The sequence below is a fragment of the Tursiops truncatus genome, chromosome 17, assembly GCF_011762595.2.
Source record: "Tursiops truncatus isolate mTurTru1 chromosome 17, mTurTru1.mat.Y, whole genome shotgun sequence".
Lineage (NCBI taxonomy): Eukaryota > Metazoa > Chordata > Mammalia > Artiodactyla > Delphinidae > Tursiops > Tursiops truncatus.
The window spans coordinates 73616593-73860385 of record NC_047050.1 but is presented as its reverse complement, the minus strand read 5'-3'; the positions used below and the strand labels follow the sequence as shown (position 1 = coordinate 73860385).

Below are 243793 nucleotides of genomic sequence, written 5' to 3'. Positions count from 1 at the left end.
GCGTGGCCCCATTAGCTGCAGTGAAGTTGTGCTCTGAACCCCAGCCATGGTGGTCTGGTCCTCAAGGCGTCTTGGGGGCAGAAAGAAGAGGGGCTTTGAAAGGAGACTTAGGTACCAATCACTGCTTGCCAGCTAGGAGAGACCACATGTCCTCTTACTCCCCCCGCCCCCCTCTTATTCTCTCCCCGCCCCAAGATCATGCCAGCTGCTACCTATTTAGAACCTTCTAGTTCCCCCAGAACCTGCTCAATTGCAAGGAATTGCGAGTAATTATCTCCTTTCCTCCTCCTAGGTAGCTTGTACTGTCCCATTACACATGGTAGTAAACTGAGGCTGCTTACCCAAAGCACACACCACTAGAATATTCTGGAGTCACAAAGGGGCTCCAGGTTAGAGACTTTCTGATCCTTTTCCTTGTCTGCCCTATGGGGCAAGAACTTTTATCACAACATTCTTCTTGGACAGAATCAGACGACTCACATAAAATATGCAGCACTGGGCTTCCCTGGTGGCGCAGTGGTTGAGAGTCCGCCTGCCGATGCAGGGGACACGGGTTCGTGCCCCGGTCCGGGAAGATCCCACATGCCGCGGAGCGGCTGGTCCCGTGAGCCATGAGCTGCTGCGCCTGCGCGTCCGGAGCCTGTGCTGCGCAACGGGAGAGGCCACAACAGTGAGAGGCCCGCGTACCGCAAAAAAAATGCAGCACCAGGAATACACTAAATGCTCAGTAAAAGTCAGTTGCTTTTCCTTCTCCAAATCTCTGATATCTAGGTGATTTCATATCCTCAGAAAATCCATCCTGCCTTGAGTCTCCCTGTCAATTTGTTTCTCATCCTAGACTGGGAATATTTTAATTTTGTACCCTTTCATCTTTCCTATCCAACCTTCTTATTATTGGCCCAGGGTGTCCTGGCTTGGCAAATCAACAACCTGTCACGCTGGGTTCAGCATCTGCTTGGCGATAGCGCCCACTGCCTCTGCTTCCCCTGCTCGGTAGAAAACACATTTGTCCTTGCACTCCAGGCAGCTTCCATCTTTAGAGACTACGTTTATACTAACAATGATAGAACCGTCTTCATTCATTATTATTAATCATTATTAATTGTCTCTTACATTTATGCACTTTTTGCTACATGTTGGGAACTGTGCAAAGTGCTCTATGTGGCAGATTTATTTAATCTCCCCATTGTCTATCAGAGTTATATGCCATTAGCAGTCCTCCTGTTACAGATGAGGAAACTGAGGGTGGGATAGGTTCCGTTGACTTGCTCAAGGTCACACAGTAGAGAGTGGAGGAGTGGGGATTCTTGCTCTGTTGGCCATGAAGCATGTGCTCGTAGCTGGGATGCTCGTGCCTCCAGGTGCTGACAGGTAAGGAAGGGCAGGGAACTAGCCCAGCTTTAGAATTAGTGTATCTGGGTCTGAGTCCCAGTTCTTGGAGGTGTGAGCTGTGTGACATCCTGTCAGTTACTTCATCTCTCTGTGTCTGTCCTATAATAGGAACCCCTGGGTGATGGTGTCCAGTGGACACGTCATGGTCCCGTTGGCCAGATACCCTTGTCCCTCTACGTCAGTGCTGTTTGAGTTCCAGTTGCAGAAGCCCAGGCTCTCTGTGTTTGGCTGATGTGATCTCAAGCTGTTCATTTCCCTCTTGTTTTTTAGGTAATGAACCGAAAAGATCATGTCTGAGGTACAAGGAACGGTGGAGTTTTCTGTAGAGCTACATACATTTTATAACGTGGATCTCTTTCAGAGAGGGTGAGTATGCTTTCGCTATTTGTATTTATTTACACATTTGTTTTGTTTTTTCTCTGGCAGATCTTGGTGGTGAGGACGGGTCATAGGAAATTTTGGGTTCATGAGGAAAGAATTTGTATTATTTTTCCTGCCAAGTGGAAAATCCAAACTTTTAGTGCATTTGAAAATCAGCCATAAATTGACAAAGACCAGAAAAATGCTAATTTCTCTCGTCCTCCTGCACGTCTTCCTACTTGCTCTTTCCATGAAATCTGTCAGTCAGTGTTAAAGGAAAGTGAATTTATTGGAAGTGAAGCTTGCCTGGGTAGCTCTGATAAAAAAGGTGTCTGTAGGATCAATATTTCTAGGGGCCATCTCCCCAAACCACATATCATAAAACCTGTACCCAGATCTCTCAAAAACTGAGAATTTACAATGTCTTATTAATTAATTAATTTATTTTTGCGGTACGCGGGCCTCTCACTGTTGTGGCCTCTCCCGTTGCGAAGCACAGGCTTCGGACGCGCAGGCTCAGCGGCCATGGCCCACGGTCCCAGCTGCTCCGCGGCATGTGGGATCCCCCCGGACCGGGGCACGAACCCGTGTCCCCTGCATCGGCAGGCGGACCCTCAACCACTGCGCCACCAGGGAAGCCCCACATTAAAAAAAATGTCTTTTTTAAATACACAATTAAAATATAGCTGCTCCTACTTTTTCAGGATGTACTCCGAATTTGGCATTTTACGTGCACGATCTCACTAAGTCCCACACTGAGATGGAATCACCAGTTCATCCGAGCCCAACACTAAGTAGTTTGAGATACGTGAACTTACATATGGATTTGTAACCATAATTATTAATAATGTACCTCTTCTGCACTGTATATTGACCATCAGATATTGACTAAAGCTCGTATGAAATCGTCATCGTTAACAAGACATTTCAAAATGGCACACCCAGAGCACAAAGAGAGCCCTGTGCAGGCGGAAGGGGAGGTTGAAAGTGAATATGGAAATCGTGAATTACTCGCTAAGCCTGCGGTGCTCTTCTCTCCTTTCCAGGTCTATGTGGTTTGGGGAAGCATCTCGTTTAACTGCATTCACTGCTAAAGTCTAATGTTGAATTAGTCTGAATTAAAACCAGACTATTGAATCACTGTTCTGTGTGTGTATATATATATATATGTGTGTGTGTGTATGTGTTTTAACATGCATAATATATTATATATAATTTTAATTATTGTATATTACTGTATAAATTACCAGCGTATATATATAATATATTATGTATGTTATGTATATAATTTTATTACTGTGTATGTATATATTACAAAAGTTATGTGTTCCATCAATACATAAAATAACTATTTTTAAAACATGAATTATCACATTTCTTATCTCATCTTTTAAAATACCTTTTCTTGTGTTTATAATGCATACTATATACAAGTAGAACTGTACATGTATACGATTTATAAATAAATATACATATATTGGGGTTGCATGCCCAAAAATGTTTTTACTGGTAAACATGCAAATCAACTGTTGGAGACCACTGGTCCATCTCGCAGAGCAAGGAGAACTCTCACAACTTTCTTCTAGCTCTTGCTACTATTTCATGGTGTCAAGGAGTGTGGAACTCTAGGCACACACGTCGATGTGGATGAGGGCATAACTGTATGATCAAACTTGCTTGAGGGTGGGTTTCATTTCAGCTACCTCCACGAACAGGCTAGGGCATCTTTTGGATGAAGGCGATTAGACCTCTCCGGGGTGGAGGGAGTGCTAGGATCTCTAAGGTCCCATCTGCAATAAGACCTTGACGTGAATGGTCCCCAGCCCCCTGGATTCTGCCTACAGGGAGCTGTGGACAGGCTGGGCATGATGCCAGCCAGGATTCTGCATCTGCCAGGGGAGTATCTGACGGCCGTGGTCCCTGATGCTCAAGGGCCAAGGAATTTTCCACTCTGAATCCTACAGGGGCCATGAGGATGGTGAAATGTAATTGCTTTCCTAGCAAGCACTCCGTGGGGATGTGATAGCTGCAGTCCAGACCCAGTAGGCAAGGTGGGGGCCTGGGTGAAAGAAAGTGGATGATCTCCTGATGTCATTAAAGAGAAGGAAGGTGGGATTTGGGGAAGCTGGTCCTTTTGGGGGGTGGAGGATGTATGATTAAACGTGTGCTCCCTACTGTCCTTGGGATGGTAGAAATCAGAGCTGGGGCTTGCAAAGGGAGGAGAGCGCCCTTCTTTGGATTGCGTTTGGCTGTGGTCATCCAAGTTCCACCTGGCTTCTCCAGTTGACGAGTAGTGCCTGTGGGCCTGTGTTACAAATGTGCTAGCTCACTTACCCCGTCTGCCCAGATAGACACCCCTTCGTGATTCGTTGTGAGATGTTGTGTTGGAACCGCGTGGATACAGAACTGAGAATATTGAGCGAGGATTTGCCCTGAGCAGGGAGTTACTTGCTTATAGCACATTTATATTTGTCAATAGTTTTTCTAGTCCCAGAATGCATACTGCTCTTTGGTGATGTTTGCTTTGAACAGTCAACTTGCATTTATGCAAGGTCTGTGTTGACTGAGGTGAATTCTCAAAGGAAAAGCATATCTGAAACCAGTCAAAAGCATCATGAATTGCCACCCCTGTACTTGGCAGTGAGACTCATCCTGATAAAAAGCCAGGGGCAGGGAGGCACTTGGGAGCCTGGCTTTGGGGTCAGACCTGACTTTGAAGCTAAACTCTGCCACTTATAAGCTCTGAGAACATGTCCCTTTAAAACCAGTTATCACTCTAAAATGGTGATGACAAAGTCTATCTCGTGGGGTAATCTGAATGGTTATGGCACTAGTTGCATTAATTAATATATGCAGAGCAGCTAGCGTGGAACCTGGTATCTAGTAGATGCTATCTAAATTGTCACTTCTACTAGTAAATCCTGGCTTCCAATCCGTCCTTAACACTATTAGCAGAGTTATTACCCCAAAGGGTTGTTGAGACCATCTTGTTTTCTCACTCCTCAGCCCAGTGCTCAGAGACTGAACGGTTTGAACTTAAACTTCTTCTATCTTTACTGTCTGTACTCAGACCATTCTTGACCCTCCCCCCCAATATCTGCCTTGAAAATTCTACCCTCTGCAAGTTCCCGCTCCAATATCACCTCCTCTCCAAACCACCTCTGTATATTGATTGATGTTCACCTACTGTAGTCAGCCCAGTTTTTATGAATCCCCCTTCTCCCTGTTTCTAAAGCGCACCTCACGTGTTTTATTCTGTCCTCCACTCACACACGCATGACCGCAAACACTAGTAAGCCTACGTTATTGGCTTAGGCTCCATAAGGATGAAGATGAAAGATATTCTGCCTTCAAGGTGTTTACCAGCTAATGAGGGAGATGGATACATACATAGAAAATGACCTTGGTGTGTGATACGGTCTATAACAAAGACAGATTCGGGTGCTGTGCTGTGAAACAGAAGCAGGAAGCCAGTCTGTGGGCAGAGTCAGAGAAGATGTCTTGGTAGGAGATAAGCTATCATTTGAAAGCTGGGCGGGCGTTGGCCTAGCAGAGGACCTGGAAGGGCGGGACAGGAAGGGCTCAGCGGTGCCAGGAAGCAGAGCCAGCCTGAAAGACCAAAGTGCAGTGAAGAGTAGGAATGGAAAAGTGGATGGGGTAAGAGGGTTACAGCCTATCTTTTACTGGACGTGTGATTATAGAGATATTCATGTCAACTGCCACACACTTTCTTAGATTGCCATGGGCGGAGGGCTGGGCTGAAAAAGGGAATGATAGTGATGTCATGTGTGGCTTTAACTTCTTCTCAGCTGGATCCAAGCTCCTTCAGGCTAAGGACTCCCTCTTACGTGACTTCATATGGCCAGTGCCCAGCATAGAGCCTGGTGCACCCTGACAGATCAAGAGCAGCTTAGGTGTGGGGTCACGTGGCTCTTCATTAAATGATAGTCATAAAGATAAAACAGTCCCTTCTTTCATTATATGGTTGTGACGTCTCCTCTTCCCCAATAGGAGACTGGATCTTAACACATGCCTTTGCACATGCCTTCTGCTCAGGAACCTGTGGAGATGCCACCCTAGCCTTCTAGCATGGGTTCTGGGAGCCAGAAAGCAAAAGGGAAGCTATTATTTCATTTACAATAATTTTCTAATAAGGAGATGCTTAAGTGAACAATTAATTATAAAACCCATTGCCTGGATACGTGTAAGTCATTAATATATTAATAATTCATACCTGCTTATGAGAGCATGAACCTTCATTTCTAACAGTGTTAGCTGAAAGGGAGCTAACATTTGTCCTTGAAAATGAATTCAGATTTCATTTTCAGTCTTAATTCAAACAAGGCTCTGAATCAAAGCGATTTTCTTCCTGAGTGAAGGTTTTCATTGTTTGCTGTTCAGATTCACCTCCTCCTTTCCTCCACCCCTTCTCTACAAGGTCATTTAGAAGATTTTCCCTACTCAGAGGTTTTAGATGCTTTTACATATAAATTCTGTCCTGCCCACAGAGTAGTTGCGCAAAAAGGAACTGTAATCAGTATGATCAGATCTTACGTGGAAGGTCCAATGCTCGTAGAAATGTTAGGATTGAAATCCCCCCAGAACAAACTCACCTGCCTTGTCTCTACCGGAGTGAAAACGGTTGGCTCCCAAGTTAAGTGATTCCTGAAAGAAAATCCCATCTTGTGTTTATGCCTTGACATCCCCACTGTGGCCTGATGCCCAGCAACAGCTAAGCTCCCTGGGAAATTAGCTAACCAGCCCTGATGTGCCTTAATAGACTCAGAAATACGATTACCTTTGCTTGCCAGAGAGCAATTCATTGATTTGTCTGGTTCTGTCAGAAACAATCCTTTCCTTTACTTCTCTTATTAAAATATGTTGGGATCCTTCTCATTCATTCCTACCCTTTTGGAAGGGAGTGGGGATTATACATGGTCTGATTTGGGATTTTTATCACTTACAGCCAAGTGTTCCATCTAGCACAAGGAGGGTAGATAGGCTCGATGATCTTTAAGAGTCTTTCTGTGAAATTCCATGATGATTATTTTCATAAAAATTTGATCTCTCTTTCCCCATAAAATGGCATTTTATCTCCCCGCGATAAGTTTTTTATTTTAAATATCTGTTTAAGTAATACTGAGGATAAACAAGGATATAATTATGATAAATGGGGCTTGTTTAGTAAAACTGCTATTTAAGAACCAGTGATATACTGACAGTAATAAAGGGATTTCTGTCCCTCAGATATTTGTCTCAATGTCGTTCTTTGAAGCAATTTAACGCTCACCATCTTTAGAAGTCTCCATTCAAATATCTTTACTTTGCTAGGTTTCACTCCTTGGCTACATATTCAGGCATATAGGCCGCTCTGGGAAACATCAGTACTCAAGGTGTGTGTGTGTGTGTGTGTGTGTGTGTGTGTGTGTGTGTGTGTGTGTGTGTGTGTGTGTGTGTGTGTGTGTGTGTGTGTGTGTGTGTGTGTGTGTGTGTGTGTGTGTGTGTGTGTGTGTGTGTGTATCATCAGACCTCAGACATACGGAACGCTTCGCGAATTTGCGCGTCATCCTTGTGCAGGGGCCCTGCTGTCTTCTCTGTATAGTTCCAGTTTTAGTATGTGTGCGGCCGAAGCGAGCACTAAAACAACATTTTAAATAATTATTCCTGTGGAGGGTGAACAGACGTCAGTTGCCCAAGGGCTTATGTAGATGGACCTCCTGGATTATTTTTCTAGCAAATCCACATTCCTGTTAACAATTACCCTGTCCCATTTTTTTTTTCCTGTTTTTTTCCCTTTGAATCTGTGACTTCATAAGCCTGCTGCTTTAAGCCTTTTATCCTCTTAACCCCTGGCTGAGGACATGCTCAGCAGATCTGTAAAGAAAAGCTCCTTCCAGGGGGCTGAGAGCTGGCCTGCCGAGATTAAAATGTCTCTGGTGAGCTCAGAACCACCCACAGGGCCTAATAACCTCGGGGAGGAATAAAGGCGGAACAGAAAGCCAATGGATAGTGTGGTCCTTTCTAGTTTTGTGCTCACAGGTCCTCGCTCAGGCCTCTCAAGGAGAACGACAGGGCACGTGGTCATGGACGTGGTGTAGAGGGCAGAGCAGAGACCCAGATCTGGTCTAAGACACAGAGACCTTGGATCTATCTGCACGTCTTCTGCAACTAGCAGGGTACCCGTGGGCGAGTTACTTTCTCGGTTTCCTTACTTGTTTTGCAGGATCTCTATTGGAAGTCATGAGGTGATATTTGTAAAGCAGCTAGTTAGAGAGCCAGGCCTGGCAGTGCTGCCAAAGTGGGCCAAGCCCTCTCTGGCCTTTCTGTCCCATTGATTACAGTGCAAACTCTGCACCAGACGGTCCTCGGCTGGTCAGTGCCAGGGCTGGAGCAGACCACTGGCCTGGTCGGACTCTGGACTGGGTGATCCTTTTTATATTTTAAGCAGTTATTTAAATTCATCGCTACTAATCTCCCAGGAAGAGGTCTCCTTGCCAGTCGGAAACCTAATGGACTCCATGCGGATTTGTATTGGCCTCAATGGGGGAAATTCTGCTTTCTCTTCTTTATCTCATTTTTGGAATCTATAAAGTGAAAATGCCACAGTTCTTTTCTTCTGCCTTTATTGAGATGTAATTGACGTATAATATTGTGTAAGTTTAAGGTGTATGTGTGATGATTTCATGTATGTATATATCGTGAAAGGATTACAATACGGTTAGTTCAGACATCCCTCAGCTCAGATAGTTACCATTGTGTGTGTGTGTGTGTGTTTGTGTGAGATCATTTAAGATCTACTCTCTTACTAGCTTTCCAATACACAGTACATATCTAAAGAAATAATAGCTTTAGGGAAACTCGTGAGATACTATAGTCAATAGAGTTATACTGAACTATAGGATGTTTCTTTTCTAGAAGGGTCTTTGAGTGGATCTCGGGTCAGAGTAGAAGATATAAGAGAGTGAAGTCCTTAACTGCTCTGGTTTCATTCCCAACTGTTGTCAAATGTCGCTCAAAAGCAATTTTAAATGCATTTCATCGTTTTCTCATTTTAAACTTTCAATAGCCGTCATACAGAGTGAAGTCAGAAAGAGAAAAACAAATATCATATATTAATGCATATATGTGGAATCTGAGAACATTGATATAGTCGATCTTATTTACAAAGCAGAAATAGAGACACAGACGTAGAGAACAAACGTATGAACTGGGAGATTGGGATTGACATATATACACTATTGATGCTAGGTATAAAATAGGTAACTAATGAAAACCTACAGTATAGCACAGGGAACTCTACTCAGTGCTCTGTGGTGACCTAAATGGGAAGGAAATCCACAAAAGAGGGAATATATGTATATGTATAGCTGATTCACTTTGCTGTACAATAGAAACTAACACAGCATTGTAAAGCAACTATACGCCAATAAAAATTAAAAAAATAAACTTTCAATAGCACACACATATAGTTTTGCCTAGTGAAAGAATTATGGTGACATTTTCATCCTTGTACTTTTCCTTATTTTTCACAATATACATATCACTTTTGTAATCAGAACCCTCTCTCTCTCTCTCTCTCTCTCTCTCTCTCTCTCTATATATATATATATATATATATAATCATCCAACAGAGTGAGGGAGGAAATGATCGTCACCCTAACAGTCCTCGTTTAATCTCAAATCTCTGTTCCATCTCGTCTTAGACTTCCGCAGAAAGCATTTTACAAAGCTCAGAGGAATTAAACACTGATTAAGAATCTTCAGGGCATCAGGCAGGGAATCTCCACCTTTTGAGTAGAGGAACATTTGTGAACCGTGGGAATCTAAAAATCTCCCACGTCACTGATGTCTGGGTCTCCATGGCCTCACAGATCCCAGGAATTGGCACTCAGGTCACTGCAGTTACTGTTTGGGAAAAGAAAAGACATGCCTGGAAGGTTGGTTCTTTGCTGCTCCTCCTAAAAGTAGGCAGAACTTTGCTTTCATCGGCATGCTGTGCTCCCAGAAAGGGTGAAATTCTATGCTGTCTCTGAAAAAATCTCTTTAGTGTCATTGCATGAAACTTTTATGTTTCAACCCACTAGAATCAACCAGAATTTATTTGGAGTAGAAAATTATAAAATTCTCTATTATTACAAATAGCTTCACGTAACCCCACAATTCTACAAGGGATGTAGTATTATCCCTAAATCATAGAGGAAGCAGAGCCTGACATGGGTTCCAAGTCTGGCTCAGTTTTGCACATTGTGCAGGTGGCCAGGTGGAGGGTTTCTTGCGGGGATGCCTGCACCCCAGAGTCCTTGCATTTGCTTTCTACTTCACGAGGCATGTCTTGTTTGGCTTGGGCAGACGAGGGTGTTCCGATGTTACGATGACTGCCCCTACCTCCAGCTTCTTTAACCGCTTGCACTTCTGCAAACAGCACAACTACAGAGCACGACTTCCCCTTCTGCTCAGACTTCCTTTCCTGGCCGCCTGGCATCTATCTGGATGTTTTCCTTGAATAATCAGGGGATGATGTACTGGGAATTGAATCCTTCCAGCCAAAGACTGACAGACCCCAGAGGCATTTGCTTAACCAAATCTATTCACACTTCTTTGACAAAAGATCCTTCCGTAAATAGAATCCTCGGAGAAGATCTCTTGCCCGCCCCCCTTTTTCTACCCATTAACGCTTTCTCTACCGTCATCTTTCTCAAGAAGGAGTATGTAGCATCCCTCCCACGCAGCTCTTGCACAAATTGCCCCTTGTAAAACAGACCCAAGGTCGCCTCTTGTTCTTTTATTTATTTCCTCATTAATTTACCCATTCTGGAGACTTTGAGCGCTTGCTCCTGTTGGCTCTGTCCTAGGAATTCTGGGCAGAACATTGAGAAAGAGCCGTGAACTCAAGTTGTTTCCAACGTGCTATGGGAGAAAGAGATGTGAGTTAATAAAGTGATGTCAGAAATGGAACAAAAAAGCACGGACAAGGTCCTAAGGTGCTGAGGGAGGACAGGGATACCATCTCCTCCCTCGGGAGGCATCACGACAGGTTACGCAGAAGACGGGGGTTCTACTGGTCAGGCGAAGGCTGGAGGGGAATCTCAGTCAGTGAGAACAGCATGTGCAAAGGCCTGGGGATGATAAAGGTCATGGCATCCCTGGGAAATGCCACACTGCTGAAGAGGGCTCCCTAGAGGTGGTGTTTTTGATGGAGTGGGAGAGGCGGAATTGCACTCTGTTGATCAAGGAGGGTGAAGAAACCATATAAGTAAGGGAATTTCTTGATGATTTGTGTTGTAAAAATGATGCTTTGGAAGCAAAGAGGATGGCAGGTGGGGTGGGGAAAAATAATGACAGTGGTGAGGACAGCTCAGACGGAGAATAGTTGAAAAATCTTGAAGCAGTGGAATGGGAAGAATTGGTGCTTTAATGTCATGTTACGGGGGAGAGAAGTCAGAGTGATAGTCAGTTGCGCCCTTGGGTGAATTGGTACATAAAGTCGAGGAGGGGTAGGACCAGGCAGCCAGAGGTGACGTGAGTCTAGAGGTCCGGAGGCAGTGGGGTATCTGAGTCCAGAGACCAGGTAGGAATCAGGGCTGGGATTTGTCTGCTCATGGGCATAACTGAGCCCGCGTGAAATCATTCAGTAACTTGTGACACTTTGTGAGCTCAGACTGTGTGCCAGGACCTTTACTCTGTCAACTCACTTGATGCTATTGATAGCTCTATGAGCTAGGTATCATTACGTTCATTTTACAGATGGGTAAACGGAAGCTCCAGGACGCCTGGCTATCCCAGGGCAGAGTCAAGGTTTGAATTCATGGCTCTTTGCCTCCAAAGCCAGTATTATCAACACTGTTTTTTTATTCTGTTGGCGCGACCAGACTCCAAGAGAAAAATCACGATTTAAGCACAATTGGGTGGAAATGCAGACTAAGGCGTTTGAACTTTCTCCTCTAAGGATGTTACAGGAGGGGTGAGTATGAAATGTTTGAAGGAGGGGAGGATCAGATTTGGGTTAGAACACCCTTTGGCTTAAGCGTGGAGAATGCAGGCACTGCCTGACAGGTAGTTGGCACTCACACATTTGAATTCCTAGTCGTTGGTTGAGGTTACTTATCTGAACCGGGCCCTGATGAAGGAGACGTTTACTGAGCAGTGTGACAAAGACGTTTCTCATCACACTCCAAATCCTATCGGTTGGTAGTTTCTGAGGTTTGTATAAAGCTCAAATCCCACCACTGATTTCTCTCTTCAGATGACTTAGTGAGCTCCAGACCCATAAGAAACAGTAATGAAATGGAACCAATGTCCTTTGTAGCTGGGAGAGCTCCTAATACTCTCACAGGGCAGGGTATTGACACAACAGATGGAGCAAATAAGGATTAGGCGTAGATGCCCAAATGGGATTTCTTCTGGCCTCTGTCTGCCCCAGCTGAGATAAATCTTTACACTCAAGTGTTCAGAGACAGAGGAGGGAGAGGGAAGGAGAGAAGATGAATGGATACCTTGGGTCCAGGAGGGGCCCAGAATTTATAGGCTGAGCTGTACTTAACTGAATACGAAGAATAAATGGCAGATAGAAGACTGTGCATGGCCCTTGATACTTATTGTCTATTATTAAAATACATTCCTTTCAGTATTTAACCCATCAATTTGGCAGTGCTTTCCTACACTCACTTCCTGGGTCACCCGGTCCCATGGATTTAAATACTACCTGTGAGCCACTGGCTTCCCAGTTTATGTCACCAATTTCTGCTCTCTTCCATACTTCAGATTTGTCCTGTAGGTGTTCTCCATCCATTGTCATCTTGCTGTCTAAAAGGCATCTTAAACTTGACCTATCCGAACCAAAAACCTGATCTCCTGCCCTCCCAAACCTCTTCCATCAAACAGCCCCATCTCAGTCAACTCCATCCTTCTAGGTGTTGAAGCCAACATCTTAGAGCAATTCCTGACTTCCTTCTCTCTCATACCTCTTGTCCACTTCATCCAGAAATAGTATTGACTCTATCTTCCAAATTTATGCAGAATATGACATTTCTCACCTCTATTGCTAATATGTTGGTTTTAGCCATTGTCACGTCTGTCCCATCTGGATTTGCACAATAATCTTCCCCATCTGATCCCCCTGATGCTACCCTTGCTCATCTCTAGCCCCCTTACAACACAGAAGCCAGATGGTCCTTGCAAAGCATAAGTCAGACTGTGATGCTCCTCTGTTCTAACTCTCTGTTCTCCAATTTACTATGAGTAAAGCCAGAATGACTTACTCTTTCCCTCATTGGCTCACCTCCTGCCATAAGAGTCTGTCTCATTTTTTTTTTAATTAAGTAATTATTTATTTAGTTTTGGCTGCATTGGGTCTTCGTTGCTGCATGTGGGCTTTCTCTAGTTGTGGCGAGCGGGGGCTACTCTTTGTTGCGGTGCGCGGGCTTCTCATTGCGGTGGCTTCTCTTGTTGCGGAGCACCGGCTCTAGGTGCGCGGGCTTCAGTAGTTGCGGCACGTGGACTCAGTAGTTGTGGCTCGCGGGCTGTAGAGCACAGGCTCAGTAGTTGTGGCGTATGGGCTTAGTTGTTCTGCGGCATGTGGGATCTTCCGGGACCAGGACTCGAACCCGTGTCCCCTGCATTGGCACCACTGCACCACCAGGGAAGCCCTCATGATAGTCTCTTTGTAGTTTCTTGATAATGTCGGGCATGGAACCTTTGCACTGGCTGTTCCCATTTCATGGAATGCTCTCCCATCAACTCTTTCAAGTTTACTTACTATATAAATAAGGATACTGGGTGCAGAGAAAGGGTACTTTGCCTTGCAGTAGTTAGGCAGCTGGGCAGTGGAAGAATCTGCTGAGGATCTCAGATTTCCTGATTCCTAATCAAGACCTTTTTTCTCACAATCAAAAAAAAAAAAATCCCGAAGTGTGTTCCATGGAATCTTAGTCTCTAGTGGCAGCCTGCCATAGTCGTCTCTTGGGATTTTCCTTGCAACAATATTCTTTACTCATCATGTCACAGATGTGTGCACACGTGCATGCACAAGTATGTGTGTGTGTGCAGGTGTGCACACACGTGGAGTGGGCTGTGTGATGCTCGTGTTCTAAATAGCATCCCTTTGAGATTGCTCTTTCTCCCATGCTGTCATCCATTCATCAAAAGGGTAGACTTGCAAAATTGTCTGAAGTTGGAGTTGATTAGTGCGGGGTATGGTGCATTGCTTTGTGTCCTGTTTTGTCTGGAAGCCTTCTTCTGAATAATACAGAAATATGAATGTTGATGTAGGTGAAGGAAACAGGTAACATTTATTACCATCTGTTTGTAATAAGAACTTCCTGTGGGATTTCTCGTTTATGTCTTTGAGATATCATGTGAATGAGTAAACTTCTTAGATGAGGCCACAGGGACATTCAGAGGGCTTTGCTCAGTGGCTGGGATGTGGGCTCTGGTGTCAGAGTGTCTGAGTGTGGTTCCCGGTCCCAAGCCCTCAGAGCAATATGGTCCTGGACAAATGACTTCTTCTCTCCACATCTGAAAAACAGATAATGATAGTATCTGCCTCCTATGGTTTTTGGGAACGAAAAATTACATGTGTGTGTATTGTTCTCGATGATTTTGAGCTATCTAATTATTATTGATCATCATCATCATTATGGTTACTACACAGTTTGCCTGAGGGAGCCCTACTGCTGGTGAGTGTCAGTACGGGATTTAAGCCTGCCTCTGGCCCACTGCGAAGCTGATACAGTCTTGTACGTGCTCTGCATTGCTGGCTCCACGTTGCTTATCTCAGCCTGAAGAAGGGGCCACAAAACTACCTCTCTTGAGAATTTGTCCATTTGTCTATCAACATAACCGTCCGTTCATTCCCCCATTCATTCTTCCTCTCATCATGCATATATCAAATAGGTAAAAGGTGGCCCAACCTATGTAAATACTGGGGAATTAAACAAACGAACAGAAAAAGAAACAAAAAATGAATCAACCTAAGCTTAGTCCTTGAGGTATCCTAGGGACTGAACTAGGCCTTTTATCTCCATCATGTCATCTAATTATCCTGGAGAAGCAGATATTATATTTCCCATTTTACACATGGGCAAACAGCCTTTGACAAACACTAAAATAAAATCACTGAAGCCGTGTAGGCTGCTAATGGTTCCATTCCAAGTCTGTCTCACTTCCAATCCCATGTTCTTTCTCTGAAGCCACTCTGCTTCCCTTCCAAAACCCACATCCGGACCCCTACCTCCAAAGGTCTTCCTGGGGACTCAAGAAATAAGAAAACTCAGAGATGCACCACTCATTCTGTTTGCAGTAATTTCACAAGTTTCGTTAGTCCAGACCTTGAGAAGGACCTGCCCAGCTCACTCATCTTGACTTGCATTGTCCAGTCCTGGTGCCAGAGGGAAGCTGGGTGTTGCTGTCTCCTCTCTGCTCTGGTCAGACCTCAGGGACTTTGAATTCCACTCCATGTATCAGATCCAGGACATCTGGAAGCGTGTTGACAAACCTGAGTACCTTAAGCCTGCAAATGAAGCCCCATCTCTACCCAACAAGGAGTAATTGAACGAATTAGAAAGGATTCAGAATTGTGTGTTCACCATTTAGAGATCACTAATGGCCTCCCAGGAAAAGGAATTAGATGCACCATTAGTTTCTTCAAAGGTCAGAACTAAGACCCTGGGAGTGAAAGGAAGAAATAATTTAAGTACTTGATGTCAGGAACCGTTTTCTAATGGAAAGGTCTTCAAAGGGCAGGGCTGCTTTGAGCATCATGGGTGCCCCTCCCCCTGAAGTGGGGTCAAGATGGTTGAGAGTCTTGGGAAGCTATGTATTTGGTGAGAACAAGGTGACGATGTATTCGATCAGAAATCTTCGAACGTTTTTAAAAACCTTTGACTTCCTTTCCTCAGAGTGAATCTTAAAGGAAAGCCTGATATATAAAAGGAAAAAGTGGAACTGGTTTGGTTGACGTTTCACGGGGTGCAACCTCCGAGGCTGCGCGTCATATCATGGGGGCATCACTGCATCTACTTGAAAACCTTTGGAAAAACAACAGTAAAGGTAGTAACCACTGTACTGGCTAATGTTTATTAAACACTGAACCTGGAACTCTTCTAGGCTTTGTATTTATTACCTCATTCAGGTCTTCAAACAATCCCATGAAGTCGGGGCTAGGATTCTGTCACTGTCATGTAGGTGAAAGAACGGAGGGTCACACAGGTGATGGGCCTCATTTGAGTTGACACTGCTGGGCTCAGGCAGAGCCGGGCTGTATGTTACGACATAGATTCAGGGTCTCTAAGGTCATGCCAATTCTTACGAGTCTCTGATTCTCCCAGGACTGGTGTGTCTGCGTCAGGTCCCAACTAGCCAACCCCTGGAGACATGTAAGCAGAGCAGATGGTGGGTTGAGGGCTGCTACCCGGATTATCTAAAAAGCAATTTAAAAATCTCAGGAGACCGCAAGACGGCTGTTCGCTGGGGAAGCAGCAGGTTGTCCCTTTCTGCGGGCGCAGCGCTAACTGGGCACCGTTCCGTGTTGGCTCTTCTTTCCTGGGATCTTTCTGAAGCCTGGGTTTCCATGCACGATGCACCAGCAGAGATGACCTGTAGGACTTTTAAGCCTCAGTGTGATAGTTCAAAGGATTCAAGACTTCCTGTAAGCATTGTCACCCCTTTTGTCCTCTGACTTTGACAGCGAATCGTGGGCTTGTGGTTCGTTGATGCCACAGGAAGTGATGCTTTGTGTTTTGAAGAGCTGAGGTCTACTTCCACTCTTTTGTCTAGAAAGCACCTGGGAGGACAAGGACATGGCATTAGCAGGGTCCTGCTCTGAAAACTTCCATCTCCCCCACGAGCAGCCAGCTCCTCTTGGAGAAGATGTCTTCCTACTGCAGACCTGTCATCACCACCCTTCATTTATTCTTTCTTTTGCTCATTTATGTATTCACTCGTCAACACCTATGCGCCAGTCATGGTGCTAGATACTAGGGACCCAGAAGTGATGAACACGAGACCTTTCCATTGAGCTGCCAACTCCTTGCGGTAGAAACAGACACACATTATTGGGCAGTGTGACTGTGATGAGCATTTGCGAGCTCCTGCTCCATGCCAGGCCCTCTGCTGAGCACTTTGCATGATCTTACTTAATCTGCACAGAAACTGAGGCAAGTCCAATCCGCACCCACCTTCTAAAATGGGGAAACTGAGGCCGTAGAAGTTGTGCCAAGCAATATGGGAAGTCTTCTGTGGCAGAATCTGGTTTGCCCTTGGAGAATTCGGGAAAGACTGAGAGTCAAGGATTGGGGTCCCTGATCCTTTTGAGGTGTCAGATGTTTTAGTCGATCATTGGGTAGTTTGGGGCAGGGAGGGGCTTGAGATAGAGCTGGACAGGAAGCTGGGTTAATATCGCCAAGTTCTCCAAAGGGGTTTGCGTCAGTATACAGGGACCACCACATTGTTCGACCAAGAATCCTCTTGTGATTCTGGCTGCTAACTTGCCTCCCAGCCACCCTGTGCATTAGGGATTAGCCAGGGTTTTGTATGTTCTGTTGCCTCCAAGCTTTGCATTTGCCCCTACGACTGCTAGGAACATCCTTTTTGTCTGCAGTGCTCTCCCTGCTCACTCCTGCTCGGGTTTTTTGTCTCTTCTAGGATATCACCTATCTCAGGAGACTTTCTTATGGCTTATCGTGGTCAGGAGGCTCCTCCAGGCTTTCCTTTGTCCTACCGCTAGCGCTGACCACCTCTCCATTACCTCCAGGGGCCTGACATCCGGGTTCCATCCATTCCTGGTTCCCAGGCTTGCCTCTCAGGGCTGGCACAGAGTGGAGCTCAATGAAAGCTTATTGAGAAATAGACGATTTGGGTTGAAATATTTGGACACTCCCCATCTATGTATTGAACAATAAAACAGTATTTATTGAGGGCCGACTGTGTAGTCGACACAGTTCTGGATGCCATGTTCATGGTTATGACCTGAGCAAAACAGTCCCTGCTCTCACAGAGCACTGGTCCAGTGGGCGAGACAGTCATTACATCTAAACTCCCTTTTCTAAGTAGCCAGTTCGGCATGAAATACGTGCTATGATGTAAAGTGCAGGTGGCCATAGGAAATATGACAGGAGATGCCTCATTTAGAATGAGGGCTCAGGAGAGATGTCTTGGAGGAAGGAACGTTTAAAAGGAGACTTGAAAGTTAATTAAAAAATAGCTAAGTTTGAGTGGGAGGAAAGAGGCTGAACAAAGGGCAGGCATGAGGCCCCAGGAAGGGACAGCTTAGTCCAGGGAATGAAGTAAGGCCACTGCGGCTGCTGGAAGGTGAACTCGAACCAGATTCTCTTAGGTGTTACTGCTTTTGCTCAGACTTTCCCAAAAATAAATATATGTGTATATTAATTAATTATTAATCATCTCTGTCCTTGATAAAGTCTTGAATGAACAGAGAATTTATTCCACTGCAGTATTAGATTGTGTAGCGGCAACACTGTTTCATCAACAGAAGAAGCTAAAGGGCTGTGCATAAGTTTTTGTTACTATGTACCACCTCTGTTGTTCTTCTAAAGCAAGTATTCATGTATCAGTGCTTAAACCATATTCTCTCTGTGTTTGATTTTAAATTATATTTTTAAAAATTATACTTTTATATATGAATATATATATGAATTGTAGTTTTATATATGAATATATATATGAATTATATATTTTTTAAAAGTACCAGATTCTGCACGGCCTCGTTGCGCCATTGAGGATCTTCCATTGTATCCCATTGGGCACCTCCCTTTGAGAAGGGAGGCAGCCACACACAATCGAACCTCAGAGTCATTCTTGACACTGCTTATGCCTCAGGCAATGCTTTTGACTTTCCTTCATGAGATACCCCAGACCCAACCCAAGCCTCTGTCATCTCTGTGCAGATGCCTTTCACTGCCTCTGCCTAGTCTCTGCTTCCTCCCTGTTCCCACTCTTCCCTCTGTGGTTCACACAGCAGCCTGAGGGTCCTTTTAAGACCGAAGCCATGCCACTCTCTCACTTCGTCCCAGCCTACCCTTCCCCCTCCCCGTGTCCTCAAGTCCATTCTCTATGTCTGTGTCTTTATTCCTGTCCTACCCCTAGGTTCTTCAGAACCATTTTTTTCTTTCTAAGATTCCATATATATGTGTTAGCATAGCACAGGGAGACCAGCTCGGTGCTTTGTGACCACCTAGAGGGATGGGATAGGGAGGGTGGGAGGGAGACGCAAGAGGGAGGAGATGTGGGGATATATGTATATGTATAGCTAATTCACTTTGTTATAAAGCAGAAACTAACATGCCATTGTAAAGCAATTATACTCCAATAAAGATATTAAAAAATAAATAAAGATGGTGATCATCTGCTTACGGAAAAAAAAAAAAGACCTAAGCCAGGGAGTGTCACTTCTCTGCCTAAAACTAGTGACTTGACGCCGCATTTCCCTCAGGGCAGCAGCCCAAGTCCTCATGATGGCCTATGAGGCCCTTCCTGACACTCTGGCCACCTGCCTGTTCCTCCAGCATCCTCCCCCCCAGCCTGGGGCCTTTGGGGCATCTTCCTCCATCTGGAACGTTCTTCCCTAGTACGTCCGCAAAGCACAACCTCTCACCTCCGTTAAGTCTTTGTTCTTGTCACCTTCTCTCATCACACTTGAAGTCTGCAGCTTCTGCCAGTGGAACCCTCTTTTCCCTCATCATCTTTCAACGTACCATGGACGTAACTCGTTTGCCGTGTTTTTATTTATTTGATCCTCCCGCTGAAATGTAAGCTGTACAGATGCAGGGATCTTTATCTGTTCCTTTCACTGATGAATCTCAGTGCTTAGGATACTCCCCAACAGTGAGTACCTTCTTCAACTATTCTTCATGGTGCAAACTTTTAAGGGAGAAAAAAAATGCAGGCACACCTTACAAGAATCAGTGCAGGTCATTGCAGCGTGGAACTTAAGGAAGAAAAGGTTACTGGTCTCTGAACATAAAGACGTCATTGCAGTTGCTTCTGAATCTCTTGCCTGCATGTTTGCGAGAATTTGTGGTGTGTGCACCCATGTTTGTGAGCATGTATGGTTTTAGTCATGCATGTTTCCAGGTGCACATGCCTGTGGTCATGTGTGCCTACAGTAGTGGGCATGCATGGGCACACACACGTCTGTGGCATGCATCGCTGTGGGCATGCATGGTTGCGTGTGTGCATGTCTGTGGGCACATGTGCGCACTTGTTTAAACAAATGGATTAGCAGACATGCCTGAATGCTGTCATGCAGAACCAGGGACTCTGGACTTTGGGGGAGGGACCCTGCTTCTGTCGTTTCTCATGTCCTTCCCCTGAGTCGTTCTTTAATTATCCACCTCAATGTGCTGAAAGTGAAGTGTCTGCTGAGTGTCCTGGTCTTCTGCTCAGCTGCGCTCTCAGACGTCTTCTCCTGTCCCAGGGGTTTGCGTGGCTGAGTTCTAAGAACAGTGTGATCACCAGCGGCCCTTTAGAGTCGCCTGGAGGACTCTTTGGCACAAACACAGTTTAAAGCATCTTCCTCTCAGATCTGGAAGGAGGCGGTGCCTTTTGGGACCTTGCGGCTGGCGGCGCTCACTCAGAGGTCAAAGCAGGGTTGAACGGACCTGCTGCCCGGGAGAGGAGGAGCTCCGGGGACGGGTCCTTCATCCCTCGGTGGCTGCAGAGGAGACACTTCAAGCTTCTGGCTCTCCGTTTCCTCGTCTGTCACTCACGTCTGGACCCGCACACTGTGGGTCTGGAATTGCATCCTGGCTCTGCCTCTCCCCAGCTGGAGAGAGAGCTGGTGTCATCTCTCTGAGCTCAGTCTGTATTCTGTGTATCATAAGAAGAGGCATCTCGTGGTGTTCTTGTAGAATCAGATAGGTGAAGACACGTGGAGGTCTTAGCGCCGTGCTCGGCACATTGCAGGCCTTCCCAGTGGTAATCAGTGACAGAGTTAAGTGACAGGCAAAGTGCTTTTCACATCTGCTGGCTTGAGAACACCAAGAACGTCTTAAATAACTTTGCAGCCCCTGCATGTTAAACAGCATCTAGTGCAGGGTAGGGATTTGTTAAAGGTTCACTATAAAACATAATGAAACGTTGCAGAATTAGCACCTTCCCCTTTTCTCCCTTGGGGAGGTTAACGCCCTCCCTGCTGAGGGAGGGCTTGAATGACGGACTAAGACATTTACGTTTATGCTTTAGGGGCAGGAAGGGGGCGATGGCAGGGGACGTGGGCCCAATTATGTCTGAGGGCAGACATCTTCAGGAGGTTATTGAAGTGGCCAAATCTTCATTCACTCATTCAATTTATCAGACACCGTTTTCTCCCATTTAAAAAAATCGTGGTAAGCACACATTACAAAAATGTACCTTTTAACCATTTTTGAAGTATACGGTTCTGTGGCTGTCCGTACATTCACGTTGTTGTGTGCCCGTCACCACCACCCATCTCCAGAGCGATCTCATCTTCTATGTATTATCTGCGTATATCTATGTTTGTATACAGAGATATGTACACATACATGCACACACACTGATGCAAGCGTTTTAAAGAAGAATAAGATTATATTGTACACACGGAACACATTTTTTTTTCCAACTGTTTACTCGCAGTTGAATGGATGAATATTTTCTGAGGGGCTCTACAGTCAAAGGCTGAGGGACAAGAAAATGCAAAAGTATTACCAGAGCGATATCGCCAGAATGAGCTGGAGGCCAGGATCCAGAACTTGGTGGGTTCAGGACTGAGTCACTCACTCATCCCCCCAGATGAAGAAGTCAGAGAAGTAGGCCGTAGAAATCAATACGGCACATGTTCTTCTAGCAAGGAGCTCACGGTCTGGGGCCTGGCTTAAGCAGGAGCAATCCAAGTATTCATCCTTTCCTCATCGGTTCTTTGAGGGACTGCTGGGTGCCAGGTGTTGTGCTGGGGTTTTGGCCTGAACAGGAAGGAGCAGGATATCCTTGCCCCTCACAGGGCATGGCCTCACCAGGGAAGGTCCACCTGGAGAGCAAGCATTGGAGATGCAGTGTCACCAGCCGACCCTCTGGAGCCCCAGGCACATAGAGAACAGGGGATGGGTGATGGACGGTACCTTACTCTGCAGGTGTCGGGGGCCAGGGATGGGGAACCTTTGAGTTGAGTCCTGACAAATGAGGACAGTTGGAGGTGTTTCAGGCTGTCATCGCAAGGAAGGGGAGTGACACCTGCAAAGGTGTTGATGTGCGGAAGAGTAGGAGGCATTCACAACAGCACATTTTATACCAGAAGCAGAGGCCGATGATGTCAGGATAGAGAGCAGACTTGTGGTTGCCAGAGGGGAGGGGTGGGGGAGGGATGGGTTGGGAGTTTGGGATGAGCAGACGCAAACTATTATCTGTAGGATGGCTAAACAACAAGGTCCTACTGTAGAACACAAGGAACTATATTCAATATCCTGGGATAAACCGTAGTGGAAAAGAATATGAAAAAGTATGTATATGGACGGATAACTGAATCACTTTGATGTATAGCAGAAATTAACACAACATGGTAGATCAACTATACTTCAATAAGATAAATTTTAAAAAAAGATGATAGGAGAGAAGAAGAGACATCTGATGCAGAATAAGGAGTCAGAACTTGAGAAAAGGCAGATCCTGTGCAGAGGAATCTGGTCTCAGGTTTAGCTGTCCCAGGCAGGGGTTGGAATTGTCTTTCTTCCACGAACTGGTTTGGAGGCTAATTCCAGAAGGTCCCTGACTATGGGATGTTCGCTTATCTTTCCATGGGTCACTGAGCCCTTTGAGATATCCTGTGATTCAGTAACATTCTGCAATGTTATTTTTTTCTCAAAGTGTTTTTAAGGTTTGTTGAAGGACTGTCATTCTAATATATATATATATACACACACACACACAATATATATATATTATTCTAAAATATATATATATATATATATATATATATATATATATATATAATTTCTTTCCAAATCCCAACTGTAGAGTTATCTCTTACGGAGGATTGGGAGGTAAGAGTGTCACCACTCACCCTGTTTTATTCGAGGTCATCTCCCTTCCACCATCTTCCTAAAGAAACATCACACAGATATCCAGAAAGCACTACCAGCCCTGTTGCTTTGGGTGTAGCTCAACGACTTTTAAGGCTTCTCATTTCTCCTCTGCTGTATTAGGAGTCCAGTTAAATTGGTTTGGAGTTCAGTGGGCTCCTAACTCCTGCATGGGTGGACTGTACTCAGTGTTCACTTTTGTCTCCTCCCTGCCCCCGTAATAGAAGACCACACACACCTTCACCCCAGGTCTTCACATGTCAGGGTTAATGGCATCACAGTCCAGCTGTTGCCTGAACTCAGGCGGGACAGAGTGGTAGAGAGGATGAGCGTGGTCTCTGCAACCAGATCTGGGTCCAAATCCCAGTTCTATCATGTCACCAGGTGGGCTGGTTTTACCTTGACTTTCAGGTTCATCTCCTGTAAACTGGGTACCTCAGCAGTATGACTGCCAGGGTTGAATGGTGTAATTTATGTGACAGCATCCATCCCAGCGCCCGGCGCCTGTAAGTGCTCTCTGACACCTCTCCATCAACCCTTGCTACTGCAGCACACCCCCTCACCACTCCTCTGCAGCACATGTGACAACATAATCTGAAGTGGCCAGGCTCATTTACCCTCCATACCTTTGCTGGTCTCTTTACCTGGGACGAGAGGTAGATCACCCTTCTTTTTGTCATCTGCTGGTTTCTTTCTGAACTCCTTCTTTCCTTTAAAACTGAGTTCAAATGTTCCTGATTCCTTGAGAGGCAGGTTAAAGAAACAGATTGCAGCAGATGTTAACAGATTTTTCTTGCAGCCCTGAGAGTGTCAGCATCATTCTAATGCTGGAAGCAGAGAGAATTCTGGGCCATCAGGTTTGGCTCACAGAGAAGCAGGTGTCCTCATGGATCTTCCCACCCAGGCTCTGCAGAAATACGAATGTCCCTTATTCTTGCAGACCAAAGGGGTCACTCTTGGACTAAAGTAGGGGGTCATCTGGGCTGCCGGGATGTGGCACCCCAGCCTTGGACCTAGAGCCAGGCAGCCCAAGTGCAAATCCAAGCTTAGATCCCTCCCGCTGAGGATCTCATCAATCAGAAGACCAAGATGACAGTCGTTAGTTGCACCTGTCCTTTGCTCTTTTTCTTGCCAATAAGCAGAAACATGGCTCACAGCCCCAGCTGGAAATTGCAGGGTTGTGTAGAGCACTGCAAAAGGATTCTCCAGCAGATTGGAGCAGGAATTTAGTTTTGGCTTTCAGACTTCAGGTCAGTCTCCTCACTGAACACCTGGACAGAAAGACCTGGAGACATTAGGTGACTTGCCTAAGGTCACATGTGACTCGCTGGCAGCAAGGGCTCTAGGACCTTTTGACCACATGACATGGGACTATCCTTTCACCAAGGAATATCCCATCCCAGCCTACCAGGGGGCTCTCTGCGTGCTGGTGTCCATCTCAGAGTTCTCATGGGGCTCACTGCAGTTCTGTTGTTTTTCTTTACCCCAACTTCAACTCAGCCTGCTATAAAAGAAGTGGAACCAAGCGAACAAAATCCAGGGCTTTGGGAACACAGCAGGTCACTCAAGTGTAAAGTCTTTTTTTCAAGTTTTCACTCATTTGTCATCAGTGTGAGGTGATTAAGGATTGACTGTGCTATGCTCAACATTGGAAGACCTTTCTGTAGTGTGGGGTTATGTGGTTCAAAGAATCTGACAAACCTTGATTTTCTTTCTTTCTTTATTTTAAAATTTATTTATTTATTTTTGGCTGTGTTGGGTCTTTGTTGCTGCGGCGAGCGTGGGCTACTCTTTGGTGCTGTGCACGGGCTTCTCATTGCGGTGGCTTCTCTTGCACGGGCTCTAGGCGCGTGGGCTTCAGTAGTTGTGGCACGCGGGCTCAGTAGTTCCTGCACGCAGGCTCTGGAGTGCAGGCTCAGTAGTTGTGGCACACGGGCTTAGCTGCTCCGCGGCATGTGGGATTTTCCCGGACCAGGGCTTGAACCCGTGTCGCCTGCACTGGCAGGCGGATTCTTAACCACTGCGCCACCAGGGAAGTCCCTGACAAACCTTGATTTTAAATCCCAGCTCTGCTGCTTCTTTGCTGTGTGGCCTTGGGGAAGTCAGTCAACCTGTCTGAACCTCTTTCCTCATCTGTAATCTCAGATAACGACTACTTTTAGACCTGCTTTTAAAAGGAAGTGAAACTGTTTTCTGTCATCCTGAAGATAGTAGGACCATTTTATTTCTTGAGAACTTAAATCATAAAGTAAACTATTTGGGGTTTGCACATTTTAGATGAAAATCATGCAAAGATCCTTAATTAGTACCCTGTACGCCTGAGTCAAATGGCAAAATGCATACCAACGAGGCATGCAATATATATATATATATATATATATATACACAGCGTGTTTATGATTTATGTCATTCATTTCTCAGCTCTTTATGTTTTAGTGACTCTGTGTGAAGTCAGCAAACATTTCTTAGCACCCACTGTGCGTGACATGCCAAGGACACAGGAGAAAAAATGACAGATTTATTGAGAAGGGCTGACAGCTCACTCTGGAGATGATTGATTGCCTGAAACTTCCAGGATACAAGTCTTGCTAAGAAAAAGTGGGGTGGGGAGAGAACATGGGCTTTGAGGATGGGCGGAGCGGTTCTCAATCCCTGCTCAGCTCGTCATGAGCAGCGGAGCCTTGGGAACGCCACTTAGCCTCTGTGAACCTGTTTCCTTTATTAATAAAATGAAGCTGACCGCAGCTAGGTGGTTCACTGACGCCTAGAGGGAAGGTGTCCTCTTGGACTGAGCAGTGGCACACGGCAGGGTCAGTGCTTGGTAGCTAGAAGTTGTGCTCGTTGCCTTTGGACAGGGCAGCACCTTCCAGCAGGACAGTGTTGAGGATTGCGACCGTGCAGTAGGTTCTCTCCTGTGTCATCTGCAGATTCAGAGATGCCTGGAGCTTCTCTGCTTCTTCCCTGTAGGCCCTGCCCTTGCAGATGTTGGTTGGGTGTTTGCCTTGCCCAGTCTTCAAGGGCAAGGGGGACACCGGAAGTGGTGGATTGCTATCCCAAGACGGTTGACATTGCCCTGAACTGCATACACCAGCAGCCGGAGCTTTGAACTCAAGGAACCTTGATTATAGATTAAGGGAAAAACGTAAGAAAAGGCAACTGATAGTAAAATTGAGCAGCTGGTGCTGGCTGCGGAAATAAGAGCAGATGCCTTGGCTTTATAGTCAGAGAAGTGGCGGGGTTGAGGGTGATTGGTGGTAGGGAGGGAGAGACAGAGAGAGACAGAGAGAGAGAGAGAGAGAGAGAGAGAGAGAGAGGTTGGAGAGTTTGCTTAGGGAGAGATTGAGCAAACACAGCCCATCAAAGAGCAGTCTATTTACCCACCAGGGTGAGGGGCATCTCCGGTTCAAGCTAGCCTTCCTGGGTTCAGTTCATCACAGCTTTATTAAGCCGCCTCTGAATTCTGCTCTTAAACATCTGACATTCTTTTCCCTTTTGTCTATTTGTTCAATTCACTTAACATTTAGATAGTGTCATCTGTCTGTTAATCTTCCTGACCCAGGTCTTCTTCCTTACACTGAGCCCAGGGCTTGTCCAGACCTGCTAATCATGTTTGTATTAACAGTCACAACTATGGCCAGAGTGCAGAGCCTTGGCTGGGCGTGGGACTGTCTTCTTCACACCCACTGCCTCTTCTGAGCCTCACAGCCAACCCGAGAGGCAAACCTCCCGCTTTTCCAAGTCTTTCCGACCCTGAGTCCTTGCTTTCTGCCCCACTCCTCACTGCCAGCTGGCGGGGAGTTCTCCAGTGACAGTTGGCCTCACAGAATGATCTTTTGGTTTCAAACGCCTCCCCCATTGTAATTACAGAGCACATCTCTTAGCCAAATGGAGCTAAGGGACTTCTTTATTGTGGTTCCGTCTGAACAGTTTTGCAGAAGTAAGGATTTGATGGATGAGGAAATGGACATCTCTACGCAGACAAGGAAATCCCTTGAAATCTCCAGAATGCCTTCAAGCTCCTGTGAGTTTTTATATCAAAAGGCAATTAAGAGGCAGAGCAGCTGAGGGAAGACAATTAACCAAGGTGGTGATGATGTATTTTCTTTTTTTAAAAAAATTTTATTTTTTATTTTTAGTTGCGTTGGGTGTTTGTTGCTGCGCGCGGGCTTTCTCCAGCTGCGGCGAGCAGGGGCTATTCTTCGTTGCGGTCCGTGGGCTTCTCATTGCGGTGGCTTCTCTTGTTTCGGAGCACGGGCTCTAGGCGCATGGGCTTCAGTAGTTGTGGCACGCGGGTTCAGTAGTTGTGGCTTGCGGGCTCTAGAGTGCAGGCTCAGTAGTTGTGGTGCATGGGCTTAGTTGATCCACGGCATGTGGGATCTTCCGGGACCAGGGCTCGAACCCTTGTCCCCTGCATTGTCAGGTGGATTCTTAACCACTGTGCCACCAGGGAAGCCCAATGGTGTCTTTTCAAAAGAGACACGTTCTGATGGAAAGGGCTGGAAACTGGTCAGGGATTCTTTCTCCGAGAACAGTTGGCAAGTGTGTTTATTTGTCTATCTCTGTCTATACATCCATCATCTGTCAAGCTGTTTTTAATGCAAGTTTAGTACCCACTTACCCTTCGTCATAGCCCATGCATGATATATGACTCACACCAGATTACTTGTGTTTTTTCAGAACGGAAGCAGGGTAGCAGGTGACATCGTCCAAAACGATGTTTGAAGCATCTTGTATTTTCTGAGTACACACGGTGTGCAGGCACCTTTCATACATTATCACATTTATTCTTACAACAGACCTACCAGAGGGGTGTCGCTATGCATCTTTGACCAATGAAGAAACTGAGGCTCAGAGAGGTGAAATAATTTTCCTAATGTCACAGCCCTGGCAGGTGGCAGCGCCAGGATTCACACTCAGGTTGGACTCCAAAGATTGTTCATTCCCAGTGTAGCACAATGCCTTCCACAAAACTGTCTTTATTAAAATAATAATGGTAATAATTACATTAATTCAGCTGGTAATTATTAAAGACTTCTTTTGTGCTGTGCTAAACTTTTTTTATGTCACCCTCAGGTGACACTATGAGTTGGGTCTAATTGTTTATCTACACATTACAAGAGAGGAAATGGTAGCTCAGGAATGTTAAATAACTTTCCTAAGGTCACACAGCTGGGAGGTGATGAATGTGGGACTTAAACCAAGCTCTGTTTGATTTCACAGTCGGTACCTTTAACCACGCCACTTACACACTCTGGGTGTTGGAGGAGGGCTATCTTGGGCCATCTGTTTATATAGTAGCAGATATTAGAGTAAATTATTTCGGAAATATCTGTTTGTAGTTCCTCATTCCCTATCCTGCATTCTAGCCAGACTTAGCTCCCCACTATTCCCATACGCGCTCTCCAGGAACCACCCCTCTGCAGGTCTCCAAGCCGCTCTTCCACCTTAAAATTTCATTGCATCTTCCCAGCATGGCCAAGACCTACCCATTCTTCAAGGGTGAGCCGAGATGGCGCTAAGCTTCATCAGTACTAACCTACACTTGTGAAATGGGTCAAAGCCTAAAGAGGTCAGGTGAACTCACGTGCGACCATGTGCAACGTGAACACAATTCCATCATAGAGCACCCCGGTCTGCCCGGATCTCAGTCATGCTCTGGGTCAAAGCCTGCGCTCTAATACCAAAGAAGCACACTGTGATTCTGCGGAACATGGGTCCAGCCTTGTTACCCGGAGACCAGCATTATAAGGAGGACCTGCTGAAGATGGGTGGCATTCAAGATACTGCCTTGGGCTCTAGCCACTGTGCTGTCTTCACTGGCCTTGACTCTTAGCTCCCACTTCTGTTTCTTGACGTGTGAGGTCTCTCCTGTGTGCTGTGCTCCTTTTAAGGACCAGTTTTAATTCACTTCTGCCTTGGATAGACCCCTGCATCCTACTGAAAGCGACATCTCCCAATCTGAGCTAACCTTGCCCTTTACCTCATCCTCTCGAAAACTGAGAGCCTCCTTATGAAGAGAATTATTGTTTGCGACGTCGGCTTTCATCTCTGCTAGACTGTAAGCTCCTCGAGGACAGGGGCTGTTCTATCATCCATCTCTGGGTCCTCAGCCCCTATCTTGACGCCTTGTACCTGGCTTTGGTCAATTGACCATAAGTGAGTAGGAAGAATATGAATAAAGTGTACAGAAAACTTGCAACGCATTTTTCCATTATCATCACTGGCATGACTTCTTGTTTGGGCTCTTCACGCTATTATGAGTCATCATTGGACCCCACTTACATTTGCTGGTGACCAGTGTATATATGAGTTGACCTTAACTGGAAGAATATATATATATATATATATATATATATATAATTTTTGGAGTTATATAGCTGTGAGCTTGCATCCTAATACTAGTTATAAGCTGTAAGTCTATGAGCATATAGTTTCATTTTTTTGAGCTTCAGTTTCCTCAAAGGAATAGTGGAGGAGAAAATGATCATTTATGAGTACTGTCCAGGTAGAACGTGACATTGTATGGAAAACGCCTGGTACGGTGCCTGACTCAGCTTGGCTTGTAAGAACGGGTGGCTTCCTTTATTCTCGCTGTGATATTGTGGTTGTTACTGTTAATATTTATGGAGTATCTAAAGCAACGATAAGATAATTTGCTCCTCTATGTATACAAGATATTATCACTTAATACCAACATATATCCTAGAATTCAATTATGTCCAAATATATCGGTACGATGGGTTGGAAAATGCACCAAAGTGAGCAGTCTTGTGTTCTAGTGCGGACTCTGCAAACTAGCTTGGTGGGCTTGGCGATCACCTTCCGATTTGCTGAGTCTACTTCCCAATGGCAACATCTAGATAAGCCACTATTTTAATAATTACAATTATAGTTTGAAAAGGAATTGGTGCTTCCCACGTCTCATGCACTGTGCCAGGCGCTCTCCCTGTAGGGTCCCCTTTGTTCCTCACGACCATTGATTTTTAAGATGAGGAAACCAAAGCCCAGAGAGGTCAAATGAATTGCTCAAGATCACGCACCTCGTAAGAGGTGAGTCGGTATTTAACACCTGGTCTGTGTGAGGTACAAGCCAGAGCTCTGAGGTTCCACCACGTGTTTTCATTCCGTGCCTCTGGTCCCTGTACACAAAAGACCTGTGAGTTGTGTTTGCTCCCCAACCCTGCCCCCAGCCTCTGACATCTTGGACCTCGTTGCTGGATCAGGTCTTGCCCATTAGAAAAATTCTCTCTGCAGATACCCTCGGCCCAGTGTGATATTGCACAGCACATTTTCTGGTCTGCGGTTTTAAATCACCCATGTCATTTAAAGCTGTGTGAGAAGCTTGAAAGCCTGCTTCCACCCAACGTCATTTAATCCACGCGACACAAACGTGAAGAAAATAAAATGCTGCCTGCCGTCAAAAAGAGAACCTATACCCGTCGAGTATGCACTGGTGCCGGGCATCTCTGATGACATCCTGTCCCACATTGGCTCTCGAGAGGGAACCTTCATTTTACCTGCAGATGGTGCTTTTGTGGGTGACATAGAGACTGGCGCTGGCAACACTGACACATGGCCACTCATGCACATTAGAACCCCCATGTGGGTTGACTCGTTAGGTAGGAACAACAGGTCCAGCGGCCAGTGTGAATGAAAACGGCAGCGGGAGATGCCAGGATGGGGAAGCACGTTTGTTTCAGTGTTCCAGCGCTCTGCAACCTCGTTTTTGATAGATAGCATTTCCAACTAGGCTACTTGTGTTGCGGCTTCGAGTTCCTAAAGTGGCCTGCTTTTATGAACAGGAGCATTTGTTTGTGAGCCTATTTGGGTTGGTACGTAAAAATAACAATAGCAAAAATAATACCCGTGATTTCCTGCAGTCCACTGTTGCTCTGCACCGTGGCTTTTATTTCTTTCGATATCAACTCTGGAAGGGAACTGACAGCCCCTTTGCAAATGAGAAAACTGAAGTTCAGAGAGTTTAAATTGTCTTCAGTCACACAAAAACATCGTTATCGCGGCTGTAGTTTGGTTTTGGTTTTTAATGTGAATAAGAAGAGGTGAAAATAGGGGAGGAATTATAGATATTTCGTTCTGACTTGCAAGTCTGTATTCAAAGGGCACGCATCTTGTGAAGGTCATTCTTCTTCCAGCTCGTAGGAGAATTATCCCAGGAACCTAACTGGTATAGCGTTATTCACTGAGGTGTCTCTGAGCAGTAAGATAGATTTTTCCAGAAGCCTCGGCAGTTTGAGTCCCACCCAACGGTGACTTTCTTGGAATTTTTCCAAAGTGCCCGCTTCTTTACTCTGTTCAGGTTTCAGATTCCCTTTCTTTAAAAGAATGGAGTGGTGATGGTACCAAGAGGAGGGGGCAGCAGTGGTGTGCTGATGAATGTTTAAAACTGGCTCCAAAGGAAAAAAAAGAGTCGAAACACTGGTCAATTTCCCTGATGCATATATACCCATCATGGCCAATTTCAAGCTGCCAACTTGAAGGCAAAGAACCTGAAGTTTTGCAGTATTGACACACCACCGCCTGGTAGGGGATGTGCCGCTTCAACATGCAATAACTCTGTAAATGGGTTTCTGTAGACATTTGATTTAAAAACAGTTTGCGGGCTTCCCTGGTGGCGCAGTGGTTGCGAGTCCGCCTGCCAATGCAGGGGACACGGGTTCGAGCCCTGGTCTGGGAAGATCCCACATGCCGCGGAGCAACTGGGCCCGTGAGCCACAATTACTGAGCCTGCGCGTCTGGAGCCTGTGCTCCGCAACAAGAGAGGCCGCGATAGTGAGAGGCCCGCGCACCGCGATGAAGAGTGGCCCCCGCTTGCCACAACTAGAGAAAGCCCTTGCACGGAAACGAAGAGCCAACACAGCCAAAAATAAATAAATAAAACAAACTGTCAACAAGTAAAAATAAATAAACACTATTATATTTAAAAAAAAACCAGTTTGATTGAACACATGTTTATTAAATAACCACAACTCAGTTTTGCCATTAGTGGGGTGTGTGTGTGTGTGTGTGTGTGTGTGTGTGTGTGTGTGTCTGCTGTGTTGTCCACACACCCTGTTGGAGAATGACAGTGAGTTAGGTTCAGCTACACAAAGAGATCCCTCTTCCTCCAGGAAGTAGCTTTAAACTCTGGTGGACCAAAACTGTCGCTTTGTTTCTACTAAAAAGTCCAACCTGGAATCTTAGATTTTAATGGCTTAATGCGTGGTAAAGCTAAGCTCTCCACTGCCAAGAGAAAGTCAGGGAGAGAAGTCAGATTGCCTCTGTCACGTCTTCTGAGTTTTTCCCCATAGAAAATATGGCCCCAGGACGGTCTGGAATCAGATTCCATCAGGAAAGATTGTGTTTGGCTTCAGACATGTGACCAACCCTGACTTAAATACCACAGGGTGTCACAAGAAATCCAGACGCAGACAGCGTCACTGTGCCCCTGATGACACCAGGGATGCAGACTTCTATGTTTCTGATCAACCATCCTTTCCACACGGCTTTCGTCCCCACAGCGGAAAGGTGGCTGCTTTAACATCCACTCCTGTTTTCTGTCTGTGCCAAGTCAGAGAAGGGACACACAACCCAAAGGTCATACACCTGAGGCTGCTCCTTCCAAAGCTTTCTGCTTTGCTCCATCTGACAATGTATGCTTTTCTCGCCATAACCAGGAGAGGATCTTAAGATCTCTCCTGGCTGCAAGGGACTCCAGAGGGAGAGTATTTTTTTTTGCGGTACGCGGGCCTCTCACTGTTGTGGCCTCTCCCGTTGCGGAGCACAGGCTCCGGACGCGCAGGCTCAGCGGCCATGGCTCACGGGCCCAGCCGCTCCGCGGCATGTGGGATCCTCCCGGACCGGGGCACGAACCCGCGTCCCCTGCATCGGCAGGCGGACTCTCAACCGCCGCGCCACCAGGGAAGCCCCTGGGAGAGTATTCTTGAGTGCACACTGCTTTCCCTGACAAAGCCTGTTATTTATTTATTTATTTTTTGTAAGGAAGGAGGGAATTATGGATGCGTAGCAGACAGTTCACAATATGATGACCACACAGACCCTTCTGGATCAGCAGGGAGCTGGGGATACAGGAACGAGGAGCGTGCTCAGAGTCAACGTCAGTGGAATCTGACTCAATTGTTATAATCGTTGTTTTGATGCTGTTGAAGTATCCAGACAAATTTTGCTAAAATATTAAAGTGGACTTTTCTTGAAAAAGTATCTCATTATTTGCTACCGAAGCCAGTAAACTCCAGCAAATGGATCGTAGTCCTGTCGTGGTGGGTGGATACTGTGAGAACAGATGAATCAGTCTATGAGTGTGTAGTGAAAATATATTGGTCATTTCCTGGGTCTTTTTTTTTTTACTGTTGTTAATTTTTTGGAACATGAAGCCTCTCTTAGTGGCAACACTTCCTTTGTTTCCCTGCTGGGCCAGAGAGTTTCACCCCCAAATCAGTGGGTCTTCCACTTTCAGGTTGGGTTACACAGCCATTAACAGGCGGAGTTTAAGAACTCACATTCTTAACCACTATGCTATATTGCCCCTGAAGACTCAAAGAAAGATGATGTTTTCCAGCCACATGGGCAAAGCCATATCATAGTAGAGCACTACATCTTGTGTCCGCCACTTTGTATTATCATGCAGTATGTGCCCCAGGCATCTCTGAAGCTTGTCCCACCCAGACCCTCACCTTTCCCCCAGTTTCACCCCAGCTGTGAGGTTGGAGGACAGATAGGGGTGCTGTTTGGGGGAGGATGTCTATTTCACACACATCCTACACCAGTATTTTATCTTTAATGGAATATGGGGGTTGAGAATCATACCCAGGGCTTTCCATGCACTGCCCTGTACATACCTCATGACAGGTCTGTGAGGTCATTACAGGTGTCATCACCCATGAGGAAAGGGGCTCAGAGAAGGAAAGTTATTGTCTCCATTTGCCTGCTGGGCTCTGGATCCTAGGCGTTTTGACTCCAGACTCTGTTGACCTTTCCACAAACACAGTGATTTGTATTTTAGGTCACGTCAAATGTCCCTGGGTCCCAGAGTGGTGGATTCATAATATGTCTGATATAAAAGTGGTTATGACAAAATGCCGTAGATCTCCGTATTCCCATTATAGAATAGGATTTCTAGTTTTATTAGTATTAAAAGAATTGCTTGTGGATTCTGAGTCACACAGTTTTAGATGTTGGGATTGGATTGTATATACCCGTGGTTTGAGGGAATTCCTCTCATTGGAATTTTCATTCATTCATACATTCCTCTGGCACTAAATGAATGTCAGCTGTGTGTCAGCACCATGTCAGTTGCTGGAAATACAAAGATGAATAGGGTGTGGCTTCTCCTTCAGCAGCTGGTGGTGATGGATATCTCTGTAGTCAACTGAGAACTAATGTTTATGAGATGCTTTTCTCTCCTTAGTGCAGTGCTCTTAGTAAGAGCTCTAAGGGACACAGAAGTGAAAAGTATCATTCTTGTTCTCACTGTGTTTTTGAGAAAACAGGGGGAAATACATTAGTGATCAGAATGAGTGGGGTTGGGCTTCTGGGGATAAAAAGGTGATGGGGAAATTGAGGTGAGCTTATGAAGGTTGAAGCAGCAGGCTTTGCCATCATATGAGTGTACAACCATTTATTTAATCTTTCTTTGTTGTTCTGATTTTTCATTATTATAAAATCACACACACACACTTTTAAAGTTAGATTCCTAGGATAGAACTATTGGGTCAAGGAAAATAAACATTTGAGATTCTTGCCAAATTGCTTTCCGGAAAGGCTGTCGTGATTTTTCATTTCTACCAACAGTGTAGAAAAGTACAGCTCTCATTGTACTTAAAATACTTTTTTTTGTTGATTAGCAACTGTAATTCCATCTGCAACCTTAATTCTTGTTCCACAGGTTCTGAAGATTAGGATGTAGATATCTTTGGAAGGGACATTATTCTGCTGCCACATTAGGTAAAGGGCATAGTTCAGTGGATGGAAGCCAAGAGAGGTTGACTATTTTATTATCACTTCCCAAAAGGGGTTCTGTGGAAATCTAGACTCTTCAAGCATACCAGCACATTGTCTGAAGTTTTCCACTTCCTGGTCTTAACTTCTCCGTTCCTTCTGACTGGTACTCATCCCCCATATTCTCCTACCACTTGTTCGTTCTCCAAGGATTTGAGCCAACTGCTCCCTTCTTCATGGTGTCTTCCTTGAGTCACCACAGCTGGAAAAAGGTGGCTTTAAGATGGTTAAAGGATATCTATTTGAAGCAATAAGGTTATTCTAGGAGATGCGCTAACATTCTTTACCAAATATGTGAACTCGGACAAATTCCTTCATCTCTAGCGTTAGTTTTCTAATTTAAAGATGGAAGTCATGGTAAGTGCATCACAGATTTTCTGAAGGGATCAAACAGTATCATGTATATCATATATGACATGGTTTATGAATTTATGACCTGGCAGGACCTTCATGTCAGACAAAAGAGAATTGCTAAAGGGGTTTAAACATTCTGTGTAATCAAGCCAGAAGCCAAATGGACCAACCTAATTGAAACTTATTTCTTTCAACATATGCCTGTAAAGCATCTGAAGTGCAAGATGACTAGTTCTTTGAAATAAGGTTCAGTAGCACCAGTGCTTTTAAAGAGGAAGAATTCAGACAGTGCTTGGAGTTGGTTATAAAAGTGTTATAATTATGCAATGAAATGTGGTTCCTATGAGATGTAACAGGCAAAAACGAATTAGTATTATTTCTGGATGTTGAACCTCATTGCCCTTTGCTAGCTTAACTACTTTAGCTAAGTAGTTAGATACCTCCAATGACTCAACGTCTTCTTTGGTTGACACTTGAGATGATGCTTTCTTTTACAAAGGCTTTATGGAGGGTCAAACAAGATTGCATACATGGAAGTTCCTAGATCAGATCCTAGCTCAGAGATGCTTAATAAATCTTGAGCATACCTGCAACTGCTTCCAGCACAGTCTGATAGGAAAGTGATGCATAGCCTCTGGCAATGAATGACCTATTTTATGTTCGGAGAGGAAGCCATTAGAATATTACAACTGCTGGTGGTGCAATTTGCGCCTCTTCCTTTGATGATGAGATTATTGAAATGCGCTGGTCTTTTATTATGGAAACACTAAAAGCGACATCTTGTATTTATATAAATTAGAGTTGGCCAGTTATTGGCCCATGGAGACTTAGCCTGAAAATGTGTTTTATCTTGTCAACACGGTGCTTTATTGTCAACGCCGTGGCCATAGTTGCTGCTGCTAATTGTTTTTGCTGTTACTCTTGTCATTATCATTGATTTATGAACCAACGTTTAAAAATTTAAAGATGTTTTATTGAAAATCCAAATTTCTGTCTTCCCTTGAAACACGGAAAGATCTAGCATTGCATAGCTAACATTTCTGCACAGTGGTAGTTAGCTACTGCTAAGGGGCAGCTGTCTCCGATAGGCAGTGCAGGGACCTTCTACTCTGCCTCAGCCTCCCTCTCACGGATGACGGTGTCCGTGGTTATTTGTTATTGTGTTTCCCCTGTAAATTTCATGATGGTAGTAAACGTTCAGCTTATGTGAATTGTTCCCTTATGTGGAGACCCTATGGGGAGCCTGGATCTCTACCCTCCACACAGCAGTCACAAGGGCACAAATATGTTACGTTCCTGGGAACCTCCGGTCACATTTTCATCCATTGATCAATACATAAGCCTGTTTTAGGTGTGTTTCTGTTTAAAGGCATATATATATATATAGATAGATAGATAGATAGATAGATAGATAGACAGAGAGATATATATATTCATCTGGCTCTGGTTCATTGACATTGAACTCATGACTGACAGCAGTGTAACTCATACCAGAACAAAGCCTGTCTAACACACTGTTTTCTGTGTGAGGCACATCACAGCCTTCTTGCTTTTCGGAACACATTAGACAGGACTTTACCTCTGCACTCAGAGGCCATTTTAAATATCAAAAATAAGCTCCAACCGAAAAACCTGCTTTCTGTAGGGAAAGGACCAGGAAAGAAGCAGCCTAGCAAGACAGAAACATTTTGACAATAGTAGTTCTACCCTAGCCAAGCAACACAGGAAAAACAGTGGCTTCACCTCCACCCACACCAGCAAAGGCCAAGTGCGAGCCTAGATGTCCACCACTGCCAAGCTGTAACAAGCCACACCTTCCCCCCACCTGGCAAGAGCAGGTCTCCAGGAGGGAGCTAGATTTTCACTACTAGTGGGTGGTGACGAGAACTCCACCTAGCCTGGTTTACGTGGACACCCTCTGGGGAGCCTGGATCTCTACCCTGACATAGCAGTCACAAAGGCACAGATATCCCCAAGAGATCTTTGACAAAGTTTCAAAAGCAATTCTATAAAGCCTTTCCAATAAACGGTCCTGAAGCAACTCGACATCCACAGGCCAAAAGAAAACAAAACAAAAATTCAACTTAAATCTCAGTCCTCATATAAAAATTCACTCCAAGTCAATCACAGACGTAAATGCAAAATATAAAACTTTTAGGGAAAAAAACTAGAGGCAAGCTTTGGGATCCAGAGCTAAGCAGAGAGTTTTTTAAAACTGGACACTTAAAAGTGTGATCCATTAAAAAAATGGATAAATTCAACTTCGTCAAGATTAAAAACTTCTGTTCTGTAAAATGTGTTACAGAGGGGATTAAAGGTGAGCTACAGGGAGGGGTATATGTGGTATACGAGGCAAAAGAGAAAATGCAGAAAACTCACCATCATGTCTTTCCTTGGACCTCGAGGTCCCTAGACTGTTTGCTTTCTTTTTCACCTTTAAGAATCTTCTTTTGTTTGTTTTCTGTATACTGTCTAGAGTTTTTAGCTGTACTTAGTGGGGATAGAAAAAAGTATGTCTACTCCATTTTTCCTGGAAGCAGAAGTCATGACAAGTCCCTTTTTTTCTTTTCTTTTCTTTTTTTTAAATCCTCATTCTACAGATACAAGAACAAGTTCAGAGAAGTTGTGTGATGTACTCAAAGTCACACAGCTCTCAAATGATGTCACCCAAGCTACATAAGTGCAGTGCCAGTGCTCTTTGCTCTGCATCTCCTTGGATCACTATATACATATAGACATGTCAACAGAAACATTCTCCAAGTGTATTCACAGTGCAACAGAGTCCATAGCAAAATAGCTCCCAGCTGTGAGTTCAATGAGCCGTGAGAGACTGATGTGTTCATGGTCTATTTTACTTCTATTTCACTTGGTTTTATTCACGTTCTGTTACACAATGGTTTTGAAATCAGTGGAAGGGGAGAACAATTATGAGGCCAGAAATGTTCCCAAGTGCTTGCAAACAAAAGGATCATTGATTGCAAAGCACAGAACTTCAAAAAGTGCTTCTGCACATGTGGCAAAAGAAGACAGTTGAGAGAGTTTGCTGACAGTGTGAGAACCTGCACGACATTCTGAAATGACCGAATCTGGCAATGCGGGTGACGTAATAGAAACAAAGGCACAGAAATACACTGGTAAAAATGTTTGTCAATATCCCCAGGATTAGCAGTTCAGCTGCCAGTGTTTCTAAAGGAAATGTTTGTCTGTGTTGCAACATGATAGCAATTCAATTTGTGTTCACCATGCATTAAACTTCCTATTTTTCTGTAAAATGGACTTTTTTGAGTGAAGAAAAATCACACCCCTAATGTACCTGTGCTATATGACCTATCTTTTCCTTTTTCCTATTTCCATCACTACCAACCTCTTATGTGTTTCCTACGATCTCAGGTGTCTTCAGCTTGGCCCATCCCATCCCTTTCCCACTATGCTAACAAAATAAATCTCTCTTTGATGCTAGATGATCATGCATGTCGTCCAGAAACTTTCCTGGTTCCCTACAATCTTTAGGATTAAGTCTAGGTATTTTTAACAGCAGCCAACCGTAAGAAATCTGATATTCAGCAGCCTGTCCTCTGTTCTTTTCTTAGGTATTATCAGATCCGAGTGACCTTGAAGGTGTCCTCAAGGATCCCCCACAGACTGAGTGCCTCCATCCTTGGGCAGACAGGTAAGCAGGAGGATGGCAGTGGGGCACTTGTTCCCCGCTGGTAAGCCTTCATTTATCACTGTAAGCCAGGGCTTAGCAGAGTGCTAGATACATAAAGGTACTCAGTAAGTCATTGTTGAATGCTGAATGAGTGGGTTTTGGAAATGGAGACCCACTGTTGCTTTGGCCATGTGTGTACGTTATTGCAAGGGGGACCTGGCTGAAGGAAAAAAACAAACAAACAAACACTCGCCCAGGAGCAGCTGGCATCTGAGGATAAACCTGACTGTGGAGGTTGGCGAAAGTCAAGTCAGGGAGGAAGAGGAAGGGAAATGGCATCCAGCAGATAGGTAAGAAGAAACCTGTTGTTGAAGAGAATTCGATAATCATCTAGGTATAGGGGACTGAGTCAGCAGGCAGGTGTGGTAGCACTTTCTGTGCACAGCAAGGAGTCAATGCAACACTCCTAGGGAAGAAGGATTGCCAAGAACAATCCAGGTTCTAACCTTGGAGAAGCTGGAGTATTAGTAGGTATCCAGAGCTCCCAGCAGTTTCAGTGTAATAGTGTTGAGTCCGAAATATAGAACTTATTACATAAAAAGTAAGGCTAGGCGTCAAGATTATATTCTAACAGAAATATTTTCATTAGTAAATTTGGGAGAATGTATAGATCAGCCAGACCTGAAGAAGAAGAAGAAACACTTCGGGATGGAAGCAGAAGTATGGAGATAAAAAGACAGAACTAGGTGAAACCTGCTTAACTTTCACTGTACAAGGTAGCCAAGAATATTATAGAAATCATATCCAGCAGAGTAAGAGTTCCAGTCATAGCTACACTTCCAAAAATTCATCTGGAGTTGCCCTGGCACTTAGACCACCCCATTGTTGACAGTGATATTATGGTGAGTAAAACTGCATGCAGTTGAATAACTACAAAGTGGGAGTGTAGATGTGGTGACATGTTTAGCTCCACCTGGGAGGAGGAGTGGGAGATTCGGGGCAGAGTAGGCTACTTGGACCATGCAAGGGACAATCAGGGGAGGCTGATGGTTTATGGGCAACAGTTTGACTCAAGCCTGTGATAGAGAAAAAGAAAGATACTGGAGATGACCGGCTCCTCCCCTTACTCTGGAAAGAGTTAAGCATTAAGTAGTAGTCAAGGCTCCACATTTCCAGGAAGGTCCTTCTCTTCCACCCTTCACTCTCCTCCTCTCTCCAGGAAATAAAATCAGGCATCTAAGACTGGTGGTCACTCCCTCTCCTATGTGCATTCAGGACGCCTGTAGTTCCCCACTGTGCTACCACCTGTGTCGTGCCCCTTCCCCAACCCAGCTTCTGCCAGAAGAAGGTTCATGGAGGTGAATGAGAAAGTAGAAGATTTGAACCCAAATCTTGCAGGAACTAGTCATGTGATCCCAGGCGTTAACAACTTGAGCTTCATTTCCTCACCTGAAACATGAGGGTAAATATCCATCCTCTGTAGGGCTTTGTCTTAGACATTATAGCTCTAATTTTGTTTATTTGGGTCCTTCTCTTTTCTTCTTGGTGAGCCTGGCCAGAGGTTTGTCAATTTTGTTTACCCTCTCAAAGAACCAGTTCTTGGTTTTACCGATGCTTTTTCTGCTGTTTTTTGAATCTCTATTTATTTCCTCTCTGATCTTTATTATCTCCTTCCTTCTGCTGACTTTAGGTTTTGTTTGTTCTTCTTTTTCTAATTCTTTCAGGTGGAGGGTTAGGTTATTTATTTGAGATTCTTCTTGTTTCTTAAAGAAGGCTTGTATTGCTATGAACTTTCCTCTAAGAACTGCTTTTGCTGCATCCCATAGATTTTATATGGTTGTGCGTCTTGGAGATTATAAATGAAAAGGGCGTTTTATATTTTACAGAGATTATTAAGGTAAATGTCCCAGATTAGGAACTGGCACAAAGTAAGTGTCCAATCAGTCTGACATGTGAGTGGTCACCTGATCAGGGGTTTGAAGCTGGGTTCTGGTCTCAGGGACAAGGCTGGGCCTGGAAGTCAGGTGGGACTAATGCCTAGCTGACTTGATGGATGCCATCCCCAGGTCCCTGGCAAAGGGCTCTGCTTCTTCTCGTGACTGTGAAGCTCAAGAGCTCAGTCCCTGTCTCTGGCTGAGCTGTCTCTTGGAGCTGAGAGACCCAGCTGTGAGGATCAGAGGACTGCTGGGCGTCCAACAGCTGGCAGAGCCCAGCAAGCAGCTTGGGGGAGGGAGGACTCCTGCTGGTGCTGCACAGAGACGAAAGAAAGAAAAATGCAGTTTGGGGAAAAAAAGGCTATTTTCTTCTTTGGTCTAGTTTGACATGGGGATAACTGTGGTCCACTTGGTAGGCCCTTGAGTTTACATGAGTATGATATTTAGAACAGAAGGCCCATATGGAGGTCAGCAATAATTACAATAGGGATGGCTCCGTGGGTGAGGAATAGATAGTGTTGGCGATTTCTTCCTCAAGGTGAATTTTCCAATTTTAGTGTTTTCAGTTAGACATTGCCTCATTACAAAGCACTCTGAAGCTTAGTGGTTCAAAACAACAGTTTATTCTTGATGTTTTGAGTTGGCTGGGCTCAGCCAGGTCTTTTGTGCACTGCTTTCAGCTGGGATCTCAGTGGAGGACAGATTACCCACGATCATAACATCAGACGTGTCTTCACACACATCTGATCTCTCAATTGAGGTGGCTGAACTGCCTAAGGGAATGGTCTGGCTGTCTCCAGTTGGGTGTCCAACTTCTTCTATGGTAGCTCAGGTCACCAAGGGAAAGAAAGTGGAAGATTCCAGGTCTCTTAAGGGCTAGGCTGGGAAATGGCACAGGGTCTGTCCTCCACATTCCATTGGTCAAGGCCAATTGCAAGGCCAGTCCAGCTTCAAGGCAGGAGTGGAATATTCTCCAGCCCTTCGTGGAGCAACTTCTGTACGTACAGCAAAGGGAGAACGTTTCAGCAGTCATATTTACATCCAGTCACCCAGACATATTTCCTGTTACCTGCATGTAGTTCTCAGTAAAAGAGAAAAAATATATGTATGTTTAGTCGAGTACTGATATATTGAGAAATCACCAGAAGGAGTCAAAACACTTGATGTCATTGACACTTATCAGTTGAGTGATCTTATGGGGACAAGTCATTTAATTTGTTTTTTTGGTTGCATTTATCTCTAAAACAGAAATAGGAAAAGGTTTCTCTGTCTAAAGAGGCAGAATTCAGGAGTGGTGCAGGACACACACTCAGAAATTTCTGGGTTCAAATCCTGCTTCCGACTCTTAGCCATGTGGATTTAGGAAAGTTATTTTAGCCAATTTGGTTTTTTGGGTTCCTCACCTATAAAGTGGGGCTGGTAGGAGATCCCTACCTCATAGGTTTATGTTAAGGTTTGAATGAGTTATGCAAGGAAATGACTAGAATGGTCCTGGCACACAGTAAGCCCACAATAAGCACTAGCAAGAGTAAGTGATGCTATTATGCGTTCAATAGTTGTTTACTTAGTAGCATCTGCCCCAGGCTGGTCTCATGGAACACATCCCTGGGGATGAGAAGATTCCTTCCTGCTCTGGAGGCACCCACAGTCTTCCTGGGGAGACAGAAGTGTCACACTAACAAATACAGTAGAGGTGGAAGCTGACACAGCTCATCTGAGACAATGAGAGCTGGAAGGGTGAGCAGAAGTTGGCCGTGCAGGCAAAGGAAGGGAAGGATGTTCTCGGCAGAGGTACCAGGCCCCGATATCCCTGGGACCTGAGCAAGGGTGTTCCTGGGATGATGAGAGACCTGGCGTGGCAGGTGATAAGGACGGAGACAAAATGAGAAGAGAAACCTTGGCGGCCGGGTTTGGAGGCCACGATATGCCATGTGGAGCAGATTGATTTCGTCTCAGAGGCACAGCCAGATGAAATGAAAGCACTAGGAAGACATAAATCCAGTGCTGTTCAAGCACAAGACGTTGCTGCACAAATTAAGGGGCAGAATTAGACAGTCTTTCTCTCTTTTTGGATATATCTGTTCTCTGGTAGCCATATGATATGGAAATGTGTTTCAGCTACGTAGGTGATTTGGAGTCTGCTTCTCTAGATGGGAAATACTTTGTCACTGGGTTTTCCAAGGTAGGTGTTTATGATGTGATTCTGTGAATAAGAAAAAATAGTAACTCCCCATGTGAAATGTAGCCATAACCTGTATACTACGGTGTTTTCTTTTCTTCTGTACTTTTAAAAAAGGTGACTTGGGACAGGTTTCTGTGGTAAATGGATAGTTCCTTCTGGTCTGAGGTAGCGACATATCTTGTAAAATAGACTAGGACAGGCTCTGAACTTGTACCAGGTAAGCAGTCCTCCCCTGGGCATTCTAGAAAGATGACCACATGACAGAAGGGACATGCGTGTGAACAGGTGACTGTACCCCAACTGGAACAGTGCATCACATCTGCTCCTGGCACTTGGTGCCAGGCATAAAGGGAGCTACTTCTCTGTAGATGTGGAAGGTGGGTGATTCGGGCCAGTGGTCAGTACGACTCTGAAGGCCACTGGGTCTTGGTCATCACCTAAAATAGAAAAGTATGAGTTGTAGGTGATCCCCTAATGGTTCACTGACACCAGGCTATCCCTGGGCTGTTCCAAACCTTTTCAGGTTCCTCCTATAAGCCGAAGTCCTGGGTGCCAAGAGGTACAGAGATGAATGATGGTCAATGAAAATATAAGGGTTAAGGGATTCCAGGAAGAGAAACCAGAAGTAAGAAATTTTTAAAAAAATGTGATTCTGTTTGCTTCAAAGGTTTACATTTTATGGGTCTCACAGCTTTGTTCTCTCTTCTGAGTTCAGGGTTACAGGTAATTGGCATGTCTGCATCTGTGAATGAATGTTACGGATACGTAGCCTTGGCGATTTCCTTCCACCAAAATGACGCTATTTAACAGATTGTGCAGTCCTTCCGACCTGGAGATGTTAAAAATATATTATTTTCCCTTAGAGGGATGATCACGGAAGGGAAAATAGGGGGAGGGGGAGGGATGCTGCCTAAGCCGGTTGAGGCTGTGCTAGGCGGTTCGGCACAGGCATCTGCTAGTCGCCGCTCATCAAAGCAGGAGAAAGGATGAGCAGGAAATTGTGAGCGTGTAAAAACGGCCATGATTAGCTTTAGTCGTGTTTTGAGAGGTAATTTCCCTTTCCATTAGCAGAAGCTTTTGTGAGTTTCGCCGTGTTAAGGGGTGGGGAGGGACATTTATTCTTCAAATGAATCAAACTAACTTCTTTTCAAGGTCCATTAACGTACCCCTACATATCAAATATGCTTGTTTTCATGGAGAATATTAAGCAGGTAAAACACTCCAGCTCCCAGGCTCTGAGTGCCCACCTGGGGCTGGAGGAGAGTGATGCTCAGGGCTGTCAGGAAGGATGTGCCTGGGTGAGCCCAGGCTTGAAGGATGCTCTCCCCTCTGGTCCTCGCAGCAGTCAACTGAGAAACGCCGAAGCCAGGGCCCCTCACCTTGGACTCCCAGTGCAAGCTGGGAATCTGCTCTGCCAGCTGGTGCGGTGACCCAGCTCCCTGGGGGTCCAAGTCAGAATTGTTGCCTATCCTTTGTCCTTGAGATCAAGTCTTAAAGTCTGCTTGACCTCCAAGGTTCTTCTTTGGGAAGCTTTCTCCAGTCTCTTGTACCACAGTTCACGCCTCTCTGCCTCTGCTTTTGCTTTCCATGCCTGTCCCTCCTTTCCTCACCCTTTCACCCTGCTAGTCCCACTAGGCTGGCAGAAAGGATTTATGCCGGTTCTCCAAGGGCGATCCCTTGCCCCTGGCAGAATTACTCATTCCCTGTCTGAGCACGTCCTCTTCACTACCTGTACACACACAGCACGTGCCCCTCCCCCATTTGTGGGCTTCTCCTGCCCCTTTGCTCTCAGTACCTGCACCTGGGACTTTGCTTGGAGGACCACCCCAGGCTCCCAGAAGCACTCTGCCCAAGATCTGAACGTGCCTGGGAGTTTGAAGCCCACCGTCCCCCATCCCCTCCCCACCCAACCCCTGCCATGAACCAGTGAGTATTAGTGCAGGGATACAGAAGCCCGTCTCCCGTCTCACGATGGGACAGACTGAGATGTAGCTCACCCTGCAGAGTCCCCTGCAGGATCAGGCTGGCGCTGCCTTCTTGGGGACCTTTGCTGAAATGCACCCTTGCCTGTCTTCCTTCCTTTTCCTGCCCTGTGTCCCCACGTCCCAGGTGGTCTCACTGGGCACACCTGTGCTAAATCACCTGCACACAGGTCCTCTTCTCTGGATGTGCTGTTTATCATCTGTGTCCAGAAACCACTAGAAGAGGTACTGCAGTTCGTTCATTATCACATAGGAGGTGTGGTGTGAAGTTAACCAGACCTGCGTTCACCTGGGTTCCTTGTGACCCTGAGCCAGTAGCCTTTGGGTTTAGTCCCCTATAGAAATGACCCTGAAGGGCTGTTTTGGGGATCAGTTGATGTACTGTATGTGGGTAGGGAATGGACTTCCTGTCGCATTGGGAGCCTGCATGTACACCTACGCATCAAAGCGTGACCTCCTTGATCACCCTCCTGCCACATTTTTCAGGGATGGTCCCCTAATCTGTCCCGCATTTAATGCATTTTCTGTGGGGATACGTACACAGCAGCAAATCCCAGATGCTAAAGCCAGCTGTGTACGAGGCACAGTTGACACAGAGCTTGATGTCTGACCCTGCTCTCCTGGAGCTCAAGGACTGGGGTGGGGAACCACGGGGTGAGTGACAAGGGCTCAGGAGGACGGAGGCCCTGGGGGCCCAGGGCTCAGGACAGCCTTCCCTGGAAGGCCCGACTGCTGTCTTCCTGAGTCTGTCTTCTGTGAGCACACCTGACCTCCGGGTGTCCCGACTGTAGGTCCAGGTCGTCAGTGCAAATCTCTCTGTGCTCGGAAAGTGAGCAGAGTCCCGCCATCGGGTCTTCACAGCCTCAGCTGCCCTGCCATCGGCACACCTGCCCTGGTGCTTCCCTCCACGCTGAGCAAGGCTCCTGGGCCCCCTGCCTGCTCTCCACTCAGACAGCAGCACCACCAGCGCGCACCTGCACGGCAAAGCTGCACCTGGGGAACCGCATTTCAGGGAAACACACCTAGAGAAAAAGGCGAGGGAGAGCACAGGCTCCCTGAAGCATAGGCCAGAGAAGATACACGCACATCAGAGCCGCTTCCCTTGCGGATGGGAGAGAACAATCTTTATCCCTAGAGCACTACACACAGGCTCCAGAACCAGGTGGCTGAGTCCCAGTCACTCTGGGTGACCTTGGGCTTGTTTCTAACCTCCCTGTGCCTCATTTTCCTTCTCTGTAACATGGGAATAGTGATAACAATAACAACAATAATAGTAATAATAATAATAATAATAGGGTTGTAAGAATTTAAAATATTAATGCACATAAGCACGCAGAGGGGAGCCTGACATCCTAAACCCTCAATAAATCCCGGCTATTTTTAAGTTTTATTACAAAAGCCAGAGTCAGCAGACTTGGGTGAAATTTACATGAACTGAAATGTTAGTCCTGATGGGTTTTGCTCATTCAGGAATATGTTTCTCGGGTGCCTCCCGTGTGTCAGGCACTGTTTCTGGAGCTCTTGAGCCCCCAGATGCCCAGCTACAGATGTTGTCTTCAGAAGCAGTGAACTTCCCATCGCTGGAGGTTTCAAGCAGAGGTTTTCGCATGGTACGAGACAGTGGCCAATGAAAAGAGCATTGTATGAGAGTGTACATATAGGCAGCGTCATTCTAGTTTTTTTTAAAATGAAGAGACATTATCATAGTTATTATTATTATCGTTATCATTATTATATACTTAGGGATATAAATTAATCCTCAGTGTGGAAGTTGATGCTTCCATTTACACACCAAAGTGCTGGTCGTGTTGATTTCTTCAGTTCTGTCTCCCTGGTGCCGCCAGAGCGCCTGGGGCACAGCCGGCTTCACAGGCTTGTTTACTGCCTTAGTGAATACGAGACCAGAGGGCAGAGCTCGGGCCAGAATGAAAGGAGGAGGGAGACTCAATCCCATACCATTAAAAGAAGAGCAAGCTTCTGAAGGCTCAGCGAACAGGTTGTTTTGGGGGGAAGCATTTCAGTGGGAAAGGATGCTGCTTCGACTTCTCAACAGTCAAACAGTTGTTAAGAAAAAAAGCTGATGCTTATTTAGAAAAAAGCAAAGTATCCCAAATAGGCAGGCTAACTTCTTCCTGATCTGGCCAAGTGGTCACAGAGAATCTAAGAATGGCCCATGCTGTGTGGAATTTGGAGTAACGACACGGAAGGTGTCCAGGAAGTGGCGGGGAGATGTTCAGGACCCCCTCAAACCACAGCAGAGTTTCTCCCAATGTGGTGCAAGGACCTCCCCTCCCAGGACACCCTAGGGACTAGCAAGCAGCCAGTTTCTTGATCCCTCCTCCCATGCCTCCTAAGTCAGACTCTAAGAGCGAGACGAGATATACCTGGATAAAATACCAAAGAGGAGATTCACATGGGGACGCACAAGAGCAGAACCTTGGAATTCTGTAATTGCAGCTAATAAGCTGGTGTTAACGATGGATAATTGGATGATTTGGTCTTCTCCCCTCAGTGACTTACAGTTACAGGAAGAGATTCTGAAGTCTTAACACCGTCATGTAAAAGACAGGTCCCTGAGGACGGTCCTATGTGGCAGAGGGTCTTTATTCCTGATCTGCTGACAGGTGCGTTTTTATCCAGTGCCTCTGGAAAACAGTGCAGTCGTGAAATGAAAAGAAATATTTTCCTCTGAGCTGGCCGAAGCTGATTGCTGGGTATTTACCCTGTCTTGGGCATAAGCTCTTTTTTCACTGTGAGGAATGATAAAGTCTATCTTGTCCAGTATTCCCACATGGAAAATGAGGGAGTCTGCGTCCCCATTTACATGTGGATTTTTTTTTAATTCAAGGGAGCACACAGAGGAAGAGGCAGGTGTATCAGAACCTCTGGTTCTGGGGAGGTTCTGGGAGGGAGGAGGAACATATTTCAGGGTAAAAGTCCTGCTAACGGAGATTCTGTACTCCCCACACTGGGCGCCAGAGCCATTTCAAAACCGCTATCAGGTCTCGCTCTTGCCTTTTTATAGAGTGTCTTCGATTCATGGTGCTATTTACGCGCGCCCAGTAAAAAATGAGGAAAATATTACTTGAGGCTTCACTCAGAGCAAAATTCCCCGACAGCTGCCCAGTGATTTGAACACGAGCCATTTTAAAGCAGAGTAGGGTTGTCCTGGAGAGTGGGGTTACTGGAGCAGGCTTTCTCACAGATTGGCTTTCCATGCATCTATCAAATAACCCTTTCTTTCTAAGGACAGCCCAAGATAAGAGGATGGATTTATGTGAAAACTGCTCATGCTGGAAAATTAACAGAAAATTCCTATCTTACCTTTACATATCCGTAGCGTATTTGGACAGTTACAGAAACAGGATTTCCCACTTTGTCTTGGTAGCTAATTCTGAAGATCCCAAGGAGAGGCTATGAGGAACACATACTCTCTGAAGAGCATGGCTTTTACTCAGAATGTTCTTGAAAGAAAAGCATGAGAGTTTTGTTTCTTTTTATTCCATTAATTTTTTTTTTTGTAATAATACATCCACTTTAAGTAGACAGTGATTTTTTTTTTTTTTTTTTGCGGTACGCGGGCCTCTCACTGTTGTGGCCTCTCCCGTTGCGGAGCACAGGCTCCGGACGCGCAGGCTCAGCGGCCATGGCTCACGGGCCCAGCCGCTCCGCGGCATGTGGGATCTTCCCGGACCGGGGCACGAACCCATGTCCCCTGCATCGGCAGGCGGACTCTCAACCACTGCGCCACCAGGGAAGCCCAAGACAGTGATTTTTTTAAAGACTTTACTTGGCATGACCCAGCACGCACATATTCTCAGGGAAACCTTAGGTAATATAGATGCACAGAGCCATCCAGCCTGAGAATTTTTTTAAAAAATTTATTTTACTGCAGTATAGTTGATTTACACTGTTGTTAATTCCTGCTGTTCTGCAAAGTGATTCAGTTATACATATATATACATTCTTTTTCAGATTCTTTTCCATTATGGTTTATGCCGGGATATTGACTATAGTTCCCTGTGCTGTGCAGTAGGACCTTGTTGTTTATCCATCCTGTATATAATAGTTTGCATCTGCTAATCCCACACTCCAAGTCCATCCCTTCCCCACCTCACCTCCCCCTTGGCAACCACTAGTCTGTTCTCCATGTCTGTGAATCTATTTCGTAGATAAGTTCACTCGTGTCGTATTTTAGATTCCACATATAAGCGATATCATATGGTATTTGTCTTTCTCTGTCTGACTTACTTCACTTAGCATGATCGTCTCTAGGTCCATCCATGTTGCTGCACATCAGCCTGAGAGGTTTTCAGTCCATATCCAATGCAATGATCGTTCTCCATCACTCTCAGGACTCAACTCATTTTAGTTCACCACTGCCAAAGGCTGACCTGCATCACCTTCACACAAAAGCCAGGGTAGTACCTTTTACAGATAATTTGGATTATGTTGGACCGCTACTGAAAGTCTTCTAATGATGATGGTGATGACACAGAATGCTTAATATACACCAGGCACCGTTCTATATTCTTTGCATATATTAAATTTTCTCACTTCTCACAACTCCATAGGGTAGGTGCTATTATTATCCCCACTTTACAGATAAAGGTGCTGATGTGCACATCTGGGAAGAGGCTGGGGTAAGGTCCCATTCAGGCGGTCTGGCTCTTAACTACTGCATCATATTGCTTCATGGAGACCTTCGAACAAAGTACAGAGTCCTTAGCAGGTCCTGATTGGCCCCTGTATGGTCTGATCCTTGACTTTCCCCTTAAACTCATCTTCTCCCTTCTTCCCCGTCACTCTTACTCTTCCTTGAATCACCAAGCTCATTCCCAGCTCAGAGCTTCTGAACTTAGGGGGTCCTTCCACTGTGAAGTTGGTCGTTCCTCTGCAATCTTCACCTAGCTTGCTTTCTCAGTGAATCCAGGTCAGGTCTCTGCTCACATGTCACCTCCTCAGAGAGGCTTCTTGCCCAGTTATTTAAAAAAAATAAATTTCTTGTTATAACTCAATTTCTGATTCTGCTTTATTTTTCTTCGCACCACTTCAGCTAGTTTTATTCCATATGGATTTATTGTCTGTCTCCTCTAAAATTTGATAATAACGCTACTTTCAGTAAACCGTCACTGTTTTCTATGTGCCACGAAATAGAATATTTCAAATATGTTACGTATTTATGTGTTTGGATTTACTTTATCATCACACCTTCCCTAAGTGATAAGTTACAGGAATAGGTCCCATTGTACAGAAGAGGAAATTCAGGCATGCAGAGCTCATGGACTGGCTCAAGGCCTCCCAGGTAGTGAGTCTCGGAGTGAGGATTCAAGCCCAGTGAGTCGGGCTCCAGGGTCTGGCAGGTCCGTACTCCCCCCGCAGTGCTAAGGACAGGACCTGTGCTGAGCACCAGCTGGAGGAATAAATCAGCAGTGTTGACACATGGCCCTGCTCCCCACCGGGTCCTGCAAGCTGGGCCAGAATTACTCCTTGAGCCCCTCCACCAGCACCCCCTCCACACTGCGTCAGATTTCAAGTCCTATCAGTCGGGACTTTCTCCTCCTTCTCGGGTCTTCCGGGTCCTCTCCAAGCCCACTGCCGTCACTCTGCTCAGGCTCAGTCTTCTCTCCTGGGCTCGGCCTCCTCCCCAGCCTCACTCGCTTCACACTGCAGCCCTCATCCCTCCCGTGGACACCGTAGTAGCAAAATCAGACCTTCAGGGGCTGCCCCGCCGGTGTCCCGTGGATGTGCTTTTAGGATACTGCACGTCATCCCAATTTTACTATTTAAATATTTTCAACCTTTTTTAGAAGAGGCAGTGAACCACATGTTCATGCCATTGTTTCAATGAGTGTTTACACATGGAAGACCCATCGAACAGCACAAAAACGGCATCTACCGTCTATCTGGGTTCAACCCCTGGTTCCACGTCTTTGAAACTGAAACAAGTGCCCAGTGCCTCCGTTTCCTCCACACAGGAAACTCAGGGCTGCTTCCAGGGAAGATTTAAGCTGAGGTTCATTCATGCAGAGTCACCAGCAATGACCCAGAGATTCATGTCAGCTCTGGGGATACGTTTACACGTGGAGGTTCTGTGGGTTTTGAAGAGAAGGCAGCCAAGGATGGCTGGGGCCCCATGAACACCTGGGCTGAGCAGATGAACAGAAGCTCCTGAAGGTGCCTGAGGAGGGAAGCCAGAGAACTGAGAGAAGAAACAAGGATGGGACTGTATTTGAAAGAGGGAGTCTCAGTCCACAGTACCAAATGTTTAGAGAGAGTATTTTTTTTTTCTTAATTGAAGTATAGTTGATTTACAATGTTATGTTCATTTCTGCTGTACAGCATGGTGATTCAGTATATATATACGTATACACATACATATTCTTTTTCATATTCTTTTCCATTGTGGTTTATCACAGGATTCTGAATATAGTTCCCTGTACCATACAGTAGGACCTTGTTGTTTATCCATTCTGTATATACTAGTTTGCATTTGCTAACCGCAGACTCCCACTCCATCCCTCCCCCACCCCCTCCTCCCCCTTGACAACCACAAGTCTGTCCTCTATGTCTGTGAGTCTGTTTCTGTTGAGTAGGTAAGTTCATCTGTGTCACATTTTAGATTCCACATATAAGTGGTATCATATGGTGTTTGCCTTTCGCTTTCTAACCTCGCTTAGTATGATAATTAGAGACAGGTTTTTTGATACAGAGTAGGAAGCATCCAGTAGCTGGACATTTCTAAGCTTTATCTTCAAGGTCTTTGAAATAAAACCTTTCAAGTTTTCCCCTGACACACGCCCTGGCTCAGCCTGGGCTATTTCCCGTTTCCCTCAGGAAGTAGTTGCCTTTGCCTGTTCTGTGATACCTACCAGACGTGCTTAGCCCACCCCCTCTGTTTTTCCTTGCTTATGTCCTACTATATTACCAGATCATCACATTCCTTTTCCTATTTACACAAGCTTTTTATCTTCCACGTAAGAGTGACCTTGCTTCTCAGAATCTTCCCATATTTTATCTGAATGTTCTTTGTAATTCTTACTGCTTGTTACCGTGGATTCATGTTGCATGTGCACCAGCGTTCCCACTAGTGTGCAGGCACCCAGAGGTAGGACACTTTATGCGTCTCCCTTTGTCTGTCCTCCCCTCTGCTTCCTTGCTCCTACTTCTCCTTTAGGACTTTTCTTTTTTTTTTTTTTTAACATCTTTATTGGGGTATAATTGCTTTACAATGGTGTGTTAGTTTCTACTTTATAACAAAGTGAATCAGTTATACATATACATATGTTCCCATATCTCTTCCCTCTTGCGTCTCCCTCCCTCCCACCCTCCCTATCCCACCCCTCCAGGCTGTCACAAAGCACCAAGCCAATATCCCTGTGCCATGCGGCTGCTTCCCACTAGCTATCTACCTTACGTTTGTTAGTGTGTATATGTCCATGACTCTCTCTCGCCCTGTCACAGCTCACCCTTCCCCCTCCCCATATCCTCAAGTCCGTTCTCCAGTAGGTCTGTGTCTTTATTCCTGTCTTACCCCTAGCTTCTTCATGACATTTTTTTCTCTTCTTAAATTCCATATATATGTGTTAGCATACGGTATTTGTCTTTTTCTTTCTGACTTACTTCACTCTGTATGACAGACTCTAGGTCTATCCACCTCATTACAAATAGCTCAATTTCGTTTCTTTTTATGGCTGAGTAATATTCCATTGTATATATGTGCCACATCTTCTTTATCCATTCATCCGATGATGGGCACTTAGGTTGCTTCCAAGGACTTTTCTTGAAGTCCGTTTCCCCCAGGAAGCCTCCCCTGAACTGGCTGAGTGCTGGTGCCTTTGCTTTGTGGCAGTCATCATGGTGTGCATGTATTCCTGTGAAAACCACTTGACTCCTCTCTTGGTCCCTGCAGCCTAGAACTCAGTGAAGGTGGGGATCGTGCTGTTAGGACTCCTTTCTATTCTCAGCGTGTGGCCCAGTACCCAATGCCGGGTATCCATCAGGGACAGCACTCATGTGCTATAGATAAGGAGACATTGCCTCTATAAAATTGTAGCCCTGAAGGTTCAGTGTCAAAGCCAGCGTGGGAACCTGCATGCCAGGTTCCTAGACCAGTGCCCTTCCTACTAGACTATACTTTTCTTACCTTGGAGCACAGTCTGAGAAACCCATCCCCTGGGAGCCTTTACTGTTTTTGGGTGTCAGTCTTACTTGGGCTTGTGCATTTGAGGAGTCTGGGCAAAGGGCTTCTAACCAAAGGGATGAACCAGCCGTCCTGGGATTTTAGAGTTGCATCAGGAGTTGTGAGGAACTATTGTGATCTAAATCTTTCTGGTTAGTTCACTTTCATTGAGAAAAGACTCCAAAGATCATTGCCTTGAAGGCATTGAAATAGGAACCAGAGAAAATAGACTTAAGTGCAAAATACATCAGAGTTTTAGGGCCAAAAGGAACTTTAAAGATTAAGTGACACAGAGCACCGAGCTGATCTCCCTGTGCTGTGTGGCTGCTTCCCACTAGCTAGCTATTTAGTGTATATATGTCTATGCCACTCTCTCACTTCATCTCAGCTTACCCTTCCCACTCCCTGTGTCCTCAAGTCCATTCTCTACGTCTGCATCTTTATTCCTGTCTTGCCTCTAGGTTCTTCATAACCATTTTTTTTTTTTTAGATTCCATATATACGTGTTAGCATAACAGTATTTGTTTTTCTCTTTCCGACTTACTTCACTCTAGAGGGGTGGGATAGGGAGGGTGGGAGGGAGATGCAAGAGGGAGGGGATATGGGGATATATGTGTACATATAGCTGATTCACTTTGTTATACAGCAGAAACTAACGCAACATTGTAAAGCAATTATACTCCAATAAAGATGTTAAAAAAAAAAAAGAATGTACCACTAGGCAACATGCAAAAAATAAATTAAAAAAAAAAAAAAGAAAGATTAAGTGGAAACCTTACAGACCCAGAGTCATTAAATGAATTGACCGAGGTCACTAGTCAATGGAAAAGCTGCTATTTTAATTCAAGAACTTGAAATCTAATGAACATTTTCACGATAAATGATTGTTTTTGCTCCATTATGAAAAAGGCCCTCCATTTGCAGTTTGAAGAGTCAGAAATTCATTTAAAATTCCTGAGTTTTAATTTCCCCTGGGGAAGAAGAGGCCTGTTTTTTGTTGTTCAACCAAATGGCTCAAACAGCATGAAGCTTCTAGCATGGTAAGTGGGAGTCTTGAAGCAGTTGACTTTTTGGATTCTATACTCCCTTTTTCTATCGACAGTGACCTAAGTTTCCTTGGGAAGTGTCCCTCTTCCATCTTCTCAGCGGTGTGGCCTATTGATGCCCAGCTCTAGGCCTGGCTTTGATGGGCTCAAGCAATCAATATATGCCTGGGTCCTGGACAAGGACCTCCAAGGAGGGACCTGTCTTCTCTTTCTAGCCTCCTGGTTATTGGGGTGCTAGGATGACAATTCTGAGACTGATGTGCCCGTGGTCCCATTGTATGAAGAGCCTTGGGATGTCCACTGAACAGTCAAAGGGATGTGGAGAAAGAGAAAGCAGAGAGGCATTCAGGGTTTTGAGTTTCATCCCTTGGCCAAGGAATCAAGCCATACTTGAAGCTAGCGCTACTACTGGATTGAGAAGTTTTCTTTCTTGTTGAAGACAGTTTGAACTTTCTGGCCCTTGGAACAGCTGTCTCATGAATACAGATGTTTAATAAGAATTTCCTTAATTCCTCTTAATTTAAAGTAAATGTCTTTGAAGACTAGAGTAGACAGTCTGATGTCTCATTCTTACTTTAAGAATCACTGATTTCATTCCGTAAGGACCTGCCAGACACAGGTTTCTCCACCAATAAGATTATGACCCCCCCCAGGTTGGGGAATTTGATGTAAGTCTTGGTCGCGTCCATATTCCCCTGCAGCACTTGGCACAAGTGGGCACCCAGTAACAGTGCATTTAATGGATGAATGAACAAACTTAATTTGTTTCCCACAGGGTTCACGGGAGCTAATGGTAGAAGAGAGAATAATAAAGGAATCAACATTAATTGGCCATCTCATTAATTTGCTGCATAAGTAACACCATTCTGTCATTTTAACAATTTCAGTATTTTATGAATTGGATCACATAAGTGATCTATGACTAAATTCTCCTTGAGCACGTTACAAATCGGGCTACAAATATTTTTGCCCACTATCCAAATGCGAGACCCCACCCATCCCCAAAGAAACCACGGCTAACTTGCGTGTCTACGTTCTCTGCATTTCATTTCATGTTCTACTCACCAAGAGATAATGGGTAGATTTTGTTTTTTTCTTGCTTTGACAAAGTCTGTTCACATATGCAGATGGAGACCGAGGTGTGCTGTGGTCATCTCACACCTGCGCCTGAGAGTTGATTGTGTGCATCTCTTCTCAGGTTTGGTGACTTCATGTGGGTAGCTTGAAACTGGCCATGGAGGGGGTGGAGGACTGTTTGCACCAGGAAATCAGCAAATCAGTTCCGTTTGGAAGACAGTTTTTAGACTTGTGCTGGCACGCCACTGTTCGGGGGGCATTTGTACACAATGACAACTCAGACAACATCGCTGTGCACGCCTCCTTGTGCGAATGTGTGAGGACCTGCGCTAGACGACAGAAAGCCCTGTTGCTGAAGCATCCATCGGGCGTGCAGACTTAAATGAAAGAAAAGTGCCAGAAGGCGTTTCAAAGTTCCAGTTCAAACTTCCACCAGCAGCTCATGAGGATATTTCCCTGCACAAATCTAGTATCTTGTTTTGTCTGCCTTTCCCTAATCACTTTCCTTTCATGTGTTTATGAGCTATTCTTATTTTCCCTTTTATGAGTTTCCCATTTACAACCTTTGCTGCTGTTTTTGGATAATTTGCTCCTTATTGATGTCATTTTGTCTCCTACCTCCTGCCAAACACAGCTTCGCTCACGATGCCTTGATGTATCGTGTAGAAAATATCTTCTCCTAGTCTGTAGCTTGTCCTTTATCTTTGTTTTAGACAAAGTCATGCTAACCTTTGGAGTCTGATGTTTCAACGCTTTTGCTTCTCAGCTGAAGTTGAGCTTTCCTGTCAGTCCTACAAATGGGGATATATTCTTCCCAACAATCTATGGTTATAGTCAACAGTATTCCCAGTTATAGCTGGGGAAACTGAGGCTTAGGGAGGAACATGGTGGGGTTGGGATTTGTATCTGGGTCTGTTTGGCTTCACCATCATTTTCATGTGAGCTGGTGTTCCATGCTGCTAATGGGGTGTAACCTCAGGGGTCCCGTATCAGCAACTCCACACGCCTCCCTGCTGGCTCAGCCTGCCCTGGATCTCCATCTTGTGATTGGATGTCTTTCACTCACGTAGACTTCCCCTGCCGGGATCTTCTTGTCACTCACGTGGTTCCCCTGAGCTGGCCTTAAAACGGCACCAGGTCAGCTCTCCCTACAGATCTCGTGTCCGGTCCATAAATAACGTCTCCTTTGCCTCAACGAATTCTGAGTGTCTAAGCTTATCCCAATGCATTAACCTCTCTCCTGCTGCATGGAGTGGCCTTAACTTTCTGAGGAGTCAAACATGCACTGGTCCTCCGGTCCCCGAACTGGAGGGATCTGTATTAAGCTGTTTGGGTAGGCCCTCCGTGCTTGGAAGAGAGGAGGCGACACCTCTTTTCTCTCCTCCATTGCAGGTGGTGTAAATAGAGACTGACTTCATAGCAACGGCTTTCTCCAAACATCTGTATGTTTGTTCTCTCTAAACTTCTTTCTTCCCTCTCTACCTGATGCCATGTCACTCCTCTAATCTAACTGAGGAATTTAGAGTCGTGGTTCTCATCCACTCCCTTTGTGAGCCTTGCTTTTGAGTCTAGCCCTTCACATTGGTTTGTAGGGTCTGTTGTGGCCACTGTCAAACTTCAGTTTTCATAGCCCATAAGATGCCTCTTCTCACCTTTAGGTCATGCGCTTCCCGCACCCCAAATTGAGTGTGCCATATCCCTTCCGTTTCTCTTTCTGTAGCATGTGTGACGCTATAACTGAATGATTGCTCGAGCATTTCTTTCCCCCCCTTACCACAGTGTAAGTCCTAGGAGGACAGAAACTTGCTTACTGCCATGACTCACACCCCTGCTATCGCAGCTTTGTCACTCAGTGCTGAGGTGCGGAGTCCATGGACTGATGGATGGATGAAAGAATGAGTAGGTGGATGACAAGAATTTCACATCACTTCCAGACCTCACTGAAAGATGCTTTCCCTTTCATCTAAATTCTGTTTGAAAGCTTCAGCTGAGCACACGCTCTCCAGTATTGATTGCCTTGGTTTAGAGCAGTTTGGGTCAATATTGTGAAAGTTTAAAGCGCGATAAAAGTCATGACTCCTGAAAATGAACGTTCTTGTTTATCTTCATTGAAGTCAGTGCACTTTGCCTCAGCCTTCTGAAATATGTACCCGTGGATGACCCATATTTTCATGGACCGGTAGCAGTGGCACTAATACGTTTCTATTGATATTGCAACTGATACGCCAGGCACTGTGCTAGGTATTTTGTAAATACTATTGTATCAATTCTCCTAGCAGTCCTTGGAGGAAAGTATCTCAGTTTCCATCTTCAAAGGAGGAAACCATCTGAGAGAGTTTATAAGTCAGTGGAGTCAAGGAGTTGGGTGTTTTTGAATCATTGCCACAGTTACAGTGCTAGTTTTGTTTCAAGTGGATAACTCGTTTGATGATTTTTTGTAATGATCAAATGAGAAGGAAACGATTTTTTTAAAGATATTAAAAAGTCAGTAGGTTAGAGTCTTTATCCATTTTTTCAAACCTAAAAATATATTTTAAAATTTCACATTCAACAAATATCTATCAAGCAGATAGTTCTGTTTGAGCAAAAGGAGCCTGTCTTTCACAGAAGACTTGGTCTAACGTAGGAGATTATTCAAACAGTCAAGGTCATTTTTACACCAACTAATATCAGAGTACTCAGAGAGATGCCTTGTGTTCTGAGGGCTTGTAATCATGGGTTTGACAAGGTTTAGGGCGATGAGAGAACATTCTCTGGGGAAAGAGATGGGTGAGCAGAAGTTGGCGTGATCCACAGGGAAGGGAAGGGCCACTCCAGGCAGAAGGAGCGGCATGGGCAAAGGTGATGCAGTGACAAAAGGGGGACGACAGGCCACTGTGGCTGCGGAAGAGTGAACAAGGGAGCCTGGAACGAGATGAGGATAAACAGGGGCAAATTGGCTTTGAGGACTGTATTAGGGCAAAAAAGTGTCTCCTGTATCCTAAAAGGAATGGAAAGATACTGAAAGATTTTGAGCAGGGTAGCAACTTGATTCTATTTGTGTACTGAAACTGTGCTTCCTTGGAAATATTTTAGAGAGACAGACCAGAAGCAAGTTGAGCAGAACGAAGGCCATTGAGCCGTCCAGGTGAGAAGCCATGTGAGCACGGGCAGGTTGGTTGGTGGTTGAGATGGAGACATGAGGGATCACACTCAGAAGGCGGAGGGAGACGGAGACTCTCAGATTTCTGGTTTACACGACAAGGTGGCTCATAGAGCCATTTAGTCAGATAAGGAATGTTGGAAGAGAAACCAGCATCTTAGCTTTTTTTTCCCCGTCTAGTGGTGGTTTGAAACATGCTAAGTGTGTGCTGCCTTTGAAAATCCAAACAGAAGATCTCAAGTAGGCGACTGGACTTCAAGGTCTTGAACGTAGAGGAGAAGTCTGGGTTAGACGCATGGATTCATTGACTGGCTATGTACTGCATTCCGTTTTATGTACAAGACTTGGAGAATGCATAAAACAGACCAATTTAGTGCTCTCATAGGGCTTACATTCTGGTTGGAAGAGAATACAGTCAGTATGACTCCAGCAGTAACTTAAGTAAAACAAACCGCTGTAAGGGAGGTGGGGAGTGACACTGAGGGCAGCAGGGAGGTGACTTTGATAAGGACGCAGACGAAAGCTACCCTAGAGTCAAGAGGAAACTAGTGGAACTTGATTTCACAGAGGCCACGGGAAGGGGATAGTTCAAGGAGGAAGCATTGACCGACATTGCAGAAAGTTTCTGAGAATTCAGGTACAACGTGCATTAAAACTTTCCTGGACATCTTAGTGACAGCTAGCGCATTCATCACCTTGATAGGAGCTCTTTGGGTGGTGATAAGCGTCCAGAAACTAGATTTGGGGGGCACTGAAGTGTGAGTAAAATGATGAAGAAATGGAGACAGCCAGTAGAGGCATTCTTTGGGTAAGCGTCACTGCTCGGGCAAGGAGGGAGAGAGAGAGAGTGATAGCCAGGAGGGCTGAGAGTTTTGGCTTTTGTATGTATTTTAGTTCTAAGGAGAGAAAATTGACTTCACTTAAAAGCCATTGGATATATATGGAATCTAAAAAAAAAAAGGTTCTGAAGAACCTAGGGGCAGGACAGGAATAAAGATGCAGATGTAGAGAATGGACTTGAGGACATGGGGAGCGGGGAGGGGAAGCAGAAGTGGAAGCTGGGATGAAGTGAGGGAGTGGCATGGACATCTATACACTACCAAATGTAAAATAGATAGCTAGTGGGAAGTAGCCGTATAGCACAGGGAGATCAGCTCGGTGCTTTGTGACCACCTAGAGGGGTGGGATAGGGAGGGTGGGAGGGAGACGCAAGAGGGAGGGGATATGGGGATATGTGTATATGTATAGCTGATTCACTTTGTTATAAAGCAGAAACTAACACACCATTGTAAAGCAATTATACTCCAATAAATATGTTAAAAAAAAAGCCGTTGGGAAGGATCTAGTTTAGGAGAAGTTAACTACGTAAAATAAAGAAGGGAAAATCATTACAGTCATTAAAAGTTTACTTTTTCTCAGCCCCAGTCATATGGCTGCTGAGATGAACTACATGACTGAACCCCAGGAAACTCAAACAGACATTAAATAATGAGGAGGGGCTTCCCTGGTGGCGCAGTGGTTGAGAGTCCGCCTGCTGATGCAGGAGACGCGGGTTTGTGCACTGGTCCGGGAAGGTCCCACATGCCGTGGAGCGGCTGGGCCCGTGAGCCATGGCTGCTGAGCCTGTGCGTCCGGAGCCTGTGCTCAGCAACGGGAGAGGCCACAGCAGTGAGAGGCCCGCGTACCACAAAAAAAAAAAAAAAAAAAATGAGGAGATGAGGTGTGATCACGAGGCATGTGATACCGTGGCAGCCCAGCATGCAGTGGGGGAGGCCGACTCTGCCGGGATGTCGGAAAGGAGAGCTGCCCCCATCTCCTGCCCCCAGCTCATGCCAGGTGGGTGATGGCGGCTGTGGTGCACATCAGCAGTTTTGCACGATCACCTCTGCGCCAAAGTGGAGGCGTGCAGAAGAATTAGCCTGAGAGCAGAGGCCATCTGGTAATTGAATCTAAATCTGCAATAATTGATTCTGAGGACACAGGCCCAGGTGTGCATTGATCTTGGAGGCCACTGGCCAAGCCTTGGTTGACACCCAGGCAGGTGCTGCTGCAACTTTCAGATGCTGTTTATAGAATTTGCTCCGACACAAAGGCATTGAAACAGCCTTGCAAACAGTCCTTCCGTGCCCCAGTGAGCACCAAGGGAGGCTGTTGAGGGGCAGGAGGAAGAGCCCTGGACTTGGAGGCTGGATTCTGGGTTCCACTGCTTGTTCTGCCCTTAGGCTGGAGTCTCCATCTTCTTGAGCCTCCCAGTTCCTATCTGTGAAATGGGTTTACAGAACTATGTGATTTCCTTTTAGCTAGTAGTCCCCACATGGATGTGTGGATTCTCAGACTTAGAATAGTGGCTCAGATGAAAAAGGACAATTTGTCTTCCTCAGTGAGGACTCAGTCTACCTTTGGAGATAACCAGGCTAATGCTCTACCTATTACTTTGCCAGAGTCTCATTGAGCACCTGGTTTATTCAAAGCACTCACCTAGGTCACAGGAAAGACACTCCAATGACCATCCTATTGTCTGTGCTTTCAAGTAGCTTGTAGAACGATGGGGGAGGGGGTGGGCATGTGGGTGAGGATAAGGTGATTCCGAGCTGAATAAAGTAGAAGGTGGAATACACACAACAAAGGTGTGAACATGGATAAAGCGCACTGTTAATAAAAATAATGACACCAATCACTGTCTTATCTAACTTTCACGATAACGCTTTAGAAGAAGAGGTTTTTATGGTTAGTTTACACATGAAGGACATTAGGCTCAAAAAGCATAAGTAATTTGCAAGTGGAAAAATCAAAAACACTAATTTGAAAAGATGCACGCACCCTAATGTTCATAGCAACACTATTTACAATAGCCAAGATATGGCAACAACCCAAGTGTCCATGGACAGACGAATGGATGAAGAAAATGTGAGATACATATATATATATATATATATATATATATATATATATATATATATAAAATGGAATATTATTCTGCCATAAAAAATGAAATTCTGCCATTTGCAGCAATGTCCATGAACCTAGAAAATATTATGCTTAGTGAAATTAGAGGCAAATACTGTACTATATCACTTATATGTGGACTCTAAAAAAAATAATACAAACAAATGTATACAGCAAAACAGAAACAGATTCACAGGTATAGAAAATAAACTGGTAGTTACCAGAGGGGAGAGGGAAGGGGAAGGGGCAAGATAGGGGTATGGGATTAACAAGCTATTTTATATAAATAGATAAGTAACAAAACTGTGCTGTATAAAACAAAGGAATTATACCCATTATCTTGTAATAACCTATAATGGAGTATACACTATCTACTATACGTCAATCATTTTTTTTAAGAAGACTAAATGGAAAAATGTAGAAACAAATTACAAGTGAATGGAGAGTCTGAACTTGAATGCAGAGCTGATTCAGAGCCTGGGCTACCTGTAACTACAATGAATGGGAAAATCTCCATGAAGGGGTGACATTTGCAAGGAGACACAGGTTTTTGAGATGAGGATGAGGCTATCAATTCATTAAAAAAAATATTAATTGTGTTCTTTGACGCCAGGCTCCTTGCTAGAAGCTAAGAATGCAGTGGTGAGTGATGTGTTCTGCAGGCTCAGAGGAGAGTCATACAGAACTGCAATTGCACACGACAGGTGCTCTAAGTCAGCTGCTGCAGACTGCTCTGGGGTCAGAAGAGGGAGCAATGATCTGCCTGGGCCATTGAGAGGGTGTCTGAAGAAGGGGCAAAACAAGCAGGGTCTATGATGAATGAGAAGAAGAAAGCTTAGTGGGAAAAAGGTCATAGGAAAAAGAATATTCAAAGAATATTCATAGATTACTGACTTTGAGCAAGCACTATGCTAGGACCTCTGAATATTATCAATAACATAATTTGTATTAGTTTTATTAGCTTTTATTTCTGATCAGAAATGAACTTGTATTTGACATGGTAGAAGTCACTATTGGCCAGTAACTCCCTCCCCCCCAAATAATTAAGAAAGTAATTAGAACATTGAAAAGTAGTGTTCATTTTAGCGAACCATAGACATTGCTTCCTGTGATCTAGTTTGGTACTCATGACAATACCATAATTAGAGATTATAGCTGCATTTTACAGAAAGCAAAGTGATGAAAGGAACATCACGTCCTTGTAATAGGGAAAAATCGAGACACTAACCCAGACCTCTTAGCAGTGTCCCTCCCCCCCCAGTCCCTGTGGTCTAGAAAGTTCTCTGACATTCCTCACGCCATCTTGCCGTATCTCTGTAATTGACCAAACACCCATTGATCACCTGTGATGGGTTATAAGTGCACGATTCAAAAGGTGAAACTGTTGGGGGAAATCATGACATTTATTCATGGGAAAAGAATGATAACGGCCTTCTTCAAGAACAGCGACTGTCTCCTGTCCCCAGATCCATCGCGGACTCTGGAATTCTCAATATTTTTGATGAATGGGGTGTACGTGTGTTGAGGGGGTACAGTCAGAAATGGAGCATCTTCCGAATGCTGAGTGAACGTGTGGGATCCACATTCCCTCTAGGCTGCGACTGTCAGAGAAAGCTGCTGAAGGGGAGAGTGAAGTTGGCCAGGAGGATGGGGAGGGAGCAGATCCTAGCTCAATTCCTCAGGGTCCTACTCCCTGCAGTGTCAGCACCACGTGAGTGGGTGGTTGCCAGACACTCCAGCTGTGCTGAGACTGGTCCAGTTGTAGGCTGGAGCTAAGAAGTTCAGATCAAGGAGTAGCTCAGTTGGGTCAGGGCATGGGGTAGACACCCTTGTGTCCTGCATTTGCTGTGTGGGAAGTTGAAGGTCAGTTACTAGGTTCAGCCACTGCCAGGTCTGAGTCAGGATGACCCATCAGAGTCCAGGGCTCTAAGGCATGCAGACCAGCTCTGAGAGCCTGGGGGTATCTAGCGATGGAGACGGTTTGTGTTGGAGAGAGGAGAGCTGCCCTGGGGTAGTTGCCAGGTCCACGCACAGATGCACAGCAGAAGGACGAGATGCTGATGCAGGGAAGGGGGAAGTAGCGGCTGCAAGGCCACCCATGTCCTGGAGGACAGGCGCTCAGGTTCCTCTGGGCTGACACTGAGTTTAGAGGGAGAAGGAGTGAGATGAAAGCATGGGACTTCTGAGGGGCAAAAAAAATAACCCCTCTAGCTGCAGGGACAGATCTCAGCAGAGAGGCTGGGCTGCCCTGCACGTGCTTTGGAGAAACCATGTTCATTTGAACGAGGGGCGATGTTCAGCCCATGCATCTGGTAGGGGCAGTTGTCAGGGTAGCCACTGCCCTCAGATGCCACTGGCCAGTTAGCCTGGTCCCTTGCCCAAACCCTCGCATTCCCTGTAGTCCATAAATAAAGGATTTGTGCCCGGCACAGCAGATGGCCTCCAGGACACTGCCCGTCACTGTGCCCGGCACGCATTCTGATTGGTGGGTACCTGTGCTAACCATTTGGGGTATGTGTCCTAACAGACAGGGGTGTAATAGAGGAAGGTGAGGCATTGGAGGAGAGTCCAGGTGAGAATGGCCTTGACTGGGGGGAGCTCCACTCATTCACGGCTTGGGGAGGGGACAGTGGTGGGTTCAGCTCTTGGAGAGAGTTGGGGCCTGGGGAGCAGCTCTCTCTCTGGACTGGTCAGTCTTGGCCATAGCCATGGGACTGATCTACTGGAGGGGACTTCCGTCTCCGTGGAAGAGAAAGACAGAGTGACCACCTGTTCTTACCTACTCTCGGCACTCCCTGATATTTTCCTAGCAAGTCACAACTGCCCCCTACATTCTGTGGTCTGCCATTAAGGCCAAGGTCACCTTGGGCTGGAGAAGGGCTCTGTGCTCCTTGGAACATGCCAGACCCACGACTGGGCGGGGATGCTGCAGCTCTTACAAAGATTTGATTAGCTGCAATTGTGCTATACTTAGTTCTCCTTGGGAAGCACATGGCCGAGGCAGATGGCTCGGGAAAGTCTGAATCACATAAACAGGGCTCTTTGCCTCCCATTTGCTGGGTCTGATGACTTTTGAACAGAATGGGTTTCAGAATTAGAAGGTGGAGCCTTGGTTATACCCCTCTCAGAAAACCCCAGGCTGTATATTTCAGGCATACTTAGCACTGGCTGTGTGTAAGGGAACAGGATAGGTGTGGATTCTGGGTCATCTTGAGGACATAGCAGCAAACAGAGCCCTGAGCGGCAGGCTGCCTGAGCCCAGATTCAGTTCACTTCCACAAATGTTTATTAGACATTGTTGCCAGATTCTCAGTGATCGGACCCTTTGGAGCCTTGGTCAGTCATGCATTTGATAAATATTTGCCTGACCTAGACTTCAGGAAAAGACCTGGCTCTGTGCTAAACCGTCACCTGGACTACAGCTTCCAAACTGGTCATTTAGGGCCAGTTCAACCATAGTAGGTAATGTAGATTTTATTCTAAATGCAGTGGGGGGAGGGCGGTGATGAAGTCTGCTTGATATTTTATATGAATAGACTAAAGAGTAGTCATAGTAGAAGGAGAAATAAAGTTTTCCGTATTCTCTATTGAGAGATTATGAAGTGACCCAGAAGGGATTCATCAGAACCGCATTTTGAATGTTAAACCACAGGATTTATGGATTGGGTGAGAGGGTAAGGGAGAAAGAGCAATCAGAGATGACCAGGAAGTATTTTACTCTGTGTGGTTGAGAGACTGGGGGAGGGTGCTCGCTTCCGCAGCACATATGCTAAAATTGGAGTGACATTAGCATGGCCCTTGTGCCAGGATGACACGCAAATTCGGGAAGCGTTCCATGTTTTTTATTCACTTTGTTATAAAGCAGAAACTACGTTGTAAAGCAGAAACTAACACACCATTGTAGAGCAATTATACCCCAATAAGGATGTTTAAAAAAAAATTTATAATACCTAAAAGCAACAGGAGACTGAACAACAAAATTAGCCAAAAAAGAAAGAGTGCTGTAAGAATGATAATGTAAAAAAAAAATGATATAAAAATGAGGACCATTTTTTCTTCCATTATTTACCAATAATCAAATAACAAGAAGTACTTGATTAAAAAAAAAAAAGAGATTGGGGGAGGGACACAACCGAAGGTTCTGTATTGGGTATGTAAGTTTATGGTGTGGATTTGACATCCAAGGAGTAATGTCGAGTGGGCGAGGGATCAGGTCCACTCAGGACAAAGGTGCAGCTGGAGTCAGGCATTTGAGGGTTCTCAGCTTGTGAGCGGCGTATAAAGCCTTGGAAACAGCAAGACGTAGATGGAGGTCTCCAACACAGAGGTGGGAAGAGCAGGAGGAGCCATCCCAGGGGGAGCAGGGAGGAGAGGGAAACCATGAACATAGCTACTTGCCATCAGCAGGCAGGTGGGGAGCGGGAAGGGGAAGCTGGGACGAAGTGAGAGAGTGGCATGGACATATATACACTACCAAACGTAAAATAGATGGCTAGTGGGAAGCAGCCACATAGCACAGGAAGATCAGCTCGGTGCTTTGTGACCACCTAGAGGGGTGGGATAGGGAGGGTGGGAGGGAGGGAGACGCAAGAGGGAAGAGATATGAGGATGTATGTATATGTATAGCTGATTCACTTTGTTATAGAGCAGAAACTAACACACCACTGTAAAGCAATTATACTCCAATAAAGATGTTAAAAAAAATAAAATTAAGATATACAGTGTAAAAAAGAAAAACAAACAAAAACAAACAAAAAAATAAGGAATCTTCTTCTTGCCACCCTGGTGAGTCAAATCATTATTGCCATTTTCGTCTGTGAACGAACTAAGGCTGGGAGAGTTAACATCTCACTGAAAGACTCCCAGCTATAAACAGGGAGATTCCTGAAACACTGTCTTTCCAGGCAGTGCCCACTGCCCTGTGCCAAGCCTGCTGCCTTCCCAGGATCAAGAAACAATTGAGGATTCCCTTTCCACTTCCCTCGAGAGTTCTGCTAGCAGCTGCTAGAATTCCACCATGGATAACGTTTCATCGTCACATCAGCTGCACGCTTCTCTCCATCCAGCAGTATATTCACTGCCATTTCTCCGAGACCACCATTGCTCCGAGACCACCTGTTAAATGTTAGACTCTGTGCCCGGTACACTCCTAGGTCATCTCATTCAACCCTCCCAACCCTTGAACTCCCATCCCCAGGTCACAGGGGCGGAAACCCAGGTTCAGACCAGGTAAGTTCCTTGTTCACAGGTGCGCGGTGTACAAATGGCAGAGCCCTGAGGAAATCCATGTCTTTGAACTCCAATCCATTTCTTGTCGTTACAAAAGCGTGAGGGGCAAGGCCATGGACTGGACTCTATAATTAGAATACAAATGGAAATACCTGAGACTGCACAGGGGTTAGGACCGACCGGAAGGAAGCCCAGCAGGGGAAGTCTTGGGCGACTGGAGTGTGTTAGAGGCGGCCCTCTGGCCTTTTACTTTTGAAATTACATAGCAGTGCACATTATTGGCTAATAAAGTGTTATCAAGTGCTAGCCTGACTGGGCTCATTCTAATAGGTAGGTGAAAAGGGTTTATAATTAAGTAATTAAGGCCACTCAGTGTTGATGGGAGGATGCTCACGGCTAAATTACATCAGCAGCCCTTGTTCATTTTCAGGAATTTAAAGGGTACTTTTTTCTTTCCTGTGTTCTTTGGTTTAGTTGCCCTCCTTCTGCAAGCATGATTTTCTGCCAGGCCACGGTCTCCGCTTTGTAACTCGAGTTTTCTTGCAGACCAAGATAGGAGTCAGACGTCCTGGGAACTGGAGCTTCCCCCCAACATAGGGAACCTTCCAAAAATCATCCCTTTGTATCCCTGCCTTCATTCATAACTAATTAATTGATTGATTCAGTGCGTATTTGAGTGAGTATAATACACAAGGCCTGCTGTTCCGTCATGCTAGGACTTCAGTTCTTTTTCTGTGAAACAGAAGTGATGGAGTATCGTGAGTGCGGTGAGGAGAGAAAGAAGTTGGGAAGTATTGCGCTAAACACTGCAGGCTAGCCCTTCTTGTTGCTGTACCGTCACCAGTGACTGGTATTATGTCTAACATTGTCTACGGGGTCGTTTAGTTAAATAATAAATGAGTAAACAAACTCAGAGATGAAAGAATGAAAAGAAGCACATGGTTTGGAGTCACCATCTACCGTTGATACATTTGCTGCTGAGGATGTAACTTAACCCAATGATCCTGCGTTCCCTCATGAGGGAAATGAAGACTGTCATACCCAAGGTCAAGTGAGATGAGGAACATAAAGTGCCTGGAACTCAGACGAACCAGTCGCGGGCTAACTTTTGTAGAGCAACGTGAAATGAGCCAGACGGTTTCGAGTCTGTTGTATCTTTACAGAGAAGTGACTTTTTCTTTTTCTTTTTTTTTTTTTTTTGCGGTACGCGGGCCTCTCACCGCTGTGGCCTCTCCCGTTGCGGAGCACAGGCTCCGGACGCGCAGGCTCAGCGGCCATGGCTCACGGGCCCAGCCGCTCCGCGGCATCCTCCCGGACCAGGGCACAAACCCATGTCCCCTGCAATCGGCAGGCGGACTCTCAACCACTGCGCCACCAGGGAAGCGCAGAAGTGACTTTTTCAAACCATAGAGTTATAAGTAACAACATCTGTGCCCAAACCCAGTTTGTTGTACAGAATTTGCTCCCTCCATTAAAACTGCTAAAGTAGCCTATATAAGATGTTTTAAATAATGCAGTGTATCTGGAAAGCTGAGAAATTCGTTCAGACAAGGAGAAGTCTGTGGAGGTGAACAATTAAGGGACTTCTCATCCCTACTCCATGGATAGATGTTCCAGACAGGAACACCCCGCAAGGAACCCTATGATTGTTTTCATTTTGTTTTGTTTCGTTTTCGTTACTTTGTTTTACTGAAGTAGAGTTGATTTACAACGTTGTGTTAATTTCTGCTGTACAGCAAAGTGATTCAGTTTATGTGTGTGTGTGTGTCTATCTATATATACATACACACATACATTCTTTTTCGTATTCTTTTCCATTGTGGTTTATCACAGGATATTGAATATAGTTCCCTGTGCCATACAGTAGGACCTTGTTGTTTATCCATCTTGTTGTTTATCCATCTTGCTGGTTATCCATTCTATATACAGTAGTTTGCGTCTGCCAGTCGCAAACCCCCACTCCATCCCTTCCCCACTCCCCCTCCCCCTTAGCAACCACAGGTCTGTTCTCTGTGAAGGAACCCTGTGATTGTTGATGACTGAATCTGTTTTGTTTTGTTTTAACCTATGACTTGATGCATAGCAGGTGATTCATAAGAATTTAATGAATTAATATGTTTTATAGCAAAACCCATAGAAACATATTAATCTGGAGATATGGTTAAGGCTTACACTCACCTCTATGGACACTGAAACGAAATATTTAATATTCCATGTACAGAGGGTCAAGTAGAAAGTAAGAAAAACATTTGCTTTCTTTCAAATGGCAAAATAAAAATGACAACTAAAATGCAGCCCTTTTTTGATGTATCGTCCGTCTGATACGCTTCAAGTACTGAAGGTACCAGTATGTTCACAACTCTTTGGCTATTCCACAGACGGGCTTGTGTCTCTAAATGCCCTGTTGGCAGACGTGCCAGCGTGCCTCCCCCGTCTCGTATTGTCCAAGAAGCTCTGAGATTCCACAGTGGACCAGGGTCCTTTTCTGAATGCCAGGCTAGGAGAAGACTGGGTTGCTTGGTCCCTTGCTCTGGGCTTCTCGTGGCCGTGCCGCTGCTCCGTTGAAGGTGACTCTCTAGAGTTCCGAGAAGGCTCGTCCTCTCAATGGTGACCTTGCTTCCACAAGCATCCCTACGGACCTCGTGGGCACAGGCCTCGGAACCCCAATGCCATTACTCTACAAAGCACAGCCTTTGTGCCAGGATAGATGAGTCCACAGAGCTGTTCAGGTCACCATGTAACAAAATCAGCCTTCTGCTTACAAACCCGTTGCCCGTGGGCAATGTCCAGAGTCATCATTTCAGGCCCCAGCTTTCTTCAAAGTCCTTCTACTTCCAGGAACAAGCTTTCCATGCCTGATCCACACAGTATGTTAATACCTCCTACAACAGGAAAAGTCTGTCCCAGTGTAACAGACCTCCCCAACTTCCAAACTCCAGAAAAGGTCATCAAGATCCTGGTCTCTTTGCTCCCAGAATTTCCTCCTCTCTCGAAGCAGACCGTTCCACTTGTACTCCTGTGATAGGGTCTCCAGGAAAGGTAGCCGCCTTGATGGAATCACAGAAGGTCACGCCACAGCTCTCTGCCCTGGCAGTGAGTGTGCAGCGGCCTTACCAATCCGACAAAGCTTATGTGATACTGAAGGTCATTCTGCCCCTTCTCTGGAAAAACAGTGAACGTCTACTTCAGGTGGCTTTTTACTTCTGCCTACTCTTTGGAACAGTTAGAAACAATAATAAACCTTGGCCTCAAGGTGACTTTCTGTCCTTACTGTTCCTAGAAGTAGCCAGACAGTCGTCTAGTGTAAAGAGTCATCATCCTCCTTATCTCACCAGGAACTCTGCTTGGGTTTTGAGAATTTCACAGTTAGACACACACCTCTTTAGTTCTCATCTCATCTGAGCCTGACGTTGATCACGTAAATAAGCTGGACTTGACTCTTGCTTCACTTAAGCTCCTGTTTACTGTCCTGCCCGAGGCCACATAGCCAGAAAGCAGTGGGCCAAGTCTAGGACGCCTATTTTTGCTTTGCTGAAGGAGATCCTGTTCTAAACTGTATAAACTCCAAGGTTCTGACCTTGAGTTGCTCATCATCTGACCTGGCTTTTTCAACTTCCATGAACTCTAATGTTTTGGAAGGTTCTCCCATATGCATGTGGCCTGGGTTCGAAGAAATGCCGTGATAGCTTCTTAGAATCTTTGTTTTCAAATAGCCCAGACCTCACCCAGCCGTCCTCAGGCCTGGAGGGCTGGAAGGGGTCCCCCAGGGTTTTGAGTGCTTAGTGCAAACCTGATTCTCTGGGGGAGCTCCTGTGTACTGGCAGAGCCATGACCATGTTCCCAGAGTGGGAGTGAGATTCAGTCTACAAGTCAATGCCCATGAGAGCTCCCCGGCTTGGACTCTGGGGTAGAGGGTCCCTGTCAGATAAGCACACCTGTGCTTTGTAATCTGCGCTCACAGAGCCCTCTGGGGCTGGAGGGGGCTCTCAGCAGAGGGAGGGTAACTTGAGTTGTAAGCACTTAGAGGCACATAAGATATGCAAAGTATTGGTATCGGTCATCTGGGGGGAAAGAAGCAGCAGAACCTAAACATTTTTTACTCTTGCTTTCTGGTTTGAAGTTCCAGATTGAACTGTTTGGACAATGGGAGCCACTGAAGAGGTGTCTCTCGCATCTGCTCTGCTCCCTTTTTTCTACTGCCCTCCTCTTCCTTCTATCCCCTTCTCTTGCCCCTCCCACCTTCTTTCCATCGGACTTGTTTTCCCTCAAAGTTCTAACTCTCCTTTCAGATACTCATCCATGGTATCAACCCTGATGCATACAAAAGAAGACATATTTAGGAAGACTAATCTACACCTTCTCATTGGACCACTGGTCTGGTCTCCAAACAATAAGTGAAAACAGTCTAAAGATAATCTCGAGGCTTATCCATGTTGCTGCAAATGGCATCATTTCATTCTTTTTTAATGGCTGAGTAATATTTCATTACACACACACACACACACACACACACACCCCACATCTTCTTTATCCATTCCTCTGTCAGTGGACATTTAGGTTGTTTCTGTGACTTGGCTATTGTAAATAGTGAAGTAAGTCAGACAGGGAAACACAAATATATAATATCACTCATATGTGGAATCTAATTAAAAATGATATAAATGAACTTATTTACAAAACAGAAACAGACTCACAGATTTCAAAAACTTATGGCTTTACCAAAGGGGAAACAAAGCGGGGGATAAATTAGGAGCTTGGGATTAATTTACACACACTACTATATAGAGAGTGGATAGCCAGTGGGAACCTGCAGTACAGCACAAGGAACTCAAGGTTCTGTAATAACCTATATGGGAAAAGAATCTGAAAAAGAAGGAATGTATGTATATATGTGACTGAATCACTTTGCTATACACCTGAAGCTAACACAACACTGTCAATCAACCATACTCCAATAATATTAATAAAAAAAAGTGTCAGAATGTTTGAAATAACACTTGGGATATACCAAGACATGTTCTTTTTACCAATGTAACATTACAAAAGGATAAAAAAAAACCAAACAGATGAGTTTGTGATTTCAACAACAACAACAACAAAACAGTCTAAAGAGAAAGTGGCTTTTTACCCCACTGCTAGGAAGTGGCAGCCTCCCAAGGTATGAGCAAGGTCTTTCAGAGTAGAGAGAGCAGGTTCTAGGTGTCCAGAACCTGGTGCATAAGAGGGTGAGGAAAACAAGGTGTGAACGAGCGCCCTCTGTATCCTGGGCCTAATGAGGCCCCTTGGGATGCCGCGATCTTCTGTAAATACTGCTGAGTCCTGTGATCTAGTTCGTCAATCTGCTCAAAACCAGAGGAGCTCAGTCTCCCGTAGATATGTAGCCGGTAGAAATGTATTCAACAGAGAGTGCTACGACCTTTCTCGAAACACAATGAAAAAGTCATCCTACTGCATTTTGCATGCCTAGGACATGCTTGCTCTTCAGATCTTGATTTATTTTATCCTCTTCTGTCTACGCTGATCCCAGGTCAGTGTGTGGAGATGCCCGTTTTTCACGTGGAAAGGCTGCTGTTACGAGGAATGATGTCACTTGCCCAAGAAGGCAAGTGATTGAACTGTTTTTCTGGCTGTCCCTGCAGGTCCTAGATGGCTCAGTGTTGCTCTGACCTTCAAGAGTATTTACCCCATCCATCCCCTGCCACGTTGTCGGTCTGGCTTATAGATCAACCAGGCCTTGACAGTGATAGAAAAAGGGCTGGCGCAGCAAATAAACACAGAAGGACATTTGCGTGCAAGGATCCCTTCTGTTGAAAAGCCACATCAGTTTGAATCCAACAGGTCTCAGTAGGGCTGTGTCAGGCCAGAAATTTTATTTCCTTCACGATGAAGTGCAAATTGGAGCGTGAACGTCTGCACGACCTTGGAAAGACCTGGGAGTTTGCATTTCTTTTTCCCTACTCTGAAGCTACAATGCAGGTGTCAAGCGTCACTGTGCATGGGGAGGTGACAGTAACCCTTTGTCCCTGTTTCCAAGGGACTGTTCCAGCCAGCTGGGGACACTGCACAAGGCACTCAAGCCGTTTTCCTTTGCTGGTTGGGCTTTTTAAAAAAATTTCTTGCTTCCCTTTGCAATCACACGATTTCCGTGTTTCAGTGGAGCTTCATAGCATACCTGTCGTTTGCTAGGAAATGGGTGCATTTTATTCATTCACCCAAGACGTCTTTTCTCAGTTGTTAAGTAGGCGGATGTGAGGATGAATCCACACAACGCCTCCTCGTATAGCGACTGTCGTGACACCTCCCTCCCCTTCTTTGAGGCTTGGTCTCTTCATCTGTGGTGAAAACTTACCCTTGCAATTTCCTGTGAGGATTAAGGAAAGAAACACATTTACAAAGCACTTTGGAAGCTGTGAAGTACCACTTGGCCATTATTATGAATGAGTTGTCTTTGCTTTATATTATATAAATAGCACCATTATTTATTTTAGAAGATTTCTATATTTTTCCAACTCTGCAGTTTGTGTGTTAAGTGATTTGGAAGAATTCACCCATTTTCTCTTCATAGTAACCCTGGTCAGTGGATGCAGGAAGATCTCTTAACCTCCTTGAGTAGGTTTATCTTCTTGAAATTCAACTTCACTTTGAGACAATGTTTAGGGATTAAGGTACATTTAGAATGCACTGGAAGACATGGGATTGAGCAAGTTCCTTAAAAAACTGGATAGCTCATGTAATTAGAATTAGCACATTTATCGAAAACTCAAGACAGAGCATCCTTCATATCCTATGTGCTGTGCGAACAACACTTTCAGGAGGGAGGATTCTGTGGACGCTAGGATATCCTTGTAGAAGACCAATTTCTGTTTCTCTCTCTCTGCTTTTCTCCTCAGTATTTCCAGGAGAGGGGGATTATGGAAGGCTTTATGAAGGAGGGGTTATGTGAGCAGGTAAAGAATTCAGCAGGTACTAATTTCCAGCCAAGGAACACTGCCCACTGCACGACAGGTGATTTAGCCAAGATCCTATGACTTATAAAGGACTGAAGAAGGTTCTTGCTGAGATTGCCGTCCTGATTCAGTGACCTTAGATCTTGTGTGATGGAATCACATTCATCTGTGGCTTTTGGTCTTTGGGAATTGGAATGCAGTTTGGGGCCATTGTTTTCCTTGAGCTGGCCTGACCCCCAAGGAGGCCGCAGATCCAGGGCAGGATGGGAGTCATGAGCTGCTACCGGTTCTTGTTTTGCAGACAGCGGCAGCCTGCACTCAGCCTGTGTCCACGAGAGCACTGTGCACAGCCGAGTCTTTCAGATCTTATACAGGAACGAAGAGGTGCCCATCAACGATGCCGTGATCTTCCGAGCTCATTTGCTCTTAGATGGTGAAAGGGTAAGTCCCGGAATCTTCCACCAGCCACGAATGGCTTTTCCCTCCTGTGCCTTTTGTATCCAGTGCTAGGAGAATGGGACGTGAAGGAGACGTTGTACATTTGCTCTGAAATCTGACAGATTGGGACTGGGGATTTCAGAGCATTCCTGCACCTCCTGATTTATTCCTTTTTGTACTCATGCTTTCGTTTGTATACTTGCTTGTTTCATGTTCCAAGCGGGTCCCATTGACTGACTTGCTGACTGTCTTACTCATTCCTCCTTCGCCCATTTGCTCGTCTTTCTGGGCCTCCGTCAACAGGTCAATCGGCAGGTGTTTGCTGAGCATCTGCTTTGTGCAGCGCTTGGGGCGGGCCCTCGGATGATGGGCAAAGCTGAAGAAGGCAGCAGGGCCGATCCCTCAGACGCTGGGTGCTCCATCAGAGAAACAGATATACAGACAGGCCCTGGTAGCTGAAATGCACTGTGCCGGCTGCATGTGCAGAAGAACAGGGGGCACCAAGGTTGGAGATGAGCTCTGTGGGAGGACATCAACGGCTTAACAAAGGAGCTGGCTTTGAGATGCTGGGACTGAGAGTCCCTCAGACTAAGAAAGAAGAAGGGCATCCTGTACAGGGGGAAACAGCATGAGTCAAGGCCCAGAGGCCTTGGAGCAAGTTGATTGAACATTTCCTATTTATGAGATTAACATCCGATAGTAACCTGATATTAACATCAAATGTTTCAAAATTTATGGTTACTGGGGGGAAAGGGAGGGACAGATTGGCATGTTGGGATTGACATATACACACTACTATATATTAGTTAGATAACTAATAAGGACCTACTGTATAGCACAGGGAACTCTAGTCAATACTCTGTAATGACCTATATGGGAAAAGAATCTAAAAAAGAGTGGCTAAATGTATATGTATAACTGATTCACTTTGCTGTACACCTGAAACTAACACAACATTGTAAATCAACTATTCTCCAAAAGTATTCAAAAAATAAAAAAATCACTTGTACCTTTAAAAAAAATCAGATGTTTCAAAAGAATATCTGAAGTCTAAACCGTTTTTCTCACTCCCCCAGCCCCACCTCGAATACCCGTTACCGCATGCCAGCTGGTCATTCCCTGCTAGAGCATCTTTAAAGATGTGGAAGTATACTCCTACTTTAGGAGAGCCTAGTCAGACACGTGTCCCCTCCAGGCATCCCCTACAGGCGTTATAGCACGCATAACGACTTCTCCTGGCCATCTAATACTCCTCTCATGTCCTATGGCTTTTTGTTTTTTTTAAAGTTTTGTATTCAGTTGACTTTTAAAAAAAATATATTTATTGGCTGAGCCAGGTCTTAGCTGCAGCATCCGGGATCTTTGTTGCCACGCACGGGATCTTTAGTTGTGGCATGCAGGATCTTTTAGTTGCGGCATGCGAGATCTAGTTCCCTGACCAGGGATCGAACCCAGGCCCCCTGCATTGGGAGCACGGAGTCTTAACCACTGGACCACCAGGGAAGTCCCTCCCATGGCTTTTTGTCCACATCTTTTATGCTTGAGGTAGTGACGAGTTCCCCTGTTTGGCTACATGTGAAAAGCTGTCACTGATTCTTCATTTATGAATCCATCCATTCATCAAAGATCTGTTGAGCACCTGCTGTGGGCTAGAGATGAAAATCATGAACAAGAAGATACCCCTGGTGTCTGAGAGCTTACGTTTTAACATGAGATCAGTACATCACCAGGCAATCAAATAAATACCTCCTGTATATTCTATCGCTGAGCCTTCCCACTGCTTCTCGCTCAGCTCACTCATCCATGAGGTACACTCACAAAGGTAAGAAGAGCAGGAATTTTCACCCCTGTTGGAGGTCCTGTGAAACTACAGCTGGGCCCAGAGTGGAAGAGAGCTCATGGCAGGCTCGCTGTGCGAGACCTGATGCTGCCTCCTGATGGATACTCAGATTTCCAAGAGCTCAGCTTCAACACAAGCTTCACACGAGATGGCGACTGCTTCCTGGAGGGGAAGTGGCAGACGGGAGGGCTCCCTGCACAGCCAGCACTGAGCTGAGACCACACGCTGAGGAGGGGCCAGGCATCCCGGGAGGAGGGCACAGCTAGGACAAAGGCTGTGAGGCGGGAATGAGGACGTGCTGCGGAGTCCCGCAGGGACTGACCCCGAGGTACCCAGCCATCAGCATTGCTTGCTTTCCCTGAGTTCCCCCCACACCTTCGCAAGTCAACTCTTTTTAATGAACTGAGCGCATCATCTGCTTCTTTCCCGGACTCTGGTGGACACAGGTAGTTTAGGAGAAGATACTGGAGCTGGTTTTGAGGGTTAAGGGACTCCCAGTTGGGCTTCATGCACAAGCTAAGCTTCCCCGAATTCTACTAAGAGGAAGTCACTTGATTTCTCACGGGCCGTTGTCCTTTGGCACGTTGATCTCAAAGACCTTCCTGGGGAGAATGGTTGTGACTGGAGGCTGGGTTTGGACATTACTCAGGTCTCTTGGTCGTTATTCCATCTTAATTCCATCAGACTCTTCCTCCTGCCCCTAACAGTTTAAAGCTTTTCAAGGTTAATGTTTCCCAGCACTCAAGTTTAGCCTCACGCGACTTTGCGACAAGCCATAGTTCAGAGGTTGAACAGGCAGTGTGTTTGCCAGCCTGGGTTGTAGTCTTGTACATATTTTGTACAAGACTTTGTTCATACGGTACATATTGTTTTCTTCCGCATAGAAAATCACGTATCTCTACAAGCTAATAATTTATTATTGTTTTGGGGGTAATCCACATGGCAGCAAACAACGTTATCATTAATCATTACATCCAAATCAGTGACAATTAAAGTTAATTGGGTAAGTTCATAAAAGGCGTATCTCTGGAATGCATGCATCAGCTCCAGTGAATACCTGTTTATGGCAGCCAAAACGCCGTATCGCCAGCTGGCCAGAGCTCACGGTCTTGCATGTACGTAGCCATCAATGTGAGTGGCAGGCATATACGATGCCAACACGTCGAGCGTACCGTTTCCTGGGCTATGGGAAGTGCAGACACGGAGAAGATCCAGCCCACACAGTTAGTGCCCAAGTAAATGTACGAGATGACCATGGACAGAACTAATCACAGCTTAAGGCACAAATGTTTTCATAAAAGTTGCAAAGAAGCAGGGAGTGTGGAGTAGGATAGGTATATTATTTATATACACTTTGTGTAACACCCCCCCAGAAGATTTGGGAAGGCTGACAAAATACACAGAATAGTAAAAGGGTAAAAATAGCAATAGAGTGAGCCAAAGTACAGGAAAAACACAACAGGGAGCTAAAGCCTGAGTTAAATGTAACAGACCAGAATGCACACGCATAGTTCTGGACCTTTGCAGACGTTGGCCCACACGTTCAGTGCTGAGCTTCCCAGCAGACAAGGCAGAGAAGATACAGTTATTAGCAGCGAGATGCTTAATGTCCTGAAGAGGAAGAGGAACATGTTACAGAAAATAATCTTTGTGGACAAGGTTGCATTTTTTTTTTTTTTTTTTTTTGCGGTACGCGGGCCTCTCACTGCTGTGGCCTCTCCCATTGCGGAGCACAGGCTCCAGACGCGCAGGCTCAGTGGCCGTGGCTCACGGGCCTAGCCGCTCTGCGGCATGTGGGATCCTCCCGGACCAGGGCACGAACCCGCGTCCCCTGCATCGGCAGGCAGACTCTCAACCACTGCGCCACCAGGGAAGCCCAAGGTTGCATTTTTTAATTGAAGTATAATTGATTTACAATGTTGTGTTAATTTCTAGTGTACAGCAAAGTGATTCAGTTATATATATATATATATTCTTTTTCATACTCCTTCCCATTATGATTTATTACAGGAGATTGAATATAGTTCCCTGGACTATACAGTAGGACCTTGTTGTTTATCTATTTTATATATAGTAGTTTGCATCTGCTAATCCCAAACTCTCAGTTTATCCCTCCTCCACCCCCTTCCCTTTTGGTAACCGTAAGTTTGTTTTCTATGTCTGTGAGTCTGTTTCTGTTTTATAAATAAATTCCCTTGAGTCATATTTTAGATTCCACATGTAAGTGATATCTTATGGTATTTGTCTTTCTCTGTCTGACTTACTTCACTTAGTATGATGATCCCTAGGTGCACCCATGTTGCTGCAAATGGCAATATTTCATTCTTTTTTATGGCAGAGTAATATTCCATTGTATAGATGTACCACATCTTCTTTAGCCATTCACCTGTCGATGGACATTTAGGTTGCTTCCATGTCTTGGCTATTGTGAATAGTGCTGCTATGAACATTGGGGTGCACGTATCTTTTCGAATAAGAGTTTTCTCCGGATATGTGCCAAGGAGTGGGATGGTTGCATTTTTATGGGCTCCAAAAAGAAAAGCATTTCTCAAAGTATGATTCCTAGATGCACCATGTCCTAGTCCCCTGGCAGTACTTTTTTAAAACGCAGATTCTTAAGCCCAGCCCAGACCTAGCCCAGGCAGTCTGACCGCAAAGCCTGTGTTTGTGACCAGTATGCAGGCCTGGGGGTGGAGTTATTGGACGAAGGGGTCCTTTAGGTGGTCAGGCCCATAGTAAGTTGGAAATAACTATAATAACTAATATTTGTTGAGAATGGGCTTTGTTCACACACTGTGTTAAGCCCTTTATGTGCATTTTCTTACATAGTCGCACAATAGCAGTGATCTAAGGGGTAAGTGTAATCATTTCACCCCCATTTTACAGATGAAAAACAAACAAACCTAGAGACGTCGATTGGCCCAAGGTCACACAGATACTTAATAAATGGAGAGCCAAGCTTTGTACCCATGTAGCTTGACTTCCAAAACTGCTTTCTTATCTCCCCAGCTATGATGCAGCTCAGGAGAGAAGTTCATAAAGGAGGAGAAGATACAAGGGTTACTACTGTTATGAGCAGAGTTGAAATCAGCTAGCGTGAGATTGTACAACCCACAACACAGATGAGACCCTGGGAAAAGGCGGAAGAAGTGAGGAACCCTTGACTGAATCTGGGCTTTGGAGCCCAGATTAAGCCTTGGAAGTGTCTTTCCTACAGCAAGTCTCAATTTTTTCATTTATAAGTGAGGCCAATATGTCTTAATTCACAGTTTTATCCACATTAAATAAGATAGTATATGACAGTGGTAGCTGTCCTGTGTAGTATCTGCTACACGGTAACTCCTCTGTAATCCTAGCTGCTGTTCTTATTTCCACTACTATGTGAAACTGTTGCCCGATGCTAAAAAAGTCATCTACCTGGGAGGCTGAGGTTAGCTGATGTAAGCTATTATATAGAGGATGGATAAAGAGCACAGGGAACTCTATTCGATAACCCGTGATAAACCATGATGAAAAAAAGATGAAAAAAGAATGTATATATATGTATAACTGAATCACTTTGCTGTACAGCAGAAATTAACACAACACAGTAAGTCAACTATACTCCAATTTTTAAAAATCGCCCTTGAAAGGAAGCAATCCTTTTAACGAAAATAAGGTAGGGCGATGGAAGGGCGTGCGTGCGTGAGTGTGTGCGTGTGTGTGCGTGCACGTGTGAATGTGTGTGTTTAGAGGAAGGGGCAGGTAGCCAACAGCCAATGAAGAAAAATGAGTGGCTAGAGAAACCAGTGACTGCATTCTGGGGCATGTTGCAATTAAAGATTTACTGAGACATCAGTGAAGTCATAGCCAGGCTCCATCCAGCCACAGCTGATCTTGGGCCTGGATTTCTCTCCTTGTTCCAAAGAAATTGCAGCAAGTTTAAAACTGGAGCTTACAGCGAATTTTTGTTAAGTAGGCAAATGCATGCTTGGAGGTGGTTAGGAGGACTTGCTCTGCCAGTCTTATTTCCCAGGAACTGGTGACAAGAGGCTGTGTTGCTTGGGTTGTGTGTATGAAGCCGGGTAAGTGATTATGCAAAACAAAGCTAGGAGAGGAAGTTATTCATAGCGCTTGGATTGAGCAAAATGTTAACTTTTAAATGCTTAAAAAAATTTTTTTAAACAAATTTTAAAACCCTGGGGAGCTAAAGATAAATTCCATCCATATGTCTCTGCCTGAGCTATGCTTCACCAGGAGCACGTTTCCAAAGAGGCCTTTGGGTAAGAGATTTCCATCCCTACAGAATGAGGATATTCTTGCAAAGAAATAAAAACCAAGGGCGGGGGGGTGGAGAAGAGCTTTATTTATCCTTTAAGATACACGAATACTTTCCGTGGGCGGGACCTTGTCCCTGGAGCTGGGGATCCAGAATGGATTAAGACTAGTCTCTCCCATAACGATACCAGATTACAGGGGATGTTGGGTAAGAAAAGGGCCCGGGGGGATTTAGCCACAGTCAGATGGATTTTGTCAGAGAGTCCCCTGAGCCCGACCCAAGTGGAGCTTCTGAATGCCAGCCCAGCACGGCCAGATCCATGGATTGTTTTTTCAGAAGCTGGAAACCTGCAATGGAAATGTGAAATTGCCTGATTTTTAAATGTTTTCTACTTGTTCAAAACATTGTAAAAAATACGATCAGGACTAAGCAAAAGGTGTCTGCAGCTAATATTTGTCTCTTGGGCTTAGAACGCAAAAGTCGTAAAGCTGAGACAATTTTATAGGAAGTGTTGAATGCTGAGATAGGAAGAAAAACAGGGTTTTGTGGGTCACAGAGGAGAAGGGGTCCATCCCGCGTGGCTGTGGGGAGGAGATTACGCCCTGTCACAGGCGTGTAGTACTTATCTGGGTTTCCTGAGTAGGGACATCAGCTAGACCCAGTACTTAGCAAGTGACTCTCCTGGAGTTGGGGATGATGAGGTGTTACGTTTGGGAAAAGAAGAGCCGTGGGTTACCATCTTTTAGATGTACCTGAGAAGCTGGCAGGTAGAACAAATAGATTCCCGTGCTAATGAATGAAAACTGATTTTTTTTTTTAAAAGCTAAGAATGGAAACAGTCATGGATAGGACATGAAATGCTAAAGTGTCTGAAAGCATAAATGGTTAGATGTAATGGATCTCAAGACAAAAGTGAAGGATACGCTTGCGTGTAAAGCTGGGCCGCCTTGGGAACTGACGACTTTTCTGAGCATCAGCTTCCTCCTCTATGAACCTGAAGAATAGCGTCAGCCCCTCGAAGGTGCCGGCAGTAACACCCCCTCCAACCTTTCCCCATCTCTAGCCAAGTGGGGTTTCCTCTCTGCAAATTCACTGCTCCAACCTTTCCAAAGCAGGGGCCACAGAACACTTCACTCCTGCTTCAGAGGATTCCAGATCACATCTGTTCTGGAAATAAGGTGCTCAAAAGTCCTGCAGTCTAGAAAACTCACTTCACATTTTTTTCCTGCAAATTGGCTTTTCCCCACATTTGACATAAATCCCTTCCTTCTACTGTCCATGTAATACAGGCGCCGCATTCAACTAGAATTCCACAGAACATGCATGGAAATTCTGCTTTACACATAAGTGACGTTCATTTTGCTGTGAGCTCCTTCTTCTAAACTTTGGGAAACCCGCCGGCTACATGTTTCATTTGGACCGGTCCTTAAACTTTGTTTCTCTTCTAGGTGGAAGAGGCACTAAGTGAAGTCGATTTCCAACTCAAGGTGGATTTGCACTTTACAGACAGTGAACAACAGTGAGTGTCCTTGGGATCCTTGAATCGTGATAATAGAGTTTCCTTTGCCCAACACTTTTCCAGCCCTGAGGTATCCTGATGGCCATGACCTCAGGACATCCCTTAGAAACCCGCTTCTTGATCAGCTACAGAAACGAGGGCAAGGAATATCTATGTGGTCATTTAGAGCTGCATGTATTTTAGGCAGGTAGCTCAGAGGCTGCAGGCACAGAGAACTCCTGACTTCCTGCTCTATGGACCGGCACCTTCTTATATCCGAACCCGCCTCCGTACACTTGCAATGCAGTATTAATTAGCTCTTTAGATTAACGTCCATATGAGGCTGCGGATCTCAAGGCCCCCTTCTGAATCAAAGGAGATCCTGCCGGGACCCTCATCTTTACACTGAATGTCTGCTATGACGCTTCAACTTTCTGAAAATTGAAAATCCATTGACGTACATTGAAAGTCCATCAGCTTCCTGCTTATCGGATTCAATAATTCTGTTCTTTCATGTCATGAATAGATAGTCCTTTTTTCAGGTATGAAAAAGTCCAGTCGAATGTATTACCAAAACTCCAAACTCTCATCCAATTTATAACTTCTTTTCACTGACACTGCGCCTTCGCTCCACTGCACCCCTGCTCCAGGCGTTCTCGGGGTAGGAAACTCCTGCTGCAGCAGCTGGGTGTGGTGAGCAGCTTGATACAGCCTCCTGTCTTCCCCCTGGGGTGTGTGGGTCTTGCAGGGCCAGGCACAAGGAGGAGGGAGGAGATTGCAGGTGGGGCAGGGAGTCAAACGTGATGGGTTCAGTTGCAAGCAGGGCTCTTAACGGGGTAGATGCTCGATCACCGCTTTCTCCGCTCCTGGGGTGTTCTTGTGTCTTCCGTGGAGCTATACCCGTTAGGCGGTCTCCCTCTCCCCCAGCCTCTGCTGTTCTTTGTTATAATGATGCCTCCTATGGTTGCGTCACTCGCTCCTTGCAGGAAGCTCTTTTGGCAGATTTTTCTCCGAGGAATGCACATCTGGCTCTTGGATAATGGACACAAGCACTTTCATCCTCATCTCACACTGGTGGGACCCCCGCCCCAGTGCTGCTGACTCTTCTTTGGCCAATCCAGCCACCCTCAGCTTCTCTCCTGAGGGCCTTTGCAGGATAAGTCAGGCACCAGGGCCTGTGCTCCCCCAGGGGACACAGAGCATGCTCACGTGAAGACTCCCCTCATTAAGCTTGAGGTGAAAATGGAGGTCCTTCTTTTCCATCTGTTCTATTAGCAGAATCTCAGCACAGTCTGACCACTTCGGGGAAATTAATCCTCACTTCTGATCTCTACAGCCTCTTCAGCAAATGCTTCACCTTCTCCAGTGGAGAAGGGGCTAGTGCTGGCGGAATGGTTGCCCAACCCCTTCAAATTTCAGAGGCACTGTTAGCGCTTTGGCTCCCTTCCCAAGGATTGTCCCATCCCCGAGATGTGTCTGATTGTTATGGGAGTTTTCATAACACGGGGCATTGAATCAGAGGGGATCTGAACCACAGATGGACCACTACTAAAATGTCAGAAACCTGACTGTGTCTGTGCTTTGAGAATAGACATCTGATGTGTATGTACTGTAGATGGTCACGCCTCATCTCTGGGCTGGCCGGAGGATCTGTCCAAGGTCCTGCCGCTGCGTCTGGGCTCAACATCACAGATCCCTCACTCTTGGGGTCTTTATCTGGACCCCAAGCCCCTCTGGACACCTGCTTCTCTCATCACTTATGCTTACCTTGTGGTGGGATGATGGATGCTTGAGAAATCTTATCTCCCTCACACCATCTCCAGGACTTATTGTTCTAGCACCATATTGAACTCAGAAGCCCCATAAGAGGCTGACCTTCTTTCTAAGCTATAAACTCAGAAATGAAGTCCTCGTCTCTATTGCTCTCATATTCCCTCTCAACTATTTAGGGTTTCTGTCATTCACTCATTTTATTAATTTTATTAACACCCCCTTCCCTATCTTCCTGTGCCCCTTCATTCAGAAGTATTCATCCATAGCTCCCTGGTAGACATTTCCATTTGATCACAGAACCCTGCCATTGATCCCAAACCCAGCCTGGAAGTCATTCCCTACCCAGCTCGCCAGGCAGCCTCAATGATAAGTTATGGTGGACACAATAGATGTGACCTTCTTACCATCAAAACAGTAGTTAATGGAGAGGCTGTGTACAGGAGATTGGCCCAAACAAAGTGTGTGGAGTTTCAGCAACAGGCTCTGTGCTCATTGACTGTGAGACACTGGGTGCATCCCCGCCCTTTTCCAAATCTCAGTAGCCTCATTTATAAAATGGGCATCATTATAGATTCTGTACTTCATGGGTCTGTTATGAAGATTAAGAGAGGTGATACCTAAGCCAGGCCAAGGGCACGGATCAATGTCTTCTTCCTCTTCGTGGCTTCCTAGATGCAGGTGGGGCCGGTTTCCATGTGTCACTTCCTCCCTATAGTACAAAGCACTTAACAACAATCAGAGCAGAGCGTTTTCATGGAGTGTGCGCTTAGCTAACAGGAACAGGAAGCCAGAGGCTGGGGAAGAATTGAAAATGCCATATTTTTTCATTTTCATAAGTTGGGTTTAAGGGTGACAAGACATCTGTAGCACATCCTGGGGATAGACTTTTGGCTTTGAAACATGACTCAGGCAGTCAGCTTCTTTGTAACCATTTAGGCTTGAACAGGATCAAAATAGAGAAGCATGGCATCTAATGTCAGGGGCAGAAGGGCTCTTGATGTCCATCTCGTCCAGTGGTTCTCAATGTGGGTGGGACAGTCCTGTCCCCCAGGGAATTTTGGCCATTTCTGGGGACACTTTAAATTGTTACACGGTGGGTGGGTGGGTGCTCCTGGCTTCTAGTGAGTAGAGTCCAGGGACGCTGCTGAACATTCCACAATGCACAGGACTGCATCCCGGCTCCCCAGCAAAGCATTATTCAGTCCCCAATGTCAATATCACTGAGGGTGAGAAACAGTGCTCTAGTGTAACCTCACATTTGAACCTGCTACTCTGCAAAGACCCATGAACATGTGCTTGCGCAGAGACAGGAGCTCACGTCTCCCCATTATATCCCATTCTGTCCCTGGACACTTCTGCTTATCAGGAAATTCCTCTTTACTTCAAGGGACAAGTCATCCTTCTGTGCCTTCCTTCAGTTGCCCTCAAGTTCAGTCCTTGTAACCACGCATCAAAATTCTCAGTCTGGGGGCATCCCTGGTGGCGCAGTGCTTGAGAGTCTGCCTGCTGATGCAGGGGACACGGGTTCGTGCCCCGGTCCGGGAAGATCCCACATGCCGCGGAGCGGCTGGGCCCGTGAGCCATGGCCGCTGAGCCTGTATGTCCGGAGCCTGTGCTCTGCAACGGGAGAGGCCACAACAGTGAGAGGCCCGCGTACTGAAAAAAAAAAAAAAATTCTCAGTCTGGATCGCAGTTCAGGTACACAAGTCATCTCTTTAATTCATCTCTTCCCCTTCAGTTGAACACCAGGGCTCTTTCTCTGTGTTTTGCATTTTTTGTTTGTTTGATTTTTTTGCTGGTTTTAGTTCCTGTATAAGAACCCAGGCATTTTCCTCTCAGTGCTATCCAGTTTACCTCTATGTTTTTTTTTTCTAAATTGAGACCTCCCCCTCCCCCAGAACTGAGTTTTGTTTTTTTTTTAAACATCTTTATTGGAGTATAATTGCTTTACAATAGTGTGTTAGTTTCTACTGTATGACAGAGTGAATCAGCTATACATATACACATATCCCCATATCCCCTCCCTCCTGCATCTCCCTCCCACCCTCCCTATCCCACCCCTCTAGGTGGTCACAAAACACCGAGCTGATCTCCCTGTGCTATGTGGCTGCTTCCCACTAGCTCTCTAGTTTACATTTGGTATTTTATCTCCATTAATTAGCTCTATTCCTTTCAGGGCACAAAAGAGCTATCACCTCCCTCACTCTGAATTCTTTACTCCTATTAAAGTGGCTTAAATTCTTGTTAACGTTTTTGACATCTTTGCTACCCTGACATGTATTTCACCCCCTGTTGTTCAAGCCCTAAGGACAGTCCTATGATTTGCAGCAGCCTGTGTCTGAATGGATTCAAAGTAATTATGTGCAGTAGTGTAGAACAGACTGTGGAGTCAGACAGAGCTGGGCCCAGCTTTTAGGTTTGGCCTTGTGACTTTGAACAAATCAGTTAACTCACGTTGGCTTTACCTCCTCATCAATAAACGGAATAACGTCAGTGGATACCTCACATGATTGTCATGTGCATTAAGGGAAAAAACGCCATGCTCAGTTCACAGTAAGGCCGCAATAAACAGTTGTCAGAATGATAGTGAATATGAATGTTAATGACTTCCTGAGACTCAGGAGAGGACACTCTGTGCCCCCTGCCATCAGGCTTCTTCCTGGTAAGAGAGGAGGTCGTCATTTGTGGGCTACTTCGGAGTCACGCTGGGCTCCACTGATTTAGTTAACTCTTCTACCTGGCATTCATTTGCACCCAAGCTCTAAGCGACAAGGATTTCCAGAAAGCGAAGCCCATTGGGTGGGGTCTTGGGAGTTTGCTCCCCTCACTGTTTTCTCTCTGTGTCTCTTTTCCTCCTCCGTGGAGGAAGAAGAAGCTTCTCATCTGGACATCCTCTGAGCTCTCTGCTCTGCTCACAGAAGACGCTCCATCCAGGTTTCCCAAGGGGTCTGGTTCAGAGACGCCCAGAGAGCCTGAGTGACTGGTGTGCAGAGGAGGAGATGAGCCCTGGATGGCTTTCATTTAGAGGAAGATCAGCCCCATTTTTACAACCAAAGACTCTGTTAGGCTCTGCTTACCAGCTGGCTTATCTCTTGGGAATCAGACACATACCAGTTACAAAACGCTAGAGAGAAGGTAGGGGAGTCCTTGATGAAGTTGATCAGACTCTTTATTATTCTTTGGGGGTCATTCATTTGTTCATTCAGTCACATATCCCTTTTAATAAGGAGATATTTGACCGACTTCTCCAATATGCCAGATTCTAAGCTTGGTGTTAGGGATACAAAAATGAAGTCGTCACAGTTCTTGCCCTTAAGAGGTAGGAGTCTAGTAGAAAACGCAGAGGTACAAAGGAAGTGCTGTGCTGGGCATCTGTGGGGGAAATACAAGAGCAAGCAGGGAATGGGGGTCTGGGAGGGCTTCCCCGTTGAGCCTGGAAAAGTGTCTGGGCATCTTTCCATCACTGACAGGTGAGCTCCGTGTCGGTAATAGCAGAGTGTGAGCCCCAGCTCTGCCGCACAGCAGCTGCGTGATGTCCCACGAGTTCTCTTCCCTCTCTGAGCCTCGGTTGCTTCATTTGCCCATCACGGGGAAAACAATTTCTGCCTAGCGGAGTATTTGCAGGAATTGGATAAGCCGAGGCAGGCACAGTGCTTGTGCGTGGGCAAGGTTGCCTTGTGGACCCACCTGGCTGGCAGCAGGGACCACCTGCCACCACTCACGTGAGTCACTCGCTTGCCTTCCAGGCTGCGGGACATGGCCGGGGTCCCCGTGATCAGCAGCCGTGCTCTGGGCCTGCACTTCCACCCCCGGAGAGGCCTGCATCACCAGGTCCCCGTCATGTTCGACTATTTCCACCTGTCGGTGATCTCGGTGACCATCCACGCTGCCCTGGTGGCCCTGCAACAGCCCCTGATCAGGTATGAGGTTGCGAGCCCTGCTGTTAGGGGGAGGCGGAGGGGCGCGCTTTGGGTTTCTTGTTACACTTGAGTCTCCCGTGTGGCTGAGATGCTGAGAGCTGGCCAGGAGAGATCAGCCCAGGCCAGAGGAGCTTCCCCCAGGCTGCAGGTTTAGGCTCTGAGCCCTCACTGCAGGGCAGGGGAGAGATGGGCAGGGATGTTGGAGTGGGTGCCCCTGGAGTCAGCAGGACACCGGCAGGGAACCTTGGTGCTGAATGGGTGAGAGCTGCTGCCTTCACCTGAACTGGCTTTTTTCTAACCCTGTCTTATTTGAAAAGTCACCTAACATCCCTGAGACACATAGTCTTCATCCCTAAACCAGGGACGCTTGTGGGTCCTGTCCATTTAAGGTTTTAGTGACTCTCACACGAGGACAGTGCCAGGCACACGATTTTCTGCCCCTTCCTCCAGTAACTATTTGTTCAACGATAGGACCACCTGAGTGGCCCTGTGCTCGCCCTTCAGTGAATTGTCCCAGAGCATCTCCGTGGTGCCATGAAGCACTGAGGTTCTCTGAATGACTTAAGCAGAGGGACAGAGCCGACAGCAATGAGCACATTGTACTGTGCCCGGGTGTCTTCCTCCAAGCACCTGGAATCACCAGATGTGGACATCAGCTCACTTCAAACCTCCCACATGCATGGGGGCACGGGTTGCACACGTGGGCAAAGGGATATTCGGGGATGCAATCTTGCAGCGTGGAGTTTCTGGAAGGGAACTTTCCCAGTGTCCCTTTTCAGTGCTGGGGATTGAAATGCATGTGGTGGAGACTCCGGTCCCCACTCACTGTTGGGTAGGGGTCCCGATCCCCTGCTGGGGTCAAAGAGTAGGAAATGAGACCTTGGCCGGGCTATGTGACCAGATGTGCTTCTGCCAGTCGCTGTGCCTATCTGCTCGCTGAGCTCCGTCCCGGGCTGTGCTCGCTAATGGGGCAATTTTAGACACTCTGCATAGAAAGTTTAACCTCCTGACAGAAACAGTGCGTTACAGGTTTGTCTGCAGCCACCCTGCTGGAGAGCAGTGCAGATAGAAATTCACCACGAGAGATTAGGCTTCTCCAGGGATGGGGGTAAAAATAGAACTGCCTTCTGTTCTCTGGACTTTGCAGGAAGCATTTCTGTGAGTTCGTTCACAGTGGCTGGGAACACTTTAAGGTTATGGGAAATACCTGTCAAGTAGGGCAAGCTCCAGTTTTTCCAGAAAAGCAGTTTCAGCAGCAACTGTTAAATCCAGCCGGGAAGAAGCAGGTGTGAAATGAAAAGTTAACCGCCAAAGATCCTTCACCTTCCCTGAAACAGACTGAGGTCTGTTTAACCCTCAGTGTTTAACTCTCAGATGGGTGCAGTTTGATTTCACTTGAGAGCGTCAGCTACTCAAGGCCACACCGAAGACAACTAGCGAGTTATTCTAGTGACTGATTTACAGTCGGTCCCCTGAACGTGCCACGAGCATTGCTGCTCTTACGCATGTTCTGCATTTCGTCTGCAATGTTCCTTCTACCCATTTTCTAGCTAAACTGTAGACTTGCTTCGAATCTCAGTTCTAAACAAATGGGAGAAATGATTTTATTAGAGTTGATTGTATTTGTGGTATTTTCAAAATAGCTATATAAATATAATGGTTATATTAGATTTTATTATTTTTGTAGTATTATTGACAATAACTTCTAGCATTTATTGAATCATTACTATTTGCCAGACATGGTATTTAAAGGCGTATGTGGCTAAGCTCATGGAATCCTCAAACAACCCCACTGTTAAGGTGCTGGTAATCAATTCTTCTGACTTACGAGGAAACAGAGGCACTGGGAAGTTTAAAACTTTCCTCACGGAGCTGACAGATGCTGCTTCTGGGATTTCAACCCTGGCAGCCCAGCTCTACCGGTTGCCTCTTAACCACTTGGCGATACACACTCTGCTTAAGTATCATCTCTAGCTGTTCATCCCTTTCACCCAGCTTGGTTTGTAAACTTCCCTTCTGTTCTCACTGGCCTGAGTTTACCCGCATTGTATATATTACATCTGCCTCCCTCTCTAGACCCAAATGTCTTTACACTGAGGACCATGCCTTAACCATCTTGCCACCCACACACTGAGGCAGTGTACCTCGCACACTGCCTGGCATATAGCATTAGCCCGATAAGTATTTGAATAAATGAGTTAAACCCAAATATAACGTTAGCTTTATTTCCCCATCAAGCTTTTACTCTGGAAGGTGTAAGTTCAATCCTTCCACAAATATTTCTTGAGCACCTAGGCTGGAGATAATGCCATCTGGGGCCTTGTATTATCAAGACCCTCTTGGCCATTGGAGGCTTTTACTCTTCCTGGGGGAATTAGACATGCCCATAAAAAAATGTTCACAATATGACATGACAATTAACCATTAGGGTGTTTAATAGAAGGGATCTGAAAGAAAGGGAAAAGAGGTTGAAGTAGACTTTACCGATAGATCCATTGGTGAAACTCGAAAAGGTTGAGGGAGAGAGAAATGATCATAAACCCAAATAAGATGAATTCAGCTCACACAGGCTTTTCTAATCTCCTCTGATCCTAAAGTTGACGATTGCAGGCACACTCTGCCGGTTGATCTTGTGATGACTTGCAGAGCTGGGCAGGGTCTGTGTTTTTGTCTGGGAACAGGTACAGTGTTTCTAAGTAGCATCGATGCGGTGAGAATCTTTGACATCCACGATCCTATGAGACTCCCGCGGGGGTCGTGGAGGTGGGTATCGTTTCACGCTCTTCCACAGAAGAACAGAGGTTCGGGGAGGGGATGGGGGTTGAGGGATCGCGCTCGGGTTATGCCAGTGAAAGGAGAGGGGAGGGGCTCAGACCAGGGCAGGTGGAGGCTCCCCTTGGCCTCTGGCCAGAAGCCCATCCCACCTGCCCAGGTGGTTAAGTAACTTCTGCCCCAGTGAGTCTCAGCAGGCAGGTTGTGGGCATTTAGGGGGCGTTTCTCTGTACACATAGTGGGATGTGTGTCATCCTTGGCCCCCAGGCTCACGTGCCAGTTGCACCCACTTGTCACGGCAGCATCAGAAAGTCCCACCCAAGCATCCCTCGAGGGTGAGCTACTTCTTCGAAATGGCTTATCTCATAGGCTCCCGATAACAGCATCAAGGGCCTGAATTAATGGCCCCATCACTTTCTTCACATCCTTTTAGAAAAAATTATATAAATTTGCAATTCTTTCTATTCCCTTCTTTTCAGTTTTACTCGTCCAGGAAGAGGCTCCTGGCTTGGGAAAGGCGGCCCAGATACAGGACCAGAACAGTCTAGCCTTTCCCTGGAAAACCTGGTCTTTGGAGCTGGATACTGCAAGCCGACTTCCTCAGAGGTAATGTCTGCCTGGGGGCAGAGGCCCCAAGCCTTGCAGACTTCACTTTGCAGGCTGCGTCTGTTCTATGAGATCTCGGCTCCTTTCCAATGTCTCTGGTAGAGGCTCCTTGCTCCCTGCGTCCCTTCCTCTCGTCGATGCGTCCATCCCTTCTCTGATGTCTGCTGCATTCATCAAACGTGTTCCCAGTGCCAGGCCCCAGGGTTGATGCAGGGAGGAGCGTCTTCACGTGGCGCCTCTTCCATAGGTAACTCAAAGGATATGGTTCCATGGAGGTCATGGGATGTGCTGTGAAGGGCTTCCCCCGGACCGTGTGGAACCTCAAAAGCCCATTCACATTAAGCTCATTTCAAAACCTGGCTCGACCCTTCATCTGCTTACTTCTCTGAGCCTCAGTTTTCCCACCTGTAGAGTGGGGTTGCTAATAGTTAATAACCTCACAGGATAATATGTGTATTCGTTGCTGTAATGGATAAAAAGTGCTTGGACCAGTAGTTGGTACTCAGTAGGTGCTCAGTAAATATGCGTACCCTGTCCTTCCCCTTGGTCCTTCTTCCTAAGAAACACCTGTTGTTACACTTCTGTGACACACAGGGCTTTAGGCATCTACAGCATTACTCTATATTTCTTTTGAGCCAATACACGATTGCTATTATTAGGGGCCTGCTCAGAAATAACCAGATTGTATTTGTCTGGGCTCACCAGAGAAGTAGAATCAATAAGAGGTGATAGATAGAGACGAGACATTTATGCATCTCCCTTCTATATTATAAGAAATTGTCTCATGCTATCTTGGAGGATGAAAGGTCCCACGATGTGACATCTGCATCCTAGAGACGTGGGAGAGACAATGGTGTAAACTCCTATCTGAGTCTGAGGTTTTTTGTTTGTTTGTTTTGTTTTTAAACATTTATTTATTTATTTATTTTGGCTGCATCGGGTCTCAGTTGCGGCATGCGGGATCCTCGTTGCGGCACACAGGCTCTCTAGTTGGGGCCCGTGGGCTTAGTTGCCCCGTGGCATGTGGGAGCTTACTTCCCCGACCAGAGATCGAACCTGCGTCCCCTGTTTTGGAAGGCGGATTCTGAACCACTGGACCACCAGGGAAGTCCCTGAGTCTGAGTTTTAAGGCAGGAGAAAACCTGTGTCCCAGTGCAAAGACAGGAAGAGAGAGAAACCCTCTCTCACTCAGCCTTTTTGTTCTGCTCAGACCGTTGATGGAGCGCATGTTGCCCCCCCACGCTGGGGAGGGCAATCTGCTTTAGTCATTCTGCTCCTTGAAACGTTCATCTCATCCAGCAACAGCCTCACAGACACACCCAGCACGATTTTTAACCAAATATCTGGGTACCCTGTGTCCTGGTCAGGTTGACACACACAGTTAACCGTCATACAACCCGTGTCGTAAGTGGGAAAATTTGCCCACTCGGCCAGCCCCCAAAAGAGATGCTGCATCTCCCTGTGCAGCCAAGCCCTGTCCGCAGACGTTCCAGCACATCAGGTCCTACGCTCAGCTGGCTCTCCTGTGACATCACCTTTCCCAGCTCTGAGCCCAACCAGGAAGTCTGGCCGCAAAAGCTGCCCCGTCAAGTCTCCATCTTGTCCTGGCGGCTGTGTCACATGTTCTCAAGAGCGGAGCTTAGAAGAAAATTGCCAAGACCCTCCTGAGGGACAGGGGACCTGAACCCAGGACGGGGCTCTGTGCCCAGGAGGGCACAGACTTTAGAGCCAAAGACAACTGCTGTGCAGGTGGACTCCTGTCGATGCAGGACCCCCGGCAACCACCGAGCCGTAGGAACCAGTGTCCTGAGCATCGGCAAAAGACCTGGGGACAGTAGCAAGGGAGAGGAAAGCAGAGACCCAGCCAGCAGGGGTGGGCATTTCCTTATTACCTTGTGCGCATGGACGGCTTCAGGGCTCCAGGATGGGATGGGGAGGGGTGGAATCCAGGGACTTCCTGCTCCCTCTGTATCCCCAAGGCCAGGCGCAGACCCTTCCTCATCAGGGGCTGCTGTGTGCCCCCCCCCAGGTCACCCCCGACCCCTGCCGCAGGTCAGTCCCTGCTCCAGACCTGCCGGAGCTTGACTGAAGGCTTTGCTGGGACCAGATCACAGCCCAGCTTCTCCGTCTGTACAGTCCTACTTCTCATGCCTCTGGCTCCAAGAACCTCCCCAGTAGAGCCACGTGAGAATCTCCAGTTCAGACTCCGTTTTCCAGGGAACATGGTTTGGAACATCAGGGGTCATAGATCAGTTCAAAGCATCTTTTGACACTTACATCCCAAGACAAGGGCCTTTGCTGGGGCCACAGGAGCATATGGGGATGATGGTGATCTGGTGTCTGCCCTGAAGGGACTCTCTGTTCCTTCCTGTCTGCACAGCCTCTCATGCCTCATTCAGTTGCCACCACCTCCGTGAAGCACTCCCTGATTTCCTAGCAAGAAATTCCCTCTCCCAAATGTTTTCACCACAGTCAACTCTAGTCTCTCTGTCTTTCCTCCACTGGACTCCGAGTGGTTGGGGACAGAGGCCATTGCCTTTAGCTCCACACCTTCAGGGCCCAGCGCCGCGCCTGGCACACGTAGTGGGTGCTCGGGAAATGTGTGTTGGACGAACGATTGATCCAAGTGCACGGTCGTGTTTATATAGAGCTCTGAGTGGCGAGAGGGCTGAGCCGCAAGGTGTTCCTTGCCTTACCTGGCAGCAGACAGACGGCAGCGGGAGAGCAGGAGAGTGAGACACCTCCATGGACATGTGGGCACCAAGCGGGACTGCCCTTGGCAGAAACCCTAGACCTGGCATGGGGTGGGGTAGGGAACATTGTAGACCAATTCAGCCTGATTCGGTGACATCTGAAGAGATACGGCAGTGATGTGGCAGAGAGAAGCTTCTGGTTTCGAATACCTGCTCTGCTCAGTGCTTTGTGCCGTGGACGACCCTATTCGCCCTGTAAAAACTCAGGCTGCTCAACTCTAAAATGGGATAATACCTATATTTTAGAAGGGATTTTAGGCCTTAGTCTGTGTAAAAACAGTAGAGAAATAGACCCATAGCGGGCACACGGTACAGTAGAATTTTTTTCCCCATTCTTTTCTGAGCTGTTTTTGGGGATGTGTGTCAAAGAAGATATACCTGACTTCTACCAGAGTCAGATAAAATAGCTTATTTGGGGATGCGCAGCGGTGAACTTGCTCGCAGCTCAGTGGGGTATTTTCAGGACCTGATTCTTTCCCTGTGCCTTTTCCATTTGGGTCCCATCCAGTTATGCAGGCTCAGAGCCTCGTGCCCATCCTGTGCCTTCCCACCTGGCAAGGGCTGCCAAGCAAAGAATAAAATCCACTCCCCCGCCTCCCTGGGGGGCTGTGCCTCCCAGATCCCTAAGAAGCCCAGCGCAGCAGCAAATAACATCGAAGTCCACGCAGATTGCGGCGTCCGCTGGAGCGATCAGAGAACAGGTGTTCCCTTCAAAATAAGCCCTTCTGTGCAGAGACATGTGCAGAAACTAGAGATTCACAGCAAAATGAGCTCATTGTCATGGAAAATCATGGGGAGGTGAGGCTTGCTGTGACGTGTCACGCCCCTTTTCCCATAAGCCCAGGTCCCTCTGGTCCTGCAGCCCTGCTCTTTCCTGCAGCATCTTAGGCAGGGAGAGCTTCACAGTCAGGGTTGGAGCCAGAGCTTACGGTCCCCTTCCCCCCGAAAGCCAGCAGCTCTGCCCCGGGGGAATTATTTTCCCTCTCCCACTCATGGCTTATCTGTCAAAGAGGATACTAATGCCTGCCTTGCAGGGTTGCTGAGAAGATTAAATGAAATAAGCATATAAAAGCCTGGAGCGGAGAGCTTGGCACAATAAAATCCTCTGCTGGTCTTATTTTTCTTTGAATTTATCCACGTAATGAAATCAAACATTACTACAAGAACCTCAGCGTTATCTTGTGGATAGGACATGGAACGAAGGATCTTAGATGTTTCCTGTTCTTGGCTGTACCCTGCTGTGTGACCCTGAGCCAGATACTTGCCCTCTCTGGGCCCCAGTTTCTCAATGTCTAGAAAGAAGATTGGATGAGATCGTGCTGGAGGCCTCCTTCAGTCTTTGCTATGCTGTTTTTACTGTGATATCCCTGACCCTGCCTGGTACAACTGGGGACACGACGTATGCTTGATGTATTCATTCAGATTCTACAGAGAAACAGAATCAGTAGGATAATATGCCTGTGCATATATTAATATATATAAAGAGAGAGAGACAGAGACAGAGAGACAGACAGGTTTATTGTAAGGAATTGTTTCATGCAAATGTGGAGGCCAGCAAGTCCAAACCTGCAGGTCAGGACAACTGGCTGGAGACCCAGGGAAGAGTTACAGTTTAAGTCCAAAGGCCTTCTGCTGACCAAATGGCCAACTTCCTTCTTCTTTAGGGTGGGGAGGGCAGGTCTTGCGTTCATCAGTTGTTTTCTTTTAACGTCTTCAACTGATTGGACGAGGCCCACCCATATTGTGGAGGGTAATCTGCTTTACTCAGAGTCTGATGATTTAAAGGTTAATCTCCTCTGAAACATACCTTCACAGAGACATCTAGAATAACGCTGGACCGCCTATCTGGGTGCCATAGATGGGCCCAACTGACATGAGAAATTAACCATCACATTTAATCAATGCTCAGAGTCTGACAGACTCTTCTTGAAGATCAGGAATCCAGTGACTCAAAATTAGGAGAATCCCTTTCTCGGTCCAGGGAAGCTGCACACCCACGTCCTTCTCACTGAATGAAATAAGTGGGGTTGTTCCAATTCCCCGGGGGAGGAATGGCCACGTGGTGGAGAGATGCAGCCTTTAGAACTCTCCTCATCCTCAGAGCTCTGCTTCTTCAGGCAGGAGCATCAGTGTGTCTGTCTGTTTATCTGTCTGCCAGTCCTTTACTTAGCCCCTACTCTGTGCTGCAGGGGCTGAAACAAATAAAACTCAGTCCTTACCCTCAATGGGTCATGAGATCCAGTGTGTGCGGCAAAGGAGAAATGAAAAGTTTTGAATTCCACGATCGTGTGAAAAGTTTGATGCTGATCGTTTGAAATCACATTTTTGAACACCTGCTCTGCACCGAGGGACTCTGTTAAGCCACTGCTGCGCGTGGACTGTGTCAGTGTCCACAAAAGAGTTTCCTATTTTCATTGACAGCTGAAGAAACTGAGACAGAGAGAGGTTAAGCCACATCTGTAAAGTCACACAGCTGGGCAGGGACCAAGCTGGCGTTTTAACTCAGTCAGCCCGATGCCAGCCCACCACCCGTCATCAGCCACTAGGTTGATGGTCAACCAAAGAATGGGGCTTTGGTTCGTCCGCTCTGCGAGGGCAGGTGCTTTTCTGCTTCGTTCCCCTGCGTGTGCCTGGCTCAGTGCACGTGCTCAGGAAGCCTTTGTTCAGTGAACGAATGTCTGAGATCGTGGACTCTGAGAACATCAGAATATGCGAGAGAACGAAAGCCCTTGTATGCAGATGGTTAGGCGTTTAACTCTCCAACAGATGTGTTTCCCGCCGGTGCTCTGAGCCTCCCGAGTCCTGTGCTCACCTGTGGAGATCACAGAAACCGTGCTGCCAGAGCAGGTGACTGTGCCTGAGATGAACACCTTGGCCACCAAAGCGAAATCCCTCCATCCTCTGCTTCCCTTAGAAGGTGGTTCCCCAGACAGAGGAACATGTGTCATTGAGAGGAAATGCCAGCTTCCTTTTAAGTCAGATTGCCGAGAACTGAAGAACGGCATCTTCCTTGAAGGGACTAATGCTCACACAGCGCATGCGCACACAGGACCTGGCTTTGCAAGTCCTTCTGTGCTGAGCCTTGTGGCGTGACGGCCCTGCCCTCACTGATGGGAGGCGCGGGTCTGGTGAGCATGGAGGTGGGAGGGAAAGTGAGGCGCGGACCTGACTTCCAAGCAGAAATCTCCCCTCTCCCAGGCATGCGCTTCCTCGTTTTCCTTCTGCTCCATTTTTATTGGGTTCTTTGCCCTTTGCTTTAAATATATGCTTGCTTGTTATTGTCGACATCTTCCTTTCTTGAGGATCTGGAGTCATGAGGATAAGACACAGACATTCATTATTACTGTTAACGCATCATTAGGTTGACTCTGGGTGGTGACATCTCCGTAGGTAGAGACACTGCCATTGGTTTGGTGGCTAATCAGGTAATTATCAAGCGCCTACCATGTCTCAGGCTCTGTACGAGGAATTTGTGACGTAGCACTAAGGAAACTGGCTGCCTGACCCGCCTGGTGGGATGTTGTCATTTCTGTTGCTCTTGGTGCCCATCTGAGTTGTTGGCACGTCGTAGGTGCTCAGTTAATGTTGGAGGGACAGATGAGGTGAGTTGAGATCTCATTAGATTCTTGATCTTATATAAGATGTGACCACAGATGACTTAGCCATCAGACACAGTAGGCTCAGTGCTGAGGGCCCAGAGTACTTTCAGGGGCCGACAGAAATGTTTTAATTTCATTTAAAATCAGAACCAGAAGATGGAGATAATCCAATATGGATTATATTAATCTTCGTATCAGTGCAATCATACAAACGTAATTTTAAATCTATTTTTTAGTGGATGAAAGTGCCTGGGGCCCACAAAAGTCATCATTTGGCCCCGAGAACAACGATTGTTCCTTGGTTTTTGTTTCCTGATTATGGGCATAAGAAAGCAGAGTCTGGTGAACTCAGGTAACTTCCCCAAATGGACAAGTGCAAACCTGCAATTCAGCTCTCTGGCCCTGTGCTTTGTCAAAACTCATTTCACCGGTGTGATACCTACGCATGGAGTGTGCTACACAGATATTTGTATGTGAATGAAATCGAAGAGATTTCAGAGGGTGCAGAGAACAGCTGTTTGAAATGTGTGAACGCTGTGCTCTAAGGTTAATAAGTACCCGAGGAAGGACCAGAAGTTACCAGGAAAACAGTAGTTACTTAAAGGAAAGCATGGGTTATAGTTCTCACAAAAACTGCATTTAATGCCTTCTGTTACTTTGGGAAGTACGATGGCAAACACTGTTGTGTTCTGCCACTCCATTAAAATTAAATGGTTCTAAATTTCTCATTTAACTGATTTTCTCCTTTACTAAGATCCTGTGGAATAGATAGCAGGTTGCTAAGTGGTGCACAGGCTATGACGGGCTTTCTCTGTGTGGTGTATGGCATCCATCTGCATATGGATCCAACACGATTGCACAGGTCGTTTCTAAAAGAGGATATAACTCAGTGGAAATGGGCTTTTCGTGCAAAAGCCTATAGTATTGCTTATTTATGCACCACCCTTTTCATTAGTGAAAAATTGCCTTTATTCCACATTGCTTGCTTTCAGGTGTCTTGTCCCGCTCCAAAGTGTCTAGGCAGGATGGGGGATGTCAGGTAGCAAAGATGAGGTAGGTGCCTCCCTTCCCAGACTGCCCTGCGTTTCCCCACTGCATCTTCAGGTTCCAGTGCGGCAGACGCTCAGTGAACACGTACCAAGTGAATACAAGATGCAGACACAGCAGGGTGTACAGGCAAGATCACCAGATTTGGAGGAAGAAGACCTGGTAGGCCTAAGGCCAGGTTCTTCCATGGATGAGCTATGAGAGCTTGGACAAGTCATTTCACCACTCTGAGCCTGTTTCTTCTTGTTGTCTTAATGGAGAGGAAGAAACCCACTCACTTTGTGAATTTTGCCTGGGATCCAAGATGAGAAAGGTGGTTCCCCCTTTGAGCATCCCTGTCTCCTGACCGTCTCCTCTCTCCCAGGGATGGTGTGATGGTGACACCGCAAATCACAGTTACCTTCTAGCATAATTATATCAGCTAAATATATTGAACACTTCTTTGTGTTAGGCTCTGCTCTGGGTGTTTTCATTATGCTCCCTTTCAGCTCCCTGCATAGATTCACACGATACAGTTGAGGAAACTGAAGCTCTAATAACTTCAGCAAATTGCTCAGCGTCAGATAGCCGGTCCCTGGCAGGGCTGGGGCGTGAGCCCAGGGATGCTGAGTCTGACCCCTGCTTTCTGTCCACTTGGAATCATTTCTCACCTGCTCGTCTCCTTCAATCCTCCTGTAAGCGTTGGGGCTGTGTCTGCCGCACTCCGCACCAAGTATCTAATCCAGGTAGCTCTTGAATCAATAATTATATTAAAGTGTGCTCCTTTCTGCAGATAATAATAATTGTTTTTGAGGAGCCTGAGTGTAAACCTTTCCTCCTGCGCTTTTTCAGACAATGCTTACAGCTAACGCTCAAGCGGGAGGATGCGTGAAGTCATCGTGAACGAATTAGCCCCATCCCTAGTTTCCTGGAATTTACAATGTTGCCAGAAAAAAAATATTGAAAAAGTAATTTCATGGAAGATACACATTAAGAAAGAATCATCTACAGTGCTGTAGCACTGCTGGAACCTATAACGGGGTGGTCTCAAGACTGTCAGGGTGATTGAGGGCAGGCTTCTCTGCAGGAGGAAATTTAAGTCGATTTTTCAGCTAGTAGGTAACAGGGTGCAGGACTGGGTTTAGATCCATCTCTTGCCATGGACTAGTGGCTTCCCAAGCCCTCCATCTTCCAAGGCTAGACATCAGTACCTGTAGGACCTTTGAAGTCATTTGGCCCATCTTTCTTGTTTTAGAGAGAATGTCCTTAGCTTGAAGCTTTGATTTATTACTTTATTTAACATGTTTCTATAGAGCACCTATTTTCATTGACCTCGTGATGAATTAGACAAGCACAGCCTAGAGAGAGAGGAGGACATCACACTGCAGGGGGTTGGTCTTTGGATAGGGGTCTGCTAGTGAAGCATAAAGGAAGGTCGCAGGGCAGTCTGGGAAGGGATGCACCTACCTCATCTTTGCTACCTGGCATCCCCCATCCTGCCTAGACTCTTTGGAGAGGGACAAGACATCTGAAAGTAGGCAATGTGGGATAAAGGCAGTTTTTCACTAATGAAGTCGGATGTAGTCAGGAAACACTTCTCAGAGTGAAGGGTCTCTAATCTGAGTCTAATAAATGGATTGTCAGTGGTTGAGGGGAGGGGAGGGGTGAGGAAGGGTTACAGCAGGGCCAAGGGCAGGGAGTGAAGGGGCGTGGCACATCTGGGGACTTCAGGGAGGTCATTGTGAACAGACATGGGGCCAGGAAGGTCACCAGTGATCTGATCATTAGGAACCCTGTGAATAGGTTAGCCACAAAAATATTACAAGCAGGGGATTGGCACAAAAGGATGGGTTATCTTTCTTGCTGCTGTACAGAGGACTGATTGAAGGAGAGGGCTGAGGCCAGAGAGGCAAGGTTGGAGGCTGTTGCAGTGGTCCAGGAAAGCGTAGAATAGTTGCCTGGGCAACGCAGAGGTGAGTTGAGCAGAGTGGAAAGATAAACGGATGTCAGAGCTGCAACTGAAGTAGGATGGAGAGATTGCAAATTAAGTAGATGTACTAGTTGTCTGTCAAGGGTCCTAACGGACGACCCTAATTTAGGCTTTTACATTGAATAAATGAATGTTTAACACACAGAAGGGAATATATGTGATCCTCTCTGCCCAGAATATCCTTCTCTGACCCTCTCCCGTCAGTCTTCCCACCCAAAGAACTCCTATTTAGCCTTCAAAACCCAATTCAGTCATTGCCTTTTTTGTGAAGCCTTCTTTGACCACCCCAGACTAAGCCACTAATCTGTCTGTCCTACATTTGCACTTTGGGCATACTTCTCTTATTTTGCTTAAATGTAATGATTGTCTAATGAGTCTCTTTGTTCCACTTGAAAGCATTCTGTGAGGGCATAGTCGTTCATCTCAACACTCACAGTTAAATCACTCCAAGCACATTTTACCCCCCTTTCCCAGGGTAAACCCAGGTCATGCCCTTGAGGATGCAGACAAATGATAGACTTGATCAGTAACCGGAGTTTTAAGCAAAAAGGAATTAAGGAACCCAGGAGTGAGCTGACAGTGTCCAGGGGGCTTTGCCATGTGCCTGCCTTTGCCCTCTTTGTGGGTGTCGTGACAGGTCATGCGGAGTCTACCTCAAGGAAATTAGGGGCTGAAAGAGATCGAGGCTTTGTACATTGCCTGGTCAGGAAAGAGGGAGTTGGGACCTTGGGCAGGTTCCCATTACATGATGTCTAACACACCACCAGCCTGCCAGGCTACTAGTTCAGAGAATCTTCTCTGTCACTCACTTGCCCAAGAACCAGCAGTGGGGTAATATTGCCAAGAGAAGGAGGGTGGCAGGGGAGGAAGGGCATAAGCTTTAGTTCCAGACACCTGCTCTGAGGCGGGATGTGCAAACTTTGTGTTTGGTACTTTATTTTATAAGCATTCATTGCATATCCAACATGCACTTCATGCTTAAGTCTGGGAATTAAGATAGAAGCAAGTGGTATATGTTTCCTGTTGTCAGGGAAGAAAGGAGAGAAAACATATAAATTCTTAATAATATTGTCATGAATGCAAAGAAGCTGCATGGGGGGATCTGACCTGGTCTGAGGGACAGGGCAGCTTCCCTGAGCAAAGGGAATGTAGGCTGGGATGTGAAGGATGAGACATAGCCAGGAGAAGTGAGGGGGGAAGTAGGGCTGCCATGTACAGTTGTGTAAGTTGTACACTGTACATAGATGCCCGGTGGAGCAGGTGAGTTGGGGCTGAAATCCCACCCACTTTCCACTTGCCAAGCTGTGCATCGATAGGGTTGTGCCCACCCAGACAAGGGACCTTTTTCCCCCCCTAATTCATCCACCTAGGAGGGAAATTTCTTTCTGGTAGCACAGAGGCATCCAATGAGCTGACAGTGGCCCTGGAGGAGGAAGAATGTTTGAGCTAAAGGCTTGCTATGGCAGGGGAGTTCCCTGGTGGGCCAGTGGTTAGGATTCAGCGCTTTCACTGCCGTGGCCCAGGTTCAATCCCTAGTCAGGGAGCTGAGATCCCACAAGATACGCAGTGGGGCTAAAAAAAAAAAAAAAAAAGAAGTGTTGCTGTGGCAAAGGCCCAGAGGTGAGAAAAAGTGGCATGATAAAGGATGCTCTGGCCAGTGCGGCTGGGACCCAGTGACCAAGAGGGCAAGGGGTACGAGTGAGGCTGCTCGGGTAGTTGGGATCCTGTTATCCTGTTCGAAGGATAACAGGGCTGACCGCACAGGGTGACTGCTGGTCGAGCGTGGAATGAATCTGAAACACCCAGACAGTGTCTGGCAGGGAGGCTGGGCTCCTTGAACCAAAGCCGACGTTGCTGTAATCACAGCAGCCTGACAGCCCACCTCTAGCACCCACGTCTCCATGCAGCTCTGCTGGTCTCTAGTCTCCATCCCACATTCAGTCTTTCTAGAAAGGTGATTGGTTATTTCAGAAAAATGGCTTCATAAGGAAAGTCAACTGTGGGTGACTAGATGTAGGAGAATGAGGCTTCCTGAGAAGACAGTGGTTCTTCACCGGAGCTGGGTGTTTGGGGGTGATTTGAGGCTAGAGTGTAGGATCGACTGTGGCATTGATCTGCACTGTGGGAGGGTCCACCACGTGTCCTAAGCATACATGGAGGGAAAGGAGGGAATCCGGGAGGTGGTGTCCCAGATGCTTTGACCACTGCAAATACTGATGACCAAGTTAGAGAGGGGGGGCACAGTTACAGCCAGAAAGACAGTTGGCCGGGGGTTGACTCTAACTCTGCCAAGATACGTTTAGTGTTGTGTTAATGTGGAAACAAGGACTGAACCTAAAGCATTTCACTGTGAATGGATTTGTTGGACGCAAATCTCTCAGCCCGTTCTTGATAGATGGCGAAGGCCTGTAATTGACTTTGCCCAGAATAGTGGTTATTCATTTGGTTCTTTCTTGACGTCTAGCTGGGCGCATATCCCCCAGTGGAAGTCTTGACGTCAAAGAGAAGGCCATTTCTCTTCACTGTGTCTTAGTGTAAGGGTCACTGCTATAGGAGCCAGAATCTGGAGATTCTAGAAGGGATTTGCCCCAATGACAGTGCTGTGTGACCCCAGCAGAGACCACCCCCTGCAGATGCGCTAAATTAGGACACGTGGAACCTTGGTGTTCGGGTGGGTGTGGAAGAGACTGTGGAGATGGTCCCAAACCCCCTTCATTCTTTTTTTTTTTTTTTTTTTTTTTTTTTTTTTTTTTTTTTTTTTGCGGTACATGGGCCTCTCACTGTTATGGCCTCTCCCGTTGCGGAGCACAGGCTCTGGACGCGCAGGCTTAGCGGCCATGGCTCACGGGCCCAGCTGCTCCGCAGCACGTGGGATCTTCCCGGACCGGGGCACGAACCCGCATCCGCTGCATCGGCAGGCGGACTCTCAACCACTGCACCACCAGGGAAGCACCCCCCCCTTCATTCTTTTAGGTGTCCCTAAGGACTGTTTTCCTTGCAATTAGGTTTAGGCTTTGGGACTAGGTTCTGGCCATTTAAATGGGAGGAGAAGCGATATAGGCCTCTTTCCCCACTCTTAAAACATCTTGCTTGATTCTCTGGCCTTTCTTTGCTTTCAGTGGTGACCCCAGGGGTCATGTGTTTAAGATGTCAGTGGCACAAAACAGAAGACACTGTTTGGAGGAGAGCCACACTGGAGAGCCACTGACCTGTATCAGACTTTGGGAAAATAGAAAAGACAGAGACTTGGGGCAAAAATTAGATTAATGCCCCAAATCTCCTATATACTGACCCAGAAAGCTTTAAGTCAGCTTCCATTCAGTTTCTAGAGAAACCTGAAGACAAAATCAAAGAAAGGAAGCAGATTTAAGAGCTCATAGAAGAGACTAGAAACAAATGCATTGACAGCCTAGGTTTTTGTTTTTTTTTTAACGTTTTTATTGGAGTATAATTGCTTTACAGTGCTGTGTTAGTTTCTGCTTTATAACAAAGTGAATCAGTTGTACATATACATATATCCCCAAATCTCTTCCCTCTTGCGTCTCCCTCCCTCCCACCCTCCGTATCCCACCCTTCTAGCTGGTCACAAAACACCGAGCTGATCTCCCTGTGCTATGCAGCTGCTTCCCACTAGCTGTCTGTTTTACATTTGGTAGTGTGTATATGTCCATGCCACTATCTCACTTTGTCACAGCTTACTGTCCCCCTCTCCGTGTCCTCAAGTCCATTCTCTAGTAGGTCTGTGTCTTTATTCCCGTCTTGTCTCTAGGTTCTACATGACCTTTAATTTTTTTTTTTAGATTCCATATATATGTGTTAGCATACGGTATTTGTTTTTCTCTTTCTGACTTACTTCACTCTGTATGACACACTCTAGGTCCATCCACCTCGCTACAAATAACTCAATTTCATTTCGTTTTATGGCTCAGTAATATTCCACTGTATATATGTGCCACATCTTCTTTATCCATTCATCTGTTGGTGGACACTTAGGTTGCTTCCATGTCCTGGCTATTGTAAATAGAGCTGCAATGAACATTGTGGTACATAACTCTTTTTGAATTATGGTTTTCTTAGGGTATATGCCCAGTAGTGGGATTGCTGGGTCGTATGGTAATTTTATTTTTAGCTTTTTAAGGAACCTCCATACTGTTCTCCATAGTGGCTGAATCAATTTATATTCCCACCGACAGTGTATGAGAGTTCCCTTTTCTCCACACCCTCTCCAGCATTTATTGTTTGTAGATTTTTTAATGATGGCCATTCTGACCAGTGTGAGATGATATCGCATTGTAGTTTTGATTTGCATTTCCTAATGATTAATGATGTTGAGCATTCTTTCATGTGTTTGGTGGCGATCTGTATATCTTCTTTGGAGAAATGTCTATTTAGGTCTTCTGCCCATTTTTGGATTGGGTTGTTTGTTTTTTTAATATTGAGCTACATGAGCCGCTTGTAAATTTTGGAGATTAATCCTTTGTCAGTTGCTTCATTTTCAAATATTTTCTCCCTTTCTGAGGGTTGTCTTTTCGTCTTGTTTATGGTTTCCTTTGCTATGCAAAAGCTTTTAAGTTTCATTAGGTCCCATTTATTTATTTTTGTTTTTATTTCCATTTCTCTAGGAGGTGGGTCAAAAAGGATCTTGCTGTGATTTATGTCATAGAGTGTTCTGCCTATGTTTTCTTCTAAGAGTCTGATAGAGTCTGGCCTTACATTTAGGTCTTTAATCCATTTTGAGTTTATTTTGGTGTGTGGTGTTAGGGAGTGTTCTAATTCCATTCTTTTACATGTAGCTGTCCAGTTTTCCCAGCACCACTTATTGAAGAGGCTGTCTTTTCTCCATTGTATATTCTTGCTTCCTTTATCAAAGATGAGGTGACCATATGTGTGTGGGTTTATCTCTGGGCTTTCTATCCTGTTCCATTGATCTATATTTCTGTTTTTGTGCCAGTACCATACTGTCTTGATTACTGTAGCTTTGTAGTATAGTCTGAAGTCAGGGAGCTTGATTCCTCCAGCTCCGTTTTTCTTTCTCAAGATTGCTTTGGCTATTCGGGGTCTTTTGTGTTTCCAAACAAATTGTGAAATTTTTTGTTCTAGTTCTGTGAAAAATGCCAGTGGTAGTTTGATAGGAATTGCATTGAATCTGTACATCACTTTGGGTAGTATAGTCATTTTCACATTGTTGATTCTTCCAATCCAAGAACATGGTATATCTCTCCATCTACTTGTATCATCTTTAATTTCTTTCATCAGTGTCTTATAATTTTCTGCATACAGGTCTTTTGTCTCCTTAGGTAGGTTTATTCCTAGGTATTTTATTCTTTTTGTTGCAGTGGTAAATGGGAGTGTTTTCTTAATTTCACTTTCAGATTTTTCATCATTAGTGTGTAGGAATGCAAGAGATTTCTGTGCATTGATTTTGTATCCTGCTACTTTACCAAATTCATTGATTAGCTCTAGTAGTTTTCTGGTAACATCTTAGGATTCTCTATGTAAAGTATCATGTTATCTGCAAACAGTGACAGCTTTACTTCTTCTTTTCCGATTTGGATTCCTTTTATTTCTTTTTCTTCTCTGATTGCTGTGGCAAAAACTTCCAAAACTGTGTTGAATAATAGTGGTGAGAGTGGGCAACCTTGTCTTGTTCCTGATCTTAGTGGAAATGGTTTCAGTTTTTCACCATTGAGGATGATGTTGGCTGTGGGTTTGTCATATATGGCCTTTATTATGTTGAGGTAAGTTCCCTCTATGCCTACTTTCTGGAGTATCATAAATGGGTGTTGAATTTTGGACAGCCTAGGTTTTTAAGAAAATTATATTGTTGAAGAAACCACCATCTTAGTCTACAAGACGATCTTTATTCAGAGATAATCTTAACCCTTGGGCCTCCGATACTATAGAGCAAGAGATAGACTTTGAATGCTGTATCCCCCCAAGGGATCATTTCCTCCACTGCCCCCTCAGTGCCCCAGAAGGCATAGCCAGGGGGCACTGACTACATGGATCCAGGGGAATGGACCAAGGAGTTCCAAATAGTAGCAGAACATGTGCGTCATCAAGGCTTTCCCACACCCAACCAGAGGGCCTACCTACCCTTTGTTGGCCCAGCAGGATTTCAAGATTGCTGTAGACCTATGTCTGTCTCCTGTTCTTCTTCATTCCTAGTGGGAGTGCCCATGGCAGTTACACTCTCCTATTGTGCACCGTGAAGGACAGTTAATTTATACTTTTAGATGTTTAGTTGTTGAACCAAGAAGAGCCCAATTCAGACCTATTGTCATGACCACCTCCCGTCACTCAGGAAACCCTACAGTTGGAATATGATGTAGTGGGTCCATAAGATTCGGGTTGTTTGCTGGTATGAAGGTATTGCAGGTGTGGGAAGAAGAGTGAAACAGATGGTTGGTGATCAGGATGACAGTGGTGGTAGAGCTGGGCTGTATTCTCACCAGTCTCCTTTCCCCTTAATGCACACGTTTGAAGATCTCTTTCCAAGCCTTGCTTGCGGTTAGTTTGGGGACATATGCCTGGATTCCAGCCAGTGGAATACATGAGGCATGTACCTGAAAAATATTTTGCGTGGTGCTCTATGCTTTCCATTCATTCTGTGGAAATGTTGGAGAATGCCTGTTAAAGGTGGGAGCATAGGAGGATGGAAGGACCCTGGATCCTGAGTCCCTGCTTTTGGGACACCTGCTCACAAAAAACTGCTTACCCACAGTAACTTTTGCATAAGTGATAACTCAGCTTCGGTAGTGTTACACACTGAGAGTTCAGGGTTGTTTGTTACTGCAGCACAGTCTGACCTACCCTGACTATAACTGTGGATCTCTGGAGGAAGGAATCTATATTTATCAAAGACTGGAAGTCTGACATGCAAAACCTGTTTAGAGGCTGTGGTGTGGTCTTGAGATCTAGGATGCATGGTAGGGTTTAGTGGAAGATGGGCCAGACCATGAAAGGTCTCCAGTACTAGGACCAGGCATCCTTGGTGGTGACAATTTTGGACTCAGTTCCTCGCAGGCCCCATGCCGAAGGTACCGACAAGGAAGACATAACAGATGGAATGCTGGGAGAGAGCACTTAGGGATGTGAACCCAGTGACACTCCTTTAAATGCCTTCCTCCAATAATGGAAACACACAGCAGCTGGCTGATTGACTTTTTGGTGACACTGTTGTCCATGTGAGTGTGATGTGCGTGCGCACACACACACACAGGTGAGCGCATACATAGGCAGATGTGGTTTTTGCAGGAAAGATGAAGCAGTCCCCACAAAGTAGCTATGTTCTGGTTTGAACCCAATCAGCGCACTAGCAGGGCAGTGCACACTTCTTCTGTGAGGCCCCTGCTTCTCTCTTCGGTCTAAGGTGTTAGCTGGCCCAGGAAGGGCAGATGCCACAAGCAAGTGGCTGGAGAGCATCCTGGGAGCCAGAGGGGGATCAAGGTCCTCTTGACCACTTGCAGGCAGCACTTGCAAGCCTAGCTACCCTCTCCCTTCCTTCCTCCTTTTCCCAAGTCTCATTCTGGACTAAAGGTACACTTGTATTAAAAAGGAAGAAAGGGAAATTCAGATAGCCAACCTAAAAGCTGACATATATGCCATTCACCCCCAGTAAACTGGCTCAAGAGAGTCTGTCGTTCAGCTCAGCCTGTCAAACCTACCTTGTCAGAGGCAGCTCTACCCACTGCCAACGTGTGCCTGTCAGCAAGCTCGGTGGCTTCTTAGCCCTCAGTATATTTGTTACCATAGGCGTAGACAGCAGATGTCCAACACTTTGCACTTCTTAGTAGCTTATTGGCAGTAAACAATCTTGAACACGACACCAGGTCTCAGGCAGAGAGAGCCTTTCCCTGGGGTTGCCCCTGCAGTTGGAGATAATTATTAACCAGGAGTGCACATGAGAGTCTCCCGGGAAGCTTTCTTTTTAAACATGATGCATATCTGAGCCCTATTTCCAGAGATTCCAATTCAGCCCAGCTAGCGTGAGGTTTAGAGAGCGGTAGTTAAAAAGTCTCCCCAGGTGGTTCTGAAGCATCCTTGAGTCGAGGTCTCCTGGAATGACCCGAAAGGTACAGGCTTCGGAGTTGGACTCACTCGGGTACAGACCCAGGCTGTCACTCTAGTCCTTGAGCTCATCCCCTCTCTGAGCTTGGGATAATGCACACATACAGGTGCTCAACTCGGAAGAAAGCTCAGTAGGATCCCTGGCTCGGTGGGGATTGGTTTCACGTCTATGAAGAAGGCTATCCAAGCTTTAACATGTGTGCTTCGCATATTCTAATTAGGCTTTGTTGATTGTAGCATTTTTTCCTCCAATTCCCACCCTCTCCTCTGACCCCAGATTGGGTCAGGATGCCCTTCTTGGGACACCAAATATCTTCTTGCTCATTCTCTTTTTTTTTTTTTTTGCGGTACGCGGGCCTCTCACTGTTGCGGCCTCTCCCGCTGCAGAGCACAGGCTCCGGACGCGCAGGCTCAGCGGCCATGGCTCACGAGCCCAGCCGCTCCGCGGCATGTGGGATCTTCCCGGACCGGGGCACGAACCTGCGTCCCCTACATCGGCAGGCGGACTCTCAACCACTGCGCCACCAGGGAAGCCCTTCTTGCTCATTCTTATCATTTCAAACTTTGTATTTCATTGTCACTGCTCATTTTCTAGCCAGTCTCTCGCTAGACTTTGAGTTTCTAGATTGCAAGTACTGGGGGCAGGAGGGCAGTAGCTATTCCTCACTGTGTAGTTTCGGACCAACAGGTGCCCCCTGAAAAGGGACTCTAGGTGAACAGCCATTGTTACATGATTCTTGATGCTCTCTGTGCTTTATCCTATTTAATGCCCATAATAACCCTCTGAGCTAAACATCATCACTTGGAATTTGGACACAAGGAAACTGAGGCTCAGAGAGGTGGACCAACTCGCCTCACGTCACACGAGTACAGAGCTGCAGAGGAGAACCCAGTGTGGCAGACTCTGTCTAACCCCTGTGTGCCTGGCCTTGGAAGCTACCTACGCAGAGACCTGGTCCACAGTGTGTAAGAGCCTCACGTGCCTGGCATGTCCCCACCCTGCTGTACCCTGTCCATCCCATTGCTTCTCCCTCACCTGCAGCTTTCTGGAATGTTTCTTTCTCCTAAATATATCAGAGATGCCCCCTGAGCCTGTCTGTACTCATAACTGCTCCATCTGAGAAAATAAAAACTATAATTGGAGCATAACTATTCACTGAGGAATTAAAGACTTGGCAGGAGTTACTGAAAAGAATCATGTTATGTTCTGGCTCTTAGGCGTGGCCTGCACTTGCGGTAAAGAAACCCGTATCTAAATGGGACTCTGCCCTTTACTAGCTTTTGTTCTTGAGTGAGTCAGTGAACCTTCCGAGACTCAGAGCCCCGGTCAGAAAAGCAACAGCAATACTTACTCTTTTTCTTCTTTAACATATTCAGTAACTTGACCCCCTTGCTATGTTTCTGTATCTGTTCGGCTTTGGTGAGGCTGCAGTAAGAGCTGTGCTGTCCTGCTGTCATGGACAAGCAGGATACTGCCGGGGGGAGTTCATTGGGGGAGGTGTATATATTAAATAAATACTTATATCATTAAGCCATACATTATAATTGTGATGAGTTATAAAACAAGTAGAGCAGGTGATTGCTCTTCTACTCTGTCATCACGTTTTCTTTTTTTTTTAGCAGCTTTATTGGAGTATAATTGCTTTACAATGGTGTGTTAGTTTCTGCTGTATAACAAAGTGAATCAGCTATACGTATACATATATCCCCATATCTCCTCCCTCTTGCGTCTCCCTCCCACCCTCCCTATTCCACCCCTCTAGGTGGTCACAAAGCACTGAGCTGATCTCCCTGTGTCATCACGTTTTGTGTCCTGCTTTGTCCCTTCTTGGTCTTGCCCCTAAATCTGCCTTGTCCTCTAGCCAGGCGTCTCGTCCCTCATTTCCCCCTCACTTAGATGGCTCGCTCTGTTTCTCCCCGTCTCTGTTGTCTTCCTGCTTCTGCCACCTCTCAACTCCCCTCTCTCTCTCCAGCTCCTCTTATCTCTCCTCCATGTCTCCACCTCCCACTCTCTGCCTCACCTTCTTTGCTTCGCTGTAACTCTCTTTGCTGAGAACTTTTTTTTTTTTTTTTTTTTTTTGTGGTACGCGGGCCTCTCACTGTTGCGGCCTCTCCCGTTGTGGAGCACAGGCTCTGGACCCGCAGGCTCAGCGGCCATGGCTCACGGGCCCAGCTGTTCCGCGGCATGTGGGATCTTCCCGGACCGGGGCACGAACCCGCGTCCCCTGCATCGGCAGGCGGACTCCCAACCACTGCGCCACCAGGGAAGCTCCTTTTTTTTTTAAATCATCTGTGCCATTTTGGATTTGTTTCTATTGCTTGATTTTTCTCCTCATTGTGTGTTGTATTTTCTTGATTCTTTGTATGCCTGGTAATTCAATGTCAGGCATAGTGAATTTACCTTTTTCATGTTCAGTGCTATTTATATATCTTTATAGAGATATTTGTATCTTTATACAGATATAGATTTATATATATATATATATAATACTATATATATTTTACATATTTAGAACTTTGTTATGAGATGTACTTAAGTTATTTGGAGTCAGTTTGACCCACCCCCTCCCCCCGCCAAGACTTGCTTTTAAGGCTTGTTAGGAAGGACCAGAGAAGTCTGAAGTCTTTAGGGCAATTTTACGCAACTACTAGGACGATGCCCTTCTGAGCTCTCTGCCTGTCTGGTAACTAGTGAGGTTTTCCACGTCGATCTGTTGCTACACCAGTTATTCTCAGCTATGGAGGAGCTCTGGGGCTTGTTTGCTCTGTTCTCCTCTCCAGTATTTTGTCCTGTGGCTCTGGGCCCCTTGACTTCCTTGTGCTCTCAGCTCAATCTCCTCAACTCAGAGAGTCTACCAGGATTTACTTACATTCCACATGCCTGCATCATGCCATGGAAACTCCCTGCAGGCGGTATGTCTGGACAGTTGTAGGGCTCACTTTTAGTCTAGGCAGCCTGATGCCCGCTATCTGAAAACTGTTGTTTCATCTGTTTTATGTGGATTTTTAGTCATTTCAAATGGGAGGGTAAACTTGGTCTCTGTTACTCAATGTTGACCGAAGCAGTTATCCCCGTCCCCCCAGTCTTTAGTGGAAACTTTAAACAATGATATATGTGCAGGTACTTCTTGTTGTTACTGTTCTATTTTCTTGTAAACCATGAACTGAAATCTACACCAGGTGTTTGAATAAAAGGCTTGAAAATGAGTTTCCGAAGAAGTCTTTTGTGGGGTAAACACATAACTTATTTTAATCCCCATCATCGCCACCACCATCACCACCATCACCACCATCACCACCATCAACATAACGGATGTGCCAAACACGCTTCTAAGTTCTTTATTTTTATTTACTCATTGAATTATAATGACAGCCTGTGAACCAGGTTATTCTTAGAGTCATTTTGAGGAAACTAAAGCAGAGAAAGCTCAAGGAAGCAGCTAGTGAGCAGTGGTTAGAATACAAACCCAGGCAGTGTTCCAGCGTCTCCAGGCTCAACAACTGGCTGTGTGTTTCTCACTGGCAGCTGAACACAGTAGGGCCTTTCCACAGCGTCCCCGAATAGCGCTTCAGTTGCTGGTTGGAGTGATATTTGAACGACATTCGTAAGAATGCAGGTATGAATGAACCAGCAGGTCTTCTCCAGATGCCAGGCTAAGAGGATGACCCAACCGGGTGCCAGAGGGCTCTTGTGATAATACTGTCATCTTTGGGAAACCCAAGCATTTCAAATCCTATACCTGCTTGGGTGTCTACAATATCTTCCATGAACCCTGGACTCTGGATCTAGGTTGCTAATTTTCTGTTCTCGACCCTGTGAGTGAGTGAGAGTGTGTGCGCACGTGTGTGTGTGTGTGTGTGTGTGTGTGTGTGTGTGTGTGTGTGTGTGTGTGTAATTTTAGGCAAGTCTCTTACTCTCTCTATACCTGAGTTAAACACATCTGTAAAATATATTAATGTGGGAAATTCATAGTTTGGGGATGAGAAGTCAATGTGTTAATATATTCAAGCATGTGACTTAGTGCAAGGTACAAGGTCAACCTTGCATAAGTTGCTGTCCGTGTACTAGCTCCTGTTAACAGCTTATCACAACACCTGCATACACAGGCATACCTGTGTCTCTGTCACCCGATAGCTCCTAGAGGGAAGGAGTGAAACAGGGAAACGGGCGGTGGTATGGGTGGCCCTTGCAGTAATCCAGGAACGAACCTGCCCCCAGGTAGTGATCCCAGGAAATGAGTAGTGTTAAGAGTGAGAGGCATTTTGGAGGGAGAATAAATCGGTCTGGGTGAGGGAGAGAAACTTCAAGGACAACTCTGGTTTTTTTAGTTTGTTTTTGGCTAATTGGGAGTGGTACGGTCTTCATCATTTATTGCCTTAAACCGTTCTTTTGATATTTTCTCAATCTCCGACTCAAACGTTTAAACAGATTTGATACTCTTTACTACATGAGCGCTGAGTGTTCTCCCCGAGTCTACAGGGCTCTGAGCATTTGCTGGTACCTGGTGGGCTTTGGAACATGACTAAAGGCAGGAAGTCCACCCCACGATGAAAGCCACCAGGGGCAGGTTCCAGGCTTAGCATTTCTAGAAATTACAGGAAAATTGGATATTGTGATCTTTTCCCCCAAAAGATCAACCAGTTCTCCTAATCAGGGTCCTTTTCTTCCTTGCTGAAAAATGAACAGGACCAATGGAATATTCCAAAGCTCCACACTTTCTATCTCCACTGTTATGCATAATTGAATATGTTTGATAGTTTCTATCATCTTGAAAAATCACTTTTCAAATATTGAAATAATAAAAGATTCATCAAAGAACAGTGGTGTGATAGTACCTTCTGTTCCCATGGAGACCAAATCACTAGTGTTCAGCTGTGTGATTATTAATGGCATCTTCCCAAATCACGCACACTGAGTTAGCTTGGTAAGGAAGCACGTGGTATTTATCATCGCCTGCAGTATTTTCAACTCATTTCAACTTATGTTTGCTGTTGGGATTTTATAAATGGTTTTATTTTCTAGTTTGGTTCAGTTTAATTTTTTGAAGGGCATATCGCCAGTGTCTGGTAAGAAATTTCTCGGCTGTGTTGCTTGTCTGATGGGAAACACTTTATTTGTGTGTGTGTGTGTGTGTGTGTGTGTGTGTGTGTGTGTGTGTCTTTGGGGGAAGCAGGTCATTGAACAGGATTTCTGTAGTGTAGACTCAACAGCTGTAGCACACTTTAGGAGGCAAGAAATCCAGTACCCAGGAAAACTAGAGAGGGATATTTATTGAGCAAGGACTATGTGATATACACAATGTTCAGTTTTTGCAAACAGGATCTCTTCTGAGCTTTTTAACATCCGTGAACATTTCTTATTATGAAACCCACTCTATAGATGAAGAAACTAAGGATCTGAGAGGCCAAACATTTTTCCTAAGAGCACTTACCTGAACCAAAATTCTAACCCACTTCTGTACAATTCGGAAGCGATTGCTCTCTTTTGTATATGGCACTCAACTAAATTGTGGTTCTGAGCAGAACATAATGCTAGAACAACCCATGGGTTGTTCTCATGGTTAACGTATTTAAAGTGATTGGCACATGGCCAGTATTGAATAAATGCTAGATCTCTTCTCCTATTTTCATTCTGCTGTTTGTAATTTTCTCATTATTTTTAGTAGAGCTACAATTAGAAGGAATAGAAGTTGAGTTATTGCTATTTTTGCTCATGTGCACGAAAGAATTTTAACTCAAGAGCTACACTTACATGGATTCAGTTTTTCTTATTCCCCAGTCTCATTGCTCAGATATTTGGAAGTAATCTGAGTTATCATGTTTCCATCAACAATACATTTGCACCCATTAGAGTTTATCAGTTATACGTCGTATGAAGGGGTGGAGGTTAAGTATGTTTTCCATTAATAGTCTTGCTATTATCTGGAAGAGAGAGATCATTTTTATCACAGAAACGAGAATTCCCTGAACTTGAAATCCTGCCTAGAAGGAGCCCGTGAGTTTCATGTCTTTACCTGATGGTTATTTCGTAGTAACCATCTACTTCCTATGTTTTATTCCCATTGTCTCCCCATCGCCACAAAAGCTCTGAGGAAGGAACCGTGTCTTTCTTGAACTCTGCTGGATCCAGTGCCTCGTTAACTATTGTCGTGTAAACGAATGATGAGTGAACAATGAATAACTCATGAGGAAGTCCAGAGTCAGGTTTGTTTTTCACCTTTTATAGAGGAGGATATTGGAATTCCAAAATAGGTTCTTCCAGCACTGAAGCTACAAGCTCTTTCAAATCTCTCATTTGGTTGTCTAGATAGGAGTCTCTGGAGATATACAGATAATTCTAGCCATAAGGCACATGTTTAGATTTAGTTATCCTTTACGTGCACGTAGATCATGGATACATTTTCCAGACTCACAACTTAAGTGGGCATCTTTGCCCAGTGCTGTGCAACGTTGATGATTTTGATGACGATGTTGACAGTCAACACTTACATAGATCATCTCATGTAACCCTTACAACTCTGAGGCTACTGTTATTATAACTATGCTATGCATCAGGAAACTCAGACACCAAGAGGTTGTGTTATTTGCCCAAGTTCACAGAGCTGGGAAGGAAAGAAGCTGCAGTCTCTATAGCTGAGGGCCTGTGTAGGCTCTGCAGCCTACTGGTCACGGGGTCTCATGCCTCAGTTTCCTCCCCTTTAGAAAATGGTTAGTATTGAGACAGCTATTCTTCAAGTGGAATCTGTTTGCAAACATAACAGGGAACTGATTTTTTTTTTCCCCCAAAGGAGTGAGAAAGGCAGTACATCAGATTTTTTTTTTTTTTTAGTTTCCCCCACGCATCTTTCAGGATCCAGAATGAACGTTACTTGCCCAAGGAAGGTTTGTCTGAGAACCTAGACTCGTGTGAACCCTCAGTGATCCCTCTTTTCCCCTTTGTGCAATGCTCATCTCACTGGAAACAGTTGAATCTTCCCTGCTAGATGGAAAGCCCTATGGGGACAGACCGCATCTTCCTTTACCCTGTAACCCCCAGCATCTGTGTGAGCGTGTGGCACTCAATAAATATCATGTGCATGAATGTTATTAGAAGTTATTCTGAAAAATCCTACCCCTGAGTTGATTAGATAACCCCTCTTTTATTTATGTGACCCCCCAATAGTTGTAAATAGTTGTGAAGCTTTGCTTATGATTTCGTAGAAAGTTCTATTACAGTCCTTTATATTTTTATTGGTACTCACCCTGGACCTCCCATTCCAGGAGTAGACCTGTCAGTGAAACCCTCTCAGAATGAATTACATCTTCAGACCGATCCAGGGGTAGACCGGCTCCTGGTCTGCAGGCCTGTACTGTGTTGACTGACCCTCTCACTTCAGCAGAGTCTGCTCCACTAGTAATTGTTGGAACTGACTCTCATTCCTTGCTGGCTTTTGCCGTTCTCCCTGCCTCATTGGCTGCTTTCTCTGGTAGGGAGTTCTGTTCCATGTTGACCTCATTCTCTTTCCCAAGAGAACTTCCAACGAAAATGCTGCCTCCTTGTGGCTGCCAGAGTGTCTGCTGGGGGCTTCAGGGAGCACTGTAACCTTGGCCCAGCCTTGCCTGTTGGCTCTGAGCCATTCGTGGGAGGGGGGAGGGTCGGAGAGTGGAGAGCCCCTGAAAACTTCCCAAGATGCCTAAGTTGCACTCTTTGAGACTTAACATTGATGCCTCGAGTAATGGTGTCGTGATCCCTGAGTTGCAGTGTGCTCTCTGTCCCAAAGCCCTTTCACCTTGGTTCCTTTAACAGCCATAACACCCCTACGATGTGTGAACCCCTTTCATAGATGAGGCCCTGAGAGTGGAAGTGACTTACCTGGGATTGTCCATATAGTAAACTTTAGTTGCTGGATTTAAGGCTCTGAGGTCAGTGTTGTATTTGCTACGTAAATTGTCCTGGTGATCATGGCAGTGAATTCATAGAGATATAAGGTTCTGTGGCTAAGACTCAGATCAGACTCCATATTTTCAGTGAATTACTAGACTAATCTTAGCTAAACTACATGGAGTCCTTACTCTTTTCCAGCCCGTCTTAAGCCTTTGCACACACCAGCGGATGCACTCTTTGCTAGCACCCTAGGAAGAAGCTATTTCTATTTCCCTCGTTTTACAGACAAGGAAACTGAGGCATACCCAAGACCAGGTAGACTGTGAATGATGGCCCTGGGTTTTCATCCCAAGCCAGTGGACTAGAGATTGAATCTTAACCAGCGTATCTATTCAGCTGACATCATCCTCTTGGGACCCGAACAGTTTTTCTGTGTTGCTTATTTGAGTGAGTCACCGGCAACCTCAGGATCATCTTTGATCCCTTGTCTCTTACATCCACACCAGTGACTGATTCCTTCAAACTCTAAGTGGCTTTTGAGTTTGTAACCCCTGCCTTAGCCCTCTTCTACTGCCTAAGCAGATACCCTTTTACCTGGAAAATGCACAGCTTCCCAATTTGTCTCTGGTCTTCTGACGCTCTCCCTCTGCTGATTCTCACCTAGGCTAATTTGAGATGATGAACCTTACATTTATCACCATGACAAGCAAGAGAGGCCTTCATACTGCCTTGTTTTATACCCCTAAATCTAAACTCGTCTTCAGCCTTGTCCCCACATGTATGCTGTGCTACCACCATACTCATTTTCTTTTTTCACTTCTGCAAAAGGTTGTCCTTTACATGAGCCTTCACATATGTGCCTGGAATTTTCATCCTCCTTTTTTTTTAAAAAAAAAAAAAATCTGTGTCTTTTAAATTATAGGGTCACTTCTTACATGGCGCTTTTCTTGACTGGCCCAAGAATGATACAGACACTTTGTGAGTGAGTGAGTGAGTGTGTGTGTGTGTGTGTTCTGTAGTAGCATTTGTGTATAAATTTATCACAGCACTTCCCAAGCTGCAGCAAAACCATTTATCCCTGTGTGCTGCCTCACACACTGAACTACGAGGGGCTTGAACCCAGAAATCCTGTGCCAGTAATCTTTTTACATTTCCTAAGAGCATTTTGCTTAGTGCCTAGCCCAGAAACAACACCCGATCAATGATTCTTGAAGAAGAGTATACAGGATTGACGTGGGCGCCATGCTAAACATTTTATGTATGCATATTCTACTCCATTCTAAAATGTGGCTGTTTGTAATAATATCAACCATAATTAGGGTCAAAACCACCCAAAACTCTTCTTGAAAGAAGCTTCTCTTGCCTCGGTGTAGAAGTATTACTAAAAGTAACATTTGTGTAAAGGAAATGACAGAGTAGAGTCCCCAAGGAGAGAAAAACTTGCATTTACTATGATCTCTCTTGAGAATCAGCAAGGGTCTATCCCCAGGGCATCTGTGACATGGGTTTGGTAAGGTGAAGGCATACAGATACTGGTAGGTTGGGATGGGAGACTGGTTTCAGGGTCAGAACAGGCTGATATCCGGGCAATTAAAGTCAGGACAAGGAGAAACCATGGGGAGAGGGGCCAGGCTTTGGCCTCTGGATTAGAGAAGCTTTTCATAACAAACCCACGGGGCCCACATGTTGAGTTATTGTGAGCTGGGTTGAGAGCAGACTTCCGGCCACAAGTCTCCAGGGCTGATGAGAAGTTCACATCCATCAAGCCCTCTTGTTCTGTGTGGTGACTGCTTGGTGCCCACCTCTGTGTGGTTTCCAGCCCAGTGGAGCTTGTTCCTTCCTCTCCGCTCCTCCTTGAGCTCATCGAATCTTCCCTCCTTTGTACTCCTGTTTCTTTTCACCTCTTGCATCTACCCTTCTCTTCCTTATATCCACAAACAGCAGTGTGCAAGGGGGATGAACCTCCTCCGTATTTGATCCTGAACAAGCTCAAATCCTGTTCCCAAAAGGTGTTTCTGCCAGAGCAGAGCCCAGTCTTAACGAATCAAACCCACCAAGTAAAACAAAGGGGAAGGCATCCAACTGAAAATAACGCCCAGAATTAACTGATCTCTCCCCTTGCCCCCTCTGCCTGCCTCCTGTAACTCTCAAATGTGATCTGAGTAGGAGGAAAAATGAGATGATGTTTTATTAACACTAAAATTTTATTAATAAAAATAATAGGATTAACTATAATAATGATAACCATCATTATTATTTTACTCATTGCATCTGCTATTTATGGAGTGGCCGTATGGTACACTTAATATCAGCCAGGCTTTTGATTTATTATAGAACTAAAGCATGTCATCCATCTTGTATTATAGATGGTATCTCATTCCAAAATTATTTTTAATAGATAGATTCAGCGATTACCCATGTGGAGTAGAGCCCTGAAGAGGTTACAGTCTGCAAAGCCAGCATTTTAATTCAGGTTGACCCTGACAGTGGAGGGCACGCTGCTTTCACTCAGCACGTGATCGCTCGCGTTTTTAAAATATCGCGCTTAGCAACTGTTTGGGAATTTTTCAAGGCATCCGATCACATGCATCCGATTGAGTTGATGGATAGTATTTAGTTAAGTCAGAGCCTTCTTCAAACTAGACTTTAAAAATAAAGACATTCATCAGAAAGGTGTTTGGGATTTTATGATCATCTGACAACTAAATTGCTTGTTCGGTTTGAGTTGTGTAATGTTCTCAATTAGATTAAATATTAAGCATCCAGTTTGCCAACTGCTAACGAAATTGCTGAACGTTGCGCACAGTTTGGGGAAATGCTTTTAATGAAGAAGAGCTGGAAGTAAAATACTAGAAAATCAAAGTGTCACAAGCTGTAAATGTTTTATTGGAGAGATTAGGCATTTTCGAATGTGGGACGTTGCAGTATTGTCTACATCATAGGGATGTAGTGACTCCAGTCACCTTAATTAAAGAATCTATTGTCTGTAGAGTCCTCGTTGGTAGACACAGTTTTCAAATGGCCTGTTGATATCATCTGAAGGCTCTGTCTGTAATACTGAAAGTCAAAATCACCTGTATTTGGAAGACTGCAGGGAAATGGGATTCTGGTTCCCCCTTACCCCCTGTTTCTGTGCCTCGATCTCTTTAGCTCAGAGAAAAGGGAGGGAGTGTCTGTATAGTGTGGTTGCAGATATGATGGCCAACAACACCACTCTACCTGCTGGGCCCTCTGACCTGTCCTTTCTTTGCATGTTAGAACTCTGTCATCTCTCCTCCCGTACCTGTAAAGTGGCTTGCACTCCCCTCTTCTGTGTTCCTGTAATACAAATACCCATTCTTTGTCAGACGTCCGTTCTCTGCCAGATACTCTTCTAAGTACCCTGCTTCCACTTGCTGTCTTAGTTGCTCCTCATTATACTTCTTGGAGGGAATTGCCCTTATTATTCTTATTTTATCGGTGAGGTGACAATCACAAATTCAGATTGGGCTACATGTCATATCGAAGGTGCTCACCGCATTCAGGAGCGTACTAGCAAATAATGAGCAGCCGGTTAACTTCAGACCAGCATTAAAAACAGCTCCAGTGTCTAACCGCGGTTCAGCAGTGCGGCAGTGTTAATGCTGTCGCTTTAACTTCAGACCAGCATTAAAAACAGCTCCAGTGTCTAACCGCGGTTCAGCGGTGTGGCAGTGTTAATGCTGTCGCTTTAACTTCAGACCAGCATTAAAAACAGCTCCAGTGTCTAACCGTGGTTCAGCGGTGTGGCAGTGTTAACGCTGTCGCTTTAGTGGCCTTTACATATAACAGCTGGATCTTGAACCCTGAGGAAAATGCAGCTGCTAACGCACAGCAGTATTTGATTGCAACGTGGTCATGGACACAATCCAAATTTTACTTAAAATGCGTTCCGATTATTATTGGTCTATACATTTGGATAATATTTTATAGAAAACTCTCAATTCCTGACACTTTGAGAGATCCACCACTTTGTCTCTTTGTCTATAAAAGGAGGACAATAATGACACAGACTTTACAGAGTTGATTTAAAAGCTCTAGGAATACTATGACTTATTATGCAAATACTCATTTTGGTTTCTACGATTGCTATGGTCATTCCAATAAAAGCCGGAAGTATTCTGAGCTGGTTTCTCATAGAATTAAACATTCTAATATGACAATATTGGTGCAGTGGCCTCCCATGTGCCTTAATAATTTCTCAGAACAGCCTGTTTTCTGCAGAGGCTAAGAGAGAGCCAACGTTCGCTCCGGGAAGGCCGGAATTAATTGTTGGTGGTGCAGGAGTGTGGGCTCTGGGATCAGACGCACCTCATGCAGGTCACACCCATGCCCGTACCCGCCCTCTGACATTGAGACAGTCATCCCTCACCTCACTTAGAAGTGACTCTGGGTGCTCTGTGTGTCTCAGATAAGAAGATTTATTAGGAGCCACATGGGTGTTTGTATGTTTGCTATCAGAACATAGGATCTGTTTTCAATGATGCTCTGCTCTGGTCTGCTTTCCAGGTTGCCTATAGAATGAGCTATATAGAAAGCCCACCAGAAGTACGAGGGGGAAAGATAAGGACCACATTCACACAAGAGACTTCAGAACTCGAAATAGGAGAGTAATTATACATGCTGACTCTGGGCCTGTCCCAGTGGCAGCTAAAGGAATTTAATACCTTTCATAATTAAAATCACAAAAGCATAGAATTTTACATTTTTAAGAGACCATAGTGAACCCCTACGGAATCCGGAATCCGAAGTAGAAACATTTACAGCGGTCGCCACATCCCAAGGCACTGAGACTGACAGCTCACTTATTCTGCAGATACGTCTGAGTTTATGATCTTGGAACTGGCCTCTTGGGGATGGAAGTATTAATCGCTTGACCCTTCACGTGCTCCATAATTGATCCAGTGTATCTGATGGCCATTTCACCCTACTCCTGCTGTTTTTCTTATCCCTATTCTTGCTGTCTTGTCTTCAGTTGAGAAGATGTTCATTCTGGGGCATTCAGAATAGTACCCCGTGGGATAACAGACCAAGGCCGTGCTGTTTTGGGATCCTGGACTTGTCTTTTAGTCCTTATGGGACCACAGGCCATTTACTTAATGTCTCTGGACCATTCGACGTTTGCAAATTTACATCATGATTTCAACTTCCCTACATGTTTGGAGGGCCAGATGCAATGACTAGTGAGAAGCCAGAGTCATGGAAGAGGGCTCGACACGTGTCTTCCCATCCCCCACTGACAGGCACACTGGCACACATGTCCATTCCCTCTGTGTCTCTGGGTGCCTGGGAATTGATTTTTGATCAACATGATATGCCCGACCCTCCATGCCCAGAGCCCAGGCTGTCTGTCTAGCATCATCTCCTGCTTTTCTCGCCTGGATTCATTTACCTTAGCCACATGCTACTGATTCTATTTTTCTGCACTTTATTAATTTGTTCCTTCTCTGTCTTTGTTTATGACCGTCTCAGTGCCTTCCCTCATCCCTGCTCTACGTGCCTAGTCTTTCAAGATTCCACCGCAGCGCCACCTGTTCTAGGAAACCTTCCCTACCTACGCCTTTCCACACGCTCATAGCATCCTGAGGTTTCCTCTAGTATGATGCCTACCACACTGCACTACACGTCTGCATTTGTGTCCCCATGTCCTCTCACTTGAGAATATGTTCTTCCAGGTGGGGGCAGGGTGCGTTAATGTTTGGAGAGCAAGTGTTTAGCACCATGACAGGTACACGGGAAGCACCAGGTATAGAGTAATTAGGATCATGAAGATGAACGGAATTGGACTGACCCCACTGATGAGCTGAAGACACCCAGTGGGGCTCCCAGTCGTAATACTTCTAATATAAATACACAGTTCTCTAAAGTCAAATGGGTCAAGGGCAGCAATACAGGCATTCACCCAGATTACATCACAAGCATCAAAGTCACTTACAAGATGGTTATGAATTATGCAGATTCAATATGTCAACTTATCTAATTACTAGTGAGTTATACTTTTTAAAGTTTTAAATAGGTCAAAATCTCTTAGTTAGCTAGGAATTGAACAAATTACTAAAGAAAAGACCATCACTTAAGCACACCACTGGAAGATTCACACGGAGTTCTTACTGATAATAAGACTGATGGACTGTGTGTTTGTTGTACTTTATGGAAGGCAAAGAACATTTCCCCTTTATCCTCATTCTTGCCCGGAGGACAATTAAGCCACTGTCAGAAGCGCTGAAGCTGAGGAACAGCAAAAGCAGGACTTAACCCCTTGAGCCCAGGTCATTCCTGTAATTCCAAGTCCACTGAATCTTTATGGAACTCTGTTGCTTTTTCCCACAAAGTGGAAGTAAAAAAAAATACCTCACTGTCATTTTGGAGCAATTCGAGTCAAAAAGTATCCTTTTAAAAACTGTCGTTTAAAACAGGCTTATAAACAGAGAGGAAAGAAAACAATGATTAGGAATCAGGAAGGAAAACAATGAACAACAAGGACTTTGAGGTCTGATTTTCAGCTCCACAATTTGTGCTTGTCTTCTGGACTACAATAGAGCCGCTGAGCACGCAGGGGCATTAGATGAGTCCAGTGATTTTCAAAGTTTCTTTATTTTTTTTTAACTAAGGACTTCTTTTTCAAATGAATGCTCTGCAGAACCCATCATAAATCTGCTGTGAACAGAAAAGCTCTGATGAAGTGGGGTCCTCGCCCACGCTGCCCCTTTCTTACTGCTTAAGGTACCCCCAGGATTCCTCCAAATAGTGACTGAAATCCACTGGTCTGTTCTAACCCAGCACTGGCCAACTCTTCTTGTTTGCTCCCTCTGTTCCTGAGTACCCCAGGTAGTATGACACAGGGAAGTGTTAACGTTAGTGACTTCATCGTCAAGGAGATCAAATCTCCTGGGTGCGAAGGGGAACTGATACACAATACCCTCTTCCCCTCAACTGAGTGCTGACCCAATTGGAAAATCAGACAAAATAAGACAAACTGGAATTCAAACTAAGATGTGAGATTTGGCTTACATCTTTGATCAAGGGGGTTCCCGGACATTGAACTCTAGAATTGACTACTTACTTAATCAGATACAGCCGTGCTAGACAAATGTAGGCCTCCCTTGAAGAACACCTCATCTACCAGGCTTCCGCCAGGGCTGAAGGTGATGGAGATAAATGCCTCTGAGGGAGGACTTGCTACTAAGAGAGGAAGACTCCAGGGAAGAACCTAGGTTCTTATCCCAAACTCACCTTTTGCTCAATAAGTGGGCAGAGCGGAGCTGGGAGTATGATGCTAGTGGATATGCCCCTCCACGTTGCAAACAAATCAAGAGTGGAGAAGCAGGGCTTCCCTCATGGCGCAGTGGTTGAGGGTCCACCTGCCGATGCAGGGGACACGGGTTCGTGCCCCGGTCCGGGAAGATCCCACATGCCGCGGAGCGGCTGGGCCCGTGAGCCATGGGGATAAATAATTGTGCTTAGCTCATCAGGTTGGCAGAAGAATTAAATAATTAGTACATATAAAACACTTCAACAACGCCTGGTATTTAACAGAGTCAAATAATAAATGTTGTTAGCTGTTTATTGAAGCTGTTGTATTATTATTTTCTTATTGGTTAAAAACAAAGATCATAATGAAAAACTCACCGCATCACCAGGAAGAGGAATTCAGGGGCCAAAAAAATAGTACCAGGCACACAGCAGGCATATACAATGAACAGTAGCTACTATGAATAGCATTCTAGATTTTGAGGTCTGATTGAGCTTCCATTCCCTTTTCAAAGCCACATCCAGAATAGTACAAACCAATTCCATCTGTGCATATCCTCCCGTAACTGTAACGCAGAAGATGGCTGATATCTCTATACAAAAATGTGTTTTGCCTTTATGGGTGTGTCTGAATTAAATGAAAAGTTATCAGTGTTTACCGCATGCTTAGTAAAAATCAGGTTGTATACATATTTCATATAAAGTATAAATAAGTATATTTCTATAGGACATAAATATCTATAGCATGATTATCGTGGGGGTCTAGCAGATCCAAATTCCAAAATTGCGTGAAAGCTCCGCAGTTCTTAAGCAGGGGGACGTGAAGGTAGTTTGGACCTTCAATCGGGGGCTGTGCTCACCAAGCCCATTTTGTCGTGATGCTGCCAAGACCTCTAGAGGATACTACAATCCATTCATTCATTCATTCACTGTCCATGTAGTCATTGCATTCTGTGTCCTAGGTGTGTCAGGTTCAAAGACAAATAGCATACTGTCTAACCTCAAAGTGTGCAGGGAGGGTTAGAGAGAGAAATTTACAGAAATAATGGTGGTCTAATGAGGTATGTGCAAGGGACCCAAGAGGAGGGAGCAGTTGAAGAAGGTTCACAAAGAACAGGACATTGACCTGATTCTTGGTGGTGACTTTTAGGCAGCAAGGGGACAGGCCTTGAAAAGAAGGAAAAACAGCTAGTGGACTCTGGAGTGAAACAAGAGGCAGCCGCTGAGCCAGGAGATGTGATCGGGGCTCAAGGCCTTGAATGCCATGCTAAGGAATATGAATTTGATCTTGTAGACAGTGGGAACACACTGGTGCTGCAGATGAAAGGGAAAGACCTGGGCAGTGAGACCCAGGAGAAGGATGTGTTAATAATTAAAGTGAGCAATAGAGAAGACTCAGACAAGGGCAGGGGCAAGAGCATTTTAGAACTTTCAAGACTTCATAACTGGTTCTTGGGGTGAGAAGGAAGTCTGGAGACTAGAGGAACTTGCTGGCTTTCTTGGATGTCGGGCAAGGTGGGTCCATTAACCAAGACCAGAAGGAAGAGAAGGACCAGGTAAGGGGGGCAGTAATAAGCTCCTTTCAAGGTGCGTGTGTGACAACAGGCAAGCTATCCAATCAGCAGTTTGGAATAGAGCTCTAGAGCCCAGGGCAGTAATTAGATGTAGAGATGCAGACTCATTCGAGAGGCATGTATGCAAAGGTCTGATGTGATGGCAAGGTACCTCTGTTAGGTAATAAACGAATGAGAAAGCAAAACTTCTAACATTTAACAAGTACTTAATATAAGTACTTGGCACTATATAATATAGTACAGGCACTATACTAAACACTTTAACTTTATTATTATCCCCACTTTTCATGTTAGGAAACTGGCATTTCAGGTGTTGAGGACCAACTGAGTCACGGTGATAGTCCACAAGCAAGGAATAGACCCTATTTGACTCCAGACTCTGTGTTCTAACCAAGCTTTATCCCTGCACAGCTCCCAGAAGACTTCCATTCGGTGAAAATCCATTTGCAGGTTTCTATGTGGATGACCATTGAGGTTTGAGCTGTATAATCCATAGACCCATTTCCAGAGGCCATCAGCGGGTGGGTCCTAACTGAAAAAGATTTTCCTTTTAGCGCACCCTGACATTACACTGAGGCATCACATAGGTCTGTGTTTTACCTGAGTGGTGTTGTTTAAGCCTTCACAGCAACCCTAACAGCCGGATTACTATCATCCCCTTCTTACAGATGTCGCACAGATGATGCCGCGGGGTGGGCCCTGGTCAGGAGCCTTCCGTTGTGAGTTTACGCACAGCCTATGTTCTGCTTACCCTGCATGCATCTGTCGTATTATTTAGGGTTTCCTTTCCAGACCGTTGAAAAGGAGGGATGCTAAAGTGTTCTTTCTTTGTGCTGGGGAGATTGGGCAGGGCTTTTCAATCCACTTCATGCAATTCTAATGGGGGGGGGGGGCACTGGCTGCTCAGTGCTGGCTCTGGAGGCCTGGAGGGCCGGCTAATGGGATTTTCTGTGGCAAATCATTCACTTTCTAAAAGTCGTGCTGTTGAGTGTTTATGGAAAATGGCACTGGCTTTGTTTATGATAATCTCCAGCCATATGTTTTTAGGATTTCTCTTTGGATTAACACTTTGACTTCATATTATTTCAATAATCATATCAAATCAGCCTTATGACGATTCTCCAACATTTTCTTTATGTCTCTCTCGAAAAATCCATATGCTATTGGTGTCTAGTCTTAAAAGTGAAACTTAGTAAATAACATACTTTGGAGATCCATTGCCCTCTTCCATGGGTCTCGGAGCACCGTCAAAAGGAGGCATTGGTGATAAGAAAATGCAGTTGGGAGCAGGTAGCAGGACCAGAAATTGGAGGGTTCAGGGGTGTTTGAGGTAAACAGGCTGTGGACTCAGAGCTGCGAGATCTGATGCCTTTGTTAATCCTCTGTCTGCTTTCATTTCTGCTTAGTCACAGATAATGGAGTCACTGCAGGACTTGTATTAATGCCTATGTCAAAGTAAGCAGACCTAGCGGAGCTGCTGTCCTCTGCCAGCCATGCTTTTCAAAGGCACACATGGCAGATGACAGAGGCCTGCCTTCACTGAGCACCTGAACTTGAGAATCCTTTCTGCTGCGGGCAAAGCACAGTGACTCGTATAGCTCTCTAGATTCTCTGAGCCACAGTCTTCAATCTATGAAACGGGCATTGGAGTTGCTATCACTTCTTTGGTCACTTCAAGGCATAAGTGATAAAAATGAGTAGCCAAGAAATATCAAGAGCATTTTTCAACATGAGGATCTCTCTGTGCTTTTAGGACATACATGTATATAAGCGCACATATATACACATAGGTACGTACGCACGTAAAAGCTTTGTAGAAGGATGTACGAGAAAATTATTGGACTCTAGGGAATAGGAAACTTTATATTGTATTTCCTTTGGTAATACTGAGATTTTTACCATATCTGTATTCTATTTTGAACACATATTAGAATATCTGCCTATAAGGTGATTGTTAAGTATCCACTGAGATACAGTATGATGGGAATATCTAGATGTTTCATGAATAGCGGATTCTTTCTTGCTCTATAGACCTGGGGAGTCCAACACACACACCCTGCTAGGCACAAGCTTTGCTGGTCTTCCTACAACTGTACTGGCTTCTGATCTTAATAGGAAAGATGAGAAATGGGAATATGCAAGTTACCCTGAGTGTCTGGCAACCACAGATGTCCTGACTGAATTTTCTGCTTATGAAACGGAAAAGTCTTTTTATGACAAAGCTTGTTGAATGTCTCTGTTACGTTCAAATCAGAAAGGACCTCATAACGTAAAGCCAGGTTTAATTTGAGGCACTGGGGAGTGAGGGGTACTGTTGAGACTTTCTCTGGGGAGTTCTGTGGTGCCCAGTTTCCATCTTCAGGCCTGAATCACTCCTTCCTCATTCTACCAAGGGTGATGGTGGCCAACTGCATATGGCCAAGTCCCTCTCTGGGAATTGCCCTGTCTGGGAGAGCTGCCGACCAAGGTCACACCTCTTCCCCGAGGTAACCCATGCCCAGTGACGGTCAGTGCATGGGTACAAAGACCTGGCCCCTGTCTCAAGGCCAGACAGCTGCAGGTGCAGAGCTCCCCCTGGGATCGACTGAGGTCCCTGTGCCTGCACGACGGCGCAGTGCACCTCCTCCCTCTGCCCCACCCTACTCTCCCATGGTCGTTGCTCCCAAGAGCACACGCCATGACCTTCCTGCAGGCCAATCTCTGTCTTGCAGTCTTTCTCCCAGGGAACGAATCTAAGACCGTCTCAGAGTGAGGTGACGGCAGACCTGAGACTTCCATCCGGGTTTCCTAATTTGTACCACCTTGCATGCCGTGACCCAACTATCGTGATGCGGTGATGAGAGCGAATGTAATTATACCCAGCACTCTCTGCCTTCATGGAACCACTGGGGCTACAGATGGAGTTCAGGGGGCTCCTGACCCTTATCAGACCTGTCCTGCCCCCACGGGACCAACTCAACCCTCTCAGATGGCAGCAAAGAAAAAAGGAAACAAAGGAAGCAAGAGGCTGCCACATCGGCAACTATGCGAGTCAACTCACAGAAACCAAGAGGATGCAATTCCACCAACACTGCCCCTGGCGCTTCTCCCAGCAGGACAGGCTAGGAAGCCCTGGATGGGTCATGAACAGACATTTGCTTGCGCTCCTCTCATCCACGTGAGCAGTAGATTCCTACATCCATGGAATTCTCAAGCTTACTACTCAGTGCCTCCCTTTTTCTGCCCAAACCCATCCTGGTGAGATTTCCTTCTTCTGTTCTTAAAACAAATCCTTCCTGAAATTCACCCCAAGCCATCCTTCTCTAGTGGGGTTGCAGGGAAGTCAGAACTGTCCTGGTCCTTCTTTTTCATCATGTCTGGGCCTCCAAGTAAACTGTAGACTTAAGCATCTTTTCCTTATCAGACAAACCACACGTGTGGAATTCTACTGCTGTAATGCGTCCTACAGCTACCAACAGTAGAATGTACAGAGCATTCTCACACTGCGTGGGCACATCCACAGTCTCTTACACTTCCAACACTGAGAACTGCAACTCACAACTGCTTCCTATTTTACAGCAAAGCATTTTTCTCCTTCTCAGCACCATGTGCTCTTCATCCATCAATACAAAGGTCTTTCTAAATGCCTCATCTCCCTGTGAAAAGGAGCCCACCTCAGTCTGTCCCATGGCTTCTTCTTACAGTGGCAAGAGAAAGAGGCTTGTAAGTGGGTGACATTCAGTTGCCCCAAACCTGCGAGGTCTGTGTCCTCATCATCACCATCATCTAATATTATTATTACTATTATTATTTTAATTTGAACACAGTAAGATAGAGGCTTGGCCAGGTTCACCGGTTTCCCCATGCAGAGGGAGAGGGAAGACATTCCAGCTCTTCTGTTGGCATCTTGAAGCGCTTCCCCGTTTTGCTCAGGACCTGGCCACGTGGGTAGCCGTCAGCTTGCGTTTCTGTTTCCCCCTGCAGGGGAGCTTCTACGTGCCCTCTGACAACTGCATGCAGCATGCTTACAAGTGGCACCGGGACGTGTGCTTCCTGCTCTTACACGCCTACCGGGGACTCCGTGCCTACTTCCTGACCATCATGAGGGACATCCCTGAGCTGCCACGCATGGAGCTGGGTAAGGGGCTGGGCACAGGGGAAACCTCACCCCAGCAGCTGACCGAACTTCCTCTTTTGGACTGGGGCTCGAGAAAAGTCAGCATGCTCTTGTAAATGTCACAGTAGCAAGCACCGTTTCAGATTTTTTTTTTTTTTTTGTATTCGACATCATTCTAGCCGGAGAAAATCTTGGACGTGCCAATGCAGGGAGGAAGGACGCAAGCACCTCGAGTCACATTCATTTACTCATTCATTCATCCACGAAGCATTTATTAAACACCTACTACCCACCTGGTGCTGTGGGCACATGATGTGGAGTTGCTTTCTAAGGGAAAATGCCTGTTGACAGCCTTTTTCTTCATTAGGCTGTAGTTACTGTATTGCAACTTACAAGAGTATAAAACAGTCCTACATTTATATATGTAGGTATTTCTACATATATATATATTTCATCTGGATGACATTAGCAAGCTCTCAGTAGTCACCATATTTGGTTTTGGTTTTCTGGGGGTGAATCGCTTCTTGTCCATCATCAGACATCATGGTCATTGGGCCTCATCCCTCTTGATTGACAGACGGTGGAACTGAAGCTCAGAGAGGTGAAATGACTGCTCAGGGTCACAGTGTGTGGCACAACAAGGCAGGAGCACAGAGATTCTTCAGTGATGCCCGGGGCAGAGTCTTTATATCGGGTCACACTCATTTACAGCAGGTGGTGGGTTGTGGTTTTGCTCAAAGTCTTCTAATGAGGCCCTTTGCCCCTAGAACAAAAGCCAGGTCCTTAGCCTGGTATTCAAGGGTAATAACAATCCTGCCGGGAAGGAACCTCAACTTCCCTCCCTGCACCCTGAGACCTTCCTTGCGGAGAAAATCATGCTCTGGCAGTATTGATGGCCTTGTGCATGATCCGTTATTACACTGAACACACCACACAGCAATCATTTATTTGCATGTTTCTTTTCCCCGCTAGACTGGGGGTCTTGGAGGGCAGAAGACCCCCAGATCCCTCACACACAGCGCCTAGCGCGCAGGATGAAGGAGTAGGGGCAACGTTGTTGTTGTTGCATGGATTTCTGGTGCCGTCTTACCATCTGGCTTTGTCAGCTCTAATGCCCTCTTTGAAGCACGTGATCTTGGAGTTGAAATTTTTCAGGTCAGATGCACTCACAGGAGACCCACACAGTTCAGAGCCAGTTTAGCTCAGGGGTAGAATGAAAACAGTGTCTTAGCAGTTGGCTTCTTCCTTCGACTTTTTTTTTTTTTTTTTTAACCCAAAGGAACTGAATTTATTTGTTCATTCACTCACTCACCATATTTTGTTGAATGTTTACTGTGTGCATGGGTATACCGTGCCAGGCCCCAAGCGCACAGCCATGATCAGTGATAAAAGTGCATTATGCCTCGTGGGGCTCACAGAGCTGAGGACAGCTGCTGGGCGGGCAGCATGTGCTCATCTGTGAGCGTCGGCCACAGGCAAGGTCTGACCACAGCCTCACGGAACTAGGGGAAAGTTCAAACCCAGGCAAAGCTGCGACCAGGAAACCACAAGTGGCCAGAGTCCACCCCGTTCAAGCTGTAAGACGGCGGGGCTGCGGGCTTCTCTGTTGCTGGTGTGGAAGGCTGGGACGAGTTGGTGGCGCTGAGCAGTAGTCTTAGCTCTGCTACCCCGCTTCCCTGGACTTCTGAACATCCACCTGTATGAAGGACCTACAGATCCAGGTCCTAGACGTGTCACACAGACGTGTGTGTACGTGCGCGTGCCCGCACGTGCTACATACCCGCAAAAGCACAACAGAACGTGGAATCGCCTTGGACCACGCAAAGTGAACGTGGGGCTCTCCTGTTTCTCAGAAATGCATCCATGGAACAATGTTGACCTTTATCTGGTGTGAAGCCACATGGCTCCAAATCACCCTCTTTATAAACAGGACCCTTTAGACAGAATAGAGAAGGAAAGTCCACAGAAGCTGTATTTTTTTCTGTGACGTCAATGCCGACTTGAAATCTGTGCTCCGTTCATTCCGTTAACAAATTCTGCATTTCAGTGTGTGTCCATTTAATTGTGTGGGTTTTTTTTTTCTTTCCTAGAGTCACTTGCTGTTGAAGAAACACTCTCTCAGCTGTGCTCAGAGCTACAGGTAATTAGGAAACTGACTCCTTAGTTCTGAATGGCAGTAGTTATGTGGGGCAAACATAGTTGCTTGCTTGGTGTAGAAATCGGAGATGAAAAGACACGACTGGTTACCTCACGTTAGATCTTAAACTGAAGAAATACTCTTCCATCCACTGCCGTAAATCACTGTGTCTCTTAGACACCTGTCGTGTGCCTGGCCATGTGCTAGATATTTTGAAAAACACCAAACAGGTTAACAGGTCTTGGTTTCCCTGACATTCACACTTTTTATTTGTCTATTAACCATGCATCTAACAAACGTTTACTGACTACGGGCTGTGTGCTTCTCACGGAGGGTGACAGAAACCTTGCACCCGTGCTCAGATGGCTCACACGTGGCAGGAGGCCAGCTTCCATGAAGATGATGATTTTGAAAACAGTGCTTTGCATTTGCCCAAAGTTCATCAATCACGTATTAAGAGTACGTGCTTAGTGAGCACTTGGCAAACGCACGCTGTTCTGTTATTTACAGTCTCTGGAACGCTTTCACATCCCATTGCGTTGGACGGTCTGGGTGAGCACGGCTATCCTCCTGTAACGAGAGTCAGATGAGGTGGAAAGGAGTGTGTAGCTCAGGGTCGGTGACACAGCTAATCCATGCTCAGAGCAGGACTCACGAGACTGTCTCATTGCAAACTTGGCGTTTCTGTCCTTTAAACCACTGTTTCTGTCTCATCCCTGGCCTCTCAGTAGAAACACATTTGGACTTTAGACGCACCCTGGCCTGGGTCCCATCTAAACAGGTTGAAACAGAGTAGATGGGAGTAGAGCTCAGGGATTTGCATTTTCATTACAAGTTCCCCAGATGAATCAAAACCACAGTGAGATAGCATCTCACACCTGTTAGAACAGCTCTCATCAAAAAGACAAGGGGTAAGTGCTGGCGAGGGTGTGGAGAAAAGGGGACCCTCGTGCGCTGTTGGTGGGAATGAAAATCCGTGCAGCTACTGGGGAGGACAGTATGGAGGTTCCTCAAAAAACTAAAAAACAGAACTACCATACGATCTAGCAATCCCAGTTCTGGGTATTTATTTTAAGGAAATGAAATCGCTATCTTGAAGAGGTATCTGCACCCCCATGTCCATTGTAGCATTATATACAATAGCCAAGACATGGAAGAAACCTGAGTGTCCACCCAAAGGCGTAAAGAAAATGCAGTGTGTCTGTGTGCAGTGGAATAGTATACAGCCATCAAAAAGAACGGAATCTTGCCATTTGTGACAACATGGATGAACCTTGAGGGCATGATGCTAAGTGAACTAAGTCATTCAGAGAAAGACAAATACTGTATGATCTCACTTATATGTGGAATCTAAAAACAAAAAAAAAAGCTCATAGAAACAGAGACCATATTGGTGGTTGCCAGGGACGATGGGGGGAGGTGAGGGAAATGGGTGAAGGTGGTCAAAAGGTATAAGCCTCCAGTTATAAGTAAGTTCTGGGGATACAGCATGGTGATTATAGTTAACAATACTGTATTATATATTTTAAATTTACCAAGAGAGTAGATCCTAAAAGTTCTCATCACAAGAAAAAGAAAATTGTAACTATGTGAGGTGATAGGTGTATTAAGTAACCTTATTGTGGCCGTCATGTCGCAGTATGTACACGTATCATTATGCTGTACCCCTGAAACGTACAAATGCACCAGGGGTTCCCCCACTGCAGCCTGCGAGTGCAGGGGGAGACATGGATATGCCCCCATGCGTTTGGCCACAAGCAGACACAGAGGAGCATCATGGTCCCTGAACCACTAAGGGATAGGCCGGGGGCCTGAACCCAAGGCCATCTGTGAGCCACTGCAATACTGATGCATCTGGTCCCTGCAGTGGTTCAGGCCACAGCTCGGGCTACCAATGAGTTCTTAGATATATTTCATGAAAACCCAGCGGGTTGCCTGCTTCCTTTGGTACCGGCCCCCAAACTGCAGGGAAAAGGCCCCTGGTTTTGAGTGACGGTGTTGCCTCAGGCTTTATTCGGTACAAAGCAACCAAATTAGCTGACTGCTGCAGGGATGCAGCTGGGTGACACGGAGGGAGAGGGGGAGCCTGGGAGGAGCACAGCCTGGTCTGCGGTTTTTTAAAGGGCTGGCCTGGTGCTGGGAGTGAAAGAAACAAAGCTTCCTCCCTGCCCCCCCCCCCCCCCCCCCCCCCCGCCTCCCCAAAAGGCACATTCACAGCCCACAGAACTTTTAGAGGCAGGACATCGCCACCTAGTGGTCAACCAAGCACATGGTCACAAAAGCATCCATCTCAAGGACGGATTGGACAGTGGAAACTGTTTCAGGTGATTTAAGACAATTTGAAAACATAGAGCTCTACACTCATGGAGTAGTTCACCTGCACCTTTACTCTGTGTGAACCTTATACACATTTCTTAAGCACCTACGGTGTGCCAGCTACTCTGCTATTTGTTGGGAATACAACCGAGATGGCAGAGAGCTTCCCAGGACTAACAGCCTGGGGTGAAACAGATTTGTTCACGCAGGAGGCGCGAGCTCTCCATAGCATCAGTGCTGGACCAGGAAGTGTAAGACGAGGGGCCTGTGTGAGCACCGGAGGCTCTAGGTGGCATTAGGAGTGAGGCGGGGAGGGAACAACCATGCAAAGCCAGGGTGAGACTCGACCTGACGGAAGCACCGTGGGTGCTCGGGGCCCAGGACGGCTGCAGAGGGAGCCTTTGAAGCCAGTTTTGGGGGTCTGGGCTGGAAAGGTGATTGGAGCCCACGATCGGGATCCCCGCTGTGCAGCCTGATTAGAAAAGGGATGGCTTGTGCTCTCCGTAACGGGTGGAAAGGTTCTAATGAAACTCAGCAAACAGGTTCAAATCATGTTGAGTGTCTACCAGACAGCAATGGAAAAATCCTGGTGTCTGAGTCCTACCCTCAGAGATGGGCCCAAACGCTTTACCGTCTCCCAGTGATTCAGCATGCAGCCAGGAGTGAGGCCCATGGTGAGAGAACGCGGCTAGCTCAGGGCGTATAAAGCAGACTTTTCTCCACCTGACACCTGCTTACCTTGAAGATGCAACGCAGGCATCACCTCCTCCGGGAAGCCTTCCATGACCCTTTCACAGCACTCAGGACGTATCTCTTTCACAGTACTTTGTAGGTCTAACTATCGAAATAAATAGCTGTAACTGGACCATGTGCCCCTTCCAGGACTGGACATACTTATCTTTGGCTTCCCAGAGCTCAGCATACTCCAAGCTCAGACTTCAGTAAACAGAGCAAGGGGCGGAGGTGGTGAGTCAATGAGCAAAGGAGCGTGGCTAGACCCAGATGAAAAGCACGGCAGGGGGGGCTGTATATTTTTCAGGAGCTTCACCTGAAATGGCACTGGGTCCAGACTGCCTCCTTGTCGGCGTGAAGGGCTTCTCTTTTTCTTGCCAGAGAGACCCTTCCACACCCATCATCTGTACCTGAACAGGCCCAGGCCTCTGTGAGAGCAGGAAGGTCCTCTTGTGGCTTCATTAGAAGCTTCCTCAATCTTACCTGGAACCATTGCTGTCATCAGCTCGGGGAAGAAAATAGTGCTCCCGCAGACACATTTAATGAATGGCTTTTCCTTTCCTCTCTGGGGGCTGAGCTCAGAATTCATGCTGTGTTTGCCAGAATTGCTGGAGTGGACAGTGGGGAGAGCCGTGGGTGTCAGGGCGAGAAGGCCAGTAAAGGAAGTCCAGTTCCTAAGGCACGGGTGCCTCTCACTGATGCAAAGTCACCAGCTGACTCAATAAAGAGTTACCGAGTTTCCATCATCCATCGGCCACGGCGTAGGTACCGAGAATACTGAGAAAGCTAAAGCTTGGGGTGCAGGCAAAGGAGGGTACCGAAGCACCATATGGCAAGTGTACCATGAGAGTAGTCTGTGCAAGGTCAAGTAGACCGCAAGGAGAAGGGAGGCTAGGCCTACACGTGGCACACGATAGAAGTTCTGAAAGAACCATCAGGAGCAAGAGTGACTGCACGGGCTTCTGAAACAGTTACCTGGTGGAGAACAGACAAGTCCGAAGTGGTGAAGAGAGGGAGAAAGGAGATTGGAAGAGGCAGGAGGCCTTCCAAGGAGAACGTGCAGCCCGATCAAGGCCCTGGTGCTTGGAAAGAGCTGTGTGTTCAGGTTGCTGTGGCCGGAGCCATGGGCGGCACTGCGCCAGAGGGAAGGCCGGGAACGTCGTCAGGGGCAGAAAGGTGTCCGGTGCTGATGCAGGAGCTTGGCAGTGAGGGTAACGTGTTGGAGAATGTCAAGATAAGCCACTAATAGACCATCTAAAAGCCTTACTCTCCAGCCTCGAGGTTTTCCAGTGGCCAGTCACATCCCCTACTCTCCCCAACCCAATCCTTCCTTCTCTGCCTCTTAAGACTTTGGGCCATGCATTATGGGACTGAACCAAGAGTGGACGTTCCATGTTTGGTCCCTGTCTCCCAGCAGAGCCAGTGATGGAAACAGTGCTTCTATCAGAAGACAGGGCCATGCTCTCGTTTTGGAGTTTTGTAGCTTGTGCTGTCGCCAAAGACTGATCTTTCCTCTTGGAAGAAGCAGCTTAGAGACGCCGCAGGTGAATGATGCCTTGTACCCGGAAGCTAGTCATTAATTACAAAGCCGCAATACCCAACAATTAAAGAGCCCTACAGAGTGTCAAATTCCTTCTTCTCTGTTTTTCTTTTTTTTTTTTCGGTACGCAGGCCTCACTGCTGTGGCCTCTCCCGTTGCGGAGCACAGGCTCCAGATGCGCAGGCTCAGCGGCCATGGCTCACGGGCCCAGCCGCTCTGCGGCATGTGGGATCCTCCCGGACCGGGGCACGAACCCGTGTCCCCTGCATCGGCAGGGGGACTCTCAACCACTGTGCCACCAGGGAAGCCCTTCTCTGTTTTTCTTACTCTCAGATGCTTTGCTCCACCCAGCATGCCTTATACTAGCATCAGCCTTTAGTCAAAGAAGAGTGAAGGGAACTTTCAGCGTTTCAAGCGCGGCTTTGAACTTAGTCTCCCCATACATTGTTACACCCGATAAAGGGTTATTTGCTTTGCACACTCATTTTGCAGATGAAGAAACTGAGGCACATGGCAAAGAAGGAGCTCAGAGATGGGTTTGAAACAGCAATGGTTGTGTGTCCTGCTGCGTCTTCTAAGACAGACACATGCCCACCACTCTTCTTTTTTTCAGTGTTCTTAAGTTGACTTTTTAAGCATATTAAGGATAAGGATGGTATAAACCTATTTTTATTGAAATACAGTTGATTTACAATATATTAGTTTCAGATATACAGCATAGTATTTGATATTTTTACAGATTATACTAAATTTAAAGTTATGAAATATTGGCTCTACTCCTCAGGGTTAACCCACGTTCCTGTCTCCTCTGGTGAAAGAGGCTCTCTGCAGGCAGAGACACTCCTTTTCTTTTGAATACATTTACTGAACTTCACTTTATTTATTTGCCGCACCCTGTGGCATGCAGAATCTTAGTTCCCCGACCAAGGATCGAACCCGGGCCCCCTGCATTGGGAGTGCCGAGTCTTAACCACTGGACCGCAAAGGAAGTCCCCAGAGACGCTCTCTAATTCATCTTTGTGCTCCCATGTATTCTAAACATGTGCCTGGGATATGGGAGATGCACATTAAATTCTTGGTGGGTAAGTGATGAAGCGTAGAATTCAGTTAGGCTTGGACCACTGGTTCTCTGGCTGTCCTCAGAGATGTGATCTCTCTTCTCACCTCTCCACAATGAAAGTTACCCCCAGGCAGACGGCTCTCGTAGTTCTAAACTGAAGCTAGCCAAAAGTCCCCGCAAGGGCTCCGGACCTCTGTAGGCTGGGTCCTTCAAGCTTTCGTTAAGACAACCTGGGATCCTTCTTAAGAAATTTGGAGTGTTGGGGGGAAGATGGTGGCGGGTCTGTTGAGCACGGCCATGTGGAAATCACCTAGCAAGTCAGATGCCGTGAGGTTATAAAGACTGTATTGTTTCTCGGGAGATGTTTTACGACGCCTACTCTGTAAAGGCAGCGTAGCGCCGGGGCTTTGTGGTGAGATGGTCTTACAGTTGAATCTCAGCTTTGTGTGACCTTGGGTGTGCCATTTCATCCTCTCTCATTTAATTTTTGTATAAAATGATGGCTACGGTAACTTTACCAAAGGTTCATTGTGGGGATTAAATAGGAAAGGGCATATAAAAACACCTAGTGTTCTACCTGCCAACTAGTAAATATTAATAAGTGGAAGCTATCATGATTGTCGAGTAATGAGTTCAGAACGTAATAGGATGCAGAGGAGAGTCCAGAGAAAGGAGAGGGATTCGTTAAAAGCTGAGAAGCCAGTGAAGACTTCAGGAGGCAGTAGCTTCATGGAGCAGAGGTCCTTTACTGCCACCCTTTTGCCTCCCCAGATGTTGAATAATCCAGAGAAGATAGCTGAGCAGATAAGTAAGGATCTTGCCCAGCTGGCCTCCCACCTGATGGCTCTGTGGACCCAATTCCTGGACACGGTGACATTACACTCCCAAGTGACCGCTTATCTCACCCAGGAGCATCACACCTTGCGGGTAAGGGGTTAAATGGTATCAGTTCTCAAATCATGCACCAGTGATCCTCAAGGAAGCTTTACAACAGTTGGCTCATTGGGCAGAATAAAGTCGGGATGGACTTCTGTAGACCCAATACTAGCCCTTCTCCACCCTGAACTAGCAGTGAAACTTTGTGAACTTCCTTCGGCTCTCCCATCTTTGCTCTACTATTCAAAAAATACCTTCCTTGGCTACTAAGCGATAGCAAGCCCATCTCAGGGGTATGACGAAGTGCTTTGCTAGTGTTTCACAGAAGTGTCTTCACATCTACTCCATTGTTCCCAGCACATTTTTTGCCACCAGCTTGAGTACACAGTGGTGGGTACTAACGCATAGTAAAAGACGTTGGTCTTCTCATTTCCAGCAAGAGGACCAAATAGCCAAGTCTGCAAAGTGCTTAGCGGACACACTTGCGTGACTAGCCTTGCACGGTCTATTTCATCTGCATTTATCTATGGCCTCTGTGTTCAAGGGTCGCATATTCTAGTAGAAGAAATAAGGCCTAAATGTACAAACGACAGGACGCAAGCCGAGAGCAGATTCATAAACATGCATTCAATTGTGTCCATAAATCAGGTTTGTGCTCAGAACCAGAAAGAGAGAGGGCAGCTGGGGGTGCGTAGAAATACTAGTGTTTCAGAACCTCTGGGCTGTGGGCTAAGCTCTCCCTGATATTAATATATGTTACTTCCCTCGTTGAGCCTTAATTTCTTTTTAAAAAGTCAAGGCTAGGGACTTCCCTGGTGGTCCAGTGGTTAAGACTCTGCGCTTCCACTGTAGGCAGCACGGGTTCGATCCCTGGTCGGGAACTAAGATCCCACGTGCTGCATGATGTGGCCAAAAATAGATAAATAATTAATTAAAAAAAAAAAGTGAAGGCCAAACCCACCCAGTGAGTTACATTGTTTATACTATTTTATTCCTCAGGTCCGAAGGTTTTCTGAGGCCTTCTTTTATATGGAGCACCAAAAACTTGCAGTCTTGACCTTTCAGGAAAATCTGTAAGTAACCAGTTGCATGCCCACATCGTGAACCCTGAGCGCCAAGGACGTTCTTGTTCAAAGTTATTTCTTCCCTTCATCTCCAATCATGAAGGAGAGAAGTCTGCCCACCTCTGCACATTCAGGTGCATTTTCTCTGAAGGCAAAAGAGTCAGACAAATTGCAGAGGCAGGAGCTGGCAGGTGTCAGAGAAGATCAGTAGACAAAGTATTTTGTTGTTGTTGAGTATCCTTATGGTTTTGTAGACAGAATCAAGACTTCCTAGGTCCCTGAAGACATCTGTGCTGAGTCCTCTTTGCAAAATGAATTAGAAGCAGGTGGTGTGGGCACAAGCAATGTCAGAAAAAAAAAAATTCACCTGAGACTTTGCAGCAGCTATGAAATGCATTTAGCATAAGAATTAAGGCTGAACTACCTAATTAGGAGGACAGATGAATATCTAAGTTTGACTTCCTCCAGAAAAATTTTAAAAATATTCAGAAAGGGGCTTCCCTGGTGGCGCAGTGGTTGGGAGTCCGCCTGCCGATGCAGGGGACACGGGTTCGTGCCCCGGTCCGGGAAGATCCCACATGCCGCGGAGCGGCTGGGACCGTGAGCCATGGCCGCTGAGCCTGCGCGTCCGGAGCCTGTGCTGCGTAATGGGAGGGGCCACAGCGGTGAGAAGCCCGCGTACTGAAAAAAAAAAAAAAAAATCAGAAAAGTCAAAGGGTTGACATAAGATGAGGTCATTGTCTCTCATTGTAGATTTCACTTGTGGGCACAATCAGTGCTTCCTCCAAGATGTCTGGCCGTGGCTGCACAAGTCCAAGCATTTCTTTGGGTTTCTGAATAGTACGTTTGCCTCCGAACTAAATGTGGATGGAATAGTGTTTGAGATGCTATAGTAAATCCAGCAGGAGAAACACTTGAAATCCATCCATCACTTAGGCCAGACGCGAAGATCTTTTCACCTTCATCTTTATAACCTTATTTTCTCCCCACACTTAATTCTAGTTGGAAAGTTACAGCAATGTTGAAGTTTGCCTCATGGATTCTGAAATTGAGAGGGGCACCAAAGAAAACATATCTCATGTTAAAATGGCTTTTCTAGAAATATCTAGAGTCACTCGCTCATGCATTCATTCATTCAGTCCAGCCCCCTGCTAGAACCAACTGTATTTTTTAAAATGAAAATTGGGAGAGTTAATTTGGCAAATATAAGCATCACTTTGAGGACCACTGAGCAACGCACTGCAATTCAAGACTACTGCAGGACATCTGATTCCAAATCACCACAACGATATGTAAACCTCAGACCGCCAGGCCCTGGCTGCGTTCCCAAGGAGTGTGAACACACAAGGAGGTGACAGACACATAGGCAGCTAGCGTCCTGGAAGAGTTTTGTTGGAATGACAACCACTTGTACAAAGTACAGATGATATGGTATCCGGGAGACCTGGGTTCAAAATCCTGCTCCTCTACTCACAGCAGATCCTTGAGAGAATTAATTTTCTGCTTGTTTGTTTGTTTGTTTTTTCCCTGAAGCTCACCTAGTCTTGTTTCCTTAAAATGGGTAGGATAATAGTTGTGAGGGTCACATGAGAACATCCATGCACAGGACCCGACCTGGGGCAGCTGCAGACTCTGCTCAGAAAGAGTTAGGTGATGCCTGATGACTTGCACAAATGTTTGCTCTTCACATAGACACTGGGGAACAGAATAAAGATGTTCTCCCCATGGGTCACTCATTCTAGTGGAGAGACAGGCAAGAAGTACATGATATCATTTCAGACAGTGATCAGTAAAGAAAAACACATCAAGGTAAGGACCTAGAAAATTATGAGAAGAGGTATGGCCAGGGTCCTCATAAATGTTTCACAACTAGCTCTCAGGAAAGCGAAAACAAACAAAAAAACCTCCAGTCTGTAGTGTTTGCCAATTGCCATGTGTCATGCTCCCACCATAGTCAATTTCAAGCCAGGGATGTGTTAGCACTGAATGTGGATTCAGGAAGAGATGTAAGCAGCTGGCTCTCGCAAGCCAATATGAACTGGCTCCAGCACTTCATCTTACTTCATTGGAACCTTATGCCCCGTGATGAGCAGTTCTCCATTTTCCCCTCTCCCAACCCGTGGCAACCACCCCTCCCCTCTTTGATTCTAGGAATCTGACTAGTGTAGACGCCTCCTGTGTAGCGGAGTCATGCAATGTTTGTCCCTCTGTGACTGGCATTATTAGCTGAATATTCTCAAAATCCATCCCTGTTGTCACAGATTGCAGAATCTCCTTTTTCGAGGCTGAATAATATTCCATTGTCCCACATTTTCTCTATCCATTCATCTGTCCATGGGCAGTGAGCTTGTTTTCATACCTTGGCTGTTACGAATAGTGCTGTTATGTGCATAGGAGTGCTAATATCTCTTAAATATACTGATCTCAATTATTTGGGATAAATACTCAGAAGTGGGATTGCCAGCTCATATGGTATCTCTATTTAGAAGTTTTTGAGGAACTTCCATACTGTTTTCTACGGCAGCTGCACCATTTTGCCTTCCCCTCAACAGGGCACAAGGGTTTCAGCCTCTCCACGTACTCACCAACGCTTGTCTGTTCCAGTAACAGCCATCCTAACAGGTGTGAGGTGGTAGCTCATAGCGTACATGCCCTGGAATTTTTAGTTATTTGTTAACACGTGAGAAGCATTGTTTGAGGTGTGTCGTCACATTCACAATGTCTGTATGCTACGTTCCAGCAAGAGAGAACTCCCTGCCTGAAATAACTTAGTTCTGACTCTCCAGCACCTATCCTGTTGTATTATAATTACCTGATTAACCACCTAACTTATTCATGACTCTATAAGTTCCTAAGGTCCAGAATGAAGTTTCAATCCTCTAGGTTTACTCCCTACCCTGTGCACACCATCCTATGCACGTTGGTGTTCAATCAATATACTTTGTTAATAAGCTGAAAACTGGACCAAAAATTGATGATAGCTGAGAAGTGCAGAACTGATTGCAACAAAATTCCATTTAAATATTCAGACAGAGGTCCAAAGAATGATGAATTTGCAACGGCCTTCATGGCTTTGAGGGAGAGAATAAATTGCTTCTCTTTTTCTTTCATAGGTTAAAATCCCATTGAGAAATAAGAGGCAAATGAAATACACATTTAATATTTATGTTAAATATACGTATATAAAATAGCATATGTGCGTACATGTCCTTCTTCATCATATTTCTTACTGAGGATGCTGGATTACAGAAGTTGCTCTGGCCTGTGCAACGTTCCACAGCTACAGCACTGTTCTCTGCGGGCAGATAATCTAAAGGGCTGGAGAGTGAGTTTGGGACTTCCAGAGTCAGGCTGCTCTAAAAACGTCTGCAGTTGGACAAAGAGACAGAAAGACAGACAGACAGAAAGTAGCTATGCGTGCTCAATTCTTCTCCCAAACTCACCAACCCGATAAGAGCATCATCTTCGCTTGGGCAAGAGTGAGTGAGCTGGCATGGAGAAAAATGATGGGGTGTTAATAATTTTCCCTTCATGGGGGAAAAATAAACTCTTGTCATTTTGCAGGGACTTGAGAGAAGGGAGTAAACATTTTCCACCAGCCCAGCCTTTGAACTAGGAATACTATTTATTTCAAATTCTGGAATCATATCGCTACTCGTGGAGTGATATCTGGGTCATGGAGGAGGAACAAGGGGCCTTTTAAAATCCTATAGGCAGGAAACCAGAAATATGGCTCCTGAACTAGGGGAATTGATACCCTAATCAAGGATCCTGTTGTCCACACAGCAAGCAGTAAAAAGGCAATTTTAGATGGTTCTGAATTCAGATGCCACCAAATATGATTAAGACCCTAAGTGCTATAGGTAGTTAGAGAAATAGGAGTAAAGTATATATAGATTTAGGTGTTTCCTCCAAAACACGAATTTACGATTCCTAGCCATTTAGAAACTCAGCGTCCATTCCACTAGAATGGTATTTATTACATTCTACTAATTGGTATGCGCTAAATGCCCTGGGGTTTTGCCTAAACACACAATCCGTGTCAGCACCCAGAGCAGTTCTGATTCAAAGCAGACTAGGGCTTTGGGAGCTGGGTAGGTAGCTGGGAAGAAAGGGAGGGGAGACAGACAGACGACAATTGTTAGAGTCTACTGAACATCTTCTGAATGCTGTCTTGGGATAAGAGGGATGGAACAGTAAGTTTAAAACCTTCAAATCTTCCTTGAATGCTCATCGGGTCTGTGTTCCCCAGGATCCAGACCCACAGCCAGCTGTCTCTGGATGTCCGGAATTCGGAGTACCTCGCCACCATGCCCCCGCTCCCCGCAGAGTGTCTGGACATTGACGGCGACTGGAACACTCTGCCCGTTATCTTCGAGGACAGATATGTGGACTGCCCTGCCACAGGTGTGTCTTCTCTTTTGCTTTGGAAACCTCAAGGGTAGGGCTTGCCACTGGGTTCCCATCAGTTGCTCTGTTTACATCCCAGCAGCCATGGGAACAAATCAATGAAGTATTTGTCAGTTCCTAGAGGAGAAGCAAGAGCTAAGGTTAAGCTTGTTATTGGAAATGACTTTGTTGCCGTGAATGGACAAAGCAATGGAAGCCAAGGACACTTATAGCAAAGACTCCCTTTTGGACTCCTGGGGTGGAATTGTATTTAGTGCTTCAGTGTTTTCACCTGTAAGATGGGAACCAAATTCTCCCCCTCACCAGAGTCCCCTGAGAGTCAGATGGAGATCTTTTCTTGTCTCAAATGTACAATTCAAATATAAATTCATTTCTGGTTGAACCTAAATGGCATTCGGTTGACATTCCTATGCGGTGCTTGCTTTATGGAACGAGCCAGGTAAAGTATTTGAGAAAGTGGGCACATAAATATATGGATTAATGGATGAACAGCTCACTTCAGGGGGAAGAGGTAACGTGTGTGTGTGTGTGTGTGTCTGTGTGTGCAGATTGCAATCTGTTTTGCTGGGGCTGCACGGAGTTTGTTAATGAACTGACCCATCAACTGGAAGGAGCCTAGTGCAAACTGCAGAGAGAATGTCCGTTCCCTGTCCCCTGCACAGCCCTGCTCATGGAAACACAACAAGCTCGTACAAATGACAGAGCTGAAAGAGACCCATGATCCCTTAAAGGACCAAACTATGCCAGCCCCTATGCTGGAGGTTTTATGAGCTTTCTCTCTTTAACCCTATAAACAACCTCAGAAGTCTATTTAACAGAGAAAAACTGAGGCACAAAGAGGGTAAATGTTAATCCAAGATGACCCAGCTTGTAAAAGCCAGCATTCAAAGCCGAGTCACTGCAGTGCCAAAGCCCGTGTCGGCTTGTCATCTCTGGGCAAAATATTTTTTAAACCCTTCTATTGGGGTGCCCATCATTAAAGGAGGGGCCCCTTAAATTTCAGAATTTCTGCAATCTGAGATTTGTAGGATGTTTAAAAAAGTCTAGGTGACTTCCAAGGGCTGCAACGTTGCAAACCAAGGATGTTATTCGGTTTTCGGTTGTACCCTGACATCTAGTGTCTACGCTCTGTATGACGGCTTGACTGCTGTGAGCTCCAGAGATGGCAGCCAACCAGCTGCTCACAACTATCTCAATACTCCCTAGTGGCCTATATAGGAAAAGAATCTAAACAAAAAAATAAAACAGTGGATATATGTATATGTATAACTGAGTCACTGTGCTGTACACCTGAAACTAACACAATGTTGTAAATGACCTATACTCCAATAAAGGTAAAAAATAAATAAATAAATAAATAAAATTTGGCACCCATCTAAAAAAAAATACATATATATATTGAAAGAAAAAAAAAAAAGCTCAGAACATTGGATTGAGACTGTGTGTGTGTGTGTGTGTACATATGTACATACGTTGATCTTCATTGTAGTTATATGATTGAACTACAGAAAATTTGAACAGTTAGAGAAGATATTTAAAATAAGCACCCACTCTCAGACCCCCAATACTATCATTATTAGACTTCAGCTCACCTTCCAGTCTTCCTTTTACATGCATATTCATAGGTGCTCTAGTGGGTATACATCTCAGTCCCCCAGCTCACCTGTGCTCTATATACCATCACATAGCTTTATGTTTTATAAACCAACCTCATTTCAGCTGAGCCCCATCCCTCCTGCAGCTTTAGCTGGAAAGTCAATCTCAGCCTTTCTGGGGCTCCCTGACCACCCTCTTTACTGCCCATCACGTCACTGCCCTAGTGTTCCACAGCGGCAAGACATTGTTAGGGGAGGTCTTTCTAGGGCCATCTGCCCACGCAGGTCCCTGGAAGCCATGCACCGTCCACATCTACAGAGCATTTTAGGACCGGCATTGCTTTACAACTTCTGTTATGTGCTTTGGACATGGGACTCGGCCGAGGCTAGGACCCCAGCATTTACGGTCACATCTCCCTGGAAGAACCCCGAGGCAGTTGCTCTCAGAGGCCTGGATACTCCCCCAAGGCTTCCCTCACACGCCTCTCACCTGATCCATCCCCATCCCCAAAACTACTTTTACAGAGTCACCTATATCCATGCTCAAACCCCAAAGATATTCTTATTTTTGAAAATTTTATTGAAGTAGTTGATTTACAATGTTGTGTTAGTTTCAGGTGTACAGCAAAGTGATTCAGTTATATATACACATATCTATGTAAATATATATAGTCTTTTTTTACATTTTCTTCCATTATAGGTTTTTACAAGATATTGAGTATAGTTCCCAGCGCTACACAGTAGGTCCTTGTTGGTTATCTATTTTATATATAGTAGTGTGCATATTTGAATCCCAAACTCCTAATTTATCTCTCTCCTCCTCCCCTCTGGTGACCCTAAGTTTGTTTTCTATGTCTGTGAGTCTGTTTCCCAAAGCTATTCTTGAGGTTCTTGCTGTTTTACACTTTACTTTGGTGATGCTTTAATCCTGGAGCAAAAGTATTAGCGAATAAAGAATTATTTTCTTATTCCTCAAGGGCTTGGTGGCCTTAATTTTTATAATTTGCAATGAAGTTTTTGGGTTTGTATTCCATTCTTTTAGTGTAGTGGAAAAAGGGAAAGAAAAGAATTTCGTTTTCATACTAAAATTGTAATGTTTCTTCGTGGTCTGCTGTAGGACTGTGGCTGGAATACTTAACCTGTACCACGAACTTGCAAATTCTGTCTATATGATCTGTAATCCCTTCTCTCACCCACCCCCTCGCTCTCCTGTCCCAAGGCAATTCGGCTGTTTTCCTAAGGTCTTAAGTTGGCCAGATTGCCTGGATTTGAATTTTTTTTTGCCAACATCTAGTAACTATATGAAATTGGGCAACAGGGGTTGTGGTTTCTACTCCATAGGCTACTGGGAGCAGTGGATAGTTTCGTCCGCTGGCACAGAGGAAGTTACGAATGCATGTCAACTAATACCGTTAGTCTCTGAGTCTAAATCCATCCTCTGTGAATCAAATCCTTTGCTACTCTCATTTTTCCCGTAGTTGTAGTAGTGAAATTAAAATAGCTGTTTTGACAGTCTACTTCCTCACTGGGCTTCCTATGTCCTGTCTTAACTGCCTATGATAAATCTTTCCTTTTTGTTTCAAGAACCCACTAATCCACCTGTTACTTGTAATATAAGGACCAGACTCCTTACTCCTGCGAGGCACTCAAGTTCATCCATATTGTGGGCTCTTTCTTCCTGTCTAACCTCATGCCCTTCCCCCACTTCCTCTGTTCACTCTTGCTGCGTCCACGTGGGATCCAACCAACACCTGCAGACTATGCCGCCCAGACTCCTGTGCCTTTGCGCACACTATCCTCCCTACTTAGGTTGACCCATTGTCTCCTTTTATGAAGAAGCTCAATTCGTATTTTCCAGCATACAACCCACATGTTTTGGTAGGAGACCCAGTTGTCCTGTACCATGTTTGTTTCCCAATATTTTGAAAATCCCATAAAGACAAAGAGTGGTTCACTATTATAACTGATTCCCACTTTCCCTCTCTCTAAACCTTGGCCCAGTATAGGGCTTTGCACATAGGATATGTCAATCTACCATTTGTAGGACTAAATAATATTGAAATTGTGTTTTTCACACCAGCACAGTCGGTGAGAGTAATAGTCATTGTTCTGCTGCATTTCTGAGCTATTCTCAATTCATTCTATGAACACAATTCATTGGCTGTGAAGTAGCCAGGATGCTAGCCTTGGGGATATAGATACTTATAAAACACAAACTCTTCTCTCCAGGGGGAACAAGCCATGCCCACATGGATCATGGTTTGGTGGTAGATGTGTTACACTACACGTGTGTAGAGGAGACACTAGGAATTTGCAACAGAGAATGTCTGACTTGCTGTAGGGTGTGAGACAGTTCCCCAGAGGAAGGGAAATTTGCTCAGTGTCTCAAGATGCAAAGAACATGTCCAGGGAAGGAAGAGATTCATTCTTCACAATCTTTGTTCTAATCCTTGACCCAACCTTAAATTTCACTCAGAGGATGAGATGATGATGTCTAAAAGCTCCGTGTAGTTTTTAAGTAAGTGTCTCAATGGTTTACTCCATGGTAATGTTAATAATGATTATATTCATTTAACTTCGTTAAAATTGCATGGAAGATTTAAACTGTTTAAAGAAAATAAAAGGCCAGTCCCCTTTTTTGTGTGTTTGGTGTATATGAAAATTGAATAATCTATCATATAGCTTTCTCAAAAGAGCTGTGTTACAGGCACTTATCCCAATTATGCATATTGGGAGGGGGAGAGGGAGAGGCAGAAAGAAAATAAAAGAAGGAGGAGGGGAATGTAATAGAAGAGAAAAGAGACCAGGGGAGAGAATGAGAGACATAATAGTTTACCCTCAAGAAAAGTAAGAAAAAGAAGGTCACACTTTGGCGCGCCTCCACCCTGCTATAAAGACCAAAGGGAACCTGGGAGCCTCTTGTGGTCTGAGTGCCATGTACGATAATTGCCCTGGTTACGGAGCTCAAGCTTGGCAGTGTTTCCCGTCAGAAAGCAGAAATCTGTCTTCCCCATGTGTCCATTTCATATCAGAAGTCTGCTCTGAGCTATGGCTGTGAGGCCCACTGGTTACTATGAACCTGCCCACCCGAGAAGAAAATGTATTCAACTAGGAAAAAGGCTTATTGTTTTTTTCTAACTGTCCGAGGTCTCACAGCTGGCAAGTGTCAGTGTCAGGATTGGAGACCAGGGGCTCCTGGCTCCAAAGGATTCTCTATACTCTGTAAATACTGTACACAAGATGGGTACATGTTTTACTATTTGTAAGTGGTAATTATTCAAAATGGTTTTTTACTAAGTAAAAGGTAAATCAAGAATTATAATCGGTGGCAGCTTTTGCATTAGTGTGACGCATTTCTGACACTGATAATCCGGTATTAGGTCAAACCTCAGAGGTTAAGGGCACAGTCTCTGATACGACTGTCCTTCCTTCACAACTCAGCCACAAGCTCAGGGGTTCTCAGGCCTCCCAGACTTCTGACCAACTGGCTACCAATCCAGGGATTCCCATGACCCCCTCAGGTTTGGTAATTTGCTGGAACAATTCATAGAACTCAGGAAAGGGATATACTTATGATTTCAGTATTATTAGAAAGGATACAAATAAAGACCAGCCAATCATAGGGCGAGGTCTGGAAGGGTCCCAAACGTGAAACTTTTATGCCCCCAGGACTGCTGTTCCTGGTATATGAATATACATTGCCCACCGGGGAAGCTTAGTCAATCCTCCATGTCTAGAGTTCATACTGCGTTTCATAATGTAGGCATGATTGATTGAATCGTGGGCCGCGTGAAGGAGCTCGATCCCCAGCCCATCTCTCCTCCCCAGAGGTTGTACCGATGTCACCTCGTTCAAATCCTCAGTCAACTAGTCACGTGGTCGGTCTTTCTGGCATGGCCAGCCTCCGTCCTGAGTCACCTCCTCAGCACAGACTATCAGAGGACTCACCATGAGTCACCTCGTTATCACTAGCTCAGGATCCACCATGCATAGCTGACATTCCTATCGCTTGGGAAATTCCAAGAATTTAGAGGATATCTCCCAGGAAGCAGGAACAAAGTCCAGACAAACTCTTTATTATACAATCAGGCATTTGGGTAATTCGTGAGTGTAGATTTTTTTTTAATAAATGTATTTATTTTATTTATTTCTTTTTGGCTGAGTTGAGTCTCCGTTGCTGCGCGCGGGCTTTCTCTAGTTGCGGTGTGCGGGCTTCTCATTGCGGTGGCCTCTCTTGTTGCAGAGCAGGGGCTCTAGGCACGCGGGCTTCAGTAGTTGCGGCGTGCAGACTCAGTAGTTGTGGCGCACGGGCTTAGTTGCTCCGCGGCATGTGGGATCTTCCCAGACCAGGGATCGAACCCGTGTCCCCTGTGTTGGCAGGCGGATTCTCAACCATTGCGCCACCAGGGAAGCCCCATGAATGTAGATTCTTAAAGTATAACACATTTTTCTTTCTTTTTTTCTTTTTGTAGGGCATAATTTGAGTGTGTACCCTGGTTTTGATGTTGCAGCAACAAGTCCCGCAATACTGAATCTAAACGACAGAGAGGAGAACCATATTGTAAATAGAAAATCATCTTTGAGGGAAGACCTTGTCTTGCCCACCATGAAACCACCCCAAATGGACTCTAATGAAGAGGTTATTAGGTGTCCAGGGCCAAATGAGAATGTCACCACACCGAGTCATATGGACGTGTGCTCGGAATCTCAGGTGTATCTGACAATTGGTGAATTCCAGAACAAACCAGGTTTGCCTGAAGATGAACGTCGGACTGGCCAAAGGTCTGATGTTGGAACGCAGCCGCCGACAGATGAGGACCTGCCCAGGAGGAGTCCTGGTCCAGAGGATGACCAGGCCCCAGCACTGACCTACATGGATGTGAATTCTAGCAATAAGAACCCCTGCAGAGCTGACCCCATAGCGGTCACCAGTACCCAGCACGAGAGCGGGTGCTCTCGAGATAACTATGAATTAGACAGAACTGAGCTAAGCAAAGGGGTAGCAGGTGGAGGTCATCACGATGCCAGCTCTTCAGAGAAAACCACACTCCATGAGTTAAGTACTCTTGGAAAGGGAGCAGACCAGGGGAGCAAGATGGTGCTAAGTCTGAAGCTCATCCCCTCGGAGCCCTGTGATCCACTCAGCTCTTCTTTGAGGGATCCCTTGGACGTCAAGGCTTCCCCAGAGGACCCTCACTCAGAGGAGCGGGAGGGAGTGTCCGTACTCTCTGGGGTCATCAAGAGATCCTCGTCCATCATCTCTGATTCAGGCATCGAGAGTGAACCAAGCTCCGTTGCCTGGTCCGAGGCTCGGAGTAGAGCCCAGGAGTTACCTAGTGACCGGGATGTCTTGCACCAGCTGGTTCGAAGACATGCCCTACACAGGAACTCCTTAGAGGGCGGACACACAGAGAGCAATACAAGTTTGCCGAGCGGGATCCAGGCCTCTCTCACCTCCATTAGCTCTTTGCCTTTTGAGGAAGAGGAAAGGGAACTGGCGCTCACCAAACTGACCAAGTCTGTCTCTGCGCCCCAAATCAGTAGCCCCGAGGAGTCTGCTGAAGGTGGGGACTCCCTGCAGCAAGGGCGAGGTCTTCCTGAGACTTCAGCTGTGCACGCCAGGAGCACGGATCCCTCCGGACACCGCCTTCAACTGAGTAATGCTGGGGTTCACCATTCTCTCGTGGAGGTAGTTTCAGATGCTGACGGCCAGCAGGGCCCTGGTTACATAGATATCCCCAAAGGTAAAGAGGATCCGCTTGATCCTCAAGGACCCTGTTGTCTTGATGGCAGAACCGATAACCCTCCAGGGCTTGAAACCAAAGGTCTGAGTTTAAAAATACCACGCATCCCAGCACTTGAAACCCCTAGGTACAGAGCTTTTCCTAGAGAACTCATGGAGACCCCAGAGCGCATGCCTAAAGACTCTAATGTGGGGAAAAGAGCTCTTTCCAACAGCAGCATCTTGGACGTTGAGCATTTCACCCGCCGTGAGGTGCCTGAAGTGAGTTGTACGTCAGCTGCCGAAATCATCAACCTGGATTCAGCAGGTGAGCGAAGCAGCTCACCTGGCGTCATTGATGATACAGCACTTAGTAGAGGACCTGACACCTTCCCGGAGGATGGACGTGAAGCAGGCGCTGTGTGCTCCACTGGGACTCACTCCATTCACTCCCAAGCTACAGGAAACCAGGAGCCGAGGGCAGGCCCCTCCGTCATGCTGTCCCACGTGACCTCTGCAGAGACCTTCTCTCTGGACAGCCTGAAAGCCGTCGAGGTCGTCAACTTATCCATGTCGTGCACTGCCACCTGTCTCCCTTTCTCGTCTGTGCCCAAGGAGACCCCTGCCAGGGCTGGATTCTCTTCCAAACAGACCCCATTTCCCATCACTCATCAACCTTTGGGTTCCTTTGGAGGTGTTCCGAACCATTCCAGCAAGTTGGAAGAGGAAGTCAGTGAAAGGATGTTCAGGTAGGTTTGCTGGTGGCTTACCTACACCAGCACCATCTTTTAGATTCTTCCACATATTTCTCAATTTCAGGCATACTATTTCAAAATTGTGATATCAGTTATTTTCTGTCTTAAATAAAGTGTTACATTCTTATCATACACGTCAGGAATGTAGAGTAGTGTAAAGAAGTAAAAACTATCATCAATAAGCCCATCTCAAATATAGCCCCTGTGTAAGTTCATCTATACGTCTTCCTGTGTGCACCTCTACGTATATACTATTAATTTGCAAAAGTAAGACAATTCTTGACAAACTCTAAGTTTTTTCCAACTTAATATATTGCAAACGTCTTTATATATTTATAAATCTATTTTTGCATTACCATTTTAGTGTAATATTCCATTGTATAAATGTACCATGATTTTGTTAACAAGATCCTTTAGAGATAAACCATAAATGTTTTTTCTTCAGTTTTTCTTATGATGAACAACTATCTTATGAGTGTCATTGTACCTCTGTCTTGGCACATTTCTTTGAGAACCTTTTGGGAATAGGACTAATTCAGATTTTCTTCCTAAGCCCCTTTTGTGTGGTTCTTAAGTTTATCGCTCCTTTTGAAATGCCAGAATCCATCCCTTTATCCTTGTCTTGGGTTTGTATTCCTATTACTCCCTCACCTATAAACTATGTATTTGATTAAGTATAGTATGGAATCACTTAATCAAAACATCCCATCTCATTCACTTGTTCAAAAAATGCTAAACAGTTACACATTAAAGTTATCCCCCAAAGAAATTGCTCAGGCAGGTAAATTTTGGATCCCATGTTTTATAAAGACCATTAAGTGCCTATTATACGCCCACGTCGTCAGTTTAACCAGTGCATAGCAGGCACTGTCCAGTGCCTGGCCAGTGCTGTCCTGGTTGTAACTGTGCTCTCAGTCTAATAAGGAGACGGGGACATGACAGAAGCAAATGAGGGCAGTTGAGTAAATGGGATGGTTCATGTGTGCACAGCTGAACCAGAAAGAGAAGGACCTCATTTGGCTGTGGGGCAGTGAGTGTGAACAGAGATGGTGGCCATGAGAAGCTTTTTAGAGATGATACCTAAGCTAAGGAGAAAATATGAGACACCATGTTGATGATAATGATGGTGATATGGCTGGTAATCGATCACATCTCCTTTTTCACATTTAATCTGTTACAAGTACTGTTCTAAGCATTTTGAATAGATTATATCACTTAATACAACAAGGCAAAGACAACTTTATGAATTCGATACAGGTGTTATTCCCCTTTTACAAATGAGGAAAGTGAATGCAGAGAGGTTATAAAGCAGTTGGTGCACAGCTAGTAAGTGTCTAAGCCGGGATTCTGGCTTTGGCAGTCTGATTCCTGAGTCCGTAGTCTTAACCACCTTGTCAGGTAACCAGGCAAAGAACAGGATAACCAGGTGGGAAGGGAATTTCAGACAGATAGACCCAAATGCACAAAGGCATGGAAGTAAAGACAAGAGGCATAATTCATGCAGGGACTTTATGAGAAATGTGTTCTTTTTGGAGGCTAGTGGATGACGCTGGAGAAGTACGTGGAAGCAGGTTAATAAACTCTCACTCCCGGAAGATCGCTTCAAGATTTTGTGGATCCTTGGAGCTGGAGGGAACCTCAGAGGTTCTATTCAATGCAGGAACCACATCTGCAGAACCCAGATCAATACAGCCCTTGGTTTTCCTGGGTCACTCTTCTGCCTCGTTGTTCAGAACAAGCCTTCTTTCACTAGCATCTCCCATGAGGTCCCACATTCAGCCTTGGTTGCTTGGCCGATACTTCCTTGTAGTTGTCCATCACTCCTGCATCCCAGCTCAATGCATCTCCTGTTCAACATGGAACACACAGCTCGGCTCGTGATTAATTAGTGTATTCTCCAGTTTTTATCAGGCCAAAGAAAAATTTAAAAAAGAACTGAAGATTGATGGATTTCTGTACAGTGACTCATCTGTACTAGCTTCTGACATACCATATTTCCCACCAGAGGAAGAGGAAGAAAATTTGGAAGATGGGATTCACCTGGTAGTCTGTGTCCATGGCCTGGATGGTGAGTTCTACAAGGGTTTCCTCCTCAAAGTTTTGTGCTATAGACGAATTACCATATTCATGAATTAATCTAGTTTAGGGACTTGTTCAACAAATGTTCAATTAGCGACTGTGGAACATTAGTAAGTAGGCTGGATCTAGGAAAATGGCATGGCTTTGCTCTCAAAGAAAAGATCTCTCTGGCAAAAAAATATGTTGAGTTAATGAAATACACAAATGAATGAATTAATGCGATGAAGGAATGAATGGAATGAATAAATCACTTCCACTTTTATGGATTCTAATGTATAACTAAGGGTCAGAGGAGTGAAAGGGCTCCTCTGGGGCTTCAGTGGTGATGAGTAGCAAAACCGGGGGTCACATTCTTCTTATGATGATCAAATAGGGAATGGTGATGGGCTTCACTTCTGTGACATGCTCTTGTTAATATCCTTAATTTTCCTCACTCTTGGGGCTAATGCATTTAATTGTCCACATCAACACCTGGCTATATGCATTGCATGCCGGGACGCTAAGTCAACAGGTCTATTTAGTGAAGTGGCAGAGAATCCAGTGGTAGATCATCATTCCAGATGATGATAATGATGATGATGATGATGGTGATGGTGGTGATGACTTTGATGATGGCCAGCATGTATACATCACTCACCAGGGGCCAGGGACCACTCTAGATACTTAACATTTATTAACGTGGTTGATCCTGACAATAGCCCTGCAGGGTAGCTGCTATTATCACCCCCATTTATAAGTGGGGACACTGACTAAGAGGGCAGCTGAGTAACTTGTATGAGGTCCCACAGCTAACGCGGTTGAGTCAGGATTAAAACCCATCTGTCAGGCTCCAGAGCCCACGGTTTCATTTTGCCTTTTACCAACAAGCTCATCTCTCCCCCAACCCGAACCTCCCTCCACATCCCTGAGTCGTCTTCTTAAAATCTTACTAGGTCCGGTCATTCCATCACTGGGATGGAAGCTCTTTGTAGCTCTCAGAAAATAAGATAAAATGAACTCCTATTTTAAGAAGCTTCGAAAATTCCCAGCATAAAATATTCTTTATATCTGATCCTTGTCATTCTCATCTCCTGCCCTTTCTGCTCTCCCCTCTTCCAGCTGCACCAATTCACTCCCATCTCCACGGACAGGGACCCTTTCACACCACTGTGTCTTTCTCAACACTGGGTTTTCTTTCCGATGAGCTTTCCTCTCTCTGCACTGACTTCAGTGCTTCACAAATTTCAGCTGTTCACACATTTCCCTTCCCCTTATTTACTCTACCCATGTACCTTGTACTATAATTTCAAAATTTGTACTGAAATGGGCATACTTTTTGAGTGTATTTATGGAAAAAAATAAACTTCAAATCACACCACAAATTAAATACTAGACTCACGCGCTACACACAAAGAGTCAGACTAAAAATAATTAATATAAACAAAATAAGTTTGCTAAAGTTTGATGTGTGCCAATGTCGGAAGACTTTTTTGAGCTTGACACTCACTTTCTCTTTGCAGAAGTATTAAGCTGTTGAAAACATGCTTGTTTTTAACTGGGGCTTCCAATCAGAAGGACCTCCAGAAAGACAAAGAATAACGTCCTCACTCATCCTGTGTATTTTTAACACAGGACCTATGGCCTTGCATGACCAGTGTGCATCTCTTACTTATCTGATATTAAATTAAAATGAGATAAGCCTCTCAATCTCTTTGTGAAAATAAGAAATCTGGTCAGACTCCATCCTGCAAGTGGGAGAAGAGGGATGCTATAAAGATAGGCCAGCTTCTGCAGTCTTTGTGCTGTGTCAGAAAACGGAGCCGCCAATCACAGCACTGTCACTTGGGCATAAAATCATCAAAGAGACATCCAATAACAGAGCACACGTTGCTTCTGAAGGTGATTTCTCTAGTTCCACGTCCATATGTTTAAACTTTGCCGAGTTTTACAGGATCCATTGGTTACATTCCACTTACAAGGCTATATTGATGTTAACAGAGAACTGAAGAAATTGGTAATGGTTATGGGTATCTGCCCAACTCTTCATATTGTGACCAAACCCCAAGATTTATATTCTTGTAAGTGTCCTCAGTGGAACACGTTATCAAATCATATTTTTTTTTTTGCGGTACGCGGGCCTCTCACTATTGTGGCCTCTCCCGTTGCGGAGCACAGGCTCCGGACGCGCAGGCTCAGTGGCCATGGCTCACGGGCCCAGCCGCTCCACGGCATGTGGGATCCTCCTGGACCGGGGCACGAACCCGTGTCCCCTGCATCGGCAGGCGGACTCTCAACCACTGCGCCACCAGGGAAGCCCTCAAATCATATTTTTTGAGAAAGTTTTAAGTTGCAGAAAGTTCTCTGTTGCTCAACAGCTGAAGGAGGGGGGCCCACTGTCATCCCTTCCTTAGACTCCTTGTGCTAAACAGAAACACCTGATACATATTTATTAAGGCCACAATGTAGAATGCCATTAGGTAGCTTTAAACAAGAACAGGACCAAAGAGCAGACTTTTACTGTCAGAAATGAAAGGAATGAACAAAATTTAACTAGTACAAAATAGAAACATTTTCTAAAAGAAAGGGAGTATTTTATAACTGTAGCCCTGCGTGTATGAGCATGTGCTCTGACGGGCCATCGTCGTGGGTCACCCTTCTATTAGGTCATCCTTGAAAATTAGGAGGAGTCTGTCAAACATCTTTAGTTCTCCCATATTCTGTATGGCGTTTTCATCCTCTTTTGAATCCCTTGGTGGTTTCATAAAGAAGGGTATAAAATTGGTAGTCAACGATATCACTCCTAGTTTCCCAGCTGCTTTGAAAGGACGGTTACATGGTAAAGTAGGTCACCTATATAGCCACATAAGCAGCTTCGGACTTTCAACTCGGTAGGGATCCCTTTGAGGAATAGATTAAAACATTCATTAAGCTACCACTGAACCCCATGGCCTGCATGAAATTTACCCCTAACCATACTTGAACAAGAAGCTTATGCTGTTATATCAACTATTTTCCACGTGATTTTCGCTTCAGGGATGCAGTCTGTGTGTTCTTTGTGGCTTTGCTACTGGCAGCAGAGCCTCAAGTCCTTGAGCTCTTCTTCCTCTGCCCTGATGGAGCTTGCCCTTGCTGCCTCTGGTTCCCAGGGGTGATCCGTACTCTCTTGCACATAACTGTGCCCCTGTTTGAGGGACTTCCTTGCTGACAACCTGTAAATGGCAGAACTAGTCCTGCATTAAGGAAGCGACTTGAGAGGGGACTTGTAGATATCACATTGTGCCACGTCCGTGTGTCATCATTAAGTGACACCACTTGCAGAATGTCCTGAGTAAACAGAATTGCCTGTCAAAGAAGGGAGAGGCGGCGTGCCTTCCACCGTTCCTGTGTACAGAACGTTCACAAGCCACATATTTATAGATCAGGGAATAATCCCCCTGAGGGAGGAATACCAGAAAGGCCCTGACCCCGTGCGGACAGGAGGAGGGGGCAGCACGGGGACCAGTGGATTGGACACGTTTAGTTGTTTTTATTATCAACTTATTGAGAAAGCGGGAAATGGGAGGGGGACCGGAAAGGAGTGAGAAATAAATCCCTTGCGTGTCAGCTGTTATCTGATTAATTGTGGGTCCGTGGTGGGGTTATCTGTCGTTTTTAGGGAACAGTGCAGACCTCCGTCTGGTAAAGACTTTCATAGAACTGGGGCTCCCTGGAGGAAAACTGGACTTCCTAATGTCTGAAAAGAATCAGGTATGACAACAAAAGCATCAGAACCGAAAGGATCCCTGATTCGTGTCTTACCTGAGCCTCCTAAGGTCACCGTGGTGGTTTATGGCCACACAGATGGGAGGGGACTTTACCAAGGAACACTCCCAGGCACTTGGAAGGTCTGGAGAGCTCGTTTTCTTTTGGGAGGAGGAAATAGTAAGAAGGGGGGACATGTGAGTCACGTGACTGGGCCTTTTGACCTCACAGGTCATAGGTTGAGTGACAGCTCAGAGCATAAATGATTGGGCATCCGTGGGTCTGTACTGGGGAAGGAGTTTGTCACTGGCATCTTTGTAACCAAGGGAGCTGGATTATGACCTTTTCATAGTCAGAGGTAGACTATGGGGCCTTTGCCATTTCAGGTCCGGAGCCTTAATGGGATGTCAAGGTAGATGAGAGCTGAGAGATGCCATGGCCAAGAGGTGGGGCTGGGTGGAATGTCGTCATTGAGTCCCATTCCATGGGACTGGAGAGGGATGAGCTAAGTGTTCTTTGGAGGCATAGCACTACTTATAACTAAAGGGTCCCATGACCACTGACAATGGGAATCGTACAGAGAATAATCAACAGGCAAACGCTGGGAGGTACAGTCTCATTCCTCCTCTCTTAGTGGTCCGTCCTGTTGCCTTTTCTTTGACACCTGCTCTATACAAGGCATGCCCTTGGGTGCGTGGGGTATAAACGTGAGCAGGAGGAAAGAGGATCGCTTTGAGCATCTGCGACGCGCTGAGCAGTTGGCGTCTTTCCTCATTTACTTTTCCCAACCGTTCTGTGAAGCGTTGGCACCATTGTCGCCTCACAAAGAGGGAACCCATGGTCTGACCTGGAGAGCCCCAATCGGGGGGTCCTTCTCAGGTTGTCGAATACTGATTTGTACCCCAATGTCAGGCGTGGGCATGCCCCCAGGATGCACGGTGGTGTTTAGTGGAGGAAGATGGGCTTGTGCACGGGGCCCGGCCTGGCCCCACGCCCTCCCCAGTAGCCGTTCCCTCTCTCTCCTTCCAGATGGACACGTTTGCAGATTTTGATACCATGACCGATCGGTTACTGGATGAAATCATTCAGCACATCCAGCTGTACAACCTCTCCATATCGCGAATTAGGTAAAAGGAAACCACAGGTAGTTAATGCTGGGGGGAGGGGTGCCACTTTTACGTGTTTGCTGTGTACAAGTTCAGCGTGACGCCGCCTGTATACCGGTCTGGGCTAAGTTAACTTGGGACCTTTAAGGGGGTAGATTACTTTCAGAACAGAAGTGGGTACCAGGGCTGCTTGACACGCCCATATCTGTCATAGCAGGTGTGCAGGAGAATAAACACCGTGTGGCTCAGTAGAAAGAGAATTGGACTTAAACAAATATCCTAGGTTTTAAATTCTCATTCTTCTAACACTCACAAGTCTGTGTCCCGATTCTACCATATAACCTTTTACAAGCTTTCTACATCTCTGAACCTCGGTTTCCCCATCTGTTAAGTGGGACCAGCCCTGAGGGGATGCGTCGCCTGCCCCGTAAAAGGGTTTGAATCAGTGCTAAGTGTGTCCTTCCACTGTAACAGGCAACTTGGCGTAAATATTGAGATGGTTAAGGTGATAGTCAGTAGCTTGTGTTTCTCAGGCACTTGCAGATGTGGACATAGTGGTGAGTCCTCAATGTCCGTGACCCCATTTAGGCCTCTAAGATACCACTTCTTTATTCAACAGATGAGGTTTCAGAGGCCTACAGAGTTAGGTAAAAATAAAAGGCCGCACACGAGAAGAGCTAGGGAGCTACTATAATATATAATATGATAGGGTTTTGATAGATAATCATTTAATTTGAAAGTGATGATGTGTCGAATCCAGAGATCTTCGAGCAGCAGTGCAGCTGGAGCAGAGCATGTGCTGTGGGCTGAGAGCAGGCAACTCACTAACTGTACTGAGTGAACGAGGGATGAGTAAACTTGGAGAGGCAGGCAGAAGTCGGGACATGAATGGCCTCGTAAGCCAGGCTAAGGAGCTGGGGTTTCACCCTGTGAATGACCAGGAGGGTTCAATGTGAATTTCAGAAAGAACCCCCAGGTGCACCGAGGGAGGCACAGAGACCAGAACTGGGGGGAGGAGGGTGCTCTAATAACACCAAGATGCCCACACTTCTCTTCTGACCACACTGGGCTCAGAGCTTCCATTCGCAAAGGCCCCACCTCGGGCTTCACGTGGCCAGCGTTTAGAAACCCTATGGGGATGAGTTAGCGGCCCCCCTTCTCCCTGCTGGTTCCCCTAAATCCCATGGGAGGTGGAGGGTGGCTCACCCCTTGGCGCTCCTGGTGCAGCACTTCCCAGGCAGCCAGCCTCCTGCTGTCACTCACGTGGACCCCTTCTGTCTCTCAACAGTTTCATCGGCCATTCTCTGGGCAACATCATCATCCGATCGGTCCTAACGCGGCCCCGGTTCCGGTATTACCTCAACAAACTCCACACCTTCCTGTCGCTGTCCGGGCCGCACCTGGGGACCCTGTACAACAACAGCACCCTGGTCAGTACAGGTAAGACTCTCTCCAGCCTCATCATTCCTCAGAGTTCATTCAGGACCCAGGGGAGGGGGAACCAGAGACACATGCTCTTCTTGATGGAACCTGTGGCTTTGGAACCTCTTCAAAGCGTGAGATGGTGGAAAGAGACCTGGGCTCAGAAAGATGTTATTTCGTTTGTGAGCTGAATGAGATGAGACAAGAGGTTCCGCAAGGTCTCTTCTGCTTCAGTTTTCTGTGAATAAAGATAAATAGGGGTGGGGAAAAGAGAGCGTGGGTGTCCGTGCATGCAAGCTGCTGTAACAGGTTGCCATAGACTGGGTAGCGGGGGGGTTACAAATAACAGACATTTATTTCTCACGCTTCTGGAGGCCGGAAAGCCCAAGATCAAAGCACTGGCAGATTTGGTATCGGGTGAGGTCCTGCTTCCTGGTTCACAGACGGCCGTCTTCACACTGTGTGCTCACATGGTAGAAAGGCCAAGGGAGCCCCTGGGGCCTCTTTTCTAAGGTCACTAATCCCATTCATGAGGGTCCAACCCTCATGACCTAATCACCTTCCAAAGACCACACCTTCAAATACCACCACGTGGAGGGGGTTAGTTTCAGCATATGGATTTTGGGGAAACAAACCTTCAGTCTATAGCAATGGGCTTTGAATCATGTCACTTCCATGACAAGCTTATGGTTAAGCTCTAACCCAGGCACTCGAGGAAGACTCTGACCAAGACGTGTCATCTCTGTGCTACTTAGTTTCCTTATTGGTAAAATGAAGCTAATGTGTATATGTTTGTGTATAAGTATGGATACATGCATGATGTGTGTATATATATACATGTGCCTATCTGTAAACATATATATTTTATATGTGTGTGTATGTGTGTGTATGTGTTTATATATGTCTATAAACATGTACATTATATATATACACATATGGGGGTGTGCATGTGGGTGTGAATGTGGATGGGGGGCCTTGGGGGGTGGGGCTTAGGCTCAAGGAACAGAAGGGGTCCAGGCGTGCCCCCCACCCTGGTGTCAGAGGACAGGGGACCTCACCTGGGAGCCTAGCAGGCTTCCTGGGCTCGAGTGGGTGCGGCAAACGCCCTCCTTTCCTCTCCTGCTTCTTGGGGTCGTGGGTAGGGAGGGCCTCTCCCACCTGCCTCTCCTGATCTCCGCAGCCTCCCTCCTATCCTCCCAGGACCAATGCGGCTTGAGGGGTGGGCGTTGGAGGGCAGGGGAGCAGCCTGGGAGCTCAGCAGGCTCCCCGGCCCCAGTGGGCCCAGGCGACCGCCCTCTGCTCCTCTCCCGCTCTTCCCGGAGAGTCCCTCCCGCCTGCCTCTCCTCATCTCCCCGGCCTCGGCGGCGCTGATCTTGTCTGGCCTCCACTTCTCCTCCCCACCTAGGTCCCCCCACGTCCTACTGGTTCACACTGGGGTTCCTCCCATCTCCTTGGGGGTCAGAGGCCCCCCCCAGCAGCCGACAGGCGCCCTAGTTGTGGGGAGACGCTAACTCCGCGTCTTCCCACACCGCCATCTTCCTTGCATTTTTATCCAATTCATTGCTTTGTGCTTGTGACATAAGGCTCATACTCACCCGTGTTAGTGTCAGCATAACCGTAGCAAATGGAGAGACTTCGAAAGAGGTTGAGTTTAGCTTCTTGGTATCCTAAGTGGATCTGTAAGGAGCACTCTTATGTACTTTCGGTACTTAGGACAGTTTCCTTAGGCTCGATTCATAGAAGGGGACTGAAAAGTCAAAGGGTTTGGATAGCTTCATGACTCCTGAAGCCTGTCTCATAAGATCTTCTATCCCCGCTACCAGTCCATAAGAACACAGATGTCCCTCTGACTTCCCAAGGATTTGTTAACTTGCCTCGCACGCTCTCATTCCTAAGTTAGCTAACAAATCAGTTTAATGTCATCTTTTCCCCATTCTTTCTTGCTTTCTTTTTGTTTGATGCGTTTGATGTGGGTTTGGCTTTATTTTTCTCTTTCTAGGCTTGTGGCTCATGCAGAAATTGAAGAAATCCGGGTCCCTTTTGCAGCTCACCTTCAGGGATAATGCTGATCTGCGCAAATGTTTCCTTTACCAGCTAAGCCAGAAAACAGGTGAGTGGATCCCCCGCAGCACCCCGAGGCCGCGATGAGTGAGAGACGGAGAGCCAACTCCTGAGCCCCAAATTAGAGTCAGGGCTACGCTGACTCACTCACGGAAGGATGTCACCATGAGCTGCACTGTTACACAGTCTCCTCAACTCATGGAGAGGCCAACAGCTACCCAAGAACTCAGCTGCCCCTGGACCGCCTCCCCCCATGGCCTGGGGATGGTATCATGATGAGAGGCAAGTGTGTGCAGTGTCATCTCTACAGCAGAGCCACTGCCCACCGAGCCTTTAATGTCCTAACTGCACAGGCCCCAAGGTCTATGTGCCAACTCCCAGCTCTTTCAGCCAGGTGCAGATCCACCTACAAAAAGGGCAGGTGGACACTGTCCATTTCTGTTGGCAGCGCAAGGGGAGATGGGGGTCCCTCTCGCAGGCCTGAGATCACACCTTCACCCGCACCCCGTAATAAGGAAGCACACGTAGATGTCGAAGACCCTACCTGCCGGGAGTGAACAGAGCACAGCTGTGGCCTCGTGTCCCCGGAGAGAGCAGACAGGCTGCCCGACTGTCCCGCTCAGTCCTGCTGAGCAAGCCGGCCTGGCCCAGGGTCTGCCTATGGTCCACAATCTTGCATTCATTTATAAACACTGACTCTGATGATATCCCTGTCTCCTCAAATGTGAGTCCGGCATAGCCCTGGGCTGACGATAACCTTGGTCAAGTTCCTTACCCACGTGTGTCTCTGTGTGCTATGTTGAGGGTTATCCCCCATGGGGAAGTGAGGAAGGAGGCTCGGGCAGCAGGGCAGTTGGACCACAACGTGGTCGCCCCAGACATCTCAGCGGGCCCCACCCTCTGGGAGCTTGGGAGCTGGGGTGGCCCTACAGAGGTATCCTGACGGAGGGCAAAGGGCTGGTCTTTATACCCCCTGCCACGTATCTGCCGGTCACTGAGTCCAGCCAGTCCCCAGTGTATTATGGTCTTGGGCTGTGATCTTGGATGAGAAGACTCACGTCAGTGCAGGCGTCCCCCGCAGGGTCCCTGAGCTGAGAGCAGGCCGGTGGAGGACCTGGGCAGAGCACTGCAGCACCTGGAGATCCCTGAGGGGCTCTGGGGACTGAAAGAATAGGCTGTGATGCTTAATTTAAAAGATCCCTCTGCCTCAGTGTGAGACTGATTCCAGGGAGGTGAAGCTCCCTGCAGGGAGATGAGGTCAGAGGTTGATTTCCTCAAGCAGGTGACATGACCGAGGCCGGAACGAAGGGAGCCGTGGGGTTGGCAAGGAGCAAAGTACTAGATTTACTTCCTCATGGACTCCCCAGTATTCCCAGCCAGAAGGGCACATCTGTTACTTCCGTGTTGTTTATCTCTCACTGTTCAGAGTAGTGAGCTACGTGTCTCCTTAGCTTCCGTGACTGATGAGGGCAAAGCCGCCACCTTCCCTCTTTCAACCTCCCAACCCAGAAGGTCCTTATGCAGTGACTCAACCAGTGTGTCTGGCGTCTTCTCCCTTCTCCTCTCTCTGGGGCAAGTTTGTAAAATGTATGCAAAGCAGAGGCTAAGGTGAAACTACCTGGGTTAAAGCACCGTCTGGCTTGTTGCAGGTCTGCAGTATTTTAAAAATGTTGTGCTGGTTGCTTCTCCCCAAGACCGCTATGTGCCATTTCACTCAGCCAGGATCGAGATGTGTAAAACGGCCCTCAAAGACAGACACACAGGTGAGCCACATTCCTTTTCCTTTTTCCTTCTCTTTCCTTTCCTATTCTCCTTCTCCTCCTGCGTTTCAGTGACTTTCTGCTTTAAAAGCAGAAGGAAATCATGAAGGTGCTGTACCCATTAGGGTGCATCAGCCGTTCTGCTCGGGACTAGCCGCCCGACACACACCCAGCCCTTTTCTCTAGATTCTGCTGCTGAGCTCTGCCCCCATCTGCTGTCCGTCTTCCCTCCTTGCAGGACCCGTCTTCGCAGAGATGATCAACAACCTTCTCCGTCCTCTGGTGGACGCCAAGGACTGCACTTTGATTCGACACAACGTGTTCCATGCCTTGCCCAGCACTGCCAACACCTTGATTGGCCGAGCAGCTCACATCGCTGTACTGGACTCCGAGCTCTTCCTGGAGAAGTTCTTCTTGGTGGCAGGACTCAACTACTTCAAGTAGCGGCTTTGAGGGAACGGCCTTGGGGAGCTCACCAGAAACGTTGAAGATCCGTAAGAGCCCTGGCTGAGACATCCTTTTACAGACCTCTGTCATTCCAGGCTGGAGCTCAGAGAGGAAGGCGCTGAGGGATGGAGGGTGGGGTAGGACCAGACATTCGAGGTGCTTCCACTTTGGAGATTTGGGAAAGCTGAACCCATAGTGTAAAAGACAACAGACTTTGCCCGAACCTGTCTAGCCATCTGGCGTCTCGTTCAAGATGCTTTCTAGGAAAATTCTGAGAAAATAAAGAAACAATACTTGGAGTTGGTGAGCCCACCTTCTTAACTACCACTGGCTCACAGAGAGATCACTCCAACTTAACTAGATTTGTTCGGTGTGTAACTAGTTCATAGCTTTATCATTTTTGATGCACACAAGCATTTCAGAACTCAGGTTAACCTCTGTGCAGAAGTGGAACATATCTGTGTAAATACAGTCCTTAATAGATTCAAATGTGCCACTTGTTGAAGACCATGTGACGCCCATATTCTCATTCTCTCCTCATGTTTTCTCAACAAGGGACAAAGGAATGCTTTGTAAACTCCAATTTTATTTCATAACAGCAGTGGGTGGGGTGATTTGAGGTATGGGGAGAGGCAGGTGATGCTATCGGTACATGCAAGTTTGTTGCAGAGAAAAAATAACTGGTGAACTGGCTGCTCCAGCTACTTCTCCAGATTTTTTCTGTGCGTAGCCTTGGTCCGCACATTACTTTCACGATTGCTGAAATCTCTGTCTGTGGTAGGGAGGATTGACTGAGACTAAACCTAGCAGAAGGGGGCACTGAGATGAATGCACATGTGTGAAGCTCCTGCTGATACACTTCCAAAGAAATGCTATGTTAGCATTTGATGCACTTGCAAAAAATCAAAACCATTCATATGGCCAGCTGCTTCTCCTCTCCGTGGAAGGGGAAAGACATCTAACTGGAGGAGTGCTGGATTTAAAACCTCAGGGGAGCTCTAAGAAGGGTGCTGGTTATCTTTCACTAGAAATGTCTTCTTGCCTTAGGAAAATAAAGGGCTAGGAAAGGTCACCACTGATACAAACCAAGAGACAACAGGGACAAACGTGAGATCAGAGATGAGAACAACAGCCAGGTCGAGGACTCACCTTAAATTGTTACTGGTAAGTGACTTAAGGGGAAGTTTGGAAAATTACCAGGGTGTTTAATATGGTCCCAAAGACTGTGTACACTCTATGAGTTAAAGGAAGACTAGAGAATCAGTTGTACCGAAGGGATGCATGACCCAGGACCATAGGGGTGACTAACACGGGAGACCCATCTTCCAGAGGCAAAAACTCCTGCTGCTGCAAAATTTGCTTCTAAAAATGTAGAAACTCATCTAGGACCAGATGCGTGGTCCCAGCCCCTGGACCAGAACCTTGGTGATGACCACCAATGCCATGGTAATAAGCCAAGTGATTCTAGACTCATCTGAGAATTTTAGTTCCTTGCATATTAGCAATGTGACTTTGGAAAACAAAGTAGACCATGGAGATCAAGTCCAGGTGGACAGCTTTGCAGGAGAGCAGACTTATGCATTCCTTAAGAAGGGCAAAGGTGGGGAGGGAGTTGAAAGACAGACTCCCACACAACAGATGTAGGGTTTCTGTGGGTCTTCTTCAAACTTTCATTGTATCTTGGTCTTAACACGTATGGGATCAGTAAGTCCTCTGGTCACTCTCCCACTCGGTACTTTTCCAGGTTCCCGATGAGCATAGACTCTGGTTACTTACGAACAAGACCAGTCTGCTATATAACCCAGAGGGAATATGCTTCCTTCAATGCAGCCTGTGATGTTGTGTTTCTTGGTCCAGATAAGTGCCCAAGCGCAGTGCAGGACCATACGTTTGTAGCAGCTTCTCCTTTTTGGCCAAATGAGGAGCCCTGCCCCTCCGGTGAGCATTTCATTTTTGTGTTCCCAATGCCCATCAGCAAAGTTTGTCATTCCCTGGTCATTTGAAAGACCGTGCAGCCAGCGGTTACGGAGCCAGGGCGAATCAATGATCATCGTCTTTTCCAATAACCAGATGCCATTTTTAACTTCAGTATATGCTGTCTGGACATAGAACTAATGGCAATAAACGTCCAGCTGCGTGGTGCACCTCTTTTTTATAGGGGTGCTCTGCTGTCTTTGTAAACCCTCTCTGGCCTCTGAGCATCTGTTGTAACTGTGTAGAAAGTACATCTCTATATTGTAAATAAGGGTGTCCAGTGTTGCGTGTCACGCCTCATTTGAAAAGGCTTTTTTATGTCTCTTTCTATTGAAGTATAGATATATAATGTATATATATATATACACATAAAAATATATACATGAAATGTAAAACAGGGACATTCTATTATCGACTATAAAATTATAACAGAATGCCTGCCAACATAGTAATAGGTCTTCATCCTCAGCAGACTTTCTGTTGTTTTGTTTCTATGACTTGTTAAGTTTCTCAGAACTAGTTAGAAGTAAACATGCGTAATATCGAGATGAGCTGGAATTTGTAGTTCATGCGCCAGATACACCCAGAGAAGCAGATGTAAATCTAAAGGGACCTTGGGGCAAAATAAATACCTCCACGGCAGGTTGAAATCAGCTGGGGTGTTGTGCACCTGGGGAGAAGATGGACAGAATTCGATTCCTGTTAGTTTCTGGAGTCCACGGGTATTGACTGAGCAACTTGCATCCGTGCCAGGTGAGAGCACAGGGTAAGATGCAGAGTCCCTGCTCTCAAGGAGCCCGAGGAAGATCTGGTCTTGTTATTACAACATGATACAATGAGGGCTTTGTTGAGGCACAGGCAGGATGAAGGTGATTCTAGAAGTCCAGTCTTCACTCCCTAGAGAAATCTGGGAATGAGCCTTTGAAAGGGAGACCTGGAAAATGAGATGCTTACCTTGCACAGCCTGTTGCCACCAAATGCACGTTCATCAATTCATTCATTCATTCAACAGATACATATCGAGGGCTTACTGTGTGCTGGAAATGCATTGGTAAGATCCAGTAGTTCATAGTTTAGCAAGGAACACAGCCAGTCAAACGGGAAGTTAGAGCAGGTGGGCACCGTGGAGGTGGCAGGGATCTGATGGGGGCCCAGAGGAGGGACATCCAACCTACGCTGCAGATGTGGCGTGGTGTGTGGTCCGGAAGGGCCTCGTGGAAGACTTGATATCTAAACCCAGACACAAGGCTGAAGAAGAGTTGGCTGGGTAAAAGGTGGGTTGTGGGGACTCTCAGGGAGGGAACAGAATGTGTGAAAGGTTGAAGATGAGAGGGAGCTGGGAGCCTTTTGTGCACTGGACAGGCAGATGGAGAATCAATTTGGGCATTTACAAGAGTGACAGAAAAGAGGTGTGAGAAGTCAGCCACCATGCGGGGATTTTCTTCTCCTATCAGGAGGAAACTTCCATTGTTAACACTAGTCGGAAAATTTCTACTCGGTAATGAGGGTCCCGTGGGAGACCAAGGTTCAGCCCTGTCATCACGTCTCTCTCCAGGGTTATTGAATTGAAAGCATGCTCTTAGGAATTTATAAGCCCCCAAATGTAATTGACAATTTTGGTCTTTTTTTTTTTTTTTTTTTTGCCATGCTGTTTGCTTTGATTTCACAGGGTTTACTTCTAAGCATTGGCAATAACCAGGGCTGCCATGTACAGCTGCACAGGTTGTATCAGAAGAAGAGTGGTCATGGCAGTGAACACATAGAGGAATGGTGCTTTCTTACCCCATTCTTACAAGGTGTCCATCCCAATATCCTTAGGAAGGATGATGTCATTCTTTAATTTATAGAACCAAGCACCATGTGCTAACATCTGGATCAGTATTTTTCTCTGATTTTTTTCATTCACTTTTTCTTTCCATGTTTTAATGAAAATCTCTTTTGTGCTGGGTATTGTACTAGACTGTAGAGATATTGAGATATTAAGATACATCATATATTTCGAAACACTGAAAGGATCTGGGACAACCATAAAACTTAGTGTTTTATTTTTAGCTGTTTTTAAATTAAAACCATGAAATCTCAGAATTGGAAGAGGAACAATAGGTTGTTTCATTCGGACTCTATCTGACATTTAGCATCCTGAGCTATGTTCTTCCAACCTACACAACCAACAACAACCATGTGGGTCTTCATCTACGTATGACAAAGTAAGGGAGTGCTGTGGTGACGTTACAGGCAATAGGACACAGAGACATGCATCCTTTCTTCTTTTAGATAAAGAGCTGCCCCCATGAAGATTTTTCTAAACCTTCAAGGTGCCTTCCTGAGTCTTTCCTCTTTTGCCTTTGTTTTTTAAAGCTTTATTTTCCATGGTACCTCTTTCCTATTACACATAATGCTAGAGATGTCTCAATAGACAGCTCTATGGAAAATCTAGAAAAGAAAAGCTGAAATCCTCCCAGTGTGCTGCTTTTCATGTCGAATGGTAACAATGCACCTTACTATTCAGTGTGTCAAATTCTAAAAACCGGTTTTAATTTTAGGGAAAAGGACCCCAGTGCCTTCTGTAGCACAAAGGAATGTCCTTACTATACAGAACTGGGCTTCTAGAACAGATGTAAACTGTGGATGGTCCTGCTCTGTTTATATCTAAACCAGGTTATTTCCCTACAGTTGATCTTTTCACAACTAAATTATACAGTGGAGAATGTGTGTGTCTTCATTTCATAGATGTGGTTAGGATTATATGGCTGTAAGACATAATCCTCAAACCCCAAACTTCATGACTCAACACAGATTCAGAGATTTTTAGAGGTAACACAAACCTGGGCTCTCATTGATCTTATTTTTAACAGGTGAAGGAGCAAAGGAATGGAAATAACATACAATGCTCAACTTTGGTTTGCTAAGTCTTGTGCGTGTTTGATTTCATTTAATCTGTAAAACTCACAATATACAGATGATGTTGGTTGAAGTCAAGTAACCTGACGAAGGTCACACAACTTAGCAATAGTGGAGTCAAGATTTGAGCCCTGGGCCTCCATTTTATCCTTCCTGCTACAATTCCTCCAACCCAGAGAAGTTAATAAATTGCGAAAGTCACAGGTCTGTTAAGATCGACGCCAGGGTTCAAGTCTTCATCTCCTAAACTGTAATCTTATGAGCTTTCTCTCATAACATATTCCTGTACAAGGCACCTACAAAACCTATAAATGAGACGGCAAAGGAAGCCATCATTCAGTGACAAAGGTGGTTTTGTAAAGCACTGTCCATCAGCGTAATGGGGCGATTGGGGTGGGCTGGCCTGTTGGCTCTTGGTTAATCATCTGTGTTTCTCAGTCCCTATGTCTCGAGTTCTTCTTTCTCCTACTAGCCCGAAACCACTTTTCCCTAGACCACAATGCCTTTCCTTCCAAAGCTGCCCCAGACCATGCCTTCCATCTACACCTCCTGTCTCTTTCTGCTCTTCCCACGTTGGAATGGCTGGTCATACTCATCTGGGAATCAATTCCTTGTACTCTCGGTTGTGAACCTGCTCAGTGGTTCATGGATTGTAGATTCCCGCTTCAGGATGAATCTGAGCTCTGTGTCTTGCCCTCAGAGCTCAGTTGTCTCGTGGTTCCATGAACCCACTCCTATCTCATTCCTGTGTTCTGGGGGGGGGGGTCCCCCACACATGTACTCCTTAGAGCAGGAACCATGTCTAATTTATCAGTGCATCCCATGGCCTGGCACAGAGTTAGGGTTCAGTAAGTAAGTACCAAAGAGGGCTGGTTCTTTGGAAGCTTGTGTTTTCTTCTCTAGCGCCTCATCCAATACACAGTAACTGATTCCCGTAAAGAAAGGGTTTGACGTTCGCTCACGTTTACCCTCTAAGCTTCTGAATTTGCAGGAGGAAAGTAGTTTCATGAGAGGAGACGTCATCATGGCAGTGTTCTGTAATGGGAAGAATTACTGTGTCTCTGGGGCATGCCTTCAAGCCAGGGGCTGGGGTCAAGTTTCCTCATCTATAAAACAGGCTTTAAAATGTCTCCTTTGAAAGGTAGTTGGCGCGGGGGGGTCTGGATTAGAAAGAGGTAAGCAGAGTGTCTGGACCAGTACCGGTGTCGAGTAAGCATTTTAAAATTGGGGGAATAGCTCAGAAATATTTTATAGCAAAAGTTAGCTCTAAGGAATTTTCGTTATAATAACTCAATACATTTTTACATTCATATACAACGGTTTGAGGGAGATCCACTGTGTTTGAAACTTCAGGCTTAACCTTCCAGAAATCAGAACATTTTTTTGTGATTCCAGGAGCCTCCAAACTGGAGTTTTCCAGCTCAGTTCTGTGCATGATTGGATGATCTATGTAGTAAAACTATTTACCTGCTCAGGGTATAATGTAAGTCATTGTTAAGTTGAGAGGAAGGGCTGAAACCTGACACCCAACTGAGAACAATATTACATCCAATTTAAGGTGTTCGGAAGTGTTAGTTCTGTAAATGTCATTCAGAATCTTTTTATTGCATCAAACTGAAAAGACTTTTAGCACTTGGGCTGAAATGTCTTTTAGTCCAAGGTTAAACTTATTGCATATGGCGAAATACCCTGCTTCATCCTTCTTGCTCCAAGGAATTTTAATAATAAGCCAGGTACATCTGATAACCTATGCATATATCTTTTGCTTGTTTTTAAACAATTTTTTTTCTTAAAAGAGAGCACCCCACTCTGTCCCACATACTCTCTTGCTTGTGTGTAACAAAATCAAAGTCTGTGATTTTTACCTTCATTCATGATCTTCCTATAACTTACACCTGAATGCATTTCTTTTTAAACAGTGTCTATTTATTCTGTGCCGAGTTCTGTGCTAAGCACTGGCGGCTACAGAAGTTCGTCAGACGAGACCCTGCCATACAAAAATGTATAATCTGGGGGGCCGGACGGGGAGTGGACATCCACATAAATAGAAGAATGTCCATATAGATAAAATAAGGCAAGAGAGCAGATGGGAAACATTGAGAATATTATTGTCCTGGCGCCTCTTAGAACAAGTCAAACTCCTGATATTGGGGTTCCAGCATCCCATCAGGGTCTGGAAGGAGGAAACCAGCCCAGATGAGATGCTGCAGTGATCTCAGCTGTGCCACTCAAGCAGGACCTCAAAGCTTCCTTGGTGACACTGACGCCATCCCCAGGTCAGTGTCAAGTCAGGAAATTTGCAAAAGGAGAAGCTCCGTGGTACATATTACAGCTCAATGTGTCAAGAAATGCCGCCTCCTGACTGGCATATTATCTGTCTGCAATACAGACTCTTTGGATGCTCTGTGGTTTTAATCTTTCTACTTATTTTCAAATTAACAGATAAAAATAATGATCAAGCAAATAAATGGTCCACTAATGGTGTCCATAAACATTATCACATTCAGGCTCGACCAGGAGAACTAACCTGTGGCTTTTGTCTATCAATCGTACAATGTAGGGCTCTGGAATTTATTTTGTTCTATTCTGTTTTAGTTCAGTTTTCAAATGTGACCTCCTACCTTGTAGAAGGTAAAGAGAGGCAGTGTCTTCAACATGGTCCCTTTCTCTGAAAAAGAACCTGAATGTATAGCTTGATGCCACTGTGAATTCCTAATGCATATTTATTCTGGTGACAATGTCTGTGTACAATAATTACAATCTCCCACACACCCTTGGAAATTGTCTGTAAAATTATGATGATGGGAATAACAAAGTCATCAGAACCGATATAATTCTACTATTTTTCTACATTTGCTTTTTTGGTCGGCGTTTTGTGTAGCTTGTGATGTGTATCAACGATAAACAACAACAACAATAATAAAAAAAATCCTTTGACTTTCTCTTGCCAGGACTTTGCGTTTATGACGTGTACAGTAGCCACTCTTTAGAAATGCACCTAAGGCTGAAGAGGTTATTTCTACATTTGGTCAGAGGACATCTGGCATATGATGGTTGTTTCTGGAATGCACACCAGAGGAAGGGTCCACGGTACCTTGAGGTGGTGGAACAGGGCAGTGAGGAAAGTCCAGACTGGACCTTAGGAGGCTCAGGTCAGGAACGGGCTGTGTTTCAATGAACAGGAGACACCCAAGTCCTCATTGCTATGTTCAGCATACCTTGATTACGTGGACGTTTTAACAATCAGAGTCGCTCATTCAAAATGCCTCTGGAAGGGTGAGTTCTTGGTGTCTGGATGGTGGCTGGGCTGACTGTGTCTGGAGAATCAGAAGCAGCACGCCGTGGGAGAAAGAGCCCGTTGTTTTCTGCTATACCGAAAGGTCCTTCACGATGAGTCCGTGCCCACTGCCCACTTCCGGTGGAAACTGCCTGTAAGTATAGCTCCTGCTGGGAAAAGGCGCCCCCGGCAGTTCCGCAGTCTGTGTGGTGTGATGTCTACACCACCTGATCCTATTTCCACCGACCACAGCTCGTTGGACCAGGGGTGAACCTCTGAGCCAAGAACAGAGCTTCTGTAGAGCGGCCAGTGACCTGTAATAGACAGGCAGAACAGGGGTGGAGAAAGTCAGCCAAACCAGTAAGGATATCACTGTATCTTTAGAATCTAAACTGGAGTAATTCAGAAAGAGAAAAACAAATATCATATAATATCACTTATATGTGGAAGCTAGAAAAATGGTACAGATGAACTTATTTGCAGAGCAGACATAGAGACACAGATGTAGAGAACGGACATATGGATACCAGGGGGGAAGGGAGGGTGGGATGAACTGGGAAATTGGGATTGACATATACACGCTACTATGTATAAAATAGGTAACTAATGAGAACCTACTGTAGAGCACAGGGAACTCTACTCAGTGCTCTGTGGTGACCTAAATGGGAAGGAAATCTAAAAGAGAGGGGATATACGTATACGTATAACTGATTCACTTTGCTGCACAGCAGCAAACTAACACAACACTGAAAAGCAGCTATAGTCCAGTAAAAATTAATAAAAAAAAAACTGAAGAATGCAGCGAGGGCAGGGCCATTGCACCTGGGAGGAGCAGAAAGACAGCAGAGCAGCCTGAGCAAATGGCCGAGTCATTGCCGGGGAGGGGGTGCACTGGTGAGAGGGGGCTCTGATCACAGAGGTGACAACAGGTAACCAGCCTGGAGCTGCCTTGGGTTCCTATGTCCAGTCTCTGTGGAATCATGAGAAACCACAGTCCTGGGTCTCCCATCAAAGATTCTGCCTCTGAGTGTTGTTCCGAACAAGGAGAGTTCAACATTATACAAATTGGAGTAAAAAGTGTTAGCTTAAACTGCCAGTTTAAACACATTCTTCCCAGTTTTATATTCTATGGTTGTTTTTGAAAGATCCTTAACATTCATTGTCCCAGTCAAGTCTGTGAAATAGGAAAAGCAGGAAATATTATTACCCCCAACTTAGATGGAAAGAAACTGAGACTCTAAGACGCTAAAGAAATTAACCATATATTTCCAAGATAACTCATGACAAAGTCAAGACTTAAGTCCAGCTCTAATTTTATGCAAACATTTTAAGAGTCTCTGAAAATGGAAATTGTTGTATGAAGTACCGGGTAAAGACACCTGGCAGTTATCACGGATTACAAATGGTGCTCAAGCCCGTTATCATATTGGACCCTTGCCAAGCTCTATAAGACAGGACGATGTGATGGGTGAGGAATCCAAGGTGCAGAGAGTTTAAGTGTTTGACCAAAATTATGTCTCCAATAAATGAAAAAAAAAAAGCATTCCATCCCCAATTTCTCCTTCTGGGTTTGGTTGTACTTTCTGCTAAAATGTTAGTGGAGCTGCAGATGAAGATACTCTTACGATGGCTGATGTCTGGGAACAGCACCCCAGGGAGAGACGGTAACCTTGACGGGGAAGCAGAAGGTCACCCAGGCACAGAATGAACGAAGGCAGGATGATTTGAAACGATTTCACCATTCACCTCGGGCTTCTCAGAGATCCTAAGTCACTGAGCAAATGAGGAATGTGCATGGGTGCTGATGGACAGCGGTGTTCAGTGGACCCCCCCCCCCCCCCCCCACCGCAGTGTCAGACACTGGACCAGGCACTTTCTTAATCCCGCGAGCCAGCATTATTATCCCTATCTTATGGCTCAGAAGACAGTGTGCTTGAGTTCACACTGAAACTTGCACTGGTCTCTGAGGCTCTTCTTCTCCTCCTTATAAGAACTTCTAAGACCTTGCTTCATCTGGCCTCTTGTCACTTCTGCCTAATCTGCTTCTCTCCCGTTTCCCTCCTTGCTGTCTCCCGCCCAGACACATGGGCTTCTTTGCTGTTCCTTAAACATACGGCCCATCACTGCCCCGAGGCCTTTGCATTGGCTGTTCCTCTTCCCGATGCCCTTCCTCCGGTGCTGCGAGCCTCCTCCTGCTATGTTCCTTCCTTTTGGTCATCCCTGCAAAGTCGCCCTCTTAACGAGGCTCTCCCTGGACACCTGGTGTAAAACCTCCCTGCTCTCCCCCCTCCCCACTCCTCAGAAGCTTCAAAGCCCTCCTCCTGCCCATTTTTCTCCTCAGCACTTACATCAGCAACTAACCCACTACCTGTTTTGCTTATTTATCTTATCTGGTGTCTTTTCTCACTAGAATATCAGCTTCATGAAAACAGGAATTTTTTGTTTTTTGCCTTGCTTTCCACTTTCTCATTCTAGTTTCCTAGCACGTGGTAGGTCTTTAATAAACATTTGATGAGTGAGTGGATGAATGAATGAATGGTATTCATGAAGCACCTACTCACAGTAGGCGCTAAATGAATATTGACTAACAAATTCCTAGGCTGGAGCCCTTCCTGCTAGAGGAGGCTGTCTCCCTGGGGGACATCACTGGCTCTGTCCAGCCACATGGAAACTCTCAAGTGTCCTATTACCATCTCGCTCATGGGGGAAACAGGCAATGCAGCCCTTGGCTGCAAGAATACAGCTGTGGAGGGAGCCCTCCCTGGGTTGCACATCTGGGCACATCAGAGCAGGTGGCAGAGACAGATTCATGCAGCCTGCAGAGGGCACCCAGTGCCTGGCAAACAGCAGAGAGTCCGCTGAAGCCTGGACGTTCCTGCTTCCACAAGTTGCTTGGAATCTGAGCAAGAAAAAGAAAGATGGAATTTGAAACAAGAGAGGAGCGTGGACGTCAAGAAGCTGGGATTACGGCAGCATGACTTTTTAGGACTTTTAGCTAATATTAACCTGATGAGTGAATTTATCCCAGTTCCATCCACAAGCCCTGACAGTGGTGGCCCCTCTGCTGCCATGGTGCTAGGGAAATCCGTGGGAGAATAGACTACTCTCCTTATAGCGGACTCTGGCTTTATCATTCAGTGATCAGCTTGCAAGTTGCCTTCTCAGAAAGGGGCGCTCAGATTCCCCTCTGAAAGATGGCATTTACTAGTTTCATTCAAAAGGAGCTCCCTGGCTGGCCGTAGGGCAAAGGGAGCCCTTTGGAGATTGGGAGACCACTCATTCTTTCATTTCTCAAGTATTTATTGACAAGTTATAAGGTTCCAGGCTCTCTTTTAAGCACTCAGGATAATCATTGACCAACACTGGCAAGAGCCCTGCTTTAATGAAGCTTACATCCCAGTGAAGTAGTTATACAACAACAACAAGCATAATAAATGAGGAAAGATGCTGTTTCTATATCACTACCTCCTTCAGAAAGTGTTCCCTGTTTGCAAGAGGCGGAATTCTTTTTTCCTCACAGTGCTTTCTGTCTCTGAGTGCGCGTCATGCTATATAATAGTATTATTGTTGTTGATTCTTATGGCTAACAATTATTAATAATATTACTGGTGCCTGCTTGTATTACTGAGGTTTGATTTTTTTTCCCTGTCTGTATTCTTCTTGGAGGAATGATCATTGGATATGCAAATACGAATAAAACATGGATTGACCTTTCTAGATTTCCAGTTCCTCGTTTGTAAACAGTAGCCATAGCCCTGTATATGCTATACGCTTCACGAGGTTGCAGGAAACTCAGCCCCCACTTCTTAGCCCTGTGACCTTGGTCCTCCCTGCCCTTCGGTTTTCTGTCTGGGGCCTCTGCTGATCTGTCCCATGAGATCCCAGATAAGGTGCTAAGTCAGCCCACTCCTATTGTTCCCCAGATGAAAGGGCAGTGGTGGGGCAACAGGAGGCAGGATTCTCCGCAAACACTCAGACAAGTTCAGGGAGCAAACATCCCACGTGAAGCAGGTCCCTCGTGGCTCCTTCCAAGACTTCAGCTCCTACAAGCAACTTGCAAATAAAGAGGGGAAAAAATTCTTCATAGGAAAAGTCAATTTAATGCAAATGTATCCTCCCAAATCTAACCCCTTTACTTCTCCTACTTTTTCCCCATTAAAAATACTAGACAGGGCTTCCCTGGTGGCGCAGTGGTTGAGAGTCCGCCTGCCGATGCAGGGGATACGGGTTCGTGCCCGGTCTGGGAAGATCCCACATGCCGCGGAGCGCCTGGGCCCGTGAGCCATGGCCACTGAGCCTGCGCGTCTGGAGCCTGTGCTCCGCAACGGGAGAGGCCACAACAGTGAGAGGCCCGCGTACCGCAAAAAAAAAACACAAAAACTAAACAAAGCATCATTTAAGCCTCAGAAATAGCTGTGAGTCAACCTAGCAGAACAGCGGCCAGGCACGATCTCTTGGCCCAGCGTTCTGTTTCCACTAAGGCAGAAGGAGAACCAGCTTGATGCTTGTATAACATGTTGGGAAAGAAAGACATACTGTAACTGTTTCCTCCACCCTGTGCCTCTGCCTCTCACCCCAAGGGGATTGGAGTCTCCATCCACAAGGCCAGAACTGTGGTGCCTTTCAAGGACACTTTCCAGACCCCCTCCCACTGCCATCCCCTACCCGCACACATTTCTAAAATCTTTGCACATGTAATGCACTGCTGACATTCTTGCCTCATGAAGGACCCTGTAGATATGAGTGCTTCCTCCTGACTTTCCCATGATTCATGTAGAGGGATAAACTTGGAACCAAAGATAGTATAAGGCAATGCAAGGTGGAAAGTGCTCTAGGGAGACGGAGGCATAAGAGATCAACGATGCTAAGGGCAGCTGGGATGGGAGGGTGCATAACGAGGGTAAGGTTTGCCTGAACTGTGAACAAAGACCCAGAGGTTTCCAGAAGGGGGATGTGGAGGAAGCGTGTGCAGTCAGAGAAAAGCAGAGACACAGGCGTATGGGGATTCGTGTTTGGAGACTGATGAGGGCTGTCATGTGACAAGGAAGAGGGGAGGGTTGGAGTGGGTGCTGGCTGGAGGTGAAACTGTAAGTGCATCCATGACATAGCATTCTGAACTGAAATGGGGGAACTCATGGACACAATGCTCAGCATCAGATCCATGTCGGGCAGGGCTTGTGCAGTTAAAAGTGCTTCATATGCAATGAAACTCTAAATAGCACAGCTGAGAGAAGCAAAACATTTAAGACAAGCTCCACAGTACAGACCAGTATGCACCAGATACAGTGTATCCATCAAGCTGACAGTTGCTGGGTCAATGTTGATGGCTCCTGGAACTGTTGGGCTGTCAGGGGACTTGGTGTAACTCTAATAACAACTATAGTTTAGTTTCTAGTATTTTTCTTATATGGTATTTTAAGTGATATTTATTATATTAACATATCATTATGTGCCAGGAATTCTTCCAAACACCTTGCATGTGATAGTGTGGTGTGTCTTGCCTGCTGGCAACGGTGTCAGGCTGACAGAGCACCATATAAGCCTGTCTCTTGCCAGGCAAAGCCAGCTGGATGCCACAATCCCAAGAGGGGTCCCTGTGTATGTAATTGCTGGTCCAGTGCCTTTCAACCAATCAGCTCAGCTATTGCTAGCCAACCAGCAATGCTAAGAGATTTCATTTACCTAAAGTCAGACAAAGACCATGTATGGGGTCTTTAGTTTTAAAAGTTGAAACCCTTTTCTTCTCCACTGACCCTCATCCCCCAGAGATTTGATTCTGTGCCTAATGGGGCATCCTTTGGACAGTAAAACTTTCTATCAACACAGGCATTATGCCATCGGATACTCAAAACTCCATGAAATACGTATGAACATCATTCCCCTTTTTTTGACAAGGAAACTGAAACTCAGAGAGTAACTTGCCAAAAACACACAGCTGTAGAGAAGGAAACTAGGGACCCGGGAATTCACTTTGGGGAGTTTGGGTCCAGAGTTTCTGCTGTTAATAACATACAACAGGATACCGTCCTGGCAGCATCATTTCCCCTCTCTTCTCTTTTTCTTGTCCCTCTTTATTTATCCTTATGTTAAATGAATCCACTTATTCCAAGAGTTTATGAAAGGCTCTGACATTTGTCAGGTAGCATGTAGACACTTGTCAGATGGTGTGTAGGGAGGAGAATGCACTTGCCCGCAGACTGCTGCCCAGGGATTCCAAAAATGAAAAGAACTGGCTAAGCTTCCCCCAGGACCTAGTGGCTCTTGGCCACACTTAAGCCAGTCCCTTCTTTCCTTATAATAGAGAGGGACTGGCATTTTTAGAATGGAAGTGTCCCCTTAAAATCACCTGTTTTACAAATACAGAGAATTGAGACTCAGGGCAGCTCAGTTGCTCCAGGACATAGTTCATCCTCTTGCTGGTGGCTAGGAGACCAGACCCCCGGCCCCGTGCAGGTCCTGCTGCAACCTGGATTCCTTTATATATGTGGGGGATTTACTGACACCATTTTAGCCTGGAGTTCTACCTGTTACAGCTGCTTCTCCATCAGTGGGTCGTCCCTTAGTGCGGTCTGGGGCTGCTTTTGTAAAGTTTTCTACCCCAAGTTTCCTTTTCTCTATCCTGTCCCTTAAAAAATGTACTTCTGGCTGAAAGACAGAGAGTGGCTTTTGCTCACATATTCATCAGGAGGGCCCTCTAAGCCCTTTTAATGGGAGACCAGATGTTGGACGAGTTCTAATGAAGTCCTGGGCTTGTGGGTTGAGCATTCATATTTGCTTTTTGGTTTTGTATCATTATTAGTCCTGCCAATAATATATTTTCCAATAAATTAAAGGGAATTTTCCAATAAATTAAAGGGAATTTTCCAGTGGAAATGGAAGAGGCTTTGGGCCACTTTTTTTTAATGCCCTTTCCACAGTCACCCTTACAGCAGGGCTTATGGGGGCCTGTCTTCTTGTCTTGAGGATGATAATTAGAAATGAATCAGTGTAATTAATGGACATTGGGCTCAGAACATCATAGGGGGAAAATTCAGCCCTTATATCTGTAAAAATCTCATTACACAAATTCATCTTTAAAAATTCAAATGTGATATATTGCCTCCTGTTTGAAACCCTTCAGTGAGCCCCACTGCTCTTAGGGAAAAAATTAAATTTCTTATAAGACCTGATCCAGCCACCGATAAGCTCTGTCTCTTGCTTATCATTACATGTCTAGAACATAGCACAGAGCACAGATCATGGGGCTTTTTAACTGTTCACTATTATCCATTCACCCACCGTTCACTATGAATAGATCTTGTGATCAGCATCAGGGATGCATATGGGGATAAAGAAACCTGCTTCAGTCTAGTGTGAAACAGTGGACACTTTTGCCAGCACAGCAACGAATTGAACTGGTAGAAATAATACAGAAAGCAATCATTCAATGTGTCAAAGCAAAAACTGCACTGGACCAAGTCAAACAAGGTAAAGAAGACTTTATTCAAGGCTATTACAATAGGGGAGAGAAACTAGAACTCAGCATCAGAGGAAAGTCATGGGCCATCTGTGTTTGCTGATTGGCTTTATCCAAAGGTTCAGAGAGGTTTGGGGACTTGTCTGAGATAACACAGCTACGTTCAATATCACCACCCACCACTGTTTTCCCACTGCCACCTTTTTCTGTTGTTCGGATTGTAAGAGTAGGGCTTGGTTGAGCAGTGAAAAAGCAGTCCTGGAAATCGATAAAAAAAAATCTTGACTTTCTAGAAGCAATGGGCATCACCACTGCAGACGATGATCGCTCAAACCAATTTTGGATAGGAGGATAATACATTTCTACACCTGGAAGATTTAAAACCAAACTCCTCCTTAGTCTGTTGCACAAATTTCATCAACACCTCCTTTGTTACCATCATAACAAAGGGTCCCTCTCCATAGTGCACATACTTAATTTAGATTTTATGAGCTGGTGGGTTATCCTGCTTAGAGTCAGAGCAACGATGAGGTTTTCTGCGCTTCCTCCCAGTGCCTTTGGTAAATGAATTTAAAAAGACACAACAGATCTCGCACCTAATTGAATAACCGCATTTGCAGAGTTTGAGCTGATAGAGCTTATTAAAAGTTCCAAACCCCGAGGACAAAAAGAGTGAGGATCCACGTGTAAGGTCTGCGTGGTCCCTCCTGGATGCCCCAGCAAGGGAGAGGAAGGAGTCCGAGCTCTGTACGAAGACAGACCAGGGGAGAACACAGGCTCTGTCCGGGAGGACTAAGGTTGAAAAAATGTGGACACTGACTTATTCAGCTGGAAAGAGGTTTACACGAGATGCCACGCAGTAAAGAGTTGTTTAGCTGAACTGTAAATGTTTATTTCTCTAGCACAATGCTTACTAGAATGACATTGCTTGTCAGTATTAATTTTGCTACTTCTGTACATTCTTCTGTCCAGAATACCTACCTCGATCTATCAAATCAGAATTTTGGGGTTTTCCTTCCTCAGAGTTTCTCCCTGCCCAGGGTTCACCATTGCAGTAAATGGAACCTCCATGGAATGAGACGCTCAAGTACAAATCCGGGAATCACCCTCCACCTCTCTGTCTTCCTCACTGCCCCATAGTCATCACTTTATTAAGTCCTGCTGACACTTCCATCATAACACACCCCAAATTTGACGACTTCTTGCCATTTTCATGGTTTCACAGTACTTCAAGCTATCATCATCATTGACTTGGACCACTGCTAATTCTCCTATTCTCACGACCTCCTTCTCTTGAGCTCCTATCATCTATTCTCCCAAAGCAAAGTCATACCATGCCACTCCCTCCTTAAGACTCAAATGGCTTTACCTTTTACCTGGAATAAAGCCCCTCGTCTTGGCATTGTGGGTCCTCCATGCTCTGGTCCACGTGCAGCACTGTCAGCCCTTCTGTCACCTTTCCTGCCCTTTCTCTCTGCTGCACCCATGCAGCACACACCCCAGACCAACCCCACCTTGGGGCCTTTCTCTAGAAGGCAGAGCCTTTGCATGGCGGGCTCCTCTTTGCCAACCAAATTCCAGCTAAACTTTCACCTTCTCAGAGAAGCATCCGTTGACCACCCACCCCAAAGTCACCCTCTGCCACTGCGTGATTCTCTGCCAGCACAGGTAACTGTATATTGGGGTATATTTGACAAATAAAATTTTAAGGTATTTAAAGTGTACATGATGATGTGGTATAGAAATGCACTGTGAAAGGATCTCCCCCCTTCCCCAATCTAGTTAATTATCACATCCATCACCTCACATATTTATCTTTTTTTTTTTTAGGGTGAGAACATTTCAGTTCTACTCTCTTAGCAAATTGCAATTATACCATACAGTGTTATCAACGGTAGTAACCATGTTTTACATTAGATCCTAAAATCTTATTATTCCTATAACTGTAAGTGTGTACCCTTTTACCAAACTCTTCCTATTTTCCCCACATGCCAATATCCGGCAACCACTTTTCTATTCTCTGTTTCTATGAATTCAACATTTTTTTTAGATTTCACATATAAGTGATAGCTGAAGGATTTTTTTTTCTCTGTCTAGCTTATTTCGCTTAGCATAATGCTCTCCAGTTTCACCTATATTGATACAAATGACAGGATTCCCTTTTTTTATAAGGTTGAAAATGTTCCATTTTACCTGTATATTATCCATTCATCCATTAAGGGACACTTAGGTTGTTTCCACATCTTGGTTATTGTGAATAATGCTACAATGAGCATGGGAGTGCACATATCTCTTGGAAATTTTTTGGTTTGTTTTTTTGATATATACCCAGAAGTTTGAATGGCTGCATTGCATGGTAGTTCTATTTTTAATTTTTTGAGGAAGCTCTAGACTGTTTTCCAATCCGTTTATGTTCCCTTTTCTCTACATCCTCACCAACACTTGTTATCTCGTGTCATTTTGATAGTAGCCATTCTAGGAAGTGTGAGGAAATATCTCATTGTGGTTTTGACTGGCATTCCCCTGATGCTTAGGGATGTTGAACACCTTTTCATGTATCTGTGGACCTATATTTTCTATGGGAAAAGTGGCTCTTCAGGTCTTTGCCCATTTTTTAATACGGATATTTTAAAATTCAACTAGAATATAAATTTCATGAAAGCCAGGATCTTGTCTGTTTTGTTCATCTCTATCCAAGGCATTTAGGACAGTACACAGCATAACGCAGACCCAGAATAAACCCTCTAAGATGCCTGAGGTGAGGCTAAACTCCCTTCTTATTTTCTCATGGAATGTGGTGGCCCTAAACAAGGCTAATCCCTGAGATTGTATGACGTGCAGTTTGCGATTCTCTGCATCTAGACTTTGCTCCACTAGAGAGAAGAGTTCGCTGCTTCTTTTCCTTTGTCCTTCAACGGGCCTAGCACAATGCCCTGAAGAGTATAAGGGCAGCCTTTTGGTCACTATAAGGGTTAACACATAAGGGTTCTCAACACCCGCAAAAGAAATTGCCTAATATAATTGGACATCATCCCTGCCAAAGTGAGAAGTTAATACAAAGCAAATTCAAAACAAAAATCTAACATTACTCTATTAAACAATTTTCTTCTTACAAGACGCTGTCACAGCAGTAAAATGTTCAAACCAAAGAAACACACGGATGTGCCCACATTTTGCATTAATAGCAAATCAATCCCTCCAAGCCCCTGTGAAATAAATGTTAGACAAATATTTACAGGCTTTCAGTTTGAAGAGCACCAAATTACTGGTCTCTCCAGGGCATCTACGTTACTCCATCCACTGGGTCCCTCTTATCCATCACTAGGTGGGACCGATGGGGCTCTTATCTCCTCTGACCCCTTGCAAAAATGTCTGCTGTCATTGCTGAATGTCCCTGGAGCGGGAGTGGGGAATCACCTCGCATTGAGAATCCCTGGATTCCAATAAGGTTAATTCCAACTGGGTTAAAAGATAGAGCTGGGCTCTCCCTAGAAAGCAGTGTTTTATTCCCATGGGCACATCTGGAAGAGAAGAGCACATCTGGGGGTGGTCCTTTGCCGAGCAAAGGCCTGGAGGAGAGACTGGAAGGTTTATATTGGGAAATGTTCCGGAGTCTGGGGTGGATGGATGAAGGTAGTGCTTTAGCTGAGGAAATTCCCTGGGGCAAAATATGAATAGGTAGAACTGCAAAGCTGATATCTCTAGATTGCATTCAATTCTCAACATGGGCCAGATAACGATCTTTACTTTCCCATTTTCCAGAAAGGTAAACTGAGGTGTGTAGAAGTTAAGTGGCTGTACCAAGGCCACGTGGGTGGTCATGGGGTCCCCTATGCCTGTTCTGTCCAGGAATAAAATGACTGCATTTGACTGGAGCGTCTGGGCTCCTGGATCCTGCGGGTGTCCGGTCAGGTTATAGGAAAGTGAAGGGACTTCACAAGAGCTATGTAATCCACAACATGATAAAATGGCAAATGTCTCTCATGTCCTTTGCTCACATGTAAATTGATAGAAAGAAATGGTGTGATATGACTCAGATGTGAGATGGCTCTGTCCCAAATCTCCGGTGTCCCTTAGCAACTGCAGAACAGAGTGGAAAAGGTTGGGAGGGTGAAAGAGGACCCCCTTCTCACAAAGCTTATTTTCCAAGTGTCCCTGTAAGATGCACATGCTGGTATCTATCTAATGAGGCACAGATTGAAAATGGCTAAACACTTGTAGTGAAACCAGGGGGATGGGACCCAGAGGCACTGTGAAGAAATTCCTCTAACTGCAATTTTTAGTTATTATCAACATGGTCCTCATACTTCACAGATAACTACCAGAGAGCTGTTTTCATGTTTTTCTCTACAATTTCCAGGTCTTTTAGAAAACCAGGAGATGTGGAGCAATTACCTACCTCAGGACCAAGGACAAGTCTGTTTGTATTTAGAATTTGTGTCACTCCTGAATATTCATGCACAATCCTTTTTAGAGAGTGAATAATAAGTGCTAGACATTGGGCGAAAATTATTTCCATGTTAGCTTTTATTAATATTAATATAACGATTGCCATTAACACTGATGGCTTACCACAGACCAGATATTGTCATAACTGTTTAACGTGCATTGACACTTATATTTAAAATTTCTGGGGTAAATAGTGTGTCAGGAACTGTGTTCAATGCTATGTGCTTTAAATATACTACTTAACTTAATCCTTATAATGATTCCTTAATCTGAATTATTGGCAAACTCTATATACAGATGAAATACAGGTTTGGAGATATTAAATGTCCTACCCAAAGCCACAACAATGAGAAAAAGTAGAAATTCAAGATCTGGTCTGTTTGACTCCAAACTCTGCCTTGCTAACCCTAGAAAGCTGCTTAAGGGTGACTTTGCTGTATAGTTTATACTTGTACCAATACCTAATGTCATCAAAGCTGCTATGATAGCTTTATAATAAGTCGTATTGTCTGCTGATAAATTATCCACCTTTTTCCCTGTTTTGCCTTAGCTGTTATTGTCACTTTTGAAACTCCATACACGTTTAAAATCACCTTATCAATTCGCATTTGAAAACTGTTTGGTATTTTGTTAGAATCACCATAAACCTGTGGTTCAATTTGAGGAAAACTGAAATATTTACAATAGTGTTTCTTCCAATTTATTATCAGGATATATCTCTCCTTTCATTTAGGTTTCACTTAATTGTCTCCTTTGTGTCTTGCAGTGCTGTGAATTACAGGTCTTATACGTCACTTATTAGATTTACTGTTAGATATTTGACATTTTAATGATAATTTAAATGGCATTTTAAAAATGCATGTTTTAAATTTTTTGCTGGAATACAGAAATGCAATTGAGTTTTGTATATTGACCTGCATCCAACAATGATCTAAATTCACTTCTTGGTTCTAAAGGGCGACTGGTCAACTTTGTTACATACGCTACTTTTGCAATTATATTGCCCGTATATAACATCGCTTTTTTTCTTCCTGTCTGATCCATATATCTTATTTCATTTCATTTCTTTGTACTGGCTACAGGATTATTTGTGGATAATATCTATTAAGGAAGTTTGCTTCTATCCTTTGCTAAGAGTTTTTCTTTTTTATTGTGAAGTGATGTTGACATTGTAAAATGATTTTCTTCCATCTACTGTGATGATCATATGACAGCTCTCCTTCATTCTGTTAATAATGTAAATTATATTGATTAATTTGCAATTATTAAGCCACCTTTGCATTTTTGAAATAAACCCAACTTGATTGAAAAGTATTTGATGCCCATTTTATTATGTCTATTACATATCCATTAGTATTTTACTGATGATTTTTTCATTTTCTGTCTATGAGAGAGATTGGCTAGTACTTTTCAGTTTTTGTTATTCCCTTTTCTAGTTTCCACACTAGAAGTTATGTCTAGGCTTCACCAAGCAAGTCAGAGAATTTTCTCTATTTTCCCATTTTCGGAGGGGGGAAAGAGAAGCATGCTGTTAGTATAATTTTTCTTTCAAATGCCTGGAAGAGTTTATTGGTCTAGCCATCTGTTCCTGAAGATATTTTCAGGTACATCTTTGAAGTATTTAATATGATTATTCAGATTTTATTACACTTTGTTTCAGTTTGGGGAAAAATTTGTTTTCATAAGAATTTGTCCTTTTTATCTGCATTTTCAAATGCAGATGTTAGTAATTTATTTACTATACATTTTAATGTTTGTAAGATTTAGAATACTGTCCCCTTTGATCATTCAGGATACTTCCTTGTATTGCCTCTGACTCTCACATCATTTTTGCTAGGGCTTTTCAATTCTGTTTCTCTCTTCAAAGAACCAACTCTGTGTTGTGTTGATTTTTATCTATGGAAAGCTTTTTTTCCCGTTTATTAAATTGTATTTTTATATTGATCCTTCCTTTTGCTTATTTTCTTTGGGTTTAATCTGCTGTTCTTTTCCTAAATTCTTCAAACAGATATTTAGAACATCGATTATTAATATTTCTTTTTTATTTTCTATAGACACGCTTACCTACGAATTCAATTATTTAATTGATAAAGGACTAGCCAGTAATCTATTTCTTTTTGATTGAGATTTTACGTTTATTTTTATGTATTTTAAGGAATTTGTCTGTTTCACCTCCTGGATTGTTTAATGTATAGGTATAACTTTGTTCATAGTATTTCTTCTTATCCTGTCAATGTCTGAGGTATTGCTCTATGGAGAAATCCCCTCTTTCAGTCCTGACTTGAGCAGCCTGTGTCTTCTCTCTGTTATCCTTATTCAGTCTGGCTAGTGGTTTATCATTTTTATTGATCTTTTCAAAGAAACTTTTTTCCCCATTCATTTTCTATTTTTTTCTCTTTGCAATTACATTGGTTTTTTTTTTTCCTCTTTATTTTTTCCTTTCTTTTACTTGAGTTGGTTCCCTTTTTTTCCCTAGTTTCTTAAGGTAGATGCTCAGATCGCTGGTTTGAGAACTTTCCTCCTTTCTAATATAAAAATTTAATGCTATCTATGTCTCCTTAAGCCCTGTTGTAGCTGTATCCACATGTTTTTACTATGCCATATTTTCATTTCCATTCAATTTAAAATGTTTTCTAATTTTTCTTCTGATTTTCTATTTGATCCTTGAATTATATTTACGTGTATTCCTCATTTTTCAAATATTTGATGGTTTTTCTCCCAGATAGCTTTCTGTTATCAGTTTTTTTAATTCAAATCCATGTGACCAAAGAATATACAGTTTATCCCACCCCCCAAGCTCCCATTCCCCTCAGAATATGGTATCTGTTGGTGAATGGTCCCTGGGCACTAGGAAAAAAAAATTCTTTTGTTGCTGGATGTTCTATGAAACTCAGATAGATAAGCTGTTCAACAATGTGTTAAGTTCTTTTATATCCTTACTGATTTTCTGTTTTGTTCTGATTACTGAGAGAGGACTATTGAAATCTCTAATGATAATTACGGATTTGCCTATATTTCATTTTAGAGCTACTGGTTTTGCTTCATGTATTTTGAAGCTGTGTTTGTAGATGGATATAAAATTAGGTTTGGTATATCTTCCTGGAAAGTAACTCCTTTATCATTTTGTGTTGTCTCTAGTCTCAGTAAAATGTCTTGTTTTCAAGTCTTCTGTCTATGATATTAACGCTGCAGCTCCAGTTTGCTTCTAATGAGTGCTTGCAGTGTTTGTCTTCCATGCTTTACTTGTAACCTATGTATATGTTGATATTCAATGTGTTTTTTGTAGACAGTATATAGTTTGGCCTTTCTTTTTGCTTTCCAAACTGATAATATCTGCCTTTTAATTGTTGTGTTTGGCGTACTTACATTTACTATAATTATTTATATTTTTTGGTTTAAATATACCACCTTGTTAGTTGTTTTTCATTTGCTCCGTCTGTCCTTTGTTCTTTTTTGCCTGCTTTTGGGTTAACTGGATATTTTTATATTTTTATTTTATCCCCACTGTTGGCATATTCTGTATCTCTTTCTCAGTTTTTAATGGTTACCCTTGGGTTTCGATACACACCTTTAATTCATCACAGCCCATGTTTGTTTGTTTGTTTGTTTGTTTTGCGGTACGCGGGCCTCTCACTGTTGTGGCCTCTCCCGTTGCGGAGCACAGGCTCCGGACGCACAGGCCCAGCGGCCATGGCTCACGGGCCCAGACGCTCCGCAGCATGTGGGATCTTCCCGGACTGGGGCATGAACCCGTGTCCCCTGAATCGGCAGGCGGACTCTCAACCACTGCGCCACCAGGGAAGCCCTCCGCCATTTTTTTATTAAAGTATCGTTGATTTACAATACTGTGTTAGTTTCACGGATATGGCAGAGTGATTTGTTTTTGCTTTTTGACAGATTATATTCTATTATAGGCTATTACAAGATCCTGGGTATAATTCCTTGTGCTACGCAGTCATTCCTTGTTTCTTATCTATTTTGTATATAGTAGTTTGTATCTGTTAAGCCCGTACTCCTAATTTGCCCCGCCCCTTCCCTCTCCCCTTTGGGAATCATAAGTTTGTTTTCTGTATCTGTGAGTCTGTTTCTGTTTTGTATATTGATCCCTATGTATTATTTTTTAAATTGCACACATAAGTGATGTCGTATAGTATTGTCTTTCTCTGACTTATTTTACTAAGGATAATATTCTCTAGGTCCATCCATGTTGCTGCAAATGGCAATAGTTCATTCCTTTTTATGGCTGAGTAATATTCACATATACATATGAATATATATGCATATATCACATCTTAAGCCGATTTTCCATTGATGGGCATTTGGGTCGCTTTCACGTCTCGGCTGTTGTCAATAATGCTGCTATGAACACTGGGGTGTATGTATCTTTTCAAATTAGAGTTCTTGTTTTTTCTGGATATATTACCCAGGAGTGGGATGCTGGATCATATGGCAGCTCTATTTTTTGTTTTTAAATGAACCTCCTGAGTTTTCCGTAGTGGCTGCACCAATTTACATGCCCACCAGCAGTGTAGGAGGGTTCCCTTTTCTTCACACCCTCTCCAGCACTTATTATTTGTAGACTTTTTGATGATGGCCATTCAGACCGTGTGAGTTACTACCTCATTGTGGTTTTGACTTGCATTTCTCTAATAATTAGTGATGTTGAGCATCTTTTCATGTACCTGTTGGCCACCTTTGGAAAAATGTCTATTTTGTGTTCTTTGGAAAAATGTCTATTTAGGTATTCTGTCCATTTTTTGATTGGGTTGTTTATTTTTTTGATATTAACTTGTATGAGCTGTTTGTGTATTTTGGACATTAACCTCCTGTGGCCACATCGTTTGCAAATATCTCCTCCCAGTCCCTAGGCCAACCTTTCATTCTGTTGATGGCCTCCTTTGTTGTGGAAAAGCTTTTAAGTTTGATTAGGTTCCATTTGTTTACTCTGCTTGGGGCCACCAAGTATTGTAGCATTATGGTAATGAATGGTTAAATAGACAGAGAAAGCAGAATTCTCAATATAAACATCCAAATCAATTACTGAGATGATACTCAAAGTTTACCAATTAAAATTTTTATAAGGAGCATAATTCTTTATCTGGATCTATTCCTTCTCCCTCCAAGAACGTACATAAGAATGTTGAAAGATGGAATTGTCCCAATATATTGCCTTGAATTTTTATTCCTAACTCAGTTTCCCTAGAATTTTTATTCCTAACTCAGTTTTTTTTTTTAAATGGCTGTTTCAGAGGGACTGTGTGATCAAGTGACAAGTGGCTGTCTTTATATCGATCTGAGTTTTGATCTGTTGTCCACTTATGAGTTTGAGATTTTTGTCAATTTTATTAGACTTTTGGAGTCCCGGTTTCCTTGTCTTTAAAACATAGGTCATAATTCCAATTTCAGGTTTTTTATGAGAATTGAATGAAATCATGACCAACTCCCCGCCCCGCCCCCCGCCACCCCAACAATCAGGGGGCAAGAGCTTTTGTATGCGGAGGGAGGGGCTCCATGCAGAAAGAGCACAGGCAGCTCTGACAGTCATCTTGAAATTGGTCATCAGTGGTCTGATTAGCATCATCTTGATTGTTGTTTCTTTCTTTCTTTTTTTAATCTTAAAAGGTATTTATTTATTTTTTATTTTATTTTATTTTTCACACACACACACACCACACACACACTGTATTTTACTTTTACAAGAGATAAATAAACTGACACCAAGCATTGTAAATGGATTAAGTACCGTTAGTCTTCAGTTCCAGGTTTGGTTTGTTCCCATTTCCTTGAGGCCAGTTCTCGGGATTGTGGCAGCTTATGTCATGGCTACACTCTGGTCATCATGGAGTTAACTTCTTCCACCTGGTGTGGGTTTCAGTATCTGTAAGACAGCTCACAGGATATGGCTCAGAATATTATCTGTAGCCCTTGAGGAGGAACTAAAAGTCCCTGACTATGTGTAATGACTAAACTATTATTATTTGGTCTCCTTTGACTGTTTACCTTTGTTTCTGCATTTTCTCACTTCTCTGATTAAACTTATTCTTTGGCTAAAGTTTTTCCACAGATATGAGGCAGGCAGAGGACACAGTGGAGAAGGACCATAGGGTCCTGCTCTGTTTCAGTATGACTAGATACTACTGGTACATTTTTGAAAAAAGAATAATAATATATGAGATATTGCAGAAGTCCCAAGAGTTTGTACTTTTGAAACCATAATTAAAAATCATGCATAATGACCACCTTGGAGCCACTGAACCTGATGCAGGAGCTCTGAATGCTGGGGAAACCTCTGTTTCAAAACATCAGCCTTGGGGCTTCCCTGGTGGCGAAGTGGTTGAGAGTCCGCCTGCCGATGCAGGGGACACGGGTTCGTGCCCCGGTCCGGGAGGATCCCACATGCCGCGGAGCGGCTGGGCCCATGAGCCATGGCCGCTGAGCCTGCGCGTCTGGAGCCTGTGCACCGCAACGGGAGAGGCCACAACAATGAGAGGCCCATGTACCACAAAAAAAAACCCCACAAAAAACATCAGCCTTCCCTTTTCTTCTTAGCAGGTGTCTGCAAAGAGTTTGGAATGAGGTGAACTCAAATAAACATGAAGAGAGGGCAGAGAGGGCCGGCCTCTGCATGATCTCTTTTAGACTTTCCCCAGTAGCTCACTGCAGCAGTTACTTTTTTGCACTTGGCCTGTGTACCTGTAGCATAAAATGCTGTTGTCATTTTCTGAGGTTAGCATAAGTAAGTCCCTTGGTAGATTGATGATTTTTCATTTCTTTATTATTTACACATGATGACATGTTTTGAATGTTACATAATAAAATTTTAAAAGGGGAAAAAAGGAAAAAATAAGTCACGCATTCTCAACTCTTTTTCTTTTTAATTTGAGAGCTAGTTGAGGAGAAACCCATAAGCTTCTTCTAGTAAATACTGTGGATTGGATCAGTCGATATCCACTCCAAACGCTGTGTGCATTCCTGTCCTTTGGGGTTAGAAACCTCAGTTTTCGCCAGTTTTCCTTAGCTCTGCTTGTTATTAGAGTTCCAGATGTGATTTAGAGCAACCAATTTAAAATATTCACCTGAATTCAGAGCAGAGCTAAGGAAAAAGGCATCTGCTTAGTTGATGCTGATCATGGCCTGGCTCTGGGCCCCCTGGTTGTACGTGGCTTCCCTGATTGGCAGACAATGTTCTAATTCCAAAGCCTTCAGGTCCTGCAAGGCACTGCTGCACCAATGAGTCAGTTCTACAGTGAGCTCTGGACGCTCAGTCTAGTAGATTCTTTTTCTTCAGCTCTCCCAATAATTCTATTAACTCCTTAATACTCTGTAATAAATCCCCTGAAACTAGCTAGAGGAGATTCTGTTGTCTGTCAATGAACCCTGATCAGTGTAGCATTCAATACATATGCTTAAAAATAGTAAAAAAATTGGGTTCTTCTGCTGGGCCCAGGGATATGCAGTGCTCACTGTAAGACTAACCTGTCTTCCAGCAATGTTTTTTACTTGATGCTCCCGGTAGATAGTCTAATCAAAATAATGTGAGAAGAGAGGGCCAGCTCCCAAGCTTGCCCGCAGATGTTATTTTAATTCATAATACAGCTGAACTCTGGTCCGTTATAATCTACTATCTGAGCCTTAGAGCCAGCTTAAAAAAGCAGAAGCAATGGGAATATGTATAAAGGCAGCTCTTGCACATTTTCTGAGTGTAAATTCAGTCTGAACAAAATTTTTAAAAATTAATTCATTAATTAATTTATTTTTGGCTGCGTTGGGTCTTCATTGCTGCGCACAGGCTTTCTCTAGTTGTGACGAGTGGGGGCTACTCTTCGTTTTGGTGCACGGGTTTCTCATTGCAGTGCCTTCTTTTATTGCAGAGCACGGGCTCTAGGCACGCAGGCTTCAGTAGTTGTGGCACGCGGGCTCAGTAGTTGTGGCACGTGGGCTCAGTAGTTGTGGCACACAGGCTCAGTGGCTCCGTGGCATGTGGGATCTTCCCGGACCAGGGCTCGAACCCGTGTCCCCTGCATTGGCAGGCGGATTTTTAACCACTGTGCCCCCAGGGAAGTCCCCTGAACAAAATTTTTAAATAGGCAAAATTTGCATTTGTCTATTGTCTACCCAATAGAAAAATGTCAACTCAGAAACAGTATGATATGTGGTAGACTTTTTAAGCGTAGTTGATACAATGGACCCCTGCCCGTGCCCTGGTCTTCTTCCTCTCCCACATCATCACGAGTCTTCTCCCTGTGACTACACAAAAGTATCCTCTTCTCACCCCCACCTCTAGTATTCACAACCAGCATTTTCACAGCTTCTCAGGAAGGAAGCAGACTCGCTGGCGAGACAGTCGGCATTAAAGACGAGGCTTGGACCACCGCGCAGAAGGCCATGGTTTCCCAAGGGCGAGTTCTGGCAGCTCCAATGGTGTCTAATAAGAAACAGCCTTTTCTAAAAACTCACACAGGGAGGACTCAGTATGGAACTCACTCTCCTCCTTTGGAGTGAAAATACTGCACTTATTAGCATCCTTTTCATAAAGGGCAAAGTTGTTTAATGAGCCTGTCTGCTTGCTCGGCCTCTAGTGTTCCTCTCTTTTCAGTTTGCACCCACATATCATGCAAACTTCCTCTTGTGGTTCTGGATTTGTCGCTCGTTTGTCTTCTCCTGACAAATCAGCCACGACACTGCTTTTTGTTTTTCCCACTGGAAGATGGTTGTTTTTCTTTTGTTTGTTTTCCTATTAATTAGATAATAGATTATAATTATATATATATTATATATATATATTATATATAATTATATAATAGATTCAAGTGAGTATATTGTGCATGAAAGTGAAAGGAAGCTGGTAAATACAGTACTGAAAGTAGAAGCTTTGCAGATGGAGAGACCTGACTTCATACCCTGTCTCTCCCACTTCCTGCTGTGACGAACCGGGTCAAGAACATTTCTGAGCCTAGTTTTCTCCTCCAAGAAATGGGGGATGATGAACGTGTCCTTCTTCTGCTCTTATTTTCCTTTGAGACTTTGGATAGAGTCTGTTATAACCATGGTAACGATTTTGTAGAAAGTTGGGTCTTGTAGAATAAGAAGTGATTCTATATCTCCTCCATCTTCTGTCTTATCATCTCCTCTATCAATATAATTTACTCTTTCCTTCTTCCTTTTACATTTTCTTTAATTATTACTTCACCATCACACTCCACATTTCCCTCAAGATTTCTTCCTGTTTTCCTCTTCTATTCCCCTGACTCTCTTCCTCCCTCCCTCTCTCCTTTCCTAGTTTCCTTCTATCATCCTTCCTTCCTTCCTTCCCCTTCCTTCCTTCCTCCTTTCCTCCTTCCTTTTCCTTCCTTCCTTCTTCTTTTTCCTTCCTTCCTTCCTTCCTCTTCCTTCCTTCTCCTCCTTTACTTCCTTCTTCTTCGTTTCTCCTTCTGCTCCTCTTCCTTCCCTGCCTCCTGCTTTTCCACTCCTTCCAATCCTCAACCTCTAACACCACTGACTGTTTACTGTGACCATCTCTATCACTTGAGATAGAACAGAACTATCAGTATGGACTTATTTCCAGGTGCCTTATTCCAGTGGGTTAAAAAAAAGGTTTGTAATCTAAAGTATTTCCCAAGAAGAAAGAAGGCACATCCAACAACCTTCTTCCAGATTTATGTTCATCACATTCTTAAGTAAATCCATCAAAACCAAATTGGCTGAGACTGTTCTGAGCAAGATTCTGTGCTTCATTTGGTGATGACTTAGACCTAAAACATGTGGTATAAGTCAATGTAGGACAGGTAAAGCTGGACCGAGACAGTGGTCCTTCTAGAGAAAATAATAAATTGGCTTCCCTGCAAAGCACTCATCTTGTAATTTTATTTGAAGTAGAGGCTGAGTGCTTTGTGGGAGAAAAATTAAAAAGGATTTCTGGTGGCAGAGCTGTTCTGGGGTGGGGGAGGCATTACTTTCAAATGTGTTGAGAAAATGCTATGTTAAATAATGCATATTATCATATTCATTTATTTATTTTTCATCACTTATTTATTAAATGCCTACCATGTCTCTGGTGTACTTCTAGGTGATGGGATGTGGCTAATAATGTAAATAAAGTCCTTGCCCTTATGGAGCTTATATTCTAGTTGGGAACATACAGCAAACAAAAGTGGGCATAAATCTAAGAAATAACAATACAAGGTAGAGATAAACGCCAAGGAAAGGAAAAATAAACAGTGAAAGAGGATAAAGAGTGAGGAAAGATGCAGTTCTAGACAGGCTGGGTGGGAAAATTGGTGAATAAGCCAGCACTGAATAATGAAGGGGTGTGAAACATAAAAATGGAAAGACAAAGAACATCACAAGCACAGAATAAAGCAGATACAAAATCCCTGGTATAGGAGAGCAGTCGGCACGTTTGAAAAAGAGAAAGGAGGAACAGCTGAAGGAAGAAAATGAGTAGGGAATCAAGTGAGAGAGGTAGCTAGGGCCCAAATGATACTGAAGTCTATGGTAACACTTTTGAATTTTATTCCAAATATGAAAAGTAGTCAATGGAAGATTTTGACTGGAGGAGCCGGCATGGTCTGACTTACACTGTAAAAGGACTCCACTCTGAGTCCCATATAGAGCACTTATGGAAGTGAATCACTTCTAGAAGTAGAGGGACCATTTAGAAGTTGTTATACTAATGCAGGTTAGAAATGATGGTGATTTGGACGAGTTCAGATGGCGTGGATTTGGGATGTATTTTCAACGTATGAAAGGGCAGGAATTGATGATTGCTTGAGTTTTACACCTCAGAAATAAGTCAGTCAAAGATAAAACTAAAGATTTTAACCTAAGAACCTGGAAAATGGTGTTGCCAGTTTGGAAGAGTTCGAGGAGAAGATCGAGTATTGGGGAAGGAAGACTCAAAGTGTATGTTTTGTCCATGTTAAAGTTGAGATGCTTATTATATATTCAGATAGAGATTTCAAGTTAGATATAGAATCAAGAATTTAGGGTAGATATATATATATTTATATTATATATGTATATATATAATAAAATACATAGAATAAACCATATAATATGCAGTTTATTAAAAGCTCTACATATGAAATAAATTATATATGTACTATATGTAGTATATACTATATAAACTATATATGTATATTAATAATAAATTACATATAGTAAACTACATCTATATGTAGCTTATTAAAAGTTCTCTATATAAACTATATATATATGTAGTTTATTAAAAGCTTTAAGAAGTTCTGCAGTAAACAAGCTCCTTTATCATTATTTGGTCCAGAGTTTCCCAAAGCAATTTGGCTAAGCAACTTTTGTGTCTTATATGCACCAGGAATCTAGTGTCCCACAGAACACATTTTGAGTTATGCTGGTAGAAAGCATGGACTGGAGACCGAACAGTTATACGTCTTGAAAATTCACTGCTGAAATATGAAAGAAGAAGAAGACAAGTGTCCTTGTTCATGCAGAGACATAACTCTGTAGAATCAGTGCTGAATGGATGGGTCTCCTCATGTGTTGATCATGTTGAAATTAGTGAAAAGTCATCGTTGGAGGGAAACTATGCTTAAATCCAATGGAGGCTAGATAACAGTATTTCTCCTGCCACCTCGTAAATATATCCAAACTCTCAAAAGCTGAAGCCACTGATTCTGAAAGTAGGGGTGGAGCTGGAAGGGAGCCCCTAGCAGTTGTTTTCAGTCTCCCATGCTGATGTAGGTTCGTAAAGCGTATGGGCATTGCATTCGGCAGGATATTTTCCAAACAATGAGTAGAAATTTATTACTATTTAGTATACAGTGAAATGCGTTTAGGTTTGAAACACTACTGTTAATTTAACACACTGAAATGCTCTGACATAGAAAGAAATGGCATGAAATGGATTGAAATAAGGATAAACAATATCTAGGTACATCCCGGTTAGGAAGGTTAAATGCTGTTTCCTAAGTCTTTGTTTCAAATCTGTGTGTGCGCGCGTGTGTGTGCACATGCCTGCATAAACTCAGAGATTTTTGGACCAGATTGTACTGGTTTACAATATTCTTACAAAGAGCCGTGACTAATATATTTGAAAAATAAGAATACAGATGGATGCTTTCATCCATGACTTATAAGATGGAAGAGATAAAAAGATTAAAGCAATCCAAATTCAAGAACCTGCCAGTAGTGTTTGCTTCAGGACCTCAGAATCAATTACTAAACAATTTCTGCCATTCTTCCCCGAGTCTTAGCCATCTCGTAATCTAAGCATCGTAATTGCTTAAAATGAAGTATCATGGTAGGTACCTCATTGGTCTTTGTTCTTCTATTCTTGCATCTTTCAATTCATTCTCCAATTAGCTTTAAAAATATAAGTATGATGTATAGCACAGGGAGATCAGCTCGGTGCTTTGTGACCGCCTGGAGGGGTGGGATAGGGAGGGTGGGAGGGAGGGAGACGCAAGAGGGAAGAGATATGGAAACATATGTATATGTATAGCAGATTCACTTTGTTATAAAGCAGAAACTAACACACCATTGTAAAGCAATTATACTCCAATAAAGATGTTAAAATGTATATATATAAGTATGCTGAAATCTCTCTCTCTCTCTCTTTCACATACACCCACACACTAACACCTTGACGAGTTACTCATCGCCTTTAGAATAAAGTTCAAAATACATAAACTAACATAAAAACCCCTGGCTTCTGCCTCCTGTTTGGGTTCATTTATCTCTACAGATTCCCTGCTCTTTCAACTTTATCAGTACAGTACATCTTACAAGTCATCAAATATTCCATGATTTCCCTTGACTCCAAGCTTTTGTGTTCCATTTAATTCTGTCACTCTCTGTCCTTCAACTTGTGTATTTAGATCTTTAATTTCATGGTACTTCCTGGAGGCAGGGGTTGGGTCTCTGCCACTTGATTTTCTGCCTCTGGTTTGCTGTCTTTCTCATTCCTTTCTTGCCTTTCTGTGGGCCATTCATTTTTTTTTTTTTAGAATTACATCTTGACTTAGTTGTAGCATTTTTAGCGTATTAACTGGTATATTTTTCTTAGTGTGTATTCTGGTTATTGTACTGCACATACCCAGGTGCGCTGATGCATTAATGTTTTTCCACTTTGTGAAAAACTTACTCTCATTTAGGATCTTTTGTTCTCCGAACCTTAAAATATAACCATGTTAAGTATTTTCTCTAGATATATTGAACACCAAGTCCAATGGTGTTGTAGTTTTTGTTTCAACCAACAAATATGGTTTAAGAAGCTCACAAGAACGATGGTTACGTATATTTTTGTGTATTTTTACTCATTCTGATGTTTTTTCCTTTCTTTATTTTCAACCTTCTTCCTTGGAAACGATACCCCTTCTCAGGGTAGAGAAGCAGTTTTAAGAATTTCTTTAATTTCCTGACAACACGGCTGTGTGTAGGATATGTGACCGAGACAGAAAGGCTTTTCATCATGTCGGTGGCAGTGACGACCTGCCGCTGTGCCTTCAAGCTGGCCCCTGTCTGAGGCAGCATTGGAAGTGTTCCGACACCAGAGAAACACCCGAGCTTAACTGGAAAGTCCACGTCGGGGGACTTCCTCACCTTCTATGATACAGGTTTCATCCCTGCTTTTGTGCATTAGGTACCACCAGCAAAGGATGTTTTTTCTTCTATTTACAAATATTTATATCCTGCCCATTGTTCCAAACCTCCCGTGGATATCTCCTCCTTTCTGAAGCATCCCAGATCACTCTGGATAGGGACACATCTTCCTTATCCCTCTCAGAGCCCAGGATGTAAACATCATTTATGTCTCATGACTATTTCCACATTGTGGTCGCTTTTTTGTAAGAGCATCTTCTCTGCCCTCCTGGACGGTGAGGCCACCATAACCTGGTCCCAACAGTAAAGACACACGAAGCCCCTTGCCATGGCCTCCTAGGCAGTGGAATTGATAGAGCTGTGCACACCTACAGGGCTGGCACCTTGGACAGAGGTGACCGTTCTCCTTTGGGGCATTCCCAGGGGAGACTTCCTTGATCTGGAATCATGGTAGGGAGTGTGCCAGATTCCTAATAATGGCAAAGGCACTCTAGGGAGAAAAAGAACGGTGTATTGAGAAACTCTTAGTGTGGAGACTAGAGGGGCAAAGGACAGGTAGTGATAAATGAAGGTGGAAGATTTTGGCAGAAGCCACACCACATAGTACCTTCCTACAGCCCATGGCCAAGTGCATTTATTAAGCGGTATTAGGGGCTGTACACCATCCCAGGCTTTGCGGATACAGCAGGGAAGAGTAAAGTCCCTGCTCTCCTGGGCTTATATTCTTGTTGGTAAGATAGGCAATTAAACTAAACAATGCAACAGCATTTTCAGAAACGATGAGTGCTATAAAATATGTAAAACAGGGTAAGATGATAGTGAATGAAGGGTAGTAAGTGGTTGCTTTAGATTAAATATTGAGGAGAAGCTTTACAGAATTGAAACCTGAACACGAATCCAAAAACTAAGACAAAGATCTGGGGAGGGCATTCTGAAGAGAGAGAATGGCCAGGGCCGAGGCCAAGGAAAGCGTGGAGCTTGGCAAATCAGCCAACATCTCTAGCGTGGTTGTCGCAGCATAGGTAGAGGAAAGGGGACGTGGGCAGGAAGCCACTGCAGGGCTTTAAGTAGAAGAGGGCCATTCTGCACTCAAACGTTCACCACAGCCGTAGAAGGAGAGCAGGGTACACAGAGGGGGAGACATGAAGGTTGAAAGACACGTTAGAAGGAGAGAGATGATAGTGGCGTGGAAGAGGCGATGATGGAGATGGAGGTGGGGAGAATGACTTTGACAGCTACTTACCACCTGCAGCCAGAAAACCTAGTCCCAGCCCTCACCGTCTGTCCCCTAGATGGTTGAGTTAGCCTCCTAATCGGTCTCCTGTCTCATTTCTCTGCCATCTCTCACCCATACAAGACCCACAGGAATATTTCCTTTTAAACTTTGTCTTAATGTGTAATATGATACAGGAAAATGCACAGACAAGAAGCCCAGAGCCTGATGAATTTTTACACATCGGGCGTCTCTTATAACCAGCATTCAGATGAAGATCGAGAACCTGCACCTTCATCCTCAAGCTGCCTCCCGCTTCCCTCCAGGTACCAGCTGCTCTGCACAGAGACCACCACCCTGACTTCTGTCAGCAGAGAAGGGATGCGCTCACCTTCCGACTCTGGATAAAGAAATCCAGCATGTATCCTTTGGCATCATGGTTTTCTTCCCTGTACAATGTATTTGTGAGATTTGCCCATAATCCTGTGGGGAGAATCTTTTAAAAACATAAATCATACCATGCCTCCTTCCTGCCCCAAACCCTCTGATGCTTTTCTATCACATTCAGAATAAAACCCTTATGGTGGGGCACAGATGTCTACCTGCTCCAGCTCCCATTTCTTTCCCACCTTGCCCTGCTTCTTCAACTACCACCTCTTCCTTGCTGTTGCCCCTGGAACTCACTGAGATGTGCCCCGTATCAGAAGCCATTGTGTGAGGTTGGGATTACGATGCCCAGTTGATAAGTGCTCGGTTTGTCTTAGGTCACAGAACTCAGTGCATGAAGAGCCGATATGCAACCTTGAATCTAGCCCTCAGTCTCCACGGTCCTTCCCCTCCCTGTATAGCCTGACCATCAAGACTGCAAAACATGCCGCCCACCCTCCCTGCTGCATCGTTCTCCACAGAACCTAGTGACACAATCACCCTTTCATCAGCAACCACCCTTTCCCTCAATCACTCTTTACTTCTACAGCCATTCTTTGCCGAGATCACTTCCTCCCCCTGGAATGTACAGTTGCCCCCATTCCAGCCTCACCACCTCACCACCTGCCGTTATAACTTGCTTGCTAAAGTTCTTGTCCATTGGCCGTGGCTGGGTTGAAGGAAGGTAGTTTCCTTCATATGGAATCATGGAATCTGGAGTCAAGGAACTTGGATGCTAACACATCTCAGTTTCTGTCTTTGATTTGAAAGGCAGACTACCGTGCAGCTGGTCGGAACCGACATTTATTGCCGAGTGGTTAGAACTTGAATTTGAGAGTCAGACCACCTGGATTTGAAGACCCGCTTTCCCTAGGTGCTCACGGTGTTTCTGTGGAGATGAGATGAGTTAGTACACACGAGGTGTTTAGAAGGTTGCCGGCCCTGAGCAGCGCTCAATGCATTCACCTGTTACTGTTGAGATCTGCCACCTCCCCGAGGAAGCCTCCAATCACTCCCAGTGCGCTGGAAACACTTTCGTGGAAGCTTGCCTGGCAGGCTACACGGGCTTCTCCTCTTTCAGCAAGTCGTGGACGTGCACCTCTCTCCAGGAGGGATTTTACTTCTTGAGGTCAGGGAGGGTGTTTTTTGGTTTTTGTATTCTCTGTGTCTGGCAGAGATGAAGCCTTTTACCTTGTTGGATTTTCTAGTCTGGAAAAAGAAAAGGAAAGTCCTCAGATGCCCACGAGATGGAGCTGTGAGTCCACAATCGTGATGAACAGGAATTGCAGGAAAAGAAGACTCCGTACAAACCTGTACCAAGCCCATCTCCTGGGGGTTGGGGCAACTGATCCTTGGAATTTATGCAGCACATATATAAGCCAGTTCTCATCCAACATGTGTTTTATCAAGCGTTCTTTTCAGATGTTAGGGAAAAATTCAAAAAGAGCCGGGTGAGAAACTCTTCTTTATTGAACAACGATCCTATGACATTTGTGCATTGATGAAATTTCATTTCGTGGTCACTGAATGAATAAATCCTTACAATCACTTTGCAGAGCCTGCACTAGTATCCCTGTTTTCTAATGAGCACATTGAGGATTCCAGAGGTCGAGTTCCTGGCCCAGGCTCGCCTACAGCACTCCTTAGGCTGCCAAGTCAAGATATGAACACTGCTCCTTTCGAATTTCCAGCCTGTGTTCTTTTCAGCTCCAGCGCCCTACAATTTCAGAGAATGATGGCATGAACTTGGATGGGCACCATTCATGTGTGTAGTTATCCTCTCAGTAGAAACGGATCTTGTTCCTATGGGGACTAGGGGTTGGATTGGCCACCCATGACCTTGTGTAAAGCTTCTGCAAATGGTCGTCACATACAACTTTTATTACATAGATTACTGTGTTGAAATGACTAGTTTATGCTCTAAATGATCTCCTGTGCTATGTATAGTAGTGGGTCTGTCTCTTTAATGGATTTTCCAGTTTTTACTGCAGGCTGGTTAAATGCAGACAGTAAAGGGTCAAGGGTTCCTGGTCTCCTTTTCTCCTTAATTTACTACATTTCAATTTGTTGACTTCTGAGATAAGTTAGTCTGGTGAGAAAGCCTCTCTTTATGTGGATGTGACCATGCTTTGATTTTTCTTAAAAAAAAATAGGACCAAATATCAGGACATCAGTTGACAGAGATCAGTCCAAGGGTTTTATGCCCCTCTTATTACAGGTCAACTGCTCAAATAGCTTTTATTCTTTGAAAAACATTTCTTTCTACCTACTGGCAATAAACCAGGCGGTAGAGATAGAAAGGTGAGTGAGTTCCTGCCCCACGCTGCTTAATCAGAAAGCCCCCCCCTGCATTCCGCCTTCTGCCTGAAGAAGTGCATCTGGACACAGTGAAATGTTTCTTAGCCCAAGCTTGGTGGTCAGAGGCAGTGGGCAGCTGAGGGCTTGTCCAACTGCTTCTCTGAAGAATCAGTCTGCTCCCGTTTCACCTGTGCATCCGTTTACGATCATATTTATCAGGTTAAGTGCTCAGTAATATTTAATGAGTTGAATAGTTTTGATAATCATGATTGAAACGACAGAACTCAGAGATGTGCGCTGATTGCTTAAATTTGGCATTTGTGTGGCAAAAGAAAACTGATAGCCGACCAATAACGTTTAATTGCTAGAAGAAAATGTAGGAGTTGGTAGATGAGAATAGTGTTGATACGGATGTCTTTGAACAATCTGATGCTATGGTAGGAGCGTGTGTCCCAGCATCAAACAGGTTTGGGTTTCATTTGCAACTCTCAGTGTTTTATGTGACGTTGAGTAAGTCCTGTCATCTCTAATATGCAAAATAGGAAATATAATGCCCACCTACAAATGTCAAATTTGTGTGTGTGTGTGTATAAACACATAAATCATGATACTCACCATCTTGTTGACCATGAGAATCTGATTTGCTTTTAAGCATTGGGATGTGAGTATGGAATGATGTAGTAGAATGGGATAGGAGTAGAAACAGACTCTAGTGAATACCCCCCAGGAGCGAGCTGACGTAGGGTAAAGAAGGAAGGGATGCTCTCTTGGGGGACAGATGATAGGTGTCACCTTGGACATACTGGAAAAGACATGACCAGAGCATATCCACATGGGGATGTCCAGATCTCAAACTGTATGCAAGCTTTGATGGAATAAAGTGAACGATGACAGTAAACTCAGAACCTGACTCACCCAGAGCTCAATGTTTGAACCACAGCCTCCTCTGATTCACATCCCTTCACTTGCACTGGATGAGTAAAGGTATTCAGGTGCTGAACTCACAGGGGATAAAATTCGCCATTCTCGTACTGCCCTCAAGTCCCTGGAAGTATGCCCCCGAGTTCAGCACATAGACACTGTGTTTTTTTTTTTTTTTTTTTAAACAAATTTATTTCATTTATTTTTGGCTGTGTTGGGTCTTCGCCGCTGCACACGGGCTCCCTCCAGTTGTGGTGCGCAGGCTTCTCACTGCGGTGGCCTCACCCGCCGCAGAGCATGGGCTCCAGGCGCGCGGGCCCAGCAGCTGTGGCTCTTGGGCTCCAGAGCACAGGCTCAGCAGTTGGGGCGCACGGCCCAGCCGCTCCGCGGCACGTGGGATCCCCCCGGACCAGGGCCCGAACCCATGCCTCCCGCACCGGCAGGCAGATTCCCAACCACTGTGCCACCAGGGAAGCCCGACACTGTGTTTTTAATTCTGAAATCACACTTGGAGACAGGCTGTCCTTCAATTTAATTTGATTCAATCAATATTTACCAAAGGTCAGCCAGGTTAACGCAGTTAATATAGTAGATTCCACAAAGAAGAATACTGAAAACGAAAGGTTGAGCTTCCTGGCTTTTAATAGTTTACAATATAATTGGAGCCAAAAAATAGAGACAACAGAGAAAACAATATCTTTTAGTAGAATGCATTGTCTATCTATGAAACATATTTAAAAGAACACTATGCTTTCTTTTATGGATTTAAAAGGTCCTAGAAAATTTCTATAAAGTAGATCAGATTTTACTAGGGGTTTCCGTGATAAGATGACAGACATGCACCGTTCAGGGAGAGGTTCTCGCTGGACTGAGTTAAAAACCTTCAGGAAGATGGAAATTGGGAGGTGCTGATTTGTCATCCTGGAGGTAGCTGTCTCTTCTCTAGCAGTTCATCCCTACGCCTCCTCCAGGGAACGTCCCAGGCTCTGATGGATTTCACCATATGCAGTGCTCCTCTGCGGGCTGCAGAAGTTTGAGATGTAGTCACTGAGAGTCAGGCATGAGCAGGTTATTAATCGCATGTACTCACAGCCCAAAAGAGGAGAACACGTGCCACTCAGGGCACACCACGTGCCATGAAGATTACATCTGAGGACAGAACAAACATCCCGGGGCTGTAGGAGACAGACTTTGTAGTATCAGGGGGCGAGGTGTCCCCTTCTTCCCGTGGGAGGATGTGATTGGCTTGTTTGAATAATTCCAATGGCTGGCAGGAAACTGAAACCTACTCCTCAGGTGTAAGCAGGAGCTGTGCCTCGTGCTTTCGATACAGAGAGCTGTTTGGCTATGAGACTTTACCCACGGGAGCACAGTGGGGAGTGGAATTTGCAGTTAGGTCACGGAAGCTCTCCCTGTTTCACCAGATGTCAAGACATTACATAATATTGAGACTTGATTTTAGATCGTACACAACAGCAGTGGAGATTTTGGCTATCCTTGTCCTCTCTGCTGTTGACATTTTTCTCCCATTGACAACGGGCAGCAACGTTTTCAAAACATGCAAAGCCAGGAACGTCCACTTTAGTAGCTTTTATTAAAGGCTTTTAAGGATCAGCCACCTTATCTTTTACAAAATCCACAAGCCTAGACCTATGGTCTCCTGTCTGGTTCTATGTAAGTACTTGCTGATTGAACGGCAGGTAGATTGGCGAGCCCATCTACTTCCTTTAGAAAGCTCTCAGTCCTGCAAAACAGTGGCATTGATATTGACATCATTAACAATCGCTATTGTCTCTAATCCTATCAGGAAAGGGGAATAGCATATTAATTTATCAGGTGATGAAATGGAATCCCAAAGAGGCTAATTAACTTGCCCAAGACCATATTGCTGGTGAGAGTTGGATCCAGGTCATTTCACATTATACTTGTAATTGCTAACAGAGACCGAAGTGTATTAATTGCTTCCAACCTGTCTCCTTCACTTGTAGCGTGTTTCCTGGTGGCAGAGACCATTTCATAATCCTCTCTGCATCTACTGCGGTAGCTTCACGGTCTGCGGTAGCTTCACGGTCAGGGCAAAAATAAATGTCTGATGGAAAGACATTGTATTTTGTTGTAGTAAGAATGGAAAGGGGAGGTTTTTAAGGAGGAGTGAAGGAAGGCTGACTTTCTTAATTATAGGATGGTGAGTGGGTCCCTCTGGGCAGGTTAGTTGTCTTAGCTATCCCATCCTTCTTAGATATAAGTTGGAGGAGAGGTGCTGTTGAGTGATTCAGTCTCCCTGTAACCCATCAGTCTTAACCAATTGTGGGCTGACTCAGGGGTCAGATCCAAAGAGGAATCAAGTCAGTTAGGTCTGTGTTGGAGTCTGAAACGAAATCTCCTATGACTTCCAGCCAACCTAGACTTTGGAACACATTTGTGGAGAGACTTGGGTCCATCTTCAGAAACTTAGCCACCGCAGGGCAGACTGCTACCTGCTTCACAGCTTGGCCACCAGAAGAATACAGAGCAATAGAACTGGAATTCAAGGCTGTACTTTTCTTTCCAATTCAGGGGAACTGTGCAGCAGGAACCACCCCTAGCACCTGATGCAAATCGTCCCACTACATCCTCACAACGGCTCTCTGAGGAAAGGACTGTCCTTCTCTTCAGTTTGTAGTTCGCTGGCCAGTCATACATGAGTTTTGTAGATAAACTAGGGGAGGACTGAAGCCCTTGCCTTACTGCAGTACCTTTAATAAAGAGCCTGCTGAGAACTAAATAGCTATTCACTGGGCATCGGCTGATGTGAGATGAAGAAAACAGCATTTCGCTGATAGAGCCCCTCTTCAGACTTCAGAATCTGATATCAAGGCTGAGGATCCTCTCCCACCTTCGCTTACGTCTGCTTCCCAAGGCCAAGAGCAGGTGGAGATGCCAAATGCTGGGTTGTCAAGGGATCATCCACTAGAAGACATTTGTCATACATGTCTCTCATCTGACAATTTAATTGGGGCAAATTTTGAAAATTTCCGGAAGATTATTGAAGAGGCTTTTTTTAAAAAATTAATTAATTTATTTATTTTTGGCTGTGTTGGGTGTTCGTTTCTGCGCGAGGGCTTTCTCTAGTTGTGGAGAGCGGGGGCCACTCTTCATCGCGGTGCACGGGCCTCTCACTGTCGCGGCCTCTCTAGTTGCAGAGCACAGGCTCCAGACATGCAGGCTCAGCAGTTGTGGCACACGGGCCCAGTTGCTCCGCAGCATGTGGGATTCTCACAGACCAGGGCTCGAACCGATGTCCCCTGCATTGGCAGGCGGATTCTCAACCACTGTGCTACCAGGGAAGCCCGTATTAAAGAGGTTTTAAATGTCTCATAGAAGAGCCTATAATAGCTCTCCCAAATGACAGGGAAATGAGCAAGCAAGGTGGTCCTTCCACAGGTGACATATTCGGAACTTCTTCCTCCCCACCCTCACCCTTTGCTTTTTAACGTAAATGACAGATTTCAGCTTCAAAATGAGACTTTAAAACACAGCCTGCTCTAGAGACGGTAAGTCCCTAATTCTCTGGCTGGCAGAAACTTTCCATCCTAGTTCTTAATCGCGTCCACAGTTTCATGTTTGAGGCTCACAGTTTATTCCATTGTTGAAAGTTACATTAATGCCCGCAGTAACAGTCTTTGCTTTGCTGTGTCAAGGAAGAAACGTGACAAATGGAATTTCCCTTTTAGACCAGAGAGCAGAGGAAAGACCTATGAGCTGGAGTTAGGAAATATCTTTCTGTGTCTGGCACCTTCCTGAGGAGAAGACCAATTAATTCCCCCTTTACCCATCCCCCAGGGGGAAAAAAAGCAAGACAGTTGTTTTAGGCTCTCCTCCAGTTAAGAAAGTTACCTCTGATAAATCATTCTCTGATTCTTTTGATTAGGATGAGATGGAAAATTCGGAACTTGCAGGGACAGAAACTGATCAAAGAGCTTCATTCTCTGGAAAATGTAATGTCAGAGAGGATACCGACCTACTCCCCTTTCTCACCTTGCCAACACGCAGCCTGGGTGGCAGGCAGCTCCATGCCAAAGCTTGGACTCTTCGTCATACATACATCCCTGAGTTCCAGACACGGTCTGCTTCCTCAGAGACTGGGGGTGAAGGAGAAAGAGTGGTACCCAAGTTTCATGTCCAAATTTCACAAGTTCCAACAGGTGCACCTTTCAGCAAGCAGAGGGTGATTCTGACTCCTTGAATTCTTTCATAGGACAGAAGGCATAACCTGTGCTGATTTCCACTTGAGCTCTCTTGTGTCATGTTTGTGATCTTTTTCTAATCTATCCATGGGACGTACATGTCCACAAATGCAAACAGGTGGAATTTCATCATTAAAAAAATAAATAGTGCATAGTTATTAGGAGGAGGGGATAAAAGCTTTAGCAGGACATTTAGAGATGGTGTGCATTCTGTCTTTACAAGGGACATAGGGGCTGTGCCCACACGACTGAGGCATGATGAGTCCAGGATTAAGTCCCATCTATTCTTATGAGAAGTGGAAAATGTCATTCTTTGATTAAACCAGGTTGCCCTGGGGGATTTTCCAAGGCTGCTCAAAATAGTAAGGGATTGTTTTTAAAATGGATATTGCTGTATGATGGCTTGTTACCTCTCTTGTTGAATTGTTTACCTCTCTTCGGAGAGATGGACGAATTGTCTACACATTTCAGTAGATTCTTATTTCTAAAACAATGACTGGCCTCATCTGTTCCACAGCTGGCTGGGGGCCAGCACAAGGGCCGAGGGAAGTTCAATTCCTCCCATGAATCAGCAGTCTCTCCCTGTTGTTATTATCATTTATCAGTTTCTATCTTGAAATATACTTGGAACCTCCAGAGGACACCTATACATTAAAAAGCTATTTTTAAAAAGTCCTCAGTTCTTGTTTCCATTTTAAGCTCGAAATTGGGATGTTTTGTCCAGCGAGGAGGTAGGCAGGGTCAGAAAGCAAAACTGGTAGTGTTGGTGGCAATTACAAAGAAATCCAATGTGTTGATGGAGGATGGAAAATTGTCTGTCAAATGCAGCTCATGGTCATTTTGAGCACTGGGTTCTTAATTCTCATGTTTCCAGCACAGAACTTTAGGCTCTGTGAGTTGGTAGGCTCAAGAGGACAGCTGGAAAGAGAAAAGCTAGGTGAGTACCAGGCCCCTTGACCCTAGGCACAGTCTCTGTCCAGTATAGACCAGAGACACAACAGAGAAGCATTGGTTCCTTGAGAGTTTACCCTCGAGATCCTCAGTTGCAAGGACTGAATTCTTTCCTGGAAATTTACATTCTGGGTAGTAAAGCTGGGACTGCAGACGGAAGCGTAACTCAGTGTATTGAAAAGTTACCATGGCCACGAGCCTTCTAGGAAGTTTCCACTTTCTATTACTGTGGAGTCACTGAGTTGTTGAATGAGCAGCCTCACTCTTTTTCTCCAGGAAGATGCACCTGGATTCTGAAGTGCTCAATACTAATTTGTCAAGCGGACATCATGCTCTCCATTTTATTGATGAAGAAACGGAGGCCCAGAAATGAGAGCATCTTGATCATAATCACGCAGCTGGTTATGGAGAGAGCCAGGCTAGGAGTCTTTTGATGCCTGCGTACAAAGCCTGTTGCTCTTTCCACTACATCACACACCATTCTGGTCCTTTTATTTTTGAACTTTTAATTAAAAAATTTTTTTTGGTTAATTTTTATTGGAGTATAATGTTGTGTTAGTTTCTGCTGTACAGCAAAATGAGTTGGCTATACGATGGAGAACAGTATGGAGGTTCCTCAAAAAACTAAAAATAGAACTACCATATGACCCAGCAATCCCACTCCTGGGCATATACCCAGAGAAAAGCATAATTCAAAGAGAGTCATACACCCCAATGTTCATTGTAGCACTATTTACAATAGCCAGGACATGGAAGCAACCATTCAGGTCCTTTTAAATTTATTCTGATCCACTTTTTTCTTTTAACATGGATTAAACAGTTGGACAAGCTGCATGGATATGAGTGGGGACGATGAATACGTGACTATGTAGACATACACAGGCAGGTGGAAGAAGCAAGGGTCTTAGCAGTGTGGACTCTAGTTATTACCCTACTCAGTGTAGCAATGCTTGCACTCCAATAGCGAGGGAGATTCTTTCAGACTTACATAGATGGCGCTCTGGGCCTTTCTTCACAGGGACACAATGGCTTTGAACTCTCAATAGTGTGGCTCTTCTTAATGTGACATGATACTGCGCCTGTTACAAGAGGAAAATAAGAGTAATAATGTACAAATGACTATGTTTCTCCTAGAGGCTGTGTTTCAGTGTGGGGTTTAGTGAGTTGGGAGCTTAGAGACCAACTTTCTGGGTGACATTGGTGGAAGTCACTTAGTCACTCGTGCCTCGGATGGTGGTCTGTTAAGATGGACACACTGCAAGTGGTGACCAACATGGCAGGCTGGCTTCTGTAATTTTATATACGTATAGGTGTATTTGCAGAAGGGTTTTTAGAGTAGAAGCTAATTGTTTTGCCGGCCCCTCTCTGGAACGATGCATAAGAAACTAGCCAATCGACTGTTTCAAAAAAAAACGACACTTATATACAGGTGGGAGAGATTTACTTTTCACTGTATCTTTCTTATTACTATTGGATTCAGTTTCCTGGTATATGTACCATTATCTATTATAAATGAATAATATATGCGAATACTAAATTCATATAAGTTGTTTTGAGAGAAATCGGCAAACATACATGAAAGTGGCTACAAAGTTCTTGACGTGTAGTAAGTGCTCTAAGTTGGTTAGTAACCACTCTCTAAGGTGGCCCTGGGAATTCCATGTGTAAAGTCTGCCTACACACTTAGAGACCTAGACTTTATCGAGGAGCCTCACTTGCTGGGTTTTTGCTCATACAGCGTTTTGAAGACGACTCTGGCCATGTTGATGCAATTCTCTGGTTGCCAACCACACGTTGCTATAACCTCCTGCACTCTAGTGGGCTGGGGAAACTCCCCGGGTGTATGTTACCTGTTGCCATAGTAATGCTGTGTAACAAAGAACTTCAGATCCTCAGGGCATCCAGCGGCAGGCATTTTTTGCTCAAGTGTCTGGAGTCAGCTGGTCTTGCCTAGGTGACTCTGTTGATTTTGACAGTGATTACTGACCTGGGCAGGGTTGGCTGGCTATCCTCTGATCTCAGCTGCCCTTCTCTGAGGCAGCTGGCCTGACTCGATCTGCCCCTTTTCTCACTCATCCTCCATCAGACTACGCCAGCATATCCTCACGGCAATGACAATGACCCCAAATGGCCACACCCAGTTGGCAAGCACCCTTCTGGACTTTGCTCATATCACATCTACGAAAATCCCTTTGACCAAAGCTAATCACGTGGTCAAACCCAGGGGTCAGGAAATACACTCTGCAAAGATTTGCCCAGCTCTGATATCTGAAAGGATTGACCAGACTCCGCAGGGAATACTCATGTGAGACTTTTATTTAAAGGCAAATGATATGGTGCAGTGAGATAAAGAGAATGCAGGGAAGCTTTGGGAATACCCGTCTCCAAATCCTTTCCCCTCTGTCGCCACGAACACTTGTAAAAGAACCTTAATCCTGTGGTTCCTCAGGTAACCCATTTAGAAAATGGAAACGATACCTGACTCAGAAGGATAAATTCGGCAATCAGTAAATTAAAAATAATCAATCAATAGTAGCATCTGCTTGGGTTTCTCTTTGCTCCTTCTTTTTCTGGAAAATAATCATAGAGATGATTGTAAAGATATTTGTTACTTACTTTACTAATTAAAGTTACTAATTACCAGGGTTTACTAATTACTCATTCAAAAAAGCTGGAAAATACTTTGTTCAAAGCTTACCTGAGTCGAGGCTCCTGGAAGACATTTATCTCGGGGGTGGCGTGAGCATAAGGGAAATGACACAGCCTTGGGGCCAGTTACTGAGTTAGACAGACAGCAGGCTCCGGAATCAGAGCTGAGATATCCTGAGTATGACCCCTGGAAAGCCACTCCACGTGTCCACCATCAAGCCTCAGACTGAGCAGGCTGCCTCACACAAATGATGGAAATGATGACAATACCAGATTACAGGGGATGAGAAACATAGAAGGATGCGTGGAGGAAAAGAAGGAGACAAGAAAACAAAACCAGAAAAACAAACCAACAAACAAAAACAAACCACAAAAAAACTTCCGTTCACAGCAAGTTTCCAAAACAAGATTCCAAAACACAAGAAAATCCAGGATTAAATCAGGCTGACATAATCAACCATCAGATTACAACTGTATTCTAGTCTGACAAAGTGTGTTTAAGATGTTACTCGAGAGATAAATAAGGCATGGTTTCATTAAAAAGAAGAAAAGAAACAAAATCAGGCAAAAAATGAAATATGAGAGCATAGATATAAAGCACATAATTCCAAAAATAAAAAAGGAAGATAAAATAGGCAATAAACAGATAAACTGTAGACTTCCAAGACAAAGTTGCAAAGTAATGAATTGCTAGATGGTGCTGATAAAATCACTTAGGACCCAGCAGAGAGATAAGATAGAAATTTGAAATAATAGTTAAATGCATGGAAAAATAGTTTTAGAGGCTGAAATAAGCATAAAATATTTTCGGAGGAGAATGTTAGAGAAGCAATAGTTGACGAGATAATAACTGAAAATTTTCCAGAATCTAACACAGAAGGGAAGTTTTTGTACACGAGCAGTAGTGCCCACAGAAACTGACGAATGATCTGCAAAACAAATCCAGTAATGCATTAAACACACAGGTACACACAAGCATACACATCAGGACCAAAGAACATGATGCAGCAGTGTGAGCGTGGTTTAACGTTATAAACATGAGCTAATATGATTCACATATAAACCTGAAAGTTATATATTTATCTCAACAGAGGTAGAGAAATAATGTGAGACAATTCAGTTCCCATCCATGACTTAGATAATAAATGTTTGAATAATAAGTTCTTAATAATGAATGATTAAATAATACATTATTTGAAAATAAATTTAAAAGAATTTTATTTGTAGTCCAAAAAAAAAAAGAATGCTCACACTCACCATTTTTACTCAATGCTGTCAAGGAGAAGACCAAGTTGATGAAATAAAAACATATAAATTTTTAAGGAATTGAAAAGAAAAAGATAAACTATCCTTACTTAATGATGATGCAATAATTCCTAGGAAAAACAAAATAATCTAGAAAGAATTAGAACTAATAACATAATTTGATAAGGTTTCTGAATACACAATTTACATACCAAATATCTAATAGGCTAGTAAAAGCCAACTAGAAAATTCAGAGGAATGAAATTGAAAAGACAAGAAAAGAAAGGAAGAAAAGTTCCTATTTATGATAGCAATGGTAATTATAAGTTACAATGAAATAAACCTAAAAAAAGATACAAAAAGCATCAATGGAAAAACATTCAAAATTATTTGAAGGACATACATTTCCAAGAATAGGGAGGCAATTAAGTCGTCACAGTAACCGGAGGTGCTACTAATTGAATGCCAGGAATAGGATGCCAAAAATCTTAAAATTTGCAGGAAGGTTTCAAACAAAAACTAGCATCTCACTCAAATTGCAATTGCCTGATTCCATTGAGAAACACGGATCTAAATAAGTGGAAAAATAATCCACATTGATGATTGAAGATAAAAAAGAAGACTCAGTATCATAAAGGTGTGAATTTTCACCCAGTTAATCTATAAATTCTCTCAGTTGAAAGAAGGGGGAAAGTCATGATGCCATGTTTTATCATGGAAGTGGATTTACTAGATTTTTTTCTTATTTCATTACTATTTCCTTATTTCCTATTTCACAGTATTATAAAAAAAAAAGACTTGTTCTTCCATTTTACATTTAATGACACAAAACAATAGAAAAGAGGTACATCTTTGTTCAAGATTTCTAAGATGGTGTCACGACCAGGAGTTAACCATGCAGAAGCCCATCATAATGGGAATGACTTGACACTATCAGTTGGATGTTGGTAGTTTACGTAGTCAGACGGCTTTCTTACTACCTGTATGATCAGTTATTCTCATATTGAAGATTTTGATTGATTTACTTACAAAGACGCTATACAAATTAGCTGCTCAGACACTTATGTAGTAAGAAAATTGTGTATCTTATTCATTTAAGCATGTACTAAAATACTAACAAAAATGATACTGAAAAGTCTTAATTAATTTTATACAATTTAAGTAGGAGGAAGAAACAGGCTTTTTTTTTAAAAAAAAAAAAGGATCAATTACATCCTAATACCCTAAAGCAGTTTTTTATGCATATGGGTGCCAAGAACATTGACTCTTACAGTCTCTAGACCAAATAAATGTTTTCAAAGCTATTTAATATATGGCAAGAAATCACTGGAAAAATATTTTTGTAATAAAAATGATTGCTTGCCAAACGTGGTATTCTTTTTGGTACTTCCCATTGTTTTCGTATATTCTGGTCTCATTCCTTTGCTCTCCCCAGCTGGGAAAATGAAGAGGTTGGGTTTTACAGAAAAAAATGAGGTGTAGAGAATAATGTGAGAGAAGGGAAGTTTACTGAGGGTATAAGGTAAAGCACCATTCTCCACATATAGCATCTTATTTATTTTCTCAACTGCTGCAGGTGCTCCATTCCAAGAGCACCCAGCTAATGAGAGGCTGAGGAGGCACAATTCAAAACCAATATGGATGTTGAGAATTAAATCCACACGCATTCTTTCCCCCAGTCACCTAGTGGGACCCTTAAAAATTAAAAAAAATGGGGATCAAAGAGGGTGCCATGCCCAGCAATTCAGCTCCTTGGTCTATGTCCAAATGAATAGAAACTAAGTACTCCAACAAATACCTGTACACAAATGTTTACAGCAGAATGATTAACAAAAGGTAGAAATACCCCAAATGTTCATCAATAAATGAATAGGTTAAAAACATCTTATATCCATACAATGGAATATTATTCAACCATTAAAAAGATTGAGGTACAGATACGGCAAAAATATGAATGAACCTTGAAAATATTATGCTAAGTGAAAGGAGCCAAACAAAAGTTTACAAGTGATTTGAGTATATTTATATGAAACACCCAGAATAGGTAAAGCCGTAGAGACAGGGAGCAGGTTAACAGCTGCTGAGGATGTGGGAGAGGAGAATGGTGAGTATCTGACGAGTAAGCATTTTTGTGGGGGGAGGGATGATGAAAACGTTTTGGAACTTGAAAAATGTTGAAGTTATACAATATTGTAAATTTACTAAATGTCACTGAATTGTGCACTTTAAAATGGTTAATTGTATGTTATATGAATTTCACCTAAATTATATTTATTCATATAATTTTATTGTATTCAGAGAGGAAGCTGTGATAGAGACCAAATAAGTGGCGACATAGGCCAGTCAAGGAAGACTTCTCTGAGGAGGCGGCAGTTAAGCTGAGGCGGGAATGATCAGAAGGGTCAAATTACTTGAAGGCTTGGGGAAATAGCATTCTGGGGAAAGAACTCTCGAAGCAGAGGAAGTGGCCAGCGCTCAGTCGTTAGGGAGGAATAGTGAAAAGCCCAGTGAGGCTGGAGCCAAGTCGGTGCAGGGGAAGGAAGGTGCGTGAGGAGGTCTGAGAAGGGAATCGTTGGGAGTGTGTTAAAATCTACCGGGGATTTGCTTTAATCGCGTATAGTTAAGACATGCAGACATGGAAATGATGGTCATGAAAGAAGTTCATACTCACAGATTCTCAGAAACGGGGGGCACAGCACACCACGCAGGCCACACGGGGAAGTGCCAAGGTCGGTCAGGAGGGAAGAGCGTGGCCCAGAGCCTTTATGGGGATTTAGTGGAAAGAAATGGGCAAAACAGAGTAGGTACTCTTACGTTTAGTATTGCTTAGCTTGAATAATTTTGGTGGGCTCTGAGCTATAAGAGTGGCCCTAGCTGTCTGGTATCTGGCCCTAGGGTGATTTAAGGGAGGTGAAATATTGGATCAGTGTGGGACGGTTTGATAAGTAGGTGGTTAGGGTGTGGTCTCTGAATTGGGTGTTTTTTATATCAACGGCATGCTCTCAGAGACATCCTTCACTATCTCTAGAAATTTGCTAGCCCTATGAGGAGCAGTCTCTCCAGGATCATGGTGACAAATGTCAGTGCATCAAGTATACGGAAAACAAGAAACTATAGTCAATACAGGAGTCCTTCTGGTCTCCGTACAAAGTTTGGCTTTTATTCTAGTTGAAATAGAATTTTAAGCAGAAGAGTATGAAAACATAATCTAATTTACTGAATTTCATCTACTCCATGGTTACATTGGTTGATAATCTTCCATAATTTTATGTATTGTGAAGAAAGAGTAAAACTTTGCCAATTAAATTCTGTATGCCATTGATTGTAAGACACCTCTCATGTGAGAGATGTTACAACATGAAAAAAATGTGTTTCCTGGAAGTTTGAATGCAATATATTTTTTAAAATATATTCTGTACTTTTTGGAGAAAAGGGTGGGAGAATTATGCAAAAATAAAATCAGGAAGTGGAGGTTTCCCTGGTGGTGCAGTGGTTGAGAGTCCACCTGCTGATGCAGGGGACAGGGGTTCGTGCCCCAGTCCGGGAAGATCCCACATGCCGTGGAGCGGCTGGGCCCGTGAGCCATGGCCGCTGAGCCTGCGCGTCCGGAGCCTGTGCTCCGCAATGGGAGAGGCCACAACAGTGAGAGGCCTGTGTAACGCAAAAAAAAAAAAAAAAAAGATCTCAGGACTCACCAGAAAATGCCAAACTTTGATCAACCCTCCACAGGTACCTGTTTAAAAAACACTCTTATAAGATGTCTAATCAGGCTATAATTAGTAAGCTTTAAACATTGATTACTAGATCACCAATGCATGATCCTTCCCTCCAAAAGCAAAGAAATTTTACAGTCAAGGCAGAACATCCTAGTGTTTCAAGGTACAGAAAGATAGGTCTGGATTAAACCAGACTTTGCCTCCTGGTTTTGAATCTCAGATCTTTTTGCACTTATTACTGTGAGACTTTGGCAAATTAATCTCCCTGTGCTTTAGTTTTCCTCATCTATAAAACGGGTATAACAAAAGTAGCAACCTCACAGGATGGGGTTAGGGAATAAATAAATTAAATTAAAACACGTAAAGACTCAGACCTCTCTGAAAAAGCAACACTTAAGCTCAAACCTAATTCTCAAGTTTGAAAGTCAAACCAAATCTCATAGCTGCAGGTGATCTCATGAAATCAGATTGGGTGAATGTGAATGGACCTAAAGGAGATGGCTTGAGAGAACAATTTGGTAAAAATGGAAAACTATCAAGAATTCTTCAACACTGTTTAGAAATACAGGTGATTCTCATGTGCCGTAGAGTAGGTTTGAAACTTTTGATAGATGTTTACATGCAGGCTAATGATTTAGAAACCTCAGCACCACCACCCCCAATGTTTGCAGGGTATGGCCACTGTTTTTTTCTTTTTATTTCCTATTTGTGCAAATTCACTACCGTGCTCTAAGCTGAGGAGAAACGTGACTAGTTTTGGCCCTGGCCTCACTGAAGGCAGTCAGGCCTGAAAGCTTTGGGAGGGTCTCTAGCTTGTAAATATCCTTACAATCCCTGGTGAATTGGCTGCTGTAGTTACTGTAGGATGAAGCCAGCTTACTAGGTATCTATCATCTTTCTCTCTCTCTCTCTCTCATCTGTCTATTTATCTGCCTATCATTTACCAATCTACCTACCTTTCTATTTAGTTGTGGGGAATTTTTGCCACATAAAGTATTGGTATTGTCAATACCAATCCCAGCCCATCAACGGGGAGGATGGTACATAGAAACCAGAAGTGGGTGGGCCCCAGGATTTGCATGTACTCTTGGTCTGTGCTTTAAATGCTATCAAGGCTTTTAGATAATTTTTAGAATTATTAATTGCTTGGGTTATACAGAGTAGGAAGTGGGCTGGGAGCTGCAAATGAATCAAAGGAAAGCTCCTGGGAAGTTTTACCATTTCTTTGAAATTGGAAGATGGTTTCCTTAGGCTATGGAACACTCAAATACCCACCTTTCCATTAATGTGGCCAAGTTAGTTAATTTTGGTTAATTCACACCTATATTGAGTCAGTCCCTGTGCAAAATGTTGTCAGTCATGTCTACATAGTTATTCCTTATATTAGTGTTTCCTGACATTAGTCTAGCTGATGACTGAGGATTCTCAGTTATGAATATACTTGCCCAAGTTCATATACCAAGGATCTTGGGGTTGGGATCGGAACCAAGGCATTTCTTTTTCTTTCTTTTTTTTTTTGGAGGACTTTCTATTTTTAATCTTCATTTGAAAGTTAAAAGATTATTCTGTATGTTTTTAAAAACTACCTGGAGATATCATGCCATGAGTGATATTTCCACCTATTAGGGGACAGCACCAACAGCAAAATGCTTTCGTATATTTGATCATCGGTATCAAATTTGCAGAGATGGATGGGTATATGTATTCTGCCCGGATGACTTAACCAAGCAGACTTGTGCAAACTGACACACCCTCAATTAGATCCTTTGGCTACTGGCATGGGAAAAATTATGACATGCCCATGCAGGAACATGAACCCAGACATTTCTGGGTTCAAAGCACAACCTCCTGATACCTTCTCCTGACTCTGAACGGGGAGAATCTGGAACCTCTATTCCATACCAGAACTGGGGCTTTCTATGATTCCCACATACGTGTATCCCTCTGCTTAATTCCCTTTTGGTTTCCATATGATGTTTATTACTTTTTATTTTCTTTCTTTCTCTTTTTAATTTCAGTCTCTCTTAGTATTACCAAGGGGAACCAAGGAAGGGAATTTCTTTTCAGCCAACGGGCGGAGGACATTCTGTAGTAAATGCAAAACACCTGTAACTCTATTTGAGGTGTGAAGAAAAGACTAACTAGTGTTATACAATATGGGCAGAAAAATCTGTCCTCCACCAGAGAGATGCAAATGGACTTCCATATCTTTTATGATAAAAGTTCCAGAGAGCTAGAGTTCTTTAAGGCCCACTTTAACTCTCAGATGCTGTGCAGGTTGAGAAAAGTCGTGCTGAGTAGACCTCATAGTAGAAGGGATTGAATATTTTCTGGGGGCAGAGAAAGGGTACAAAATCAAGCAACTTTTGCACTGAATCTTAAAGGATGACTAGGGATTTTAAGACAGGGATAGGGACAGATTTTTGAGTTAGAGAAAAGAATGAGTACAAAAGTATAAAGTGAGAATGGTGTGGAAGGTTTATAGAACATTAAGAAATTCATTGTGTTGCAGTTTATCATTCATGGGGCCCCAAACCAAGGAGCTCAAAGTTTATCCTCTAAGTTGCAAGAAAGTATTGCTTTTCTATTAGGCTTTTGAGTCAATCACATTTATTAAATTCTCACTTTGCACCAGGAACTATGTTAAGCAATTTACGTACGTTGACCCATTTAATCGTCACAATAATACATGCTATTATTATCTCTACTTCTTTATAGTTAAAGAAATTGACGTACAGGATAATAAATAATCCACCTCATTCAAAGTGTCACCGTATTAAGTGGCAGAAACCGGATTTTGACCCTGAAAGTCTGGTCCCAGAGCCATATGACCGTAATGCTGTGTCTTTCTTCCTTGTTGGTATCAACGTCCGTCCCTCTTGCTTTACCTGATTTGGGGAACAGGAGTGTGGGTGGCAGGGAAGATAAAGGGTGATGTTGCAGGAAGCTCTGTGGCTCTAAATTGCTTTGAACTGCAGTGATGGAGAATGCGGTCTTTGTACACTCAGATACCAAAGCACATCGATCAGGCAGCCCAGGAGGGGTGCAAATGGCCAAAAGCTAATTTCTTCCCGATAGTTCATTTTCCTTTCCTGTCTTTCCTATAAGTCCTTCTCGTGTTTTTTGGAAAATCATTTGTGCAGTGGTAAATGGTATTTTGTCTATGAGGGTCTGGGTATTTCCCTTCTGTCATCTCAGATTTCTGTCACGTCCAGTGTTACCTTGATCTATAAAGACAGGTCAGATTTGAAAATGTTAACTCTAGAAGAATGATGTTTTCCAACCTGCTGTTTTGGCCAATTTATGAAAAATAGACAGGCAGGGAGGCTGTGGAAGGGCAACGCACAGCTCTACTCAAATAAGAACAGCTGCTCTGCAGATCCCCTTCCTGCAGATTGGGTGCTGGTGGGGTCCTCTCTGCTTCCGCTCCATGTCTTAGTCAGCAGTTCCTAAGGCATTGTAGTTTCTTATATTCTACTCCTTCCAAAGACTCCCTGGGTTCCCAAACTGGCATAGAACTTTTTGCATGTCTTTCCAAAATCATACTCATATTTTCTACCTCTAACTAGACATTGTTTGCACATGTCTTGTTATCTGCAGGTTTCTGTATTTTTTGCAGGCAGAGACTGAGTTGAAACCCAGAGCTGACAAACTAGGAAAACCCACAGGAAAATCCTACCAGCTGCTTGCTGTGCATGGCGCGTGAGGTTTCACATTTAATGACTGGGGAAAAAAATCAAAGCAAGAATGCATTTTACGACATGGGAAAATTATGTGAAATTTACATTTCAGTGTCGATAAGGAAAATTTTGTGGAAGTGTGGCCACATACTTTCATTTCTATATTGTCTTTCAGGCTGCAATGGTGGAGTTGCGTAGTTGTGACAGAGACCACATAGCTCATAATGCCTGAAATATTTGCCATCTGATGCTTTATAGGGAAAAAAATATTCCCACCCTTGGTCCGAATCACAATTTCGCCTCTCAAGGTACACAGTTCCATAGTGTGCACGAAAGTGTGGTGCTCAGTAAATGTTGAATCTTCTGTGTTGCAGGCATAGATGTCTCTTCCCTACTCTCAGCTCCCAACGGGACCCTCCCTATTCCTTGTAGACTAACCCCTGGCTCACTATTTCTAATTATTAGTGGCTTTTGTATCCACATTGATGGCCCCTCGGCTGCTCGCTCAGGTGTTTGCCCATCTCTGGTCCTCCACCTTTACCCCAGCTACCCACTGCCGTCATCCAGCTTGACAGAGACCAGAAGGAAAGCTATGCAAGGGAAAACGAACACCCTCCTTCCTGTTTGCTTTCTGTCCCTGCTTTTGCTTCCCGTTCCAGCAGCATAACCCAGGCAATGCTTCTTCATTCAGGCAGTGGCAGTTCCTTCCTGTAGCAGCCTGTGATTCCAAAATGCACATACAGATCCAGCTGCCACCTGTATCATGTCTCCTAGAGACGCCGGCACCAGCTGACCACTTCTCTTCTTTGCAAGTCCAGGTCCCAGCTCCACAGAACCCCTCCTCTGAGTTTATAGATACCGGCGTCTGCTCAGCAGCGCCCCCTCCTGGAACACCTGGGTTTCAGTTCCCTGAGTCCCCTCTTCCAAGCCTCTAAATTGATTAATTCCAGTCTCTTCTTTCTGCCCTCAGTCTGGGGTTGGTAGCAGCTTCCTGAAGTTCTGAGCTCTGCGATACCTTAGTGCTTTCCCTTTTCTTTTTAATTTTTAGATGTCTAGCTAATGATTCTTTTTTTTTTGAAATGTCTATAAGATCTATTTTAATTTCTAAATACATAGAGAAAATAACGTTTGTATATTTAATCTCTTGGCTGTTTCTTCCTCTAGTTATATTTTTAAATAACATGTTTATCTTACACTTTGCTTAACAAATACATCTTCATTTTTCTGGTAGGCCAGTGGATACCAGGCCTTGACATTTTTTTAAAATTTATTTTTATTGGAGCATAGTTGAATGATTCTTTATATCGTATTTTCTCTGTTTAAGTGTTTGGTGGGCTTTCTATCTCCTCACTGGATCCTGAATGATATAAGCACTGGGTGACTTCCTCAGTCCCTCTGCATCAAAGTCTTTGTCACCTTGGTGTCCACGGCATGGGTCTATTCCACTATCCATTTTATCTCAGGTTTTGTTGTTGCGGTCGCTGATTGCTGGGTCCTTCGGTCCTCTCAACCACTAAGCCTCGTGTGTCTCAGAACTCACATCTCAATTTCTCTTTTCCATCTACATTTACTCCATTGGTGATTTTATCTGATGCCATGGCTTTAAAAACCTACTAGACACTGCTAACTAAAAACTACTATCTCCAGTAAGGGCTTCACCCCTGAATTCCAGCGTCACGTAGGCAGCTGCTTAGTTAGAGATTCAGATGTCTAACAGAAATCAAGCTTAATGTGTTCAACTAATCTTCTGAGACTGACTTGCAGTCCTGTCCCTCCTGTGCCCTCATATCAGGAACTAACTACTGCATTCTCCTTCTGATGACCTGGTGTGGTACGGTCAACTCATAGGAGATGTGCACATCCTGGAAAGACTTCCACTTTGCAGATCACCTGGGTTTTGCTGCTAACAATGGGGCAGCACCATCATTTCCTTGCCTTTTCTTTGCCCTCCTTATTGTGTCTGGAGGAGTCAGCACTAGAGGGCTGCTATGACAGTGAGGACTGTGGACTCAGATGTCAAGGAGACCCCCTACTGTAACCCAGAGACTAAAGGGCACTGCACGGTGTTTAGTTTAAAGGGCTCACACGAGTGTCCTGAGTGATTTCCATTTGTTTCCCAGTCCTAGACGGGGCAGCTAATCTTGGTACCTACTACTGTTGTGTTACCACAGTATTTCCCTTTGCTTATCTAGGCTTTTATAACTTATTAACAAATCACTTATATAAAATTATTCCTAGTAAAATTACTAATGTGTGGTACAGCCACTATGGAGAACAGTATGGAGGTTTCTTAAAAAACTCAAAAACAGAGTTATCATATGATTCTGCAATCCCACTCCTGGGCATATATCCAGAGAAAAGCATAATTCAAAAAGATGCATTCACCCCAATGTTCATTGCAGCACCATTTATTGTACAAAGCCAAGACATGGAAGCCACCATGTCCATCGACGGATGAATGGATAAAGAAGATGTGGTACATATATACAATGGAATATTACCCAGCCATAGAATGAAATAATGCCATTTGCAGTGACATGGATGGACCTAGAGATTGTCATACTGAGTGAAGTAAGTCAGACAGAGAAAGACAAATATCATATGATATCACTTATATGTGGAATCTAAAAACAATGGTACAAAGGAACCTATTTGGGTTCATTGGGACTGACATATACACACTACTATATATAAAATAGGTAACTAATAAGAACCTACAGTATAGCACAGGGAACTATACTCAGTAACCTTTAATGACCTATATGGGAATAGAATCTAAAAAAGAGTGGATATATGTATATGTGTAACTGATTCACTTTGCTGTACACCTGAAACTAACACAACATTATAAATCAACTATACTCCAATAAAAATTAATAAATATATATATACAATAGAATATTACTCAGCCATAAAAAGAATGAAATAATGCCATTTTCAACAACATGAATGGACCTAGAGATTATCATACTAAGTGAAGTAAGTCAGACAGAGAAAGACAAATATCATATGATATCACTTATATGTGGAATCTAAAAAAATTCTGCAAACAATCTTATTTACAAAACAGAAACAGACTCACAGACATAGAAAACAAACTTATGGTTCCCAAAGGGGAAAGCTGGGGAGGAGGGTTAAATTAGGAATTTGGAAGTAACATGTATACACTACTATATGTAAACTAGATAAACAATAAGGACCTACTGTCTAGCACAGAGAACTCCACTCAATATTTTGCAATAAACTATATGGGAAAAGAATCTGAAAAAGGAGATATATATATATATATATATATATATATATATATATATATATATATATATATCTATATATATATCTGAATCACTTCATTGTGTTCCTGAAACTAACACAACATTGTAAGTCAACTATACTTCAATAAAAAAATTAAACATAATTACTAATGTGATTGCTGTTTGTCTGGCCCCTGGTGATCCAGCTGGGTGTAGAAATCAAGGATCCTGAATTGCAGTTCTGTACTTTCTCACTGCTTGTTCAGAAATGTTCTCCGTGTGTATATTTTCTTCACCTGCTGCAATGCAATTTCCCTGAAGGCAGACAAATAATTTACATTTCTCTTCCATGTCTCATAGCGTCGTGCAAATATTATTTGATTGATTTGACAAAAAGAAAAAGTGACAGCATTCCAAAAATATGTTACATTAATTAACTGCTCTGAACAAGTGCCAGGCTCTCCTGGTGTGCATGCAGATGCATGCATGTGTGTGTGTGTGTGTGTGTGGTGAGCATGTGTGGTGTATATGTGATGTGTGTGCGCATATGTGTGATGTGCATGTGATGTGTGTGTGTTGTGTGTGTTGTGTATGACTGTACTTGCATTGAGGTATGCATCAAAGAGCAGAGGACAGAAACCACTTTAATTTGGGTCCCTGAAATTTCTGCTTTCGTACTTCACTGTCACTCTCCCAGGTTCACGGTACAATCTTGGCCAAGATGGGCAGGAGGAATTGAGGATACTATTTCTAAATGTATAATTGAAGTGACGCATATTGCTTACGGAGACTCATGGGATACCGAGGTGACTCAGAACAGAGTATGATCGCGGTGTGTGCAGATGGAGGGTAAGCTTGCAAGTAGGAAATGAAGGCAGGCAGGCTGTGGCTGGTGCAGACAATGTAGGGTGAATAATGGAACAATAGACCATGTAATTGGACGATGCACTGTCCTCGCTGCTGTGGACTTTTGCTGCAGGCCCGACAGTGCACGGGGCTGAACCTGCCTGCCCTGTAGAGAGAACAGGCAGTGGGCAGCATGGTGGAATCTTAGGGATACTGAAAACTCCTTTCCTTCTCCCCAGCTGCCTGTGATAGTCTCTTACTTGAAAAGTTTTTCTTATAATCTTTGTATTTTGCATTAAAAAGATTATAAATGGGAGAGACTTTCTTGATTTGAAATAACTATAAAGGGTAAATGAGTATGTTTGTTAAGACATTTTTTAGCAGAAAACACAACATGAAACAACTTAAGCCCAAAGAAGACTCATTTGCAAAGTATTCAGGGTTTGCATAGGAACCAAGAATGGGCATGCAGGTGGGTTTCAGGAATCAACTGGAATCGGGGGCACCTGAGTCTATCCAGAAGCTTTCTCTTTCTTCTTTTCTCCTCTTTTCCTCTCTTTGCAAATTCTTTGTTATCTTTCTCGAACAACTTCCTCCAAGTTTCAAGTCAATTTTGGATAATCATGACTGTCAAGAGGACCTGAGTTTTACACATTACAGCTTCCGGCACCCAGTTAATGGATCTGGCTCAGCTGTAGTTTCAAAATTATGGAGTAAAGAAAAATAGAGGACCTCACGGTATCACATATACACCCCTGGGTACATCAAGAGTGCCTAGGGTTCTGTCATGCCAGAATGACAGTAATTTCTGCAAGAACCATGTGGCTAGTGGTATGGGGACAGTTCCAAGAAAAAGGAAGGTCTTGGAAAAATAAAACATTAGTGGCCCACTGAAATAATATATGTACATAATATGCCGTAAATAACAATTTGGAAAACGTGTCAGTGGGTTATCGTGCATGCCCTGATCATTGGTAATCAATAATTCATTCAACAATCATTGTGGAGTACCTCCACCATGCTGAATATTGCTGGCTACAGAGGATATGAAGGCTTATAAGATGGACACTCTACCCTCAAGAAGCTTGTCGTTTGGTGGGGAGACTCTTCTAAGCTGAACATTCTTAAATAAGACTCAGCTGTAGAAGTCTGAGTTTTCTCATCTGTCACATAGGAATGGAGATAATGTCACCCTCACTTGACTCACAGAGCTTTTTATTTCTTAATACTCCTGATTTTACAGTATACTTTATCTGATGTTCATATATCAATACTACTTCAGACTTATGCTTTCTCTCTGCTTGGTGTACATTTTCTGTCAAATTACTTGAAGCATATTGTGTCTTTCCATATAAAGTCTTCAGAGGAGGTGATGCTAGTTGAGAGGAGTCTCCAAATTTGGAGCTACCGGACCTGTGTGTGTTGTAACAGGCAGCACTTGAGAGCAGGGCAGTAGAGATGATACAGTCAGGCCTGGGCCAGGTAACTGCTCACATACAGGCATTTCTGGGAGTGAAAACGAGTCAAAATTGACTGAGATTAGAGAGACCAGGTTTCAGGGCTATACAGGGTCAGGAAGCAGGTGGTCAAAGGGAATTGAGACAGGAAAGCATGGATCAGAGTTCTCAGAAAAATCCAGAAGTGTGCACCAGCCAGACAGAACAGAATCAAAGCTGGAGTGTGGAGAGGGCATGGAAGCACGAGGGTGTGCAAATACAAGGACCCAGGAGAAAATCTGTAGGAAACTTGAGTGTGCCTTCAACTATCTTTTATTTCTGCCTACTTCATGTTTGAGTAACTCCAGACTTTCTGACTGGAGGCAAAAATCTTCTATTTTGGAACTTGTCCATGCAGAGCTGCTTTAAAGAAGAGGTCTGAATAAATAAAGAAATTAGTTACTGGCATGAGCTATAACTGTTGATTTTTATTAACTCCTTGCAGAACATGGAAGGGAACTATTCCATAAAGAAGGGTAAGGTACACAGATTGTGGCTCATAGCAAGGACCGAGCTCACTCACGTGCTCTCTACATGAATTAAATAAGTCATCCATTTGGGACATAACATTGGGTACCTAGCATATGTTAAGCCCTCGCTAGGTACTATGGATATCCTGTTAAACAGGACAGACACAAACTCTGCCCTGTAAGGACCTATGGAATACCAGGTGGTACTGAGCAAAGCACCTTAAATACTCAGAAGATGTGGCGTACAGCAACATCAAGTTGAATGATGCTATGACTGGGGAAAACAAAGTCGTTTGTGTGAGAGATTCCTTCGAACAAATTGTGTGGTAGAGTGGTAGACAGACATGATCATACTTCCTGGTAGTCATACCTCTGTGTAATCCCAACATGGGACGTGTGACTCGATTCTAATCGACAGAATGCACAAAAGGGACAAGGCCCCACTCTCGTGATTCTGCTGTGCTAGGTAAGACTGATTTGTACTCGTCCCACTTCAACATAGTATTGGAAGTCCTAACCACAATGATCAGACAAGAAAAAGAAATAAAAAGTATCCAGACTGGAAGAGTGTGGTTTGTTAGCTGACTCTGGAGTCGTCTTCTCCTTGCTAAATTTGAGGGGGGAAGAAAAGTGATCCTAAATCCTCCAGCTATAAGGAAATGATCCTGCCAACAACCCGAGGGAGACTGGAAGCAGGTCCTTCTCCGGTGGCGCCTCTGATGAGATACCAGCCCTAGATAATAGCTTGGGAGGCTCAAAGCAGAGGAAATAGCTGTCCCTGCCTAGACCCATGAAACTGTGAGGTAATGTGTGTTATGTTAAGCTGCACAATGTGTGGTAACCTGTTATGGAGCAATAGAAAACAAATACACGGAAATATGTTAAATGTCTAACTCTGTTCTAGGCCCTGCACTTGGGACTAGAACCAGCGATAAAGAATTCAAGGATCCCGACCTACCACCTCAAGCCATGCTTCAGTATGGCTATATGCTCGTAAATATCAATGACAAACCATGTGAGAAGTATCCCTGGTTCTGTGGTAATTCAGAGAAGTGAGCTTCCGACTCCAACTTGTGGGGTTCAGGTAGGCTCATGCTATAGAAAACAGGTGAGCTGAATCTTGGAGAGTGAGAAGATGGTCATTGGCCAGAAACTCCCGGACTGGGAGGGCATCAAGCATATGGCCAGGTATTTGCAAAGGCTCAGGGTTGTAGACTGCACATACCATCAGAACTTCCTGACCATTTTAGGGCAAGAGGAAGCCCTAGAGATCTCTGAGAAGAAAGAGGAAACACAGCCTCTGTTTATGGAATGACTGTGTGTATTAAAATCAAATAGAACTACTTGATTATTCTCCATTCCAGCCTCTCCCCCTTCCCTGAGTTACACACCTCTTGCCAATTTATGACAGTGTCGACAGAGTTATTATCTAGCTAAAATTACCACTACCCACAATGGGAATTTCTGCTGTTATAAAACAAAAGCAAACGCCAAATGGGGAGGAGAAAGGGTGCATATGAGAGAAGGCCTTTTGCATCTCTTTTCCGGCAATGTTCTTTTTATGCTAATATCTCATAGTTTCCTACCTTAATGACTCCATTAAATGCCATGAGAGTATTTGCATGAGGAAAGCGCTACCTGGAGATGAAGATGTAAAGTCACTAAGTGTGTTTTGAGGAACGGAGAAGATTTCTCAGTAAAGGAGTTAATGTTCCAAAGAAAGCTTTGTTTATCCGACAGACTTTATGACTGTGCTCTTTTCTTCACTCAGCACCTTAATTCTCAACCACCATAAGGCTGTCCAGATGTTTAAAATAAAAAGCCCATTTGGGTATTATCAGAGATTACTGGGAAGAGATAGACAAACATGATGTTTAGCTATGCAACATAAATTCCCTGCGTATGTGCCAGCCAACACACTCTATATTCTCACCCCGCTGAAGGACTGAACTAATAAATAATAAAAACGAGACACAGGGCCTAGAACACAATTTACCTCTAGCCAGCTGCTGTCTCTGGGAGGGACGAGGGGGGTGGAGATGAAGAATGAGAGCGGTGCTTCTGCACGGGGCCTTTCCCTCTGCCGAACTTTGAGAATCTGTGTTCTGTTCCCGACCTTCCTCTACTGACTTAGCACCAACCTTGTTAGATGCATATTTGGTTGGAAGCAGCCTTGTCAATTTGTCAATGCCTTGCCAGCTCCTTTTTCTCATTCCTGAGCCTTGATTTATTTCATTCTTGCTGCTTGCTGTGCCTGTCCGTTTTATCTCTGCCAATTAACATTCTACTTCTCCTTCAAGGTCTTGAGACCTCAAGCTTCTTGACACCCTCTCGAATCCTACTAACCGAAGCAAATCTCTCTTATGTTCTCGTGTTCGTTAGTCCGTGTTGCCTCGGAGGCGCCTATCACGCTACACCTTGAATATGTGGGCATCGCTATCCAACTTCTCTACAAGATGAAATGTCTTGAGAACAGGAAGCTTAAGTTTTATTTTATGTAGTTCTCATGATAGCAGCCATTCTGTATTCATCCGCCTAGCGCAGTACTGCCCTGGAGTCCACGCAAATATTTACCAGATCAGTGCATTTACAGACTGCTTTGTGATATTGTAATCGTTACTGTGATTCATAGAGGTAAGGGTCATTGGTTTTGCTTTCTAGTTAAGGAGAACGAAACCTGTACATGGGAAGTGTTTTACCCAAGGTCACATAGCAGGGACTCGAGCTTAAGGCTCGACCCCATAAATACTGCACCATCGGACCTCCCCAGGCCAGGCACATGGTAGGTGATTAAAAAAAAAACCACAGCTATGAAATGAATGAGAAGGCAATTCAGGCATGAATGAATACTCACTTGGAAACATATTTACTCTCCTCTGGGGCGATGTAGCTCACCACCAATTATTCTGTCTTTCCAGTGTTTTTATCACTGCTTACACACCTTGCCCTGTTTGCCTTGTTTTTATTGACAAGTGAGGGCCCAGCCTACCATATCCCTAGGCTGGGTTCTGGCTCTCTTATTAGCTTGGGCAGGTCCCTTAATTCCTTTTTGCCAATCAGGAAGATAGGGGCATCACTCGTATGCTTACCTGATGGTCAGTATACACATTGACACCAATTGTAATGGCATGCCAGTGACGTGGAAAATGCTAGAAAAGATCAAGAGAGGAAAAGTAAGAAAAAGGGAGAGAAATGTGTTTGGCCTTCATTGAAGAGGAACGTTGTCTGTTCCCACAGCAGAACAGAGGGGCTGATTGTCCGTTACAATGATGCACTTCTCCAGAAAGACCAGTTGACAAGTCTGCTCCCCTTGACCCTTGGTTCGCCTGCTTCTCGTGAAGCTGACTGCTAACTCACCGGCCTGTCATTTACTGACCATGCCCAGTGGACAGAGATTTATTCTGACACTTTAGAAGGAATAGTTCTAGAAAGAAAAATATTTCATGTAGGGTGGCTGACAGATCAGTGTTCTAGTCCAGGTCTACCACTAACTAGTTGGGTGACTTTTAAATTCCTGAGCCAACATTTACTTATCTAAGCAGGCGGGGGGGTTGTCCTTTCAACACTAATATTCTATGTGTGCGTGTACATTCACCACAAGCGTTCCTGGGAATTTTGGTCCTGCTACTTCTTTACAAACAGATGGCCAATAATGAGGATGCTCCTGTCCCTTACCTGCAATTCCTAACTACACAGCATAAATACAAATTTAGATGTAATTCTTAAGTGGTAATGAGGTGAGGACATAATAATTGAATGTATTACTGCAGTTTGGGTTGATAAGCAATGGACAATAATATTTGTGTTCCGTTAGATTCTATGCAATGTTTTCAAAATCTTTTAAAATGGCCTCAAAATACTGTGGTTGTAATAGCCTATTAGAGGCAGAAAAATAATGTATTTGGAGAAAAACAAATATACGCATCTTAGAGAGACCTAAATTTAAGTCATTTTAATAATTACTTTTCGAGCCCTTATTAAGAGCAAGACATCGGAGAATATTATATATTCTTCACATCTTCAAGTGGTGTCAGCAGGTACCACACAGACCACATCTTCGCCTCTGTGTTCCTGACTTCCAACCCCAATGACTGGGACTTCCATTTGTGTTTTGGTTACATTCTTCCCACTGGACCTTACATTCGGCTGTCGTCTAGCACTATTATTACCAAAATTTTAAACCACTGCCTCCCTCCCGAAACATAATCATCTGTCCTTGCAGCCGTCTCCCTCCCTACCCACAGCACCTGCAATGAGACATCTACACCCATCACGTCCTGTATTCCTCTCTCCTTACACTGCCTTCTCCTAGACACTGATTCTTTCCTCCCTCACCCGAAGCCCAGGGCTGTTCATCTGAATGGTGTCTTTTCCCATTAGCTCTTTTCAGTTCCTTAGCAACAGTGTCTTTCTGGCTTAGCTGCCCACCAAAATTCCAAACACAGATCAGTGGAACAGAACACCTTTCTTTTGTGTGTGTTTGCACCCAAGTGGCTGCCAGAGAAAAGAATGAAATTCTAGATATCGAGGTCGATCAACTGCATATCTTAAACCTTAGCAGAATCCTCAATAATGCATTTTGAACAGGCTCCTGTTTTCCATGCGGATTCCTAACAGAGCTTTGCTACACTCCTTTTGAGATGAGCAGAGATCCTCTGATCACGCTGAATAAAGTGAATCATTCCTGGTTCTTTTTCTCCTTCTCTCGCATCCAATCTCTCGGCAAACTCTCAAATCCCTTTATTTATCTTTCGATAACAATACCGTATTTTCTAAACCACCATCATCTCCTGCTGGAATATTGTAATATCCTGCTAACGAATTGCCCTATTATGATTCTTGGCCACATAAAACCCATTACAACCCAGCAGCTGTAAATTGACTCTAAAACAAGTTGTACACGGCCACTCCTCTGCCTCTTGCACACTCCATTGGCTTCCTATTACACTTTTTTTTCCTGTAAAAGTGCTTTTTCTCTGGCCTAAGAAACTACACATTTCTACATGATTGGTTCCCAGTCTATTCCTTAAACAACATTGTTTTTTCATTATCTCTTTGTTTATTTTGCTCCAAACTGTTTATTTTAATTTAATTCAATGTCTTTCTCATTTTAGGAAAATTATTATTGCCATCCCTCTATATAATCCTCATCTCCTTACTCTTTATATCACCTGTTCTATCCTATATTTTAGGTCTCAGCTCACTCGTTACTTCCAGAGAGGTGTCTTCCCAGGCTACACAGTTTAAAGTGCCTCTCACGCTGATGTTCTCTGTCTGAACCTCCTTTTGTGCTTTTTCTTATACTCATTCTATGGGATGTATCTCTTTACCTGTTTTAGTTTCCTAACCTAGTAGAATGTAAACTTCTGAAATAATAGGAAGAAAGGTACTTCTTATTGCCTCTGTTTAGGGCGATGCCTGGTACATAGTAGAATTTTGATGTACGGGGGAGAGAAGGATAGGGAGAGAGAAGAAGAAGGAGGAGGAGAGGAAGAGGAAGAAGAGAAAGAGGAAGGGGAGTGGGAAGGAGAGGGAAAGAGGGAGGAAAAGAGGAAGACGGCCTCTATCTTGTACATGAAGTCACTTGGAAAAAGAGAGATGAAATGACTTATTTCCAGGACAGACGACAGATTAATGGTCTTTCTATTGGTGTTTCAGGTAGAGTGACTTGCATGTTTGAGACAGGAAATCTTCAGATAACTTATATTAGCCTCCTTAGCTCATGTAAGAGAATGGAAGCTTCTCTGATCAAAGTGGGGTTATTTTCACAGACCCTTCCCCTTGCCCATGATCACTCCAGGCCATAACATATAACAAGGTAGGAGGAGTCAAGCCTGACTCCAAAAGTGTACCTTTCTCATAGCATCCATCTTTTTCTCACCATTGATGGATGAGGACAATGCCAGAGTCTGGACGCCCTTTCTCTCAGAATCTCTGTTCTCCCTAAGACTGTGCTCATGAAACATCTTACTTCTGTTCTGCCTCCTACCTTTCCTCACATGAATTATCTAAGTGTCAATTTTGTTTTTCTACTTTTTGCCAACACGAGGCAACACGATGACAAAACCCAGGGCTTCAGATGTTCATGCACTTGGCACAAAAACCCAGCAGTGTTCTAGACGCTGGGATGTAGAGAAGTCCAGGCAGCAGGACCTCTAACCTCAAGCTGCTGCCACTTCCCAACTTATTCCCCAGGTGCAGGGTCTTGGGATGTCCTCTTTTTATATGACATTGGACTTTCAAAAAAGAATCCAAGTAGACAGCTCACTGCCTTATGAAGTCAGCTTTATTAGCTCTTAGTCTCGCCATATGTCAAGACAGAAGGATTGTTTGTACAAGATTGTTATTGAGTTCGCTGTCACTAGAATAAATCACTATTGACCTTCCCACTTTTAAGAGTTTAATGAACTTAGGAATGGAAATTACCCACAGAAGTAACAACTGTAACCTTGGCTTCTATAATTAAAACCCATTGTCATTAATGTTCACTCCTTGACGTGCCAGCGCTCACTGCTATTAACACTAATGAATCAGACCAGGGTAGAAAAACTGACAGAAAAACTAAATGGCCCCAATTCAAAGTCAAACAAGAGATTCTAAATGAAAATTCTACGTAGATAGGAAATGCAGAAAGACAGAATGGCATGGAATCATAATGCATTTGCAGGCAGTGAACTAACATGTATTATACAAGGACTGTTTTTTAGGTACTATATATACTATATATACTCTAATCATTATTGTGTATCTGTGAGTTAGCAGTCATTATCTCTACTTCAACTTATTGTCATGACTTCATGCTACAGATGACATAAAGATAAGGAGACTGAAGCTCAGAAGGAAAAAAATAATGTGTTAAAATAATTTATTCATTTAACGGTACTTTCTCCTTTACCAAAGGCCTACAGTATTCTAGAAGACAAGGATATAGAGATACCTAAGACAGACTTCCTAGCTTGTCATTCTAGCCAAACACCTGCCTTTTCAGTGATATAGTGTGGACTTTTCCTAATTTGCAGTGAGCTAACAAAGTCATCCAGCTGTACTCCCACCTTCCAATCTTGGTTTCTGGTCCAATCTCATTGTCACTGGTCTAATCCCCTGACATGCATTCTCTCATTTATAATAATAAGACCACAGGTTTATTTGGACACTTCTCCACCAAGATAAAGTTTCCCATTTAGACAAGTAAGGTCATCATGTAATTAAGTTCTGGACAATGAATTGAAAGTTCACTCTGACGTGCTCACGTGGTTATTGGGTAATTTGGGATTGGACTCCAGGTATGGCTGGTCCTGGAGATGGTATTCTTTCTATCACATTATTTCCCTTTCTCAGACACAAGGCGTTTAATGTGTGTTTCGGAGACAGATAACTCCCATTCAAATCCAAGTAACCAATGACTAGTTGTAGAACCATGAGTAAGTTATTCATCCTCTGTGAGTCTTCATTTTTTTTAATTTTAAAATAAAGATAATACACCTAACTTTCAGAGGTGAAGAAAGGATCAAATAAGATAATTCATTAAACATTTTTAGTTTTGTGACTATAAAATAATAATCCATTAAAAAAACTTTCTGTTATAAACATTATTTTTTCATATGGAGGTTTATTACATAGTCCTTTCTTTTATTCACCATATTTTTATGGATAAATTCCTTCCCCACAATTCACTGTTGGAAAAGTGAGGGAGCCATGCTTACTTTTAGGTGGAAGGTGTCATTCAACACATTTACGTAAACATGGAATATCAGAGTTGAAAGTGAGCAGAAGCAAGTCACTGAACTTCCCTGGATATCTATTCAGTAACGTATAGGGTGAAAAATTAAAACTGAATCATATTACTATTAACCATAGAGATGATAGTGAAAATAGAAGTGGCAATGGGCAGTATTGCTTACATGTACAGATTACAAATGGCACTCATATTTGATTAGACATGCCTTCGTTGTGTCTCCAAAATCAATTCTGACTTCCCAATTCCAAATGCCAATGGCTTCCGTTTAGGGTCCGTAGGGTGCTGGGTAAGTTGACTACCCCAGGCTCCAGGGGCAGAACGTGTGACATAGGTTCACCAGTCAGTGCCTTTATCCACCTTGGACACATTGATTGATTTTAGGGTGACCAATTGATCCACTAAGAGTTGGTCTTGGGGTTTGGGCTGGGAAAGCAGGTTTCAGCAGCTAGCTGGGACCGCGAAGGAAGCCAGCTCTATGGTAGGAAATCTCAAGAACAGTTCAAACATTGGACACATACATCTTCCACTTTTCACTTTGACGGTTTCAGCTTATTGCTGTGACTTGTTCAAACTTATGATGATGCCCTGGTCTGCCTACAACCAGTTAGGTGTCATTTGAAACCAGAAGAGCCCAGCATGATACACAGTAATACTTATTCCATCAGAACCTCCCAGTCAGGTGGTCCAGTGATTCACTAGAAGACACCAAAGAAATGACAAAATCCCACTTCTTCATACCGCAGATGACTTAAGGGGCTTAAAGCAAAGAAGAACTCCTAAGGTCCTTTTCAAGTCACAGATACCAAGTGGCTGAATCTGGAAACTCCAGTTTTCCTATCTCAAGGATAAAGACTTCAGAAGCATGTAGGGCTTACTAGAAGTCTACCTATAAAGATCAGAGTGTTGCTTTTCTTTTATCCTTTCTCCTGATTCCAACCTGGAACATGAATATGATAGTTTGACCTACAGTCACCCTCTTAGATGACTAACTGGTGAACTGGGAGGAGCCTGGGTTCTTGAACACCTAGGAGGAGCTGCTGTATCTGTCTTGCACTGCATACCTCCAGTTCTTTTATAGATGAGAAAGAAACAGATGTATCTCTTGTATTCTCTTTTATATTTTTTCATATGTGGCGTAACCTTATCCTGCATGATATACTTCTCAGTAGGCAGGTAGGCAGATTTGTCCTCTTGGCATAGAGAGAGCTTACTCCTTCTCTATCCATTAGGGATAATTTGGGATGTTGAGAGCACCTTTATGACACTTTATTGAACTCAGCTCTTCTATAACTACCTATTTCTTCTGGACTCTTGTGCTCTGCAGCATCATGTCAAAATCTTGTTCATATGCAACCTTTCACCACTGTGAAAACAGGTATGGCAACAACACATGAAACAGACTCAAAATGACCCTAATTTCATCCTATAATTTTGCTTCTGAATTGAGTGAACACAGAAACATTCAATAGTGTAAAAATAAGATGGTATAGAAGTTTTGATATCCAAGTACATATTGATTTTATACCATATCATATTTGAAATGAATCAGAAAAATCTGGAGAATTATATTAACTGTATCGGTATAAAAACCATATAAGAAATTACTTAAATTCCTGTAAATAACAAACATCCTTAGTGTTTTTCAAATTATTCCACTTGCATAAAAATATATTTTAGTGTCTTTGTTATCTAATGTTATATAACAAAGTATCCTAAAATGTATCATCTTATAATAGCCACTTAATTTGTGCAAAACCAGTTTAGTGATTTGAGCTGGGTGCACCTGGGCAGATTGTTTACCGGCCTAGTGTGGCATCACTCATTTACCTGTAATCATCTGATGGCTAAACTAGGTCAGTGTGGTCCAAGATAGTCTCACGTCCATGTCTGGTGGTTGGCTGTTGGTTGAGGCATCTCTGTCATTATCCACAGGGCCTCTCCAGCAAGTTAGCTCAGACTTGTTCATGTGATAGTCTCAGGGTACCAAAGAAGCAGGCAGAGAGGCTGTGAGGACTATTGAGGCCTAGACTTGGAACTCCCACCATGGCCTTTCTGCTGCAATTCTATTGACGCGAATCACAAGGTCAGTTCGAATAAATGAAGAAATAGAACCCATCTCTTGATGAAAGGAGACACTATGTCACATTCCAAAGGGGATGGGAGGGCATATTGAAATAAGAGGAATTTCTGGTCATTTTTTTGCAGTCTACCAGAGACTGCCCTATGGTTACAAAATATTCACATTTTCCCACAATTTAAGCTTATCTCAGTCTCAGGACCTTCAAAATTGTCATCCCAATTAGATCATATCCAGGCTTAAAACCCAGTACCTCATGATCTGCATCAGATCTGGATGAGGATGGGGTTTCTCTCACTTGGAATAAGGTTTACTGACACCTTCCTCCTGGAAGTGAACTTGTCCCCCTCACTGTCTCCAAGAGCTCCATTCTCTGGTGAGCCTCCTCGTGATCTAAGTTAAATAAAGGTGTGTACCCACGCCTAACATATGATCATGCAGAGGGATAAAATACAAGCACGCCTATTAAAACAGGGAGGAATAGGAGGTACACAGCAATTGCAAGTCCATAGCAATTCTGAAGTCCAGATGGGTCCATGTTGTCATATTTCCAGACTCTGAGGCCAGGGAAATATTCCTGATGAGGGCCCAGTTCTGCTCCCATAGATTTGTTGAGTGGACTTTCAGTACATTGTTATTCTTAACTCTGGGCTCCATTCTCTGGGCTCTACCTTCTGGGCACTCAGCTCCTCCCTCTGACTGCTCCCTTCTTTTCCATAAGAAATATCCCCTTTTGCAGCTTAGAAGCTTAGAAGCTTTCCTGCCCGTAAAACAGTTGACAACTCCAAAGCTTTTTCATTTTTAACTATATCAGCCCCTTGAATACAAGCTGCCAGTGTTTTTACCTATTAAACATTCTTTAAAAACTCTGTGAATTTCCTATATACAATATCAAATTATTCTTGCCCTGCTGGGTTGTAGATTTGTTTTAGTTCGGTGACTCCTTTATTCCTTCTATTATGTCCCTTTTGGAATTGGAATTCTATCTTATGCCTGTTTCACCATTATATTTTGGAAGCAGATAACTTGTTTTGTAATTTCACAGGTCTATAGCTGGAGAGGAATTTTGCCCATGGATGGGTTACTCTGTAGGATGTTATGTCTCTAGCCAACTTTGATGCAGACAGGGATTAACTTGATGGAATACTTAATGAGAACACCATGGTAAGTGCCTTGCTAGAGGTAAATTAGGGTGCCAGAGTCTCATTTATATACCTATTTAGATGATTTAGATGATGAGATTTGGAGCTTTCTGAGTTGATGATATTTAGATGAGATTTGGGGTTTAGCATTAATACTAGAATACGTTAAGAGTTTTGGTGACGTTGGAATGAGGTGGATGTATTTTGCATGTGGGATGGACATGAATTTTAGGGGGCCAGATGGTGAACTATAGTAGGTTGATTAGTGTCCTTGAAAAATTCATGTTCTGCCAGAACCTCAGAATATGACCTTACTTGGAAATAGGATCTTTGCAGATGTGATTAGTTAAGACGAAGTCATACTATAGTGTACCCTAAACCCAATGACTGGTGCTCTTACAAGAAAAAGGAGGACACACAGAGACACACACAGAGGAAAGAAGTCCATTTGAAAATGGAAGCGGAGATGAGTGGTGTGTCCGTAAGCCAAGGAACACCAAGTATTGCCAAGAGCCACAGAAAGTAGGAAGCAGCATGGAAGGATTCTCTTCTAGGACTTCTGGAGGGAGGAAGGTTCTGCTAAAAACCTTGCTTTTGGACTTCTAGTCTCCAGATCTGTAAGAGAATGCATTTTTTACTGTTTTATGCCACAAAGTTTGTGGTCATTTCTTACGGCAAACCTAGGAGATTCATACAGGGTAACTGCCATCATGGCTCTAATGATCACGCAGGGCCTCTGACTACAATGACAGTGCCTGTCCCCTCGTCCTTTATCCATCCAGACTCTAGCTTTACTTGGCCTTAGGGGCCAGCCACACCTAGGAATGTGACTTCCATCTGGCTTTCTCACTTCTCTTCCCACAAGTCACCTCCGGCTTTGATAGAGCATTGTATGTAATGTGAGGAGAGCTGTACCTACACCAAATGTCAGCATTATTGAAGTGTGGAAGACAAAGCACAAAGAGGGGATGTTTTGCTCAACCCAAGGCAGCAAGGGGATGCCTTTGGATCAAGGTGAAAACCTGAAAGGATGAGTAGGAGTTAATTAAGTCAAGGACAGGATATAGTGACGTATGGAAGATGAGAGCAAGTACAGAGTGTATGAAAAAAAAAAGGACTTTTATTGGGAAAGTTGAAAAGTCTATATGATTGAAGTGTGACGCTAGCCAGACCCCACAGATATCTTCCTAAGGAGATATGTCCTGAAGGAAACGTGGTACCACTGCAAGAACTTGGAAATCACTGAAAGATTGTAAACTACAAAGTGGTATTGCTGGGATTATGTTTTAGGCAAATCACTCATACAATATTTTGAGGGATAGAATCAAGGGGCTAGAAAGTGGGACCGATTAAGAGGCTTCAAATAGTCAGATGAGAAATAGTGAGGGCCTAAGACAGTGAGTTGGGGGGGAAGGAGACCAATATCTGATACACAGATAATTGTTTTTATTACTTTTTAAGCAACATGAAAAACACTTAAATTCTGAAACAAATTTCACCTGAATATTGCTCCTGCAATCAGAAAACAGTCAGTCCTCGTACAAGGTCACTGGTCTACCTATCTCACGTGAGCAGTTCAGGTAAGAAGGACAGTGTCACAAAGATGACACCTAGAAGACAGGATTACACATTTTAGATTCCCAGAAGTATTTGTTGACTAGTATAGTGTTTAAAGAGGATAGGCTCTGGAGTCAGACATACTTTGTTCTATCTAAAGGCTCTGGAGTCAGACATACTTTGTTCTATCTCCTAACACCCCAGCCTCAGGAAATATCCTTAACTTTTTTTGGTAACATCACCATAGTGTGAAGGTAATAATAGTATCAACCCTATAGCACTCTTGTGAGGATTAAATAATTTAATTTACCATATTTATTTAGCACAATGTCTGGCAGATGGTAGATATTCCATAACTGTTAGCTCTTTTTATAATCAATGGATGGATTGATGAACTGATCATCCTGGCAAGGGCTAGGAGCATGTAGCAAAGTCTCCATGTTGTAGAATATTTGGGGACAAATTTGAAGAGTCGAGGTGAGTGAAATGAGGTCGGTCCCTATGCCCCTTGGGGTAATTGGACCAGAATGGATGCACGGTGTCTGAGCACTGATTGGTAAGGGGGTCTCAGTGATATTGCCAATGAACATCACCACACACCTGCACCTGGAAGGTAGCTCCATTCCAAATGGGAAGGTACAAATCACTTGTTTTTGAAGCTGAAACACTGAAGGTAACAGGTCCGTACATTTTGTTGATTTCTGGGTCTTTCCCTCTGAAAAGGAGGAGATCTGTGTATAATATATGAAGAAGCAGGCTGCAGGTGTTCAATGAGCTGACGTAAGGTGACAACTCAGTTAAAGTGCTGTTCTCCAGGGCAAGTTGGGTTTAAACTCTGGGGCTTGGAACTGGTACTCAGTTAACCTCAGCATTACATCATTGCGAACACATATACCCCACCTTAGTAAAAGGGGCTGAATTCTCCAGAGGTTATTTGCTGTTGACTCCCTTTCACTACTGGCAAAGCTTGGTTTTATTTAGTAAACATTTCTGAGCATCTGCTATGGAATGGGTAGTGCACTAGGTGTTAGGATTGCAAAATAAATGATTTATATGGTTTCTTCCCTTAAAGAACTCATAAACTAGAAGTGGAGGCAAACATAAATCCAACTAGCTTTATGCTTTGGGAGAAATGCCTTAAAGAAGCATAAATACATGCTGGGGCAGAAAAATGGAAGAAGTCTGCTGTCAATTTCACAGAAAGGGTTTACAAGTTTTCAAACTCAATTGCTGAGGGTCTGGCTGTGATAAATCTCACACCCTGTTGGGGGCACTAGAAACGGGCAGACTTCAGAGAGCCATTCGGTAGCATGAATCATGAGAGTCCAATGTACATACACTTGGCCCCTAGCCTTCTTCTGCCAACAGCTATACCTTACATGGACACACACACTGTACACAGAGATATGCACAACTATTTGTCTACAAAGAACTTGATTCCAGTGATTTTTTTTAAAAAAACTAGAAGACAATATATATCCTACAGTAGATATTTTTTATTGAATTACAGAACAGATTAAGGTGATATATTATGCAGCTATTAAAATGATGTAATAGAATAAATGAAGTCATCAGACAATGTTCATCTTACATTGCTAAGCAATAGAAGGAATACTATGAAGCTGTGAACATGGTGTGATCCAGCGTTGCAGAAGACATATTTTTTTTCTAGAAGCAAATATACCAAGATTTTTTTGGGACAGAAGGAAGGAAGTTGGGAAAGGAACTCAATGCTGGTCATGTTTCACTTGGGTTTTGAAGGGTATTTGGGTTTTGAAGGGTATTTGGGTTTTGAAGGGTATTTGGGTTTTGAAACTGAAGTATTGATAAAGCTCGATGTGTGGGACACAGGGTCCTGATTTTCAATACCACATTCCAAGATGATCAATGACATTAGGATGATGGCTGGGGAACCAGGCAAAAGTAAGTTGGAGTCCTGGCCATGACCTTTAATTGCTGTGTCACTTGAGCAAATCATTTAAACTCTCTGACCTTTAAAATTGGACATATGCTATTTATCTCTGATGTTTGGTGTGGCGATTAGATGTCCGCGTATGTAGTACCCCATGCAGTTCCTGCACAGACTAGCTGGTGAATTCATCCTAATTGTCAGCATAGCTCAGTGGGTAGGAGCACAGACCCTGGGAGCTGAGGCCTCATTGAGTCCCTGACTTCTCCATGTACTATCTGTGACCTTGGGGCAGTCACCTAACCTCAGTTTCTTTGTCTGTAAAATGGGGATAATAAATAATATCTAGCTCATTCAGTTGTTCAAGGATGAACTGAAATGATGCCTGCAAATACCCAGAACCTAGCACTAATGAAGGCTTCATTGTCGTCAGCTATGACTATTGTTATCAGAAACTTCTTTTCACTGAGCCATGACAGATACATTGATGGTTTAATAGGAACTACGAGGTAGCAGAGTTGGGAAATTAAAGAACCTCCAATATGGACACGCTCCAGAAGAATTTATAACTTCGTGGGTGGACCCTGTGTTCGCCCCTCCTGCAAGGGTCCTGAATTCATTCACCAACATTCATTCAGCAAACATTTACAAAGACCTATTAATTACCGTTAGGCACAGAGCTAGGTGGCCTTGGGGGTTCTCCCTTATCCCAAGATGCTTACCGCCTTCCCGGAGACAAGCCCATAATAGTAAACCCAGAGTTTCGGAGAAGCAGGATTACATACAAATTCTCTGGGAGCCTGAAGGCAGGAATTGTTTACCTGTAGAACCGGGGATGGCTAACCCAGGGAAGCCTGTACACAGCCATCATCAGGGGACCGCAGGGTCCATGATGCCGGAATGTGTTGAATGAGATCCCTGTCTAACTTCACTGGGTAGAGATCCTCTGTTCAACCTCCTCCCAATGAGCAATTCCCTTCTCCAGGACCCCCTACAAAGCCTTCTTCCAGAAGAGGTGCTGTCCCCAGTAGCCTGGAATCCAACACTCCTCGGTTAATTTATTGCTTTCACAGACAATGCTGACTTTTGGAAGATTTTCTTTATTTGGAGCCAAAAGCTTCATCCCAAGAACTAAATGACTCTGTCTTATTCCTCTGGAATTTATCAGAACAAGACTTATCCCTCTGCAGAGTCACCCCTCAAATGCAATCCACTAGCCCCATCCCCGCCAGCAAAATATTTTTCTTTTACACTCAAATTATGCACCCAGTTTTATTCACTGAGTTTCTTGGCTTGGGAGAAATCAGTGGTTGAGAGAGTAGACACTGGAACCAGACTGCTTCGTCTCCTATCCTGGCTCTGGTCCTTCTGAGGGACATCTGTCGCCCCTATCTGTAAAGTGGGGACAACAACAGCACCCACTTTACAGGGAGAGGAGGATGGTACATCAAACAACCCACTTATCGCCCCTGGAGTGGCTCATGGCATGCGGTGATGGATAAATGCAGCTATTACTTTTACTACGTGCATGCCTTTGTTGGATGTGGGGCATATTTAGGCAAACTAGACGTGGTTCCCTATGAGTTCAAGCACTCATAGCCCTGCAGAGAAAAGGGTACATGAGGAGACTTGTGAAAAGTGAAATGCAAGACAACCCCAAGGTGCTGGGAGCTTTAGAGCAGGGACACCACACCCAGTATGGACAAGAGAAGGCTCAAATTTTTTTCCCCCAAAGAAAAGATGGCTGAACCCATTATCCAAGACAAAACTTCTTCTCCGTGACCTGGTCACTTTTTCATCCTCTACCTCCCATGTCATGACAGAACTGGTAATTTCTCCTACTAAACTTCCCTTCTAATGCCACACTTCAAATTAAGCAAGATATTAAGGGAAGAAAAGCGGGCTGGTGGAAGATAATGATGATAAATAATGACAAATAATGATACACATACGAGGTGAAATGTTCGGGAATGAAACATTGTTATCTAGCGTTTGCAAAAAGATCTTCCATTTCCAAGGAAATAGATGTAAGATCACATGGGGGACTGGAAGGAGGGCAGAGGATGACATCAGTCAACACGTTTTTGTGCCACGGGTACCTGTGTTCATTTCAAACTAGGGTGCTGTTAGGTGGTGATGTGCTGGCATTGAGCTGACCCCCCCTCCACGTCCCATTCATGGTGGGACGTGCAAAGACGCTAGACCCTTCAGATGGAGGTGGCTCATTACAGCTAGGGGCGTGCCAGTCAAGGTGGTGCTGGGGGCAGAGGAAGGACAGGGATACCAAGAAAAGACACAGGTCCTGCTAATGAGGTCTGAGTACCATAAAACCTACATGCTGCCAGCTCCAGTGGCTTCTTGTGGAGTTTTGGGTGAGGTCCAGCTGAAAAAGAACAATCTTGCCAGAAGGCTCTTGGGTTAGGTGTTTTCCAGGGGGTGTGCAGAGGTGGTTTTTACTCATGAGCTCTCTCTAAGGTCTGGTACCACCCACTGGAGAATCCATATGGAATGTAGACCTTCCTGGATGGTGAATTATTTTACTCCAAGACACTTTCTGATTGGATGTAAGCAGAGTTTCTCAGTCACTCAATCACGCTGCATCCTGAGCCTGTGCACCGCGGTCAAGTTTCTGAGCACTTTTGTCCCCCAGTTTCTTCACATACAGACAATGAAGGATAATTGTAGCAGAATAAAATCCGTCAGTCCCTGCCTGGTGTTTGGAACGGAGGCGGACATACAGCATCCCTCAGCTGTCAGCATCACCTCCAGCTGGATTCATCTCCTCACCTCAGCTTCCGGGCGGGGCTCCTCCCATTGTCTGTGAAGGCACCGCCCACTTTCACATTTTCATGTTATTCTCTGTGCTATTGTGTCTTTTGGCCTACAAGTCCTTTTCCTGATTCTTTGCAAGTCATTCTGCATAATGTAACTCAAAGATGATTTTTCCAGAAGCCAAAGGAAAATTACACAGTAAGTTCAAAGCGAACTTCATATATACATCTCCATTAAGGCACTCATCGCACTGAATTGTACTTTTGGTCTTTCTCTAGCATTGTAATTTTAACTCATTGATGCCAGAGACTTATTTATTCTCTATCTCCAGCACTTTGCCTTGTATGTAACACGTAGTACAGACTCACCACATTCCTTTCCTTTGACTTGATTTGACGGGTAAAAAAATAGATGCTCTGCTACTTGTACATGAATGAGAAAAATAAACAAAATAAATGTTTTGCATTGCTAATAATTGTAGTTCTATTACAATCATGAGGTAGTGGATTTTTTTTTTTTTTTTTTTTTTTGCAGTACATGGGCCTGTCACTGTTGTGGCCCTCCGGTTGCGGAGCACAGGCTCCGGATGCGCAGGCTTAGCGGCCATGGCTCATGGGCTCAGCCGCTCCACGGCATGTGGGATCTTCCCGGACCGGGGCACGAACCCGTGCCTCCTGCATCGGCAGGCAGACTCTCAACCACTGCGCCACCAGGGAAGGCCAAGGTAGTGGATTTTTAATGTTTACCGTTTTTTGATAATGTAATTACTTTTATACTAAAATATAATTTAAAAATTCATAAAATTATCTTGGTTGTGCAAAATTATTTAGCTTTTTTCAAGAGTACTATTTCTATTTTAGTTTATTAATCTATTTACTCAGCAAAAATGTGTTGAATGCCTGTTACGTTCCCTGTTCTAGAAAACTGATAAGATGGGTAAGTAAGTGAGCACCATCTCAGAACACTGCCTGGCACACAGTAGGTGCCAATGAACACATGTTGAATGACCAGCTGAGTGCATTAATTAATGGTGGATGCTGCCTCTTTTAACACCCAAGTCCAGGGGAATAAAATGACATGTCTAATGTCTTATTAATGTTAGAGCTCTTTTTCTTTCCACACCATTATGCTGCCTGCTTATGCAAACATAAGCGAGTAGAGACTCTATAAATATTATTTACCAGAGCTAAGAAACAATGGGAGGGCTTTTGTGGCAGATGGGCGTCTGGGTGGAGATATTTCAAGCAGACATCCGGTGGGATTGGAAGCAGCGATGCTGAGAGAAGCACAGTAAAAATCAACACGCGACATCCATCAATGATGCAACCTTTCCTTAGTATCCAGGTACAAAATACAAGGCATCCTTGCAAAGAGAGGACATAGGTTTGCCAAAAGTTCCTGGTAGGAAGGTGTACTGGGCAGCATCTGGGCAGAGCATGGACTTTGGTCCAGATTTCCTGGGTTCAAATCTCAGATCTGCTATTTCCTAATAATAAAACTGGGGCAATTTTGTTACCCTTTGGGAGACCCAGCCCATGGAAGTCACTGTGTACTAGTCACTGCAGCACTTTGTGCTTTGAAGAATGACTTCCCTGGTGCGGAACTGGCTTTCCTTTTCACCCCTGTCTTCATCCATCCTAAAAGGACTCGGGAAACTTGTAAATAAAACAGATCATTCCAAGTGTCAGGAACTCAGCTCTACTGATTTGTCTGAAACAGGAAATAAGGGGAATCTTTTTGAACCATTCGGAGGGACCCGTGTGGGGTCTCACGTAGGGCTTCTTCCATGTGAGAAGCTAGACACATGACTTCTGCCTTGATTTTTTTTTTTTTGGAATTTTTATTGGAGTGTAGTTGATTTACAATGTTGTGTTAGTTTCAGATATACAGCAAAGTGAATCAGATATATATATATATATATATATATATATATATATACATAC

The 243793-nt window shown here is 44.5% G+C and overlaps 1 protein-coding gene, 1 long non-coding RNA gene, 1 other non-coding gene and 1 pseudogene across 4 annotated transcripts; 2 read left to right on the top strand and 2 right to left on the bottom strand.

Annotated features, from left to right (window-relative positions):
* Positions 1-1681: 1681 nt before the first annotated feature.
* Positions 1682-163629, top strand: FAM135B (family with sequence similarity 135 member B). 2 transcript variants are annotated; one of them, XM_019931937.2, is made up of 19 exons: positions 1682-1758; positions 38759-38838; positions 73786-73925; positions 81469-81539; positions 87038-87211; positions 90463-90589; positions 128698-128851; positions 130921-130970; positions 137387-137542; positions 138491-138564; positions 142808-142962; positions 149033-151031; positions 152939-153105; positions 156751-156842; positions 157866-157963; positions 159231-159382; positions 161364-161474; positions 163075-163188; positions 163424-163629. In XM_019931937.2, exons 1-19 carry the CDS (start codon positions 1682-1684, stop codon positions 163627-163629), a joined length of 4197 nt encoding a protein of 1398 aa, XP_019787496.1. The 2 variants fall into 2 exon arrangements, 1 of the variants encoding a protein (XP_019787496.1); XR_012327126.1 differs by lacking the exons at positions 1682-1758; positions 38759-38838; positions 73786-73925; ... (12 more) ...; positions 163075-163188; positions 163424-163629 and having other exon boundaries at positions 157861-157980; positions 159231-159294.
* LOC117308777 (U6 spliceosomal RNA) lies at positions 7285-7390 on the bottom strand. The gene has a single exon (XR_004522958.1). It is a non-coding gene; the product is annotated as a U6 spliceosomal RNA (small nuclear RNA).
* Positions 65054-65151, top strand: LOC117308781 (U6 spliceosomal RNA; annotated as a pseudogene).
* Positions 163630-206709: 43080 nt separating the features above from the next.
* On the bottom strand, positions 206710-214001 carry LOC109549431 (uncharacterized). The gene is made up of 5 exons (XR_002175710.3): positions 213868-214001; positions 209781-209872; positions 209153-209262; positions 208291-208381; positions 206710-207269 (listed from the first exon to the last, which is right to left on the bottom strand). It is a non-coding gene; the product is annotated as an uncharacterized lncRNA (long non-coding RNA).
* Positions 214002-243793: the final 29792 nt, after the last annotated feature.

Excerpts from the sequence above, each read along its gene's own strand:
- FAM135B (XM_019931937.2), top strand. The coding sequence starts at position 1,682 with ATGTCTGAGGTACAAGGAACGGTGGAGTTTTCTGTAGAGCTACATACA. Across the intron at positions 38,839-73,785 it reads CTCCATCCTTGGGCAGACAG|ACAGCGGCAGCCTGCACTCA; the intron begins GTAAGCAGGAGG and ends CTTGTTTTGCAG. Across the intron at positions 87,212-90,462 it reads CTGCAACAGCCCCTGATCAG|TTTTACTCGTCCAGGAAGAG; the intron begins GTATGAGGTTGC and ends CCTTCTTTTCAG.